Source organism: Schistocerca cancellata, chromosome 4, assembly GCF_023864275.1.
Source record: "Schistocerca cancellata isolate TAMUIC-IGC-003103 chromosome 4, iqSchCanc2.1, whole genome shotgun sequence".
NCBI classification, from domain to species: domain Eukaryota; kingdom Metazoa; phylum Arthropoda; class Insecta; order Orthoptera; family Acrididae; genus Schistocerca; species Schistocerca cancellata.
Genome location: NC_064629.1, coordinates 262,486,132 through 262,774,489, shown reverse-complemented (window position 1 = coordinate 262,774,489; position 288,358 = coordinate 262,486,132). Strand labels below are relative to the sequence as shown.

Below are 288,358 nucleotides of genomic sequence, written 5' to 3'. Positions count from 1 at the left end.
CTCGATCTTGAAGCGTTTACTGGTTCAGTTTCATCAGCATCTCGGAAACTCTCCCATTGGTCAAACAAACCTGTGACCATTAGAGCTGCCTTTCCCTATTTCATTGAATATCATCTGTTAATCGTATTTTGTACGAATCCACACTGGAGCAGTATTCTAGCATGGGTCGCACGAGTCTTTTGTGGTCTAGCGGTTCTAGGCGCGCAGTCCGGAACCGCGCGACTGCTACGGTCGCAGGTTCGAATCCTGCCTCGGGTATGGATGTGTGTGATGTCCTTAGGTTAGTTAGGTTTAAGTAGTTCTAAGTTCTAGGGGACTGATGACCACAGCAGTTGAGTCCCATAGTGCTCAGAGACATTTGAACATTTTTTTTTTTTTGAGTCTTTTGTGTGCAGTCCTTGTGTAGACTGATTGCATTTCTGTAGTATCCTATCAATGAACCGATGTCTGCTACCTGTTTTACCTACGACTGAGCTGATGTGAATGTTCCATTTCATGACACTACAAACTGTTAAACCAAGGTGTTTGAATGAGGTTACCAGTCCCATTTCTGACTCGTTGATATTGTAGTTACAGGATACTACAGCTTTTCGTTTCGTGAAGTGCAGAATTTTCCATTTCTGTACGCTTGAAGTAAATTAACAGTCCTTGCACCACTTTGAAATCTTATCAAGATCTGACTGAATATTTATGCAAATTTTTTTCACGTTGTACCTCATTATAGATAACTACATCATCTGCGAAAAATCTGAGGGTCCTGAAAGTCATTACGATACTTCATAAAAAACAGAGGTCCCCACACTCGAAGTTACTTACACTTCTGTTTATGACCTCACATCCAAGATAACGTCCTGCATCGTCCCTGCGAAAAAATCTTCAATCCATTCCCAAATTTCGCTTGATACCCCCATGCGAACGTATTTTTGATAGTAAGCTTAGATTTGGTATTGAGTCTAATGTTTTTCTCCGAAACAGAAAAATATTGCAGCTAGCTGACTGCCTAGAGCCATGGCTTCCAGTATGTCTTGTGAGAAAAGTGCGAGTTAGGTTCCACACGATCGATGTTTTCGGGGACCGACCGAGGTGGCGCAGTCGTTAGCTCACTGGACTCGCGTTCGGGAGGACGACGGTTCAAATCCTCGTCCGGTCATCTTGATTTAGGTTTTCCGTGATTTCCCTAAATCGCTTCAGGCAGCTGTCGGGATGGTTTCTTTGAAATTGCACGGCCGATTTCCTTCCCCTTCCTTCCCTAATGCGAGGGAACCTATGACCTCGCTGTTTGGTCCCCTCCCCTAAATCAACCAACCAACAACTAACCAATGATGTTTTCGAAATCCATGTTGTTTGGCACGGAGGAGATACCTTATTACTTTTGAGGGGAGAATATGTTCTAAGATTCAACAGCAAATGGATCTCAACTACATTGGATATTAGTTTCGTGATTCACATCTGATACGCTTCTTGTTGATGGGTGCTTTCATCCAAACACTGGGCACCGCTTTTTGTTCGAGGGATCTATGACAGATTGTGGTTGAAAGAGGGGTTAACTCAGACGGAAACATGGTATAGATTCTGATAGGGATTAAATCGGGTACTGAAGTTTCGTTAAATTTCAGCGATTTCAACTGTTTCTCGACACCACTGACACTAATATCAACTACGTAAATTGAAGGTGGAGGCGGGAGGAAGGGAAGGGAAGGGATTTTCGACAACAGCTGTATCGGAACTTGTGAAAATCTTAGGAGGTTGTGTAAACTGACAACGTTAATCACTAATCAGTTGTTGTTACAGTGCCCATTTTGCCACATATTTGATTAGTGATTAACATTGTCAGTTTACATCACCAACTAAGTTCTTCACTTCAAGATTTTTTATTTAACTACATCCAAAAAATACGACGACGATGTGTAATGAGCTTCACAAACTGGAAACACATTAGATCGATCTGAAGATGGCTCGGTAACGAGTCGAAACCGGTAATCAGTAAAGAAAATTGCGACCTAGACGTAGGATTTTTGTCTACATATGTTTTAAATAAATACAGCTTAAGTGGAAAATGGATAATTCATTTAATAAATTATACTGGATTTAATTTTTATTTGTTTTGAAAAAATATGTGTACTGTTATATGTGTAACAATAGGATACATAGTAAAATTAAGTTCGGTCAACTACATATGAGGAAGTTTTAGGGAAGAGGCCTGGCCTGTCTTGATAAAATTCCCTCTCACATTTGTCTGAGCATTATCTATCTATTCACTCACAATTACTTTCGCGTGTAGGTTTTGGTTATTGTAGATTTATAGTGACTCTACGATACTTCACCACATGTCTTTTGGCTGCGTATGCAGGATGGTCACCGATTTTTGCATGTTTTCTATTTTGTGTCCTGTTTGGTGAAAATGGGTTGCTACAGCTGACTTACTGCAATTCTTCAGTCGGAAGGATGGCACCCTACAATTTTCTAAAAGATATCTCGGCAAGGTTTCACTATGGAATTTACAGTGGCTTCACGCAAAGCTCCTCAATGTAGTGATTTTACAGTGAACTAATAATCTAAAGGTGGGTCTTAGCCGTCTTTCAATAACTTACTTGCTACTTACGTATCATGAGCGTGACTTACGACGTATTTGAACTTTGATCATAGCTCTTTTACTTTCGTAAGAATTAAATGTTCTCAGTTCAATTTGTACTTGTAATGTCACTGACATCCTATCAGCTGTCCTGGGAACAAATATTCATCGTCACTATAACACCAGCATGTTTTCTATGAAAACATTGTCGATAAGATCGTGTTTGTTTGTATCAAGGTGGTTTAAAACTTCCCTCACTATAGCAACAAACGCTCATTTTAATTTAGTTGAAGGTGTACGTCGAGACAATCTATTTTTCTAACGTAAAAGCATGAGAACGACCAACAGCGGACAATGAAATTGTCTACAGGAAGACAGAAAACGTAGCGAAATGCAGGCGGACCTGCAAAGAATCGAACGTAAATAAACGAAAGGTATCGCGCATAAAGAGGCAAAGTGACCTACTGTTCTACTACAAAAGCGGCAATAAATTCCTGGAAACAGTGGCAATGGCAAATCACCTGAGAGTAACCGCCCGGAGTGACATAAAGTGCAATGAGTACTCAAAACCAGTTCTAGCAAAAGCAGATGCCAGACTGAGATTCACTGCCTAAATTTTAAGGAAATATAACTAATGTACGAAAGAACTGGCTTAATAAACATTGATTCGACCGATTCTTGAGTGCTGTTCATTAGTTTGGAGCCCTTACCACGTAGAATTAAAAAAGAGACGAAAAAGATCCAAGGAAGAGTGGCAGGTTTCTTCGTGGTTCGTTTAATAAGCACGAGGGTGGTACGGGGGTTATCGCGAAACCCTAATGGCAGACGCTACAAAAAGCGGTGTGAATCACGGAGAAGAATTGCTATTGAATTTCCGAGAGCGTACGTCCAAGAAGAGGGAGTGAATATATTAGTTCCTCAGACATACGGCTAGTGCAATGATCAAGACAAGAAAATAAGCGAAACTAGATATTATACGGAGGCTTTCCGACCGTCGTTCCCACTTTACATAAATTCCGAATGAAACAGAGAACTGGAGAAACGACACTGGTCCTGTTAAGTAACCGCCGTCACACAAAGTAAGGTTCAAAAACGGCTCTGAGCACTATGGGACTTAAGTTCTGAGGTCATCAGTCCCCTAGAACTTGGAACTACTTAAACCTAACCAACCTAAGGACATAACAAACATCCATGCCCGAGGCAGGATTCGAACCTGCGACCGTAGCGGTCGCGCGGCTCCAGACTGTAGCGCCTAGAACCGCTCTGCCACCCCGGCCGGCACAGTAAGGTGGCTTGCGGAGTATAGATGTACACTCCTGGAAATGGAAAAAAGAACACATTGACACCGGTGTGTCAGACCCACCATACTTGCTCCGGACACTGCGAGAGGGCTGTACAAGCAATGATCACACGCACGGCACAGCGGACACACCAGGAACCGCGGTGTTGGCCGTCGAATGGCGCTAGCTGCGCAGCATTTGTGCACCGCCGCCGTCAGTGTCAGCCAGTTTGCCGTGGCATACGGAGCTCCATCGCAGTCTTTAACACTGGTAGCATGCCGCGACAGCGTGGACGTGAACCGTATGTGCAGTTGACGGACTTTGAGCGAGGGCGTATAGTGGGCATGCGGGAGGCCGGGTGGACGTACCGCCGAATTGCTCAACACGTGGGGCGTGAGGTCTCCACAGTACATCGATGTTGTCGCCAGGGGTCGGCGGAAGGTGCACGTGCCCGTCGACCTGGGACCGGACCGCAGCGACGCACGGATGCACGCCAAGACCGTAGGATCCTACGCAGTGCCGTAGGGGACCGCACCGCCACTTCCCAGCAAATTAGGGACACTGTTGCTCCTGGTGTATCGGCGAGGACCATTCGCAACCGTCTCCATGAAGCTGGGCTACGGTCCCGCACACCGTTAGGCCGTCTTCCGCTCACGCCCCAACATCGTGCAGCCCGCCTCCAGTGGTGTCGCGACAGGCGTGAATGGAGGGACGAATGGAGACGTGTCGTCTTCAGCGATGAGAGTCGCTTCTGCCTTGGTGCCAATGATGGTCGTATGCGTGTTTGGCGCCGTGCAGGTGAGCGCCACAATCAGGACTGCATACGACCGAGGCACACAGGGCCAACACCCGGCATCATGGTGTGGGGAGCGATCTCCTACACTGGCCGTACACCACTGGTGATCGTCGAGGGGACACTGAATAGTGCACGGTACATCCAAACCGTCATCGAACCCATCGTTCTACCATTCCTAGACCGGCAAGGGAACTTGCTGTTCCAACAGGACAATGCACGTCCGCATGTATCCCGTGCCACCCAACGTGCTCTAGAAGGTGTAAGTCAACTACCCTGGCCAGCAAGATCTCCGGATCTGTCCCCCATTGAGCATGTTTGGGACTGGATGAAGCGTCGTCTCACGCGGTCTGCACGTCCAGCACGAACGCTGGTCCAACTGAGGCGCCAGGTGGAAATGGCATGGCAAGCCGTTCCACAGGACTACATCCAGCATCTCTACGATCGTTTCCATGGGAGAATAGCAGCCTGCATTGCTGCGAAAGGTGGATATACACTGTACTAGTGCCGACATTGTGCATGCTCTGTTGCCTGTGTCTATGTGCCTGTGGTTCTGTCAGTGTGATCATGTGATGTATCTGACCCCAGGAATGTGTCAATAAAGTTTCCCCTTCCTGGGACAATGAATTCACGGTGTTCTTATTTCAATTTCCAGGAGTGTATATGTACACGGATGTCCATAAAAACGGCAACGCCTGGAAGCACAATTTTACTTGCTGTGAGTGACAGGTAAGGGTACGTAATTCTGTGCTGCTTAAACTCCATGCCGTGGTTTATATGAGTGTTAGCGTAGCAGCTCTCGACAACCCGTGAACTCTAAGATGTGGCTCAGTCACCGGCCTAAACACATCATAAATGTAGCGGCTGCTGTTCAAATCAACGGCTATGTGAACCAGAGGTGATCGGGTTGTGTATCCAATGGCATCTCATACCATCGCACCAGGTATTGGGCCATTATGTAAATGTCGAATTCCATCTGGCAACGTCCATTTTCATCCGAGCCTCAGCACACGGATACACCCATCGTGAAACTTGACGCAGAACAGGAACTCTGTCTGAAGATTCGAAATGGTGCAATTCCTGTATATGGTGTTGTCTTTGGATGCACCTCCGTCGGCGCGCCTCTCTTCTGCCGCGTCAAGGGAAACAGCACCAATGATCGCTGTGCTCACAGTCCGTGGTCCTGTAGAGGTCGTTGCACTGTACGTGCGGGTACTTGTCTTGCATATTCGCGTGATGGTTGTGGGATCCCGATCAATGCGAACAGCAATATCGACAAACGATAAACCGCATTCTCGATTGATCACGATCCTGCCGATATCGAATTTAGACACGTGTTTGTAGACGTTTCTACGTCGAAATATGCGTGCATACTCCGCAAGCCATCGCGGAGGGTACCTTATACTATAATTAATCATTTCCTTTCCTGTTCCACTCTCAAATAGAGCGGTGGAAAAACGACTGCCTGTTTGCCTCCACACGAGCCTAATTTTCTCTTATTTTATTTCTTGGTCCTTGCGCGAAATGAACGTTGGCGGCAGTAGAACCGCTTTTGCAGTTAGCTTCAAATTCAGTTTCTCTAAATCTTATTAATAGTAGTTCACGAAAATGTCATCTTCTCTCTATGTATTGCCATCTGAGGTCACGAAGCATCTCCATAACACTCGCGTGTTGATCGAACCTAGCGGTAACAAATCTAGCTGTTCGCCGCTGAACTGCTTCAATGACTCCCTTGAATCCGACTTGCTAGGAATCTCAAACACTAAAGTAGTACTCAAGAACAGATCGCAATAGCGATCTGTACGCGGTCTCCTTTACAGATGAGCTGCACTTTCCCAGAATTCTCTCAATAAGACGAAGTCGACCATTCGCCTTCCCTACCACCACCCTTACGGGCTCCTTTCATTTCAAAACGCTTTGAAAAGTTTGGCTAGATATGTAATCGACGCGACTGTGCCAAGCAGCACACTGATAAAGCTGCATTCGAATATTACGGAATTGTTTTCCCTACTCGTCTGAATTATCTTACATTTTTCTACATTTAGAGCAATCTTTCATTCATCACACCAACTGGAAATTTTGTCTAAGTCATCTTGCATCCTCCTGCAGTCACTCCACGTCGACACTTTTCCGTACATCAGCAAAAAGCCGTAAACTGCTGGTCCAGATCATTTATGAATATAGAGAACAAATTCTACTACTTAAGAAGTCTTCGAGTTACTCACATAGCCGGCCGCGGTGGTCTAGCGGTTCTAGGCGCTCAGTCCGGAACCGCGCGACTGCTACGGTCGCAGGTTCGAATCCTGCCTCGGGCATGGATGTGTGTGATGTCCTTAGGTTAGTTAGGTTTAAGTAGTTCTAAGTTCTAGGGGACTGATGACCACAGATGTTAAGTCCCATAGTGCTCAGAGCCATTTGAACCATTTTTGAACCAGTTACATATCTGGGAACCTAATCCATAGCCTTGGACCTTCGTTAAGTCTGCAGTGGGGCATGATGTCAAACGCTTTGCGGAAATCTAGGAATATGTGATCTGCCTGTTGCCCCTCATCCATGGTTCGCAGGATATCATGTGAGAAATGGGCAAGATGAAATTGACAGGAGCGATGCCTTCTAAATCTGTGCTGATTTGCGAATCAGAGGCTTCGTCGTCTAAACTCAAAATATGTCTAAGAATTCGCAGGAAACCTACGCTACAGGTATTGGTCTGTAATTTTGCGGATCCGTTCTTTTAACCTTCTTACATGCGGCAGTCACCTGCGCCTTCTTCCAATTTCTTGGGACATTGTGCTGGGCTAAAAATTCACGATAATTGCAAGCTAAGTAAGGGGCCAATGCCGTAAAGTAGTTCTTGTAGAACCAACTTAGGATTCCATCCAGACCTGCTGACTTACTTTTTTTCAATTGCTTTTCTACGCCATGGATGCCTCTCTACGTCCTCCATAAGGGAGTCTGTGCGACGGTCAAAGGACGGTATGTTCGTACGATTCTCCTGCACGAATGATTTCTTAAACGCAAAATTTGAAACTTCAGTTTTCATTTTGCTCTCTTCTATAGCCACACCAGACAGTTCAACGAGTGATTGGATAGAACGACACGCTTAGCGAATTTACGTAGGACCAATATCCCCCCACCTTACACGAGGTATAACCCGATTTTTCACCACTAGCCAACATAAAAATTTGATTTCTTAATGAGAAAGTCGTTGTGTTGTCAGAAACAGTGTGAAAAGCTTACAGGATAGGTTGTGATGAGGAATAATTAAGAAAAAAATTCTATACGTTGGGCCGTTTCAGAGTTAATTTCCACAGGACGTTGTACGCGCAAATTTAAGCGGCCCGCCGGAGACGGGCTGCCTAACGTGCGCCTTTGGTTTCCTAAAACCGAACAAGAGAGCAGTATAAAAATTCGACATGGGACGACAGTAAGGACTGAACCCGAATTAAAAACTGAGCAGTTGCGTGCCCTATCGTTCACGCTATGAGAACAACTGACAGTAATTGTATCTGGCGGGCCGCTTGAATTTCCGCACGAAACGGCTTAATTGGCTAACCTCAGAGTTAATTAATTCGGAAAGGGCGGATTTTTTTCTTAACAGTTATTTCTCAGCACAATTTACCAGCAACACCCTTACAAGCTTTTTAAGCAGTTTCTGACTACGTGTGTAAGCGTGTAGCACACTCCATGCCAGTTAGATGTCTTCTGCACGCCGCCTGCATGCTGTTGTAATTGTTGTGCCCAGAAATGTAGCTAGCGGCTCAGTGCACGTCTTTAAACACAAACAAATGCAACTGAGTACCGTGTTAAACCGGGTTTCGACATGCACCTAAAGTGACGCCACAGCAAATCACATGACGTCTGACAGAGGCGCCGTTTGCAGCTGTTTCGACACATTTCTGTCAAAATTCTCGTGGCACAGTTTCCAATATGGCATAGTCTGCGATTATTCGGAGAGATACATGTATTTTCATTCAGAATCGATTCAAGAATCCAATAAGAAGAAAAGAAAGCAAAAATGTTGGATCAGTAAGTGTATTTAGCCCAGAATTACAGCCCCCCTTTTTTTTCCGGCAGTTGTTCCATTCCTTGCCTCTCCCTGGAATGTCCGCTGCCCTTTGCCTTTAGCCCCTCATATATTTTACGTATCTGATATTCCTAAGTTACTGTTTGATTACATACACAAAAGGTTATGTGCCGTTATGGGCCCTAAAATTTGGTTCAGTGTAAGATAAAATCTTGCGTTTTAATGTCTGTCCTTACATATGGAGTGTAATTTAAAAGGGTTTTTATAGTTACATGTATCCTGTTCGGTTTGTTTCTGGTTAAGTGTTTTACGAGTATGATGTATTTCGAAACATGATGATTTTTTCAATGTCATGCTGTTTTGGTTACTTTCCACACTATTTTATGGTTCACAATGAATGATGTTACGTGTCTCTACAGTACATGACTTTTGTTTGTGCACGCCGTATGTGGCTGTTGTCTGTTGTTCAAGTGGCTCTAAGCACTATGAGACTTAACATCTGAGGTCATCAGTCCCCTAGACTTAAAACAACATAAACCTGACTAACCTAAGGACATCGCACACATCCATGCCCGAGGCAGGATTCGAATCTGCGACCGTTGCAGCAGCGCGGTTCCGGACTGAAGCGCCTAAAACCGTTTGGCCACAGCGGCCGGCTTGTCTGTTGTTCGTCAGTTTCAAAACATCCTGCTGTTTTTGGAAAAAATTTAAAGAGCTTAGGTGTGATAGTTTACTTGTACTTTAATTGTATTAATTGTTTTATCCTTTATGATTGAAAGTTGTAATAATGACGTTCCATACATCCTAATAGGGCGCCCCCTACCTAAGGTTTCCTTGTCGCAGCAGAGGAAGTTGACTGTTAGTTATATGTTTATTCCGTTACTGTTGATGGTTAAACTTGACTTTGTTATATGTATAATCTTAACATGTATATCCTGTTTCGGAAAATCCTGTTTTGTCTGCCTGATACTTGTATTCTGGTACGATACATTTTGTACCTTCTTATATGTACTCAGTAATTTCGCCACAATTTATTGGATAAATTTTAATTTTAACTCTCCATCTCGCAGGACGATTTGAAATGGGCTCAGGTAACACGAAACTAGAGATCGGTTAAATTAAAAGTGAATCTTGCAACTTCAGCTATTTCTGTATTGAATTTATAAAGGAAGTCGCACTCGTAAACCAAGATCCATTTGTAAACCACTTTTGAATAACAAAAGCAAATTTCCAGTGCTTTTTCAGTTGCATATCGAACGCTATAAAAAAAATCCGGTACTCACATTAGGATCGCATTACAGGGTTCGGTGAAACTACACGTGACACTTCAATATTTCACGCTTGGCAGTTAACTCTAATCTGTCCAGTATGTACTCGAAAAAGTACATTTCGAAGTTCGTGAGTGAAGTGTTGGATGCTATTTACGATGGCAAAAAGACTCAATTGGAAGCTAATATTCGAGTGAGGTCACCGAAGTTGAGGGGAAACCCAGCTTTAAATGCAGTAGATGTACGTAATAGCTTGAGGCTAACAGCAGTGAGCGCGGTGTTATTGCAGTTGGGTCCCTGGAAGTGAGCCGGTCGACCCCTTCTGGGCGTGGCTGGACCATTCGTTCCGGGCCTCTGCAGTCTGCCTGCCTGCAACGGTTGCGCGCTGTAACCAGCTGTCTCAGAGTCCGCCGCCGCCGCCGCCGCCGCCGCCGCCTCGGGTGCTGAAAGATCAGCGTTGGCGTAGTGTTTTTTCGTAAAAAAATTCGTAAAAATTATTAAAATGTATGTATGTTTGTAGTAGGCATATATATATAATGTTCCATATCTCCTCCTACACCACTGGACTGATGTCAACCAAACTTGATACACACATCAATTTGTTGTTGTTGTTGTGGTCTTCAGTCCTGAGACTGGTTTGATGCAGCTCTCCATGCTACTCTATCCTGTGCAAGCTTCTTCATCTCCTAGTACCTACTGCAACCTACATCCTTCTGAATCTGCTTAGTGTATTAATCTCTTGGTCTCCCCCTACGATTTTTACCCTCCATGCTGCCCTCCAATACTAAATTGGTGATCCCTTGATACCTCAGAACATGTCCTACCAACCGATCCCTTCTTCTGGTCAAGTTGTGCCACAAACTTCTCTTCTCCCCAATCCTGTTCAATACCTCCTCATTAGTTATGTGATCTACCCATCTAATCTTCAGCATTCTTCTGTAGCACCACATTTCGAAAGCTTCTATTCTCTTCTTGTCTAAACTATTTACCGTCCATGTTTCACTTCCATACATGGCTACACTCCATACAAATACTTTCAGAAATAACTTCCTGACACTTAAATCTATACTCGATGTTAACAAATTTCTCTTCTTCAGAAACGCTTTCCTTGCCATTGCCAGTCTACATTTTATATCCTCTCTACTTCGACCATCATCAGTTATTTTGCTCCCCAAATAGCAAAACTCCTTTACTACTTTAAGTGTCTCATTTCCTAATCTAATACTCTCAACATCACCCGACTTAATTTGACTACATTCCATTATTCTCGTTTTGTTTTTGTTGATGTTCATCTTATATCCTCCCTTCAAGACACCATCCATTCCGTTCAACTGCTCTTCCAAGTCCTTTGCTGTCTCTGACAGAATTATAATGTCATCGGCGAACCTCAAAGTTTTTATTTCTTCTCCATGGATTTTAATACCTACCCCGAATTTTTCTTCTGTTTCCTTTACTGCTTGCTCAATATACAGATTGAATAACATCGGGGAGAGGCTACAACCCTGTCTTACTCCCTTCCCAACCACTGCTTCCCTTTCATGTCCCTCGACTCTTATAACTGCCATCTGGTTTCTGTACAAATTGTAAATAGCCTTTCACTCCCTGTATTTTACCCCTGCCACCTTTAGAATTTGAAAGAGAGTATTCCAGTCAACATTGTCAAAAGCTTTCTCTAAGTCTACAAATGCTAGAAACGTAGGTTTGCCTTTCCTTAATCTTTCTTCTAAGATAAGTCGTAAGGTCACTTACTATCCGGAAAAAGCCACTGTGAGTTAAGAACCAGCCACCTGTCAAAGGAGGCAGGGGTGGGGATGGGGATGGGGTGAGAGACAAGAATACCCGTATTTGAGAATGAGAGCACTCAATCGTGCAACAAACTTCGCACATAATTTCAAACCTATACGGCACTTTTACTCGCTGACGACCCCATCAAATGATGAAAGGCAAAAAGTTTATCGCTTACTACATTTTCGCTGTTCGTGTGGTAAAACTGCCGTTTGAATTTATTATTTTTTACTACTATCTGTACTTGTGACACATTTCACAGACTGTCTGCCGGCCGGTGTGGCCGAGCGGTTCTAGGCTCTTCAGTCTGGAACCGCGCGACCGCTACGGTTGCAGGTTCGAATCCTGCCTCGGGCATGGATGTGTGTGATGTCCTTAGGTTAGTTAGGTTTACTTAGTTCTAAGTTCTAGGCGACTGATGACCTCAGACGTTAAGTCGCATAGTGCTCAGAGCCACAGACTGTTTTCGCATAGACCACTGAATGAACTAGAAAAATTCCATCATATTTCATGAGATATGACTTCATAAACACAGAATGCGTGAAAAACTACCGATCATGCAACACGTTTAAATTTATTACTTCGTTGCTACTCACTCTATCCCCAATATTTCTCGCAGACAGTATCCACATCTGCCGCTGAATGTGCCTACAAAAATATGTCATTGTATGACACATAGTTCAGGAGATACAACGTCAAATACCGAGATGAGAGAGAGAACTGCCGCATCATACAAGACATTTCAATTTACACGGAAGCGCCAAAGAAACTGGTATAGGCATGCGTATTCAAATACAGAGATATGTAAACAGGCGCAGCGGTCGGCAACACCGATATCAGACAAGTGTCTGGCGCAGTTGTTATATCGGTTACTGCTGCTGCAATGGCAGGTTATCAAGATTTAAGTAAGTTTGAACATGGTGTTATAGTCGTTGCACGAACGATGGGACATAGTATCTTCGAGGTGACGATGAGGTTGGGATTTTCCCTTACGACCATTTCACGAGTGTACCGTTAATATCAGGAATCCGGTAAAACATCAATTTTCTGACATCGCTGCGGCCGGAAAAAGATCCTGCAAGAACAGGACCGATGACGACTGAAGAGAATCGTTCAAGGTGACAGAAGTGCAACCATTCCGCAAATTGCTGCAGATTTTAATGCAGGGCCATCAAAAAGTGTCAGTGTGTGAACCATTCAACGGAACATCATCGATATGGGCTTTCGGAGCCGAAGGCCCACTCGTGTACCCGTGATGACTGCATGACACAAAGTTTTACGCCTCGCCTGGGCCCGTCAGCACCGACTTTGGACTGTTGATGACTGAAAACATGTTGCCTGCTCGGACGAGTGTTGTATCAAATTGGATCGAGCTGATGGACGTGTACGAGTATGGTGACAACCTCATCAATCCATGGACCCTGCATGTCAGCAGGGGACTGTTCCAGCTAGTGGAGGCTCTGTAACGGTGTGGGACGTGTGCAGTTGGAGTGACATGGGATCCCTGATGTGTCTAGATACGACTCTGACAGATGACACGTACGTCAACATCCTGTCTGATAACCTGCATCCATCCATGTCCATTGGGCATTCCGACGGACTTCGGCAGTTCCAGCAGGATAATGTGACACCCCAAACGTCCAGAATTGCTACAGAGTAGCTCCAGGAACACTCTTCTGTATTTCAACACTTCCTCTGGCCACCAAACTCTACAGACAAGAACATTATTGAGCATATCACGGATGCCGTGCAACGTGCTGTTCAGAGATCATCTCCATCCTCTCATACTCTTACGGATTTATGGACAGCCCAGCAGGATTCATGGTGTCAGTTCTCTCCTGCACTACTTCAGACATTATTCAAATCCATACCATTCACTCGTGCTCGTGGGAGGGGGTGGGCGGCTTACATGATATTAGGCATAGGCACGTGTACCAGTTTCTTTGGCCCTTCAGTGTAGTACTCCTGTGGTTCTAACTCTATTCGCAACACATTTCGCAGACAGTAGGTGCATATAACACAGGATGTACCTGCACCGTTATATCATTGTACAGCACACAGTTATGGAGATATGACGTCATAAACATTGAGCTGCATGAAAATGAAACTCCAGGGTGAAATCCGCTAGACATACAAGTGAAATGTGTGTAAAAATACGAGTGAAATTGTTAAATATGTGCGAAATATATTTAAAATGTGCGTAAGCGAGGAAAGTCACGGGTAAAAGGCTCGCCCTAAACTCTGGAACGACTTAGAATTGGTACAAATATTATTTAAAAACTAGAAAGAAATACTGTAGGGGTAAGAACCACAAGCCTCCTATTAGGATGAGTATGATAACGTGGAGAGAGAAGGGAGGACGAGGAGATGGACAAACAGCGAGGGGAGAAGGGGAGACACGCACAGATAGGAGGATGTGGAGATAGAGATAGGAGGAGGAAGAGACAGGCAGAAAGATGGGGGAGGAATAAATGAACAGAGAGTGGGGAGGAAGATATGGACAGAGAAGGGGATGAGGAGGATATGGACGCAGAAAGGAAAGGTAAGGAGAGAAACGGGGAGAGGTGGAGGAAGAGATGGACAGAGAAAGGGGAGGAGGAGATTGACAAAAAGAGGGGAAGGAGGAGATGAACGGAGAGGGGGCAGGAGGAAATTGATACAGTGTGGGGGAGGGGGGTAGAGTAAGTGCACATAGAGGGCAGTGGTGGAGACTGACAGAGAGAGGTGGAAGGAGGAGATTAGAATAAGTACATACCAGGGCAACGAAGGTACTCAGCTAGTACTGAAAAAATAAAAACATTCTCAATCTCCTCCAATGCTGCAGTCCACCTCTGGGACAAGCTACCCTGAAATCTGCGCACAAACAAGTAACCTGTTGGATTTTAGAGAAAGCTGAGGCACTCCGTTTTCCCTCAAACTTAATAAATAGGGTGTATGGCCATTTTCTTCTCTCAAACAGCCAAACAAATGCTTGCTTTGGCTGTGGGGTCAGTGCGGTTCATTGTTAACTGAAGGGGACCGGGTTCGATTCCCGGCCGAATCGGAGATTTTTCCGTTCTGTGCCTGGTTGTTGTGTTGTCCTTCCCTTCGTATCGTCATACCGGACACGAAAATCTCCTGCACGACATCACATGGCAAGTCTATGTAACTTCGTACCAGGATAAGGCTTGACCCTAATGAATTTTCTGAATTGTAACGCACTGTGAGAGGTGGCATGAGCCCCCTCTCATATTTCTATCTTACGATTTTCCTCTCTAATTGCATGCGGTGAAAAGTCGCTATTCCTTCACACTCGGACTTCCCACGCAGCGTCTCTATAACCTGGGTGGTCCGGTGACAGGCGGGCTCTGCTGATCTTGAAAGGGTAAGCCGATGGGTGTGAGGGAGTCGAGTGAATGCTTTCCAGACGCCGACATTGTAGAATAGCGGCGGAGACACGCTCGCAGCGGCCTGAAGTAGCGGCTGGGCTAGAGGTTCCGTTACTTCGCAGAAACTTAGCGAAAACACTTTCTCGCGGGCTACCAGCGAGGCGTGGGAATGACTTGTGTACCCAGGCAGTTGTGGCGGGCAAATTCCCGCGCTTTCTGCAAAATCGTAACTGTGATTGGCTTGCTCAGGGCATAGCTCCGTGAGGTAGCAAAATCAGCGCAGAAATTGGCGCCAAGAATCTCCATTGGTGGAATGGTAGTGCTCCGGCAATAGAGTGGAATTTTCCGCCGGTTTTCGAGTTGCTGATTGGAACAGTTAACCACAGCCACTGTCGTGGGGGCGGGAATGTTCTGTGTTCGGTTTGTACGGGTGCTCTTGTGGGGTAGTCGGCTCTCGGCTTTGGGTCGGGGTAGGTTACAAGACTGAGCTCTCGCTGCTCTGGACAGCCTGCCTTCCGTTGCTGTCTAATATACTTTTATTTGATTGTAACTGTTTAACGAAGTTGCTGAAGTTTCGACTTCAACGTAACTTTCCGAGTACAGTTGGCAATTGAGCGTTCTGCATACAAGCGGCCTATGTTGTCTGTCTTGAGCAGTTTTGGCTAAAGTTGACTGTATCGGAGTTACTGTGTGACTTCGCTTGTTAAAATCAATCACTGTACCGTCAGTGATTGTGTGGCGAGCCTTCTTCGTCTCCCTCAGAGGCGCATTTGTATTGCTAGGAAGTCTTTAGTCTGGAACAACCAGACAAGGATAATTTGTTTCGGACTATACTCGCGACATTATCATCACCACGACGGGACGTCGAAGCATCCAGCCATCGCCTCCAGTACGCCAGATCGTGTCCGTGCAGTTAAGAAGACAGCTTGGTAATGTACGTCTGCAGCACCGGCAAAGCAGGCAATTTTGCTAGTTGATAATCAGAGCTCAGCAGGGCGCGCCTGTTTGTCTTTTCTAACTTTGTTCTGTCTTGGGTGTTCATTGTCTGAGTTCTCACTAATGTAGCAGCCATTAATGTTGGGTTAGCTGTGTGTCTCTCTTAAGATTTGAGTTGCAAGGAATTGGCTCCACATACCACTTCGTCATAAACGTCACAATCTAGTTTAGGGACAACTTCACCTTCACAGCATTTATTTGAGTATCCAATTTGAGCCAATTTGATGTACTGTAAATGTTTCATGTGTTTTTGTTTATTATTTTGTGTTAAGTCTTAATAAATCATATTGTTATTTTGGACAGAACTTTCATTCTGTTAATCGGCAGAGCAATCCTATCATTTCTCACTACGTTAATGAAACCTTCCTTTATTTAACTTATTTATCAAATTAAATTATCGCAGGTGCCAAACTCTTTTTCTACTCCACTTGCAGGGTTTGTTACAGTCAGTTCGCGTATCTTTTTAATCCATGTGCAACAGCAAAAGTCGGAGTTAGAATGGGGGGGGGGGGGCTTAGAGCATCATTTACATATGTAGATTCTAGAAGAATTTAGTGTTAAATACACTGCTAGCCCCGGCACCTCGCAACTGTCGTATAGTCTTTCCACTTTTGAGAAGGCTATATGGGCACGTTCCGAAAGCGAGTATTATTTTTAAAATGTGCTCGCTTCTTTTTCATGTTACCCTTATTTCTCTTTTCACGAGTCGCATCACTTTTTCCCCTTTCTTCATTATAAACCCCCTGACTGTTGTTGACAAGTTTACTCGTCATGCTCCCTGTCGCTCCTTGGGTACTAATGACGTTCAGTCGCGGCTGTTTTTCCCCTGAACGCTGTTGACGAGCTAAGTCGCACCCGTTTGCCGCTGATTACGAGTGTAGATGCACTGCTACCTGAGTGCTAATGACGAGATAACTCGCACAGCGGACTTTCCGCCCCATGTCTCAGTAGCTTTTCGCAGTTCTGGCCGTTAGCTTTTCTTCTGATTCTTTGTCTATTGTGAGCCTTGGCTTCGCACTACACTTCACTGCTTATCGGAATTTATATCAGTATTCTTCGCGTCCTGTATTTTACGAAGAAAATGTCAAGACGAAGTGGGTGCACTGAGGAAGAAATCATGGAGATTCTTACCAGGAGCGACAGTGAGAATGAACGACTAGATTTTGACAAAAGTAATAGATCTTCCACAGAAAAAAAGTTGTAGTCATAAACCGTCTTCTTCAGCAGGGGTGTCAATGTAGTCCCATGTTTCAACAAGAGGTGTTAGTTGGTCTGAATCTGAAGAATCAGAAAGTGATAGGGAAATGTCTACGAAGAAATCGCGTGTTAGCGATAAATTTGACTGGAAAGAAAATGATTTTCAGCTAGTTAATCACGCATTTGATATACGCTATCGGGACATGTGTGTCAAATAGAAAATGAGCCAAGTATTCTGTCAATTTACATGTTATTCTTCACAGAAGAACTGATAAGATATATAGCTGACGAAACGAATCGGTTTTATTTATTCGCCAAAGAGAATACTCCAGAATCAGTGTATTCTCGAATATCGAAGTGGAAAGATACTGGATATGAAGAAATGTGTTGTTTCATAGCTGTCTGTCTTCCGATGCATCGCTTGAAAAAACTGAAAATTAGCGAATACTGGACCAGAGATGTTCTTCTAAGTGACTAAATTCTCCCATTTTTAGTGAACTTATGTCAAGACACCGCTTTTTGTTACTTATGAGACTGTTACATTTGAGTGATAACTCTGCCAATTCTGGAGGAGACAGATTATTCAAAATTAGAAACATTGTCGATAAAGATCGTGCATTTAATCCACATTAGAAGCTCTGCATTGATGAAAGTTCGTTATTATTCAAAGGACGCTTATCTTTCAGGCAATTCATTCCATCGAAACGGAGTAGATTCGGAATAAAAACATTTGTGTTACGTGATTGTAAGACTGGCTATGTCCTAGATTTCATTGTTTATACAGGGACGTCAACAGAAAGAGAGTTCTAAAATTTCGGGAAAAATGGGAACGTAATGGCTACACTATAAAGTCCTGGTTATAACGTGGACTAAATATTTGTTAGTTTATCTACTTCGATAACTGGTACTCAAGCCCAGACTTATTTTCCTAGATTCACAGTCAAGGGATGAACGCATGTGCGTCTGTCCGTAAGAACAGAAGGAACATACCAAAACTTCAGAAGAAACTGAAACGAGGAGATATTCAATTTATATGTACTAATACAATGCTTGCTATAATGTAGTGTGACAAAAGGAAAATGTGGATGTTGACCACATAGAACACAATGGTTGACACGGGGAGACTGAGAGGAATACTGGAGAGGAAATTACGAAACCACAAAGCATTGCAGATTAGAACTTGAATATGGGAGCAGTTGACAGTTCTGATATGCTGCTTAGCTCTGCATACAGAAAACAACGAAGTGGTGTGAGAAGTTCTTTTTTCACGTTCTAGACCTGTGTGTTTTTAATGCTCATGTCCTACACAGATCACTGACAAGTCATAAAATGTCGATAGCAGAGTTTCATCTCTCGCTGGTAAGTGAACTCCCGGAAACGTATGCATCATGATAATCCTCTAAGGTTTGTGGGAAGGAATTTTCCAAACATCATAACAAGTGAGCCGGCTGGGGTGGCCGAGCGGTTCTAGGCACTACAGTCTGGAACCGCGCGACCGGTACGTCGCAGGTTCGAATCCTGCCTCGGGCATGGATGTGTGTGATGTCCTTAGGTTACTTAGGTTTAAGTAGTTCTAAGTTCTAGGGGACTGATGACCTTAGAAGTTAAGTGCCATAGTGTTCACAGCCATTTGAACCATAACAAGTGAGAATTCCAAGAAAAGTGCGCTAACGTGTAGATCCATTGTTTGCTGGAAACAAAGTCCGTCGAGAAAGCAGGTACGAATGTAAAACTTGGAAGGTACCACTGTGCGCCGTATCCTGTTTCGAAAATTACCACACAAAACCGAATTACTAATCGCAGCACAGAACGAATACTACAATGTTACCAGAAAAAGGCTTCAAAAACGAAAAAATCACAAAAAAGCAAAAACAAACTAAAAATATATTTTTAACTTCGCCAGTGCCGGTCCAAAGCCCGAATCAGAGGACGGAAAATATATTCACAAAGTCTAAGAGGAACTCCTATATATACAGTTCATGATTTTGAATCTTCTCTGTAAGTGAATTTAATGTGCCCACAAAAAGACAGTCTTCACAGCTTTCAAATGTTGGAAAACCTGTTGACTATTTATGTCCAACAATCAAAAGTATAGCTCAAGAAAAAAGATCTGTGGCAGACAATCAATCATTTCCGACGGTTCCAAATTATAACAGCACTGATTACCATCTTCACAGACGGCTGCATCTGTGTGTGGATAAAACACTTCACACAGTGTACCTATTACAGGTAAAGAATCTGACTGCGGATGACTAAGCACTCAGTTTGTTGTATTCTCAGAAACAAATAGTAGGCCATATGAAATTTCCAAACACGTCACAAAACGAATTTAACGAAGTGAAGTAAAATTGTTCTTACCGTTGCTCACAGTAAATTCCGATGCTTTAGTGCAATATGAAAGATGATCTGTAAGTCGCTTTCTCCTATAATCGACATAATACGACTGTTAGGAACCCATAGAGAAATTAAAATGTTATAAACGGGAATGCAAGAAAGAACAGTAAACTATTGAGGTAAATCTAAAGAATCATGTCGCTTTCGGCATAAGCTACAAAAATCGTGTAAAAAAAAAGAAAAAAAAATTTCTTAGTGACGGAAAATAGTTTTAACTATTCAGTTTGATTCTGCAGTAATTCATCTGCCGCAAGAGGGCAGTGAGTTTCACCTGGAGTCGTCACTCCATTAATATGCTGCGCGGGGCAGCGCGGCGGCTGGAGGAACAGGAACAGGCACCTTGCGCAGGCAGCCGTATTACGCCCCAGGCCGCAGCGCCTAACCGAGCCAAGCAGATGGTGCACTTCCAGCAGTCAAAGGGTTAATGTTCTACTATGCTTCTCCTTCTCTCTGTTTCTCGCCTCTCCTCTCGTGTAAGAAAGGATGGCGGTTCAAACCATTTAAGTTATCCATGATTCCCCAAATTCCTTGAGGCAAGTGCCGGGATGGTTTCTTTGAAAAGAACGTGGCCGATTTCCTTCCCTATCCTTACCCTAATCGGAATCTGTAATGAACTCCTTGTCGACTGGACGTTAAATGCTAATTTTAAACATCTACATATATATCTACAGCTATATCTACACTTCGCAAGCCACCTTACCTGTTTATTTTTTATTAATCTATTTAGATCACCTGGCAAGATTGGGGGACTGAGGCCCCCTCTTCTAATCAAACATCCTTAGTGCGTCAACATTACCCTGTGGTGTGTGGCGGAAGGTACTTCGAGAGTAATACACACTGCCTGGCTCCTCCATTTCCTCAAAGGGACGATTAAAAAGTTTCCGCCAGCTTCTGTGGCCGAGCGGTTCTAGGCGCTTCAGTCCGGAACCGCGCTGTTGCTACGGTCGCAGGTTCGAATCCTGCCTCGGGCATGGATATGTGTGTTGTCCATGGTTAGTCACGTTTAAGTAGTTCTAAGTCTAGGGGATTGATGATCTCAGATGTTAAGTCCCATAGTGCTTAGAGCCATTTGAAAAAGTTTCCGTTTGAGGGTGTTGCTGCAGCGTATACGCAGCGTAGCGCGACTCCGAATGGGCTATATAAGCACCAACATATAGCCAAGGAATTAGTGTCGTATTCGTGTCTTTCCGACGTGTGCGCTGTAAATGTGGAAACACCAACCATTGCAACGAACAAGACCAACGTGCTGTTATTCTTTTCTGGCTGCCGAAGGACTAATACCGATAGTCGTCCATTGGAGAATGAATAATATGCATGGGGGCAACATGTCTGTCGAAAGCCACGGTTGTGGAAAGCTGCTTCATTATAACGCACACCCCACATCGCAAAAGGCGTAACCCAGAAATTACTCCAACTCAAGGGGGAGACACTCGAGCATCTGCCCTATAGGCCTGATCTCTCCCCATGCAGTTATCATGCCCTTCGGACCCCTAAAAAAAGCCTTGAAGGGCTGAGGATTCCTGTCGGACGAAGATGTGCAGCAGGCAGTTGTGGACTTCTTCACGCAGCAGGACATAGCATTTTACCAAACGGATATCTGCAACCTGGTGCGTCGGTGGGATGATTGACTCAACGCTTACGGTGATTTTGCCTGATTGGCATAACAATTGTGGAATGTACGGCCTTCGAACGGTCACTTACTGATCGCCCATTATATTTCAGTCGCTAATGATGGTTCAAATGGCTGTAAGCGTTATGGGACTTAACATCTGAGGTTATCAGTCCCCTAGACTTAGAACTATTTAAACCTAACTAACCCAAGGACATCACACAAATCCATACCCGATGCAGGATTCGAACCTTCGACCGTAGCAGCAGCGCGGTTCTGGACTGAAGCGCCTAGAACCGCTCGGCCACAACGGCCGGCCGCTAATGATGCGCGAGAAGAAAGATAGTTGTTAAGCGTCCATATGAGCTCGAATACCGTAATGGTCTTTTCGCGAGATACACGTAGATGGGAGGAATGTAGATACATAGTACTTGACACTTCAAGGAACGTGCGTCTACGGAATATTAAAACTAAGCTTGATGCATAACGCCTCTACTGTAGCATCTGGCACTGGAATTGATGGAATCTCTGTGGCGTGTCGAAACGCGCTTCTCTTCTTTGGATCTTCTCTATTTCATTTATGAAGGCTATCTGATAAGGGTCCCAGACTGACGAGCAGTACTCAAGCGTAGGTAGAGCGAGTGTTTTTTCAAGCGACCTACTCATAGGGTGGATTATGAAGACTCTTTCAATGAATCTCAGTCTGGTATCTGCCTTTCCTGAGACAAATTTTATGTAGTCGTTCCACTTTGAATCCCTCCGAACGTATGCAAGAAGATAATGGATGTGACTACTTCCAGTGATTGGTGTCTACATCTACACCCATACTCCGTAAACCACTGTAAAGTGCATGATAGAGCGTGTTTCCCATTGCACTAGTTATTAGGTTTTTTTCCCCATTCCATTCCGATATGGAGCGCGGGAAGAATCATTGCTTAAACACCTGTGAGGGCATTGTAATTATTCTAATTTTGCCTTCGTGGTCCCTATGGCAGCGATAGGTAGGAGTTTGCAGTATATTCCTAGATTCATCACTTAAGGCTGGCTCTCGAAAAATCCTAAGCAGACTTTCACGGTACATTTTGCGTCTATTTTCAAGCGTCTGCTGGTTCAGTTCTTTCAGCATCTACGAGACACACTCCCATAGGTCAAACAACGCGTGACCATATGCAGTGCTCTTTTCTTTGTGTATGTTAGTCCTATTTGGCATGGCTCCCACACATTGGAACAGTATTCTAGAATGGTTGTCACTAGTGTTTCTGCGAATAATTTCCTTTCTAGACTGACTGTACTTTCCCAGTATACTACGAATGAATATGAGTCTGCTACCTGCTTTACCTACGAATGACCCCATGTGATGATTAATTTCATATCCCCACAAACCAGCTAGGTATATTTCCGAGTTGACCGATTCCTACTTTGAGTCATTGATATTTTAGTCATACGAGATACTACGTTTTTCTTTTTTTTGTTTTGTGAAGTGCAAAATTTTATGTTTCTGAGCAGTTGAAGCAAGTTGCCACTCTTTGCACCATTCTGGAATCTTAACATCTGACTCGACATCTGTACAGCTTTCTTCAGATATTACTTTGTTACAGACAAAGATATCATCTGCGAAAAGTCTGAGGTTATTATTAACATTTTCTGCTAGGTCATTTATATTTATCATGATCAACTCTCTTCACTGGGAGACATCCGAATTTCCTTCTACATCTGACGATGACTCCCATGGCCTCCCAATCAAGAAATCCTCAAGCCGGTCACAAATCTCACTTAGTACCTCATATGATGATGTTTTCGATAATAAGAGAATGTGTGGTTCTAAGCAAAATGCCTTTCGCGGAATCCATGCTGATTGGCAAGGAGGATGTCATTTTGTTAGAGACACATCATTACATTGGAGCTCAGAGTATGTTCTAAGATTCTGCAACAAAAGGATGTCGAGGATACTGGACGATAGTTCTGTCCATCACTTCTATGCTCATCTTGTAAATGAGTATGGCCTGTGCTTTATTCCAACCTCTGGATACAGGCTTTTAAGGGTGATAATGGTTTTCATAGACACAGAAAAGGCATATGACTCAGTTAACAGGGAAAGACTCTGGGAAGAAATGAAGAAAATAGATATAGAAGATGGATACATTAATGTAATAAAGACAATGTACAAAGGACACAATTGTAGAATTAGAACATCAATTGGGAACTCTGAATACTTCAAAATAAGACAAGGACTTAAACAATGAAGTATTCTATCTCATGCACTTTTTAATGTTGTGATGGAGGGAATGAATAGGGCAGTTAAAGATATAATAAAAGAAAAAGACAAAAAGATGATTTTTGCAGATGATATGGTAATATGGGGTGATAAAGAGGTAGATGTAAAGTTACAACTTGATGCGTGGAAGGAAATAATGAAAAGGTATGGATTAAAAATAAATAAAAGTAAGAGTGAAGTAATGGTATTTGGAAGAGACAAAGGGGGGAAAATCACTTTGAATGGAGAACCCCTCAAAGTGGTGGTCAGTTTCACTTATTTAGGGAGTGAAATATCTAGTGATGGAAGAATAACCAACGAAATTAATAGGAGGCTACAGAAGGGAGGCAATTTCTACCAAACAATAAAACACCTGATTTGGAATAGGGAAGTTTCAGAAAAAGCAAAACTCCTTATTTATAAAGAGTTATTACTTCCCTATTGTCACCTATGGAGGAGAAACATGGACAATGACAGAAAGGGACTGGAAGAGACTGCAAGCAGGTAAAATGAAATTTCTCAGAGCAGTTAAGAGAAAAACAAAAATGGACAGAGTAAGGAACGTAGTTATCAGAAAGGACCTTAAACAAGAAAGTATGATAGAAGAAATTGAAAAAAAGAGACTAAGATGGTACGGGCATGTTAAGAAGATGTGTGGGCAGAGACTCCCCAAAATTATGGAAGAACTAAAGATGGATGGAAAAAGACCTAGAGGGCGTCCAAGAACACGGTGGAAAAGGGGAGTGAGAATATCTGTGGAAAGGAGAGGTGTGACCTGGCGGCAAGTGGAGGGAGAAAAGTGGTGGGAGGACCGAACCAAATGGAGAGAACTCGTCAGCACCCAGACCCCACAGTAGCTGGAGCGGGATCCGGATATAAACAGGAAAAAAAAAACTGCTAACTCAGTCGAAAATTCGGCGTAGAATCTGATAGCGATTCAATCACACCCTACAGCTTTGTTCAGTTTCAACAATTTCAGCTGTTTATTAACGGCACTGACACTTATATCATTCATGTTTGCTGTAATACAAGAATTAGATTCGTGCAATGCTCCAGAGTTTTCCTCTGTACAGGAACTTTTGAAAATGTCGTTAAGCATTTCTGCTTTTGCTTTGCTGTCCTCAATTTCAGATCATGAGTCGTCCATGATTGTCTGGACGCTAACTTTGGTGCCACTAACGCCATTTAATTTCAACCAGAATATTTTCGTAATTTGCGAGAGATCTTTCGATAATGTTGTTACACAGCAGAAATATATTATGGGCAAATGTAAAGTTTTCGCGAAGTCCTCTCCAGCCAGCGTAAAACCAAGGTAAGCCTGGCCAAAGCCAAAACGCTGACGTTGCGGAAAGCAGAACAAACTCGAAAGACATTGTCTCACCTCGTACGACCGAGAGGCTTGAATCGTAAACTTAGCAACATGACCTCAACGTGGAGAAGACATCACGTCATTCTAACAGTACAGCTTGTTTTCGTAAGAGAAAGTAAAAGTTTCACAAGAACACCCATAAGCCTGCCGATATGGCGGAAAGGCAAGAGGCTTTAGCCCTGAAAGCCATTCTTGCGAAATAGAGGGGTGATGAAGACCACTGATGAGCCTGGAAAAGTAGGCCACATTCTGTCGTCGCTGGCCAGATGCAGTGTCTTTTAGTTACATACTATTCATATGTACACTCAATTCTTAGCTATGGAATTCTGTTTTGGGGAACAAATCCACAAAATATGAACACAATTTCAAACTCCAGTAAAGAACGATAAGAATAATAACCAAAAATAGTAGTCGAGCTCATTGTAAAGATATGTTCAAAACACTGGGGATTTTAACTGCTCCGTGTGAATACATTTACCAGTCAGTTGTACACATTAAAAATAACATTGGTAATTACTGCACAAACAGCTCTGTCCATGACCATAGAACAAGAGCTAGACTCAACTTTCATTTACCAAGAAAAAATAAACACAAAACTCAAAACAGCTTTTTCTACCAAGGGATAAAACTGTGCAATAAATTACCAAAAGAGGTTAAAGAAATTGCAAAAAAAAACACTTATTTAAAAAGGCAGCTAAAAAGTACCTGTTATGCAATACATTTTATACATTGAAGGATTACTTAGACAAAACAGAGTAGGGGTTTGGTTAAGAAAGTTGTACAAATAAATAATAATAATGATTATAAAACATCCAACACTCCACATAACACCTTCACACTATGTTTCTTTCCTTCTTTTTTTTTCCTTTTCTAGAAAAACTTACCCTCTCCCCCCCCCCCCCCCCAAGCTATGCATAGCGCAACAGTAACACCTCTTCCTCTTTCTGAGCTCAACATCTCATTCATTATAGAGGGATTCTGACTCAGTTTTTCTGGATAGCAAATGGGAAGTTGCGGTACAAATAACTTATTACACACACACACACACACATTATATATATATATATATATATATGTGTGTGTGTGTAATAAGTTATTTGTAAAAAAAAAAAAGTAAAAAATATTGTATACCAGGAGTAAATCTAATGATTGTCTCCAGCTAAAAGTCTGTATGTGTATACAAATTAGTTTATTTTAAATTGGTCTAAACTTGTAAATACTTCAACATGTCCTATATCCTTGTAAAAAGAGATCTACGGATGAATAAAGGTACTACTACTACTACTACTACTACTACTACGACCACGTCACTAACTCAGACAAGCAGTAGTAGATACTCAGATTTCCGAGCTTCGCTCTCCATCTTTACATTTCAGTCCACCAGACACGAGGTTGAACCTGTGATGTGGTGCTACTGTTCGCCAAGGTGACTACTACCGTCGAGAATGCTACCTGTCTGGTCTGCCGTATTCGGTCGCTGTGAGCTGCCAACCTTGCAGCCACTGATAAGAAGACTTGGAGACTTCTGTGTTCATCTTTCTGCCCCTAACTGGTGGCATTTGGCGCACTGTGCACCAGTCGCAGTATTCGGGAGGTGCGTTAATTGCTGCTGCCCAAAGAAGTACCTGTAAGCAGTCATCGACATAACTGGCCTTCCTCGTGGAAGGACTATCTGTCGCTCATTCTCACATAGTGCAGAGCTGCTGAGAGATTACCCTGTTTGATGTCTACGAGAGTGCTATGGTAAAAACGTTGTCTTTGTCCCGGGTAGCAAGACCTGTTGTGCGGGCTACGCCGATCGCTAACGTCGACTGCTACGCACCCGACACTGTGCTTACATGTGCCGAACACCACAGGGCGACGTTCGCGTCCGTCAGAGATAGCTGTGATAGCGTCAGTAAGTCCTGAGGGAGTGTGCTGCACTGCCGCTGGACTGGGCGGCGACACAGAGAAGACTATACGATTGTAAACATTAATGTAATAAATTCTTGTTCCGCTAATGTTGTATGATTAGCACCCAGCGCGCCGACCGGTCTTCTCCAGCGTACTCCACGCTCCGTCATGCCGACACACTAGGGATCTCAACCAGGGCCCCTAAAAAATTGGAATCACAAGTGTCTACGTCGGCTGCCGCCGCCGTAGCAGGACCGGGCCTGCAGCAGCATCAGCGTAATCATCATCATCATCATCATCATCATCATCATCATCATGTGGACTTGCATCCCGACGCAATACAGTGAGGTGAGTGAGTATTCTTCAATTGACCATTCTGATTATGTTCATGTTTGTGGCCATGTCAAAACGCAGGGACTTTAATTTCACATTCAGAGTTCCGTTTGTTTAGTCACAGGAACCTGCAGACTTATTGTTTAGAGTAACTACCAGGGTGATGTATTTAACGCCAGTGGGTGTAATGTTGTAACTTTAATTTGGTATGCTGATGTGTAAAGTTGTAACTCTAATTTTGTATGCTGAAATCGGTGCTAATTGACAATGAAAGTGGGTTAAAAGCCGTGATCTGTCTGGGGACGTTAACCGTGGATTACTGGGCAACTGTTTCATCAGATATTTAGTCTAGGTTTACCAAGCAGACTAACATTAATGATAATCTTTTAATAGTCATACAAAACCGGTAATATATATATATAAAAAGGAGAATGTAAATAAAAAGAAAGAAATCAGTTTATATTTGGAAATTTATTTTAAGATTGTTCATTGAAATTTCAACATATTATACGTGAGTTATAACTGAGCTGGTGCCTTATTTACGATTGAAAAATTGTGAGATTGTAATCTTACGGAATACACAAAATATGGAGCCAAGATTGGGACACTGCATACAACACTGCATTCATAAAATAACAGACGAAGAACATTGAAACATAAGCAAGAAGAAATTAACCACAACCAACAGATTCAGTTTTTACCCAAAGAAATTACGTTCATACCACAATCCTGTCCGTCATGTAATTACCACACACTGGTATACTAAATTCATATTAACTCTTTGTGAAATCTTCGCAAAAAGAATAGCTGAGGGCTACTTTGATGATTACACCACATGCTTCACGTGGTCAACTTGGTTTACACAAAGCGTACAACTCCACAATAATTTTGATAATTAAAATAAATTAGATCGAAAAGCAATTGACAAAAGAAAAACCTTGAACTGGTTACTAACGTCTTACTATTAACCTGATGGGTCAAACAGTTATGTAAGCACGTGGTACTGGTCTCGCAAAGTACACTCCACGTGGGTTGAACATAAAGAAAAGTTGCTATATTGCAAAATATTGTCAAGACGAGACGTTATAATCACACAAACATTCGGATTTAAGATTGATGAACTTAGTTAGAGTTACTGATCAACACGTGGTTCCACTTTACTCACAAAGTAGTAACAAAGCAACTACCGCAAAATAATCTGAATTTAACATGAGAATTACACTCCGCTGCACTTTAAGATAGCATTAGATATTTTAGAGCTTAACCTGAAATCAAGGTGATTAAATTTTCAATTAGGCTGAACTTAAGAAATCCATTGTCCTACGGACTTAACAGACACGCGCTTAGCCGGAGATCTTACCACTTCAGACGCTCGCCACGACCACCCTGCAACTGCCGTACTGCCGAGCGTGCTTCCTGAGGGTGGCTCACAAAGACCAACGGAAGTGGCCAGAGGGGCAGCTTCCTATACCAACATGACAACGGATGGACAGGACCATACTAAGGATAGAAACCTCTTTGCTTTTAGGAAGCGTAGCTACCTGTTCCGATGTTGGTCCTACTGTTCTCTAGCAGACAGCCTTGTCTGCTACCCTCAAGCATGCAACTAGAAATACATATGCTCATTCATCCTCTCACACAAAAGGGAAGGGGGATGACAGTATCTTATAATATACAGTATATAAAAGAAAGCGGATGTAGGTTCCGTATGAGACTGTGTGACATGAATTACATATAAGAATTACATATAAACTGTGCTTTAAAGCGTAGTAGTGTGACAGATCGTTCTTGTTTATGTGTAAAAGTAACACGTTCCACTGCTCAGTCTCCTCCCAGATAGTCAGAAACGCCACAGTACATTTAGAAGAGGAATTTATTCCATAAATGGCAACAGATTTAAGAAATTAAACATGAAAGGAATCCAACAGAGACCTTTCATAACCCCAACGCTCCGGGAAAAGACTGTGCAGGGAATTTTCTGGCCATGCTAGGACATTCCCAAGCAGGCTTCTCACACCCTACTTAAACCAAAAGTGTAAAAGAAAAGGCAAAAGGACACCAGCTACTTGCTAAAACACAATAATTTCAACACATCTTTAGAATCTACCAATTTCAAACAGAAAAAAAGAACACAATCTGTGACACCTATTTAAAAGGTAGTGTAGACCTAATTCGGTCAGCAAGTAAAAACAATGGCTCCTGTGTCATTAATATGAAAACAATTTCTGGTTGTTACCCTTATGGAGTTCACCAGTATTTGCTCATTGCAAGAGCCAACTGATCACAGGAAAATTTATGACTGTTTATTAACAAGCAAAATTTATGAAAATAGCAAAGGTGCCACAGCAATTAGAAAAAGAACATCAAATAACATCGGTATTAAAAAGCAGAACATAACAATGCACAATCTGCAAAAGCAGCAAAATGATTAGAGAAAAAACATGTTTTACAAAGTGGTTATCGCAAAAAAATTCTATATCGTATAAAACTAATAATTTGTGGAATTAAAATAACTATGTGGCACTCATTTAATCACTCTACTATATTTCAATTAGCTAGCAAACAATGAGCACTGTCATTATACTGAAACTGAAATAATTATGTGATTGTTACCCTTAAGGGGTTCCTCACAGTAAATATGCCACAGCAATGAATTTACGAAACAAATCTAATACATCACACAAAAACAAACATTGATAAATAAAACAGTACAATAGTCAACATCTAAAACAAAAAAAACACCTATAAATAAAACACCTGCAAAATACAAGAGTCTGTCTAATAAACACCAATAAATCGAACTCCTGCAAAACACACGAGTCAGAGTTTCTCTGACAGAAACACACGTATATGCACTGGACTAAGAACCGTATAATCACTGTTCACTGACACACTCAGTACTTCCACTGTTCCGAGGCACAATATAGGGGAAAGAGGGGGGTTCGTCGCCACAGCTGTCAGTAGGGATTTTTTTGTCCATCGGTTGCGTGCGATCCCGCCGTCTCTGCCCTCTCATGAAGTTTCTCCCGTGTCATGTCATCTCGATTTGGTTCCATGTTTGTGTTGTCAAATTCGTGCGGTATCCTCGTTTGACACGCCAGGTTGATATTCCTAGGCAAGGATGACACTTAATGGCTCTTCTTTTGTGCCACCCTTAGCGACCAGAGAACATCGAACCATGATTTACTGTCGCTTGACAGTGGGCATCCGTCAGGAGATGTTGATAGGCGTCATTGAAGTCTGCCAGTTACTCTGGACAGTATGTGTCAAAAGGCTCCACGCCCTTTGTGTTGTTACATTCTTGGGTTATCCTCAATTGGCTCGCCGGTTTGATATTCCTGGGCAAGGATGACACTTAATGGCTCTTCTTTTGTGCCACCCTTAGCGACCAGAGAACATCGAACCATGATTTACTGTCGCTTGACAGTAGGCATCCATCAGGAAATGTCGATAGGCGTCGTTGACGTCTGCAAGTTTCTCTGGGCAGTACCTGTCAAAAGGCTCCACGCCCCTTGTGTTGTTTCACCGCGGCCGTCTCGTCACGGTCGCGTGCGTGTGGTGCGTTGCCAGCAGATGGATTTCCGCGCGGTGGACCGATCGCCCATCTCAGGTCATCGCCTCGAGGAAGTGTCGCCCGGGGCGGCCGCCCATTAGCTCCAGGTACAAGTGAAAGTGTTTGCCGCGTACCCTTCTTTTGTTGTCGGCCGCGCTCCCAAAGTGGCCTGGCTGACAGCGTGACCTGCTGGGAAACCCGCCAGTTTACAACTAGTCCGGCTGCTCCCGCTGTCTCTTAAGAGTTTTGCCGGTTCGCTTTCACGTTCTCAACTGCATTCACAGAAATTTATCATCCTTATGTGATTACACAATGTCATACATAATACCACTTAGTATTGTCTTTCACAATTTTTAAAAACAAAGTGAGACTTAATATTTTTTTAAATAAAAAAATTAGATGAATCGACAACATAAAATAAAATTTAAATGACTTGACAATGTAAAAAAAATAAAAGTGAAATGACTTGACAGTATAAAAATAAAAATTTAAATGAACTGACAATATAATATTTAAATCCACATCACTAATGTGGTTCACTTACGTTTTAATAAATCAAATGCTATTTATTAATTCACTAAAATGAATAGGATTATGCCTTGTGCAAGTATAGGTCAGGACAGCATAGGGTTCACATGTTATTTACACACACATACATGCACACCTGTTGTCTATTCTACAAACTAACTACCCATAAACATGCATTATTCAATATTCTACTTCTATCCACTACTAGTTAAGCCAATAAGCTACTTCAATGCTATTTCAACACCGTGTATATACCACTACAACATTGTTCTAATTCGTCCTCTTCTTGACGCTCGCGGCATACGTCTTGTCACATGATAAATATGGAGAACTTTCCTTAAACATACACATTAAAAAGAACAATGGTTATTTACACGCCGAAACATTTATACCAGTTCGCACACCTGAAAAGAGACTCGCAATTATACATTTATCATACTCCTATATTCACACATAAAACAGTAAGAAAATTTCACCTAAAATTACGTTATCACAACAATTAATCACGCAGATGACTCTGAGAAGGTTAAAAATATTTGCATTATACAGGTTATATTACATTTTCTTACCCATTTTGCTGCGATTTCGTTCCTTCTTTACGTTACCTTTCGCTTCCAAATCAGTTATTTCGCCTGTGGTGGTTATTCTGGATTCATTTCTCATGAATGGCAAAATTGTGGTCACCTCTATTCTGTAAAACAGTATCATCTTAACATATTGAACTTACAACAGACACAAAAGATCCGAATCCTCCTGTAGTTTAAATGACAAATGTTTTGCTTTATCCTTATTACCTTAAACCAAGCTTTCCTTCGTTCCCATAATCAAAATTATTTAATCATCCTCTACCTTCAAGAGGGAAATTTCCTCAGTACAAATCATATAGGCTGCAGTGCATCCCGCACCAGCGAAAACAGTAAGCTGTAATGCTCACAGCATCAGCAAAACACATAAACGTCGCTTTTCTAGGACAAGTATTAACGCAGAATAATTTTTTAGGCTTTGGCTCAACATCAATCGAGACTACAAAAAGGATCCATATTTCCGTTCCATTCTCCATTTGCTGAAAAGCTGCTCGTATTTGACTACCACAATAATATTGCAGAGCCACGTAAATTACACAAACCACAATTCTTCTTTCACCTTGAAGGGAATCAATATACTTACGAAATCCACAGACAGCACTTTACGTACTCAGCTATAAAGAACAAAAAAGACATATATCATCAATATTAACATATCATCGCATATTGGAAGCCAATGGTTCAACAATCGTATTATCGCATCCTGTTTTCAAGATTCCAAACTTACTCATTCCTTTCTCAGAGTTCTCCTATCTTAAAATATTCATACAGCACGCATACTATAGTAAGAGATCCTCATTTATACTGACAGATATAGAATAGTAATAGATAGATAGTAGCACTGAAAGCAGAAAATCGGAAACACGGCTACTAACAGCTGGGGACCTGGGTTTGCCAGTCCCATAATACCCACAGATCGGATATTCCCCTGAGTTTATGCACTAATTCAGCAACGATCTTGCTTTCTTCAGGAGCGACTCTTTTCAATTTACACACAAAAAAACATAAACAGCATTTTACTCGTTCACAAAGAAACCTTTTATCTTCACGTTTGAATCAAACTAAATCCTAATTGCACAAGGAGAGAAAAATAACTAAAAACGTCACTTCAATCAATCACGTAGAAACAGCTTTATCATTATTTTTCCTAACATATTATTCAAAATGCATACGTCACAAATTTAAACTAATCAATTCTTTCTCCTCACCGTCCTCTCTACTTCTCACTGTCCTTTCTACTCATTTGCCATGTCGCTCATTTGTTCCGATTGGGCGCCTTCTGCGCTGATCGTTTGTCATTGCCGGTTTCGTTCATTTCCATTTGCTGGATTATGTCTAGGGTTAGCCGGCCGAATTTCCACATCATGAGGTGCTCCGCCTACAGTCCTATTCCCACCGTATTCATCATAGTGTCGATTCTGGTTGCCGTACCTGTAGCGTTCACGATCCTGTCTACGTCCTCGATCATTTCTGTTGTTCCACCTGTGTTCGCGACTGTCACCCCAGTTTCTATACGGCCGGTCCCGATTATTGTTCCGTTCGCGTCGTGACGACCAGTCACGCCGTTCATTAGTAATACGGCCACGACTGCGGTCGCGCTGCTGTGCCCCGTAATAACTTTGTGCCTGATTAGGCGGGCATTCTCCTGTATTGTATTCCAACTCTTGGAGAAGCGTCTTAAACGTTTCCACGTCCTCTTTGCATCGTCCCGCAAGAATGACGTGCCGCAAGTGCATCGGCAATTTGGTGATGCATATCCTAATTAGTTCCGCAGGCCCGTATGGGTCGTATAAAAATTGATTTGCCTGCAGCATGTGATCGAATAGGCGTGCAGGGCTGCCGAAACCAGACTGGTTCAAATTTGGCAGCATAATTATGCCATGTTTGACCCTATCTTGTGCCGCTTCCGACCAATAGGCGGACAGAAAGGCTTGTCGAAACTCCCGAGTGGAGTTGCAGTGACGCGCTGCCGACCTCATGCGAATCGCCGGTTCGCCTTCCAAATAGCCACACATATATTCTATCTTATGTGAACTTGCCCAGTCGGGGGGAAGACAAAACTCAAATTGCTCGAGCCATGCACGTGGATGTATTCCTTTTTGCGAATTTCGGAATATCTCAAACTTTCTTACCGTAAGGAAATGTTTGAAATCAAATCCCCGCATTTCCTCCTGGCGAGGCCCTTGAATGTTTCTGTTTCTCTCATGTCTGCCCCTTAAATTACATTCTTCCCTGTCGTCAAAATCTCCCTCGTGGCCGGAGTCCCTCTCTGCACTGTTCGTACGGCTATTTTTAGTGCTATTGGCGAGTTCGGAATCACACGCCATGCGGTTTTCCAGATGCGCCACGCGTTCTTGTAATTCGCCTGTTACAGCTTTGTGTTGTCTGTTCACTTCAAACTGTCCCTTCTGAAATCTAAGAAGCGAACGCACTTCTTCGGTCTCTGCGGCCGCTACCGGTGTAGTATTGTTCTCGCTTTCCGTCAGCTTCATCGTGCCTACAGTGTCCGCTAATGCCGCAATCTTATCATCAATTTGTCTCTTGTCCTCCGCCCCAGTCTGCTTCAATTGTTCTATTTGCTGTTCCAACGCGTGGATCGCTAAACTGTTGTCCGCTATTGTGTTGCTAACGGATGTGGGACAATGCGTTTCCGCCTCTTGGACCCTAGAGAGTAACTGCTGGTGTTCCCTTTGGCATTCTTCCCTCAGCTCTTGGAAATTCCTAAGTAGCCGTTCTTCGCTTTCTTTAGATTCGGTATCGCCCCTCCGCTTGCTCTGTTCTAAAGCTTGCAGACGATCATCGATTTGTTCAAATGTACGGCCTAATTCTTTCATAATATCACTTTTTATCTCACTTGCCAGATTGTTTATTCTTTGTGAGATATCATCGGACACTCTCTGCATCGACTTGTCGACTTTATTTGTCTGCTGGATTAGTTTTTCGTCTATTTGTTCGCCTAGCTCTCGGATCGATTTTTCAGATTTATGCGACACTTGTTCGCCTAGCTCGCGGATCGATTTTTCGGATGATTCTTTTTGTTCTCGGAACGATTTTTCTGATGATTCTTTTTGTTCTCGGAACGATTTTTCAAATGATTCTTTATTTTGTTGCAATAAGGCTTTCATGAGTTCTGCCAAATCAATTTGGTTAGTTGAAGGCAAATTAATTTGTGGCTCTGATGTGAGCCCATTCGTCCTGTTTTGCATTTCGTCTGAAGTATTCCCCATTGCATTTTCGGAACCGCCCGACGCGTTAACATTCGAAATTAAATTATCCCCTTGGTCCATGTTGCTTAGGTTGTCGGACCGCTTACTTTTAGTTTGGTTACGTGTCTGCATTAGTGCAATTTATAACCGGTATGCGACACACTAATCAAAATAAATGTGTCCCACAAAAATTACGACAGTCACACGAAAGATACCCAACCTAGTACGCACTTTTTCACACGCAAAACAAATTTTTATCTTAGATCGAAACAGTGGAATTTACAAGCGAGAATAAAAAACACACAGACATATAAAACACACAAGTATAAAAAACAAAACAAGACAAACAACGCAACGCCGATCAACAACGCCGTGAATCTTTTGAAAGTCTGCTCGGAAACAACACAGAAGTTGTTTGAGCGCTGTAGGAAAAAAAATTAAGATTATAACACGCTCGCAATCTAACGTTTCAGAGATTCCAGGGTCTAGCGGAATCACAGAACAGGGTCGCCATGTGTAATGTTGTAACTTTAATTTGGTATGCTGATGTGTAAAGTTGTAACTCTAATTTTGTATGCTGAAATCGGTGCTAATTGACAATGAAAGTGGGTTAAAAGCCGTGATCTGTCTGGGGACGTTAACCGTGGATTACTGGGCAACTGTTTCATCAGATATTTAGTCTAGGTTTACCAAGCAGACTAACATTAATGATAATCTTTTAATAGTCATACAAAACCGGTAATATATATATATAAAAAGGAGAATGTAAATAAAAAGAAAGAAATCAGTTTATATTTGGAAATTTATTTTAAGATTGTTCATTGAAATTTCAACATATTATACGTGAGTTATAACTGAGCTGGTGCCTTATTTACGATTGAAAAATTGTGAGATTGTAATCTTACGGAACACACAAAATATGGAGCCAAGATTGGGACACTGCATACAACACTGCATTCATAAAATAACAGACGAAGAACATTGAAACATAAGCAAGAAGAAATTAACCACAACCAACAGATTCAGTTTTTACCCAAAGAAATTACGTTCATACCACAATCCTGTCCGTCATGTAATTACCACACACTGGTATACTAAATTCATATTAACTCTTTGTGAAATCTTCGCAAAAAGAATAGCTGAGGGCTACTTTGATGATTACACCACATGCTTCACGTGGTCAACTTGGTTTACACAAAGCGTACAACTCCACAATAATTTTGATAATTAAAATAAATTAGATCGAAAAGCAATTGACAAAAGAAAAACCTTGAACTGGTTACTAACGTCTTACTATTAACCTGATGGGTCAAACAGTTATGTAAGCACGTGGTACTGGTCTCGCAAAGTACACTCCACGTGGGTTGAACATAAAGAAAAGTTGCTATATTGCAAAATATTGTCAAGACGAGACGTTATAATCACACAAACATTCGGATTTAAGATTGATGAACTTAGTTAGAGTTACTGATCAACACGTGGTTCCACTTTACTCACAAAGTAGTAACAAAGCAACTACCGCAAAATAATCTGAATTTAACACGAGAATTACACTCCGCTGCACTTTAAGATAGCATTAGATATTTTAGAGCTTAACCTGAAATCAAGGTGATTAAATTTTCAATTAGGCTGAACTTAAGAAATCCATTGTCCTACGGACTTAACAGACACGCGCTTAGCCGGAGATCTTACCACTTCAGACGCTCGCCACGGCCACCCTGCAACTGCCGTACTGCCGAGCGTGCTGCTTCCTGAGGGTGGCTCACAAAGACCAACGGAAGTGGCCAGAGGGGCAGCTTCCTATACCAACATGACAACGGACGGACAGGACCATACTAAGGATAGAAACCTCTTTGCTTTTAGGAAGCGTAGCTACCTGTTCCGATGTTGGTCCTACTGTTCTCTAGCAGACAGCCTTGTCTGCTACCCTCAAGCATGCAACTAGAAATACATATGCTCATTCATCCTCTCACACAAAAGGGAAGGGGGATGACAGTATCTTATCATATACAGTATATAAAAGAAAGCGGATGTAGGTTCCGTATGAGACTGTGTGACATGAATTACATATAAGAATTACATATAAACTGTGCTTTAAAGTGTAGTAGTGTGACAGATCGTTCTTGTTTATGTGTAAAAGTAACACGTTCCACTGCTCAGTCTCCTCCCAGATAGTCAGAAACGCCACAGTACATTTAGAAGAGGAATTTATTCCATAAATGGCAACAGATTTAAGAAATTAAACATGAAAGGAGGGAATCCAACAGAGACCTTTCATGGGGTACAAGTTTTGTAATTTATCAGGCCATGAATTTCCATGCACTAAAACCGGTACCAGTTATGTGTGACATTTGTAGAAGGTTTGAGCACTTGGGGCAGGCCTGTTCAGGGTCACCTTGAGTTATAATCCGGCGTAGGCATTAATTTTTTGTAGTGTTGTGTGTAGTATAATTGGAGTTTTCTTATATCTTTCTTTTGTAACAGCAGTAGTAGAATACGTAAAATGGGAAAAACACGTGCTGCTTCTATGGGTGAAACTGGCACTGCTTTAACAGAGAAAGTCGTGTGACTAGGGCCTCCCGTCGGATAGACCGTGAGCCAGGTGCAAGTCTTTCGATATGACGCCACTTCGGCGACTTGCGCGTCGATGGGGATGAAGTGATGATGATTAGGATAACACAACACCCAGTCCCTAAACGGAGAAAATCTCCGACCCAGACGGAAATCAAACCCGGGCCCTTAGGATTGACAGTCTGTCGCGCTGACCACTCAGCTACCGGGGACGGACACAGAGAGAGTAAAAACGTGTGAGCAGGAAAATGAAGACCTGCATAAGCCAGTAGAAATCATACAAGCTACAGTCCAGCAGTTCCAGTCAGGGTGTGGAGGAGCTAGCGTCGTGTTACGTGCTCCCTTCCCTCCTCGCGATCCATCAGCAGCAAATTTAATAACGCCTTTTTCTGAAAAAGCAACGGAGGATTTAACGGTGTACCTTAGAGATGTACAGTGGTGCAATTGGACGAGTGAAACATGTTTGTTTATGGCTAACTTACGGTTAATGGGCGAAGCTAAAGCATATGTAATGTTTCATGAGGTACTTCGCAAGCTAGGAACGTTCCAGGAGTTGGCTGATCGTTTGCGCCAGTGCTACCGGAAGCAACACAGCGCGAGATTTTCTTAGAGAGAAACAGTAGTTTAGTGTATAGGACGAATGAGTCAGTGCAGTCTTTTTAGGATAAAATCCGGAATATTAATGCACACACACACGAGCTCACATAAACAGCAAAATTTGATGCAGTTACTTTGTGACAAGCTGAAAACAGGGCTCTCCAAGTTTTTTATTATTATTATCATTATTTTTTTTAATGGGATATCTCCGCCGACATGTCATGCAGAGTCAGGATGGAGAATCCATCTGACCTGGTTGAAGCTATTAGGGTCACCACACCGGTGGAGGAAATAGATGTTGCTACATAAGGCCATAATGACCGTCGAGTCTTCCCTTTTGAAGTCGAATGTTACAGATATGGATTTAAGGGTCACCTGCAGAAGCCATGTCGCCTGTAAGTGTGTTACGAGTATGGTCAGGTAGGTCAAAAGGTGTGTGAGTGCAGGAATAAGAAACAAGGAAAACATCGCGAGAAATAGCGTCCGTTGAACGCAGACAAAAACGCATTGCCCATCAGAAGGCATTCCCAGTACAAGAGAACAACGCACATACGTATGGAGACGGGATGCTGCTTCTCAGGCATAGTACAGGGTAGGGAAGTGCACGTGCGAGTCGTTAGACAGGAAGAGACAGATCTCCTCGATACAGATTGTGACAATAACGGGAAGTCATTGAGGACAATACTGCTTGACTTTAGCATTGGAGTTAAGAGTTTTCGAGAATACGTGGAAGTGTTGCTAAATGTGTGGAGGTTATTCTGCGATTCTCAAACTAGACTGGCTAAACATCATGCCTCCAGCTTTCTGAGCCGAACTGGTGGTGGTCGGCGCACTCTCCACATGTCTCAATCTTTGAGACACACGCTAGCCGGTACTGCGCCCAACTAGTACCTGTAAGTAGTCATGGACATCTCTGGCCTTCGTTTATGGAAGGGCTATGATGTTGTTAATCTCCACACTGTGCAGAGCTACTGAGAGATGACCCAATGTCTACTAGAGAGCTGTAGTAAAAACACCTACTCTGTCCTGGGCAGCAAGACCCCTTTCACGGGATACGCCGATCGCGAACGCAGTCTGCTGCCCGCCAACACCATGTACGTGAGCCGGATGCCACAGGGCGCCGTCTGCCAGATATTCCTATGGCAGCGTCAACAAATCCTAAGACCGTGTGCTGCACTGCTGCTTGACTGGGCGTCGACACAGAGAAGACTATAGGATTGTAAACATTAATGTAATAAATTCCTGTTCCGCTAATGTATCATTAGTGTCCAGCACGCCGACCGACCTGCTCCACCATAATCCCAACACAGTAGGGCTCTCAACCCAGGCCCCTACAGTATTCTGCCACAGTACTCGTTGAAGGCTTCACTCATTGCCCTCGAGAAGCTAGATGAGTTTCATTCAACATCTCCCTAACTCTAGTCCTGTGCTTTGTTTTTACGTCTGTTAAGCAGAAGTATCTGCTTCTTTAGAAGTTTCTGTACAGTGACTGTATACCATGGATGGTCCCTCCAATCCTGAACTGTTCTAGAAAATACACTCCTGGAAATGGAAAAAAGAACACATTGACACCGGTGTGTCAGACCCACCATACTTGCTCCGGACACTGCGAGAGGGCTGTACAAGCAATGCTCACACGCACGGCACAGCGGACACACCAGGAACCGCGATGTTGGCCGTCGAATGGCGCTAGCTGCGCAGCATTTGTGCACCGCCGCCGTCAGTGTCAGCCAGTTTGCCGTGGCATACGGAGCTCCATCGCAGTCTTTAACACTGGTAGCATGCCGCGACAGCGTGGACGTGAACCGTATGTGCAGTTGACGGACTTTGAGCGAGGGCGTATAGTGGGCATGCGGGAGGCCGGGTGGACGTACCGCCGAATTGCTCAACACGTGGGGCGTGAGGTCTCCACAGTACATCGATGTTGTCGCCAGTGGTCGGCGGAAGGTGCACGTGCCCGTCGACCTGGGACCGGACCGCAGCGACGCACGGATGCACGCCAAGACCGTAGGATCCTACGCAGTGCCGTAGGGGACCGCACCGCCACTTCCCAGCAAATTAGGGACACTGTTACTCCTGGGGTATCGGCGAGGACCATTCGCAACCGTCTCCATGAAGCTGGGCTACGGTCCCGCACACCGTTAGGCCGTCTTCCGCTCACGCCCCAACATCGTGCAGCCCGCCTCCAGTGGTGTCGCGACAGGCGTGAAAGGAGGGACGAATGGAGACGTGTCGTCTTCAGCGATGAGAGTCGCTTCTGCCTTGGTGCCAATGATGGTCGTATGCGTGTTTGGCGCCGTGCAGGTGAGCGCCACAATCAGGACTGCATACGACCGAGGCACACAGGGCCAACACCCGGCATCATGGTGTGGGGAGCGATATCCTACACTGGCCGTACACCACTGGTGATCTTCGAGGGGACACTGAATAGTGCACGGTACATCCAAACCGTCATCGAACCCATCGTTCTACCATTCCTAGACCGGCAAGGGAACTTGCTGTTCCAACCGGACAATGCACGTCCGCATGTATCCCGTGCCACCCAACGTGCTCTAGAAGGTGTAAGTCAACTACCCTGGCCAGCAAGATCTCCGGATCTGTCCCCCATTGACCATGTTTGGGACTGGATGAAGCGTCGTCTCACGCGGTCTGCACGTCCAGCACGAACGCTGGTCCAACTGAGGCGCCAGGTGGAAATGGCATGGCAAGCTGTTCCACAGGACTACATCCAGCATCTCTACGATCGTCTCCATGGGAGAATAGCAGCCTGCATTGCTGCGAAAGGTGGATATACACTGTACTAGTGCCGACATTGTGCATGCTCTGTTGCTGTGTTTATGTGCCTGTGGTTCTGTCAGTGTGATCATGTGATGTATCTGACCCCAGGAATGTGTCAATAAAGTTTCCCCTTCCTGGGACAATGAATTCACGGTGTTCTTATTTCAATTTCCAGGAGTGTATAATTCTTTCTACTTGTTTCAGATGCCCTTTGCACTTCGGTAATCTTATTACTGCAACTTTTTCATCTTTACTGATATCAGTCTCAAAGGGTACATTCTAAAAAATCTGTTCTATTTGTTAGCATTAGAGTATATACATATATATAATATATGCAACAAACTATCTGTTCTAGGTAGTTTTCAGAGTAGACCTATAGTAATGTTTCTCACTGGGTATTGGCACCCACACTTCTACGAGAAGTATGACTGGGGAACTTACGTTCTAGTAAACTAAGATTTTTTCTGAAGTTTTCGGTTACATCGGAGGGTTAATCCAGTGGTCGAAAGGAACCGATTATAAGCTTATGCCCACCCCTGACACTGAGTCTTGGCCAAACAATCTCGCATGCAGCTGCAATTTCTGTCTCAGTGGATTTGCGTTTCTTGTCTGTTGCGACAAATACACCACTCCCATTTTCCAAATGCCTATCCTTGCGACGTATGCTTAAATTTTCCCTAGAAATCTCAGTGCTGTCGGTTTCAAGATTTATCATCTTTTTGTACCTACTATTATGTGAGCTTCATTGCGGTTTAGTAGAGCTTCGAGCTGTCACTTTGTTGAAAATGCTTCAGCAGTTAACCACTAGGATTTTAAAACTCGCGCTTGTGTGTGTGGGCTGGGGGAAGAATATTTCTTTGGATATTACACTGATACATCTGGGTCTGCTACAGCTGTCGTTATCTGGACTGGATGGAGAGTTGCCCACTGTCAGCTACCCTGGGCAGCAGCCTCTGATGTGTAGTGCACACCTACCATTTAGGGAGATCTCTCGTTCAAACCTTCCACTCTACTCGGAATCAGGAGGACCACGATCAGTTCGGGGGACAACGCTGCATGTGTCAGTTTCATTAAAACTCAATGAGCATAACTGGTATTCTCAGCATTCTCTGGTATAATTAAAGTATGACTTTTGAATCCAGACGACAGGCATTGTTTGACCCAGTGTGCACCACAATCTGCAGTTGGAAATTCCTAAGATTAACAGACCCCACACTTTGCCGTTTATCTGCTCTTGACATGAGACACAGGACGTTTCTCAACAGATGAAGTGAGAACACTGGCTCAATTTCGATAGAAGCCAGTCTACCATGAAGTAAGGTTCCCTGTAAGTTAGTTAGGTGTCATGCGTGACTGTTGGCTAGCGCGGAGTCAAGAAGACTAGCTCTGATACTGAAGCTTTCACATGATGTAAAGTTTAGCGTAGTAGATAGTAGGTTAACTAGACTGCGTCAACGTCAGCGGGTGCGAGCTGGCTCTCAGCAGTATTTCTCAAACGATTTCAAAGGAACTATTCGATAAGAAAATTTGACTTTTCATATATCTCAAACTTATTCGTCAGATTCGAGATGAACTGCCTATCATTTCGTTAACGGCCGTAGTTATAGTGATATTTGGAAATCAAGTAACCCACTGCACGAAATTCGAATACTTTGCAATGAAAAATATGAGTTGCTATGAGTTTACCTGTGGTGCATGTTAGGTCATTTATTGCTGCATACATAATGTAGCTAACCATTGGACTTGCTTAAAACTTAGGAGAGGACCTGTATCTCCTGCCTCGAGAAAATGGATTTTATGTGGGGCACTCACAAGGGAAGTCTCTCGCTTCGATAAGGAATTCGGTGTTCCAATTGTATTTACGAGCTTTGCGTACCACTGCGATGAGGACGGTGAAAGTATTCGAATGTGTTATTCTTAATTTGCCTATTATCGGACTTGAAAAATGTACGTGAGATTCCTCAACAAAATGCATGAAACAATATGTAGAATCTCATTAGGCACATTTGGCGAAAGCATTATCTGGACACTCCTCAGAATCACATTCTGGAGCTGCAAAATCAAATCCCACTTGATTCATATTCTTGAATTCAGCAACATGTGCGAGAGTATTGTATCCAGCCGATTGTCAGGAATATTGAAGCATAGGCTTGATACACTGCAGCAGAAAAATGGTTATCAATAATAGAATACATTTTCATTATGAAAATCCTACTTCCTAATTTAGTGTCGAAGTCACTGCAGAGAGACCTTATGTTGTCTGTTGCCCTCCTTGCATAAATTTTATGTTCCCGAATGAAATAAAAATCCATCGGCTGTCCGTATTTTGTTGTTTTTGGCGGAAGTGGTCATGCATTCAGTGTCTTTACCTGCAAATGAATCATTTACTGTTGTTGTGTCCTTGTGAGCACTCAAAGAATCACAAAGTAGTATACGCCTCTGGTCATTTGCGACACAACATTCACGAAAAAGGATTTTACATGGTCTTTTGACATTTTCCCACTTCTGATCGTCTTCAAATGTATATTAGGTAGAAACTGTTTTAAATAGCGTTTTTAACTTTCAGACCGAAAGTTTTTTCCTGAAGACAAATGTACAGTTTTCCTGTGTTAGGTGTCCACTCACCGAAAGTCCAACATCCATTGTACAACTATGAGCTGTATTTAGTGCACACTGGACCAAGTAAATTGTTGTTTCCCCCTTTTTAGATAGTGTCGCACCAGAGGTTAGTTCATAATTAAACAAATGCAGTGTGGCTGTATCTGGAAACTTGCAGTTTTCTGGTTTACTTCTTCGACAAAACGAGCCCCGACTGGCGAATATCTTGGTGTTGGTGCACATCTGTCAGTCATGAAAGCAGTGATGAGACTACGGCAATTCTGTATTCTTTCTTGACACGTACAAGGCAAACTGCAGAACATTTAAGCATTGTGTTCAAAATCTCTCTTGCTTTTTGCGTTGCCCAAAATTTCAGGTGCCGGTAATGGACAAGTTTTCCTTCATTCTTTGTCAAATTCGGATAGAATGTATTGTTTTTATCTCCAGTTCTTTATTGCCTTTTTTCTTTGAAATTGATTTTCGTTACGTCTTTTTTCTTCACATAATTAAATATTACTTTGATATTCGATGTACTTTCTACACATTGATGTATCTTCAATAACGAGCTATAGGTCGCAGCTTTACGTGGAGGTGTATGATAATCATATAAATTTTCTTTTCCGGTGAAGATTCACAGTCACCAGAATTGTTAGCTTCTCTTTGACGAATACTGTTTCCGCCATTACCATTAACACTAGCACTACAATCTCGTATACTATTAATGGTGTTATTGTCCGTAAAGTCGTTTTCTTCACTCTCTATCCTATCCAAGGTAACTTTAGCTGAGCAGTCAAAAATATTCATTTTCCTGAATAATTAGATCCACCAAAAGCATTGAGAAAGTGTCGTCATCCTGTCATACACCGTATTCCGTTGCGTAACGCCTTCTTAACTTTAATGCCACAATATTTAAAACGTTCCAAACATTAACGATTTCGTTCTTGATGCATATGTATGCCAATACTGACACAAGTATATAAAACACGTCAACTACTTGCTGAAATAATTGATATACTGGGGTGTTAATCTCCTCCTCACTCTTGCCGGCCGCGGTGGTCTAGCGGTTATAGGCGCTCAGTCCGGAACCGCGCGACTGCTACGGTCGCAGGTTCGAATCCTGCCTCGGGCATGGATGTGTGTGATGTCCTTAGGTTAGTTAGGTTTAAGTAGTTCTAGGTTCTAGGGGACTGATGACCACAGATGTTAAGTCCCATAGTGCTCAGAGCCATTTGAACCATCCTCCCCCCTCCTCAAAGACCGCAATCGCTTTTGTGTACAAACTAAGAGCAATACACACAGGCCGTCGCAGGCGTGGTTAGTGGTATGAAATGCATCTGTATACAAATGTTAAAATAAAAATTCCTGTTCGAGCCGTGAGACGTCCCTTGTCAGTTCTGCTCGCAAGATGACAGTCAGAATGAAATATTCATAACATCCCTCATATTTCAAAAATTGTTTCAGATATCTAAAAAAGTTTTTGGCAAATGATAGATTACAAAGAGGAGAGTATTTTGCCGCATGGTTCATATGCGAAACTTTCCTATCAATCGTAATATGCAGGTAGCTATAGAATTTTACCCATGGAATAATGTATTTCTTAAGGTATCTGGTGAAATGAGAATTGCTTTGGGTTTTTCAGCAATTTCAGTGAAGAAATTGCACGCTTATTTTTATGCAGAGAATTGGGTTTTTCATAAGCTATTGACCTGTCTTGCCCACAGTTTGCTAGTTTAATACTACACTTTCCGAGAATTTTGTCTTAATTTCAGTTGCATTTGAATGTTAGTGAGGCGTATCTTTGCAAACACTGTTGTACCGGGTGATCAAAAAGTCAGTATAAATTTGAAAACTTAATAAACCATGGAATAATGTAGATAGAGAGGTGAAAATTGACACACATGCTTGGAATAACACGGGGTTTTATTAGAATTAAAAAAAATATTGCTAGACGCGTGAACGATCGCTTGCGCGCGTCGTTTGGTGGTGATTGTGTGCTCAGCTGCCACTTTCGTCATGCTTGGCCTCCCAGGTCTCCAGACCCTCAGTCCGTGCGATTATTGGCTTTGGGGTTAGCTGAAGTCTCAAGTGTATCGTGATCGACCGACATCTCTAGGGATGCTGAAAGACAACATCCGACACCAATGCCTCACCATAACACCGGACTTGCTTTACAGTGCTGTTCACAACATTATTCCTCGACTACAGCTATTTTTGAGGAATGATGGTGGACATATTGAGTATTTCCTGTAAAGAACATCATCTTTGCTTTTTCTTACTTTGTTATGCTAATTATTGCTATTCTGATCAGATGAAGCGCCATCTGCCGGACATTTTTTGAACATTTGTATTTTTTTTGTTCTAATAAAACCCCATGTCATTTCAAGCATGTGTGTCAATTTGTACCTCTCTATCTACATTATTCCGTGATTTATTCAGTTTCCAAATTTATACTGACTACATGATCACCCGGTATTTTGGGACAAGAAGCGAATTTTAACATGACAACAAGAGATCATAGGTATTTCTCAAAATTCGTCTCATATGACGTTAATCTGAAGAAAAAAAGAGAAATGAGAAGCCTTGGGAAAATAAATGGCTACATCTGTTGAAAGTACCCCAGTGAAGTCTTAATAATGACGGCCTGGGACTGAAACTTGCTAAAGCATTTTGTTTCTGTATCTCAATGCTCTGAGAAGTATGAAAATAATTTACAGCACGTACTATACCATCTATTAGTTTCTATTGTTATACAGAGTGAAGGACTGTACTTCTTCGCTTCAAATATCTTCCAGTTCGTCAGAGATATTGTTAATCTGTTCACACTTCGATGGGTTGTTGTTAGGATTCGAAAAATTACATGATATTAATATCTCTTTATTATAGAACTGGAACTATGGAATGAGTCTTGAAATTTTATTCTAGCCTCAGGTCTAAACGTTGTTGTTGTTATCAGTCCAGAGACTGGTTTGATGAAACTTTTCACGCTAATCCATACCTCTACACAACTATTGCAACCTACGTCATATGTATCTGCTTCCTGTATTCGAGCCTTATGTCCCTCTACAATTTCCCCCTCCCCATATTTCCTTCTATTGCCAAACTGCCAATTCTTAAATGCCTCAGGATTTGTCTTATTAAACGATCACTTGTTTTAGTCTGGTTGTACCATAAATTTCTTTCTTCCCCAAATCGATTCAGTCTCTCTTCATCAGTTATTCGATCTACCCATCTGATCAGAGGAGTGTTCTTCTATAACACCAAGTTTCAAAAGCTACTATAATCCTCTTGACTGCGCTCTATATCGTCCACGTTTCACTTCCATTCAAGGCTTGACGACACCATTACGATTTCATGAAAGACTTCCTAACATTATCCGATGTTAACAATTTCAGCCATCGTCACTTACTCCGCTGCCCAAATAGCAACACTCATCTACTACCTTTAGTGTCTGATTTCCTGATTTAATTCTTCAGCATCGCCTGGTTTAACTCGACTATATGCTAATTCTGATGGATTGTAGTCTATTCCAGGTCGGTTTTTCAGTGTTCTCTCAAGGCCAGCCGAGGTGGTTCAAAAATGACTCTCAGCACTATGGGACTTAACAGCTATGGTCATCAGTCCCCTAGAACTTAGAACTACTTAAACCTAACTAACCTAAGGACATCACACAACACCCACTCATCACGAGGCAGAGAAAATCCCTGACCCCGCCGGGAATCGAACCCGGGAATCCCAGCGCGGGAAGCGAGAACGCTACCGCACGACCACGAGCTGCGGACAGCCGAGGTGGCCGAGCGGTTCTAGCCGCTACAGTCTGGATCCCGCGCGAACGCTACGGTCGCAGGTTCGAATCCTGCCTCGGGCATGGATGTGTGTCATGTCATTAGGTTAGTTAGGTTTAAGTAGTTCTAGGGGACTGATGACCTCTCAGAAGTTAAGTCCCATAGTGCTCAGAGCCATTTGAACCTTTTTTTCTTTTTTTCAAGTTCTTCTTGCAGTATCATTTCTCCCATCTTATCTTCGCCTACTTCCTCTAATCTTTCTGTGATATGTTTCTCAAGGTTGTTTCCCTTATACAGGGTGAATCACCTAAAACTTGCACCTGTAATATTGTGGAAGTGGAACGTGCTATTGACGTGTTGTTTTACAGAATGGATTGGTAGTCAGCGGCTCGTACTTTTAGCCAGTAAACAGAGCGTATTAATACTTAGAAAATGTATTTTTTGTGTACACACGCACTTCTTTAAACGTAAAAATGTCTATTGACATTAACAAAATAAAGGTAGGGTAAATTAGAATGTCAGTAGTTTCCAGAACGAAATTTTCACTCAGCAGCAGATTAAAACTGTGTGCAGGACCGAGACTCGAACTCTACATTTATACTCCGCAAGCCACCCAACGGTGTGTGGCGGAGGGCACTTTACATGCCACAGTCATTACCTCCCTTTCCTATTCCAGTCGCGTATGGTTCGCGGGGAGAACGACTGCCGGAAAGCCTCCGTGCGCGCTCGAATCTCTCTAATTTTACATTCGTGATCTCCTCGGGAGGTATAAGTAGGGGGAAGCAATATATTCGATACCTCATCCAGAAACGCACCCTCTCGAAACCTGGACAGCAAGCTACACCGCGATGCAGAGCACGTCTCTTGCAGAGTCTGCCACTTGAGTTTGCTAAACATCTCCGTAACGCTATCATGCTTACCAAATAACCCTGTGACGAAACGCGCCGCTCTTCTTTGGATCTTCTCTATCCCTCTGTCAACCCGACCTGGTACGGATCCCACACTGATGAGCAATACTCTAGTATAGGTCGACCGAGTGTTTTGTAAGCCACCTCCTTTGTTGATGGACTACATTTTCTAAGGACTCTCCCAATGAATCTCAACCTGGCACCCGCCTTACCAACAATTAACTTCATATGATCATTCCACTTCAAATAGTTCCGTACGCATACTCCCAGATATTTTACAGAAGTAACTGCTACCCGTGTTTGTTCCGCTATCATATAATCATACAATAAAGGATCCTTCGTTCTATGTATTCGCAATACATTACATTTGTCTATGTTAAGGGTCAGTTGCCACTCCCTGCACCAAGTGCCTATCCGCTGCAGATCTTCCTGCATTTCGCTAAAATTTTCCAATGCTGCAACTTCTCTGTATACTACAGCATCATCCGCGAAAAGCAGCATGGAACTTCCGACACTATCTACTAGGTCATTTATATATATTGTGGAAAGAAATGGTCCCATAACACTCCCTTGTGGCACGCCAGAGGTTACTTTAAAGTCTGTAGACGTCTCTCCATTGAGAACAACATGCTGTGTTCTGTTTGCTAAACACTCTTCAATCCAGCCCCACAGCTGGTCTGATATTCCGTAGTTTCTTACTTTATCAGGCGACAGTGCGGAACTGTATCGAACGCCTTCCGGAAGTCAAGGAAAATGGCATCTACCTGGGAGCCTGTATCTAATATTTTCTGGGTCTCATGAACAAATAAAGCGAGTTGGGTCTCTCACGATTGCTGTTTCCGGAATCCATGTCGATTCCTACAGAGTAGATTCCAGAAATGAACTGGACTCGCATTCGGGAGGACGACGGTTCAATCCCGCGTCCGGCCATCCTGATTTAGGTTTTCCGTGATTTCCCTAAATCACTACAGGCAAATGCCGGGATGGTTCCTCTGAAAGGGGACGGCCGACTTCCTTCCCCATCCTTCCCTAATCCGGTGAGACCGATGACCACGCTGTCTGGTCTCCTTCCCCAAACAACCAACCAACCAACCACAAATGACATGATACGCAAGCAAAAAACATGTTCTAAAATTCTGCAACAGATCGATGTCAGAGATAAAGGCCTATAGTTTTGCGCATCTGCTCGACGACCCTTCTTGAAGACTGGGACTACCTGTGCTCTTTTCCAATCATTTGGAACCTTCCGTTCGTCTAGAGACTTGCGGTACACGGCTGTTAGAAGGGGGGCAAGTTCTTTCGCGTACTCTGTGTAGAATCGAATTGGTATCCCGTCAGGTCCAGTGGACTTTCCTCTGTTGAGTGATTTCAGTTGCTCTTCTATTCCTTGGACATTTATTTCGATGTCAGCCATTTTTTCGTTCGTGAGAAGATTTAGAGAAGGAACTGCAGTGCGGTCTTCCTCTTTGCCTTTCGCGGGCAAGTGTTTGTTGCAGGATTTGAGTTAGAGTCGTTTACGGGATATCTTAGTTTGAAAAGTTTCCACACTGACACTTGTTTCCTCCATTTAACCTGCGCAGTTGCTAGGTATTATGCTGTTATGTAACTTACAGTTTGCTTGTATGTTCCTTAAGTGCATTGTTACTGTGTGATAGTCCAGGCAGTAGGTCGTGTGTGGGCGACGGGCGTTTACCAAGGTCGAAATAAGCCGGCATGACAACAGAAGAAAAAAAGTGACTACGGAAGAGGGGGGAAACCAATATTCTTGGTTCTGTTGAAGTTGGGCCCGCATCTCGTGGTCGTGCGGTAGCGTTCTCGCTTCCCACGCCCGGGTTCCCGGGTTCGATTCCCGGCGGGGTCTGGGATTTTCACTGCCTCGTGATGGCTGGGTGTTGTGTGATGTCCTTAGGTTAGTTAGGTTTAAGTAGTTCTAAGTTCTAGGGGACTTATGACCACAGCAGTTGAGTCCCATAGTGCTCAGGGCCATTTTTCTTGTTGCAGTTGATCCGCACGTTAGCTCCCGCGCAGTAGCACGAGGAAGTGGCATGAGTCTGGCAAGTGTCCCACGTGCTCTCCATAGAGTTCCTTCACTATCACATCTGCCTCCACCAAAAGTTGCTTGGAAACACTTATGAGAATCGTGTTAACTTCTGTACATGGGCATTTCGATAGGATGCTCCAGAAATACGTAAGTCGAAACAAGGCCACAGGAATAGACAACATTCCATTAGAACTACCGACAGCCTTGGAAGAACCTGCCGAGACAAAATTCTTCCATCTGGTGAGCAAGATGTATGAGACAGGCGATATACCCCCAGACTTCAAGAAGAATATAACAATTCTAGTCCCGAAGAAAGCAGGTGTAGAGAGGCGTGAAAATTACCAAACTATCAGTTTAATAAGTCATGGTTGCAAAGTACTAATACGAATTCTTTACAGACGAATGGAAAAACTGGTAGAAGCCGACCTCTGGGAAAATCTGTTTGGATTCCGTAGAAATGTTGCAACACGCGAGGAAATACTGACCCTACGGATTATCTTAGAAGATAGGTTAAGGAAAGGCAAAACTACGTTTCTAGCATTTGTAGACTTAGAGAAAACTTTGAAAATGTTGATTGGAATACTCTGTCAAATTTTGAAGGTGGCAGGGAACAAATACAGGGGCGGAAGGCTATTTACAAATTGTACAGAAACCAGATGGCAGTTAAAAGAGTCGAGGGGCATGAAAGGGAAGCAGTGGGTGGGAAGGGATTGAGACAGGGTTGTAGCCTATCCCCGATGTTATTCAATCTGTATATTGAGCAAACAGTAAAGGAAACAAAAGAAAAATTTGAAGAAGGAATTAAAATCCACGGAGAAGAAATAAAAACTGTGCGGTTTGCCAACGACATTGTAATTCTGTCAGGGACAGCAATGGACCTGGAATAGCAGCTGAACGGAATGGGCAGTGTCATGAGAGGAGGATATAAGATGAACATCAACAAAAGCAGAATGAGGATAAGGGAACGTAGTCGAATTAAATCGGGTGATGCTGAGGGAATTAGGTTAGGAAATGAGAAACTTATAGTAGAGTTTTGCTACTTGGGAAGCAAAATAAATGATGATGGTCGAAGCATAGAGCATATAAAATGCAGACTGACTATGGCAAGGAAAGCGTTCCTGAAGAAGAGAATTTGTAACATCGAGTATAGATTTAAGTGCCAGGAAGTCGTTTCTGAAAGTATTATTATGAAGTGTAGCCATGTATGGAAGTGAAACATGGATGATGAATAGTTTAGACAAGAAGGGAATAGAAGCTTTTGAAATGTGGTGCTACAGAAGAATGCTGAAGATTAGATAGGTAGATCACATAACTAATGAAGAGGTACTGAATAGAATTGGGGATAAGAGGAATCTGTGGCATAACTTGACAAGAAGAAGGGATCGGTTGGTAGGAAATGTTCTGAGGCATCAAGGAATCACCAGTTTAGTACTGGAGGGCAGCATGGAGGGTAAAAGTCGTAGAGACCAAGAGAGGAATACACTAAGCAGATTCAGAAGGATGTAGGTTGCAGTAGTTACTAGGAGATGAAGAGACTTGCATAGGGTAGAGTAGCATGGAGAGCTGCGTCAAACCAGTCTCAGGACTGAAGACCACAACAACAACAACAACTACTACTACTACTACTACTCCAGATGTATCATATACCTTGTTTAGTAATGGAGCCACATTTACTAATCATGGACATGTAAACCGCCGAAACATGCATTGTTCGTCTGATGACAATCCATATCGGTTCCAAGTGGAACGTCAACGTCCATGGAGTGTAAACGTGTGATGCAGGATAGTGAACCATCAGCTCAAAGGCCCGTGTTCATAGATGGAACACTGAACGTGCACAAGTATCGCAGCCTACTAACAGACCATCTTCTGCAGATGCTAGAAGACGCTCCTTTGCAGGCTAGGAGAAACCTGTGGTACCAACATGATGGCTGTCCAGCTACTGCGTGTCTTAAAGAATTGTTTCCAAATAGTTAGAATGGATGCAGAGGACTTGTAATTTGACCGGCCCGTTCACTAGATTTGATGCCTGTAGTTTCTTTTTCTGTGGGGAAAGCTGAAGATGCTGTCTACAAGCACATACCAACTACACCCGATGATGTGCAACGACGCATTGTTGCAGCCTGCTTGGTTATCTCCGCTGAAATGTTAGCACTCTAGCAGCAGTCGTTCCATACAAGAAAGGAAGTATTTACCGCCGGTGGTAATTCTGAACACAACCACCGAGCGAGGTGGCGCAGTTGTTAGACACTGGACTCGCATTCGGGAGGACGACGGTTCAATCCCGCGTCCGGCCATCCTGATTTAGGTTTTCCGAGATTTCGCTAAATCTCTCCAGGCAAATGCCGGGATGGGTCCTTTGAAAGGGCACGGCCGACTTCCTTCCCCGTCCTTCCCTAATCCGATGAGACCGATGACCTCGCTGTCTGGTCTCCTTCCCCAAACAACCCAACCCTCTGAACACAACCTGTGATGATCAGTTGTCTCGCTACTGGTCAGGATCCACATAACTGGTGTATGCACTTGTATTATACTGTATGCTACCACAGGTATTGTACAAGTGTCGCTGTGGAAACATTTCAGAATACGGTATCTCGTAAACGACTCTCACTAGAATCCTGCAACAAACACAACTGACATTCTAATTTACCCTACTTTTAGTTTGTTAATGTCAATAGGCTTTGTTACATTGTGTGTTTATACAAAAAATAAACTTTGTAATTATTATTACAATGTATTGATTGGCTAACAATACGAATCCCTGCCTAAGAGTTTGTTTTATGGAAACCGCACATCAATAGCACTTTCGATTTCCACAATATTTGCGGTGCAAGTTTTAGGTGAGTCACCCTGTGTAGACGCTCTATATATTCCTTCCACCATTCAGTTTTCCCTTCTTTGCTTAGTACTGACTTGCCATCTGAATTCTTGATATTCATACAGCTGCTTTTCTTTTTCCCAAAGGTCTCTCCAATTTTTCCTAAACGAGGAATCAATATTTCCCCTAGTAATGTATGCTTCTATAGGTTTGTGTTTGTCCTCTAGGCGAGCTTGCTTAGTCATTTTACGTTTTCTGTCAGCCTTGTTTTTAGATGCCTGTATTTCCTTTCTGCTGTTGCTTTTTGTATTTTCTCCTTTCACCAATTAAACTTTCTATCCCATGTCTTACTCAAGGATTTCTACTGCACCTTGTCTTTTTAGCTGTTTGGTTCTCTGCTGCCGATACTATTTCATCTCTCGGAGTTAACCATTCGTCCTCTATTCTAGTATTCTGTTACAGTCTATCGTTGCTTAATGCTGTTTTTGAATTCTCATTAAGATCTGGTTCTTTGAATTTATCCAGGTCCAACCTCCTTAACTTCCTACCTGGCTACAGTTTTTTCAGTTTTTATCTGCAGTTCATTACCAATAAATTATGATCAGTGTTCCTGGAAATTTCTTGCATTTTAAAATCTGGTTTCGAAAGCTCTGTCTTGTCATTATGTAATCTATCTGAAACTTCCCGAAGTCTCCAGGTCTCTTACACGTATATAACCTTCTTTCGTGATTCTTAAACGAAGTGTTAGCAGTGATTAAATTATGCTCTGTGAAAAATTCTGCCAGGTGGCTTGTCCTTTGGCTATTCTCTTCCAGTCCATGTTCTAGTATTTTTCCTTCTCGTCCGTTTGTCAAATATCGAATTCCAGTGTCTCATCGCAATTGAATTTTCATCTGCCTCAACTGTCTCATTTAATTTGTTATATCATACATTGTTTCAATCTCTTAATTATCTGTGGAGCTAGCAGACTTAACTGCTGTGGTGAATGTTCCCTTCGTGTTGCACTTTGTCAACGATAATCTGTTCGCTATTCTGTTCATTGTTACTTGCCTGCATCCTTGTTTTCTTACTTATTAATAGATGTACTCATAAATTACCCTAATTTGATTTTGTATTTGTAACCTTCTACTTACATAATCAGATCTTGTTCTTGTTACCACATTTTGTTGATTCCCACTATATCTAATTACAACCAAACCATTTCCCATTTTATTTTCTCGAACCAACCAAAGAGAATATTCCAAATTCCACAATGTACACTGCTACTTTTCTTTGTCCTAATGACAACATCCCTATTCAGAGATGTGAATGGCGGACTGTTTCATTTCCGTTGTACTATGGTGTGAAGAACTTAAGGATGAAAGTAACTTTGACATGATGTGCCACTGCCAAGTAACATAGCTCGATGAAACTTGAATAATCCATAGAAAGAACTCCTATGGTGTAGTATAGAAGGTAACTGAAAGAAATATCCAAAGAGATGAACAGAAATAACGCTTTTAATCGAAGACAATAATTACACTGAAGTCTATGATTTCTGTTGGATGGTCACCTGAACATTACAGTAGGTAGGACACGATTCATGATACAGTGTGTGATTACCACGGACAGCAACGTATGATCCTTAACGTGCTCCCTAGCTGGCCACAAATTTGGTAAGGAGTTCTTGCAGTAGGGCAGTTCATTCCTCTTACAGCGCAGTTGACAACTGTTGAATGGTCGTTGGTACATGTGGTCGTACTGCAGTACCTATCCCTGTCGCATTCGACATGTGCCTGATGGAATTCAGGTCAGGATAACGGGCAGGCCCGTCCGTTCACCGAATATCCTTACCTTCCAAGACCTTCGCCAACCATGCAGTCTCATGTGGTGGCACATTGTCATCCATAAAGATGAAGTCAGAGCTTAGTGCTCGGGGAAATTTGTTGGGACTTTTAACGCTCAAGTTATATATTTATGTTGAATGCACCCCAGAAAAGACGCACATGTATTCGGCCTTCCTTCATTTTTATGGATGAAAATGCGCGACCGTATCGAACACTGCTGGTGAAGGAGCTCTTGGAAAGAGAGAATATTCAGCGAATGGACTGGCCAGCCCATTCCACCAACTTAAATCCCACCGAATACGTGTGGTGTTACAGGACAGTTTTCTGGAATAGTCAGGCAGTACATGTAAATTCATATTAGAGACGCCACCCTCAAACTCAACAATTAATTACAGTCACAGAATGAGTGACTGTTAGTTTCCACATTAATCTAAAACACATATGCAAACTGGCTGAAAATAAGGGAATGTTCCGGAAGCACAGTGAGTGACAAGGGCGCAGAGCCGAACGACAGAACAGTTAAGGACCCTGATGAGTCCTCCTTCAAAGGCCAGCGAGAGGAGGCGGTCATTGCCATTTCTAGACCCGGCATGCACCTTTGTGACACTCCACAGTTCCGCGCCATGCAGATGGACAAGTTAGGATATCCTGTAGCGCCTCCGCACACAAATGTTGTTACGAGATGGAGCAATGAGAATTTTTTTAGCGAAAGGCGACTTTTGGGATGGATACTGAAGACCACTATCTTGTAGGTGAAAAGAGAGCCCCAAGCTAGACCTTTGAAAACAGTGAGCATCTTTTTTCAAGTACTTCGAACCAATACTTTTTAAAATGAGCTTGTCTTTTGTACTTGTGTCCTGTGACGTTGTGGTTGCAGTTTATTCTTACGATGGGCACTTTCCTTGTCACGTAGTAATTTTGTACGAAGTCTAATGATTTGCACGTTTTTACATTTCACACGATTTTCCAACACGCGAATAATTTCACGAAATCTAAGCATTTCATCTTCAAAAGATGTCTGTGTTGCAGATTCCGTTGTTAGTGATTTTATATATGTCCCTCGGGTATTAACACTTGTTAGCTGTTTCTTCAGTGTCAGGAGAGAGTTTTATTGTTTTATTGTTTTTGCAGTAACATTTTCACGTTTGTATGGCAATTTTCTCTTCATCGTCACTAGTTGTGGCTTATTCGGCACGTCAAATAACGTAGGAACTGCATTCCATGCCAATGTCTTCTTTTTCGCGCTCATGAACTGGTTTGATTCGAAATGTAACACACAAAACTTCACGTTATTGTGCAAATAAAGGACATCTTTTTGCAGCAGGTCCTGTCTTCTACTATTTATTAACCATTTATTGCTCCTAAAAAAGGAAAACAAATTCAGTAATTCAATACAATTTAGAAAAAAATCGTAAATAAAGAGCGCTCTAATGTGATGTTTCATACCTCTCAGGGTCCTTAGGAAACCTGAAGAATGACAAATGTGATGTCTTCTTCCTATTATTACTGCAATTGATTGCGCTTCATACGCTGCCTTTCGTAAAAACCATGTTAAAAATGAATATAAACGATACTGTTTACATTTACTGAATACCGTATACAGCAGCGTAGCTTCTCCACCGCTTGGGGCGCTGTTGTCGCGGGATATAACAAAAATCAGCGAGAGTGTCGCGACTGTATATATTAGACTGTGGTTAACACTGAGTGAAGAAGATCAGCTGGCAGCCTATCTATTGATTAAGTCACCGACTTCCGGAGAGAGGCGCGCCAGGCCGATGGACTGCGAACTGTCTACCATCCGGTTGGGGGAGGTGCACCCTCGCAGTCTCCTAGCCACCTAGATGTCATCGGCCACCGTCCTGGTCTACCCGTGGGGGCTGACCTGGGCACTGCTTCTCGGCAGTAGGGCATCTAATGTCTGCTACCGCACCCAAGAGCGCGACGTGGGAATAACAAGTACGTGCGGGCGTGCGCAGCCGATGAAGCTCACGAGGTCCTGGGCTGGCTGCGCTCTGTAATTGCCCGCTAGCGACCCATACAACATCGCGGCAGCAATCACCAGCGGCCCAGGAAAACCGACATCATCGGCGTGACAGGGGCGTCAGTGCATTCCACAATCGGCAGCGATTGAACACACACAGTACGGCCATGACAACATTTGGCATAATGTGTAAGGCCGTTTGAATAAACGCATATCGATACTGCCACTATTTAACTGCTCGCGCCGGCATGAATCTGCTCTCTCCCTCACAATTTCTCTCGCCAATTCTGATGCGCAGCGGCCAGAATAGGCCGGATCATTGCAGTTGGTGTCAGTAATTGGTCATTACGTTTCTCGACATGACATGTTGTGTCGAGAAGGGTCGTCCAATGCCCAAATGCTACAGTTTGGTGAGAGAAGTGATTGTTGGTTAATTCTCGACACTCAAACGCTGTGGCTTGGTGTTGAGTAATAGGATTGGGTATTTTGGTAATTACGTACGAGCAGTGGTACCTGCCATATCTCCAGTTCAGCAGTATCAGCTTAGGACAATGGGATGCAGTGAGTCTCTCTTTCTTTGTGTTTGATTCAGTATCTGTTCTCAGTTATAGTTTTGTGTGTGTTGGATAGATTATATTTGAGGTTGTGTTTGCGAAGCCATGTAACCCGTAGACTTATTGTTCAAGAGTAATGCTAGACCAATTCCCAGTAAAGTCAATTTTGCAGTCTTACATGGCACCAATTGCCGTGCACTAATGCTGTGGCAGCCACATGTTTTACTTGTAGATGTGCTGGTTATTTGGCTCAGGATTGTTCAGAGTGTATACTGGCGATGAGACGCCAGAAAAAACTACTTTATAAGTTTTTGTGAATACAGAATACATTAGTTATTTGTGGTTCTGGTATTAATTTCGGCGAGAGGTAAAGTACACAAAATGGTAGAAGCACGTGCAGTTACTGCTAGAGAGTCTGTTGCTGCTATGGCAGTAAGTTGGGGTGTTAACAAATGAAGAAGCAGGAGCATGAGAAACTCCTTTGTAGATTTGAGGCTTTGGAAGCCGTTCAGGTTCATTCGCAGTCCGAACGTGGAGGGGGGCGCTGGATGAGGGGGGGGGGGATAAGCAGAGTTGGGGATGGGTTGTTGTTCTTTTGATTCAGCTGTAACCGCACTTATCAGTCCATCTTCGCCAACTAAACTGCAACGAGTTTGTTAAAGATTGATCAACAGAATAGAATACTGGTAGGTACGAGGAAATTAGTGTGGGTTTCAGTGAGAACAAATTTGCCATGTGGGACTTTGTGCGTCACTGACACTCTCTCAAACAATGAGGAGTTGAATGGTTCACACTGTTTTGTGCGCAGAAGTATAGCAAGCACAAATAATGTTAATGGATAATATATGTTTCCAATTGGCAGTGGCAAAGGTGAAGTTAGTCTGTCGAAAGGTGTAGTTATAGCCACTTTAGAAGTATTAAAGGAAGAAGACTTAGACAGCTCAAGTGTGGATATGAGCCGCAAGCCAACCGTCGACGCAGCAGTATTACACTAGAAGGTATGTCAGTTGGAGGGCAGTGATCACATAGCTGTGGAAGAAATAGTGTTGAAGTTCAAATGGTTCAAATGGCTCTAAGCACTATGCGACTTAACATCTGAGGTCATCAGTCCCCTAGAACTTAGAACTACTTAAACCTAACTAACCTTAGGACATCACACACATCCATGCCCGAGGCAGGATTCGAACCTGCAACAGTAGCAGCAGCGCGGTTCCAGCCTGAAGCGCCTAGAACTGCTCGGGGACAGCGGCCGGCCCACATGTCGTGGTCCAGGCACTTTTCCTAAAGGAGATGTTTCAACAGGAACATGACATCTGTTGGCAGGTCATGGTGGCTGACGAGCAACAGATTGGTGTGCTGTGTAACGGTTTTGGTGGAGAAACAGGAAGCACGACGTGGAGCAGAATGTCTGGGATTGTGTACCATGCACACAAAGAGCAAGTATTTCACGTCAAAAATCCCTTTGCAAACGTTACCAGAGACGTCGAAGCTGTTTCAAATGCTTGGGTTCGATATTTGCAGACCATTCAACAAAACAATAGGTATGTACCCACGATCATCGACCATTTTGCACGGTATCTAGTAATGGTAGCAACTCTAGGCCAACGGGCCAATACTGTGGCACAGGCATTAGTTAACCGTTGCATATTGAAGTTGAGTGCCTGATACCTTAGCCACAGATCAGTGTACAAACTTCTTTTCAAAACTTATGAAGCAGCTATGCCACGTGTTATGTGGAAGATAAGAACAAGTCCATTCCACCCTCAAACAAACGGTAGGCCGGAGCACGTCTATAAGACCATTTAGAAGATGCTAAGCTTCTAAGTGAATGCTGGACATGATGACTGCAATACCTATCTTCCGTATGTGGTTATGTCGTTAGGGGACTTGGAGAAGTGCACTCAAGGGAGTACTGTTCTCTGTCCAGACAGAACGATACAGATTGATATTCAGACACATGAGGCGAGTATGTTATTGGGGAAAACGAATGAGCCAAGTTACGAGAAGGAAATCTTGCCCACATAGCCTTACTTCTAAAAGATAGGTATGCATTGGCTGTACCCAGTCTTCTCGTCAGCAGCTGTGTTGACAAATTGCTATGAAAAAGGGAGACCTGAGAGGATGAAGAAATTAGAGTTTCAGGAAAGTAGTGTAATCATTAACAGTACGATTTGTGACATAATCGGGAGAGATTTCCGTGTTCCGGCTTCTCTCACTGGTACAAATGTCATGGCATTGATGCAGAATAACTTGTTCTGGCCAGAAGGTTCACTGGTAGTATTTCCCACCAAACATTTAACTCATTTTAATGCCACTGTCAACCTGGAACTTATTTAGACGAATTTATCGAGTCACCGCAGGAGAAAATTTCAGTGGAGCAAATGCTACATGTTCAAAATTTTCAAGAAAATCTTCAGCATAAGATTGTATCGATAAGCATTTCAGTTACCATTTGTGGCTTGTTTCAAGTAGGAATTCGCATATTCTATTTCTGTAACAAACATACAACTGCACAGTCTACAGATCCACCGGTTGTCAGTTGAGTGGTTAGCCAGCATGGGCCGAGGGAACATTTGACAGAAGTAAGTCCATTGTGTTTAAGTAGTGTACACATTGCATCAAGGATTGTGTGGCAATAAGGTTACGGAAACACCACTTTAAGAATAAGCTCATGTAGAAGTGGATATAGGAGAAATCTACATGGAAGAGATCATGGTTAAAGCTGGGCGTTGCCATCAGCACGGTACAGAGTTCTGTTGGTTATGAGTCAATTTAAGGAAAGACTAATCGGAGGAATCTTTCGAAAGAGGGGAGGCATGCTGTACTTCGAAAAAGTACAGTTGCACGAACTGTGAATTTTTAAAAAGTTTTTTCCAGCCTCAGTGAGGTAGTAGAGGTCAGTGTGGCTGATGTGCTATTCAAGTGAGCCACTCAGCGTGTTGAAAGGCCCTGGCGTCGTGTCCTGGAGCTGTCTGTCTACTCCATCATCTTCCATCGCCCCTTTCACATCAGAGCGCTACAGCCCATGCATAGCTCAGTAGGAAACCGCTATCTCTTTTGACATCATCATGGACCCATATTTCCATTGTATCTTTGATGCTCGAGTTCCAGAATCCATTTGTCCGGCACAACACCTCTATGACCTTCGATAAGGCTGTGCTCTGAAACTACAGATTTGTCCCTTTGGCTGAGGTCAATACTTCTCACATGTTCTGAGTGGCGCTGCGAAATACACCATTGCATCTGGCCGATATATTGCTTGCCAGGTTCGCAACTGAAGTTAGACTCCAGATGTCCATAGTCCTAGTTTGTCTTTCAGCGATTTCTGAGACTTGATCATCAAAGAGGCAGTGGAGATATGGGTCCATGATGATCTTGTACACCGGAATAGTGGTTTCAAAGTGAGCTCTGTATGGGATGTAGTGATAGCAAGAATACGCCAAGAATGCCCTGATGTGGAAGTGGCGAAAGCAGCGGTTGGAGTAGACAGGCGGCACCAGGACGCGAAGCCAGGATCTTTGAACACGCCGGCGTTCTCCCCACCACCGTTCGTGATTCTCCCCCACCACCGTCAACGACATCCTTTCTGGAACCGTGCGACTGGCTCAGCCACTGCAGACGAGGCAGACGAGTCTGCAGTCCAGTATCTACATCTGAAGATTTCAAGTAGGAAACTTGTCGAAACGTTGCTGCAGAATGATGCCTTGACTCGGCTAATAACCTGAGAAGGCTTCATCAAATTGTGTATATTAATAATGTTTGTGAGTGTAATTATGGTAATAATTTGTATTAGTCCTATGTAAATTGTGTAACTCATTATTGTGTGTAACTTATTTCAAGATTTCACAAACTACACGAGAACCAGAAATATGAGGGCGTTTTTAGACAAGATGTGACGGAATTCACTGGATGGCCTGAAGGATGCACAGGCCTCAAAACTTCATCAAACTTGGTCAGCTGGTGCGTGGCTGCTGTCATGGACTACCATTTGGAACTGCTGACCAAGGAAATGAAAGGGAACACGGACTAAACTGGGCAGGAGGGAACAAGCTGCCAGTCACAAACATTGATGGAACCCCGTGACCACTTGTCAACGACATGGAGAAAGTAGCCAACATAAGGAAGAGTTGCAAGGGCAATGTCGCTCGCTGCAATACTGTCTGCTTTGACAAGACACACACTATCTACACTGCTGACAGTATTCCCCATACTAACAGCAGATGTGGGACCACGCGTCACGTTGGGAGAACATTTTGACACTGCATTTCACGACAATGTACGTCAGAACTTACAGCTGTGTGTTATGCCAACGTCCAAACCCGTTTTACATAAACACTAGTTGCTGTCACCAATACAAAATACTGAAGATTAACCTTGATCAACTGAAGACAATCCATGATGTGATCACCACTTGCAAATACGAACTTTCATACACCCAGCCGTGGACTGATTCGAGACATGAGCTTCCAGAATACAATGTATGTCACTTACATTTCAAGAATTTGAACTTTGAACAATAAATGACTTTGCAATGAACTATGGGCAACTGGTACATTATGAACAATAGGTAAGCTTGTTTCAATTTGAACCCCAACCATGATGGCAAAATGAATAGATTGTGAATGAACAGTGATTGCTGATCTAGTGAAACATTAGTTTATTCGAACAGTGACTGTGATATCTCATGTGGTGAACTAATTGTGCCTTGAAACCAGTAGGTTCTTGTTTGTGGTTTATGTGATGACCATTACAAGCAATAATGTTTATAATGTGTTAGAGTACTATAATAACAATAATGATTTTATTCAAAGAAAGGACAAAATATTGTGGATGAACACCACAGGGCAGTAAATGAATATGTCCACAGCAGTTAAAATTTATATTTACAGGCATGTACTTTAATCATGAAAAGTAACAAAAGTGTTGCCGTAGAGAAATGATTACTACACATATACATTGAAGTGCCAAAGAAACTGGTATAGGCATGCGTTCTCAAATACAGAGGTGTGTAAACTGGCAGACTACGGCGCTGCCGTCCTCAACACTTATACATAAGACAACAAGTGTCTGGCGCAGTTGTTAGATCGGTTACTGCTGCTACAATGGCAGGTTATCAAGATTTAAGGGAGTGGTGTTATAGTCGGCGCACGAGTGATGGGACACAGCATCTTCGAGGTAACAATGATATTGGGATTTTCCCATACGGCCATTTCACGAGTGTTCCGTGAATATTACGAATCCCATAAAACATCAAATCTCCGACATCGCTGCGGCCGGAAAAAGATCCAGCAAGAATGGGACCGAAGACGACTGAAGAGAATCGTTCATCGTGACAGACGTGCAGCCCTACGGCAAATTACTGCAGATTTCAGTGCTGGACCATCAACAAGTGTCAGCGAGCGAACCATTCAATGAAAAGTCATCAATATGTGGTTTCGAAGCCGAAGGCCCACTCGTGAACCGTTGATGACTACGTGACAAAGCTCTACGCCTCGCCCATGACTGGAGAACATGTTGCCTGGTCGACGAGTCTCGTTTCAAATTGTATTGAGCGGATGGACGTGTACGGGTATGGAGACAACATCATGAATCAATGGATCCTGCATGTCATCAGGGGACTGTTCAAGCTGGTGGAGGCTCTGTAATGGTGTGGTGCTTTTGCAGTTGGGGTGATATGGGGCCCGTGATACATCTATACGACTCTGACAGGTGACATGTACGTAATCATCCTGTCTGATCACCTTCATACATTCATGTCCGTTGTGCATTCCGACGGACTTGGGAAATTACAGCAGGACAGTTCGACACCACACGTCGATAATGGCTACAGAGTGGCTCCAGGAACACACTTCTGAGTTTAAACAATTCCGCTGCCCACCAAGCTCCCCCGCCATGTACAAGACTGTGCATATCTGGGATGCCTTGCAACGTACTGTTCAGAAGAGATCTCCATCCCTTCGCACTCTTGTGGCTTTATGGACAGACCTGCAGGATTCATGGTGTCAATTGCCTCCAGCACTACTTCAGACATTAGTCGCGTCCATGCCATGTCGTGTTGCAGTGCTTCTGTGTGCTCGCGGGGGCCCTACACGATATTAGGCAAGTGTATCTGTTTCCTTGGCTCTTCAGTGTAAATATTTCATGAAGTGAAAGAAAACTGTTTAATCTCATGATTTGGTTGCTGTGACTGATGTTTTTTAATTATGTATTTTGCATTAGTTATTTTGTGTTATACATATACGAGGTCTGTTCAAAAAATTCCGGAACCTTGTCCATAAAATTTTTCTACGCTTACCTTTTACTTATTGTACATGGTCTTCTTCGAAATAATCTCCTCCACAATTGATGCACCGCTCCCAACAAGGTTTCCGCTTCCAGAAACAGTCTTGGTATGCCTCTTGCTGCGAATTTTCTATTACCTCGTCTATCGTTGCAAATCTTCGTCCTTTCAATGGGATTTTCAAATGTGGACATAAAAAAAAAGTTGCATATGCCAGCTCTAAAACAGGTTTGCATGCCAACTGGGAATAAGGGAATGTTTTGGTGGCACACTGGGTACCACGGGCACATAGCCAAGCACCAGAACAGCCAAGGCTCCTAATGAGTCCTCCTTCAAAGGCCAGTGAGAGGAGCTGGTCATTGCCATGGCCGGATCCAGCACGCACCTATGTGACACTACAAGGCGCCACTGTGCACATGGACAGCAGTTACGGCATTCTTTAGCAACTGCACACACAAATGTTTTTACGATGTGGAGTGAGGGGAAATTTTTGGGGAAATGCGCTGTTGTCAGTCAAATGTATAAAGTTAACTTTTGGGATGGACACTGGAGATCACTATCTTGCGGGTCGAAAGAGAGCCCCAAGGTAGGCCTTTGAAAATCATGAGCCACCACCGAACAAGTAGCTCTTACAAAATACTTTGTTTAATGATGCAGGACCTACAGACACTGTTTCATCTAAACTTTTTACGGAGTGACAGAAGCACGGTAGTGCTGGAGGGAAGCTGCCTCATTGGCCAAGGAGAGAGGCAGGATCAGCGAGGAATGACTTTTTTCAGAAGGGGAATGGCCAAAAATAAATCATTGGTTAACCAAGTAGAACATAGCCCAGAGAAGGGAAACCGCACTATATGAGCAGCATTTTGATTGGCTAGAGCTTGCAAGATTCAGAGCCCAGCCAGTCAAATTAAGCATGTACCGAAAAAAATGGCAAAGCAAAGTTTCAATGTTGGATATCAGCATAAAAAAATCAGTTCACTTCACTACTTCGTCCTCGTCCTCGTCTTCGTCTTCGTCCTCATCTTCGTCTTCCTTGTTAGTCAACTTAAGATCTTGGCATTTTGCCTTGGAGCACTGCTGCCACTTCACCACCTTTGTCAACTTCACCCACCACCTACTATGATATGTTTGGGGCATTTAGAAAATTTTTGGCCCTCCAACACTTATCCACAGGAGACGGCCACTGGCACTGCCATTGCTTGAGGTTACAGCACTTCAGTCACAGACAGTTTCACTATGGCGAGTCCAAGTTGCTACCACATGAGGTGTAGGGAATTTCAAGTCAAGTTATAATTTTACAATTTTAGCAACTCAGTCCAAAGATTTGCCTTGTGAAATCATGAACAGTTTGCTCCAAAAATCCACAACAGGTGTGACACATTACCTTCAATAATTCTATATATTACCATCAATAGTTCCACACATAACTGTCAGTAGTTCTGTTCTATGCTAACCAGTTTCCCAACAATCACTCGGTACTTGCACAATTTGCCGTTAGATCCCCCCCCCCCCCCCCTACCCGGCGAGCCCTATGTTAGATTCATCAGATTTACATTCACACAGATTCCCGTTATTAAATGTTTATTACAAAATTGGCACAGGTTCCCATTATTGTGTATGAAGAATTAATTATCAGTTAGAGTTTTCAAATATCATTTTGCCCTAATTGGTAACTATCTAACTTTTGAAATGAGAACAAATACAAGTAGTTAGAACATGTGTATCAAATAACAATTTATCAAACCTCTCCAACAGAGGGATCAGTTAGGGTGACTTATTGGAGTGCATCCACATGCACCAATGACCATTCAGCAATTTTTAGTCCTGTTGGTGGAGGAGAAATGAAATACCCTACAAAATGTACTCCTTACCAAACTTCTGGCCAGCATGGGAGTGTGTAGCAGAGTTTGCATTCCTGTCCACGATCATTACAGACCATATTAAGAACCATGTCCCATATTTTGTATTGTCCAGGGGACCATCTTAATTTGTGATGACATCAGTGTAATTATTGCCTTTGAATGAAAGTGTCATTTCTGTTCATTTCATTGCTAATTTCTTTCAGTTACCTTCTGTAGTATACTGTAGCTGTTCTATGTATGGTCCATGTTTCATCGAACTACATTACTTGGCAGCAACCCATCATGCAAAAGTTACTTTCATCTTTAAGTTCTGCACACCAGTGTATTTTACCCAAAAGGATTTTATCATTAAGCAGCATAGTAGAGCTGCATGCTCTCTGGAAAAATAATGCCTGTGATTTCCCCTTGCTTTCAGTTGTTCGCAGTACTGACATTGCTAGACTGTTGTTGGCTACTGTTGCAAGGCCAGATTATTCAGTCATCCAAACTGTTTCTCTTGCTTTTATTTGAAATGCTGGTGTCACTCTTTAAGAAGCACATGTTTGCTTGATGTCTCCAAAGCAAACCCTCCACCATGGTTGCACCTACTGTATGGCTAACTGTATCATTGAGGCATGCTAACCACCCCACCTTGCCAAGGTCCATGGTTCATGGGTGAATTTAAACGTTATAAGTTTATAAGACTCACTCACTTTACTTTTTAATGTGAGCTATAATATTTTATAACCAGTTTCAAGACAACTTCCCACCATTGCAGAGGGCTATTTCAAAAATCTGGAACAGTTGCTATCTTCCTCTTCCCAATTATGTTAGTGAAAACAAGAGTAAGAGTACTTGCTAACTTGCTCGTTTTGACTGTATACATGCCCTAAGTAGCTAGAGGTCAAAAAGTACTATTTCAGTTTTATTATGGAGAGAATTATTATCCATGAACAGTGATTTTTCGTTGCTAAATGAATAGAACCCATAGGTCAACTGTGGCAGATAGCTGGTGTCTTGAGCAACATTGATATTGTTGCTTAGACAATGGTGCAAAAATCAAGGAGCTTTGCATCTGTTAGTGCTTCAGCTAGTGAAATAAACTGTTGTTAGACATTAGCTTGACATATTACATGGAAGTAATATAATATGTTCAAAAAATGGGGACATATTGCTGACTAGGAACCCTGCGTGAACTTCAGCCGCCCCTGCCCTCAGTATGCAGGAGTCAAGATCGTGCAGTTATAACCAGTGGCTCCCCCAAATGAAACAAACAACACACTTGATGTTTGATCTCTGTGCCACCATTCAACTGAGAAGGCTGCCAGATTGCAGTTGCCATGATGGCATCCACAGCACATCTCTGGTACTGTCACAAGATGCTCCAATTTTGAAGTACTCTGCACATCCAACTCCTCTTTCAGTCAATGAGATTTAGTTGCCTTCTGGTTGCCTTGCCATGAACACTGCTGATGGTGATAACTGCTTTCATCCAGGCTGTTATGTAGCCATATTTAAGTGAAAATGCAGTTTTATTTACTGTTGTTTACAGCAACACTTTTTAAGGCTTGGCAGTAAAGAACTATCTGTCCCTTCTCTGTTGCCATGATATCTCTATCTCTACCTCTGCCTCACTTTCTCACCACCTCCTGACATTATGTGCCTTAACACTTACACTGTAGGACAGACTGAAGCATGATATGACTGGAAACATTACATTCAGAGACATTTGTGGTTTCTGCACTGCGGAAGCAATTGTGGTGATGGGTGCCACCTGTAAGATGTGGTAGAAATTATGACTTTGAAAACAGATATGCTTGATATCACTTAGATAATGGATGGAATCAAATATCGAAACTTCCAGTGTGTCCATGGCTGGATTCAAACAAGAGATTTTACACTATCCTCCCTCACCATAGCAAGGAGAGGTAGCAGGGCCTAAATTATTGACCTTTAACCCTAGTTATAAAAATATGGTATTGAGATATGGGGTGGGGCATCAGCAGTTCAAATAGATAGACTTTTTAGATTACAAAAAAAGGCAGTAAGAATGGTAGCCAAGGTAAAGAAGAGAGAGCCTTGTAGAGACATCTTTAGAAAATATCAAATTCTTATGGTGTACTCCATGTATATACTACAGACAGTCATGTTCGTGAAACAAAATCCTGAATTTAATATGAGAAACAGTAATGTACACAACTATGATACACAGGGAAAGTAAAATTTTCATAGAATTGTGACCAATAAAATGGCAATGGACCACAGCCCACACAGAATGGGAGCAATTTTCTACAATGCACTACCCTGTTAACTCAAGAAAGTAAATCTAAATATGCTAAAGAGTAGACTGAAGCAGTTATTAATAGAGAAGTGTTGTTCCTCTATAGAGGATTTTAAGTTGTAGTGCCATCTTGGAAAATAGTGTATATAGACAATGTCTCCGATCTATCAGTGGTATGAAAGAATGTAATTATACACTGTATTGTGTGTACTGTACTATTATAAATGTAAGCTAAATTGTGTTACACTATAGAGGAATCTACTTGTAGTGCTCTTTTGAAAAATAATGTGTACAGACATATGTCTGATCCATATGTTGTTATGAAATAATGTAAATATTTAACTGTATATGTGTAATGTAATCTAAATTTTCCTGACAATGTCCAAAAACTTTTTGTTATATGGACAGAAAATAAATCAATAAATAAATTAGAATAATCTTACTTATTCAGGCTTTCCAGAAACATCGATTGTGAAGAATGAAATTAAATCTTCACAAAAGTTACACAATACAGTGTGTTGGGGTTGTAACTGCAGATATTTTCATTGGCGAACAGCATTACATCTGTATTTACTTCACCTTCATATACTTACAGATAGTAGTAGTAGTAGTAGTAGTAGTAGTAGTAGTAGTAGTATGTTTCTAGGATGGTTAATACCTCGAAGTACTCGTGGCACGAGCAAGCCATTCATGTTTATTTTCCCTTGGGCAACAGGTTAGGTACTGAAGCGTGGATGCCGGCCGCATTGGCCAAGTGGTTCTAGGCGTTTCAGTCCAGAACCACGCGACTGCTATGTTCGCAGGTTCGAATCCTGCCTCGGACATGGATGTGTGTGATGTCCTTAGGTTAGTTAGGTTTAAGTAGTTCTAAGTTCTAGGGGACTGATGACCTCAGAAGCTAAGTCCCATAGTGCTCAGAGCCATTTGAACCATCTAAAGTGTGGACACATGGATGCAAAATGGATGGTCTATATTGACAGGCACAGTCGACGTAGTGGTGCAGTTATGATAGTGAAGAAAACATCAGGTCCTAAATTATGTGACACGTTTGCAGGAATACTGTTAGATGCAAAGAGAAAACAACCGACACACTGTATTGGGTACATAGTAAGGTACCAATGATCACAATATCTGTACCAATACACATAATACCTTCTATTTTGGTCACAAGCTCCAGCATAAATTTATTTGTATTGAAAAAGATATTACATCATCATTTCGAAGATTGGTGGCTTACCTGATCCTATCAGAGGTGTTGCCTATCCTGAACAAATTCCTCATTCACATGCACTGTGACTTCAGATGGTGATTAATATCTGATGATTCATTCAGTGTGGAGATTTTGTACACATGATGAATGTCTTGAATTCTGATGCATGGAAAAAGGGCATAGCTGTAGAAAGGAAAGGAAACATTATGTAATCTGTAAAACGTTTTAATGGTACTATTCATAGGAAACATCTAGACCAAGGCTTCTTGTCCATTAGTAGTGATAAGAGCATCATCCCTGAAATCAATGTAATGAGCAGAACTGATATTTGTAGTTGATATAAATTCCGATCCTGAAATTAACAGCATTCCTGAGACAGAACTGTTACCAACACCTGTCATAAAAAAGTAACCTGTGGCCATCCAGAACAATGACACTGTAGTTGAGAAATTAGTCAGTGAAATTCCAATGCTGTGACAAGCTATAACAGTATTAAGAAACCAGAAAGACATACTCTCAAATTGTCCTTGTCTTAGACATGGGAGTTGTATCTGTTTGTTAATTTGGCAGCAGTATCTTAGTTTGTGTTGGTATGTTGTACCCTTTGTTGTTTATGTTGTTGTTATCTGTGTTTCAGTCTTCTTCTGCATGTGAAAGCATGTAGATGGTGAAATAAAGTCGATTTTTATATCAAATGTATTACAGAGCAATCCAGTACAAAACCTAACACAATCTATATCCATTTGAACCTGCTTACTGTACTCAAGCAATCATTGCCTTCTGCCCCCACCCCACTCCCACCCCCACCCCCACCCCAAAACACACACTTTCTTTAACATGACTATTCCTTGATGCTTCAGGATGCATCCTACAGATTAATCTCTTCTTTTAGTCAATTTGTGCCCCAAATTTCTGTTTCCCGCAATTCGATTTGGTACCTCTTCACTTCGACCTAACATCTAATCTTCAGCATTCTCCTGTATCCCAACATTTCAAAAGTTTCTGTACTATTCTTGTCTCAACTGTCTATTGTACATGGTCTGCATCTGGCTACACTCCAGACAAATACCATCAGAGAAAACATCCTAACATTTAAATTTATGTTCATCATTAATGAACTTCTCTTTTTCAGAAATGCCTTTCATTCTTTTGCCAGTATGCATTTTATATCCTCTTGACTGGCCACGAGTTATTTTGCTGCCCAAGCACCAAAGCTCATGTTTCTGATCTCTTAATCTAATTACCTCAGCTGCACCTCGTTAAATTTGATTGAGTTCCATTACTATCATTTTCCTCTCCCTCAACTGTCTCATTAATTTCTTTTATCTCATTATAAACTGTTTCAATCTCCTAATCATCGGTGGAACTAGTAGTGGGTGTTGGCTTAGTGTATGTCTTGCCTACAATAATGTGTTCACTATGCTGTTCATAGTTGCATACCTGCATTCCTATTATCTTCTTCATTATTAGACCTACACCTGCATTACCCCTATTTGATTTTGAGTTTAGCAGAAGTCATGTTCATCTTGCCAACACACTTCACTAATTCCCATTATATCTATCTTCAATCTAGCCATCACTATTTTTAAATTTTCTAACCTATCCAGCCAGTTAAGGGATCTAACACTCCACACTGTGTCTGTTTTATTTTCCCTGTTGTCTTCATCCTCCTGAGCAGTCCTCACCCAGAGATCAGAAAGGGGGACTATTTTACCTCCAGAGTATATTACCCAAGAGGATGCCACCATGATTAAACCACACAAGAAAGCTGGATATCCTCAAGAAAAATTATGGCTGTAGTTTCCCCTTGCTGTTGTTTACCCTCAGCCATTTGCAGTAACAACATTGCAAGGCCATATTAGCTAATATTACTAAGTCAGTTCAGTCATTTATCCAGACTAGTACCCCTGCCTGAAAAAGACTGCTGTCCCTCTGGCTTATTATTCTGTCTTTACATCTGTTTGCTGCTCCACATCTTTTACTAAGGCCATTGAGGGGGGGGGGGGGGGGTGTGTGACTCCTAACAGCAGAAAACTTCAGTGGGCATTTCTTAAGATTCTGACAGGAACAATGAACATGAATCATTATCTGGCTGTTCCACTCTGATTTAAGTAGAGAATTTTTCAACACATGCAGTAAGATAGCAGGAGCCTGACTGATGTCATTTTTATGACAGAGCTCAGGGTGAAACAATCAATGTGTCCTTATTGTTAATGAACTATCTGACCATGATATAAAATTAATAGAAATAAACAATGTAGCAGCTTACACCTCTGAGGCATGTTCATACAAAACAGTGAGGTTTATTAATGATTATAGGATACAATGTTTTCACAATGAGTTAAGAGGTAGTATTCCATTAAGTATATATGGCAGGAGAGTCTAATGAGAAATTCAATATATTCCATAGTAAATTTTTGTTTACGTTTGAAAATAGCTCTCCTGAAAAATTATCCAGAAAGTCAATTAAAAAACTAAGCCAGGGAAAACTAAAGGCATTAAAGTATCATGTAAGAGGAAAGGGAAATTTATTTAGGATCAGAACAAGTCACGACAAAATATTATTTGCATTCTACAAAAAATACTGCAATGTTCTAAGGAATGTCATTAAAATGAACAGAAATATGCACCTCATGACAGAAACAAGTGATGGAGATAATAAGATTAAAACTGTATAGGTTATTGTGAAATGAATGGCAGGACAATCACTTAGTGCCCAAAATACTGCCACAATTAAAGTAAATGACAGTGTTGTGACTGATAATTCCCAAGTTGTGAGTATTTTAACAACCACTTTCTAAATATATCAGCAAAAATGGGATTAAATGGTACAGTCAAAGAAGCTAGAAGATATATTAGAAGTGTCATTCTACAGAACTTCAAGCAACTAGAAATAGCACCAACAACCATTACTAAAATTACTAGAATTATGAAAGATCTCAAAAATAAAAGCATCATAGGGTATTGATGGAGTTTCAAATGGATTCTAAAGAGCATAAATAATTTCATGGTAAAGGTAGCAACTCACCTGATGGTTGAGGCTCTGACAAGGAGACCACATGGCAATCGAATTTTTGAAATGTTTTATATTTGTGGTTTTGAAGATCAGAATTCTAATATCAATTTTCCAAAGCAGTTCCATACATCTCTCAAAGAAAATCAGATCTTCTGTATGAAGAGAATTAACAGTAATCATTATCTACACGTGTTCACAAACTTTGCAGTATGCACATTACTGTTAGTCAATGATATTGACAATGGTTGACAAAACTGAGATCTCACGGCACTGGCCTGGTGCTTACACTAGTAGAATTACTTGTGGAGCATGCCACAACTACTTGGAGACAACAGGTTTTTGCAAATTCCACAATGGCTGGAAGAGATATGATACCTTTTGTGAGGGACAGCTGTGGCTGTAGCAGCATTTCAGTGTTAATTGTCAAAGCAGCAGACAGTTGTTTGTGACATTGTGGGTCAAAATTTTCTAATATGACAAAAGGAAAAATAAGATTGTGATGCTGGATGTGGATGAAGGCAATATGCCAGGTCTTTCAATGGTGCAAGATGCTGTTGAGGAGAGGACTCTATGCAGTGAAATTACACTTAAGAGTTGTCCTCGTATATCCCCACAGAAAATAATCTTGCCACACCAACACCATCAGCTGTAATTACTGAAGAAGCAGTGCTACTACAAGACAACTTGTCCCATTATACACTGCAAGCATTACACAAAAAAGTTTGTAACAAATAGTAAATTATGTTCCCGCAAAAATGATAGATACAAATTAATTAACATATAATTTATGCATTTTGTACAAAAATGAGGTAGATATTTGAACTGAATGGAAAAAAAGACTGAAGTGAGACAAGAATGAGTGATCCAGCAATTACTATTATCGAGTGTTACCGATACAACCGAGTGGACCGTCAAAAATCGTCTTACCTTTAGTGAATTACAGGTGCTCTGGGAACTCCAAAGTCTATTTTCTCATGAATTTTTGATAGTTGCCTCAAACTGCTATATAAGATTGATATTTAAGTTTCAAACTTCATGTACAACAAATATAAAAAATTACAAAAATCTGGTTGTTGTGTGTTCCACTTGTGAGTCATCAAGAGGCACATGAACAAGTCCGAAAACTTTGCTAGCTTTTGGACGAATCCTTTTTCAAGCTAGGGTACATATACATAACCACACATACAAGTACAGCTATATTGTGCTGACTGAATACACACTGCTAAGACCACATATCAGCAGGAAGATTGGGGTGAGTGGTTATGTTGGATGGAGGGGGAGAGAGAGAAGAGGAGAGGTGCAGAGTGGAAGGGATGATTGGGGAAGGGTGCCTGACGGCTTAGAGAGAAGCAGCGGTTGTACAGAATAGTAATGTGGGAGGGAGAGGCAGCAGGAACACAGGATAGGAATGTGACACACAGGAACTGGAACTGGTATATTTATGCAGTGTATTATTATTATTATTATTATTGCAGCCATTGAAATTGAGCACATGTTCTCAGCAGTGTGTTCAGCTGATGGGTGGTCAACTCTGCACTTGGCCACAGTTTGGCAGTGGCCATTCATTCTGGTGGATGACTGCTTGTTGGTCATGCCCACATAAAATGCTGTGCAAAAATTGTAGCAGATCTGGTATATGAGACAGCTGCTGTCACAGTCGGCCTTGCCTCTGATGGCATAGGATAAGCCTATGACAGGACTGGAGTAGGTCGTGCTGGGTGGGTGAATCTAACAGATCTTGCACCTGGATCTTCTGCATTGATATGATCCCTGTGGTAAGTAACTGGGAGTGGTTGTGCCATAGGGATGGTGAAGGATGTTGTGCAGGTTGGATGGATGACAGCATACTGCTTTCAGAGGGGTGTGAAGTATTTCAAGTAGGATGCCCATCATTTCCAGCCATGATGTTGGATAGTTGAAACCCTGGTGGAGGACATGATTGAGTTGCTCCAGTCTAGAGGTACTGGGAGGATTCTGGAGAGGTGTTATAACTTAATAAGTAATGTCCTTAGTGATATAATGCATCACTGGAACAGAAAATTTTTCCGGACAGTTTAAAATATGCCACCGTTAAACCTTTTTATAAGAAAGATGACAAGAAAGACTTAAGTAATAATCATCCAGTATCTGTACTGATGTCGTTTTCCAAAATATTCAAAAAAGTAATGTACCCAAGAGTAGTCTTGAATGTAAGGACAAGCAATTTACATAGAACATCACAGTTTAGATTCCAGTAGGGCTGTTCAATCGAGAATCCCTTTTATACATTTGCCCACCAAATATTACAGTCTTTAAATAATAAAATGATGCCAGTTGGTATTTTTTATGATCTTTCCAAGGAATCTGACTGCATAGATCATGTTACTCTCTAAGAGTAAATGTAAGTTTTACAGAACTGATGGCTTTAGAAACAACTGCTTAATCATACTTAAACTGAATGCAAAACATTGTGCTGAATAATTCAAACAATACTGGAAAGAAAGAAAATTGTAGTGACTGGGTTGCAACCACAAAGGAAGTCTCCCAGAGTTCAAGTCTAGTCCTATATATTTAGGGTATTTGTTTTACCTTGAGACAACTAAATAGATCAAATGACACATCATATGCAATAATATTCTAGATGAAAAGTTACTATTAGCAAAGAGGACATCTGTGCTACAATGGGTCACCTCCTACCTATACATCCTGCATGGGTGAGGACAACTTGGTATTTTCAAATGGGAGCCCACAATTTTTACTGCATATTTGAATGCTACACCAAAAAAATATGTATGTTTTACTCAAGCCATTGTTTTCCATTCATGGTAAGTGGCTCTGTACTTGACAAATATCAAGCGTGCCTGTTTTTGCAATTAAGGAACAATGTATTTGGTTCTACATTTCTTGTACTATGTAAATGTAAACTTTCATATTCTAACAGTTGATATTTCTGTCCAAAACTTACTTTAGCATTGCAAATTTGACTGTGAAGTACAATATGATTACTCATTTCAGTGTCTGGTTACAAGCTACATTTAGTATGTCCAGGAACAATGACACGGATGTAATAATTATCTGTTCCCATCAGGATGCTTGATACTGGTGAATCCCATTGCCTCTCACCATTGGGATGCTTGATTTCATTCATGGACATTTTGCTTTATTACAATGGTTGTGGTTTGCATTCCAGCAGGAGCTGCACAGTGGCCTGTGTGAGAGTTATGGCAGTTGGATGGGAACACACGCCGAAATCAGTCACCCTGATGATGGCGGGGTGGCCACCAAATCACAGAACATAATAATATATCGAACAGAAATATAAGTTACCATACATATAGCTTATTTGCCAGAAATTTCAGTGTCTAGCCATATTATTTGTACTGTATAATAACATTTGCTCTACTCAAGTAACATTTGAACATCAATACCAACAGTTAGAACACAATAGTTTACATTTACACAGCACCATCTACCAGGAATAGGAAACAATAGTTTGAGTAAACCGTACATAATTTTTGGTGTACAACCCGAAAACAAATAGTCATACTAACAATTAATGTAGCAAATGAACAGGAGTCAGTAAACAGGATAGAACACTTCAAATTATTGGGTGTTCTTATTGATGACAATTTAAGGTGGAAGAAGCATATTACTTCACTGCACAAAAAATTAAGTTCAGCTAGTTTTGCTCTTCATATAATTGATAGTCTTGGAAACAAAATAATCAGTCTCCTACGTATTTTGGATATTACAGCTAAATAGTGTTTTATGGAATAATTTTCTGCAGTAATTCATAACTTTGAAAAAAAAATATTTATTGTACAAAAGCAAGCACTAAGAATAATATATGGTGTTCACCCATAATCATCTTGCAAGTACCCTTCAAGGAGTTCGGCATTTTAACTGCACCTTCACTGTATATATCCAGACACCTGTCTGTGGTCATTAACAAGTGGTGTGTTCACTCTTCGACTTTTTGATGGCTTGAACTCTGCAGAGGACACTTTTAATTAAGTGCATGGATATCTGTGGAAGAATGGCAACTAAAGGGCTGAAACAAGAGAATGTAGTAATGTTGGATGCTGGCATCTGGAGTGAAGTCAACATTCTAACTCCATTGGGTATCGGTTGGGACTCTGGACTAGCTGCTCCATTTCAGGAATGTTATTGTCCACAGATCATTACCTCACATGTGCTGCTTCATGACAGGGTGCACCGTCACACTAATACAATCACCACCTTCGAACTGTTCCTCTACTATTGCTCTAGAATGTGTTCATATTCTTTTGCATTTAGGGTTTTCTCACACACTACATGGGGATGACACCCTAAACATGAAAAACTTCCCCATACCATGACATCAACTCTGCACTTTGCTGTTGGCTCTACACATGATCACAGGTAATGTTGCCCAGGTCTTTGCTAAACCCAAACCCTTCCATTGGATTTCCATGGGGTATAGAATGATTCATCACTACAAATTGCTCTTTTCCAGTCGTCCACTGTCCAGCGGCATTGCGCTTTATGCCACCTCATATATCACTTAGTATTGACCACAGAAATGTTTGGCTTATGAGATGCTCACCATTGTGCCCAATTTTTTTAAATTCCCTATGCATGGTCCCTACCCCCATGAACCATGGACCTTGCCGTTGGTGGGGAGGCTTGCGTGCCTCAGCGATACAGATGGCTGTACCGTAGGTGCAACCACAATGGAGGGGTATCTGTTGAGCGGCCAGATAAACGTGTGGTTCCTGAACAGGGGCAGCAGCCTTTTCAGTAGTTGCAGGGGTAACAGTCTGGATGATTGACTGATCTGGCCTTGCAACACCAACCAAAACGGCCTTGCTGTGCTGGTACTGCGAACGGCTGAAAGCAAGGGGAAACTACAGCCGTAATTTTTCCCGATGGCATGCAGCTTTACTGTATGGTTAAATGATGATGGCATAATCTTGGGTAAAATATTCCGGAGGTAAAATAGTCCCCCCATTCGGAACTCCGGGCGGGGACTACTCAGGAGGACGTCGTTATCAGGAGAAAGAAAACTGGCATTCTATGGATCGGAGCGTGGAATGTCAGATCCCTTAATCGGGCAGGTAGGTTACAAAATTTAAAAAAGGAAATGGATAGGTTGAAGTTAGATATAGTGGGAATTAGTGAAGTTCGGTGGCAGGAGGAACAAGACTTTTGATCAGTTGAATACAGGGTTATAAATACAAAATCAAATAGGGGTAATGCAGGAGTAGGTTTAATAATGAATAAAAAAATAGGAGTGCGGGTAAACTACTACCAACAGCATAGTGAACGCATTATTGTGGCCAAGATAGACACGAAGCCTATGCCTACTACACTAGTACAAGTTTATATGCCAACTAGCTCTGCAGATGATGAAGAAATTGATGAAATATATGATGAGATAAAAGAAATTATTTAGGTAGTGAAGGGAGATGAAAATTTTGTAGTCATGGGTGACTGGGATTCGAGAGTAGGAAAAGGGAGAGAAGGAAACATAGTAGGTGAATATGGATTGGGACTAAGAAATGAAAGAGGAAGCAGTCTGGTAGAATTTTGCATAGAGCACAACTTAATCATAGCTAACAATTGGTTCAAGAATCATAAAAGAAGGTTGTATACATGGAAGAACCCTGGAGATACTATAAGGTATCAGATAGATTATATAATGGTAAGACAGAGATTTAGGAACCAGGTTTTAAATTGTAAGACATTTCCAGGGGCAGATATGGACTCTGACCACAATCTATTGGTTATGACCTGTAGATTAAAACTGAAGAAACTGCAAAAAGGTGGGAATTTAAGGAGATGGAACCTGGATAAACTGAAAGAACCGGAGGTTGTACAGAGTTTCAGGGAGAGCATAAGGGAACAATTGACAGGAATGGGGGAAAGAAATACAGTAGAAGAAGAATGGGTAGCTCTGAGGGATGAAGTAGTGAAGGCAACAGAGGATCAAATAGGTAAAAAGACGAGGGCTAGTAGAAATCCTTGGGTAACAGAAGAAATATTGAATTTAATTGATGAAAGGAGAAAATATAAAAATGCAGTAAATGAAGCAGGCAAAAGGGAATACAAACGTCTCAAAAATGAAATTGACAGGAAGTGCAAAATGACTAAGCACGGATGGCTACGGGACAAATGTAAGGATGTAGAGGCTTATCTCACTAGGGGTAAGACAGATACTGCCTACAGGAAAATTAAAGAGACCTTTCGAGAGAAGAGAGCCACTTGTATGAATAACAAGAGCTCAGATGGAAACCCAGTTCTAAGCAAAGAAGGGAAAGCAGAAATGTGGAAGGAGTATATAGAGGGTCTATACAAGGGTGATGTACTTGAGGACAATATTATGGAAATGGAAGAGGATGTAGATGAAGATGAAATGGGAGATACGATACCGCATGAAGAGTTTGACAGAGCACTGAAATACCTGAGTCGAAACAAGGCCCCGGGAGTAGACAACATTCCATTGGAACTACTGACGGCCTTGGGAGAGCCAGTCCTGACAAAACTCTACCATCTGGTGAGCAAGATGTATGAGACAGGCGAAATACCCTCAGACTTCAAGAAGAATATAATAATTCCAATCCCAAAGAAAGCAGGTGTTGACATATGTGAAAATTACCGAACTATCAGTTTAATAATTCACAGCTGCAAAATACTAACGCGAATTCTTTACAGATGAATGGAAAAACTGGTAGAAGCCGACCTCGGCAAAGATGAGTTTGGATTCCGCAGAAATGTTGGAACACGTGAGGCAATACTGACCCTACGACTTATCTTAGAAAATAGATTAAGGAAAGGCAAACCTACATTTCTAGCATTTGTGGACTTAGAGAAAGCTTTTGACAATGTTGAATGGAATACTCTCTTTCAAATTCTAAAGGTGGCAGGGGTAAAATACAGGGATCGAAAGGCTATTTACAATTTGTACAGAAACCAGATGGCAGTTATAAGAGTCGAGGGGTATGAAAGGGAAGCAGTGGTTGGGAAGGGAGTAAGACAGGGTTGTAGCCTATCCCCGATGTTATTCAATCTGTATATTGAGCAAGTAGTAAAGGAAAAAAAAGAAAAATTTGGATTAGGTATTAAAGTCCATGGAGAAGAAATAAAAACTTTGAGGTTCGCTGATGACATTGTAATTCTGTCAGAGACAGCAAAGGACCTGGGAGAGCAGTTGAACGGAATGGACAGTGTCTTGAAAGGAGGGTATAAGATGAACATCAACAAAAGCAAAACGAGGATAATGGAATGTAGTCGCATTAAGTCAGGTGATGCTGGGGGAATTAGATTAGGAAATGAGACACTTAAAGTAGTAAAGGAGTTTTGCTATTTGGGGAGCAAAATAACTGATGATGGTCGAAGTAGAGAGGATATAAAATGTAGACTAGCAATGTCAAGTAAAGCGTTTCTGAAGAAGAGACATTTGTTAACATCGAGTATAGATTTAAGTGTAAGGAAGTCGTTTCTGAAAGTATTTGTATGGAGCATAGCCATGTATGAAAGTGAAACATGGATGGTAAATAGTTTGGACAAGAGGAGAATAGAAGCTTTTGAAATGTGGTGCTACAGAAGAATGCTGAAGATTAGATGGGTAGATCACATAACTAATGAGGTGGTATTGAACAGAATTGGGGAGAAGATGAGTTTGTGGCACAACTTGACAAGAAGAAGGGACCAGTTGGTAGGACTTGTTCTGAGGCATCAAGGGATCACAAATTTAGCATTGGAGGGCAGCATGGAGGGTAAAAATCGTAGAGGGAGACCAAGAGATGAATACACTAAGCAGATTCAGAAGGATGTAGGTTGCAGTAAGTACTGGGAGATGAAGAAGCTTGCACAGGATAGAGTAGCATGGAGAGCTGCATCAAACCAGTCTCAGGACTGAAGACAACAACAACAACAACAACAACAACAACATGCACGGTCATTGTGCTAGGTAGACTGGTGGTAGCCCCTTAGAACTCACGAGTGGTTACTTCTGGTGATTTCATATAACATTTTACATCATCCCCTGCAATGTTCAATGGTCGCTGTCCATCAGTACATAAGGTCCACTTGGCCTTGGCGCGCACACACACACACACACACACACACACACACACACACACACACTTGCCCAGTAACATAAAAGTTTGATGTGTAACAAATCAAATTTTAAATCTAACTTAAAATCATTTCTTCATTTTAGTCCACACATGAACTTCCATTTAAAAACTTGTAACCCATAAAAAGAAAAAAGAAGTTTTAAGTGTAGATGCACATTTGAGGATGTTAAAACTAATCATGTATACATATTTCATAAACGAAATTGTTTCACATAATTTCAATACAAAATTCATTCAAATGATTTATGGAACATGTTACTAACTAAGAATGTTTGTCCCTATTAAGCCAACTAACCACTAAAATACATTAACTTTTGTGGAAAGGAAGGAGTATTAAGGTTTAACATCCCATCAAGTTTACATCTATATGATTACTCTGCCATTCACACTTAAATGTTTAGCAGAACCACTTTGAGACTGTTTCCTACTGTTCTACTCTCAAATTGCACTTGGGAAAAATTAATACCTAAATGTTTCTGTGTGACCTTCGATTTCTCTTATTTTATCATGATGGCCATTTCTTCCTAATTAGGTAGGATTCAACCAAATATTTTGGCTTTTGGATAAGGAAGCTGGTGATTGTAACTTTACGAAAAGATCTCCTCATAACAAACACCTTTGTCTCAATGTTTGCTATGCCAACCCACTTATTTATTTATTTATTTAACCTGGCAAGATTATGGCCATCAGGCCCTCTCTTACATCTAACCAGGCATTCTACTTATTTTACATTCATACGTTTTAGTAGGCATGTTAAACTACATCTAGTACAAAAAGTGAAATAAACAATTAGAAATACATACATATAGAGTTTATATTCGTAGATCATAAGTACTCTTATAATTAGACATTATTGAAGAGACAAATTTTAGATAGGAGTGCTGGCAGCAGGGAGTGTGAGGGAGACTCATGGTGAAGGGAGGAGAAGAATAGAGAGACATGATGAAACATAATTAAGGAAATATAAAGGAAAAGAAGATTGCGTGGCTAATAGAGATAGATGAAGAGGAAGGCGTCTCAGGAGCAAGATAGGAGACGCTATCTTTGCTATTTGACGGATGAGAGGATTGGCCTGGTACATTAATTTTGTGGAGAACTTTATGAAGATGATAGTAGGAAATGCTTCAACTTCTTCTTAAAAGCAGCAGGAGATTGAATTTTGCGCAAGGTAAGGGGCAGTTTGTTCCAGAGGCGGACAGCGGCAACTGAGAAGGAGTTTGCAAAAGTATTTGTTTTGTGAGTGGGCACAGTTAGGATACCAAATAAGAGTGACCACGTGTTTCGATTATGATGGCATGACAGGTTTTTAATCTCTGAAGCAAGGTACTGGGGTGCTTGCGCGACGAGGAGTCTGTGAAGTAGACATAGAGTGTGGTAGTCACGCAATTTGTCCGGCCGCAGCCACCCTAGCTCAGAGTATGAAGCACTAACATGATCATATCGGCGAATGTTGCAGGTGTAACGCACACAGGCATTCATAGTTAGCTGTAGCCGTCTTTTGTTTTCACTACTCGTGCCTTGTTGAATCACATCACAATAGTGGACTTTCGGTAGAAAGCACGAGCTGGCGTTTCAAGTCCTGTGGAAATATGTTCCGAAACTTTTTGAGAGCATAGAAACAAGCAGACGTCTTTCGGCACACTGCGACTGTATTCTCCGCCCAGTCGAGATGCTCATCCAAAGTTACACCCAAGTTCTTCACTGTTTTCTGATATGGTATTGGAGTACCGTCGAGCAGAATAGGAGGTAGCCGTTCGCGGAAATCTGAACTTATTAATTTCTGATGGGCTATTAAGATTACTTGCGTCTTTTTTGCATTTAGTTTAAGCCCCAGGTTTTTTGCCCATGTCACTACTGAAGACAGATCATCATTCATCTGAGCGATTGCAGTGTTTACGTCTTCAGGTCTGACGCTTAGGTAGAGTTGGAGGTCGTCGGCATAGAAATGATATTTACAGGAGGACAGAACCGACGAAATATCGTTGACATATAAAGAAAACAAAAGTGGCCCTAAGACTGATCCTTGTGGCACTCCCGAGGAGACATGTTTCCAGGAAGATTTTTTCATTTACGCAGACAACACATTGCTGTCTGTCTTTTAAGTAGCTTTCAAACCATCTCACTGCACTATCAGAGAAATTAAGCTGTTGCATTTTTCTGAGCAATATGTCAAAGTTAACAGTGTCAAAAGCTTTGCTGAAGTCCAGTAGCGTCAATACTGTTGCCTTTCGATTGTCGATGGCACATTTCAGATCACCAGTTACTTTAATTAGAGCAGTGTTTGTGCTGTGATGTTTACGGAAACCGGATTGAAATTTGTCATATAGGCTGAATTCATGCAAGTGTTCAGTGATTTGGTCATGAACAATATATTTGGAAACAGCAGGCAGTATGCTAATTGGTCGGTAATCACTAGGCAGTTGCGGGTTTTCGATCTTAGGGATGGGTCGAATTATGCTTCTTTTCCATGCAGTGGGGTATATTCCGTTCACGAGGGAAAAATTAAATATGTCAGTTAAGACAGGTACTAAGATATCGGCAACATTCTTAATCATGGTTATACCGATACTGTGGTTGCCTATTGCATCAGAAGAGATTCTCATTATTGCTTTTCTTGCCGTATTTGTTGTTACATGTTTTAGATGGAAGGTATCATTGTTAGTTATCCTGTTTGGGGACTCTTGTGGACGGTAATTATCAGCCGTGCTGGTATTCAGAGGTGCAGAGAAGAATTCATTTAATTCGTTAGCTGACACATGAAAAGTAGTTTCCGATTTTGCCTTTCCGACCCCCAAGCTACGGAGATTCTTCCATAGAGTCGTGGGCGTCAGATCGCTGCATACAAGGGAGCGAGCGTGCCTGATTTTAGCATTGCGAATGCATTGTTTCACTCTGTTCCGTAGCTTTCTGTATTCTTCGAAACGCTCGGGTTTCGGATCTGCCTTGAAACGCCTGTGGGCAGCATCCCTATTAGTCATCATTTGACGTAATTCAGCTGTCAGTCATGGAGCAGGAGATTTTCTTACACGGATTGTGCGCACAGGTGCATGTTTGTCATAGAGGGCAGCGAGTTTATCACCAAGTTCAGTAATTTTGCCATCGTTTGTAGGTTCTCTGATTATTTGATGCCATGAGATTTCTGAGCTATCGGCTGTTTGAGCGTCAAGGTCAATACGTTTCATGTTCCTACAAGTTATGTAACGCGATTTGATCCTTGGGGGCTGCACAGAGTAGGCCAGGAATATTACGTCATGTGCTGAGAGGCCAGGGGCCGATGTTTGACCAACATCTCTTACTTTGTCAGTCTGTTTTGTTGCGATTACGTCTATAAGAGTATGACTGTGCGCCGTATGGTGTGTAGGTTGTAATGGAAGAATGTTCATGCTATTGCAACTAAACAGTCTTCTTAGGTTTATTGCGGAGGGAGTGTCTCTTAGCAGGTCTATGTTCAAGTCACCCATTACGATGACATGTTCGTATTGACACTGAAGTGAATGTAATTCCGACTGGAAGGAACTCATTGAGTTTATTTTTGGCGGCTTGTACACGACGCCAGTCAAGAATTTCCGACTTTGTATATTTATTTCAATGAACATGAATTCTGCCTCTTTTTCTTCAGCAGGATTTGACGTACATAAGACTTTCGATTTGAGATCTGTTCGTATATACGCGCCGACCCCGCCACCTCGCTTTTTTGATCTGTCTGCCCTAAGAAATGTGTACCCTCGGAGATGAATAGATGCAGAGGATATGTGTGGTTTCAACCACGTTTCGGATAAGAGGATTACGTGGTAGTTTAGTTGCTTGAAGAGGAGGCTAAGTTCTTCGTAATGTGCAGGTAAAGACTGGATGTTGCAATGAGCTGCTAAAAGCTCTGACGCGTTCCGCTGGGCGGCCTGGAGTAGGGTGGCAGACTGGTTTGTCCCTTTGTTGGGCACTACCTGCTGCGAGGGGCACTGGCCGGTGCTTCCGCCAAGTGACATAACACAGGGGTGTCCAAGATTTTGCGCGCCCTGTTTGTGACTCCGCGAGTGCCGAAGGAAAGGCGACTGCAAGAGATTTCCTGGGGTTGCGGGAGTATAGAAAATGGATTAGTGGTATTCGGTGCAAGGAGAATATGACCAAAATAGTGACGGCTGTGTGTCACTGTGTATCCTATGTCGTAAGAGGAGAAATGTAATTAGCGTATTTGAAACAGGTTAGGGTGGAAATAAGGGAAAGGGGAGTGATTTAAGAGGCCGATGCTGCCAGCAGAGAGAAGTAAGCTTAATAATTAATAGATTATCGTAGGAAGCTAGAATTAAACTGAAATTTGCTAAAGTGATACTGGTAGTGATTATCGTAGGAAGCTACAATTAGATTGAAATTCGCTAAAGTGATACTGATGGTGATTTTTGTTATGAGCAATTTAAACCGAAGAGATGGGTGATTACTGAACTAAAGGAGAGAGTAATAATTGCAATAGGACTATTACAGAATGGAAGAGAATAAACTGAGAAGATGAAAAAAGTATTAGCAGTAACTAAAATTAAGTAATGGTTAGAGCTAAAGACACAAAAAAATAGTGAAAAGTTAATACAGTTACAAAAACAATTAGTTGAAGGTACAAATATGGGTATAATTAAAAAATTAATACAACTACAAGACTATATCTGAATATAGGGCTGTTACAATTTGCAAATGGTGTTAAGTTTGCACTTTTGGCTCGAGTAGCTTCACTTAATACTATTCAGTTCTGTCATGTTTGTGACTGTCTTCTTTCCAGCTGCTGTCTTAATGATTACTCTGCCATCCTGAGTCCACACATTCTGAAGACCGAAATGGGATATGGCACTGTTTAAAATCTTTAGCCGTTCGTGTGTCAGATCTTCCCTTATTGTAAGCCCTGTCCTTGCTAACTTCTTCTTCTGGGTAAAGATCTCTGCCCTTTTTCGGTACGAGAGAAATTTAATTATTATTGGACGAGGTTTGGTAGCACCTGGTAGTTTTCGTCCCACCCGATGGCTCCTGTCAATGTCTGCCTTGGTCACTTCAACACCTAATTTTTCACGCGCAACCTCTATAAGCAGGTTGTCTGTGTCTTCTTCCTTATTTTCTGCTACACCAAACAGTCGTAGACTATTTCGCCTTTGGTACTGTTCTAGCTCGTCTGTTGCGGCAGATAGTTTCACTTCCAACTCTCGTGCCTTTTTCTCGTATTCAGACAGACTTTTTTAGTGCTGTAATTTCGGCAGTATTGGCCTCAACAGTTTCACGCATTTTGGCCAATACTGCTGCCGTTACAGTATCTGATATAGTGCCTGCTATCAGATCGAGATTGTTTTTATCGCGAAGCGCAGCGTTTACCTCAGAGCGGACCAGCTCCGCTATACCGGGAGCCGCGGCCGCACCTTCTGCCAAGAGCAGACCCGCCGCACCTGCTGCTTCCCCGCTGCTGGACGTGCTGCTGTTGACTCTTCTGTTTACCATTTTCTCGAAGATATTGGCGGAGCACAGAAAAAAATAGCCCTACTGCACAGAGCACTGTTGTTTACACGATTTCCACGTGTACTGGACAAAACCACCTGCGAGAACACCTAGCTATTTAGTTGAATCTCCAACCTTTAATTTTGTATCATTTACTGTGTAACCAAAATTTAACAGAATTATTTTAGTACTAATATGGAAAACTTTACACTTTATATTGTTCATGGCCAGTTACCACTTTTTACACCATATAAATCCCTCGTTTAAATCATTTGGTAATTTGTTCTGCACCTCTGATAACTTAAGTAGATGGTAAGTGGCAGCACTGACAGAAAACAATCTGAGGGCTGCTCAGATTGGCTCCTAAATCATTTATATAAATTAAAAACAGCAGAGGGCCTATAACACTTCCTTTTTGGTACATATAACTTTAGTTTCCATAGATGATATCCCATCAAGGGGGAGAGGGAGGGGGCCGCTGATGACCCACAATGGTTAATTGTTTTGAAAATAATTTACTGCCAAGCACAGTCACACTGATTTCAGACAAAATTACTGGTTTCATTTATCATTGGCCATCATCACATCACAAAACGTATTTTAATTTTTTGTCTGCTATATGTAGTGGACCCCTAATTGATGGATCCTGACACCTCTCCAAGGAATCGGCAGCCTATACAGCTGCAGAACTGTCTCAGCATCTAATTCTGCCCTCTGCTTGTTCTATACCAGAAGTCCACAATGATCCTGTCAGTGATTCTGCAGACGGTGAACTCCACCATCATCTTGCAAGCAAGAGCATGGAAACCAGAGAGAATCTGTTCAGATCTTAAGTGACACACATTGTTAATACTGACACGAGCCATCATCTGTAGTTGGCCGAACCTTGTATCTTCACAGCATCCTGAAGGACCCATTCCACATTGGTGATGACCTCCTGTATGCACACCGGATTTCTTCCCCTCCATGGCATCCATATCCCTAAGGGGGTCAATCATGTTCCTAATACTAGAGCTCCGAACTACCAATAATCCCACCCTCTGTGAATGTTGAAACATTGAAAAGTGAGAGGCATGCTCTGGAACAGGGCAAATAACTACAGCTGGTCCAGAATCATTATTAGTCATAGACAGCACCTGAAACATGTTTGTCAGATGAACTAGGAAAGTCTTTTTGAGCCTGCCACACCTAGAAATGTAGAAATGACCTCTCACTTGACCACAGATGAAGTTACCAAGGTGAATGCAGACAGCAACCAGGTTAACAACAACAGTAGATCGGCCGGAAGATGCTTCAGACACGCTGAATATCCTGTGGATCTCCATGTTGGGTACCCTACAGTGATGCTCATGGAACTGCCATCAAGCTGGAGCTATGAGTGGAGGGTCTACATCTGACTTCACATTTGAACACAGCATTCAGAGCCCCTATCCATACTAACAATTGTGCAAATCTATGCTACACATTTAATATATGCAAGTCTATGCATTATAAATATACAAATGCACAAAAAATTGAAATTAAATTGGAAAACTCAAAGACAAATCCAAATAAGTGACACACTTTTACTTAAAAGCTCTTAATACAATGAACAATCAAATAGTCTACATTGCTAGCATTGCCCAAATGGATGTCGGCCCCTTACTCATGTCAAGGTCATTAGAGACAAAGCAGAAGCTCAGATTTAGAGAAGGAAATTAGCCATGCATTATGCGAAGGAACAATCCTGGCATTTATCTTAAGCAAATTAGAGAAACAATGCAATACCTAAATCTGGATGGCTGGACAGGGATCTGAACTGCTGTTCTCCCAAATGAGAGTCCAGAGTCTTACCACTGTCCCACTTCACTCCGTTTCATTTTGCTTTGTTTATTGTAACCACTTCCACAAAAAGTGCTACCGTCTAGCCATCTGTGAATAGTGAACTTGCATTGAAGAGCTACACCACTCAGTATTCTGAAGTCCCTACACATGCCTTCAAAAACAGGAACTACCCTCCAATAGTGGCCCCAAATAATACAATTACAGTCTATTTCAGTGTGCTCAGGGCTGAGCATTATCCTCCCAAAGTACTTCCTAATATTCCAAAAAGTGGCTTTCCTATACCAGTCCAAACTACAAAATATTCTGATTTGACCTTGGGTCATTCCTGTTCCCTATCTTTTGCAACATCGATGTATTTGAAAGACTACACCCTATTAAAAGTACAGGTTGTCCATAACTAAAGGTTCTGCTTCGAAATGTTGTGGAAAGAGAGCCACTGCTCAGAAAGACAAATTTGAACAACTATTATTGATGCAGGGGGAGCATTATGGAACAAAAAAAATTTACCAATAGGTGGCGCTTTAAGCATCTCAATGTAAATGGGGTTGGCTACAAATGACAGATGAATTGCAATATGATGGCTATGGTTTGAGATGCACATTACACCATCCGTACAATTCAATGAGCATGACAGCACAAGTTCGGCATTCAACAGTTGCGGCACTGTCAGTGTGTGTGATCGTGCCACATTGGATGGCAAAAATCGGTTTTTAATTGTCTTCACAATAAAAACTGCATAAAAAGCAAAATGATATTGGTTTTTAATTATTATGGGGCCAAAAACCACATAATAAGCAAAATGACATTGCTTTTTAATTATCTGGGGGCCAAAAACTGCATACAAAGCAAAATGACATTGTTTTCTAATTGTCATGAGACTGTTTTCTGACACAAGTTAAAATCATTAAACAGCATGTTCCACAACTGATCAGAGTGTCTCAGGGTTCACATTCAGAATGTGTTGTGCAATGCATGCCTTCATTTCAGCTATGTTGTTTATTGGAGCACTGAACATAACATCTTTCAAATAACCCCACTGTCAGAAGTTGCACAGATTAAGATCAACTGATCTGAATGGCCAGTCTGTAGGGAAATGATGGCTGATAATTCTAGTATTTCTGAAATACCTCTGCAACAGCCACTTCCCTGGCTGTTCAATGTGCAGAGGAGCATCTTCTTGCCTAAAAATGATCATACACACCCATCCATGCTGTTGAAAGGTTAGAATGATACTGGTGTACAAAAGACTCTCATAGCATTTACCAGTGATGGTACAGGTAACAGGAGCTGCAGGACTCACCTCCTCAAACAAATATGGGCCTATGATAAATAATGCCATCAATCAACACCATGCAGTCAAACAAAATGCTCAAATGTGTGTGAAATCTTATGGGACTTAACTGCTAAGGTCATCAGGCCCTAAGCTTACACACTACTTAACCTAAATTATCCTAAGGACACACACATACATACCCATGCCCAAGGGAGGACTCAAACCTCCGGTGGGACCAGTCGCACAGTCTAGACTGCAGCGCCTTAGGCTGCTTGGCTAATCCCGCACGGCACCATGCAGTCGCCTTTGTATAATGAAGTGGTATTGGTGGCTGTGCGTGTGGATTTTCCACTGCTCAAATTTTTCAGTTCCACGTATTGACATGTCCCTGGAAATATAAATAGGCTTCATCTGTCAACAGAATGTTCCATTGCCGTTCATTGTCCACTGTCATACGAGCAAGAAATTCCAGGGCGAATGCTTGTCTTGCTGGCAGGTCAGCAGGAAGGAACTCTTGAATATGGGTGATTTTATATGGCTATCAATGCATGGTGTTTCGTAGAATTTTATGCATTGTGCTCACAGGCCTGTCCAACATTTGGGCAATCCACCATGCACCACATGTTTGTGGGACACCGTTTGACCCCTCCTGCAGTGCTGTGGTCACATCTTTGACAGATATCAAATCAACTGCTTTGCTACCTCTGCCACATTGCACTTTAAAATAACCTGTCTTTTTGAATTTTGTAATCATTTTCTCCGGACCTTTAGCAGACGTCGGACCAGTGCCTTTTTTAATATCCTTCTGTGTCTGGAACTTCTGCTGGTCTTACTAGCATACAGTCACCGTTCTTGTAAAATAGCTTTATCAACAGTGTGTGATCCTTCATGGAGCGTCTTGGACACAAACTGTGGAACATCCATTTGCCACATGCCTGTTGTGCAGATTCTGATGCTTACAGTTCCATCTATTGATCAATGTTTTGTGATTTTCTGTTTTGCTTTGTTTTTTCATTTGTTCCATGACACTTCCCCCTTGATGTTGTTGCACAGTGTTTGAGTTTGTGGTCATTAACACTGACCTCAGATTTTCCATTACCATATTTCTAAATATACATCTGTACTCTACAAGTATGGCAAATGACCCATAATATAACAAAATAATCCCTCCCTTGCATATGCTATATAGGAAGAGAGACTGTTGATACAGCTCTGTATGTGAATTTCTTTAAATTTACCATTGTGACCATATTGCATTATGTAATATGTTTATTGGTTCATTTCAGGATATGAGCCCTTAGAATTTTAAGTGAAGCAGTCAGTGATGTGCTACGTCTTTCCTGTAACATCCTCGACTGGAGTTTGTTGAGCATTCTCTCACTAATTAAATGAACCTGTAATAATAGACACAACTCTTCATTGATTTTTCCCTGTCTCCTGTCACCTAACTTGGTAAGAGTCCTATGCCATTTTACAGGTACTCAGAGACTGGCTGAACGAGAGTTTTGTGTGTTCTTTATGTTTGAATTATACATTCTTAGGATGCATCCAATAAACCTGCCTGACATCCATCTTCCTTACACTGGCTCCACATTAAATTGCTATGTACAGATATTTCACACTTTTGACTAATTGCCAATTATCTAATCTTACCTATTTATGTGCATTATTACATTTATTTTTGTTGTGAGCTAGCTGCCGGCAATGCACCAGTCACTGATTAAACATCTCTCTGCTTTTCAAAATGCTTTCCAAACAGACACACCTTTAGGTACCCAACCTCGTCATACGCAAACAGCTTCACAGATTTGCAGATGTTATCTGCTGGGTCATTTACATGAACTGGTCAAAATGTTTTGCACTACTTCTATATTCACAAATGTACATGGGCCATCAAATGAAAAATGTGACAGATGGGAAAAAGAAAGTAAACTGATTATCACCATAAATATTAATACATTTATTTCGCTGAGAGACAAGATGGTCAATGCCTTCATGGAAACATACTAGCAGTTGCCTACGGAATCATGATTGTGTCTAGACATGCACTTCTTTGGTTGAAACCAATTGATAGCTATGAAAGTTTTTCTCTAGGGCTCCAATAACATGGAAATTGCATGGGGAGAGATAGGGACAGTATGGAGGATGTGGAAGAGCTTACCAGTGAAACCTCTGCAAAGTAGTTGAAACAAACTCGGCAACAGTAAGCTCTCAAAGATGTTGCCAAAGTTGTTTAGAGTACACTGCAAAAGTTTTGCTGGGAAGACATCACATATACTCCATAACTCTGTACAGTCCTAATCTTCCATGCTGACAACCCTTCTAGCCATAGAGTTGCAGTGCATACACAGTCTAAGCTCGAAATGACCCTTCGAAGCATAGTGAGAGACTAGACAGTGAACACATGCTGCAGTGTCTTAGTCACATTCAAGGCACAGCACACTTTATCAAATTACATTAGGATTCATTTACTTTTACGCCCAACAATGTAAGGAAACGGTAGATAGCTACTTACTGTAAAGACGGCATATTAAGTTGCAGTCAGGCATAACTAAAAGAAATTTTACACACTAACTTTTGGCCACAGCCTTTGTCTGAAAAAGCACGTGCGCCCCCCCCCCCCGCCCCCCCCCCCCCCCACACACACACATGCAAGCACACCTCATGCACACATGACCGCCTTCTCCTGCAGCTCGGACTGAAATGCATTCTGGTCTGAACTCTCGGAGGTAGCAGTAACGTGTGCCTGTGGTGTGCTTGCTTGTGTGAATGGATGTGTGTGTTTTCTTTTCTGATGAAAGCTGTGGCCAAAAGCTAATATGTAAACATCTTTTGTTTGTGCCTGTCTGCAACTGAATGTGTTATTTTTTTTACAGGATGTAGCAATCTAACTTTTTCTTACATTCTTGATATTCCAACCTGGAGTTTCCATTGTTTGATTTTTACTTTTCCCCTATTATGCAGGCGGATGTACACTGTCCAGTAAAATAACTGAAGCACCCAGGAGATACAGTCAGATGTTAGTGTAACATCATACATATACACACATCAGCAGGTATGTACATGATAAAAGCGGTGATTCTCTTTGACAGGCACAACTGCCACCTGAGTGCATTGTTCATGTTTTATGTTGTTACCCAGCTTGGTAGGGTATGTAAGGGGTGTGAACAGCATCAGATATTAAATGATCACATTTGGTACGCATGCACAGCCTGAGGAGGAGGAAGGGGGGGGGGGGGGAGGAGGGAGTAGGAGTAGGGGGAGGAGATTAGTGTTTCATACTTTGCTGGAAAGGAGGTCATTAGTGATGGAACACAAGCTCAGATTAGGGAAGGACGGAGAAGGAAAGTGACCATCCCCTTTGGAAGGAACCATCCCACCATTTGCCTCAAGTGATTTAAGGAAATCACGGAAAACATAGATCAGGATGACTGGACACGGGTTTCAACCATTGTTCTCCATAATGAAACTCCAATGTGGTATGACCTAAAATGCACCAAATGTAATCTGCCCAGTGACTTCATTCTTTTACTGCAGATGTTCCAAAACAAGCTCTGCATTTTACTTCATTTCAAAGTATCACAATAACTACAGGCAACAGTGAAAAGAAAACCACTTAATTATCAAGCTGTGATATCAGACGTACAAGATGCAAAAAAATCAATTTTTATTTTATCAAATAGTTTCCTCAAAATCGAATGAGAATACAGTGAATGCCAAAACCAGTGAGAAACTAACTACAAATATGGCTGTAGCATTGCTTCATCTACACACAAGAAGTTTTAAGATACATCACACAACATGAAATTTCCAGCCCTGTGTATCATAATTTCAGTTTTCCAACTACTTTTCCCCCACGAAAAAGTAATTCAACTTTGTCTGGAGCAACTGTAATTCCTTATTGCACTGGGTGATACAACAGAAAATCATACTGGAGTTGGATCACTGTCATCCCACCATGAACCAGAGAAGTTGCTTCAACTGCATTTCTACACCCTCCGACAATGTGGGTTGTTCCTGCGTCATATTGTATCATCTCACTACATGCTGTGCCTAATGTTTTCTATAGTTTCCCTAAACTGATTAAGAACAATTTCAGGAGAGTTCCTTTGAGAAGACCACAGCCCATTTCCTTTTCTATCCCTGCTAAACCAAAGCATCTTCTCTGTTTCTAATGACCTCATCATCAAAAGAACATCAAACATTAAGCTTCCTCCTTCACAGTCTTGTTCATATTCTATGTAAATATACAGGATTTTTGGGCCTATCCCATCGGATTTGCTAGATATTCATGATGACATTTTCAATATCTGCTTCAGTAAAAAATAAAATGTCACAGTATGTATCCTAGTTTGTCAAACAATTGCTTCCTTAGTCAACAATTTACCTTTTAGACCTACTAAGACAGAAATATGCAATATCCCATTGTTTCTTTCAGAACACAACTTGCTTAATTCTGGAGACATATGTATGACATAATTCAAATCTACCCTCTGGCCTTTTCTTAGCTTCATTGTTAAGTGCCATTAGCTAGACTCACAGCAGTAATCTATTGTCATATTACCTATCTTCTCTGTTCTAGGCACACAAATAACATCAAGATGCATACTCAAATATCAGTTTTCCTTTTTTGCTCAAACTTGTGCTTCTATTACCACAATAGTGGCCATCATGTTATTCTGCCTTTAAGTATTAAAGCAAGATTTCAGTACTGTGATTTTCAGCTTTTTCACTGAGCACAATGCATTTGAAATGGCTGTTATTCTTTTATATAATTTCAATCTTCCTGCAACTCACTCCCCCCCCCCCCCCACACACACACACACACACACACATACACGACAGTGTCATTCAGTGAACATTGCACTGAATATCCCAAAATTCGCAAATTCAGATATGTGGACCTCTGTGTTCTTTCCAGTCATAGCAGCACTGTGAAATAACAGCTTGACCTCATTATGCAGCCTAGCAAATTTAATATCCTTTCAGCAACAGAAGAGAGAAGGCCACTACAGATAGATTTCTGGCTACTAGCTCACATCTTCTGTCAATTTTCCTTTCTAGACGCCAAAATGGATTACCTACTGAATCCCACCCTCCTGAAGTTCATGGAAGCATGAATTTTAAGACTATATGGTGAAACACAAATTGTGTGGCACCCAATGTCAAACAAGCCTTACAATTCCTGTAGCTTATTAAGATGTTATAGCACTCTGAACTGGTACTTGATGACACCCGAAATATGTTTCTTAAATTTAATACCCAATAAATATGGAGGCCAGGACAACCATTGGACTGCCGGCTGGTGTGGCCGAGCTGTTCTAGGTGCTTCAGTCTGGAACCGCGCAACCACTACGGTCGCAGGTTCAAATCCTGCCTCGGGTGTGGATGTGTGTGATGTTCTTAGGTTAGTTAGGTTTAAGTAGTTCTAAGTTCTAGAGGACTGATGACCTCAGATGTTAAGTCCCATAGTGCTCAGAGCCATTTGATTTGTACCACTGGACTACACTATCATGGTGATGTACAATTATGACCTTGTGAAATGGACAACTGTCCTGCTGGAGAAATAACCTATTCAGTGCAGGAGAAATCAGCGGCAGAGGCATGCAAGTGGTCAGCAATATCATTGACATAAACGGTTCTCTTGCTGCCTCACATAACTGCCATGTGTCCAAGCAAAGTCCTGGTAAATCTCTTTCATAATTCTAGCATTACTAGTATGTACGCTAAGCAGCAGTTGGACTAGACACAAGATACTTACTAGCATGTAACATCCTTTTTTTCCAAGATGATTGCCATAAGACATCATGGCATGTACTCTGGAGTGGCTCTCCAATATTTTCCATTCTCAGTACCTGTAACCATTCAACTGCCGAAAATTGCAGAGATACGTTGGAGCTGGGTCCAAGGTGCACACATCTCATTTAATGTCATCTTTTGTGGGTTTGATAGCACCTTCATAGCCATGGAGTGTTCCTCAAATCATTCTGGCACAATTTGTAGAGATGAGATGGAGTATTGTCTTACTGGAGGTACTGGTTGCATGTGGAGTGATGTAAGATAACAAATGGATGCACATAATTGAACAATAAGTAACTTTACAGTCTGCTAGTAATATGATATGGCATACATTGGGCACCATTTAATCCCGTGTAAACATCATTGCGAGAGTACCTCCACCACCTTCTTCAACTGTGTCTCATTGGCAAGTAGGATGTATGCCACATACTTTTGACATACTTCCAACCTGCCATTGTTTTGTAGGAATGTTAACTGCTAACCATTGCTATAGGTGACTTTTTCCTGAGTGTCCAACAACAGAGTTCCTATGCTGTCAACCTCCTTGCCCTGTAACATGTGAGAAGACAAGGTACACATGTGGGAGAGCAATGATGGTAGCTGTTCTGGATGGTAATTTCCAAACTAGTAGTCATTGTTCAGCACTGAATTGGTGATTTGCTGAAATACAGCATGTCTGTCTATCCACTGTGACAATCTGCAATAATCATCGACTACTCCTATCATAAGAATGCCATTACTCATGGCAAATAACTTTGGCAGTGATGGTTTTACCTGAATCAAGATACTCGTGGTCCATTGTTGAGTGGCAGCAAGTGAAGCGCCCAGTGTCAGCATCACCTAAGTATAGGAGTGTCCCAACCAGCCGCGATCATGTCCACTGAAATTCTGCATCGGATCCATCCTGCTCTCAACTGTCTGACACCCCAGTCACATGACAGGGGTATATATACACTTTTGTCTTGGCAAGAGGACCATTCTCTTTCAAACACTGCATCATGGGTTCAAAATAGATCAGAAACATGGTTTCCAATCATGAGGTTCCTGGGGCCACTGCAATTGTAACTCATATTGCTGGCTTGTTGGGCACTGAACACTGCGCTTTTAAGCACTTAAGCATTCCTCAGAATCGTACTCCACTACCATTTCCAATTTACTGACCTGACAAATCTTCAACATCATGTTCCTGATGAGGTATGGGCTTACACTGCCCTCTCATTTACAACCCATTTCAAAATCTTTCATACAAGTTTGAGAGGTAATTCTGAAATCAGCATATGAATATCCAACAATTGTCAGTGCATGTGTACTGTTGCAACTAGCAGGTAACAGTCTGAATCCTCTTCAGGTGCCTTACTGCAATAATTCTCCCCAGTCAAATGATACCTCTATATCCTTGCCTACAACTGTACAAAGTGGGGGAGGGGGAGTGGGAGTCATAATGTTTTATCTGTTCTCTGTATTCAATAAGCAGTGGCCTCTTCAAAAAATTTGTTATTCAATTCAAACAGCTAATTGACCTGTATCTTGGAAGTGCAACTGGTTCAAAATGTACAGAAAAAATCACCTACTAGCACATTTTTGTATGGGTAATAATGAATAAGAAATTTTAATTAAGACTGCAGTGAATGAATCAACTACCGGGTTGGGTTTGGAAAAATTCTTCCACAACTGTGGAGACAATTACAGTTGTCCCCAAATTATGAGGACGAATAAACAATTTTAAGCAATTCTGGGTGAAAAACAAGAATTTGTAATAAATGTCAAAAATTACTGGAAAGTGAAAAATTTTCAGAAACACTGTTACTGTTCTTGTGCATTATTACCAAATTCCCAAAAATTAAGAGACAACAACACGATTAAAATGGTAAAACCTATAGAAAACATAATATATAACAAGCAGTGCCCGGCAAGAAAATAACTAAATACAAATGGATAAGAAAGAAATTAAGACAACCTAAATGTAAACCAGAGAACACGTCAGAAGTGGGGCAGGGAAACATACATAAAGGATGTACAAAGCAATAAAAATTATATAAAATATATTAAAACAGTCAGATATGAAAGTTTAAGAACAAATACCACCTAAACAAGATGAAATAACAGAAAAGAAATGATGGCCACAGTAGCACAAAAACTGCTCTATATCATGACTGTTGTTACATATCGAGCATAAATTAATGACTCGAAATATGGAGGAGTTGCATTCGAACCTTGATCTGGCAATAAGGAAAGGAATCTCCCATGATATCTTTAAAATATTGCCATAAGATGCTTGAATAAACAAAGCTATTGTGCAGTACTTCTCCCACCATTATCAAATCATAACTAACATTTGTTCTATAACAATAATTCTGTTTACATGGCACAAAATTAGATTAGTAATTGTCTCTCCAATTTCTCTAACCATTGGATGCTGGTTATGGTTCCAATTATCCCATAATGTCTCATTCCACTACAACACATTTGGAATAATTGCTTTTCCCATACCCTACTGCTTTTTGTACAGGAAAGTTTTTTGGTAATTAATGTGTGTGTTCCATAATGTATATACAAAAAAAGAACAGATTTTTTTCACAAAGTATTTTCACTTTGTGTATTCACTACTCATAAAAATCAATCTCAAATGAAGAAAACACCTGCCACACAGGCAAACAAAATTTATTGGTAAAAAATTAATATGTTTGACAAAAAACAAACAAGAGGACATTCAAACATTATCTGACTAATTATAATTTTATAAAAATGTAACAAACACATTATATTTCATTTTATGTAACAAAGACACAATTAGTTCTGAAGTTCCAAATAATGCATAGACATTGACACATGAAAATAACAGTTGTAAAACTGATTTTTAAATGCAACATTATAAAAATAAGTTGATCACATCACTTTTCATTTTAATTGAAAAACACATGATAAAGTCTTCAAATAGCATATAAAAATTAAATAATATCAACTGGCTTTTAAATGCAACAGCACAGAAATGAACACATTAGATTTCTATTTAAATAATTAAATAGCATACACCCACATACACACATTTAAATAATTATCCATTCTCATGTTCTCTGAACCTCAGCTGCACCAATCTGCTTAAAACATTCAAAATAGACCATAAAGTAGCAGACACAAATTAAACGAATATACAGATTAATGTAAAAAATAAAGGCGTGATATCAGCTGGCCTTTAACTCAAAGGTCAGAAATAACACGATTATATTATTTTCAATCTAGATCTCTCTCTCTCTCTCTCTCTCTCTCTCTCTCTCTCTCTCTCTCTCTCTCTCTCTCCACAAACGCACACAAAGCATGCAGACATTTGACACCTTTTTTTTTTTGTCACATGACAAAGTATAGCTATAACAATCATATATTTATTAGAACATTCAAGGACGAACAACAGCTGTGTAGAGTATTATTTGTTATTACAGGACACTTGAATTAAAAATAAATATTTTGACTTCTTTACAGTTTAACAGTAATATAGCAAGATCTGTATCACAACCAGAAAGTATGAGTATCTGTGAGATTCATAAAATTATCGATGCAATAACAGATTCAATGGACATAGGAACAACTGAATAGCACAAATTTGTTACACTGGAGTTCCACAATCACAGCACTTGACAGATAGCTGCAGTAAAATTCTTCATGCGATGATGTCAAATTAATATCACTGGAAGGTTTGCTGATAGACGACACCAAACAGATTCTTCAGTACCCTTCAACTGAAGCCAGAATAGCTATTCTATACAACATCAACAAATGAAACATTGTACTTCACGCTGCAAAAAATGAAAAGGAATAAATCAAAATTGGCAAACACAAATACTTGGATCGTGCAACAAAAATTATACAGGACACTTATTTCATCATTACTTTTAAGGAGTTGTGGACTTTTACAGTTTACAACACTGCCAAGACTGATAAGAATACAATCATCCACATGAAATGAACTGAAACTTGGGTAATGTGCTTAGAAACTAAAGCTATCCTAAATCCGAAAATTTGTTCAAACATGTAGTGCTTTATTATGCAATGTCCCACAGGAGGTTGTATGCTCTTGTCTTTTGAACTGCTTTACCCAGCCAGTTACACTAATGGTTGTGATAAAATGCAGTTCCAAGAAGCAATAATCCAAATTTGGAGAATGTGTACAACAGCTCTCTTTCATTCTATGCAGCAGTCATTAGTTTCCAAGTGCGTGCGTGCGTGCGTGTGGGGTGGCGCAAGCATGCATTGTACATTTTAAAGTTGACTACAAACCATGGGGTGACTACACATTTTTCCAATAACCACCAATGAATACAGAATAGATGAAAATTACACAAACAGAAAATGTTAAAAGTAACTCACATGGTGAGTAGCTTAAATGGGATTAAATATACTGACTGACTGTCAGGTGTATGATTTAATTGCCAATCAAATACGTGTAATGTAGCCTTGTTGTAATTGTCATTCAATTTTTCTATGTCTATCAGTGATCACAGTCATATACGGAATTAGGTGAATTTGCAGCTCAGTAATTCTATGCACTTCACAGCTATTTAACATATTGACAGAGTTTGAGAATATGGTGTACTGTGTGAACTGTGCATCCCCCCCACCCCCACGCCCACAGACTCAATCACAGACTCTAATTGCTGCTGCATGGAATAAAAGAAAATTCCTATACTCATTCTCTTGTCCATACTGTATCTCTGAACTGCATTTATTGAGAACCAATAGTGTACTTACAGGATCAGATGTTAATGACAGCAAGAGAATGTGACCCTCTCATTTCTTTTAAAATTGTTTTTTATACCAAGTTTTATCCTTCTAACTACCCACTCTTTGTGTAGTCAATAGGTCCCACACTGGCTACCAGTAGGCTTAATTCTTCTACTTGTTGTTGTTGTTGTTGTTGTTGTTGTTGTTGTTCTGTTCCAGCTTCTTTATGCAATTTTATCACAATAGTGTTGTTCTGATTCTTTTGCAACTGAGTTTTAATAATATTACCCAGTTTGTCTACAACTTGTGTATAAAACTTCTTACTTCTGTTAAATCCGTTTAATTATTTCCAGTTCTACTTTTGCAGCATCAATCAGGAGAGCTGCTGCAATGTATGTTACCAACACAGGGCATCATGGGTGTGGAAATACAGCCTACTAAGATTCTGGTGCTTTAAAGGCGTGCAGACAAGTGTACATCCTTGGAAGGCCCCTCTGTTACTGTGCTCTTCCCTCTGGACAATATTCTCGTGCACCCTGTAAGATATTCATCAACTCCCCTAACCAGCACAATTATTGGATCACTCCCCAATTTAGCAGGATTGGACCATGTCTGTTCCTGTCTACATTAGTGCAAAATTCCTTGACCAATTGGTACTAAAGGGGGAGGTAGAATGGACACTATTTGGAGAGATGACATCCAACACCTCTAAGACTGTTTTCTCTGCATGATTGTGGGACACTATTATAGTTAGAGGGCACTATACAAGATAATGAAATAAGTGTTAAAGGCTATACATCCATAGATGTATGATCTCATGACAATTATCATACACAACCTTTAGAGCATGTGAATGAAACTTCACTGATATGTGGCCATTCCTTCAGGACGTTCCATTATAGTTCTTTGCAATCTACAAAAATGTTGACGCTATCTTGACAAATTCAAACATATTAAGTAACTGTCTCCAGCACAAGCAACTGAGAACCGCAACCAGCCACATGTAAGTTAATTTTAAAAGATGAAAGTTTTGAACATTTTCAAATGGCCGCAGCAGGCATTTTCTGTGAGGTCTCTTCTTGGTATGTGCCCTGAGATGAACAACTTGGCATTTAAAATGGATGGTATTGCACTTACTAACCAATCAGTTTGATAAGCCACTTATGTGTTGTCTGTACCTGAATGATGCTGTCTTTGTAAGATAACTGGACAAAAAATCGATCACCCCAGTGCACATGCACAGATGAATTGTTAAGCCTTTGCAGATGGTGCAGTGACACTCACATGCTCAACTGTGTATGCACTAATTCTACATGAGCATTTGGAAGTAGCAATCGGAGAGACATTTATGTTTCAAGTGGTCATTGTACATGAACATGGGTAAATTTAAGGATGTGATACAGTGGGAAAAAGAGAGGCAATTGTGTTTAGCCACATCTATGACTATACAATGTGGGAAGTTGCTGTATTTGTTGATGCTTCAAGGTGAAATGTTCAACATGTATACACGCATCTGGGCAACACATGTGGCAGCAAAACACGTCATCAGAATTCTGGTTGAAAAAGACCCTGACTGAGATGGTCCAGTGATATGTTTCACAGCTTGAGAATCAAAACTAATGCCAAACACGACAGGGATTGTTGCAGTCAGTGAATGAAAGTCCCTCCGCATCTTTTAGTGGGAGCACATTGTGACAGGAACTGGACATGCAATGAAAATTTGAAGTTGGTTTGCTTGCAAGAGGTCACTGCTAACAGGGGCACATAAAGATGTGCGTATTTGATGTTGCAAGTGGTCAGTAGCTGACTGGTGGACCATAATGTGGTCTAAAGAATCACATTTTTGCCTATATTCAAATGACGCACATCGTCTAGTGCACCAAAGGCCAAATGAAGCATTTCATCCTGAGTCTGTGCAAGGTCAGGGTAGATTAGATTAGATTAGATTAGATTAATACTAGTTCCATGGATCATGAATACGATATTTCGTAATGATGTGGAACGAGTCAAATTTTCCAATACATGACATAATTAAGTTAATTTAACAACATACTTAAGTTAATATAACAACTTTTTCATTTTTTATTTTTTATTTTTTAATATTTTTTTAAAATTTGTATCTAAAAATTCCTCTATGGAGTAGAAGGAGTTGTCATTCAGAAATTCTTTTAATTTCTTCTTAAATACTTGTCGGTTATCTGTCAGATTTTTGATACTATTTGGTAAGTGACCAAAGACTTTAGTGCCAGTATAATTCACCCCTTTCTGTGCCAAAGTTAGATTTAATCTTGAATAGTGAAGATCATCCTTTCTCCTAGTATTGTAGTTATGCACACTGCTATTACTTTTGAATTGGGTTTGGTTGTTAATAACAAATTTCATGAGAGAGTATATATACTGAGAAGCTACTGTGAATCTACCTAGATCCTTAAATAAATGTCTGCAGGATGATCTTGGGTGGACTCCAGCTATTATTCTGATTACACGCTTTTGTGCAATAAATACTTTATTCCTCAGTGATGAAGTACCCCAAAATATGATGCCATATGAAAGCAACGAGTGAAAATAGGCGTAGTAAGCTAATTTACTAAGATGTTTATCACCAAAATTTGCAATGACCCTTATTGCATAAGTAGCTGAACTCAAACGTTTCAGCAGATCATCAATGTGTTTCTTCCAATTTAATCTCTCATCAATGGCCACACCTAAAAATTTGGAATATTCTACCTTAGCTATATGCTTCTGATTAAGGTCTATATTTATTAATGGCGTCATACCATTCACTGTACGGAACTGTATGTACTGTGTCTTATCAAAATTCAGTGAGTCCGTTTACAAGGAACCACTTAGTAATTTTCTGAAAGACAGTATTGACAATTTCATCAGTTGATTCTTGTTTGTCAGGTGTGATTACTATACTTGTATCATCAGCAAAGAGAACTAACTTTGCCTCTTCATGAATATAGAATGGCAAGTCATTAATATATATTAAGAACAACAAAGGACCCAAGACTGACCCTTGTGGAATCCCATTCTTGATAGTTCCCCAGTTTGAGGAATGTGCTGATCTTTGCATATTATGAGAACTACTTATTTCAACTTTCTGCACTCTTCCAGTTAGGTATGAATTAAACCATTTGTGCACTGTCCCACTCATGCCACAATACAAGCTTGTCTAGCAGAATTTCATGATTTACGCAATCAAAAGCCTTTGAGAGATCACAAAAAATCCCAATGGGTGGTGTTCGGTTATTCAGATCAATCAAAATTTGATTGGTGAAAGCATATATGGCATTTTCTGTTGAAAAGCCTTTCTGGAAACCAAACTGACATTTTGTTAGTACTTAATTGTTACAGATATGTGAAGCTACTCTTGAATACATTACTTTTTCAAAAATTTTGGATAAAGTTGTTGGAAGGGAGATTGGACGGTAATTGTTGACATCAGATCTATCCCCCTTTTTATGCAAAGGTATAACAATAGCATATTTCAGTCTATCAGGGAAAATGCCCTGTTCCAGAGAGCTATTACACAGGTGGCTGAGAATTTTACTTATCTATTGAGAACAAGCTTTTATTATTTTGCTGGAAAGTGGGTCTGTGATGTTTTGGAGGTGTTTTTCTTATCATGAGTTGGGCCCACTCCCTGAGGTAACCACTAACATGAAACAGAAACATTCTGAATGATTAGGTGTTGCTTCTCAGCTAACATGTGCATCATGAGTATGATATCAATACATCTGTTTTTCAGGACAACAGTAGTAAAGTTTATTGGGCTGGAAGAATATTTGACTGATTTTCTGAACACTCCTCTACCCTATTACATCTTGATTGGCCTGCAAAATCACTTGACTTGAACTCCATAGAAATTCTGTACAGCATGTTGGAACAACACTTAAAATGCCAACATCAGTATACCCATTATTTGGTGGAAATGCATGATCACATCCTCAGTGAGTGGCTTACCCTGGATGTGACATATCTGCACAGCCTTGTGGACTCACTTTGTAACTGAAACCAAGTAGTTATCAAGTCCAGGGGCAGAATGACATGGTATTGCATGATGTTCGTAATTTCTTGAGAGGAGCTTATTAAATGAATGCAGTTTTTCGAAACAAAATTTTAGGTACATGCAATATAATGAAACTAGGCTGTTCATCTAAATATGATGAAATAAGCACCTCTCTCATTTCTTGTACCCAACCAGTCATTAGGGGGACTCAACATATTCTCCAACTTCACGCCAGAATTGAGAACAAAATTCTTCTACAATTTTGATGCATCAAACACAATTACAGACACTATGAAAAGATGTGGGAACAATAAAATATTTCATTGCTATGATGTGACACCAGAAGATACAACAAACATTGCCCACACAGGCAACTTTCATATTAATCAGTCAATATTACCTGAGCCCATTTTGTGCAATATTATGTACATGTGAGTAAAGAGAATAATATGATACTCACTACTGAGTAAATAATAATTATATAAATTATGCACATATGAATACAGGCATATAATACCACATTATGATACCATAAATTGTATAATCAATTTAGTTATAAGTTGTAGCAAAGTTACAAAATACTAGGCAAATACTGATTGCATGTATTATTAAACACTGAACAAGAAGTGGCTCATGGTTTCCATATTGGCAGAAGGTTGCAAATCTGTGAGCAATGTTGTCAATTTCTCAAGGTTGGATTGTTCTACTGACAAAATACATGTTTTCAGCAGTTCTGTCTAATATATGAGGGTCATTCAATAATTAAAGAGACAAACTGGTCCCGGAGGGGGGGGGGGGGGGGGGGGGGAGGGGGAGGAAACTGTTAGTAGGGCAAGTTTGATACTTTTATGGCTTTATGTTGGCATCACTGGGATGAGCCCCGATTAGCTGATGTATCAACATTGTTTTGTTTATAACCTCAAAAATACATTTCAAGATGGCAAGTCCACTTGAAATGTCCACATTAGTTGAACAACATTCTGTTATTCATTTTTTAACTTGCTGAAGGTGAGAAACCAGTGAATATATATAGCAGAATGTCTGAAGTTTATGATGAAGGTTGTATGAATTATGCAAATTTTTACAAGTAGATAGGACAGTTCAAAAATGGTCGTGACTCAGTGACTGACGAACAGTGTTCTGGCCGACCAGTTGCAGTTTAAACTCCCTCACTTGAAAGTCAAATTGATGACATTATTCGTGACGAATGCCATGTGACTGTGGAAATGATGGTTGATAAGATTCAAGTTAGTACTGGTACAGTTCATCATTGCATTATCTGTAACAAACTGAAGTACTGCAAAACATGTGCAAGATGTGTCCCAAAGGAGTTGACGTGGCTACACAAGGAAACAAGGTTGAGAGAGTGCATAGAGCTACAGGAACATTGAAAGAGACAGTGAGCACTTCCTCAACAAAATTTTAACTTGTGGTGAAACTTGGGTTCACTAATATGAGCCAGAATCAAACAGACAAAGCATGGAGTGGAAGCACACCAACTCACCTGTCAAGAAAAAATTCAAAACCCAAGCATCAGCACAAAAAGTAATGTTGATCGTGTTTTGGGATGCAGAAGGTCCAGTTTTTTGTGATTATCTCAAAGAGCAGCATACAATTAACAGCCAACACTGCTTGGATTTGCTTTTAAACAAGGTGAAGCCAGCCATGAGAGAGAGACATCGTGGATCTCACAGCAGAGGTGTGATTCTCAGCAAGTCAACACACATTCTCATATTGCTCAACTAACCCATGAAACAACTGACAAAATGGGCTCGGAAGTACTGCTTCATTCCCCTTACAGTCCTGATTTAGCACATAGTGATTACAATTTGTTTGGTGCACTGAAGGAGGCATTATGTAGGAAGAGGTTCCAAGACAACAAAGACATGAAAAAGTTTGTGGGAAATTGTTTCAAACATCAAGATACAGAGTTCTTTGCAGCCAGAATAAAAACACTTCTAGCCTTTTGGAACAAGTGCATAAATGTTCAAGGGGATTATGTTGAAAAGTAGGAAAAGTATTGTTTTGTAAAAATAAAAGATTTTTCCTCCAGACCAATTTGTCTCTTTAATCATTGAATGACCCTTGTACATATTGTGAAAACTGTTTAAAATGCACTTCAAGTAACAGAAATAAACTTGCAAATAATGCACTTCATCAAGAAAACACTGTTAGCAAGCAAGGAACTCATTAGCAATTGAAATTAATGGCACATGTAGAGTGACCTAATTTCATCTGATCGCTTGTGAAACTCTCACTAGGTGACTTATGTTACCATATTCTAGTGTGCTCAAGTGATGTAGTTACATACTTAGCTTGCCTTTACTACAGAAACAAAAAAAGGATCTTTCACACTTTCAAAATATTGTCAATTTATGACACATCAAAGCATAATAGTCACACAGAGACAGGGATTTGAGAGTAAAGGCTCAGCTATTTTGTTGATTCCCCCTTCACTATAAGCAGTGGAATGTGAGAATGATGTGGATGTTGGTATGACTCCTTTAGGCTCAGATTTCTGAGCATTCTGGAAGCTGTCAAATCCCTGCTAATGGAGCTAACAGACACGCGTCGGTCTATCACCTGTCTGAAGAAAATCACTTCATACCAACAGTTCTATAAATGTTGACTGCCATGTGGAAAATATTTGAAATTCTTCCATATAATTTAAATTCTGTAAAATATTCTAATTTATCTTTACGGGGACCTCTGTCTGAGCCTTTTGCTATGAGGTGTGCTTGCATTAGGCAAGGGCCACATTATGCTCACTCTAGAAATTATTTAAGGTCATGCTGGATGACTATTAGCTCATTCAGAATTATCTAGAGAAAGATATTCTTGTGAACATGAGTCTGCCACTACTCCAATACGATCATTGCACTATCCTATGGAAGTTCTGAAACCTGGAGAATGTTTTCTGTTTAAGTAACTGTGTGTTTATCTTCAGAAAGATGAGTGGATGATTTTGATTTCTTAGGGGACTAAGCAATAGAGCAATAACTGTAGCCTGTTTGGGCAATGGAGGATTTATGTCACCCCTCTACGTTTCTGTTAAGTTAGTTGTCTTGTGTACAGTAGTTGTCCCATGTATAATGAATATGGATGAAGTCCAACCTTGTATACCTCGTATAAGTACTGATGAAATGCTTTTGAGTGAGGACATCATTAATTTCTTGCGGGAGATGTCGTTTTCAAGGTGGTGTGAAACTGAATGACATGAAATTTTGAAGAGAGGACATCAAATGCTGGCACTACATCATCTTCAGAAACATAAGTTCAAAATGAGTGCTTTCCAAAGTTCATGGTATGAGCACCATAAAAGTTATGTCCTAGCTCACAAAAGGGAAATTATTCTGCTGGCCACATTTGCTCTTAAGGACAAGAAAATTGTATACTAAAATGTAAACTTTCACGGCCGGAAATATCATGTCCATTATAATTATCCGGGCTGTTATGCCGTGGTCGGTTGATGAATTCTGTGGTGATTCCCAACGCGGACACGGAATTTAGCGGCAGTCAGTAGTGAGCCAGTGTGTGTGTTGGACCTTCCATCAAGCTACGGACCCCCTTGAAGATGTCTCCCGCAGTCGGAGACGAAACGTTGGGAATCACCACAGAATTCATCAACCGACCACGGCATAACAGCCCGGATAATTATAATGGACAAGAAAATTGTATGACCCACTGATTGTTTCAACAATCTGAAGAATCAGCCTAAAGGCATGGCATGCTTCGTCTAAAGATCATCTAAGTAGTTTTATTTCATGTAATGAACTATCAAACAAGTATTTAGTATTTCAGAGTCACTTAATGAACAGCACAAACTGAAGTGAATGCTAAGAGACATCACAAAAATTTTAATTGATATCACAAGTTTTTTGTGTGAGCAGGAGCTAGCTTTCAGAGGTTGTGATGGGACAGAATATTCCATGAATCCTGGAAATTTCAGAGCCATTTTTAAACTTTGGCTAAACAGGACGTGCTGTTATTGAATTCTTGTGTGCAGAAAAAGAAATTGAGGTGAACATCCATAAATGTTTGTGTGCAGTGTATGGCGATGCTGCAGTTGACATGAATACAGTTGGGGAATGGGTAAGGTAACTTACAGCCTCAGGAAATGCAGAAACAGAGCTCCATGATCAGTCACACTCAGGATGTCCTGTCACAGCCACTGTTCCAGACATGCTGAATCGTGCAGATGGCATCATTTGTACCGACCAGCACATCACAACACGGCAATTGGCTCTACATTTATGCGTCTGCAATGATCGAGACTCTTGGATATTTAAAGAGGGGCTCATGATGGGTTCCATGAATGCGCACAGCGAATCACAAGATTCAAAGAAAGGCCATTTCATCCGAGTTGATGGAGCATTTTGAGACCAACAGAGAGGCCTTTCTGTCGCGGATCATTACAGGGGACAAAAGCTCGGTGCACCACTTCGCACCGGAAACAAAAAGGTAGTCCATGGAGTGGCATCATCCTCATTGACCACAAAAGAAGAAATTCAAGAGAACCCCTTCTGTGGCAAAAGTCATGGTGACAGTCTTCTGGGATTGTGATGGAGTCATTCTCATGGTGGTGATGCCAAGAGGGTCAACCATCAATTCAGCGGCATACATGAAGGCTCTGAATGAACTCAAGAACCGTTTACAATGTGTTTGATTCGACAAGAATCCAGCAGAAATCTTGCTCCAACACGATAATGCACGCCCACACACAAGTCGGAGAACCTGGGAAAACATGGCCAAATTGGATTGGACATCACCGCCTCATCCACCCTACAATCCAGGCCTGGCACCCTTTGACTTCCACCTCTTTGGGCAGCTTAAAGATTCTCTACACGGAACACACTTTGAAGATGACATGAGTGTCAGTCATGCAGTGAAAACATGGCTATGCCTACAGGACAAGAGCTTTTAACAGCAGGGAATACATGGTCTTCCACAACGTTGGCATACAGCCATAGAATGTGACGGAGACTCTGTAGAAAAATAGGACATGGACAAGACATGTTGACGTATATTGTCACCAAATTCTGATTCTCAACAATAAATGTGTTCTGAGGAGAGAGAGAAAATGTGGGGCATTACTTATTGAACGACCCTCATAGTAGTAGTAAGAAATGCTAGGTATGCATACATTAAAAGGGAAGGAAATGCTTGGTAACACCTGTAATTATTGATACTAACACAGTCACAATAAGTCTGCAATTCCCTTCTCTATGTTAACTGACTCAAACATTTTAGGCCTCTTTGTCACTAGAAGATTAAAGACATTCCCTGTCATGACTAGTTTCTCTAATTAACTGCTCAAGATGATTTTCAGAAATAGGTGTAAAATATTTCAAAAGCCTCACAGTCAACAGTTGAAATTTCCCATTATTACTGTAGTCTCATCGGAAATTTTATGTGAGATTTTCTCTGAAACTTTATTTCACTGCAGCTCCTGAGACAAGTGATCCATAAAAGTGTCCAATCATCACATTCAACCCACATTTGGATCTTTTCCTTCGACTGATTATTTCTCATTCAGAACATGTAATAGTTTAATAAATATTATTGAGTTCTACATGGCTTGGAATTTAATATCCCACTGTTATTATTGTTAATAAGTGAATCATTCTGGTCTTCACCATGGTTGCTCCTGCATTTTACAAACATGTTCTTTTCCTGATTTGCAAGAGTGAATGTAATTAATGTAGCTAATCTACTTCTTTCTCCCATCATTGTGTGGAATTAGCTGTCAAGAATATGGATAGGTTACTCTAACCTGAAAATATTCTCTTGTGAGCACCCCAAATACTATGCTACCAAATTAATTATTTTCTGTGTACAATGCATGTCTGATCTGTTCAGGGGTGGGGGTTATCTAAAACTCTCCACTCAACAGTGTAGATGAAGAGATCTGTAATGCAGAATTGTCTAAGCTTACAGTTCATGTCTATGATTGAGGCTAATGGTGCAAACAGTGAGTGGTGCTTCCACCCCACATGCAAAGATAGTTGTTGAGACTAATTTAGTCATCAGTCCACAGGAACTGTAGGAGGAATCTGAAACCAAGTGTCATGTGTCAGTTGTGCAGATGCGAGTTACAATTTGATCCCAGTTATAAATAGTGCATTTAAGGGTATACGGAATGAGTTTTTCGATGAAAAAATCGATTTTTGGGTAAATGCATTTTCGAAAAATTTAGACTCTCCCGTTTAATACCATGTATAAAATATTTGGATGACGTGAATAGAGCTATTTTAAATAATTTTTTAAAATAATTTCGACACACGATGTTCCGCACCTTGTATATGAGACGCGAAATATACCTGATATAGACTGCCTTGCCAGAGATATAATTGAGCACAAGAGAGTTAACTTTTCTGTTGGCTACACTGCTAGACAGTTGACAATAGATTCTGCACCATTTGTATTGTTTCCTTTGTGAGTACATCCATGTCATTGTTGTGATAGTCGTATGTGGAGAAGTCATTGAGTTTTCTTTCCTTCAACATGCCAAGACCTAGTCTGAAGGTATTTAGAAAGCGTGTACACTGGCGCAAGAAAGTAAAGTGTACTAAAAATTCGTCTGATTCATCTTCATCAGTATCTGATGTCCAAGTAGCGACTAACCTCAACACTGGTAGTGATACATTGAGTGATGCTGCTGCCACTACACCGGAAAGTGCTTCAAGAAGAAAACTAGCTGGAATTGAAGAAGAATACAAGAAACTAAATGCTGGGACTACAAAATATGAGGTAATTAACATCCCTTTATTATCAGACGTTTTGGAGAACAATGTGTGCTGCAAACAATGTGGAAAATGTGGTGTTTCATTGAAAACAAACTTACATGTAGGACTTGCTTGTGAATTAGAGTTGATGTGCAGTTATTGCAAACACAGTGTTACTTTCTTCAATTCCTCACATGTTACTGCAGATACAGGTAAACTATGCGATATAAACATTAGACTGGTTTATGGATTACGGTGTATAGGAAAGGGCAGGGCGGCAGGTGCCATGTTGTATGGTGTGATGAACCTCCCTCCTCCACCTTCAAAATTTAACAAACACATAATTGCAATAGGCTCTGCTGTAGAAGATGTGGCACAGGAAAACATGAAAGATGCTGTTGAGGAAGCAGTTGTTGAAAATAATAATAGCAGAGACTTGTCCATAGCTTTTGATGGAAGCTGACAGAAGAGAGGCCACACATCTCTGAATGGTGTAGTAACAGCTACAAGTGTGGACACTGGTAAGGTAGTTGATGTGGCAATACTTTCCAAGCATTGCAGATGCAAGGAGAAAATGAAAACTAAACATGAAGAGGAGTGCATGGCAAATTACTATGGGTCAAGTGGTGGTATGGGAAGTTGCTGGTGTAAGAAGTATTTATCAATGCTCAGTAAAATGGTACAATGTTAGATACATAAATTATCTTGGAGATGGTGACTCAAAGGCTTTCAAAGAAACTGAGGAACTGAGACCCTACGGTAACAATGTGAAAATTTCCAAACTGGAGTGCGTTGGCCATGTTTAGAAAAGGATGGGATCAAGACTTCGAAGGCTCAAGGCTAGCATGAAAGGCAAGAAATTGAGCGATGGAAAAACTTTAGATGGGAAAAATAGACTGACAGATGCTACAATAGATCATATTCAGAAGTGCTATGGTCTAGCAATAAGACAGAATAAAGCAGATGCAGAATTAATGAGAAGAGCAGTCTGGGCTCTGCTTTTTCATACAGCTTCAAACAATGAGAATCCCCAACATGGGCTATGTCCAAAAGGAGACGATAGTTGGTGCAAGTACAACAGAGGGAAAGTAACTAAGAAACAATACAATCACCCTCATCACCTGCCACCTGCCATAATGGATGAAATAAAACCAATATTCCGAGACCTTGCAGATATTAGTCTACTAAAGAAATGTCTTCATGGCCAGACTCAAAATCCAAATGTGTGTGAACCATGTGATATGGAAAAGACTACCTAAAACTGTGTTTGTGGGTATAAACACACTTCACTTTGGCGTTTATGATGCTGTTTCATCATTCAATCAGGGCAATATAACAAAGTGCAAAGTTCTGCAGAAGTTGGGGCTCTGTGTAGGACTACGAACTGCCGCAGCTATGCTTTGTTTGGACAAGGAACGGCTCAGGTCTTCAGATAATGCCATAAAAGTACATTCAAAGATGGCTAGACAGCATAGCAGAGCCATCAAGAGCAAGCTGTTGGACGATTCTGATGATACAAGCTATGAAGCAGGCTTGTACTGAAGTAAAAACTTTGAAGCTAATTTCCCGTAACTTTAGTTTTTTTTTGTGTATAAGGTACACTTTCTCAGGGCCTATTTATAGTAGAAAGATGAAATTTTCTGTAGTTGTTCCTTAAGACCGTCTAATATATCTGAATTAAAAGATATGTGGAATTATTTTGTATTAATGGATGTAAATTTTAAAATACTTGTTAAAATGTATAACTTTTTTTAACATTTACAAAAAATAAAATATCTGAAAAACTATACATTATTTTTTCAAAATTAATAATTCAGCATAAAAGCAGAACATATCTCTGCGTCATGTGAAAAAATCAAGGGTATCGTCCAAATAGCAAATGAGAAAATGTTCCTAACTTTTAGCTCAATTTAACATTGTAAGCATAGGGCGTTCCGTATACCCTTAACAGCTGCCGGCAGAGTCACTTCCATTTTTATGTGAAATCCCCTAGCAACCATAGACAGTACACAATGATCTTCCTTCTAAATCTACTATCTATTTCACACTGGAGCTGCCAGTCAATGTCAGTCTCAAAATAAGTGGCACTGGGGCAGCACACCATATCTGTTGCTAGACCATAATGGGATAGTGATGTGACTGAGCATGTAGGAAGGTGCAATGACATCAGACAATCTAAATGAAGTCTGCCACGCTGTTGTAATAAGAGATCATATTGGATGAATGTAGTGATGCAGATACAGGGAATTCATACAAATTCAGACTAGGAACTACACACAATGGAAGCTCGATGTTGATGATGGCAACGACAATGCCTGGCGTCTTTTCAGCTGTGATTATACTAACTATTCCACGAAAGGAAAAACCGTATACTGCATAAGCACTGGCACTGCACATAGACACACACTAAAATGCGAGTAATGATATTTGGATTTGTGATGTTCGCACAACATTACTGTGGGGCTACTGTGGCTTGCAAACTCAATTTTATGTTAGGCTGAAATTTTTCCATCTGTGGAAGATGTTTTTTAGTGTGAGACTGTGAAGTATATATGGCCATATACTTGACTGCACTTCCTTCAGTTATGATTATGTCAAGTCTGGGGGAGGGTGGGGGGGGGGGGGGGGGAAATGTACTACTTGCCAGGTGCTGCAGTCATTAGGTTGTAGTCTATGCGAATGCAACTCTAAACTGCTATTAGGATTGATAACTCCACGATCTGCACAAACAGAACCAGTACTTATAGTAGTAGTAGTAGTAGTAGTAGTAGTAGGTGTAGTTGTCTGCTGCTCAAGCATTTCACTGCTTTATGGGCAAACAAAAAAGTGGAAAATGAAACACACAAGTTCAGTGTCTGGGCTACTCATACTCAGTTCTTCATAGTTCAGGTAGTATGCTTAAGGGCTGTTTCTGATTGAAATGGTATCACTTCCAATCAAAACTATCATCATCATAGAGCTCTTTGTGGCTGCCTGCCTCTGAACAAGGCCTGATCCCAAACTCTCCTGAAACCCATCTTCAGGTAGTAACCATTGGAGACCACTCATCACTTCTGTGAGTATTAAGTACTTTATTAATTTTTACATGTATACAGTAAATTTTTAGACAAAAACAGACAATGTCTACATCTGAAATCTATGACGTTAACCTGGTCACAAGTGATATAAAAAGTATTCAGCTACATCTTACCCAGAAGTAAGAGGGCAAGAACTTGGCAACTTTTAACGTCATTGTTGGAAAAATTTCAACACACACTGGCAAAGTTAATGATGGGATAACTACTCGAGTAGGATACTGCATGAGAACATGAAAGTATGGAATCTATTGCAAACACGAACAGCCAACATCAAGGCAACTTGCATGTACAGTACATTTTTTCACAAAAATGACTAGAATGCACAAGTCTCCAGTAAACATCAATTTGAGAACTTTTTAGCATATCAAGGCCTTACGACAGATGGCCAGTTACATAGCTCTGGCCCACAGTACACCTACTGAAGAACTGTCAACTGTGTAAGCTACAATACGCACAACCTATTTGCGCATAAAAATGTGACTTATGCATTAATAACAAGGATTAGCTCTTACAAGTCACAATTATGAAAGTGGCTTTAAACTAGCTGGTTGGTCACAAAATAATAGTCACAGGATGTTTCTGGACCCACTTATTATCCATCTTCAGATGACCTAGTGACAAATTGGTAACAGATTTTTTTTTACAATCTTGCAAGATTAAACAAGTGTCTTAAAGAGGACATATACTTAAAAATAATTGAACATAAAAGACATTTAAAATGAAAGACACACCATTTAGTACAGAATGAATATAAACATTAATAAGACTCCTAATGAACATCGAAAGAAACAAAGTTTACTAGTCCACACAGCAAATAACTTTGACCTAACATGTGTGCTTAGTAGTATGGCTGGCAGATAGTCCCACACAAGAGCGCTTCAACTTGTTGATGCCAAATGGCTGTGGTGCTTCCATATATGGCTGGCATGTAATTAGAGGTGGTAATTTCAATACATATTACAACATTTGACATAAAATGTAAACAGATTTTTTTTTCTCACATTATAAATAAAAATTAATGCCAACATGAGACGAAGAAAAGTTTGAAATATATATACAGGGTTTTGCAATAAAGATATTTTTTGTAGCAAACACAAAAACAGATAACTAAAAGCCTGTGCCAAGAGCTCAAAGGTGATAAATAAACCATAAAATACACAGAAAACAACCTAACCCAATGAAGTATGGAAATGCAATTTTTTGTTCGCATTTTTGCCCTGTATTTGTTCAGAAATGCTAAGGAACCATTGACTGCTGCTGGTGATCTGTTTATTAATTGAAACTTCCTGGCAGATTAAAATTGTGTGCCGGACCGAGACTCGAACTCAGGACCTTTGCCTTTCACGGGCAAGTGCTCTACCAACTGAGCTACCCAAGCACAACTCACGCCCCGACCTCACAGCTTTACTTCTGCCAGTACCTCATCTCCTGCCTTCCAAACTTTACAGAAGCTCTCCTGCACGTTCGAGTCTCGGTCCGGCACACAGTTTTAATCTGCCAGGAAGTTTCATATCAGCACACACTCCACTGCAGAGTGAAAATCTCATTCTGTTCATTAATTATCAGATTTAGGGTTGAACGGCAGTCAGTGTATATTTCAATCTCTTTGAGGATCTCTAGTGATCCACTTTTTCGTTACAGCAGCACACAATGGTTCTTTAGAATTTTTGATGAGTTGTTTGTGAACAAATAGAAGGTAAAAATATGAACAAAAATCTACATTTCCATATTTGATTGCATTCGGTTATGTGCTTCTGTATATTTTATGGTTTGTTTGTCAACTTCTGCCTCTTGACACAGGCTTCTAGTTTTGTTCCTCTTTCTCTTGTATGCCTTCAACCAAAAATATCTTCACTGCAAAAAATTGTACGTATTTCAAAGTTGTCTTTGCCTCATGTTGGTATTAATTCTTACTTATAATGTACGAGACTATCTGCATACATTTTACACTAAATATTGTATTATGTACTTAAATTACCGCTTGTAATTATGTGCTGGCCATATATGGCAGCACCACAGCACTTTCGCCATTCAGCATCAATAACCTCTCTCATCTGGGATAAAACCCTGTATGTTTCTTAAATTTGTTTCTGTCTAACATTAGTATTAATTTTTATTTATACTGTAGGAAAAATCTGTATAAATATTGCAATAGGTTCTGAAATTACCACTTGTAATTAGGTATCAGCCATATAGGGCAGCACCACAACACTTACACCATGTAGTGACAACAAGCTCTCTTATGTGGGACTATCTGCCAGCCCCATTACTTGGCTACAAGTAGTACATATGTTAGGTCATAGAGTTATTTGCTGTGTGGAATGGTACACTTTTTGTTTCTTTCAGCATTAATTGACATTCTTGCCAAAGTTGTACACTGATTCTGTATTAAAAAGTATGTATTTTGTTTTAAATGTCTGTGTGTTCAATTATGTTGTAGCATATGCCCTCTTTTAAAACACTTACATAATCTTGCAAGATTGTTAACAAAATTTTTTTTAAATATATAATTTTTTTTATTTTTTTCTGTTACTTTGTCACCAGGTGATTTGAAGATGGACAGTGCCCAAAACACGTAATGAATAATAAATGGGTCCAGAAACACCTTGTGACTATTATTTAAGACCAACAAACTATTTTACAGCCATTGTCATTATTGTCCTACACCTCTACTACGACTTTCACTCATGTCCATGATCTTATAAGTAATATGAACTTGCTTTTGGTTCAGGTTTACAATTTTCAGTGAGTGAAACTCTGTTCACCACACAATGCTTTGGTATGAGTAACATATCTAAAGAATATTTGCCTATATGTCAACTTTTGTTACTTTGTAGGAAATGGTTTTAATTGATTACTGAATAATAAATTTCACGTTGTGACCTTTTTGGGGTGCAGTGTTCCCTCAAAAGCTACTTTGGACACACTCCCAATTTATATGCATCAAGGAATCTTCTCTCATCAGGTTTGCACAAGAAACACTATATATGTAAGGTAAGAAATGAAAAAGAAAAAAAACTTACACATGTAATATGAAGCTGCATTGAAAACTTGACAGCAAAACTATGGCTGTTGTCTTGACACCATCATGTTTACTATGTTTCCAGTTTGCTTTAGAATCCTTACTGCATCATCATGCTCTAGTTTTGTAAAATCAATCCCGTCCACTTCTAAAATTTTGTCTTCTGGGAACAATAAGCCACTTGCTGGACCATCTGGATTAACTTTCGTTATGTAAATTCCCTATGAACAAAAATATCCAAATTTATCACAAGAAATTCAAATATTGATATATTACTATATAATAAAAAATAATAGTAAAAGGAGTAGTCAATTACATGCAGAATATCTCACTTAACTCTTTCGCTTAAAATGTCATTTTCTATGTTAAAGATTTTCGTGATCGGCAATCACCTAGAATAGTATGTTCGAGTGGTAAAATTTAGGAACTGCTAGTAGTATTGATGTCAAAGATGAGAAATAAGGCTAAAAACATAATGAATACCAGTACGCGTGACAAAAGTGAAGTAAGGTGAGTGGAAGCCTATTGGGATGCTGTTCCCAATCTAACCAGATGGTTGTGGATTGTCTCTCCCAGTAGCTGTCAATAATGTTTGAGTTTTTGCCTGGTTTAAGGACTGAGATGATGACATTCTCTCCCCATTGCAAAACACCTGCTAGCCAAGTAGGACTGAAGACCCTAAGTAGATGTAATCTGTGAGAGTTGCATTTAGGTACTGGATCATATGATTATGAATTGAATGAACTGAGGGATGTTAAGGATAGGAGGGCGTCTTCAACTTGTCTTTTGTGTGTTTGAAAGGTAGCTGGGTGAGAAGAGGATCTAGGAACCATCGCAACATGGGTTGTGAGGTGTTCCGGAAGAACCAAAGCACTAGTAGAAATACCATCATGAAGGTAGAGATCCAGAATAGTTGTCGATCTTTGGCCAGTACACTACGGAGCTTGACTCACACCTGGAATAAAGAGGCATACCTTCCTTGGGAGGAGATGTAGAGCTCCCAGCATTCCTTCTTACTGAGTTAATTAGATAGTGAACACTTGCATTGAGCTGCTTAAAAGTGATGACAGTGTTCTGCAAAGGATATCACTTGAGATGGGCCTGAACAGCTGTTGCAATGTCTTTGGGCCAACAAGGTACCAGCTGCTGGTGGAGGGGCTTATACAAAGGGGAGCAGCAGTTCCATCGGTGTAGGCAATGGTGGTGCAGACACGTCCAACAACCTCGTCAATGAAGTCCAATGGAAAGGGTATGAAGGGGACATTGGAGGCACACAACTGCCAGTTGGCCTCTTCAGAGAAGCAACTGGTCTGTCACACCCTGACAAGAAAGTGACAGGATCACAAGGAAGTGATCACTGACACAAAGTGTTTCGGATCTCTAGGTTCACCAGAGTAGCTTTCTCTGAAGATTACTTTCCTTTGTTAACTACTTTAGATGGCTGGGACTCTTGCAAGGGCTTATCCACTGTGACAGTAGGAACTGAAGAGGAGTGGGAAGCCCTGAGACCTGTAGTACACAGTTTCTTTAACTGCTGGCTGTTCTAGAGTTGCTGGTCTAGATTTTCTGGGAGTTCTTTCACTGGAGGAGATGCTGCTTTTCTGACCAGATGGGTGAATTGAGGTCCCCAAAGATGATGCTACCAGAACAGGAACCATCCCCCTCCATCTTCCCCCATGGGCTAATTAACTTGTTAAACTACCAGAATCTAACATAGAGGGAATGGAGGGAGTAAGTGTTCAGGTACTGCTGTAGGAGCAAAAAATATGATTCCACTGGGACAGGGTCATCATAATTTTTCAGCACTTCAAAATATGATATACAATTGGAGACCTCAAGCTTCTGTCTTTTAAGTTCTTTCAAGTGTGAGGTACAGCAACTGTCTCCGCCACTGACACAGATGAGTTTTCATGAAGTGACCAACCAGTCTCCACAATCTGGATTGTTTGTACAATTGGAAAACACATTCTCAAAGCATTGGCATTTGAAGCATCACACCAGGGATGAGAAAAACAGATTCACATTACAATGGTAGACCATGATTGTAACTTTCTCAGAAGTGGATCCCTCCCAAAACCAAGTATGAATACTCTGCTGTCAACCTTGTTGTACAGTGACCTCGACATACACGACATATGAAGTAAAACTCCCAGAGAAAAATTAAACCCTGCACTATATTCGGTCTTTTATGCAGTGTTACACTGAGAAATACAATCCAAAATTTTTTGCAAGAGAGTAACATTCAGGGCTTGGTAAGAATAACTGTTTTAAGACAAACATTTTGTAGTTTACTGAAGGAAGGTAATTCTCAAAGCACATTTTCAATACTACCTACAAATCAGTGCCCAAATGCAGCTTATGTCACTAAAAGCCTTTAAATAAGTATTAACAATGTAAGAAAAAGATAGATTGCTACTTCCTGTAAAGATGAAATGTTAAGTTGCAGATAGGCTCAATTAAAGGACACTTACACATTAGCTTTTGGCCACAGCCTTTATCACAAAAAGAAACACACCTCACACATATATGACTACCACCTCCGGCAACGTTGACCAGAGTATGTATTTGTATGTCCGCTGGATCACCCAAGGACATCATTACTAGAGTCTGCTTCATGTGAGACAAATAATAGTGAGCTTTGTGCAGCAAAATGCCACACTGCAATGATCATAACAGGATTAATTTTGAGTGTCTGAACTATTTCAGTCATACCCCATCCATACTTGTTCTCGCTGAGTTAAAATTATAAGACTATCTTTTACATTGTAGCTCACTGTTTTTCAATATTTATCTAGTCTGAAAATGGGTCACATAAGTTAAAACATTAACATTTCAGATTCTGGTGAAATATTTTGTTGATTATGTGATGTGTGATGAAAGTAAACTGACTTGAAACATTTCAATGTCGAACCACTTCATGCTATGTAATTTAAATTCTTCGAAAACACATTAAACTGATATAAGGATCATCTTGAATTTTAGGCATATTTTCTTTGTAGAAAACCTTTGCAATGTTGTCAGTTAAACCAAAAATTGAAACCAGAAAAGCAAAATATTTTAAAACAAACTTAATTTAAAAGCAAAATGCACTTCAGAAGGGTCACATTTTGATGATAAAATTTGACCAGGAAAAATAAAAATCGTCCTTTGTTTGGTACTGAAACCCCATATAGCTGATGTGTTGAGTCACAGATAAGCCCATAATCAAGACAGAAGTTATCACACAGTGGTGTGCCTGTCTCACTCAACACTTCAAGTACATGAAAAGTGGTTACCTTTACTCCTTCCACTATTTGTGAACATTCATGGGACATAACTGGTTTAGAAGTAACAGGATAATTCCACAATAAAACGAATTTCAGGCAAATGAAATACTATTATTATAAATCATCTTTCAGGGTGGGTAATAATCTTCTCCGAGTACGAGAAAAAGCTGGTCTGTTCATGTTAAAGGTTTAGTCAGTAATTTCTTTTTCTCCTTCATGAAGAGTTTGTAGTTAGGCATATCAAAAACAAAAAAACTACACAGAAATGAACACTTTTCAGGACTTAAGATTGTTACAAGGTTGATCACTTTCATTTTGTCATAAAATATACGGTGAGAAGAAAAGGTACTTACATTATCATGCCTATCTGCTCGTTTCACACCACCCATTATACTGAATCCAAGCCCAGGACTCTTGGTAATTGTTACGGGGAACTGAAAAGAAAAAACTATATGAACCTTGAAAACATACTGCTGACGCAAGCACAGCACTGCTATATGACAAAATGAGATAGATGTGGCAATTGGTTCTTTAGTTTGTTCACTGCGGGGAAAACTGCTCTGCAACTTCTTGAAAATCAGTGTTCTGATCCCTCTGCTGGTTTTTTGCTAAGAGTCTTCTAACATCCCTGGGTGAGTGAACACAGTCTCAACCAGTGGTGGATTAATTAATGAAATGATGTTTTTCTCATGCTTTTCCAAAGAAGTGGAGTTATTCGCTAAGTTGCCACAGGCTCATTTAAGTGGGTAATTATTATTGGCTAGATACTGATAGCTGGTAGTGGAAAAGGTGGAGAATGTTCACAAAACATTACTTGTGTTGTGCTGCTGTGGCTTCCTAATAGTTGTTTATATTCCTCATACCCCATATCTGTGTAGTTACTTTCTTGATGGTGCAACCCAAGAAACCAGAAGCATACAGCCATCAACTCTATTTAAATTACACACATTCAAAGCAGTATTAACTGCTTTTTGGACTTCCTTCTGCAAATATTACATTTTTTTGGCTAGCACTCTTCATGTTATTAAAATATATGCCCTATCCATAGTCTTCCTGGTGTTTCATTACTGCAGATGACACAATTAGTGCCAGACATGTGTGGTATTCATGCTCTTTAATGTATTCTTTTATTGTTCTATTAGTTTCACTTACATACTCCTTTCTTCTGAAAAGGGAATGGTCCAATAAGACATGTTGAAACCTACCCTGAAATTTGTTTACACATGAAGAAAACCAAAGAAATGCACTGTCAAAATTTTAGCTGCTAAGAGGCACTGCACGTGATTTTTTTTTTTTTTTTCTTTTTTAAAGCAAGCTTAATATTGCCAAATTCATAGCTCACCAGGCGGCGGTGGAAATGTACACCCCTAGTGGTGCATGCACAACTAGGCATACACACAGCCGAGGTCAGCAGTACATTTGTAAACAGGAAACACAACACAACACAACCCGATCATAATTTGTAAAGGCCGTTTCAGGTTACTGTTCGTTGATAGTTTCTCTGACACAACAGTACACAGTAACCATTCTCTTGAATTGGCCACTCAAGTAACATCTATTACAAATTCTCAGTTGCATTTTGCAGTATTGGTAAGTATTGACAATGCAGGTAAAGCTGAACTAATATTTATTATGCTTTTGTAAGACATGCCCGATTACAGTACCTTTTTCTCTTCTAGTTTCACAGTAATATGGAATCCAATTAACATACTCAATTTAGCAAAGACAAAATATGAAGAATATGATTTCCAACCGAAATCAACTACTTCTGCATCATTTGTTAGCTGATTCCCTTGACATTCATTCAAACAATATCGACATGTCATTTGAAATTGTCGATACGTTAGAAGAAATAGAAAATAACTGTGACGATTCCATGGATTGTGGTTCGGACGTCATCAATTGTGCCAGTAACAGTTCTGAAGAAGAATACCCCCCCGCAAAAAAAAAAAAACACCAAACCAAACTTGAAGTCACACATGCACAAAGGCATTTTCGTTTTGCAAAGTCAGAGCGTGAACTGTACAAGTGCAAGAATGAATTACATGAAGTAAGAAATATGCGCCAATCGGAAACCCAAATCCATCTGATTGAAAAACTTCAAAAGATTTAGAACTGCTCGTGAGAGGCTATGCACCATTACCGATGGTGCTCTATGAGACTGGGCCCTCCAAATTGCATCTGACATGAACATTGCTAATTTCCAGGCTTTGTCAACCTGGCCACACAGGTTCAAGAAATTGTACAGAATAGGAAGTCACAAAATTACCAAGTTTACATCATGTAAATGTGTAGAGCAGCTACCAATGATAGACAATGCTATAGAGAAATTCATAGCCGACATAAGGACGAAACTTGCTGTTATCGCCGCAACTACTGTTTGTAACGCTGATCAGTCATGTTTCATGAAAGAACTGTGTGCACACCACACTTTATCATTTCAGGGTGAAGGAAAAATGCAGTCAGTTGCCCCAACAATGAATGCAATGACACTTTCATATACGATAATGCCAGTGATAAGCATGAGTGATTTACTGTTTCCGCAGCTGTATATCTGCCTTCAAGAACCACAAGGCAAATTAGAACCAAAAATAAAAAAATGGACTGTTTAATTGCAAAAGTCTTGCAACCATCATATGAAAATCAGGAAAAATGGGAAAGAATAATTTAAACATTGTGTTCGAAAAGTATTCCTACCATGCAGAAACTAATTCATTGCTTTTGATGGATTCATGGTCTGGACATAATGCCTCTGTTTTTGTGGAGGATGACGAAAAGTTTTTAGATGTAATGTGGATCCCACCTGGAACTAACAGTGTGTGTCATCCTCTCGATAAAGAATTTTTTCGACACTGGAAAGCATTTTTCAGGAAATTATCAGACAATATAATTTCTGATACCTCTCACTCATTTCAAGTTTGTCAGCAAACAGTATTCTTAAGCTCCAATCATTTGTGCATTGCCAGTTGTTTTCGCCACACTTAACAAATTTGATCAAGTATGCCTGGTATGCAGCACAATATGCAGAACAATGCCCAGGACCATTTCTCACTCCAACCCAGTTCTGTCTACATAAAACTGGTGGTTACTATGACGTGCCAGACTGCATCAATTTTCCCTGCGTCCAGTGTGCCTGGTGCAAGAAAAATGTTTGCTTTTGTCATTTAATAGACACTTTGCATTTTTTGTGATGACTACAGGGAATAAACAAAGAACTGTTTTGTTGATAGTCAATTGTGCAACATTCAAACATTATTATAAGGAATAGCCTACACGAATTGTTATAAAATGTAGTACTGCGAGACACATTTCATTTCAACAGATTAAAAGTCTTCCTTGATGGAAGTAGTCTGTGACATCAAACACTGCCATTATTTTGTTTTCTCTACTAGCCACTTTTATCAGAATTACATGAGCAAGAATTGAACTGTCAATAGACATTATTAAAAAAAGTTTGTATAGTTTAAGCCAGGTTTTCACCAAAGCAAACAAAATAATAAGCATGAGCAAAAGAGAATTCTGTCTGGTGTACCCAGTAGGTATCTTGCAGGTCTTTCAACTGGAAACCACTGCAGCTACTTACGTGTCCCTAACCTTCCCAAGTTACCTAATCTCAAAATGTACACCTGAGGTTTATTGTGGAATCTGAATCACATGTCTTTCATGGCCATTCCAACATCTGTGAGAAGTGAATGCTCGGTTAAAAATTATAGTGAAAAAGTCGTGGTCTGAACGGGATTTCATCCCACACTCTCTGGATCATGAAGTGTGCACTTTGCCACTGGACCGTTTTTGTTTTAGAAAAAAGAAAACAGAAAAGAATACGACCATTAGACCTTACACGTGTAGTGGAAATGGTAGCTGTGTCACCTCTTGATATGATGCTCAATGTCGGTAATTATTGTTCTCATTATAAGTTTCCCCTCAATGGTAATGAGAAGCCAGGGAAAAATGGCAGCCGACACACAAGGAAAATTTTGGACCAGTGCTAACGAGAGATGGAGATGCAATTCCGTGTAAAAAGCAAGATCTCCATGCATGTCACGCATCCACACAAATTGACATGTAAATTCTTCCTTCCCTGTGCCATTTTACATTCTCTCAAGAACAGTGCGCTCGCCATGCAAAATAATCCTCACTGAATAGTGAAGCTTCGCATTGTGGCTCTAACAAGATAAGAGTTGTATCCTGTGTGCCGAATATTAGCTCCAAAAACTAAAAACTAAAACAGCTTTCACAAGCAATGTTTGCTACCTCGTGTTCTCTTCTGTTCCCTCTAGTACAAATGACTACCCATATAAAAGCGAATGGTAGCGAATTTTCTGCAAATGCTCATTCGCACAAGTTTGCTTCCGTTCACTCCATTGTAAACCATGCTTTAGGCGCTTACAATTGGTGTCTGTGAACTCTGGGTAATTCCACTACGGGTTGCTGCGTGAGTGATTTGCCGAGTCGCGCGCTAGGTGTGCAGGGCTGTACAAACCACTGTTATAAGCTGTTCTTCGTGTGGCAAAAATGTGTAACTTCAACATTTTTTACAAAATACTTGCAGTGGCTCTTAACAGCTAAAATTTTGGCGGAGCATTTCTTTCATTGTCTTCTTTCTGTGTAAAAAAAATTCAGGGTAGGTTTTGACATGTCTTATTGGACCATTCCCTTGTGAGTTGTGTTGTGGAACCAAGTACTGAAGTTTTTCTGCTTGAATTTTCTGCATCTGTGATGACGACAACAACAAGCGATCATCATTTCTCAATGAAAACAATGAGGACCAACGACTTTTATAGCATTTCCATGGATAAGGTCTTCAAAAGCTCTTCAAAACACCAGGAACCGCCTCCTCACTCTGTGAGGTCACCATTTGTCACTAAGGTAACTGACAAAGAAAGAAAAATCCTTCAGGAAAAAGGAGTGTGTTCTTAGCATAAGTTAGTTAAATAGTGCGTAAGTCTAGGGACCAATGACCTCGGCAGTTTGGTCCCTTAGGAATTCACACACATTTGAACATTTTGAAGTGACAGTCAACAAACCTCTGGTACACTGCAGCACTCATGAAAATAAACTATCATAGGTAGGCTGATGTTTTGGTAGCACTTTTTTCCTTCCTCTCCCCCCTTCTAAATCTGTTGTGGACCCTCTTCTGACCCAATACAGTTGTTGACATAAACTACAGTTGGCTTTCTTCAGAGAAGTGCCAGGAAATGAAGCAGGCAATTTGCTTCTTTTCCACACAATGATGATGGCACTAAGGAATGAAAAAGTACACTGAATTACCAATGACATGAATGAATAACAGTCATTTTGAAACGGAACTGATCTCTCCACCCAACTCATATCGAAGTTTAATTTTATTTTCAATCCTATCACATTATAAGAAATGTAAATAGATCCCACTAATTTTTGTTGCAGACACACAGTTCCCAAACAGGACTATCACACATGCTAAGATCTCCATCATACGAAGAACTGCTCTGTGCTGTGCTGTGGTATTGGTGACAAGTCACAATTGTTCACAGTTCTAGCTATGTGCCAGATCCAGTAGCTAGAGATTGGCTTCTCAAATTTCATTTTTGTAAAAACATTTTTATGTACACAAGTGTGTGCCAATTTTATTTCTGGAGTTTTTTTTTATAAATGCATTATCTTTCTTATATTAAAAAAGGATCTACTATTTGCTTCTGTTTAGCCTACACATTGCAGCATACAGCATGTAACTGAAGTTCCAAAAACTTTATTTTAAATTGGAATACCGATATGTATGTCCATTAATGACTACGGGAATGTGATGTAAAAGAATTAGTAGTGCACACTAATGCACTACTTTTTAGTGTGCAATAAGTTGAGAATGAGGGTCAGCTGTTAAGTGTGCATGGGCAGCTAAAGCAGTTAAGGCAACCGTTAGCATAAAGCAAGAAATCCAGGCTGAGTCCCTGTCCGGCACAAACTTTCAACTTACGTTATTGAATTATCTCCACACTTAATCACAGCTGATGTCAATACTTCCCATGAAATTTTGTTCTCTTTGTTATTGTATAACAACTGTTTGCGTGTTGTAGTATCCGAGGCAGAATTTGGGGATCAGCTCAGCATTTGCCTAAACAAGTGTGGGAAACTGTCTGGAAGCCATGATCAGGCTGCCAGGTTTACTTGCACCCAGTTGTTAATCTACTGCGTCCACTCAATCCATATCTGGCTCACCTCACTATTACAAGAAGATCGATTCTATACAGCAACACTGGTTACTGAAAATTGTACTACTGTTTTTAAGGATAGATACAACATGCGGCTGACATCCCCCCGCCACCATGTTTCAATAGTTCACAACTAATTCATATGCCTTCATTATTATTATTATTATTATTATTATTTATTACAGAAGACAAGAGACAGAACAGTCAAAATTCTTGGATTTAGTTATGGGACACTTCAACACACAACTGTTCACAACCTTGCACTATTCTTTGCATTTAGTGAACACTGAAATTGAAAAACTGTAAGAATTCTGTCCACACATGGAGCACCCTCTCTTTCAGGATGACAATGCCAGATCACACGAGAGTGCTGTGACATCTGCAACAATCAAATGCTTTGGGTTCACTGTCATTGATCATCCTCCATACAGTCCCAATTTGGCCCCATCCAATCTGCATCTGCTTCAGAAACTTAAAGAACACCTTTGAGGACTTCACTTTGATAATGATGAAGTGGTGCAAGCAGAAGTGAGGTTGTAGCTTTGTCAACAAAGTCAAACATGCTACAGTGATGGTATCAACAAACTGGTCTCTTGAGAGAACTGTGTTCTTTGCCAGGGTGACTATGTTCAGAAATAACTATGTAGACATGAAGAATAACAACGTATAATGTTAATAACAATTTTACTTAAAAAGCTCTAAGAGTTTGCGGAAACATAAAAAAATTTGGAACGATTACTTTTCAACACACCCTCATACAATTGTCAATGTACGCTGGATAACAGTTGGAACTCACTGCAGTACTTATGAAGTATAAAGTCTAGAGTTTACTATGTCCAAAAACTGTCATCTGACCACTAAAGAGTCTGTTTGATCCCCTCACCCCATACATATCTTCCTCCAATAATCATTCTGCACACCTTTCTATATAACATACATTATTATATCATTTTCTTTACAACAGATGCAGTAGGGAACTGCTGAGTAGAACACTATGACCTACCTACCTACCTACCTACCTCCCTCCCTCCCTCCCTCGCAGCATACAGCATTTTGTGCAACAATTCAACCTGTTGATTTAAGTTTTGGGCAAATTTTATGTCAAAGACATGGGTCAATGATTCACTAGTTTCTTTAAAGGAAAAAATGACCTCCTTTACTCCCATAATCCACATTTTGATATTTACACTGCTGAAAATTTGATCTTATGTCATACTAAATAGTATATCAAGTTTTGCCCTTCCATTGGCTACATGTGGTGATCTTATCACATATGTGAAGTTATTCATGGATAGTCTTCTCTTTTTCCAATACAAGATCACAATGGAGTGAGTTTTGTGATCATTTTCATAGCAGTGTTTCACACATATTCAATTTTAACTTGAGCACTTGTAAACTAGTGTTCAAGTTATAAAAAAATGATTACACCACCAAAAGAATGAAGTCCCCTTTTATTGTCAAGGTGTGTGTGTGTGTGTGTGTGTGTGTGTGTGTGTGTGTGTGTGTGTTTTTCACAATCTGCCTGCCTTTCGGACATTTTGTTTTTATTATTTACTTACACCCTCTGACTTCACTCTACCACCTTTATTTATCAACTGTACTTTGTGATTTATTTTACATTTAGTATTGTGTTCAATCTATTGATTTCTGGCTACACATTATTAGTACTCAGGTATCTGAATTTTGGCCCTTGGTCACTGTTACTTGAAATTCCTTCCATGTACTTTGTAATTCTCCTTTCCCCCACCACTTCCCTTTCCATTAATTTTCATTTGCCCTGAAAAAAATATTTAAAACACTAAAGGTTCAGTCATATTTTTAATCTGTGTCTCAGCCTCATATCAGTTGTTCCTACTCAAACGCCTGGTAAGAAAATGCTTATCTCAGTCTTAAGCATTACTAATGATGTCTAACTTAAGAATTCACATCTATGAAGGCCTAGAAGCTAAGATGAATACATCATTTAAACACACTTCTTACAGCATGATGGTTACCATATTTAATGGACTCAGCCACACCTCTTGCAGCCACCCCCACCCCAGTCCTTTGGCTAAGATTTAGTATTATACAAACAATTGGCATAACTTAAGAATCACCACTAGTTTAGCTATGAGAAGGGTGGAACAACATGTCTGCTATGGTGTACTTGAAGGAATTACTCTCCACCAAAGTCATTACTGTAGTGTGCTGCATGCTATCATCAACTGTTGACCAGAGCTGTGACTTAAAATTTGTGATGTTACCAGACTGCTCTCAGGGATGTAAAGCCAATTCTGTTTTGTGATTTGCTTCTGCAGTTTAAATCTGACATTACTACTACACATTATTGACAAAACAATAACTAAAGTATCGGCAATTGTATGATTCACCATCAGGGAGTGTCTAAATGGAATTTTACAAGCAGAAAAATCATATGATTTTAGTTTTTCCTTGGTTGTTCAAGAATTATGTTAACTGAATATTCTTTGAAGAATTGAAAGTTACTGGCAGTTTACTGCAAACTTTCTAAATGATCCAATCAACACAAGTACTTACAACAACATTACATTAACCCACGTAGAAAGGAGCTAAATTGAAGAATTAAAAGTTAATCGCAGTGATCCATCAACCTGGTTTACTTATCATTTTTCATCATATAAGGTTAAAGGCTGATAAAATATGTGACTATTGTATTGTTCTTTGAGCAACAATCCTTAGCAGTGGTATAAAAATAGAAAAGTACTTCCAGGCATATTTAGCACATAGAGGCAACACAATCTGCTTTTATGAACAATTCTGTTGCACAAGATTTGCAGATCATTAATTTTATTTCTTATCTGTCTCGTTTTGATATCTCCTTGATAGCAAGCTCATTAGTTTCATAAGGACGAAGGAAGCTAAAGGCCATGATATTCTTCAAGCAATTCCAGTCACTGAGGCATAACAAGGACATGCACAAATGTTCATTAACAAGATTTCACTAAAAATGCCCATATTTCCAGAATGAATCTTTCACTTACAGAAGCTATGTAGCAGCCATGACTCAACACAGATCCCTTACAAGCAATGCTCTTACTGAGTGACTGACGCCTTTCTCCCAGGGCTACGAGCCAAGTAAGGCTCGTTTCACACTGGGACACTGGTGACAGTCACCAGAAACGGTCACCGACAGAGATATGTTTGTTTGAACTGGCGCATTCACACCGGGACACTACACTGCCTCACCGATCCACTGTAATGGACAAGGTCACTGTGTTTACAGCAATCACCGCCAGACCTGCATTAGTTTGAATTGGAGTGTTCACACTGGAACACTGATCACAGACACAGCGCTGCAGATTTGCCAACTGACAGACAGTCGTTTCTGAGACAGTGACGCGAAATATTCATTGTTCATTATACTGTAGACACATGAGTTTTGATCTGATTAACTCGGGATTTGGGATGTCAAAAGCGATGGCTGTAGTAATGAAAACGAATACGTGGCAAGAAATTATAAAGAAGTTTGTGCATGATTCCAATGAGAAGGACATGGATAAGAACAACAAAATTGGTATGTTGTATGCTCTTTTTTCAAATTTAATACTTTATTTTTCGGACCATAAAAGGCTATTGAAATTTAGTTGCTATCCCTGTAAGAGTCCATTTCACTAACTAATCAGTCGGCAATACCTGCGGTGTCTGATACTAATGATCCGAGAGTGTTCACCAGTCACTGGTGACCTTCACTGGCGACCGACACCAGTGTCCCAGTGTGAAACAGGCCTAAGATATCCACGATGGTCTATGCAGAGGTTGGAAAGTCGGACAGGGGTATTGGCACATTCAGGCTTTGTCAGACCACTGCTCATGCCTGCATAGCATAGCATTGTCACTCATGAGCATTCATGGCAAAGGGTAAAGAGCTTAGTTGAAATGGCAGTATTTTATACAGTTTATATTATGAGAAAGTTTCAAAATGAGTATGCTTACAACTAATAATGAGAATAAAATTTTTAGAGAATTCATTGGGTGCTAAAGTAAATGAAGCAACTGCCACAATGTAATGGAAGCAAACACTACACTTCTCCTAAGAGTATGAAGATTACAATGCAATTAAATGCAAATGTTCCTTTAATTAAAAATATAGAGGAAGAATATATTCCATTAACAAAAGTTACTTACCACTGTAGCATTTTTGTGAAGACCAAACATCCAAACTTTACTTGGTTTTGCTGTAACTTCAGGTGCTTTTTGTGCACTAGATCCCATTCCAACAGGTATACGACTGTGTTTACGATTATGGTCAGTCTGAGAAGTCCGGGTGGCCTTCATTGGTACAGGGGATCTGTTATCAGATATATCTTCATCTTTTTTTATGAAGCCATTTCCAACTGCACTGGAGGCTAACTTAACAGGCGGAAGATTTGCATAATTCAACACAGATTCTGCAAGAGAAGTATCTGGCACAACATTTGCGGGAGCTACAGAACTGGGCCTGCTTCCTGATGATTGTGAGCTGTACGAGCTCCTCTTTGAGCCAATATTTGAATAAAATCCTGGCAGGGGAATACCTGAAGTCACTGGAGGACCCAAAGTACGAGGTGACTTATCAGCCCTGGTCACTGCATTGCATTCCTGCTTTACTGACGACCTTAGAGAAGGAATCTTTGTAGACTTTACTGTTGCTGTATTTGTAGAACCACGTGTTATATTCTGCAATAAAGTTGCTGAATTAACAGAAGGGTTGCAAAGACTTGATTCACACGTAGGGGTATTAGACAGTCTTGAATTTGGTCGCTGTGGTGTTGGTACAATCACGTTTTCTGTTATATGTGCTTTTTCTTGAGTAAAAGCCATTGGTTCCATTATATCCTTCTCAGCATCTGATTCTAGTGAGTCTGTATGTGAAAATGCTGCATTTTGATTAATGCAATTCTTATCTGTGTCAGCAGGGAAACCAGTTGCATTTGAGTCCACTGTTTCATTCAGTTGTTCCGGATTCAACATGCTTCCAGAAATAAAATTGCCCATTTTACTGCTATCTTCTGTCTTTACGCTGATGAATGGAGACAAACTGGGCAACTCTTCAGTAAATTTCTCATGTCGTTCTTTACAATTATCGTAAGACCCACCAAGATTAGTGACATCACCTTCCAATGCACTCAATTTAGTATGTATCAAACCAGATTCGTCATTCAAATGGCCGCTAAAATTTTTATCAGGAGCAATATCTTCCTTATCTGTGACGAGTAGAAATGAATTACGGTTCTTCTCCTCATCTTGGAAATTTGAGTTCTGCACAGGTGTAGGAGGCAACATTCCTGAAAATTACGAAATAACTTCAAACAAGTTACATTACCATTTCAACAAATACTTAAAAGTAGGTCAAGGCCACAGCTTTTTGACTATTTGTATAACTATATGGAAAAAAAAGGGGAAAAGGGGGGGTGGGGGGTGGGGGGCAGCGAGCAGCAGCATAGTACTGCGCTGAATGTTTTATACAAAATGCATACAGCTTGTTGTGTTTATACCAAGCACTGTAAATGAAGTGAAACATTGCACTTGTATTCCAACTAGGGTTGTGAACTATTCCGTATGTTGCAGGAAATCCCATATTTTCACCTAATATGGATGAAAATCCTGGGTCCCCTATTTTTCAAGACATATCCTGTATTTTCAGAATTCCTGCCATTCATTCTTTTAAATTAGATAGATTATATGATGATTCCTTTGATGCTCTTCATCATTTCATTTCCTTTGCTCCCCCCCCCCCTCCCGCCTCCCCCATATCAATTAATTTAGGCTCACAAATATGGCTTCCATTCAGTGTTATATCGGCCTGATACATGATGAGGAATTCCTCTTTCACTATCCTTCAATTGTTGTAGTTGAGTTCTGAGAGGACAATGTGCAGCACTTAGGCATTGAAATAGTTTGTAAAAAGTTAAGCTGGATGATGCTGTTGAGTATAGTGGAGAAGAAAATTCACTGAGGAAGAAAATAAAAAAGTTATTTGTGTGTGTCACACTAATTAGGAGCAATACTCATGGATTGCACATGTAAAGAATAATCATCATAAAACACATTCTTTCTGCAAGGAGGATTTTAATACTGCGCATGGTAGCAACACAGGCTGTCTTCAACATTTGAAAAAGTTGGGCAAGGAGTATGAATTATAGGCTTATAGTCATTATTTATTTTGTGTTGCTCATTTTGTAATCTAGTTAGTGCAGCAGTGACTAATTAGTTAAAAATGTCTTGGTAGGTCACAAAGAGAGGGAAAAAGTAAGCCCCTTATTTTTTGCATTAATCCCTTATTTTCACTTCTGTTATACACTACTATCACATTTGTCACCTGAAGATGTTGGTACAGCAAGAAACCAGCTGTGACTTAATAAATGCACCTAAAATAACAGCTTAACACTCATTTTATTCAGCTGTGGAAGCATAAGATTATATCGACAGAAATGGCATGTGAATGACTGGGTATTCCACAACAACACAATGGTGTATAGTCTACAGTAATCATGGATTTTTGACAAAAAAATTAATGGTGCTTGTTCTCACACACATCATTCAACAGACCTAGCTTTGGGTGACTTCTTCCTCTTCTCCAAGATGAAAATCAAGTAGAATGGGTATTGACTGATTTGATACAGTGAAGGAGATTCAAGCAGAATCACAGATCACATCCTAACAATGACTTCCAAGATGCATTTCAGACATGGCAGAAATCCTAGGATTGATGTATTCACTCCCAAAGGGATTAAATTGAAGGTGATAGTGCAGAATAAGATCTGAATATGATGTAATAATTTTAACTAATACATTTGTTGAACTTTTGGATAACACCTCACATTAGCAGTGGTATGATACTTACTTGTGTAAAATTTTAACACATTTCTGTTTGTACAAGATACTTTTAAGTACATATGTGCAAGGAAATAATATAATATATGTGGCATTTCTTTACATTTTGTATAAACAAGTGTTGGTAATAATACACTCATCAGAAATAAGAGGCACTGAACAATAGAAGTCTGTAGGAAAGGATAATAAAATCAGACAGCTTAGCATTTAATTGTTATTTTCTATGCACTTGTGTGTTGCTCAGCAACTCTTCTATTTGATGAGTAGTGATTAATTATCATACAGATAATCACATTCCATTCTGTGTTCATTTGGTTGCCAATACACTCAGTTCAAGTGGCCCACTGTTGTATAAAACAAACTTTTTACTTTCCCACCAACCTCTCCAATATTTCACACTACTTGATGAAAAAGTATATTAAATATACAGGTATATGTTTCAGTCATAATTTGCAAATAAGGCCAAAAAATGATTATCCTGATGCCACACCCCACTCTAAAAACAGTATCCTGTGTATAGATGTAACTTTAAAACCTTTACTTGAAAAATGTAAGTACAGCAAGGTTTAATATAACACATAAATATTAATTTTAAAGAAAGAAAGAGGTATTTGCTAATATGGGCCACCAGGAGATGTAGGAACTAGCAGAGCTGAAAATGACTTTTCAGGCAGATCTCCCAGAAGTATTACTTTGTAGTTTACTATCAGCTGCTCAAACAGCTTGGGTAGTTTAGTAGTGGCTTTAAGTCAAGTACCTTGCTAATTTACATTTAAGCTTACCTTGATAATCCTCAGGAGACGCTTGGGCTTTCTGCTTATTCTGCATCTGCATATTTTCTTGTTGTCTAAAATATGCAGCTTGTTTTGAATATGCTGCAGCAATGTAATATGGAGGAGGTTGAGGTTGGCCCTGCTCACAAGGTGAGCAGGAGACTACACTGCTCATGGACATTTCTTCTGCTGCAGAAGAATTTGTGGATTTTTTCACATACTTTGCTTCACGGATAACAGGTCCTCTTCCTACAGCTACAACTGGACTAGCTGCATCCAAATCATCAATTTTATTTCTGTTGACAACTAAGCCCTGCTTGAAATCTTGAGGGACTTCAACTCTGTTTTCAGAAATATCAAGATTTTCGTTTTCCCTACCATTCCCCATAGACTCCTGAAAATAATAATGCTCTTTTTAATGAACTGACTGCTAATAATTACAATTTATGGTCAAGGAATTCCTTCTTTTAAAGTTGTCACAGTAATAAAAAATGGGACTTTTCCAAATCTCTGTTTAAATTACAAAATTGTTATTTTTCCAATTTATTTATGTACTTTTCAAGGTCCTGTGAGATCATATGTGCTAAAGGTTACAGGGCTGTGGAACAAGTCATCATATATAGTTCACAGAATAAAACAGTATACAGTAGGCAAGATGCTTATTATGTAGTTAATAAAGGGTTGTACTGTAAACTGCAACTGACACTATTATACACTGAATGATATTCAGATTTATTCAAATAAATTAAAAGCAAGACTTTTGTCATAGTGTACACAACAGCATAGATCAATGCCTTAAATTACTACAGGGAATCCTGTAATGAATAAAAAGGACACACCACAAGGAAGATAAACATTGCACTGAGAATTTCAGCCATAAAGGAGCTAGTGTGCTCGTTGCTTACAGGTTGTAATACAACATCTGGTAAGGACAATACGCAAAACAGCAAGATGAAACAACATACAGCATGTTGCACAGAAATTCTGCTAGACTTCTGCAAAACCATGTGAGTCACGAAAGCAGTCATAACCCCACTTTTCAAACAATTTACTGAATCACTGCTGTTAACAACTGCATGGAGACTGTAAGTGTACCATTATCGATACCCTTACTAATATGTGAGAACAGCCATCAGCTTCTGGAGACTAGTACATTATTGGTCTTCTAGAAGGTTTCAGACAGGTCAGTTCCATGCCAACAATCAGGGAACCCCCCTATTAGACTGCACATTCATGGGAGATGTTGGAGAGACAGCAGCAGGTTACATGTGGCTGAAGGTAATGGTCAGAATAAGTTTCGATAGTTGAGGAAATATATATTTAACTGAAAACGGAGGAGTGTTTATGGAACTGTGGAATAAGTTTTGTGATTTTATAAGTAAAGTATCGAAAATTATAAGCAATAAAGGAGGATTGTAGAGTAATATATCAGTGGCAGCCACTGATGGCACACGACAATTTGAATATTGTAAAGGTGACCATCGACATAGTTGGATACCGGAAGAAGTCTTATAACTTATTATGGTAGCTAGAGAGAGACAATGAAATCTTCCTGAATGTAACTTACATTTGAATCTTTTGTCTAGAGTGATGTGAGACTGACTATGACCATGTATTTCTTTCAGGGACACACAAACTGCATTAAAATTAAGTCAATTCCATCAATCCAGTACTGTGATTAAGCATAGACCTCTACAAGCATAGATCAGCTTAGGTACACAGTAAAATTCAATAGCTTTCTATGTATCTAGTGTTAATGCCACCCCTTTCACTTGTCTGATTGCCACTAAAACCGAGTGAACTGTAAACAATAAAATAAATGAAGGGGGAGGGGTTGCAAGATGACATTGGAGAACATGGCGAACTGTCACCTTGTCTGAATCTTAGACTACAAGAATCTCCTGGCAGAAAATGTGGTTTCAAAAGGCACCTCTTCTAATTTTGTAAGCTGTTCTTTCTGAAGATAACTAGACAATGGGCTTTTCTGTATAGGCAGCGTGATGCGTTGTTGTGTGTGAGGCCACAATAGATACCACCTAACATTCAGCCCTTTCTCTAACTACATTTTCATACCTGTATATCTGATTAGTTTGAACTGAAAAATCATGTCTCACCCCCAAGTTCCACTTGTAATACAACTGTCTTTGATGTAGCCACCAACAATACAATATCTGTTGCAAAGGGTCCTGTGCAGTGTTGTTCATTTGTTGATGACACTATTTTCCACTCATCCTCTCTTACCAACATGACCATCAAAAACTGATGAGATTGGAAAAGTAGGTAAAAGCACTACTACTGAAAAATGTCACTGCTGATGTTATTCACAATGCTGATTTCAGAATTATGGTAGTGAGATGATGCCATCAAGACAGTTTTAAAAATTCAACGAGGCTTCTGGGCCTTTGTTTTCTTTTTTATTATTATTCAAGTTTACTTTGGTGCTGAACCTAAGGGTTCTGAAGGAAGGTACACTCTCTCTCATTTAGTATCTTCAAAAGCAAACTGGGGAAGCATAGGGTATGCCTCTTACAGTTCTGTACGACCTTTCCATACTTGCAAATTTTTGACTGCAAAATAATGAAGCACTTTAAAGAAGACTTATATAACAAGCCTATTCAAATATGACATAAAATCAGTGACTTGTCTGTCCATAAGCTATCATCTTTCACACCCTTACCAAATTGTCAAGGGAGTAAGTCAATTCTTCTTTGGGCTGAAGGGTATGACTCCAATTTCCACACTATTACAGGAAACAAAAAAGTCCAGATAACATCTGACTAAACTCTAGTACCAGATTTTTTTCATTTTCTCTACTCTGAGGTCTAATTTTATACATTAGCGTCATAATGTTTAGCATACCATTCTTCTCCTAGAATGTATACTAATGGAAACATTTTGAATTATTGCACTGCATGGAAGAAAAACATTTCACATTATTCTTTTACAACTTAGTTCCTACAGAAGTGCAGTAACATTCAGAACAGAAATCCAAAAAAAAAGTCAACTATGCCTTCTAAAAACCTCTGATATGCAAGTTTTCATGAAGGTTAAATTCATAATAGGGCTCTCAATAGGTAATTCTAACCTTCCTTCTGGTACTCTCTCATCCTGGTAAACTTCTTCAGAGTCATCTAATAGGCATCTTGGAGAGCATTCCTGACAAAATGAAATGAAATGAGCGTACAGCATTGTGGGCCGGGAGTCCCCCATTATTGCATTCGACGCCACGTTGGGCGACTGGCGCGCTGGAGATGGGGATGAAATGATGACGAGGACAACACAACACCCAGTCCTTGAGCAGAGAAAATCTTCTGCCCCAGCAGGGAATCGAACCCGGGCTTCTTGGAGTGGCAGTCTGCCATGTTGGCATGGCATTCTGCCATGCTGACCATTCAGCTAACGGGGGCAGACAGCATTCCTGACATTTGTTGACAACAAGTTATGGCAATATGAGAGGAAAGCACCATAAATTATAGGTTACAGATCAAAAAGTTCTTTTTTCTTCTCTCTGTTAAAGGGGACAGGGATCTGATAACTAAAAGATGGCTTCAGTGTATCATGATCACATTAACTACTTTAAATATCCCAGTTTTTTTTAAAGAAAGACTGTGACATTCCGAAAGTTTTCCTGAATAGAAAATCGACATATTTTCTTTTGTAAATCTGACCCATTTCACATTTTTTTGTACAAAACTTTGTCCATGGTCATCAGACTTTTTCCACTTGTAATGAGTGCTTGAAAAGTATTGGTGGAGGGGGGGGGGGGGGATGGACTTTCCAAGGCTTCTTTTTTCTTTTTTTGCCTTCAGATGTTGGACACAATCTTTGGAGTGGATAGGACCTCTACCTTTTGTTCGGGATTTCAATTATAGAGTGATTTGTGTTGCATTCAATACGCAAGTGATCTAGCACTAAAAACATTTGTGGACAATAACTTCCAATTATGCGTGATCGTTAACAACTCATAACAGCATTGCAAAATGTGCAAGTATTTGTTCTGACCACCATATATAACACAATTTTAAAGGCAAGGCATTTAAATATTTTACTAAGCACAACACCGCCTTGTCAGCTCGGTGTCTGGCCTTGTCTTCACTGCACGTGTAACAGTACACTTATTCATTCTTGTGACGGAGGACAGTCAGATTGAAAATCCACTGAAGACGTCTGAAGCAGACCAGAGTACTTCCAAGCTGCTGCATGTCAGAAGTGCCAAGTCAGACAATTCTTGGTGAATAGTAAATTCATTCTGAAGTTCAAACTATGAGGGGCGTTTGAAAAGTCCATGTAAAAATAAAAACTACTTACGCATTTGGGGTAAACCTCTTTTATTTTTCGACATAGTCTCCTTTTAGATTTATATACTTCGTCCAATGCTGTTCTAATTTGTTGATCCCTTCTGAATAATAAGAACTGTCCAAGTCTGCAAAATAGCAATTAGTTGCTGCAATCACCACCTCGTTTGAATAAAATATTTGTCCCGCCTGCCATTTCTTCAAACTGGGGAATTGATGGGTGAATGTATACACAGTATTCTCAGTGAAGCAACCTTCTGGAATCCAAACTGTGATCTGCTAAGTAAACCGATTCCACTTAACTGTGAGACTACTCAGTAGTACATTACATTTTCAAATCTTTTGGATAAAGATGTCAGTAAGCAAACTGGATGATAATTGCCTTGTCACCTTTCTTATGAAGGGGGTTTAACAATAGCATATTTTAATCTGTCTAGATGCATTGGATATATCACTAAGGATATTACTTCTTAAGTTGGAACAACTTTCAAAATTCTGTCTGAAATTCCACCAACACCACATGAGCTTTTGTTTCTTAGAATTTTTATAATTATATTAATTTGGTGCAGGATGTTGGTGCTACTTCAAAAAAAAAGGGGGGGGTGTTCAAATGGCTCTGAGCACTATGAGACTTAACATCTGAGGTCATCAGTCCCCTAGAAGAACTACTTAAACCTAACTAACCGAAGGACATCACACACATCCATGCCTGAGGCAGGATTCGAACCTGCGACCGTAGTGGTCACGTGGTTCCAGACTGAAGTGCCTAGAACCGCACAGCCGATGCTACTTCTAGTTGCTTAAAGTTTTGTGGAATGAAATTTTTAATATATTCTCTTGCTTCTTCAAGTGAACCATTCAATCCTCTTTTTGCTGCTACATTTAGAAAATGGTGTTAAAAGCACTTCAACTTATGAATTATCAGTTAGAAGATTCTCATTTAGTTTAATTGTTACAATATCTTGTACCCTGACAGGCTGTCCTGTCTCACATTTGACAATATCTAATATAGTTTTTATCTTATTATCTGTATTATTTAAGTCTGTCTGGACGTCCATACTTCTGGACATTTTAATGACATTCCTTAAAATACTACAGTATTTTTTGTAGTATGTTATGAATCAGTGTCCTACTATCTTGCAGCACAAGAGTTGGACAACTGACTACTGAAATTAAACTGAAACCCAAAATAATAACTCTAGTTACTGTTCTTCTTGTCTGACAGGTAGCTCAATAACACATCTAGATTTCTCATAAATAGCTGAAGGTTTCCTTGATGGGACCTGTACGCTGTCACAATTATAATAGAAATATTCTCTGCAGTTAATGCAGCAAAAGGACAGACCATAGCATCAACTGTCACCTTTCCAGCAGGATGAGAAAGAATGGGACAGTTACCATTATCAACTGCTGTTACATTTCGAAGCATGCACAGCTACAGCCTAACTCAAAATTCATACCATTGCCTCCACAAATAGCAGGCAGGAGATGAACCAGAAACTCATGAATTTTCTTAGGTTTGTACTATTTTGTCATCTTGTTATAAACAAAAGAGTCTTATTGTCACTTTGTGTTTGAAAAAATTTTACTGTTGGAAGCATGAAAATCCCTCTCACACCATCAGGGTGGCAGAACTTATACGGTTGTCTAGTAAATGTCATGTCAAGTACAAAAATCCTGCATGTCAGCAATCACACATAGTATGTTTAAAAGTCTAGCAGTTAGACAATTACACACTCAATAAGATTCTCAGGATAACAAGAAATTAATTTTCCCAACAGGAAGTGTCTTGCTGTTAAGGCAATTCTAGCTGGGTGTAAGAAAAGTTTGTCACCACCCACATTCTCTCAGGCCTACACCAGGGGAGAGAACATTTGTACTGTGGGCCACATTTTAGTTGTATGCAACAGCAAGCATTGCACAAGCCATGGCACCAATGCATTAAAGCTCACACAAAAAACTCTGCTTAAGGGGTAACACCACAACAGAAGTCTTTAAAAAAAAAAAAAAAAAAAAGGGCACTGAACCTTCTAAAATAGGAAGCAAAAAGTCTAATCATTGGAAAAAAATTTGTTCTATGGAATTCAGAGCTACTCCACTAGCACCTCAGTTGACACAAAACAGCCTACTTGTGTCAACTCAATACCCCCTGCAGTGTCTGGGTACAGTTAGAAGCATTTGAAAACAATAGTACATTAGCCCGGCTTCAGTATGTGTTGACTTGTTTCTTAGTGATCCTATAGTATACAGTTTTGTCTTTCAAGTAAGAATGAGTGATAAGAAAGTGTACACAGGCAGAAAAGGTAGCATAACATTATATTCAACATGACGTTAAAGCAGTATGTCATCAAAGTGTACAAAGAATACATATGGGGCTGAGAGCAATTTGGAAGAAGTCAGTGCCTCTGCTAAGAAATTGAAAGATAGTGACCAGGATTTTGATGTGAACTGCAGATTGAACTATAGGATTATAAATTTTCTTCCTGTTTTCTCTGTTATTTCTCAACATGTGAAATATAAAATGTGCTGTGCAGACAACACACTGCAAAAATGAAGTCCTTGAGGCTTAGCTTCACAACAATTATTGTTTGTCGAAACCGCCAAGAAGTTGTTATACCAAGTAGTAAGCTTATATGGAACTTATACAAAATGAACTGTCAAATCATCCTAGCAATGTGTCTGCTTGGTGTAGGGTTAAATGGAATTGTAAAGATTTGTGCATTCATGGAATTGTTGCAACCAATATTTCAATTGTTCTATGATCAACGCATTGATATAATTTCGATTGCAGCAGCAACAGTATGACAGGCCAGTCCTGGGACAGCAAATTAATCGTACGAGTTTTCTAAAAGTAGAATTTTTTCATTTGTTCATATCCATAACACAATTCAAAACTTCAAGCGTGTTTTCCTCAGCACCCAGCAAAACTCCAACACTTTTCAATCTTTTTATTTGAAAAATTTAACCACAACTTTGAAATAGCATTCCAAAGTGAACCACATAGGGGATTTTCAATTAGTTAATTTAAAAAAAAAAATTATTAACAAATGACTGTCCTTTTTTGTGAAAACTGAACGATTTTATTCAAACACTCGCCAGTTGCACAAAAATCAATCTCCCCCCCCCCCCCCCCCCCCCCAAGACTCACACTGGCATCAGTTATAGTGTATGCGACAGATCACCTCAAAGTCAACTTGCCTGGGGAGAATTGCTACAGTGTCCCCATTTGTAATATTTTCCAACAAAATTTTTTGTAATATACTTACGAGCTCAATAACTAACCCCCACCCCCACCCCCCAAAAAAAGTTCAAGGAATCACTTTTTCTAAGGATATTACAGTGGTGTTACCCCTTAAACACCAGTGAGGACTCAAGTAACACACCCTTGATCAGTTTTTCAAAAACTGTAATTTCTGTGTTCCTGAAAAAGCAATTTGTATTTTATTGCATGAATTAACAAAAGTTTGATTATAATTGTGTTTATACTTCTTTTTACACAATCTGGATTTTATTTGTGTAGCTGGATATTTATATTACATCTGACAGAAGCAACTGCTATGGCACTTCCCACTTAAGACATTTTCCTACTTAACAGTGTCTAAATGAGATTTTACTGCATAGGATCATAATCACAATGTCATACATCAATCGACATAGCATCTCTGACAATTTCAGTACCTTCCAAAGCCACCTCTAGTTATGAAAAAAAAAAATATTAGGAACATACACAACTGTGTAACCAACCTTGGATTCATTTTGTGAATTTACAGTACTTGGAAACTGTGGTATGGCTGGTTTCTTAACCTTTGCTTCCTTTATAACAACATCACTGACTGGCTTTGGCACCATCTCTTCAAGAAGTGGTAAATCTTCTTCCACCTGAAAATGATGATAAAAATTGTCAATTCAGACACCATCTATCAGAAAAAAAACCTTATCAAAAGGGGATTGGGGGGGGGAGGAGGAGGAGGAGGAGGAGGAGGAGGAGGATGATGATGATCTTCTTGGGTTCACTAAATCAGTGACATGACTACACCTGCATATAACTATTATGACACACTCATGTTTTCAATAATCTTCCACTAAATCTCAGCAGATGTTGGCATCTATAGGTTAAATACGCAGCCCATTATTGAGCAGCATAATGGACAGATGCTAAGTATTAAAGATTTGGGTAACTTTGGGCACAACATGCATCATCTCAAACATGAAGTACAGTGTCAGCAGCAACTGAAATGTCAGAGAGGCTTGGAGATCCAAAATATTCCCCTCCTACAAGCTATTCATGATCCTTTTTTCCAGACAATGCCCAATTAAATGTGGAACCTCTTTTGTTTTTAGTTATTTGAATGTTTCGTGGTTCACAATTGCGACATCTCACTATGATATGGAATAAGTGAGTTATACAATTATAGAACACTTTCTCAGCAGAAAATGTGGAAATATGCTGACAATTTACATTTTTTTCACACCCATAGTTTTTATACGTAACTATTTTCTCTCCCCCCCCCCCCACCCCCCCCAAAAAAAATCTCTCTTGACCACCCCCCCCCCCCCTCCACACAGAAACACACACACACTCCAAATTCTTTTACGGAGTATTGGTCTCCTTTGCTCCAAATTATTTACATTCTGTCTCAATTTTCTTGCTTTAGCCACTCCTTTCTGTGGCACCCACAGGCTGAGTGATGGATGGTGTAAATCATTTCTTCTTCTAGAATTATATTTATTCATGTTACAGTAGTTTTTGAACTGTGATTGATTGTTGACAAAAATCTTTGTAAGGGAGTAAACACATTATGAGGCTGTTGTCAGCATGCTCAACTTTTTAAAAAACTGTCTACAGGAGGGTTCTAGCATGGAAATCACTCATTTTCCCTATTACATGCATTTGCACAATTTTTTCTCAATGAGAAGTTACCCCAGAATAGGATGACATACAGCATCTCTTGTAAGCTCGCTACATGTATTGACAGAACACACAAAACTGTGGAGTCTCATTTACATCTACATCTGATGAGGGTGCTGTTATTGAGGGAACAAACATTATTTCTGGCTGACTGATCACGTGAGACCAGCTAGCCATACAATTCAAGCCCAAGCGGCCATGACACCTCTCATTCTATGTCAGTCAGTCGATGCTATGCTCTGATCTTCACTGACAGACAGTGATCGTTCAGCAGATAGGACGATATTCGCAGAGTTACAGATAGTGTCAGTGACAATTCTCTTTGATACTGGTATGTCTATTTTCATAAATCAATCCTCACATTTCATTATTGGTGCTCTGTCATTAGACAATGTAAAAGCAAAATTATGGGTGTATGGACATCAAGAGAGTCCACTGGGAGGCTAAGTGCAACTTTTGATCAAATATAACCAAATGATAACTTATTTCAATACACATAGTTGTGATCGCATTTAAATTGTTTATTTTTAGATGACCAGTTTTGATCTTCTAAGAGATCATCTTCATATCTCACATTTCTGGATGACTGTAGGAACTGTTGGCATGGGGCAGGTCCACCTGTGCAGGCATGGAGAACTGTGCTCAGTGCACTAAGAGCAGTGTTGGCGTGGAGCAGGTCCACCTGTACAGGCGTGGAGAACACTGCTGTAAGTGTACTGAGCACTGTTCTCCATACCTGCACAGATGGACCTGCACCATGCCAACGGTTCCTACAGTCATCAAGAAATGTAAGATCTGAAGATGATCTCTTGTACGATCAAAACCAGTCATCTAAAAATAAACAACTTAAATGCGATCACAACTGTGTGTATTGAAATAAGTTATAATATTAACAGATCACTGTATTTCCTGGAACAATTTTCCAAAAAAGCAATCCGACGCAGCTGTTCTTGGTAGTTGCAGACCCACCCATGGAAAGCATTTTTAGACTGGACACACACTCTACGTTCTGAGCATTCTATTCAACCTTCAGTGCCACATGAAATAATTCAATTGGCACAATTGTTTTAGCCAGAGCAGGGAAGGCTTTGAACTTTCATGCCCATATAGAGTTAAAACCAAAACTTTCAGACAGACCATGGTTCTTTAAAACCCATCAAATTCTACAAGCTTTCAGTAGAAGTTAGGTTACAACAGGCCAGACTGAAACACCAAGAAGTGCTTTTCCCCATCTCCTTCAGCCAATGGTCTTCCCTTGGTGGTAGTATGAAAGCCAGATGGCTCCTCACACTTGTGTGGCGGTTTTAGACTTGTATTTGGTGCGCAAGCAGAAGTTGATCCATACCTGTTACCACTTCCCAATGAGCTCTTTTCTAAATTCTCTGGGAGGTCAACTTTTCCCAAAATCGATCTCACAGAAACTAATTTTCAGCTTCTGTTAGATGACGAGTCTAGGAAAATTTTGATGTTGAATATCCAGTTTGGCACCTAGTGGTACAATCGATTACTGTTCAGAGTAGCTAGTGCACTTGCCATATTTCGAAGACTTTTGGAACAAGCATCCCCTACTGTGTAAACTACCTGAATGACATTTTGGCAATGGGGCATACTAATGAAGAACATTTATGTAATTTGCATCTTATTTTCATGGTGCTCGCAAACAAAATGGTTCTTTTCTCAGCTTTTTGTTACATACATCAGCTTCACTCTCAGTAAAGAGGGCGTTCAGCCCATGCATGGGTACATCACAGAAATACACAAAATGCCAGTCCACAAATTAGTACAAGTCTGACAAGTGTTTTTGGGCAGCGTTAACTATTATACTCAGTTTATCCCATGGATGGCTGATGTCACTTACCCAATCAAAGAGTTTTGCCAAAAGTGGGTTGTCTTTCACTGGTCCAACGCTTGTCAAAAGGCATTTCCAACCTTCAAATCGTGCCTTCAATTAACACCCTGTTTAATGACAACCCAGCCTCATTCACTATTAATCCTAGCTACAGATACCTCACTGCATGGCATCAGAGCCATCCTGCTTCATAAGTTTTGCAATGGTACCAAAAAACCTATTGCATTTGCACTCAAAACATTAAATCAAGCCCATTAATCCCAGACTGAAAAACAGACATTGGCTAACATTTTTGGTGAGCACAAATTTCATATTTTTTTGTATGGTCATAAGTTCCATTTAATTATCATAAGCCATTATTATCCTTGTGCAGGCTCAAGGCTTAGTGGACCTTATATATCTAGAAAACTATCTGTACAGTATTCACTACTGTCCATCCAACGAACATTTAAATGTGAACACTTTGTCTCGACTTCCCATGGGCCCAGCCTCAGACATCAGCAGGCAGGGAACAGTCCATATGGGAACCCAAATAGAGCAATCCTTCGAAGATTTTTCAATCAATTCTAAAGATGATGCAGCAGCATCCAGGTGTGGCCCACTGCTCCATCTGGTCCTCCAGCATGTTCGCATGGGATGGCCCACCTAGCTGCTAGCTACAGTACCACAAGGAATCTGTCGCAATTTCAAATTCATCAGGGTATCCTGCTACTAATGCGAGAAAATGACAACTGTCTGGTGGTGGTGCCGTCATCCCTGCAGCAATGGGTGTTGCAGCTACTCTACTAGTCGCACTGGAGGACCATCCAGATGACAGAGCTAGTGGTGGGATGATGACTTACAAGAATTTTTCATTCACACTTTCAAAATGCAAATGGCTAAAGCTATGGCGCCAGTTAAAGCAGATTCAGCACTTAAAACCTTTTTAGCTTCTTACAGATTGACAACCATATATGGCCATAGCCCGGCATAACTATTCCATGAGCGTACCCATCTATTATTGCTGGATCTTCAATTCCCACTGTCTGAGCAAGTCAAAGAGGAATGAATACCACTTCCTGTGGGGGCCCCAATGTGGGCGCACACTTTCAGGAAGTCCCCTAGTTGTATTTAGGGGTATACTGCAGCACAGCAATTACAACAGGTGGTTCTGATAGTGGCTGCACATGGGATACTGTGCAGACACTGCAACCAGCTTGAGATGCTGCAACATCGACAGTCCCAGAACTGGGCTCTTCAACGGCTCACCTAAGACAATGGGCGGCTGGCCCTTCCATCCCACCTACTACAGGGAGTAGCCACACAAATGGATCTGCCTCATCCATCAGATAAAGTGACAGGGCTGCCATAACAACACTGATGATGCAGACTGCTTCCAAAGTTCCCCAGTTTTGGCCTCAGTCATTTATGTCTACGTTCGGTGAGGGTGCTGACAGCGAGGAACACACATTATCTCTGGCCAAGCGATCGTGTGAGATCAACTAGGGTGATTTAAGCCCCAGAGGCCATGAACTCTCACTCATTTTCTACGAGTTAACCAATGCCGTATTCTGCTTTTAAGCAACGGTTCCCTAGATCATGAAATTATCATTACAGATTACCAGGTAATCAATCAGCTCTTATTGTTATCCAAGTTAACCAAGCCTGTGTGTGAGATTGCTAGAGTGTGGTTACACTTCGGCACATACAGACTGGTATACTTATGTGTACTAACTATTGTGGTGGTTTCCACCACCATCTCTCAGTATCACCACATCTGTTCTACTATCCATTCACTTACCTGTCTTAAGCTTAGCTTGTATGCACGGTGAACTATTTATTTGTGTGAATCCTTTTAATTTTATTGTTGCTCAGGACAATTATTTTATTTTATTGTGACCTTATCGACTTTTGTTCCATGATGCAGTGTACTATGCAAGTGACCTCAGAAAAGTGAGTCATGAAACCATCTGTGAATGAAAATAGGAACAGTACAACGGTCATCAACAGTATTCTGTTCTTTCGAGAACAGTTACTGTCTTCATATATACAGTACAATTTTTTGACATTTGCGTGTCAAAAATCCGATACTGCTTGGATTTTGTTTTATGTAAATTCAGTGACAGTCCATCTCCAGAGAAACAGTTATTAATTATTAAGAAAATATTATTTACATTTTCAATTGTTGAAATTACTCTGCTAGATATGATTATAATTTTTCCATTGTCAGCAAAGAGAACTATTTCTTTCCTTGGATATGTGATGGAAGATCATTTATGTATAACAAGAATAAGATTGGACCCATTCATTATACACTGGTATGAAAAACTTAAGGACAAAAGCAACTTTTGCATGATGTGTTACTTCCAAGTAACACAGCTTGAGGAAATTTGGACCATACACAGAAAGAACTGCTATAGTATGGTGCAGAACAGAAATATGCACAGAGGTGCATAGAATTACACTTATATATAAAGACAATAATTACACTGAAGTCATGGCAATTTATGATGGTTCCCTGGGCATTACAACAGACAGGACACGATTCTTAATAGGGTGTGTGATCACGTTCTGCAGTGTGCTCTCATGCTGGTCACAAGGTTGGTAAGGAGTTCTTGTGGTAGAGCACTACATTCCTCCACCAGCAGGTCTGAAAACTTCTAGGTGGTGATTGCTGCATGTGGATGTGCTGCAACCCGCCTCTTCAATGAATCTCATCTGTGCTTGATGTGATTTAAGTGGGAACAGGCAGGCTAGTCCATTTCAGAAATGTCCCTTCATTCCAAGCACCCCTCCACCTGTGCTGCTTGATTTGATGCAGTCACACACTGTCACGCATAAAAATGACACTGGGTTAGATGCACCCCTGAAAAGATGCACATGGGGAATGAGTACAGTGTCAAAATAACACTGAACCCATGAGTGTACTGTGTTCAAAGATTTGAAGTCGGTATGCCCATGCAACATTATGCCTCCCCACATCGTAACACCTGGATCACCAAAACGATCATGTTTGACAATGTTTCTGGGTACTGCTGATATGTAGGTATCAAAAGAACACAACCCCAAGCAGTCCCATGCATGAGATTGCATGCCTTGCAATCCTGTTAAATGTTACTGAAATTGCAACCACTGAACAACATGGATTCCTTCTTGAGTGTTGCAAACTGTAATGCATCGTATGCTGCTGTAGTTGACTATGGTCAACCACCTCCTCTCCTTTGGAGAGCAGTGCCCTGATGTGTAATGGTAACCATCCGTGCGAAACAATGCTATGAACAATAACAAACTCCTGGGCTACATTGTCATACTTTGCCTTCCTTACAGTTTCCAGACAATTCTTCCCCACCTGAAGTCATGCCTCTGGACCATGTTGTGATGAAGACCACCACCATAGTGCAACATAACTGCTTGCTGATGGACACATCAGCTTTTCCTTATTCCTTTAACTATCTCATGTTGTTGACATTATAGTCACACTGACCTCACACCATGTCACGTCCATTTTTCAGTGCACTGAATGGGAGACCAAAAGAGAGTAGTTAATAGTTATGTTACATTATTTATCTTGCGCTGAAGTTTTGCGAAACAGTATGTATTCCTGAAGTACACCTGTAGTAATCAATCCTCACTCTAAAGATGCTGTTTATTGTGTATACTCGCATAGTTTCTTAATGAAACATCTGCATCCTTTTAATTGGACAGAATGAAAACCAGTTATTGGCAAGATCTCTGATACCATACTGTTTGAGCTGCTCTATGAGAATATTGTGAACTGCACAACCAAACAGTTTCGACAAGCCTTAAAAGATACGACTTAGGAATATTTTGTCACTTAAATTTTGTATAATCTAATTTGTGAATTGAAAAATAGCATGTTCAGTGGGGAGACCCTTCTGAAAACCAAACTGAAACTAAGTTCTTATTTAGAGAGAGGTGTGTTATGGTTTTTGCATACATAATTTTTTCTATACATTTGAGGAGAAGATAAGTAGTGAGCCTGGTTGGTCTTAGTACTTTTCTTGTAAAGGAATGTGATAATCGTGTCTTTCAGTTTTTGTAGTGATATCCCTTGTGATAGTGATGAGATGCTTATGTGACTGAATACCTTGAATATATGGGAAGAATAGAATTTTAGTACTTTATGTATATAGTGTCGATTCTGTGACAGTTTTTGGTTTTGAGGGAGTTAATTACATTCTTAATTTCTTTGGCAGGATATGGTGTAATTGTAATTTGATGTTTTGAGTGAGAAATTAATTTTTTCACATATTCTATTGCTTTATCCCTTGAGTTGGGTTGTCCATGCTAATCTTCTGAGCTACTTCAAGGAAGTGATTATTTAATATGTTGGCTACCTGACAGCTATCATTTATTAATTGGATATTTTCTCTAATGATAAGTCCTCACATTCCATATTTGATTTCCCAGTCTCTCCTTGTACTTTTGTCTACATAGATTTCATTATATTATCCGAAGTACTGATGTAAGACATTGTAGAGACATTTTCTTAATCACTTTCCCTAAAACAGCACAGTACTTCTTATTATATGTAGTCAGTTCTTTGTTTGTCCCAATCATTTAAAATGATGTCCTTTTCCTTACACACGGCGTTTTGATTCCTTTGTGTCTTATTAGCAGCATTCTTTATGGTTTTCTTGGGTAAGCAGGTGTTACAGATTGATAGAAAACCATCTATGAATACATTAATAGGGTGTACAAGCAAACACAGAAAAATTTCCTGCAATTTTCCCAGTTAAAAATACTCTTTTTCCATGTTAAATTACGTATTTCCCTTGAAGTTGTAAAACTTGTCAATCCTTTGAATGGTAAAGGTTTTATACATTGGCGTAAAACTTCCCGGAACTTTAAAAAACAAAAACCAGCAAAGTATAAAGTATTTTGGAAAGATCTCTGATACGCAGCAACATGTACACTGTATTACTACATCACAGAAGTACAAATACGAATTCCTCCAAATACAGCACAGCAGCTTCCGAAGCACTGAAATTGCAATGTGCTTTTGTCACCCAGTTATAGCCCATGTCACGTGATCTAGCCAGCCAATGACAGCAGATATTCAGAGCATAGGACACACGATGTAGTCAGCCAATAGCAACATAAAAGTTAAGTAGCGTGAACAATCAAATGGGAAAGTTAAGGATTTAAATTAATATACATACTGTGTAGGTACAATAAAAGCAAAGCTTTCACAGAATATATTGGTCTTTTTCAGTGTGTGTTACCCTTTAAGATAGATCAAATACAAATGTGCCACTAAAATTTTAAATACTGGCATAAATGACTGGTCTTCTCAGTCTGGCACTTTCCTATGTGGCTGGGCCTCAAAGTGTTAAGTTTTGAATGAGAGTCAAATGCTCTGTGATTTACGAAAACCTTCACACACTTTCATGCCACATAATACATCTTGCACAAAAGGAAACTTACTTTGAAAGTAATGCTTCTCAAATCACCATCTGCAATATTTACCTGGAACCTGTTAAGTGCCCCGCACACGAATGATGGATTGCAGCAATCCGAAAAATGTGATATTGCCTGTAATCTGTCACTTCCCCTGACATCTTACACACAAGTGATTTGCCAAGCAATTTCAGTCACTATTATGAACATCACTGTGTTGAGAAGTTCCGCTATGGAAAATGAACTGCTGAGTTTAGCAGCAGTTGCAGCTAACTTCCATATCCTCATGAATACTTGTAAAACATAAATTTAAAATACCAGTAAATGAGAATTAGAATTTATTACACTTGTTTTGAAACATTTTTCTTGGGAACTGTGGGTTACTTTACAGACTATATTACGTTCTTTACTGATGCAAAATGGGTCATGTACATCTTTTTAGTGTTCCAACATAGTTCGTTTTACGTTTCTGAGTCTTCAATTCCTTTTTATTGTTTCTCTTATACGAGGGTTGGAACTTAAATAGTAGCAACTATTTATTCACAACCAATACAAAAGAGTTACATGTTTGCACCTGTTACTGTATTTCAAAATAGTCACCAATGTTGTGTAGAACTGGCTGCCAGCAATGTGGAAGGCGTAGTATACCATTAGCAGAGCCTGTTCTGTTGATGCTAATGGAGCGGTCTACTGCCTGTCGAATCTCTGGAACAGTTCTGAAGCGAATGCCATGAAGTGGTTCCTTCATCTTCGGAAGCAAATCAAAATCACCCTCACCCGCGACCAGCTTTGTGAAAGAAGCGTTGACACTTTCTGCGCAACCCATCCATCATTTTGCACCACAATGGGCAGGTGCATACAGCGCAAACTTGGGCTGCTCTGTTCGGTCGATGGCACTGGGAAGTACTGTACCATCCACCATACTCCCCGGACTTAAGTCCTTGTGACTTTGATTTGATTCCAAGGATGAAGGAACCACTTTTTGGCATTTTCTTCAGAACTGTTTCAGAGATTTGACAGGCAGTAGACCGCTCCATTTGCACCATCAACAGAACAGGCTCTGCTAACAGTATACTACGCCTTCCACATAGCTGGCAATGGGTTCTACACAATGCTGGTGACTTCTTTGAAGGACAGTAACAGGAGCAAGCATGTAACTCTTCTGTATCGATTGTGAACAAATAGTTGCCACTATTTAAGTTCCAACCCTCGTAATTTAACTACCATTACTCCTCAACTCCTTTTTATACATTAGTCTTACAATTTAACTGCAGTTATTTACATAGGTTACTCTATGTGTCTATAGAGATATTGCCAACAGCAGAACTACTGATTACCGAAACTCTTTTATGAATTGTGTCAGGTAGAGTTACATTGTATGAAATGAGATAGGATTTGAGTATAACTATAACAGATTTCCCTGAACATTTAAATTAAAAATCCTGTTAACTTTACAGTAGGTATGTATGTCATTCTGTTTAGAAGTTAAACATTTTAATAACACATATAATTATTTCATAAATAACTCAAAATCATAAAGAGGAAGTCTACTGATCTCATGACTATGAATTTCCTATCAATTCTACTTCTATAGCACAAGCTTCAAAATGCAAATCAATGAAAAATCAGAAGGTGTATTTTGTATTACTTCTTGATATAAAGGACAACTGCAGCTTTCACTACACCTCTCAAGAGTAGTTTGTGGTCTCTGGGTAACTTTAAATTCTAACGCAAATTTCTTACTCAGTGTGGGCAAAGGAATGAATTGCATGCAATCCATCAGATTGATTGGGATTTTCATGCGGACAGTGGTCGGCAATTGATTGCTGTAGTTTGCCCACACATATGATCTACGAAGTGACTGATCATCTATGAGACAGATTGCTATGATCCATCACTCGTGTATGGGGCTGTTTAGAAATGTAAACAGTCATGCTCATCGAAAGCAGTTTCTTGTCACGAAGTATTGCACAGTCTTCATCCTAAAGCCTTTGACACATTTTACTGTTGGCAGATGCCTGTGTGTGCACTGTGTTTTGTTGTTGTAAATGGTGCATTTTCTTCACAACTAAAGTTTTATTTTAGTGTTATTCTCCCGTTTATGTTTTATTGTGGCAGTTGTGGGCTAAAGTAATATTCTCTGTTACAGTATCAGTTCTTACCAGTCAAAATTACGAGAATTAAATGAAAACGAAATCAACAAAAAATTCCTGGAAATCTAAAAAATTTCCAGTTTTTTCCCAGATCAAAAAATTCTCAGATTTTTCTCAGATTTCCTGGTTATCCCGGGGCATATACACTCTGATCAAATTTGGAATTAACACTGTCAGATTAAACACATCCTTCTGGACACGTTCCTTTAAGTTTTCTGTTGTCTGTTAATTATTGTAACAGTTTTTTAGGATACCACTGCATTTTAACCACATGATAAACATTTATATCACCAATTAATATGGCCTTGTTTCATGACTTAAGGAAATGTCCTCTCAATAAAAGTTTTAGGGGGATGTCTTTTGGTCAGCATAATATAAAGTATTAGTTCAGCACCAGGTACCATGCACCTTCGACAGTACCAGTTCCACGCATGATTACTGGGTAAATTGATATTACAGTCACATCTTTCTACAGCAGGTGAAAGGTCGACCTTAGTTCACTGTTTTAGTAATAATGTATAAATATTTGACTGATGACTTTAGATGGAAATATCCTGTTTCAATATTGGAGCAACTACCATCTTCGTGCTCCTGTCGAAAATCCCACTCCCAAACTGGAAGAGTGTGTTCTGAGCTTCACTTTCGCCCATTTAATTATGTGCATTAGGCCCCTTAAACTTGAAACATTGTGAGGTTGTGCACAAACGGTCTGTACTTGAACAATAGTAATTCCATTTGCCTACCCACTGATTGCAGATGCATATTCTTTGCTTCACAAAGTGACAGGTTGATTCATTATATTTCTTGAGGTATTTGGAACAGACCTCTCAGCTATTTGGTAAATTTTGTTAGTGATAAGTTTCATCATATTCTTGATGTTGTTTTAATGTTTAAACATAGCCAGTTGGCTGAAGAGTATCATGTTGATCCTACTGAGAACAAATTTTGGTAGCCTCCTTTCAGCAGCTACACAATCTGGTAACTGGAACCAGACTGGGAAGTCATCAGTGGGGTGTAGATCAACACCCAGTACCCATTTAGTGGGGAGTCTCCAGTTTCAACAGCTGAGATACAGAGACTGAATTCTAATTTCTCAGTGTTGTTTTAACATAAAAAAATAATCCAGTTGATTTTGTATCCTGTTTGATTACTGCACATGAGACATGCATCTACTTTACACCAGGAGCCGCACCTCAGTCAAACTAATGCTTGGAAAACTTACGGCCAACGTTTTCTGGGACCCAAAGGGAATTATTTGTATTTATTACCTTGTGCAGCATAAAACTAAGAGTACAATTGCCAAAATGTACACTATCTCCTGCATCAACTGAATAAATTAATGGATAAATAAATAAACAAATAAATAAATAAGCAGCAGCCTGGATTGCAAAAGGGGGAAATCATCTTATCAGGGCAATGCATTTGCCCATAAAGTTACTTACGCAATAGAAAAACTATGGAATCCAACTATTTAGCAGATCTGGTATCCTCTGAATGTTCTGTTCTCTCCCACCCCCCCACCCCCCCAAAAATAAAAATAAAAATAAAAATTACGGCTGAAATAATTTCGAGTCAAGTAAATAAGTTAGGTCAAATGTACACGGATATGTTGCAGACATTCCACAATTTTCGAGAATACACTCTTGTAACTCGAAAAGTGATGGAAAAGTGGTACCTACCTAAAAAAAGTACTTGCTATCTAGACATATAAGTATTTCACAGTCTAGGTATGAACTTTTCACCTTAGTTAGCAAGTCTTCTCGTCCAGACCAATTATGTTCCTTTCAGAGTATGCTGATGCAATAGCTCCACACTTAACAATCATATACAACTGCTCACTCAGCAAAAGATCTGTACCAAAAGACTGGAAAGTTGCACAGGTCACACTAATATTCAAGAAAGGTAGTAGGAGTATGCCATTAAATTACTGACCCTTATCATTAACGTCAATATGCAGCAGGTTTTTGGAAAATATAATGTGTTTAGACATTATGAATTACCTCAAGAGAATGGTATATTGATACACAGTCAACACAGATTTAGAAAACGTTCTTTGAAACACAACTAGCTCTTTACACACACAAAGTGTTGAGTACTGATGACAGGGGATTTCAAATTGATTCCACATTTCTAGATTTCCAGAAGGTTTTTGACAGTGTACCTCACAAGCAGCTTGTAGTCAATTTGCATGCTTATGAAATGTCATCTCAGTTATGTGACTGGATTTGTGATTTCCTGTCAGACAGGTCATAGTTCATAGTAACTGACAGAAATTCACTGGGTGGAACAGAAGTGATTTCTGGCATTCCCCAAGGTAGTGTTATTGGCCTTCCGCTGTTCCTTATCAGCCTAAACAATTTTGGAGACAATCTGAGCACCCATCTCAGGTTGTTTGCACATGATGTTGTCATTTATCATGTAGTCATCAGAAGATCAAAACAAATTGCAAAACAACGCAGAAAATATGTCTGTATGGTGCGAAAATTGGCAATTGACCTTAAATAATGAAAAGTGTGAGGTCATCCACAAATTCTAAAAGGAATCCGTTAAACTGCAATTACACGATAAATCGGTCAAATTTAAAGACCATAAATTCGACTAAATACCTACGAATTACAATTATGAACAACCTGAATTGGAAAAAACACATAGAAAATGTTGTGGAGAAGGCTAACCAAAGACTGCATTTTACTGATAGAACACTTGGAAAATGTAACAGATCTACTAAAGAGACTGCCTAATATTGCACTTGTCCATCCTCTTTTGGGGTTCTGCTGCATGGTCTGGGATCCTTACTCGACAGAATGAACAAAGTACATTGAGGAAGCTCAAAGAAGAGCAGCATGTTTTTTATTATCGCAAAACAGAGGAGAGAGTGTCACTGACATGATACAGGATTTAGAGTGGACATCATTAAAAGAAACTTTCCCCTCCAAATGCGAAAATACTTTGTTGACTTCGAATCACATAGGGAGAAATGATCATCACAATAAAATAAGGGAAATCAGAGCTCACATGGAAAGAGGTAGGTGTTCACTTTTTTCAACGTGTTGTTAAAGATTGGAACAATAGAGAGCTATTACGAAGGTGGTTTGATGAACCCTTTGCTGGCCACTTAAATGTGATCTGCAGAGTAGTCATGTGGATGTAGATGTAGTTTTTAATTAGAGTTGTAAGTTTCAAATTCATGTTCTTTTTTGGGGTTAAATGCCCTCTAAATGATCAAAACAATGAAAGCATCACGTTATACATGAGAAAAGGTTTACTACAGCCCAAAATGCTCCCTCTGAATATGTGTCATTGGTCTTTACTATGTGGCCTTCAACAAGAAGGAATAAACTGCAAAGAATTTTATTCCCTTTCTGTACAGTACTTAAAATAGTAGCACTGTAAACTTTAAACTCACCTCTTTCTCAGTCTTTTTTTGGATCTGCTGAATTGCCCTAGCATGCTTAGCCATTGCACGTAGTTCTTTTGGGTATGGAGTTGGGGCTCGCATCAGGCGACCTGGTTCTTCAGCAACTGCATCTGCTGCAAAGCTTATATGTTGTTTTGTCCGCCTTGTTTTGGTATCTGGTCGTTTGGTTATTTCCTGTATTCTTACTCTTTCCATCTCTGAAATATAATAATATGGATAGATAACAACATAAAATGACAAAGGGAGACAAGTACGTACTTATGAGTGATATTTTCCATCAAACCACTTGGTTATGCCACACCACACAAAACCAAAACTCTATTCCAAAAGCACTTCATCTTTTAACTGAATTTCCAGCAATACTGCATAATATTTATTTAAATACTAGAAAAAGGTTCTCTTAATATCAGTGGGTATTTGTATGTTGTCTATTGATGAACATCCATTTACAATTTACATCCATTTTGAAATGATTGTGCATTATCTTACGATGCAAAGGACAATCATAGATTTGCCAACAGACTACTTTGTTTGTTGTAAATGACAGAATAAGCAGATTCATGATCATTACAGTATTGTACTTTTCTTACTGCAGTTGTTCATAGAAAAAAGTGAAACCTAGATGTCATTCTCTATGTGCCCCAAAAAAAGAGAGAGAGGGAAAGCAAGGATATATATATATAAAGAAAGATGATGTGACTTACCGAACGAAAGCGCTGGCACGTCAATAGACACACAAAAATACACACAAAATTCTAGCTTTCGCAACCAACGGTTGCCTCGTCAGGAAAGAGGGAGAGGGAAAGACGAAAGGATTTGGGTTTTAAGGGAGAGGGTAAGGAGTCATTCCAATCCTGGGAGCGGATATATATATATATACAGACCGTGGATGGATATGTGTGTGTGTGCTAGTGTATACCCATCCTTTTTTCCCCCTAAGGTAAGTCTTTCCGCTCCCGGGATTGGAGTGACTCCTTACCCTCTCCCTTAAAACCCAAATCCTTTCGTCTTTCCCTCTCCTTCCCTCTTTCCTGACAAGGCAACCGTTGGTTGCGAAAGCTAGAGTTTTGTGTGTATGTTTGTGTGTCTATCGACGTGCCAGCGCTTTCATTTGGTAAGTCACATCATCTTTCTTTTTAGATATATTTTTTTTCCCCACATGGGAAAGATGTATTCATATATATATGATATATTCATATATATACACAAAATTACACAAGGGTAGACATAAAAAGAATGTCTGGACAATGTTTTATGAAAGAAATGCTTTCTGCTTCAATTGGCAGCTACCCTTATTCAGTTGTGAGGATTTATATTATTGTCACTCGTGCTTATGTCCTCCATAATGTCATTCATATCTAGATGCACTCTCTTCTTTCTAAATATCATTCATCTTATGCAAAGTCTTTGAAACAATATATGATTGTGGAATTTTTTAAACATTAACATGTTGGCCATGGCATTTACTGATGCGTTTCCTTGAATCAATGTACTCACAACATAGGACTGTGCCCCCTCAATGCAGCAACTAGTATCTTCCAATTCAATTGCAGTGGACTGTACAGTTTTATGGAGAATATTTGAAACCAGGATTTCATGGAAAGCATGTGTTTATGATATTACAATTTAGTGAACTATCAATTTCTGAGTCAGAGATGGGTACACTGAATCCGTACACTCCACATTCATCAAGCACAGTAACACAACGAATGTATGATATTTTACTGTTATAATTCCACTGCAAACTCCAATTGAAAAACTCTCCTTATCACCACTGCCACTGAAGGAATTCTATGGAACTAGAGAAAAAGAGGGGTGGGGGACGAAAGATCTTGAAGGAATTGTATGGGAATGAGGAGTGGGGGGGGGGGGGGGGGGGGGAAGGGGGGGTTGTCATCCATACATTACAAATACAAAATGAAATGATCTATGTCAAATACATTCTAAAATAAAATAAAAACAATTACATACTGTATGTGAAGTCAAAACTCACCTGAAATGTGATATTTCTGGGAGCTCTGTGGTAACATAAAATTCACACAAACCATTTGATTAGTCTCTCTGTCCATTTCTTGTTGCAAAGTGGGCAGAGGCATGCTCTGGTTGTCTGATAGCCACAGAGCATTAAGTTGTGTGAGATTCAGAATTGAAACAGGTAAATTTTTCAGACGATTTTTACTCAAATTCAATACACACAATTTTGACAGGTGTCCAATTTCAGCAGGGATGTAATGGAGTTTATTTCCACACACACTTAATATGGACAGGCTGGAACAGCTTCCAATTTCTAAAATTAAAAAAGTTTAACTATTTCAGCACAGTATTCACACACCAAACACATGTTACAAGAAAACAACTATTCCACAAGAATTACCAAAATATATTTTTCAATCCATTAGGTATCTTACTAGTTTCCTCCAAATTCATGAATAGTGTGTCACTTAGGAAAACCAGTTTCCCTTATGCAAATAATCATAATGTCTGTAAAAAAACAACCCGGGTTTATCTCATTATTGAAGAATGTGTTCATTATTTCTTGTAATGCAAATGGATATCCAAAGCAATCAGTCTGACAATGCACAAATGCATCAAACAGTTCTGGTGGAGGAGCTCTTGGAATGAGAGGATATTCAGTAAATGGACAGGACTGCCCATTCCCCCAACTTAAACCACATCAAGCACGTGTGGGATGCAAAAGTTGGGTAGACATATTGCAGTATCCCCATGCACCTTCCAATTGCAGTGGCAGAGGATTGCAATTCCCTAACATACAAACTCCTTACCAACTTTGTGAGCAGCATGGGAGCAGGTTGCGGAGCATGCATTGCTGTCCGTGGTGATCACACACCATATTAAGAACCATGTCCAACTCTTTGTAATTGTCCAGAGGACTTTCATATATGACCATGACTTTAGTGTAATTATTGTCTTTGAACAAAAATATCAATTCTGTTTGTATCACTATGTCCTCCTTTCAGTTAGCTTCTGTGATATGCTGTAGCAGTATGGTCCAAGTTTCATAGCTATGTTACTTGTCAGTGACACATCAAGCGAAAGTTACTTTCATTCATAAGTTTTATACAAATGTGCCAGAAACATTATAAATAATGGCATAAATGGCTTGGTTTTCTGGACCCAATTTTTTTTTTTTTTACGTGACTGGACCTCAAAGTGCTACTTGTATCTGTACCACTGAGAAGCTTTTGTACCATACACAGTAAACATGCGACAATAACCATTTGACCACAATTTTGCTTCCTAAACTAACAAAAAGTAGTGTATTGTTCTGTAGCCTTTATTTGTAACAGGTTCCCAAGAGAAAAGGAAAATGTAAATGGCAAAAAATGTGCACTGTCTCTAATCAAAATCTCTCCTGTTGCACTTTTTTTTCTTTTGTTTTAGAGCACAAACACAAACTGAGGTCATAAGCACCCAGGTCATAACTTAAGAACACCAATACGTAAATAAAGTTAAAAGTGACTATACAGTAAGCCCAATCAACGGAAGAAAAGAGAACTAAAAACAAGTACTTCCCCTTGGAGAAAGGTCCACAAAATATGCCATAGAGACAGTGGAGGCCCCTATCTAAATATTAAATGCCCTTCATCATATAACTGCGCCGTGACTGACAGCTTGAGCATCGTTTGCTAAAATGGCTGATAACTACAGTCTGCACTCAATGAAACTGTCTGTCCATCTAACATATTAAAATGTATGATTAGTGCTTCACTGAACATCTGAATAAATTCTTAACATTTTTCATATATCATAAAATATTCACTGTATACTATAAAAACAGAACAGACTGTACTTGTTATAATATTCTCACAGTCATGAAATGAATTCTGTAGCCTTGGACTATGTGTCCACGGGACAGCAGAAAATATGGAGGCTTACTTGAACAGATTTTATAACTACATAAAACACAATGATTTTACACAGTAAACTTAAGTGTTTGAGACATTAATTTTCATTAATTAGCATTAAATAAGTTTTACTTAAATTCCTTCACAACATTACCTGGTGGAAGTTCTTGTAAAATGTTGTCATCTACATTCAGAATGTGAAGCTTCCTCAGAAGTCCAATTGAAGCTGGAAGCATTGTTAAGTCATTTTGACTCACAATCAGCTCTTCCAAACTGGATAATTTGCCCATGTTGTTTGGCAATCCTACAAGTTCATTGTCATCTAATTTGAGGGTGACTAAAGCCTTCAAATTCCCAAGGGTTTCAGGGACAGTCTAAAATTACGGTTCATGTAAGAGTTGTGTTAATGAAAAAAGGTAAAAACACAGTTCACATATAGCACAATTTGAATAGGTAATCTCAAATAATAAATTCACTGACATTTTACTTTAGTGTAACCATTTACGACTATAAATTGTTATTATCACACAGTGTATACAAAACAAGACAACACTATAGGATATATCTCTAACTCCTAGTTTAGTAATTCAGTCAATGACATTTAATAAAATATTTGAGCATGTTGTACGGAAACATATGGTAGTATTGAAGACATGTCACTGTAACCGCAAATGATGTAACAAAATATGACAAAGTATGAATACACATTAGATTATATAGTTCTTTGTTACTGTCTATCCACTGCAATATTATTGTTAAAAGATATGTGCATTCATTATAGTTTTGTGCTGCTGTTGTGTGTAACAAAAAGTGGTGCTAAATAAATAGTTATTTTACCCAGAACCACAACTGTTGACACAAATTAGAGATGAGTATTTAAAAATCACAAACGTTATTCAAATTTGCTGTATCAATTTAAGGCTGTGATCTTTCTGGTGGGAAAATGTGAAAAATATGGTTTTTAGAAGCGGAACATCAATTTGTTATCACAAATACAAGAAACGATATGACAGAACATCACTGCATTTCATGACCACTAGATAGCAAAGTTGCTGAGCTAATTTCGGAAGGAAGGAAGATTAGGGTTCAATGGCCCATCGACACTGAGTCATTAGGGATGCCCAATTTCTGATTCCATATCCATATCATCTTTGTCTGCTTTCTCATACACAAACCTAAAACCATGACTCCTCAGAATTTGAGGAATCAGTCATATAAAGTAAAATAATTGCTAACTGAGGTAGAACAAGGAGACAAAAACCATCTGCTTTGCTTACAGAGAAGTGCTCTTTTGTTAGAACACAATTGAGCAATGATTTTTTTAAGAACTGTACTCCTTCAACAACTACCAACCAATGAACATTCTATCCTAGCAGCTAATCAAGATGTAAGTCTAGATGCAATGGTTTCTATAGCTAACAAAGTCTCTTATGAGAACACGACACTCAGTCAGTTTATATATAATACCAAAACTGTTTCACCACTATCTCAAGATCACAGGTTTTCTCGTCTGGAAAACCAGGTTTTACAACTAATGAGCCAGATTCAGCTATGAACTTGGACACAACTGAGAACCACATTGAAATCACTGAGGCATGCACAGAAATATCCCATGTGTCGATACCATTATAAATTCAAGCAGAGTATGAAGAAACACACACCACCATGCTCATTTGTTTCTTGACCGTCTGCTAGGACCCACATGGAGACCTAAAATGCTTCCCACTTGACATGGTACAGAGTCAGGAGGCTAAATTGTCCTGTTGTTTATTCATAATTGACACAAAAAATCTTCAATTTTTAGGTGATTCCAGAACTGATGTTTCCATACTGCCAAACAAAGTACTAGATCGCAAAAACATTCCGAAACAGCAACACTAAGCTGCAAATAGTTATGTAATACACATGCCCACATGGTGAACACGTACCGAGTCTGAAAACAGACCTTCAAAGAAGATTTCCATGGCCATTTCTTCTTGCAGGTGTTTATCAGCCAATCACTGGTGTTGAGTTTTTGAGCTAATATGCTCTGTTGCTTGATAAAGTCCAAAAAGTTGCTTGACCAACGAGCTCTAATCGCTAGCACAGGCTTTGCGGAAGTACCTACTGGCAGTTTAGTGATTTTGATTGGTGCACAGCACAAATATCAGGAGTCTGCTAAAGATATGTCTTAACCTTCTCATAGAGAAACCTAATTACTGTTTCCTGAAGTTAATGTTCAAAACATGATCACAATTACCGGACCTCCTGTGCATGCACAAGCCAGATGCTTATAACCAACAAAAATTAGTTCAAGCAGAATTAGAATTTCTAGAGTTGATCAACCTTGGAATATCTTGTCTTTCTAAAAGACCAAATCTAGTCCTCTCAAACTTGTTTCAAAGAAAGATGGAAATTGGTGTCACTGTGGAAATTATCAAGTTTTAAATGCTGTCATGGTGACAGGCTAATCCCAATACCTCTTTTACAAGATTTCAACTGCCATCTCTCCAACAGAAATATATTCTCTTAAACTGACCTTATCCAAGCTTACCACCACATTACTGTTGCATCAGAAAATGTGATTAAAACAACTGTGATTACACCACTTGGACTTCCAAATTTTTGAAAATGCCATTTGGTCTAAACAATGCAGCACAACATTCCCCATCATAGCATTTTGCATTATTTGCCTTATGTGTATTCCTACTTCAATGATATTCTAGTGGCTTCAGCATCAGAGGAAGAACTTTTAACAAATATGCAACAGCTTTTCGAGTGGCTGGGTCAATACCACTTAAATTTAACACAGGAAAATGCACTTTTGGCAAGAAAGAGATATCATTCTTGGGTTATCATGTGTCACACCAACGACTTTCACATTTAGAATATTTAGTACTCCCATCAGCAGACACTGAGATGTATACAGAAGAGCTGGTGTGGTTATTGCAGTGGAATAGTACAGAATGCTCTCACGGACAGTGTGTGGACAGAGCCACTGACCTAGGTGTTTACATGCCAGTGACAACACACATAGCCCAGCAGTTCTAATGCTAATTTGAATGGCTGCAGACCGTGCCTTCGCCCCATGCAGTGCTCTGTTTCCGTGTGGTCAGATGTCAGTCTCTTGCCCTGGTCGTGTGTTGTGTTTCTCTCCATGCTTGTTCTGCACATGGTGTTCAGAGTCTCTGCTCTCCCGTAGATTGACCTGCACATCGACATTTGTTGCCTCTTATAGGGTTCAGCTATCCAGGCTTGTAATCAACCCACCATAGTACAGTTACATTTGTGCTGACTTACAATTCCGCAGAACTGTCATGCCTATGCAGATACTAAGTGGTGACTAAGTGCCAATGTAGAAAGTTCTTATGTGTGTGACGCTTTTCGTTCTTTGCAGTGTTAAATCATGGCTACCACAGACCCGGTGTTTTTGCAATGCTGGCGGTAGTAGTTTTACCTCCAAAAGCTGGAGCAGATGCAGAAACTGCCCAAACATAATGCACAATTACTTGATACCCATGCCATGTTGTCCCATGACCCCATTCACAGACTTCAATGGAAAGGTGAGAGAATTACATGCACCCATTCTTGCTGTACTGCCAGGTAAGACGTATCATCAGTCCAGTTGATAAGGCTACCTTGTTATTGTCCAGCAGTTGGGGATTATAGGAGGTTGTACAGAATCTGAAGCCCTTAACTGACCCGGAAGAACTTAACTTTGGTGACCTCTGTTCGTTGCTCACACAGTATTTTGGTCATCAAAAACACATGTTGGCGGCACATTTACAGTTTAACCAACACCACAAGTGCCCCGGGCAGTCATATGTGGTGTGGGTTGCTGACCCACAAGGTTTCACACTACTGTTGGTTTAAGTGGCCCCAGTGTGCTACCTCATATGTGGACTCACTAATTAGGAATACAAACATATGGTTAACACCTGACCCGGAGGTACAAACTATGGCATTGGCTTTGTCCTACCCTTCTTTAGCCAATGTTGCTAAGATTGCTGAATCATTTGATATTATAGCAGTGGCAAAGGAAAAACTTTCTGACAATTGACAGGTGGCAAAGTTAGACATGCACAGTAAAAACTTCCCGGTACCCCATGCGGTGAGCCAGGCAACCATATCTTCCACTGACATGATACATGTTGATAACATGATGTCACAGCGCTGCCCATTGTCACCCACGTCAGGCTCATTGAGTATGTGTAAACCGAGGTGTCGTAATCCTCACTCGTGATGTTTTTCAGGTTCTTTGTGTCAGTCTCTTTCCACACCTGTTTTCGCTCAGTAGGCAAGCCAGTGGTCCTGCTCAGATTGTTCAACAGGACTGCCCATACATGGAGGCCACATGTGGGGTCTGACACAAAAAATGTCATTTAGCAACTGTTTGTGACAGTCAGCGAGCTGCAAGATAGTCGTCAGAGGCCTGGACTCGGAGGCTGCCTAAAAAAAACAGAGAGCTCAAAAGCTAAAGTTAAGTGTCTCTATTACATGTTTCTGTGTGCTGCACACCAGTCCTCTACAGGTCAGCCTAATTAACTTGGATACATAGAAGCTTTTGGGCTGCCCTGCATTGCAAATATCACTACATCATGTTGTGTCTTACAGTAAACAATGTATTCCTTTGAGGGGGGAAATCCTCTATCTCTCCACGTCACAAGAATGTGGAAAGGCAACTTATGCTGTTAGTGGTGAATTCGCCATTGAAGCAAAATATTTTTTGTTTAAATGCCTTTTTTGTTTTTGGTTTCCAGAGAGTTTATGAAGCACATTTAGGGTCTCATCAAGTCCACCTTTCAAGATTTGGACTCTTTACTACAGTTGTTTGAGAACACCTTGGGCCAAGCAGAAAATTTCAAGGTACACGTCTCCCTTAAGCCACCTGCAATAACTAAATTTTGTTGCCCCCATGCCATTTCCTTCATGATGCGCAACAGGGTCAAGGCTGTTGGCAGGACCTCAGCATCATGTCTTCTATTTTGTGAGTCAGTTGGCCACCTCTTTGGTGGCAGTTCAGAAACCAGACACACTGTGCACATTTGCGGCATTTTTAAACAGATGTTCAAGGCACAATATTTCATAGATTTGTATCTGATGACGCAGCTGGAGGAGTAGTTGACAAAGTTGCCAGGGAGGGCAGTATTTTTCACATATCGACTTGTGCGACACACACCTCCAGTTGCCATTGGACCACAACTTCTCTGCATTTCTTAGTGTTTAACAACCCCTTTGGGCTTTTTGCATTTTGGAATCCGCTCAGCGACTAGAATTTATCAATTTGGGGTAGTTCATTCAAGGCAATCTTTGTTGTGTAAGCTACCTCAATGACATATGGTTCACAGGTTCCATGCGAGAGGAGCATTTACACAGACTACAGGCAGTTTTCTAACATCTTCTGGAGAACAGCCTTTGTTGCAAGTTGGAAAAATAGTTTTTTCCCCCCAAAGCTGCATTTTGAGGTCATGTGCTTAGCACAGATGGCCTCATCTGTGTGAATGAGCATGTGAAAGACATTGTCAACTTGCTGGTGCCCAAGAACCAGAAAGAGCTCCAATTCTTTTTTGGCAAGATTTCATATTACGCTACACTCATTCCCCAGGACACCAGCATTAGCCATTCTTAATTGGCTTCACCAAAAGGGTGACAAATCTGTCATGTCTGCGGAATGTCAAAAGGCTTTTCAGTCCCTTAAGCAGTGTTTGGGGTCTGTTCCCTGTTTGGGTTCATATAGGTGTGGTAAACCATTAACTCGGGCCTGTGATGCGCCTCAGTATGGCATTTGTGCAGTCACGCCGCATCAGAACCCGGATGACACCGGGCAGTCCATTGTTTATGCACTGAAGGCACTTTCTGTGGTGTAACATAATTATTCACAGATGGAAAAGGAGGCACTGGCTATCGCTTTTGCAATCAAAAAGTTTCGCTCTTTCTCGAATGGGGAGAAGTTCTTACTCATCACCATCACAAGCCGATAGTTTCCTTATTCAGTCTTCATTCCAAGCTACTGAATAGGACCACCGACCAACTGTAGAGAAGGGCGCTATTTCTCAGTAATTATTGTTATAACACTTGATTGTGTCAACTGCCCAGCATGCAAATGTGTACGCATGGTCACAATTACCAGTGGGACCGAACCAGGAGTTCTCGTTTTCACCTTGTATGATGACTTGCAGCACATTTTGATGGATTTTTTCTTTAATGGCATAGAAGATCTCAGACACCATGGCTGGCAAACTGCTTCTTCGGAAAATCGTTTCAGCTGTCCAGGTGGGGTGGCCTACGTGCGCTCTCTTGGAGGCACCTTCACCATGACATACCGTATTTACTCGAATCTAAGCCGCACTTTTTTTCCGGTTTTCATAATCCGAAAAACCGCCTGCGGCTTAGAATCAAATGCAAAGCAAGCGGAAGTTATGAAAAATGTTGGTACATGCCACCACAACTAACTTCTACCGTCGAATATATGCTTTGTAGGCACAAAGATAAATACTGGCACCAAAACCTCTGCGTCAGTAAATAAATTTTAAAAAAAAGTTGAAGACGAGCTTTTTTTCTCCGCCGCGAGTTTCGACCACTGCATTTTCATACATTATCCAACGAAGTAAATACAAATTCCGTATTGTTCATCTTCGAATGTAGCACAATTTCAGTGTACTACCTGTGAGAAGAGATGGTTGCTAATAGGAACCTGATGAAATTTGAATCACATACAGTATTCTCTTCACCATAAGAATAATACGAATATAAACATTTTGCCATGTATTTTCGTGTTTGCTGCTATCTCATTTAAATCCTGTCTGCCTAATAAACTACGAAACTAGAGTGAGACAACAGCAAACGCGGAAGAATATACGTATCGTGTCATGTTTATATTCGTATTATTCTTATTCCTAATAGTGATACAGTCAGAAATGAAGCACAGGAATTGACTAGATTTCTAAATCTAAGATGACTCTAATTTCTGTGCAGAATTTGATGTAATAAAGAAGCGGCAGCAAAGATTTTCAAACGGAGAAAAATTTTCGCCCAACTCTCGTTCAGAACATGTTCTATCATACGCAGTCTATTATTTGATTCTTGTTGATCATTATCAAAGAAAGCAGCAGTGTAAGTAACAACAAATAGCAGTCTCTTGCCATTGTTTCGCTAATGAGACATGTCCTCTCTCTCTTTTTTTTTTTTTTTTTTTTTAATTGTACGCGGCGGTAGCACGCACAAATGCAAGCCATGCCGCGAGCGGCGTCAGGCCGTAAATATGCACTATCAGAATGCGACAAACAATGCATGACACAGTGCAGTAATGCATTTTCAGCTTAAGAGTGACGCAAACACCTGTAACAAAGAAAACGGCACTTATCAGATCAAAGCAAAATAAGCAATCGATTCAAACCAGACGAAGCACGTGAAAAAGGAAGGGCACCCGTATAAATACGGACGGAGCGCCTGACGCATAGCAATGGCTACGTGGTAAAGCTTAACTGCTAAGCTTACGACTCGAACCAAACTACTGTAGCTGTATCGTCATTCATCGACCTAAATTGTGTCTCATATTACAATGGACCAACTTTGTTTCGATTTGGAGATGCGGCCTACAACTTTTCTCTCCCCTTGAATTTCGAGTCTCAAATTTCAGGTGCGGCTTAGATTCGGGAATTTTTTTTTTCCTTTATTTCGAGTGTCATTTTTCTGGTGCGGCTTAGATTCGAGTGCGGCTTAGATTCGAGTAAATACGGTACATTTTTTCTCACACGTGATTGACTCACTGTTGTCCATGGGGTCCTCATGCCCGCCATGGACGAGCAAAACTGTCGATTGGTTGTCCCTCTTGCACTGCATCCTCACAAACTCAGCTGCTGCATGCGTCGCTTTGGGGTACAACTCGTATGAAGGCTTCATCACATCTACTGGCCATGATAAACCACAGTACTGGACATTCTGTGTGGACTTGCATGGCTTGTGCACAAAACAAGACTGTCTTGCCATGTCATTTTTTCCCCTTGGTGAATCCTGGAGCACCCTTGGGACAGTGTGGATGTCGACTTTGCAGGTCCTTTTTTTGGGAACCATGTTGTCATTGGTGATTGATGCATTGTCAAATTTCCTATATATCACCAAACTGTCCTCCACATTATCGTTGGTGTCACAAGTTGATAGTCATTTTTGCCATTTAGGGCTGCCCCTGGACTCTCATATGTGATAATGATCTGCAATTTCTGTCACAGGAGTTTGAAGACTTTTGCATTTGCAGTGGTATCCAGCACCTAACATCCTGTTTCACCTGCTGTCTAACTCTGTGGTGGACCATTTCATGCATACGTTTGAGACCCAAATGAAGATGTCCACGTCTGCCTCATCTCAAGATGATGCACAGTCGAGTTTTCTGGCTACATACTGGGCAACACTGCTTAATGGGTGTAGTCCGTTGGAACTTGTGCATGGGCACCAAAAGCATGGTATTTAGGATCTGTTACACCCAAAGTTGCTTGCCCCAGACTGTTGTGGTCTGCCATGTTTTCCTCACAGTGCTGCTGCTTGCGCCTGATCTTTTGGATGGAAGCAGGGATGGCTGCTGGATATATGCAGGTCAGGAGTAGCTGATCTGTCACTCCAACCAGTAGCAGGTGTGACATGTTAGACCCTTGACAGCACCGCCTCCAAGTCAGCAGGACAACAGGGTCAGATGTGGCATTGTTCTGGTGGAGGTTTTGCTCCTCTGGAGTTCACTTTCCCAGGCTTGCAGCCAACCTGCCATTGGTAAGTATAGTCACAATTGTGTCAACATTGGCGATTCTGTGGTGTTGTCACACCTGCGTGGGTAGTGAGAATAAAAGGAGAAAATAATCAAAGACATACCTCGTTGTAAAACATTAGCATAATACGTCTTTCTTTAGGGCTAGTGAAATTCTACACATACAACAGAAACTCAGCAACCTTTGTTTAAATTGTGCAAAAATACAATGAAAAAGGACAACTGCCCTATTCCACAGACTGAAATAGCAGAAAAATTATTCAAGAAGCTAAAAGATGAACTATCTAATGCAATTCAGCTTACTCATCCCTCAACAGTTCTTCCCTTAATTTTGATGGTTGATACTCCTGACTGCATTAGAGGTGCTTCATTACACCACCTGCAAAAGTAACATCTGAACTACTTATAATATTGTCCTGGTCTCTCACCGAAACACAACGTTACTATTATATCTACAGTCCTGAATTGTTGGCAGTATATTTAGCAGTCAAAGACTTTTATTATCTTGTGGAAGATGGAGAATTCACAACACTCACAGACCACATTAACAGCACCCAGGCAAGAATTTCTCAGTCTGTTCACCACAGACATTTGACACCTTCCTCAATGAGAGATTTTCAGTTTGAAAAACTGATAGCTCAACATGAGGCAAAATATAATTCTTATTTTACAAATTAATATTTTAGGCTTAAGTCTTAACATACATAGTTTATGGCACAACTATGTAATAAGTATCTTTGGCTATGGATGTATACTAATGTATATACTACACACCCAATTATCACTCCTTTGTATACCCAGGGTGTATACGGGGACAAGGAAAAAAAATTCCCGGATTATTCCCGGATTTCTCCCGGATATCCCGTTTAAAAAATATGCTTTTTCCCGGGCGAAAATACACTTTTTCTATGCTAAGTGACAGTAGGTTTTCCGTAGATTTTCCCTCGGAACTGTAAAACTTATCAATCCTTTGAATGGTTCACGTTTTATACAATCGCGTAGAACTCCCCGGAAAAAAAAAGAAAAGACGGGGCAGAGAAGTTTTCGAGAGAGACTTTTAATTAAAAAAAGGAGAGAAGTTTTGGAAAGACCTTTGATTTTCAGCAACATATACGCTGCATATTTTCGTATTACGTAAGTATAAATTCGAATTGCGCCAAACACAGCGCGTTAGTTTCCAGAGCATTGAAACCGAAGTTGCGATGTCCTTTTGTAAGCGAGTCATATCTCAAGCCACGAGATTTCCCCAGCCGATGACAGCAGCTATTCAGAGCATAGGACACCTGTTACAGTCAGCCAATAGCAAGATCACTGATTACATAGCGCGAACACGCAAAAGGAAAAGTTAATGGTTTACATTAATGTACACAGTACCGTATGTCTACAAGAAAAGCTAAGCTTCCACATATAATTTTGTTCGCTAAGATTAACACGCTACAACAGAAGCTAAGCTTTCACATGTAATATTGATTTTTTTTCATGTGTTATACTTTAAGATACATCACACAAATGTAAATTTAAAATTCTGACATAAATGTCTCGGCTCGAAATTCTTGTAAGTGGCTGGTCCTCAAACTGTTCAGTTTCGAACGCTCTGTGATTTAGATATCCATCCCACATTCTCACATGTAACATAATTCATGTTGCTTAAGAATAAATTTTCTTTGAAAGTAACACTTTTCTAACCACCGTTCGCAATGCTATCCGGAGACTGTTAGAAATAGGTTCGATTTACCAGTTGCCAGAGAGCGCCAGAAAAATAGGCATTATTGTGCGTGTGCAACTGTAGTGGTGCAGGAAGCCCGCATGTTCGTGTGTATAAAGCACCAAGAGAGCCTACATTACACCATAAAAGAAACAGGGCATCAGAGGATACTCCAAAGAGCATCGGAATTTCGTAAACCACACTAAAATGCATAATTCGGCTTGAAGTGCAAATTGGCTTTTTCCAGTTCACAATGAAGTAGGTCCCATCTGATATTAAGCTTTTCAGTGTGGTTTTTGAGATGTAAATTTTCTTGGAGTACCAGTACTCTGCGATCTCATTTTAGGTTCTTTATTATGGCATAATGCCATATATGGCAGAAGATGATAACGCGCACTTGAAATTCAGCCAACAGTTGGAACCAGGCAATACTGTAGAATGAAACACTTCGTTTCAAATAAAATGATTGCCTCAGCGGAAAGATTAATAAAGCCAAATTTCTTTAGCAAACTTGCAAAAATAACTTCACTGTTCTGCAAGGCGATTAATGCTTGACTGCTACTTAACTTGGAAATAAAATAAAATCAGAAAACAAATTAATAATATATTTTTGCCCTCCGTAATTATGTGAAGGTATTTTAATTCACTTGATGGCTCCCGGCCACAGAAATCCGTTTGTTTTCACTTGACGTGGGAGCTGTACACGAAGAGAAGCAGCGAAATCACTTAACGTAAACACGGGTCACGTGGAGGTTAACCCCCTCCCCACTACAACTCAGACAACTCTGTGCAAGCGTGAATCTGGCAGCTAGGACGAGAGAGAAAAATTTTTCTCGTTTGCATCTGGCTGCTTGCTGCTACTACCGATACAGCTAACACCCAAACTTCAAGTAGCGGGGGAAGGTACTGCTTATACGCGAGTCAAATGCGCATGCGCAACAGACCGCTGGCAATTCGTCAAACGAACCTAACGTGAACAGTTGCGACGTCATGCTCATAGCAAGCAGTTTATTGTTACGAAGAATTACAGTCTGCGCCCTATGGCCTTTGACATATTTTTGCTATTTGCAGACGCTTGTGTGTGCACGATGTTTTGCTGTTGTAAATTGCACATTTCCACTAAAGTTTTATTTTTTTCCCTCTCGTTTATATTTTATTGCTGCAGTATCATTCTCCAGTAGCAGGATACAATGACATTCTTTGCTAGAGAATCAATTCTGCAGTCAAAATTGCAAAAATTTAACTGAAAGCTAAAACAATGAAAAATTCCCGGAATTCCAAAAAATTCCCGGGTTTTCCCCGGTTTTCTCCCGGATGAAAAAATTCCCAGGTTTTTCCCGGATTTCCCGGTTATCCCGGGTCGTATACACCCCGATACAGGTTGTTTCTAAAATGAATATAAAATATTAGAGGGATGACAGAGTGGGTCATAATTAGCAACTCTCACATAGCAACCCAAGTCTGCATCCCTTAGTGTTCACCACTAAGCATCACTTAACAGCATCGTGCATCGCCAGGAAGGTAGCCATAAAACCCATAATCTGAATCAACTCAATAGCAGGTCTGCAGGGCAACATTTTCAATTTCTTTGTGGCAGTGGGGTAAAAGAGAGGTTGGGCTGATGTTTCATGACCTTTATTTTCAAACAGCTACAAAAACTGCTCGAAATAACGTCCTTCTGCTTGATGGCACACCATGTAATGACCGTCGCACCCTTTCAAACACCCCTGGCGAACTAGGGATTGCATCAAAGACTGCAATAATTCACACTGTCAACTCTTCATCTGTCTTGATAAAACATTAAGGGGCATGAATTTGGGTAAATGTGTAGGCCATGACACTGGTCTACTGCATCCTATCCAGTTCTCACCAAATGTTCCATCCAAATGATTTTCCACTGCATGAGTGAAATGCACTGATGTACCATCATGCTGGTATCACATACACTGTTGCACAGTGAGTGGGACATGTTAAAATAACTCTGGCAGTGTTCCTTAAGAAGATTAAGTTTGCATCCAGACTTTGGGTGGGAAGCGGGGCAGGGCGGCGAATCATGCATGGACCGATCAGATTATCGCCTAGCAAACCCGCCCAAACGTTGATGGCAAAGCACTCTTGCTGACCACGAACAAAGGTGGTGTGTGGATTTTACTATGCCCACATGTGTTGATCATGGCTGTTGAACACACCTTCCCTTGTAAAGGATGCCTCATCCATTAAAAGGACAATGTGTGGGAATTCGGGTCGAATGGCACACTTCTGCAAAAACCAATGTCAGAAGCCAATGAGACACAGAAAATCTTCTGGGTTAAGGGCTTCAACTTTCTGAAGATGGTAAGGGTGCTAATCATCTTCATTCCACACACACCAGACAGTGGAATAGCTTATACCCATTTATTTTATTCTCACTAGCCATCCAGGTGTGACAACACCACAGAATTGCCAATGTTGACACAATTATGACTATACTAGCCAATGGCAGGTTGACTGCAAGCCCGGGGAAATGAACCCCCAGATGAGCGAAACCTCCACCAGAACAATGCCACATCTGACCCTGTTGTCCATCTGATTTGGAGGCGGTGCTGTCAAGGTTATAACATGTCACATCTGCTACTGGTTGCAGTGACAGATCAGCTGCTCCTGACCTGCATACACCCAGCAGCCATCCCTGCTTCCATCCAAAAGATCGGGCCCAAGCAGCAGCACTGTGAGGAAAACATGGCAGACCACAACAGTCCGGGGCAAGCAACTCTGGGTGCAACAGATCCAAAATACCATGCTTTTGGTGCCCATGCACAAGTTCCAACGGACTACACCCATTAAGCAGTGTTGCCCAATATGTAGCCAAAAAACTCAACTGTCCATCATCTTGGGATGAGCCAAACATGGACTACTTCATATGGGTCTCAAATGTATGCATGAAGTGGTCCACCATAGAGTTAAACAGCAGGTGAAACAGGATGGTAATCAGGTGCTGAATACCTCTGCAAATGCCAAAGTCTCCAAACTCCTGTGACACAAATTGCAGACCATTATAAAATGTGTTTTTTGCCGTTCTTCTTTAAACTCTGGTGTACACACTGTGTGTTAACAACCACGTCTGTCCCGCCTTCACACCTGCATCACAAAATGAATGCATTGGGTTTTGATGTAGGACTTAAATGCACATGCACCATTACAATAACTTGTAAGTAGACAATTCACCTCAAGTGCACCTGTCTCTTAGGGACCAAGGGATGGCAATGAACATGTGTGGATCTGGCACTTGACAATTCGGAAACCGCTGAGTGACCACAGAGCACCATGAGAGCATTTTCATCCATTGCCCCATAAATACAGTGCATGTCTGCCCTTTCCTACCAAGAAAATCACTCATTTCCTGTCTGCTCTGCACAGTACCAAACACAAGAGTGCCCCCATTTGTTGACACACTGACACAGGGCAAATCAGACTCTGCAGCATGTACATGTGCAGCCCTCTGTGCGATATCGTATCAGACAGGCACCTTAGCTGCCAAATGCATGTTGGAATCCCAGCAAATGCTGAAGGATGCCTTGTGGTGTTGTACTGTCCAGAATACCTGCTACCATTTTGACTTGGATGGCGAGTTGTGTGTCTCCCTTCCTGGTGGCAGGTGACCCTGTTAAATGACATGTAGTGCTGAATGCTAAGGGATGTTGACATGGGTTACTACAGGAAAGTTGCTTGTTATGACCCATTCTAACAGCCCTCTCATTTTTTACATTCATTTTAGAAACACACTGTACAGAAATAGAGTTGAGCTGAATTCCATATGAATCTTCACAATATGTTATCCACTCACAAAAATTTTCACAACGAATAATAATAATTAACAAAAACCCACTGAAGATAGCACAAAAAGTGCTGAAACATGTATGGGTAAAATGAAAATAAACAAAGTGTGTCGTGCATAACGTAGAATTTCTTTCCAATTTCTCTTTGCAAGCATGGAAAGTAAGAACTATTAATTCCAAAATATGATTATACTTCACGTAAATACCTTGAATGTTCCTACACGATAAAATGCATCTAAAGTTGAGATGCTGAAACACACTCTTATTACTCAAACATAAGAATTGTGTTGTTGATATGATTATGTCAGAAACTAAGGCTGCCCATTTTTCAAAGTGTGCCCAGAATGCATGCAAATGTAATGCCAAACTATTTGAACCATGAATAATATCACTGAAGTACAAGCTTCAATAAGACTTGGTTACAAAGAAGTGATTCAGTCACAAAGAGTCTGTTGTTTCGTTTCATTCTGGAATACATTCAATTTGACTACTTTAAGAATTAGGGAAGGCAGATAAAGCTTAATCTCTCCACAGTAAGGAGGTCATGAGAATCATGGCACATGCTCGGACTGGACAAGGGTGGGGAGGTAAATCAGCAGTGTTCATTTCACAGGAACCATGCCGGCATTTGTCTTTATCAATACAGGTAATCAAGGAATACCTAAATGTGACTAACGAAAGAGAAATTCAAAGCCTGCACCTCCTGAATGCGAGTCCAGTGCCTTAATCACTATGCCACTTAAATGAACTGACAGCATTTGATATATCAATGGTATTAACAAATGAGTCAACATAATAAGTCAAATTGCAAAATCCAAAAATGTTAATACAAAAGCACTAAAAATAGAAAGTTTCTGGTATAAACTGTAAAATCACTTGGAAAACTAATTTAACAAGAATAAAAAATATGAATGACAAAAGAGGTGGAAATCATGGTGCCATATTCAACAAATTCTTCATTATAATATTTGAGCTGTGGGGGAAAATCCACTTAGATATGACGGATCTGCTTAGCAGTAATATATTACTTCACTAGGCACATATTTAAAAGCAGAAGTCAGTCTTGTTTACCTGCTTTGGACTGCCTTAACAGATATGACATGTTAATGGTCTAAGAACTTTTATCATACTTTATTTTGGCTTTTGTGCCATTGTGTAGATACCACAAAAGATAAATACAGTAATAAACAGACCAATGGTAGTTTACTCTTCTTTAAAAAAAAGTTCTTCATCATTAAAACTATGTAATTAAAATATCAGTATATTGTGCAGATTTTATAGGTTCCGTTTTTTGTATTTACTCATGACTGTTGCAGTATTTGTAGGTGGCATCACCACAGGTACACATTTCATCCACTTTAAGAAGTTCAGATTAAGAAGTAATATCTCAAAAATATTTGCTCTTTCTAAAAACCTTAAATTTTAGTTTACAACAAAACTTATCATATTTACAATAACTTGTTACAAATCTCCTTGTTGAGCTTACATGTAGGTTATAGTTCCATCATAAGGAAAGTTTTATTTAATAACATGATCACGACTAACTCCAGCACAAATTACACAATGAATAATATTGTCTTTTTTTTTTTATCTTACAAAGATTCATATGCCTATCATAAAGTAAGTCAAATATTGTCATCTTAATGGCTGTCCATTTGCATGACTAGAATCTTCATTACATTATAATTCTTTTGTACTTGTTTGTAGCAGCACGACTCAAATGGTTTGGTCCCTTGCTTTTCTGATTTAATCTCATAAAGAATAAAATACAGTTTCCATTTACCTGAACCTATTTTTTTACCTTTATTTCATTTGATGAAAGTGTCAGATCAACAAGCTTTGTACAGTGTCCTATTTCAGATGCTATCCATTTTATGTTATTGCCACTGGCATCGAAGTGAACAAGGTCTTTCAGATTGCCAATTATCTGAAAATTAAATCAAACTAGTAACATACAAAATTGGCTACTTACTAAAAATATGTTCAAAGTCAAGATTACATGGAACCTGAAAGTTCTCAGAAATGCAGCACATGGATAAAATGCTCATTGGTAATTTTACTCATGCAAAAGAAAGATTTAAGTTTTAAAAACAACCCTTAATCCAGAAAAAAATAATTATTCCAAATAGGAACCATGTTTCTCAGCTGTATGTTTCTCTGATAGACCATTATGACATTTACTTTTGTATGAATCACAATTACTTTTGTGTAACTAGTCCTGTTCCTCCATAATCTGGAGGCAAAAGATTGTTAACATGATAAATAATACTGGAGAACATCCATAGTTCTGTGATTTTCATTTATAATTTTGAGACAGGGCATATGCAGATTGTAAATTCAGTTGCAGAATATACAACCAGTACAAGAGCAGTAAAAAACAAGATGCTCTGTAGAGAACTGCTGCTACATCTGGTACTCACAAACACTGCTAAGAAAAGAGAATATAGTCTCTTGTTGTGTATCAACACGAAAAGAGCAAAACATCAGACAGTGGTGCAGACACTGTGTACAAACCTAATTGGTTCAGTTACCCACTCCTACAATTTCTTGATGATGCTCACGAGCCAAAGGAAACTAGAGACACTGTGGACATAGAGGTACAAAAATTACACTTGCTTCTCTGTACTTGTATTTTATAGTGTGCAGAAACATTCATCCATAGTTATTTTTCCACAGTACATGCCCTTGTGGGCTTATAAATTATTTGCAAACTCGTCTCGAATTTATTTGTTTGTGTTACTAGCCATCCATGGTATATCCTGAGGGTGTAGTAAAAACTGATGCAGTGTCAGCTAATCCCCATGTGCCTGGGGATCAACTCATTTGTCTGAAAATCATATGAGTTGATGCTTCCTTGTGGGATTTATTGCCTTAAGAAATCATGGAGACACAGTTGTACAGGTGACAGTTCATGCCATCTCAGGTTGCAACAACAACATTGATTTTCCAGGAGACACGAAAAACCAAAGCTTTGATACCAAATGCATTCTCTACAACTATTATCCCCCCCATGAACCATGGACCTTGCCGTTGGTGGGGAGGCTTGCGTGCCTCAGCGATACAGATAGCCGTACCGTAGGTACAACCACAACGGAGGGGTATCTGTTGAGAGGCCAGACAAACGTGTGGTTCCTGAAGAGGGGCAGCAGCCTTTTCAGTAGTTGCAGGGGCAACAGTCTGGATGATTGACTGATCTGGCCTTGTAACAATAACCAAAACGGCCTTACTGTGCTGGTACTGCGAACGGCTGAAAGCAAGGGGAAACTACAGCCGTAATTTTTCCCGAGGGCATGCAGCTTTACTGTATGATTATATGATGGCGTCCTCTTGGGTAAAATATTCCAGATGTAAAATAGTCCCCCATTCGGATCTCCGGGCAGTGACTACTCAAGAGGATGTCGTTATCAGGAGAAAGAAAACTGGCATTCTACGGATCGGAGCGTGGAATGTCAGATCCCTTAATCGGGCAGGTAGGATAGAAAATTTAAAAAGGGAAATGGATAGGTTAAAGTTAGATATAGTGGGAATTAGTGAAGTTCGGTGGCAGGAGGAACAAGACTTCTGGTCAGGTGACTACAGGGTTATAAACACAAAATCAAATAGGGGTAATGCAGGAGTAGGTTTAATAATGAATAGGAAAATAGGAATGCAGGTAAGCTACTACAAACAGCACAGCGAACGCATTGTCGTGGCCAAGATAGATATGAAGCCCACACCTACTACAGTAGTACAAGTTTATATGCCAACTAGCGCTGCAGATGACGAAGAAATTGAAGAAATGTATCATGAAATAAAAGAAATTATTCAGATAGTGAAGGGAGATGAAAATTTAATAGTCATGGGTGACTAGAATTCGAGTGTAGGAAAAGGGAGAGAAGGAAACATAGTAGGTGAATATGGATTGGGGCTAAGAAATGAAAGAGGGAGCCGCCTGGTAGAATTTTGCACAGAGCACAACATAATCATAGCTAACACTTGGTTTAAGAATCATGAAAGAAGGTTGTATACATGGAAGAACACTGGAGATAATAAAAAGTATCAGATAGATTATATAATGGTAAGACAGAGATTTAGGAACCAGGTTTTAAATTGTAAGACATTTCCAGGGGCAGATGTGGACTCTGACCACAATCTATTGGTTATGACCTGTAGATTAAAACTGAAGAAACTGCAAAAAGGTGGGAATTTAAGGAGATGGGACCTGGATAAACTGAAAGAACCAGAGGTTGTACAGAGTTTCAGGGAGAGCATAAGGGAACAATTGACAGGAATGGGGGAAAGAAATACAGTAGAAGAAGAATGGGTAGCTTTGAGGGATGAAGTAGTGAAGGCAGCAGAGGATCAAGTAGGTAAAAAGATGAGGGCTAGTAGAAATCCTTGGGTAACAGAAGAAATATTGAATTTAATTGATGAAAGGAGAAAATATAAAAATGCAGTAAATGAAGCAGGCAAAAAGGAATACAAACGTCTCAAAAATGAGATTGACAGGAAGTGCAAAATGGCTAAGCAGGGATGGCTAGAGGACAAATGTAAGGATGTAGAGGCTTATCTCACTAGGGGTAAGATAGATACTGCCTACAGGAAAATTAGAGAGACCTTTGGAGATAAGAGAACCACTTGTATGAACATCAAGAGCTCAGATGGAAACCCAGTTCTAAGCAAAGAAGGGAAAGCAGAAAGGTGGAAGGAGTATATAGAGGGTCTATACAAGGGCGATGTACTTGAGGACAATAATATGGAAATGGGAGAGGAAGTAGATGAAGATGAAATGGGAGATATGATACTGCGTGAAGAGTTTGACAGAGCACTCAAAGACCTGAGTCGGAACAAGGCCCCCGGAGTAGACAACACTCCATTGGAACTACTGACGGCCTTGGGAGAGCCAGTCCTGTCAAAACTCTACCATCTGGTGAGCAAGATGTATGAAACAGGCGAAATACCCTCAGTCTTCAAGAAGAATATAATAATTCCAATCCCAAGGAAAGCAGGCGTTGACAGATGTGAAAATTACCGAACAATCAGTTTAATAAGCCACAGCTGCAAAATACTAGCAAGTATTCTTTACAGACGAATGGAAAAACTAGTAGAAGCCGACCTCGGTGAAGATCAGAGTGGATTCCGTAGAAACACTGGAACACGTGAGGCAATACTGACCTTACGACTTATCTTAGAAGAAAGATTAAGGAAAGGCAAATCTACGTTTCTAGCATTTGTAGACTTAGAGAAAGCTTTTGACAATGTTGAATGGAATACTCTCTTTCAAATTCTAAAGGTGGCAGGGGTAAAATACAGGGAGCGAAAGGCTATTTACAATTTGTACAGAAACCAGATGGCAGTTATAAGAGTAGAGGGACATGAAAGGGAAGCAGTGGTTGGGAAGGGAGTAAGACAGGGTTGTAGCCTATCCCCGATGTTATTCAATCTGTATATTGAGCAAGCAGTAAAGGAAACAAAAGAAAAATTTGGAGTAGGTATTAAAATCCATGGAGAAGAAATAAAAACTTTGAGGTTTGCCGATGACATTGTAATTCTGTCAGAGACAGCAAAGGACTTGGAAGAGCAGTTGAACGGAATGGACAGTGTCTTGAAAGGAGGATGTAAGATTAACGTCAACAAAAGCAAAACGAGGATAATGGAATGTAGTCGAATTAAGTCGGGTGATGCTGAGGGAATTAGATTAGGAAATGAGACACTTAAAGTAGTAAAGGAGTTTTGCTATCTGGGGAGCAAAATAACTGATGATGGTCGAAGTAGAGAGGATATAAAATGTAGACTGGCAATGGCAAGGAAAGCGTTTCTGAAGAAGAGAAATTTGTTAACATCAAGTATAGATTTAAGTGTCAGGAAGTCATTTATGAAAGTATTTGTATGGAGCATAGCCATGTATGGAAGTGAAACAGGGACGATAAATAGTTTGGACAAGAAGAGAATAGAAGCTTTCGAAATGTGGTGCTACAGAAGAATGCTGAAGATTAGATGGGTAGATCATAACTAATGAGGTGGTATTGAATAGGATTGGGGAGAAGAGAAGTTTGTGGCACAACTTGACCAGAAGAAGGGATCGGTTGGTAGGACATGTTCTGAGGCATCAAGGGATCACCAATTTAGTATTGGAGGGCAGCGTGGAGGGTAAAAATCGTAGAGGGAGACCAAGAGATGAATACACTAAGCAGATTCAGAAGGATGTAGGGTGCAGTAGGTACTGGGAGATGAGGAAGCTTGCACAGGATAGAGTAGCATGGAGAGCTGCATAAAACCAGTCTCAGGACTGAAGACCACAACAACAACAACAACAACAACAACTATTATATCCCTATACAACCAGTAATTAATAACTCTTTCTTTTGAACCTTGAACAAGTCTCCCATGGCTTGGTTTCATAAAGTTTCCCTGTAAAGGGAATGCGTAATCCACCATGAAAACATATGGTACGGCTTTGTCCCTCCAGGTAAGCATTCAGTTTGTAGCAAATTCAGTTTCTTTTTGTGATTTAGTTCACTTATGGTCATGTTCCTGAATACAGCATCATCTAAAATGCTTTCTTAGCAGCCAATATGTGTGTACAACAGGTTGTAGCAAGCATCAATGACAAGTATCATAATGATAAATGAATCTTTGTAATTGTAAAATCTGCTGCTACTAGCAACAGGGCACTGTAGGACTATATGCTTCCCACCAATTGCTCCCACACAATGGGAGAAGTAAAGTATCTGTCAGAACACACATGCTATTTCACGTCAGGTGTTTTCAGTAAAATTTACAGTCTTTTCTGAAAAAGTAAATACTGTTTCAGGTTTTAGAAAAATTGCTAGAAGGAGAAAATGAAGGGGATGTTACCAGCCCTTCTACTTTGTCTCCTCCACTGAGGAAATTAAGACAAGTGGGTGGGAAGCAAGATAACGGGGCCTATAATGCTGCTTCCCAAAAAACAGGATCATCAGTATACAGACAAATGGGGCAGCTCCAGCCACAAAAACTTCCACATGTGCAGAGAACAAAGGCCATGGCAAAGTTCAATGCTGCTCTCATAAAAGAACAACTCAACTATTTTGAGAGTTTGGAGCTGACAGTGGGTGTGGTTCTGTTAGCTGAATCAACAAGTCATGTAGATGCCCTCTCATGACACTGTTCTGGATGTAATTTTCGATGATTTGTGAGCACTCATACCAAATGAATAATTAGATAATATGCATATTTAACAATGTTCTTCATAATCCTTCAGGACTTCCACCAGTGCCCAACAAACTTCAGACACTATTTATTTGAGATATAGCTTGCTTCAAAATGTGAAGTAAATATGCAAGGCTGTAAAATGAGTCTCCTGTTGACAAATAACAAAAAGTAACGACGAGTCTTGGGTTGTCTGTAATTGTTTTCCTGAAATTCGTGTCTTTTTCAAAACAAATGGTGCTACCATATTTGCCAGTCATTCAAAAGTGGTAGATGACATCAAGTGTAGTTATGGAAACCTTCTTCCATATTCAGGTCCCATAGCAAGTTACTCCTGCCAGTTGTTCTATACTAAGTTTCATCCACCAACAATGATGATGATTTCATTTTATTTGTGTGAACCTTCAAGTATTAATAATGCAGCACCACACATTTACTGTTTCCTTGTGTGAATATACCAAGAGAAATGTTTGTTGCCCTGCAGGAGAGATGTTTTCAACATAAAGATTCCAACATACAACGTAACCTGCTGAAGATGTTACACTATGCTTCCGGCGGTAGAAGCAGGTGCCAGCAATGATGGCAACTGCTGGCAGAGGAAGTAGATGACACCAGCAGGAAGGTAACTTAGAGAATGGATAGCATGCTGGTCAACAGAGTGGTTACTGCTACCACAAATATTAAAAGCAACTGGTAGTGCCAGCGCACAGATAGATATGGAAGCAGGTAATATAGTACACCTGATATCAAAGGATAGCACTGTGTATTTAAGTAACATTTGGTGATGTCACGAACTTTGCATAACAAGCTGTATCTGTACAGCTAATGTCTGGTTAATGTTCAGAATATTAGTAGAACAAATCTAAAAATGCATTTTTTCATGTAACACTGCTGTTTTAAAATGTTAAAGACTACCATCAAACAAAAAAATTACGATACTTATTGTGGAAATGAAGTCCCATACTTCTTGACAGAGCGTAGGGGAATGATGCGGGAGACCCGCACCGCTGTACCAGGCAAGGTCCTAATGGAGGTGGTTTGCCGTTGCCTTCCTTCGACCATAATGGGGATGGATGATGATGATGATGATGATGATGATGATGATGATGACGACACAACACCACCCAATCATCTCAGGGCAGGTGCAAATCACTGACCCCACCGGGAACCAAACCCGGGACCCTGAGCTCAGGAAGCGAGAACGCTACCAGGAGACCACGAGCTGCAGACATACTTGTAGTTTTGTTTAAAAACCACAATTTCTATGAAAATTGACTTACAACATACTATGCAAAAAATTTCCAGTGGAACTTAAATTATTTATATGGAGCCAGAATATGTATACAATCATCTTAGCCTCGATCTGCACTAGCTCCTGTCCCACACCGAACCTCCCCTGCCCTCTTTTACCCCTTCTACTCTCACAGCAGTGTCCATCCTCTTTCTTCTGCTCGACCTCCCCTTCCCACTCCATTCCTCCACATCATTGTGCACCACAGCTCTTCCTGCCTGAGGCAGAATGAGCTCACTAGTGCCACACTCCTATCCCAGGCACTCGCTGCCTCTCTCCCCTAGCCATCAGCCAGGGAGGGAGGGGAGAGAGAGAGAGAGAGAGAGAGAGAGAGAGAGAGAGAGAGAGAGAGTCCAAAAGCTTACCAACATTTTCAGTCTTGCTTCCCAAGTACTCAACACATCAACTGTTTACTCCTTCCATTATTCACATTTCACCAAGTATTCTCCATTAACAAAACTTTAGCATGACACTGGAGTTAAAAGGAATGCCGGAAGTGTTAATTAATGCTCAATTTAATGAAGTATAGCAACAAATAAAGCATAGTCAAATAAGATGTTAATGTCAAAGAACATGAACTGCATGTAAACCCTTTGATTTTTTGTTATACACACTAATGAAAGTATGATAACTGTAGTCATCCTCAGGAATATATAGGGTTGAGCTCATTGTGGTGGAGTTATCATCACACCAGCATTTCCACAAACACGATGTACGTCAGTCAGGTTTTAGGTAATATGGTTTTGTATTTCACATTTTTTAAATGTTACTAAGAGGTTTTCATGGGTAAACCAAGCTGAGATTTAAAACTTTTTCAGTAATGAACATGGGCTCATGAGTTGTAGCTGCAGTGCACAGTGTATGGGCTTATTATTGTAAGAAGCAAACAAAGACTCAGAAGTATTTCACATCAGCTCACAATAAAACATGGCATGATTCAGGCAGCTGAGCCAGAGAACATCATTGCAGTGATCACAAAGTTCCACACAGTAAAGTGAAACACTTAATTAACACAGCTCAAGCCACAACTTTGTATTAAAAAGATTGTGTCTGAGTACAGGTCAGGCCATGACTTTCTCAACACGCGAGCCATCTGTCACTCAAAAACTGGGTTCACTGCATATGAGAAGAATGTATGGATGTCTTGCCATCTGTCCCTTGACTGTGCTGCCTTCTGTTATCAATTTCTGGAATTATTTTGAAAGAAACATTAACATACATAATTGTATTAGCAGAAATTTGAGTGTGTACTTGTTAGGTTTTACAGTTTTCTGTAATTCTGCTACAAATATGTCCTGTTTAATGAGTGAGCAAGAAATTTTGGAAGCTCTAGAAGAAGAAATTGCTCAATAACTCGCCTCACATTATTTGTTTGGATGGGTAATTATACTTTGTCATCATTATTTTAAAATTTTTAACATATCAATGAACTAAAGTAAACAGAAAAAACAAATTTTGAAGCTTGGTCTTTTTTCAGTATGTATTACTCTCGAAGAATTACATATGTGCCAGTAACACTTTAAATAAGGGCATAAATGGTTGGTTTTATACACCCGGTATTCTTCTAAGCGGCCTATCTCCAAAGTGTTAATAAACTGATTAAAGCTTCAATAGATATATTAGTTGCTTCTCTGAAGTAAGGAAGATTAGGGTTTAACATCTCATGGACATCGAAGTCATTAGGGACTGACTTCTCTACATCCTGGGTAGGATAAATCATTGAATCAGCTGTTTTGTTTGTTAAGTGTGGGTTATCAATAGGAATCTGCAATTTTATACAGAAAATTGTGCTCTAATAGTAATAAGAAGGAAGGAAGATCTGGATTTAGCATCCTGTCAACAATAAGATCATTAGAGACAAAGCACAAGCTTGGTTTGGGGAAGAAAATAGTCATGCTCTTTTCAAAGAAACCATCCTGGTATTTGTTGTAAGTTATTCATGGAAATCATGGAAAACCTAAATCTGGATAACCGGATGCAGATTTTAACTGTGAACTTCCCAATGGACTCTGTCCAGTGTACTAACCAGTGCACCATCTTGCTCAGTGGTAGTGAATAGCCCACTACTTTTATTAACAAATAATGTACTACTGACAACACATTTGTATAATTATCACTCTAGTTCCGAACAGCCTGCAAGATTAGTTTGTTTTCATGGAGGTGGGTCAAATAGAAATTTACAACACAAGTTACAGTAGAAAAATGCCTACTAGGTGATTTTCACATAGGCAGAGTTGAGTGTAACTTTCCTACAGGGTATAACTGTCAATTATGGACTGATGCTATCTGAATGTAAACTGGCACCAGTTAATAAAATTGTTTATCTCTAAAACTCATGAAAGCTAACAATCAATTCACTGTCCTTTTATAGGCCTCTTATGTGCAGTTTCTTAAGACAGCTGGTTTAACTGGAATCCTATTGTGACTTCAAGGGAAGTATCATCTTTCCTAGTCTGGCTAGGACTGAGGAAGTGGTCAAGGTCAAGAGCTACAATTACACAGCACAAGAAAGTGCATCCTAAACCCCTAAGGGAAAACGAGCACTTGTAGGTCACTTGTTTGATGGAGTTGTTCACCAATTCTCTCTCTCTCTCTCTCTCTCTCTCTCTCTCTCTCTCTCTCTCTCTCTGCAGCTTTCTTGTGCCACTTATACGGGACATTGTTACTCTCTTCAGATATTATACAAGTAGTAGTTCTGGGTACACAATAAGCCAATGCAGTGCAGGAAGACATTTACCTGGGTACTCATTCATCACATATTTAAATTTGTCATAGTGATGTTTCTATCACCTTTACAATACAGGCAATGAGACCAAAATTTTCCATCCTCTATACAACATGATGCGTCACTTTCGTGACCACCCATGGCCAATAAAGCAAGCACACAGCTTATCACAGAACGGGAAGCACTGATGATCCCCTAGATCAGAAACCTGTGGATTTCAGATTCATAACCAACAAGGTGCATCTCTGTGGCTCTCTGGCAAAGTGACATGCAACAAATCCAAGGTCAGGATTCAATAGCAAGTCACCCTTAGGATTTTTAAATGTCACTTGTCACTTCTTTCATCTACGGCAATGAAAATTTATGAGTTGTAGCACATTAAACTGTAGGTCCTCCTATAACTGACTTAGCATGTAAGTAGAAAATTCCCTATGGAGGCTGTTTATATTATATAATAATCAGTTTGCATCTTTAAATTACCCTCTCACCACATGATAAAACAATTATCATCTTGGCAAAATGTACCATATAGAAGAAATGTACTATTAAATGCATGAATGGTCTGAGAATAATTAAATACAAACTGATGCCAACTCTACTGTCTGCTCAATACAAACAAAATATGTACATAAAATAACAACAATGTTCTCTGCTGCAGCTCAGAGAACAGCTTAAAAGTTAATATAACAATAACATTATCACAGGTGTCTAAAAATGTAAATACATTTTTAGTATGTATATTTTTCAAAACATACCTTTGGGATTGATCGTATTCTATTGTTGTCCACCCACAGCTCAGTAATATTAGGTAGATTTCCAATTACCTCTGGCTACAAAATTAAAAAGTGATGAAGTATTAGACAGAGTTCTGAGAGGAGACGTCACAGCAGCATATTTATACATCACCTTAATATAAAAGTAGAAACATACATGTTTATTAAAATTAAAATTAAAAAAAAAAATCTTAAAAACATACACAAAGGTAAAACATGAGTTACATTAACTTTACTTTGCTTGGTATGTATCCCACAGGCATAAAGCTGCTATTTACAAAGGACAACTATTTGGGCAGAAGTCACAGCAGTATAACCTAGTTAAATGTTAATTTAGAGTCTCTGAAAGCGAATTTTCAAGTCAAGACTACGAAATAAAAATATGCATAAAGACAGCAGAGGTAACAGAGAATAGGATATGACAGGCATTGACAGACACAGCTTTGTGTTGCAACTATTAAGACTAAAATTTTAGTTTTATTTCCAATGTGTTAAAAACAATGAACTGAACATCATTTAGCTTCAGCAGGCAACAAAAAATGGGTAGAAGTAAGTGACATGCAAAGGGAAATAAAGATTAATTATCTTCTTAATTTTGCTAACATTTAGTATTAAAATAATTAGACATAGAATATTCACTCAGCTAGACAAAGATTGCTGCGGAACACCATTCACCTAACCATGAATTGCAAAAAATAAGGAAAATCTAAAGCAGAAACATTAAGCTAGAGCTTCAACTGAGTTGCTCTTCATTATCAGTCCTATGTTTCACAACTGTATAGTATTGTTTAGTGAAATGAAAATTTAATGACTAAAATATCAACCAAAAGACAATGGATGGTTGTACTTACCTTAAGGACGTGAAATTTTAAGCGCTGCCAACAGAAACATATAAAAGTAGAAAAAACTATGCTAGCTTTCGGAACTTGTTATATCTCATGTAGCGAGATGATAGCATCTGCAAAATGCTCAGGACGAGTGGGGAGAAACATTGCACATAGCTTCTGCAAAAAACACCTAGTGTCCCACTGACCATGAGCAGAGGGTCCAAAAAAACATTCAGGGTCAAACATGGAACTGCAAGCAAGCAACAGCTTCAAAACTGAACAATGCATAAGCAAATGAATGTAGACAGAGGTAAACAGGAATCCAGGCTAGAGCTAGCATATGACTGGACTCGTGAGCCTACAAGGTTATACAAGGAGAGCTATGCCTCCAAAGGCTGTACTCAATGTATGCGACATGCACACTGCTTATGGCATAGTCACAGATTACTTTGACCCTTCACCACGAAACATTTCTCATCTGAGATACAGGAATCTGGTGGGTATACCAAGAACTGCTAGTTCTAACTTCCAGAAAGAAAGTAGGATAAGTCGCAAAAGGTTAAAAAGGAGGGCATGTGACACGAACCCCAAACTGCTGTTCAATACATTCATCTTAGGGTCTGAGTGTACTGCCTCTACTTTCTTACCTACCCTTTTTTCCTCCATGAGAAAAGAAGTTATGATTCCAGATGGAAGGATAGATAATCTATTTTAATACATGTGTCTATTGGCAGTACTTAAAATTATACCTCCTGAAAACAAGTATTGACCATGCAGAAATGTTGGACCGAGTACAGAAATAGACTTGAATCTTTAGCGCTGATCTCCACCACCAGTTGAACATGGCATGAAGAATGGACATGGTCAACTTGGACTTACGCCATAGCCATTGAACGACAACACAGTACCCGGCCCATGCAGGTACAGCCAAAGTACCCAAAACACCCCACAGAAGAACAGACATTTGAAGCAGGGAGGAGAACACACCTGTATTTCTGCGGTGGATGCCCTGGACACACTACTGCAGAGAAAGAAGATGTGTATTTGATGACTATTAACCTGCAAGACAATAACCATGTCAACAGTTCTATTCACATCAGTCATGTGCAAAAGAATATAGTCAACATGTGGGATGAAGTGCATCACTGTACCCTGGATGAGATCACTCCCCAACATGCTGTAGCCATTCCCCATTGTCACAAAGATGACAGGAGATCTCACTGACATTAGCACTGATGACCAGCCTGTCCAGACACTAGTCGACTCAGGGGGCTTCCTCTACATCTACATCTACATTGATACTCCGCAAGCCACCCAACGGTGTGTGGCGGAGGGCACTTTACGTGCCACTGTCATTACCTCCCTTTCCTGTTCCAGTCGCGTATGGTTCGCGGGAAGAACGACTGTCTGAAAGCCTCCGTGCGCGCTCTAATCTCTCTAATTTTACATTCGTGATCTCCTCGGGAAGTATAAGTAGGGGGAAGCAATATATTCGATACCTCATCCAGAAACGCACCCTCTCGAAACCTGGCGAGCAAGCTACACCGCGATGCAGAGCGCCTCTCTTGCAGAGTCTGCCACTTGAGCTTATTAAACATCTCCGTAACGCTATCACGGTTACCAAATAACCCAGTGACGAAACGCGCCGCTCTTCTTTGGATCTTCTCTATCTCCTCCGTCAACCCGACCTGGTACGGATCCCACACTGATGAGCAATACTCAAGTATAGGTTGAACGAGTGTTTTGTAAGCCACCTCCTTTGTTGATGGACTACATTTTCTAAGCACTCTCCCAATGAATCTCAACCTGGTACCCGCCTTACCAACAATTAGTTTTATATGATCATTCCACTTCAAATCGTTCCGTACGCATACTCCCAGATATTTTACAGAAGTAACTGCTACCAGTGTTTGTTCCGCTATCATATAATCATACAATAAAGGATCCTTCTTTCTATGTATTCGCAATACATTACATTTGTCTATGTTAAGGGTCAGTTGCCACTCCCTGCACCAAGTGCCTATCCGCTGCAGATCTTCCTGTATTTCGCTACAATTTTCTAATGCAGCAACTTCTCTGTATACTACAGCATCATCCGCGAAAAGCCGCATGGAACTTCCGACACTATCTACTAAGTCATTTATATATATTGTGAAAAGCAATGGTCCCATAACACTCCCCTGTGGCACGCCAGAGGTTACTTTAACGTCTGTAGACGTCTCTCCATTGATAACAACATGCTGTGTTCTGTTTGCTAAAAACTCTTCAATCCAGCCACACAGCTGGTCTGATATTCCGTAGGCTCTTACTTTTTTTATCAGGCGACAGTGCGGAACTGTATCGAACGCCTTCCGGAAGTCAAGAAAAATAGCATCTACCTGGGAGCCTGTATCTAATATTTTCTGGGTCTCATGAACAAATAAGGCGAGTTGGGTCTCACACGATCGCTGTTTCCGGAATCCATGTTGATTCCTACATAGTAGATTCTGGGTTTCCAGAAATGACATGATACGCGAGCAAAAAACATGTTCTAAAATTCTACAAGAGATCGACGTAAGAGATATAGGTCTATAGTTTTGCGCATCTGCTCGACGACCCTTCTTGAAGACTGGGACTATCTGTGCTCTTTTCCAATCATTTGGAACCCTCCGTTCCTCTAGAGACTTGCGGTACACGGCTGTTAGAAGGGGGGCAAGTTCTTTCGCGTACTCTGTGTAGAATCGAATTGGTATCCCGTCAGGTCCAGTGGACTTTCCTCTATTGAGTGATTCCAGTTGCTTTTCTATTCCTTGGACACTTATTTCGATGTCAGCCATTTTTTCGTTTGTGCGAGGATTTAGAGAAGGAACTGCAGTGCGGTCTTCCTCTGTGAAACAGCTTTGGAAAAAGGTGTTTAGTATTTCAGCTTTACGCGTGTCATCCTCTGTTTCAATGCCATCATCATCCCGTAGTGTCTGGATATGCTGTTTCGAGCCACTTACTGATTTAACGTACGACCAGAACTTCCTAGGATTTTCTGTCAAGTCGGTACATAGAATTTTACTTTCGAATTCAATGAACGCTTCACGCATAGCCCTCCTTACGCTAACTTTGACATCGTTTAACTTCTGTTTGTCTGAGAGGTTTTGGCTGCGTTTAAACTTGGAGTGGAGCTCTCTTTGCTTTCGCAGTAGTTTCCTAACATTGTTGTTGTACCACGGTGGGTTTTTCCCGTCCCTCACAGTTTTACTCGGCACGTACCTGTCTAAAACGCATTTTACGATTGCCTTGAACTTTTTCCATAAACACTCAACATTGTCAGTGTCGGAACAGAAATTTTCGTTTTGATCTGTTAGGTAGTCTGAAATCTGCCTTCTATTACTCTTGCTAAACAGATAAACCTTCCTCCCTTTTTTTATATTCCTATTAACTTCCATATTCAGGGATGCTGCAACGGCCTTATGATCACTGATTCCCTGTTCTGTACATACAGATTCGAAAAGTTCGGGTCTGTTTGTTATCAGTAGGTCCAATATGTTATCTCCACGAGTCGGTTCTCTGTTTAATTGCTCGAGGTAATTTTCGGATAGTGCACTCAGTATAATGTCACTCGATGCTCTGTCCCTACCACCCGTCCTAAACATCTGAGTGTCCCAGTCTATATCTGGTAAATTGAAATCTCCACCTAAGACTATAACATGCTGAGAAAATTTATGTGAAATGTATTCCAAATTTTCTCTCAGTTGTTCTGCCACTAATGCTGCTGAGTCGGGAGGTCGGTAAAAGGAGCCAATTATTAACCTAGTTCGGTTGTTTAGTGTAACCTCCACCCATAATAATTCACAGGAACTATCCACTTCTACTTCACTACAGGATAAACTACTACTAACAGCGATGAACACTCCACCACCGGTTGCATGCAATCTATCCTTTCTAAACACCGTCTGTACCTTTGTAAAAATTTCGGCAGAATTTATCTCTGGCTTAAGCCAGCTTTCTGTACCTATAACGATTTCAGCTTCGGTGCTTTCTATCAGCGCTTGAAGTTCCGGTACTTTACCAACGCAGCTTCGACAGTTGACAATTACAATACCGATTGCTGCTTGGTCCCCACATGTCCTGACTTTGCCCCGCACCCGTTGAGGCTGTTGCCCTTTCTGTACTTGCCCAAGGCCATCTAACCTAAAATCTCAAATACTTATTGTCATCAGCTAAAGAAGACTATGTTCCATGATATGAAAGTGATTGTAAGTAAGCTTCTGCAACTCTCTGTTTTGCATTTTTGAATGAGTGGGAGTTTTCATGCTTTTCCATTTTTTCGGACAAATGTACAAAATCCCTAAAAGATGAATTAGTTCACGAATTTATTTCCAGGCCAAAAATCAGATATTCTTAGGTTGCATACACACAACAACTTGTACTAACTAGACACTTTGTTGTTAAATGTTCGCTTGTAGTCATGCTTATTTGATTTCATCACTCTCTCAATCAAAGGATCTGTTCATAGAGGCCCTAGTTCCTTTGTGACTAACTTTTCCTGGTAACTTACATTCCTGTTTCTAGAGTGAAATTTTCACTCTGCAGCGGAGTTTGTGCTGATATGAAACTTCCTGGCAGATTAAAGCTGTGTGCTGGACTGAGACTCAAACTTAGGACCTTTGCCTTTTGCTGCAAGTGCTCTACCAACTGAGCTATCCAAGCACGACTCACGACGTGTCCTCACAACTTTCCTTTTCTGTCAGCATTTAAAATAGATTCAACATAGTTCATGTTTACACTGTGAATAAAATCTGATTCCTGCACAGCATACAACCAGCTCCGAACGCAAACTGCCGTTCGTGGAAATGATTAAACCCAGGTAGTAATGTCTACCAATATGGTCACTTGACTAGAATACAAATGAGGTGCTGAAATCCATAAGGGCCTAAAGCACACTGCTGTTGATCCCACATTTAAGTGAGTATCAGAGAAACCATCTAAATCCAAAAAAGTGTGTCTCCGCCACCCAAGAAGTAAAAATCTTGGGGCATTTAGTGAATGACTATGGAGACAAGTGAACTGCAGAAAATAAGAGCAGTTACAGATTTTGTGGCTTCTTGGCACATTCTCAATATGAGGAGTTTCTCACAATGAGCTCGTACTACTGGCGATTCATAAAGGACTTCTGTACCGAGGCACATCCATAGAAAGAACAACTGCAGGGAGACGTTAAACTTCCATGGAACAAGACACAAGGAAGATCTTTCTTTGTCCTTAATAAGGCACTAAAATCTTCTCCAGTCCTTGAATTGAATGAAGAGAATCCTGAGACAGACATTAACAGTGACTCTAGTGAGTATGGGATAGGTGCAGTTCTAGTCCAAATTTATGAAGGCGCTAAATAGCTGATAGCATATACTTCCAGAGTACTCTCTCAGTACTAGATGAACTGCTCCAAAACAGAGAAAGGGTGTCTTGTAGTTACTTGAGGCATAAACAAGTTCTGGCTGTATTTATTTGGCAAACCATTCACCCTTGTGACAGACCACCATTCGCTATGCTGGCTGACTAGCCTGAAGGACCCATCACGTCAATTGGCGAGACAAAAGTGATCAGGCTTTAGGATTACAGTGTCACAGTGGTATACAAATGTGGCTCTAAACAGAGTGATGCCAATTGCCTTTCAAGGAATCCTCTGGTGGAACACAGCAGTGTGGATGAAATCTCAGTCATTGCTGCACTAAATGACACTGCTTCTGAACAGAGAGAAGATCCACCACTGACGAAAACGATAGAAGCCTTGAAGAAGGAGAAACAAGCCAAATGAGGATTCTAAATACTAAATGGAACACTGTATAAGAGGTTCTATAATCTGATCATTCCTGTTGTTTCTCTCTGACGCTCCAACATCTGGTCACTTGGGAGTCATTAATACTTTAGGCAGAATCAAACACAGGTATCACCAGCCAGGTCTCTACTGACCAGTTAAAACACTATGTGAGCCACTGTAAGGAATGCCACAGGCAAAAGGACATGCCGCAATTTACCTCTGGTACATCTAATAGCAATTCCGCCTGCATCAGCGCCATTCTACCAAATTGCAATCAACCTGTTGGGAGGTTCCCAAAGTCAACAAACAAGAGTCATTGCATAATAGTCTGCACTGAATATGCTGTTAGCAAAGCTGTGCCAACTGCCAAAGCTCTATAAATTACCAAGTCCCTTGTACGAGGCATCATTTTGATGCATGGAGCACCCTGTGTGATGATCTCTGATCGTGGAAAAGTTCTCCAGTCTAGACTAGTATCAGTTGTACTTTGACACTGCGGCATCACCCACAGGATGGCAACTGTCTACCATTCACAGACAACTGACCTCACAGAGCGCTTTAATAAGACATTGGCAGATACGCTCTCGATGTACATTGATGTCAACACAGAGAGATTGAGACACAGTATCGCCTGTTTTGACATTCACAAAGAACACAGCAAAGCAAGGCACTACAGGCTTCAAATCATCCTTTCTGCTCAATGGCCACAAGGCCAAAATGGCAACAGACACACTGTCCCCATTTCAATCAGATGATACTCAGGATCACTTCGTCAGCAGGAGCAAAGAATCAAGACAGGTGGCTTTTATATGGACCCTTAACTCCCAGGAAAAATACCAAGAGTGCTATAACGCCAAACACTGGTCAGTAAGATACAGCCCAGTACACTTGGCGTGGAGTTTTATGTCCATACTGAAAGTGTGACTTTAGTAACTTTTCCAAAACTGGTACTTTGGGTTGTATCTTAGCCTTCATAGCTTGCAAGATGTTACAAACAAAGTTGAAGATTATGACCCTTTCAGCCCTCATCAAGAAGATATAAGCATGCAGATATCATTTATGTCCTCTGTACGAAGTACTACTGCATTCATGATGAGCAGATTGACAATGGGGGCTTATCGTCCAAGAAAATTGAAGACCAGCTCTACAACTGCAAAACTTCAACAGGAGGGACTACCTCCAAAGCTCATCACAATGAAGAGGATGTACCAACACTAACAGAACCTAAGGATTCACCAGTGTTGCCATACAGAGGACTATTGGTAAGATCTAGATCCAGGGTGTTGTGATCAGCTCCAATGAGACCTTCTGAAACAATAGGCTGCTGTTTCTCCAGGAGTGGCAGCAATGCTGTGATCTGTGTTGTATGAAGTGTGGATAGCAACTAGCATAACACGCTGGCATGCTGTTGGTCACCAATTCGAACTCTACCACCAGCAATTATTTGTTATTTAATATTTATAACTTCTGGAAGGTTCTAAAAATTTCTTACATTTGTATATTCTAAAATATTTGATTTTTGTAAAATAGCAGCAATCTCTTTTGAGTAGTTCAGTTCCATTTTTCCTGTACATTGCTGTTCACAATAGAAGTGCTTTCTGTGCTAAATATTGATTTTCATTGATGACACTGTTTTTCAGATTTGGACTTGATTCTGGTTATGATGTAACAATATTATGTTTTCAGGAATAAATAAAAATGAGTAAATGAAGTACAAAACAAATAAAATAACAATAAAGGAGTACTAATGGGCTTAATGTTGCCTGGAAGACTAACGTGACCCAACTTGGGCACTGTATGACACTATGCTTGGAGCTCTTCAGTAGTAAAGTTGCAATGATACTCTGATGTGAGTAATTTGTAATTTCAACACAAGAAATGCAAATACAAATTATTTTTGATTTACTGGGGATAGAAAGCAATTTTCCCTGTGTGCACAAAACTGTAACTACAGGTGGAAAAATATTAATTCTCACTCTGAAGTAAAAAGAAGGTACAGAAACTGACCCACTTACATGAGATACATCAAGGCCAGCATGAAATAATAAATAAATGTGTGTTAGCACTATACATAAAAAAAATAGTGATAGTTAAAAGAAAGCTAACTAACATGTACAATGAAATGCACAGTGACATGCTTACATAATAATTTTCATAGACAACTCTATTTATTTACTATCTTTGTAATATTTGTTTTTAAAATTGCCTGGTATTGCTAAATAAATCAACATCAGCACTTGAGTGTTATACTATTCTCAGAATAAGTTTCTCACTGCATGGTATATCCTATTACTAATAAAGTGGGGCTTTCTCCACTCCAAATCAGATGGTTGATTAAACAAATGAAACAGATGTGCAGGAATGAACAGACTGTTTCAGGACTAAGAAAGGCTCAACTACTCCACAAATAACATCTACACCAAGCAGGGGACAAAGCTCCTGGGAGTTAAAAGATGTTTCTTCCATGACATCTATGAGAAATATGGCATAGGAAAAGGTAACTTGGCTCCAAAAGTTATCCGCCTGATTTGTTTGTAGTTCAGGTCTTGAAAGATGAAGAAGTTTAGAGTAAGGATGAAGATGGTTTTTGATAATGGATGATATATGTCAAGAGAAATGTTTCAACTGTATAAATTTTTAAAATATTTATTGTAACTGTCTCAAATACAATTAAAACATTATCTTTAGACAACTAACACTGTCAATATATTTGGAAAGATGCATAATGAACACAGAGCTGCCTTGTAAATTATTTACTCACAACCAGTTATGGTCACATATGATAAATATCTTTTACAAAGGCAACATTACATGGCGTCATGCTTTTAAACATGAAACGAATAACACTCACGACTTGGAAAACACAAGTACCCACCGTTATAAAACAGGCTCAAAAAACTACAAGTAGAATTATTGTTGAATAGGTAATACATGCAATCTAATAAGGGTGAAGGAGTAATTACAATAAGAATTTTGTCTGCTATCATCAGAAATTCTCTAACAACTACTAATGGTAGGTCACACATAGGTAGTTCTGTCACACGGTACTTTGTTCAATTGAGAGTGATGTGGTGCTCCTGTAGATTGTCACCAACAGTCTAGCAAAGTTTCTAAGGTAATGGTGCAACCTTTGCTTGCTGGGAGAATTTCTAAGTTTCATCATATAATGCTCATTCCTCCTCTCTATCATAGTCACCTTGCATCTTAAAAGATAACTTTTTAATGACCTCAGTAAAAAAAAGCAAGCAAGCATCTGTCTTTTGGAAATTAACATTTTTCTCAAATTCAGCCTATTCATTTGAGGATATTCACATACACAGTAATTTCTTCATGTTTAAGAACAATATGTAAGATTGAGAGTTAAATTCTATAAAGCAGATGTGGATACACTTTTGATATACATGTCATACAGTTCTACAATAATAATCTTAGACTTTTTCCTCTGTAAGACTTTTTCCTCTGTAACTGTGGACATTCAACTGGAACAGTATCCTTCAATTTGTCTATTTGTGAAGCGCAATATGAGGACGGTTTGATAAGTCTGATATATTTTAATGATAGAATTGAACATTTTTGTTGTGCCTTCATGGTTAGTAAGCTTTATGACAAGGATTGTATAAGGAATTTCAACAATGTATGATGTACAGTTCATTGTTGACAGCCAACTGAACTGGCCAGTGTGTCAATGCAACTGAAAATGGAGAAAACTTAATTTCACACTGTTGTTAAACATTTTCATTTGAAGGGTTGGACTGCAGCACAAATCAAAACAGAAATGGATAATTTCAAGCTGATCCTGCACTATCACTGAAGACCATTTACTTCTGGTTTAATGGTCTGAGAACCACTGATAATGAAGCACACTCCAATCATCCAATTGAGGCCATCACAAAGAACACCATTGACAAGATCCATGATATGGTAATGCAAGACTTCTGAATAAAAATTTGTAAGATTGTTGAGACTGCAGGCATCTCAACTGAGAGAGTGCATAATATCTAGCATGGAGAATTGACTACAATGGTGCTGTATGTGAGGTGGGTGCCATGATTGCTCACAGTTGACCAAATGCATACCCGGCACAACATTTCAACACAATGTCTGGCAATGTTTAACTGCAATCCGCAAGACTTCTTGTGCCAATCTGAGACTGTTAATAAAACCTGGAATCATTACACACCAGAGTCAAAATGGCAGTCAAAATAAATTAACAAAAGCTGGTGAATGTGCACCAAAGGAAGCAAAGACCATTTTGTCAGCTGGTACAGTGATGACCAATGTTGTTTGGGAATTCCAAGGAATAACCCTCATAGATTACCTGGAAAAAGGTAGAACTATAACTGGACCCTGTTATGCTTCATCGCGGGATCATCTGAATCTTGCTTTGGCTGACAAAAGACCAAGGTTGGCTCACAAAATAAGTGCTCTTTCACCACGATAATGCACCATCCCACACATCAGTGATAACAATGGTGAAAGTGCATGAACTGGACTCTGAATTGGTTCCTCATCCATCCTATTTACCAGATTTAGTCCCAAGAGACTCCTTTCTGTTCTCTAATTCTGGCTCGCTTAAAAGAAATTTTTGAGGACACAAGACGATTGATGAAGGAGAGAGATGAATTAAAAGTTAATGATATTCGAAGTCAGATATAACAAACTGAACTAAACAAAAGCATTCAGAAATATTTATGAGAAACTGTTATACTTTCTAACAGGACTATAAGGTAGACAATAGAGAACAACCAAAGTATGAAGAAAATGTAACACACACTTATGCAGGATACACATCAAATCACATGAGTCAGTACATCAGACAGCTCTGTTACAATGAACTGAGAGACCACACTAATGGTGTTTGAATATTTCTTTAAAAATTTGTTTAACACAACTAAGGAAATTAACACTGAAATAATAGAGTATGAAACTGAGCGCATTCTGAAAGTACTACCAGAAGAAGTAGGAAGAATTAGGTATATAGAATCAGGAAATAATGAAATAATATTAGAAATGATAAAAGGGAGGGGGTGAAGTGGTGAAAGCAAAACTTCCACAGTTATTCTCAGAATGTCTGCATAAAAAGAACAAAGCCAGATAGTCAGAACCACACTAATTTACAAGATGTGAAGAACTATACATTTTCATTATCAGTACATAAGGTTTTTAGAAAAATACTTACTAAACATCTATAAACAACATTAAACTTTAAGCAGGCAAAAGAATAAGTTGGATTTAGAAGTAGATATAGCACAATGGACCACTCTACAGCTTACCAGCGAAGTTAAAGAGAGAAGCAATAAATATCAGCTACCACTTTGTGTGGGTTTACTGACTCTGAGAAAGCATTTGACTCGGTCACAATAAAAATCATGCTGGTGGCACCACAGGGTAGAATATACCTAAATCAGGTGGTTGAAGATTATGTACAACTAGGCCACAGTTTGTGTTCAACTACATCACAAGGGTAAAATGGAATGAAGAATGCATACTCATTAATTATAGTGAGATGAAAATAATGCACAATCACTATGCCAGTAAGAGGAATGGTAAAGATTAATGATGAAGTTATAAACAGCTGATGGATTTGTAAACTCAGGAAACTGGAAACAACAAGTGGACAGACACTTAAAAGAAATGAAGACAAGCACACAAGTGCCTTGGAGTTCATTTGGTAAACTGCATGCTGTATTCATAAGTAATTTCCCAATGTACCTTTAACAAGAAGTCTACAACCAGTACATACTGTCAGTAATAGCTTATGGAACTGATACTTGATAAGGACAGTCAGGAGTAGAGGATGTGACAGTGGCTATTACAAAACTGAAATGGAGATGGGACTGGTATATAGCAAGACGAAATGGTGGGAGATGTAATAAAGAGATTCTGTGTTGGATTCCTTGTGATAGGACCTAGAGGATGACTGGATGAAAGATGGATTTGACATAAAGAAACAAACAAGAAAAACTTGGATGCAAGACAGGGAAGATCGTAATGTATGGAAGAGGCCTATATCCAGCAACGGATGATAAATGTCTGATAATGGTTGATGCCTCCCCATGAACCATGGACCTTGCCGTTGGTGGGGAGGCTTGCGTGCCTCAACGATACAGATAGCTGTACTGTAGGTGCAGCCACAAAGGAGGGGTATCTGTTGAGGCGCCAGACAAACGTGTGGTTCCTGAAGAGGGGCAGCAGCCTTTTCAGTAGTTGCAGGGGCAACAGTCTGGATGATTGACTGATCTGGCCTTGTAACACTAACCAAAATGGCCTTGCTGTGCTGGTACTGCGAACGACTGAAAGCAAGGGGAAACTACAGCCGTAATTTTTCCCGAGGGCATGCAGCTTTACTGTATGGTTAAATGATGATGGCGTCCTCCTGGGTAAAATATTCCGGAGGTAAAATAGTCCCCCATTCGGATCTCCAGGCAGAGACTACTCAAGAGGACGTCATTATCAGGAGAAAGAAAACTGGCATTCTACGGATCGGAGCATGGAATGTCAGATCCCTTAATCGGGCAGGTAGGTTAGAAAATTTAAAAACGGAAATGGATAGGTTGAAGTTAGATATAGTGGGAATTAGTGAAGTTCGGTGGCAGGAGGAACAAGACTTTTGGTCAGGTGAATACAGGGCTATAAATACAAAATCAAATAGGGGTAATGCAGGTGTAGGTTTAATAATGAATAAAAAAATAGGAGTACGGGTAAGCTACTACAAACAGCATAGTGAACACATTATTGTGGCCAAGATAGATACGAAGCCCACGCCTACCACAGTACTACAAGTTTATATGCCAACTAGCTTCGCAGATGATGAAGAGATTGATGAAATATATGATGAGATAAAAGAAATTATTTAGGTAGTGAAGGGAGACGAAAATTTAATAGTCATGGGTGACTGGAATTCGTCAGTAGGAAAAGGGAGAGAAGGAAACGTAGTAGGTGAATATGGATTGGGGCTAAGAAATGAAAGAGGAAGCCGCCTGGTAGAATTTTGCGCAGAGCATAACTTAATCATAGCCAACACTTGGTTTAAGAATCATGAAAGAAGGTTGTATACATGGAAGGACCCTGGAGACAATAAAAGGTATCAGATAGATTATATAATGGTAAGACAGAGATTTAGGAACCAGGTTTTAAATTGTAAAACATTTCCAGGGGCAGATGTGGACTCTGACCACAATCTATTGGTTATGACCTGTAGATTAAAACTGAAGAAACTGCAAAAAGGTGGGAATTTAAGGAGATGGGACCTGGATAAACTGAAAGAACCAGAGGTTGTACAGAGTTTCATGAAGAGCCTAAGGGAACAACTGACAGGACTGGGGGAAAGAAATACAGTAGAAGAAGAATGGGTAGCTTTGGGGGATGAAATAGTGAAGGCAGTAGAGGATCAAATAGGTAAAAAGACGAGGGCTAGTAGAAATCCTTGGGTAACAGAAGAAATATTGAATTTAATTGATGAAAGGAGAAAATATAAAAATGCAGTAAATGAAGCAGGCAAAAAGGAATACAAACGTCTCAAAAATGAGATCGAAAGGAAGTGCAAAATGGCTAAGCAGGGATGGCTAGAGGACAAATGTAAGGATGTAGAGGCTTATCTCACTAGGGGTAAGATAGATACTGCTTACAGGAAAATTAGAGAGACCTTTGGAAAAGGAGAACCACTAGCATGAATATCAAGAGCTTTGATGGAAACCCAGTTCTAAGCAAAGAAGGGAAAGCAGAAAGGTGGAAGGAGTATATAGAGGGTCTATACAAGGGTGATGTACTTAAGGACAATATTATGGAAATGGAAGAGGAGGTAGATGAAGATGAAATGGGAGATATGATACTGCATAAAGAGTTTGACAGAGCACTGAAAGACCTGAGTCGAAACAAGGCCCCCGGAGTAGACAACATTCCATTAGAATTACTGACAGCCTTGGGAGAGCCAGCCCTGACAAAACTATACCATCTGGTGAGGAAGATGTATGAGACAGGCGAAATACCTTCAGACTTCAAGAAGAATATAATAATTCCAATCCCAAGGAAATCAGGTGCTGACAGATGTGAAAATTACCGAACTATCAGTTTAATAAGTCACAGCTGCAAAATACTAACGCGAATTCTTTACAGACGAATGGAAAAACTGATAGAAGCCGACCTCGGGGGAGATCAGTTTGGATTCCGTAGAAATGTTGGAACACGTGAGGCAATACTGACCTTACGACTTATCTTAGAAAAAAGATTAAGGAAAGGCAAATCTACGTTTCTAGCATTTGTAAACTTGGAGAAAGCTTTTGACAATGTTGAATGGAATACTCTCTTTCAAATTCTAAAGGTGGCAGGGGTAAAATACAGGGAGCGAAAGGCTATTTACAATTTGTACAGAAACCAGATGGCAGTTATAAGAGTCGAGGGGTATGAAAGGGAAGCAGTGGTTGGGAAGGGAGTGAGACAGGGTTGTAGCCTATCCCCGATGTTATTCAATCTGTATATTGAGCAAGTAATAAAGGAAACAAAAGAAAAGTTTGGAGTAGGTATTAAAATCCATGGGGAAGAAATAAAAACTTTGGGGTTTGCCGATGACATTGTAATTCTGTCAGAGACAGCAAAGGACTTGGAAGAGCAGTTGAACGGAATGGACAGTGTCTTGAAAGGAGGATATAAGATGAACAACAACAAAAGCAAAACGAGGATAATGGAATGTAGTCGAATTAAGTTGGGTGATGCTGAGGGAATTAGATTAGGAAATGAGACACTTAAAGTAGTAAAGGAGTTTTGCTATTTGGGGAGCAAAATAATTGATGATGGTCGAAGTAGAGAGGATATAAAAGGTAGACTGGCAATGGCAAGGAAAGCGTTTCTGAAGAAGAGAAATTTGTTAACATCAAGTATAGATTTAAGTGTCAGGAAGTCATTTATGAAAGTATTTGTATGGAGTGTAGCCATGTATGGAAGTGAAACATGGACGATAAATAGTTTGGACAAGAAGAGAATAGAAGCTTTCGAAATGTGGTGCTACAGAAGAATGCTGAAGATTAGATGGGTAGATCACATAACTAATGAGGAGGTATTGAATAGAATTGGGGAGAAGAGGAGCTTGTGGCACAACTTGACTAGAAGAAGGGATCGGTTGGTAGGACATGTTCTGAGACATCGAGGGATCACCAATTTAGTGTTGGAGGGCTGCGTGGAGGGTAAAAATCGTAGAGGGAGACCAAGAGATGAATACACTAAGCAGATTCAGAAGGATGTAGGCTGCAGTAGGTACTGGGAGATGAAGAAGCTTGCACAGGATAGAGTAGCATGGAGAGCTGTATCAAACCAGTCTCAGGACTGAAGACCACAACAACAACAATGGTTGATGGTGGTGGTGATGACTTTTAAGCCTACAGTTAACAGACAAAGCACACATTAAACAGGAAGTTTTAATATACCCAGAACTTAAAAGTTAAATCATTCTGGATATGGTCTGTTGAGGACTCTGCAATGTTATTAGGTTTGTGTACCTTCAATCAAAATCACTGAGTGTGGCAATGTGAATTTTTGCTACAAACTTGTTTGTGAGAGTTTTTGGACGTTTGTGGGCTCATCATCTTCAATGGATGCATGATGAAGTTTAAATTCAATGGCCTACTGCTTAACCATCAAAAGTGAAGGGGAAGAAAACATTGTCAAATTTAACTCCTCCTTTATATCAATACCCCCCCCCCCCCCAAAAAGAAAAAAAAGAAAGATGAAACTTAACACATTCAGTCATCTGAAGATGGTAATTTTATTTATTCTTGCCTAACAGAAGTTTTTAATTACTAACAATGAACCAAATTGTAGGATATGGACGCATGAGCCTCTTCTGAAGCTTTAACGCAAAATATATCTTATGTAATTGCCTATCATATAATGAGAGAATTTCACGGACTTGCTAGAAAATTTAGAAGTCAGTTAATCTCAAAAGTTGAAGTTGTTTGCACTTTCATTTGCAATCTTCATAGATTTTATGTTATCATAATCTTGAACAGTTTCCAGCCCCAGGCTTGGTCCATAAGCCTCGCCATCTAGTCCCGTTTTCTGAGCGTCTTTCTGTGTTCACTCTGGTCCAGTCCTTGTCTCTCTTTTTCAGCACACTCCTCCACACCTTTCAGCCACTATCCCTTGGTCTTCCTCTTGGTTGTTTCCTTCATATCTCCATTTCAGGTATCTTCTTTGGAATCCTCTTGTTCTCCATTCTCTTTAACTGCCCATACCATCTTAGCCTAGATGTTTTAGTCCTGCTCTGCAAGTGTTCCTATTCTCTTTCACTATTTCCCTTACCCTTTCGTTCCTCCTCGTATCTCTCCTCATTACCCCTTTCCTACTTTTGAGGAACTTCATTTCACATGCTTACTCTTTTCTCCATTACCCATATTTCAGATGCATAAATCAATATTGGGATGTAGTAACTTTTATATACTTTTCTTTATTGTGGTTTTTCTTTGTTTCTAAACAGGCTCCTAATACTTTACAGAAATGCTTCTGCCTGCCTGCCACATTTACTGATCTCTTTCTCATTTCTTCCATTTTCCTCTATCACACTTCTCAAGTACTTGACACTTTCCATCTTCTTCAATTCAGCTAGTTGGTCTATCATACTTTCTAGTTGTAACCAGGATCTCATATTTCCTTACATTAAATTTCATCCCACACTGCCTCACAGTTTCTTCCCGAACATCCAGCTGTTACAGAAGCTCCTCCTCCATGTTTCCCCATATCATCAAGTCATCCGTGAACACCACTGCTTTCATCTTGTCTTCTTCAGCTTTTAAGCCATCTTGAGGTGACAATGCACTGCCCTATTTCACACCACTTGTTTGCTGGAACCAATCCGTCCTTTCAATTCTCACTTTCACCCAACTCAGACTTCCACAGTACATCTCATCCACACTTCTTGTTGTCTCTTTTTCCACTCCTTTCTTTTCTAGTGCTCCCCAGATCTTTCTTCTACATACACACTCAAATGCCTTTTTTTATATTGAGCAAGGCCATCATGAAGTCTTTGCCAAATTCATAGTGGGGCTCCTGGAGCTGTTAAACTGCAGATATGTAGTCAACAGTTGACCTCCTAGGTCTGAAGTCACACTGTTCCTCTCTCAATTTGTTCTTGATCCTGTATCAGATTCTGCTCACCAGGATCTTTTCATACACCTTGGCACAGTGTGGTATCAGTGTGACTATCCTGTAGTTTCTACAATCCTTCCTACTCCCTTTCTTGAATATGGAGGCAATCAGTATCCTCTTACAGTCTTCTTCATTATTCTTCTCATCACACAATACAGCCACTGTTTCCCAACCTCCCCTATTGCCTTCACTATTTTGACTCTTACTTCGTCCATAGTCCATACCTGGTGCCCTTCCGCCTTTCATCTTGTGTCCAGTGTTATTTCCACTTTTTTCCATGTCAGGTCATTACACTCTACAACCCCCCCCCCCCCCCCCCGGAAAAGTTTACTTCTTCTACCACCTTATTTAGTCTATTATTCTCACCTCAAAGTTCATCTGGATTTAGTAAATGCTCAAAGTACTACTTCCACATTGTCTTCATTCTCTCTTTGTTATTAACCTCATTCCCATTTCTATCTATCATTGTTCCATCCTCTCTTGGTTACTTCTTACTTTTGACCGTTCCATATAGTACTTATTATTTCCTCTGCTATTTACCTTCATCATCATTGTCCATTCTTCCAACCAATTTCTTCTCTCCTTAGCCACTGTCTTATTTGCCTCTTTGTTCTTTTCCTTATACTGCTCTCTTGCTAATTCAGTCCTTTCTCACAACCACAGTCTACAAGCCTTGTTCTTCCTTCCCACTACCTCCTTGACTCTCTCATTCCACCATGGTGTCTCCTTCCACATACAGCTACTGCAGCTTCTACCACAACACTTTTAAATTGTCCCCATTCTTTTTCTCCTGTTTTTGGTTCATCCTCCTCCCTTATAATCTCCTGATACTCTTCTTTGACTCCCTTTTCCTTCAGTTTCCATACTCTAATTCTCCTTTCCTGGTCCTCTGTCTTCTTCCATTCCTTCATGATAATCATGCTCAGCACCAGTAATCAGTTTGGATTTTATGTATGTCTTGTAAATCATACTGCACATAAGTCTGAAAATTATAAGTGATTTGAATACTCAAATAAGTTCCATTTTATAACAAAGATGAAATTCTATACATAACCATATAGGTTAGAAAGCAAGTAAAACATTTTCATTTAATGAAAAAAAAACTCCACAAATAACAATATCTAAGGCCAGAAGTAGAAACTTATTGAATAATACAAATAAGATACTTACAACGTCTGAAAAATCATTCTGACCTAAGTCCAGTCTCTGTAAGAATCTTAAACGAACAATTGATTTTGGAAGGGTATTCAGATTGTTTTCTCTCAATTCTAATATCCTCAGTCTCATTAAGCGCCCAAAATTGGCTGGCAGATACTCAAGATATGTATCATTCAGGTACAATTCTTCTAGTGCAATAAGCTGTGTGAAGCCTTCTGGTAACTTTTCTAGAGGATTGACACTAACATCAACATACTTGAGATGTTTGCATCCCTTTATGTTATCTGGAATATCTCCAAGAGCTGAAAAAGAGAGACAATAAATCAGTTATTAATTTCTGTAGTTTGAGGACACTGATATGTTTTGCAACTTCTATGAAACAGCAATGAACTTGTTGTCCAGTGTCAATTACGAACGTAGGATTACGGGAAGTTTTATAGGGAAAATCTTCATTTAGTAATAACTGTATATTGCAGGCAACAACAAATGTGAGAAAGAAACAAAAGAGTCACTTCAGTTAAATACAAATGTGATGAAAAGCATTTATAGTCGTAAGCAGCTTACAGACGATATTGACCATATTTTTAAGGTTCTGTACCTCAACTGGTACAAACACAACCCTTATAGGATCACTTTGTTGTCTGTCCGTCCGTCTGTCTGTCAATTTTATAGTTAAGAGACCTTTTTCTCACAAATGTGTATGGAGGTCTCAAGTTGAAATTTGTGTTGGATATAAGGTCTACAGTTCCTTGGTTGTGTAAAAAAATTATGCTTCTAAGTCAATGCAATCAAAAGATATGGCCATGTATGTCACATATTTTGAAACTCTCAAAATCATTCATCAAAACCTATAGATGAGCTATCTGCTGGGTTGGTGCACGAGTTCGTAGCATCATTCTGTAAGTTTAATAAGTTGGTGCACGAGTTCGTAGCATCATTCTGTAAGTTTAATAAACACAACAGATACACATAACAGAGATTCTCCTTCACTATTTACAACAGTCTGCCAATGTTAGGGTAACTTTTCAATTCCGCGACCGTAGGAACCATGTGGTTTTGAGGCAAAGAACTCATCGAGCCACGTTCAGAGCACATTTTCATTTGGAAAGGAAGTTCCTTGAAGGTTGTTTGATTAGAATGAAAAAGTTGAAATATCTGAGGGTGCAAGAACAGGTGAATAACGTGGGTGTGGAATGACTTCCCAATCAGACTCCTGTGTAGTGGTTTTTGTCAGTGCAGCAGAATGCAGGTGGGTGTTATTGTGGAGTAGCATCACTTCAAGTTGTCTTCCTGGTCACTGTTCTTCGACTGTGTCTGCAAGATGTCTCAGTTGTTGAGAATAAATGTCAGCAGTGATGGTTACACCTTGGGCAAGCAATTCATAGCACACCACATCGTCGCTGTTCCATCAGATGAATAACATTATCTTCTGTGGATGCACGAGGGTCTTTTTGTGGGAAGTTGTCATTTTGTTTGGGTTCAACCATTCCTTTCTTTTCCTTATGTTAGCATAAAGACATCATTTCTCATCTTCAGTAATGATACAGGATGGGAATGGTCACATTCACAAGCCAATCGACGACAATCAAGCAGAGATGCTGATTTTTGTGATTTTGGCTTAGAGTGCATGGTATCCATATGCCCAACTTTTGGACCTTACCCAATGTGTGTAACAGTTGCATAGCAGTGGTAAGATCACACTTACTTACATCTGCCAGTTCTCGAGAACACTGACATGGATCATTGTGGACTAATCCATTTAAACAATATTCATCAAACCTGAAGGTCTTCCTGCAAGTGGAGAGTCACTAATGTCAAAACGATCCTTCTTAAAACAAGAAAACTATTTTATTGTCATGCTCTGTCCCATGGCATTCTCCCCCATACAAGATGTAAATGTTTCTGGCTGTCTCCACTGCTGTCGCCCCTCTATTGAACTCGAGCAGAAGAATATGTCAGAAATGTATTGATTTCTCCACTTGGCACTCCATTTTCTAGTGTGCACAGCTCTGCTCACTATCTCCATATGACAATATGTAAACTCAAATAACAACAGCTAACTACAAATACAAAATAACAATTGAAACTTCCTGGCAGATTAAAACTGTGTGCCAGGCCGAGACTCGAACTTGGGACCTTTGCCTTTCGCGGGCAAGTGCTCTAACATCTGAGCTACCCAAGCAAGACTCACGCCCCGTCCTCACAGCTTCACTTCTGCCAGTACCTCGACTCCTACCTTCCAAACTTTACATAAGCTCTCCTGCAAACCTTGCAGAACTAGCACTCCTGAAAGAAAAGATATTGCGGAGACATGGCTTAGCCAAGCTTGGGGGATGTTTCCAGAATGAAATTTTCACTCTGCAGTGGAGTGTGCGCTGATATGAAACTTACTGCCAGATTCAAACTGTGAGCTGCGAGGATGGGGCGTGAGTCATACCTGGGTAGCTCACATGTTAGACCACTTGCGTGCAAAAGGCAAAGGTCCCGAGTTCGAGTCTCGGTCCGGCACACAGTTTTAATCTGCCTGGAAGTTTCATATCAGCGCACACTCTGCTGCACAGTGAAAATCTCATTCTGAAAATAACAATTGATAAATAAACCCACAGCAACTGGAGTACCACCATGCAAAAGAAAAATGCTATGAACCTATGTGCCAATCAAATATATACACGTCAAGCCTGATTATCTAGTGGTGAAGTGTGTGCCTGGAAACTGAGAGGTTGAGGGACCAAATCTCGGTCGGATGACAGATTTTTCTGTCTTCATTTTAACCTACCCTTCACCTCATTATGATGTGAGTAGTTGCCAGAAACAACATGTGGTTCAGATTCCACTTTAAACAATAGGTCCCCCTTTCCCCATTTAGGTAACTGGGGTCAGTTAAGGACACACAAGTCACTGAGTTGGTGTCCAATAGAAGGATCTGCAGCAGGCCACTGAGCCACAGAAAATTACTATTAATTGTCTATATACATAATTTGTGGGTTCAAGAATGCTTCGCAATTCCTAAAGCTGCATGGGAATTGGGTGTATGTCCTTGCATCCTGATCTCCTGATACCCCCCCCCCCCCCTCAGTCCATCACCTCCACCTCCCATTCTCTCGACTCCTCTTTCCTCCTCTCTCTGGTCATCTCCTCCTGCCCCCTCTGTAAGTCCATTTCCTCCCCCCCCCCCCCACCTGTCTCTGTACATCTATGCTTCCCCCCTCTTGCTGACCTTAAGCCTTGTTAATTGTAATAGTCAATGAAAATTTGAGTTGGCACAGAAGTTGCTTAAAATAAATGGGTAAATCAGTTGGGATGATTGGTATATGGGGTGCAAGAGATCTACTCTGGATCTCCGAGGATAGCAGATTCAAATAACAGTATTCCACACAGTTTTAACCTACAAATGGGTAGGATTACAAATTTTCACATGACACAGATTCTGTAGTAGTATTCTAATCATAAGGCAATAAGTCATACATACAACTGTAGTAGTATTCTAATCATAAGGCAAAAAGTCATACATACAACTTTCATGTTTTCTGTTGAAACCAACAGCAATGAAGAAAACAAAACAGCATACAGCTGTTAATACAATTTTTGTTTAAAATTATATACAGTGTGTTTCAGAACTGATTGTCAATATTCAGAGATATGACAGGAACGATCATTCGAAACAAAAAAGTCAAGTAAACATGGGCTCTAACACGCATACCTTAAGACCTATGACCAATTCTGGATCTTCAATACTGTGAAACAAATCTCTTCTACTGCAAACTCTTTGCTTTCCATATTTTGGGAAGCGGTAGTATAGACCAAAACAACATGTGCTCTAAAATGCATACCTTAAAAGTTATGAGCCCCTGTTGATTAGAAAAGTTGCTTGAGAGAGGGAGAGGGAGAGAGAGAGAGAGAGAGAGAGAGAGAGAGAGAGAGAGAGAGAGGAGGGGGGGGGGGGGGGCATTGCGTGTGTGTGTGTGTGTGTGTGTGTGTGTGTGTGTGTGTGTGTGTATTGTTAACAAAGGCCATTGGCCGAAAGCTTTAATTGTGAGTCTTTTTGTTGTGCCTATCTGCAACTCAGCATCTCCACTACATGGCGAGTAGCAACTTTCCTTCTCATAATACTGCATAAGGATGAAGAATATATAAGGTGAGTCAGGAGGAAAGGTACACGCTTTGAATTGCGATAGCGTTAGTGATTCTGAACAAAAAACTTCAAATGGACATATGCCCTATCACGAATGGTTTCCGAGATAGAACATGTTTAATATCACTTCTGTATGTTTTTCTTTAGTAACTCAAAAACCACACACTCCAACGAAAACGTGTCTCAGTACACAATTAAACTAAATTAAATTTGCTCCAAAAAATTTCCTGTTTATTTTTTGTCTAGACTACCAGTTTGCGTGGAGAGATCGCGAGAATATTGAAAATCTCATGTGAAGCGCTTGCGCTGTAGCTTAGGTACTTTTTGTCGGTCAGTTTGAGGTAGTTTTCTGACTTGATAGACCACAAGCGTCCCGTATCAAAATGTTCTTCTCAACTGCCTCTATATTACTGTGGTACATTGTAAACAATGACAATGAATAATACAGAAAATAAATAGAAATGTACATAAAATGTGATGTATTTTGGAAAACATTTGGAATAGGGCATATATCCACATCAAGTTTTTTGTTCAGAATCACTAATGCTATCACCCGTCAAAACATGTACCTTTCACACTGTATGTGGATTGGGTTGTTTTGGGGAAGGAGACCAGACAGCGAGGTCATCGGTCTCATCAGATTAGGGAAGGATGGGGAAGGAAATTGGCTGCGCCCTTTCAAAGGAACCATCCCGGCATTTGCCTGGAGCAATTTAGGGAAAGCACGGAAAACCTAAATCAGGATGGCCGGACGCGGGATTGAACCGTCGTCCTCCCGAATGCGAGTCCAGTGTCTAACCACTGCGCCACCTCGCTCAGTCACACTGTATGTGGAGAAACAATTTGACTAATGGTTTAAATGTCCTGCTGTCATAGAAACGGAACTGCACATTATTACAGTACAGCATTTTCTTTCCATTTAAAACTCTGAAGTAAATCAGTCAAGAACTTTTTGAGATTTTTGGCAACAATATTAAATATCAACTTGTGTTTGTACATTTTATATATATATTTGTATGCCATATATTATAACAAATTGTAGCCTATGTCCATCCAAACATTTATTAGAGTATTGTGCAAAAATCTTAAGTAAATCAATCACATACTTCTCGAGAATTTTGGTAACAACATTAAACACCAACTTTTCTTCAAACACAAATATACATTAAGTTTGTACAGAACCTAAGAGAGCGAGTCCTATTTGTAATTGCCCAGTTTTTTCTATTACTAAGCAATATTAAATACTATACTTACCATTTCTGCTGATGTCCAGGTACTGAAGGTTAATTAGGGAAGCTATTGCAGGTGGTAATCCTTGTACTTCATTGTCACTGAGGGATAACACTTTCAACCCATGGCAATGAAACAATGGTCTCGGAAGGTCACAAATCTGTAAGGAGACAATGAGAAATATGATGACAAACAGTCTCAGAAATTTTTAAGGTGGAGTAATCAATGGCCAGCAAATATAAGGCAAAATTCACAAGCTGATAGCATTTCTGCTGAACTTTTTCCGTAAATATGTTGTATAGGCTATCATTCTTGAACAATTTCCCAATCCCTCTGAAAGAAATATATACCTGTCAAGGCTCTCCATCAATATCACAGACTTGGATAGCAGTATGGGACTGGAACAGAACTGCACCATAAAATTTTCAGCAGTGCATACAGTTCAGTTCCCACCAGCAACAACAACATTGCATGGTAATTCCCCCCCTCCTGTCTCAAAATATCTCTTCTCTGTCAGCAATAAAACTGCAGTCATGCACAAATGACCTATCACAATTTAATAAATAAAACCTCATACTACCCGCTTTCTTTAATTTGATAATTTACGGAGTAAAAGCAATAACTCCTGAAACAGTTGTCACTGATTCACTGATAGGCTTTAGGAAGAATCCTCCTCTGAAGCCTTCTTCAGAGCTATAACACACACTCTCTCTCTCTCTCTCTCTCTCTCTCTCTCTCTCTCTCTCTCTCTCTCTCTCTCTCTCTACACTACACTACACTATTGTGCTGGGGCTGCAGCTCAAACCATGTGGAAAGCAACTAGAGCTACATGTAAAAGTGAAAAGCAACAAAATATCATTGTTTCAAGACCAAGCATTGTGTTTGTGGTGGATATCATAACACCAACAACATGTAAACTGTTGTGACAAATATCTTCAAAACCAAAATGGGCTATTCAGATATGGCAATACAGAAAGCAGAGGAATGGAACTGTTAAGATTCATTCATGACAATGTACAGTTATACACTGTGTCCATACTTTTCAGATTAGTCAAAATTTCCTGTGGGAACAGTTCAAATCCACTTACCTCTTCCTACCCCATATCACTAATCTTGCACACAATGATCACCACCTTTAAGTCCTGAAAAGTGCAATTCTTGGCTGTCTGAAACCATAGACAGCAGAGTTCCATGCAACAAGTTTAAAAAAGTTTATCCTATGGTGTCAACACTGCATCAAGGGTGACAGTGACTAAGAAGAAAAATGAACAAACATTATGAGTATGGACTTCATAATATGACCTTTTTTTCAGCCAATTAGCCCTTACTATTGAGATGTATCCTATATGTCCTAAAGAGACTCACGACCAATCAACGGAACAATATGACAGGTTCAAGACCCACTAAGATTATTGGAACAGGACAGCATGGCTGAGCTGGAGAGGTTACAAAAATGAGGTCGTATTTCATGATAAGTGTTATTTTACTGTGTTTCTGTAGGATTTAAAGGCAATCTGCTGATTTGGCAAGTAAGAATCACTTTAGGAAATTCGTATCTTTGATTGGAAACTTTTTGGGCTTAGTGGATGATTTCACGAATTTTAAGGATGTGGATTCCTGTATATTGTGTTAGGTAGATAATAGGCAGCATCAGTAGTGACATGTAAAAACTTATTCTGTATGACTTCCACATTCTTCAAATTGGTGTCTGCAATATCAGACATGTGTTAGTCATAACAAGATGAAATTTAGTAATAATTCTCAGTATATTACTAATATTAAGTGCATTAACTTTATTTGATGCATTTTTAATGAAAGTTCAGAGTCATTACTGAGGTTTAGGAATTTAACACTGGTAGAACACTTCCATCTGTAACAACTCCAATGCCCTTGATTTATTCTTTTAATAGTAAAGATAATTGCTTGTGTTTTACTGATACATACTGTGGTTTTGTTCCAGATGTTGTTGCAAGTTGCAGGCAAAGTATTTGAGATTCAAGCTGCCTCTGTAAGTAATTGTGTCATCTCCAACCTCTTCGTTGTTGTGATCTGTCACCAGTATAGATAGTATACAGGGTTGGGCCTGTAAATGAACCTTAAGGTATGTCAGCTTCATTTGTCTTGGCTAAGTATTTGATTTTTGAATGGGTACTTAAAACTACCCATTTAAAAGAAATTAAGAGAGAATTTTGAATAAATGTGATAGGCAATAGTTCTGAGGCAATTTGAAAATTAGTCAACTGTGACAAATTTAATCAAATGTTTTCTTTTCCCCTTCAATATCCAAGAATAAAGCACAAGTGTTTTTTTTTTTATTTTTTTTTTATTTAAGAGGCTGTGATGATGTATTACAGGAATCTCATTGCTGGATGAATAGAGCTGTGCTTTTCACAGGATCCCAGCTATGTAGGAAGATGATTTGTCTGGAATTTATCAATTCTTGCAGAAATTTTAGAATAATTATTTGAATATTTTACCAAAATAGTTTAACAGAGAAACAAGTCTACAATTGTGTGGAAATAGCTGCTCCTTTCCTGGTTTCAGTGACATTATAAATCAAGATAGTTTACAAGAGTTAGAGAAGTAAAGTTGAAGAAGATATGAAGTGTAGATGTTGGTGAGAAAAACAACACTGTTTGGAGGTAGATGCTTCAGTTTTAATGGGTTGTTATTGTCAGTTCCTGGGGCCTTATTGTTACCCAAGGCTTTGACATGCCTACAGTGTTTGGCTTAAATTGCAGAAATGATATGATATATGAACACTAAAAGCTCTTGAAACTTTTCTGATGGTAGTGTCCTCATGATTGTCACTTTCTGCATTGTTACTGAGGGGAGGGAGGGAGATGGAGTGAAAGGAAATCAGCAACAGCTTCAGGCTATTCTGCAAGTTATAAACTGCCCCTTTTCATCTATGAAGATTTTTTGTATTCTTGCTGCTTCCTAGCTTTTCTGATTTGCCAAAATGTCCCAGGATGTTGTTCCTCTTCAAAAAGTTGTAAGTCTCATGACTGTTGAAGGTGATTTCTAATGTGTCTGCATAATTTATTCATTCTTTGTTGGTCCACTGTATCTGGGGAGTTTTGCCAGCACTGCCTCTAATGTCTTTTTTCAGCTGGAATGTTGGATCATTGTTGAGGTGATTACAACACTGCTCTGCATCATGATAATGGTAAAGGTTTGAATTGCTTGATCAATGTTTGCCTTTGTAGTTAATTCAGAGGCTGATTGTGTCTTGTTTGAAACACAGGTGTTTAATCTCTCTCAGTTGGTGTAGTAGAGCTTTACTGTTCGGCCAACATTGTGGTGAGAAGGGTTTTGCCCCCCTCCCCCCCCCCCCCCCCCCCAGAGTAAGAATAACACGATTGTGCTCAAATTCTGTATCATTTGTAACTGATAGCTCAGTTTAGGCACAGGATATTGTAAGTGAGAAAATGTCCAGAAGTAGGGTTAAAGTAAATGGTTATTCTAAAAGTTATTGGAAACATTTTGTGCAATGATTGTAGTATTTCTAGAGTCTTTAATGGAAATATGAAGAATTTTGCATTTTCTACTTGTTGCTCTGCAGTGCCAGACATGTTTAGAGCTACAGTTTTATCTATAATGGTCCTTCCAGAGTTAGTGAATGCCTCTAGGTCATTATTTAGAAGCTGTAGCCCTGTTGCAGAATTATAAGCAGCAGCAAGCAGGATAATTTGTTTATCTTTAACACACATCTCACATGCTGTTGCTTCTGTTGTTATGAGGTTTGATGCTGGTACTTCTCCATGGGCTACCCTGTTTTTTTTTTTTTTTTTGTCATAGGCAACATAGTTTCTAATACAATCTCTGGTTGGTGTGAAGATGAGTTTCATTTATGAGATCAGTGCACACATGATGAGTATTGAGTATCAAGGAATTTCTCAACTTCTAAGCGTTGGTTAAGAATGTCATTGACATTAAGAGTTCATTGTAGGTATTGGTCTATTTGTCTGTACCACTGAGGAAGTTTTGGGCTGCAGTAAAAAAGATGGTAATTTAAATGAAGAGGTTAGTGGTTTGTTGGAGTTGGGCTGATGTTTCCAGAATAGTAGAGAGAACTTTTGGAATATTGCATTTGGAAATTATGCCTACAATTTATTGAACATCAGGCACTACGCTTGTAGGTAGCACAGAAATATGAATCATTGTTTGTCTGTGAAGATGTGATTTCTCTGAAGAAACCTTTGTTCGTTGCTTACAGAATGCTGACATTACTGTGATAGAGCTGCAGCAGATTGGTTGGTTGCGGCAGAGAGTGTAAAATCTAGAAGCAATGAGTCTCTCTTAGGCAGCACAGGAAACTGCTTCCGGTCAGATGAAACTGCACGAGCTTGCGATATTAGCCCATCCTGTCGTGATTTGTAAATGGTTTATTTCTTCTTTCCTTGTACTTATAAAGAACTTCTAAGTATGTTGGACATTTTGTGTACTTTGTTTTGTGATGGACTTTGCAACTAGAATAAGCTTGCTTGATCTTCAGTCAATTGATTTATGGTCCTGTCCTTATTTGACACATTTGGAGTGAAAGTTTCAGTTCTTGGCTTTGAGGAAACATAGCTGGCAATTATGACACTGTGTTACGCCTTTAGTGGTTCTACAGGATTCACTATCACTTAAAGATGGAGTCAACTGTGTAGATTGTAAAAACACTTAGCTGCCCCTGTATTCTCTGAAGCCACAAGACATTTCTGTATTACTTCAGGAGACTTGTCTGTAAGAACTCCCTTGGTAACTACTTTTAATGGCTTCACTGGATGTAGTTCACAGATTTTCTCTCTCTTCAAGAAAGTGAAAAGGAAGTGAATATCTCATAGTTAGTGAGTCTTCCAGCTTTGTATGGATGTGGTTAAAAGAACTTCAGTCCCTGATGTTTCATGCAGAGCTGCGCTGGACATCATTGTATGTGATCTTCATGATGCTGTCTTGCCAACTGACGAGTTGATGACATAAATACTGTGTTGGCAAGACTCACCATCGCCAGAGGCACCTCCATAAACGTCCAGTGCAGCTATGGACGAAATATTCAGGGACCAAAAAAAGTTTCTTGGAACATGGCCATACAACCCAAAAGATTTAACAGATAACTGGTCATGAAAGCCTTCAGTTTATAAAAATCTCATGCTTTTGTTCGTGGCTATTTTTCTGAGAGAGCATTCTGAAAGCTGTTTGAAGAATCTCAGGTACTCAAGATAACTTTTGGTGTTGTCAGGTCAGTTTCATTTTTTGAAGGTAAAATATCCTGAGTTATTAAGCCACTTCATATTTCTTTAAAATTTCTAATTGTTGTCATCATAGTCAGAGGGGGTAAGGTAGTGATTTGGTATTGGAACATTTTGTACTGGTCTCCATATTGCTGTCCCCCATCTATTGTGTCTGAGTCATTTGTATTAACTGATGAAGAGACAGAAAAAAATTTCTTGTATGATTAATAATTTCCTTTGGGTTTTAGGCACACTCTCTTATCTGAAAATGTATATTTTGGGCATTACACTATTCATCCTTTCTTGTGTTGTGTATGGTCAGTTTGGGTAATGTGGCCCATAGTGGCTACGGTAGTTGGGTTGGGATGTTTCGGGTAAGAGACCAAACAGCGAGCTCATCGGCCTCATCGGATTAGGGAAGGACGGGGAAGGAAGTCGGCTGTGCCCTTTCAAAGGAACCATCCCAGCATTACCTGGAGCAATTTAGGGAAATCAGGGAAAACCTAAATCAGGATGGTCGGATGGGGATTGAACCATCATCCTCCCAAATGTGAGTCCAGTGTGCTAACCACTGCGCCACCTCACTCGGTCAGTGGCTATGGTAGTCCTATGGGCTAGGAGGAGGTCAAATTTATGTAATTTTGGCTCTGTTGCAGGAATTAAATCAACAGTCTGCCTTGGTCTATGTAATGTTTGGGCCTAAGCAACATGAAAAGGTGGGTGTGGGGACACCCAAATCACCTAATAACATCTAGCATACATCTATAACTAATTGCACGCATCACCAAGTAGCCAACGTATGCACTGCAATAACTTGTAGTAGATTGTATCTGTGTGAGTGGTTTGCCAACAGACATACTAATTCTGTCATTACTTCTCTCAATTCATAATTTATTCTTGAGACATTATTTCCAAAATTGACTAAATTCCCTCATTTCTCCTTAGACTTGCCCTGCAAATTGTACTTACCCTATTAGAATCCAAATACAGCTCCTCCAATGTCCTTTCAAATGCAAACACCTGTGCTGGAACATCATTTAGTACACAGTGCTGGAAATCCAACCGTCTAACTTCTTCCTCTTGCTGCCTACAGCAGTTGAACCAGCTGGGCATTGTTCACTGTAGAGCGAAAAGGTATATACATACATATTTGCACACTACAAAGCATTAATATAAAAAGGTGATGGATGGGGCTCAAAGGTAGGTCAAAAGAGAAACGGAAATGAGGATAAGTAGACAATTTAAACACACAATTTAAATAGACAGCCACCACACTGGAAAGTGATACGAGCGCTGTTGTTCTCTATATACATAAATGATTTGGCAGACAGGATGGGCAGCAATCTGCATGTGTTTGCTGATGATGCTGTGGTGTGCTGTAAAGTGTCGAAGTTGAGTGACTGTATGAAGAAACAAGGCAACTTAGACAAAATTTCTAGTTGGTGTGATGAATGGCAGCTAGCTCTCCATGTGGAAAAATGTAAGTTAATGCAAATGAGTAGGAAGAACTAACCTGTAATATTTGGATACAGTATTACTAGTGTCCTGCTCGCCACAGTCAAGTTGTTTAAATATCCGGGCATAACGTTGCAAAGCAATATGAAATGAAATGAGCATGTGAAAACTGTGGTAGGGAAGGCAAATGGTCGACTTCAAGTTATTGGGAGAATTTGAGGAAAGAGTGGTTCACCTGTAAAGGGGACCGCATATAGAATGCTGGTGCAACCTATTCTTGAGTGTTTGGGATTTGTACCACGTCGAATTGAAGGAAGACATCAAAGCAATTCAGAGGCAAGCTGCTAGATTTAATACTAGTAAGTTCAAACAACATGTAACGGTTATGAGATGCTTTAGGAACTCAAACGGGAATCCCTGGAGAGAAGACGATGTTCTTTTCAAGAAACACTATTGAGAAAATTTAGAGAACTGGCATTTGAAGCTGATTGCGATAAGGTTCTACTGACGCCAACATACATTGCACATAAGGGCCACGAAGATAAGATACTATAAACTAGGGCCATTACAGAGGCACAGAAACAGTCGTTCCCCCCTTACTATTTGCAAGTGGAATAGGAAAGGAAATAACTAGAAGTGGTACAGGGTACCCTCTGTCAAGCACCGTATGGTGGCTTGCAGAGTATCGATGTAGATGTAAATGCAAATGTAGAAGCTGTTCTAACATGAAACATGTTTCTCTCTGTGAAGAATACCAGAAATGGTTTCTACTGGGGTTGATACACACTTAGAAACGAAATGGTGCATCACGCACAACATGCTCCTCATCACAATTTGCAACCACAGTTTTAAGCTGTATCCCGCTTGGAAATCACAGTCTGTTCATGAAAACGGATGTGCCTAAAACTGCTACATTAGCTCTATCAAAACACACAGTTCCTTTCTTCTCCATATGCTAGCCATGTTATTCTGGCTATAGAATACGTAAATAAAAACTTCAATGTTCATGAACATGATACAAGACAAAATGGAAAGTTCCACCACTACCCAGTAGCGAGATCAGTTTTTAAAACTTCCATTAAAAATGTACAACAGTCCTCTACATAATATAAAAATTACTTCACCATTCTCACTCTTTAATGAAACCTTAAGGTCATTTTTACTGGATCACTGCTTCTATTCATTAGCAGAAAATTTAGGACATGTAAGATACAAGATGTTAAACATGAAAGTGCAAAATACCCTACTGCAAGTAGTGCAAGCATGTGTACATGCTTATGTGCTGTTGTGACCTGGGGCGCTAGGATCACACTGTGACCAGGAGGCCGGTCACGGATTGTCGGTGAGTGGTCTAATTTACACATAGAGGCATCAGTGACACAAAAGTATCTCCAGAACATTTATTTATCATATTCAGTTTACAAAGTTATTCTGTCTCTTCACTGGGGTGGTAGGTGGCAGAGTGTAAGCGAACACCGTGAAGAGGTGCTGATGCCACATCAGCAAGACATGACATCAACCTACAGGCCAGTGAGCCATGGCCTGTGCTGCACTGGCGGCAGCGGGCGGACAGGAAGGCATCACCTACCAAGATATTCTGCAACCTAATGTACACAGACAATAGACGTTTTACCCAGAATCTCACTTTAACATTCACGGGAGAAGTCATCTCAATGACTTGATGAGGACACATACTTATTCAAGCTTTTTGTGTTTGTTTTTCCCTTAGATGTGAGACAAATACCCATTGACCCACTCAATACTGTGGCAATTTTCCCCATCCATTGTGTGGCCTGTTCCTGTAGTTCCAAAGCTTTAGTAGTGGCTTGGTTTACTTTCTGAAATCTTCTTACAAATTTTCTAAGCAATTTGCAGTTTAGTCTTAATTTAGGAATTATCATATCAAAGGGGGATAGCATTTTCCTACTGTACACCACTCTGAAAGGTGGCAGACTTGCACCAGTATGTACTGTAGAGTTATATGCACAAACTATGTACCTCAGTCAGTACGATGGCTATTAACATAATAAATCAACATTTTATAGAGTTGGTATTGTAAAATTCCATTCTCCTATTAGTTTGTGGATGGAATGAGCTTGTCCATAATTTCTGGATAAGAAGTACATGATAATTGCTTCATCTAGTCTGATAAAAAATTCATAACCTGATCTGTAATTAACATATGAGGCACCCCTAATTTTAGTATCCAGCTGGACTACTTATTTATCTGCTAATCAGGAACTGCTACCATTGCCAAGACCCTTGAAGGATAATCTATAATTGTCAGTACATATTTATTTCTAGCGTGTATCCTATTAAAAAGTCCTAACATACCAAGCCCAATCATTTGAAAGGGCTTAAACTCCTCTGGTAGTCTTTGCAAAGGGACTGTCTGATGACTAAGATCAGCTCTTTGTGCATAAGGCACACAGTCCTTCATGTATTGCTCAACATCACGTTTTCTTGTTCGCCACCAGAACTTTTCTTCTACTGTTCGGCATCCGCCATGACCTGACAATACATGGCCATGCACTTGTTGCAACACTTCATTGTTCCGCAGATGCATCACGGACTGTGGTTGAGACCTAAATGCCTGACAGTCTTCATCAGCTGCTTGTTCTCTCTGCCACTCTATTAAACTTTTTCAGCACCACAACTTTCCTACTCAGTGTACCTACATTTGTGTTTTCCACATGGTTTACAGATCACCTCATAATCAAATTAACTGAATTTGAGTGCCCAAGTCATTAACCTGGTTGATGGATCTTTCAGTCACAACAACCACTTTAATGATGTGTGGTCCATGAAAACCTTACACTTTCGTCCATATATATAACAGTGTAAAGGGTATGCTGAACATTTCCTTTTCCATAGTGGAGTCGTTACACACTGCACACACTACTGGATGTTCCTACTCATCCATATTCTGGCTCGAAATACAACCAACTGTCCCATTGCTGATGTCACAGGAGAGGATACATTTCTTCTCAAAGCAAGAAAGACCAGTACTAGATCAGATACAAATGCTGCCTTCAGTGCTTCATACATTCTTTGACATTCTCCTGACCACTGGAATTTCATGCCATTCCTCAACTGATTTGAAAGTTCTGTAATCTGTGCAAAATTATTTACAAATTTTTGTGATAATAACTGCATAAACCTAGGAATAACTTCAGTTGTTTTGTGGTTTGTGGCAATGGGAAGTTCTGGGCCACCTCTGTTAGACGAGGACCGGTTTGAACAGTTTTTGTGCTGATCACATGAGCAAGGTAGTTTGTCTGTGTTTATGCAAAATGGCACTTGTCCTTGATAAGCATTAGATATGCAGATCACAGTCTACATCTTCAAATACATTTCACATGCTATGGTGTACGCTTCAAGAATATGATGATGCTGTCCAAGTATACCCAACAAGTTTTCGGCTTTAAACAGGGAAGTTAATGTGAGTTTCTATTGTTGTTGATTTACCATATACCTACTGGTATTTTATGATGGGAACCAATCGTTAGCGTATGTATTTGCAGTTTAGCATGATGTCTGTCAAGAACATCTAGCCCAAGAATTGCCAAATACCCTTCACTCACACCTTGTAACACTTTCATATGCTCAAGAACATCCCTAGTTCCGATACTGAAACTGAGCAATGTCATACACAACGACTGTATATTATTATCACGCACTCTGAGACATTTGTGACGTGGGTGCCCCAGTCTCTTCCTGCCGATAAGGTCCAGACAGATGGACAACAGACGAGCACTCCTGTGTCTACCAGAAATTTATGTTCCTGACAAGCAGCATTCCATCCGTGCATCTACACTCCTGGAAATGGAAAAAAGAACACATTGACACCGGTGTGTCAGACCCACCATACTTGCTCCGGACACTGCGAGAGGGCTGTACAAGCAATGATCACACGCACGGCACAGCGGACACACCAGGAACCGCGGTGTTGGCCGTCGAATGGCGCTAGCTGCGCAGCATTTGTGCACCGCCGCCGTCAGTGTCAGCCAGTTTGCCGTGGCATATGGAGCTCCATCGCAGTCATTAACACTGGTAGCATGCCGCGACAGCGTGGACGTGAACCGTATGTGCAGTTGACGGACTTTGAGCAAGGGCGTATAGTGGGCATGCGGGAGGCCGGGTGGACGTACCGCCGAATTGCTCAACACGTGGGGCATGAGGTCTCCACAGTACATCGATGTTGTCGCCAGTGGTCGGCGGAAGGTGCACGTGCCCGTCGACCTGGGACCGGACCGCAGCAACGCACGGATGAACGCCAAGACCGTAGGATCCTACGCAGTGCCGTAGGGGACCGCACCGCCACTTCCCAGCAAATTAGGGACACTGTTGCTCCTGGGGTATCGGCGAGGACCATTCGCAACCGTCTCCATGAAGCTGGGCTACGGTCCCGCACACCGTTAGGCCGTCTTCCGCTCACGCCCCAACATCGTGCAGCCCGTCTCCAGTGGTGTCGCGACAGGCGTGAATGGAGGGACGAATGGAAACTTGTCGTTCTCAGCTTCCCATGGCAAGACTCTAACCACTTCTGTGTTTTGCATCAGCTGGTATGTCTGCACATTGATCCTCTGGATCCTATCTGGAAAAGTTTTCATTGATTCCTTATGTTTCTGTGTTGACGTAGTCAATTTTTTCCAGAAAAACCTAGTGCTTTTCTGCTTCTGCTAACCTTGTCGTAAACCATCAGCTAACTGCTAGAATGTTGCTGCCTTATCAAGAACCTCATGGTACAGCAACATGTCTCTGCTTCACCCACCAATCATAAATTGGCCACACAGAGAGTAATATCATCTGATCAACCACTCATTGTGACAGTAGTTTTAACATTGTCAATGAATGCAGTTATGTCCTCTGCTGACTTGCCATAAATAAGCATTATTAATCAAGCTGCTGAGGGATCAAGAGGGGGGATGTATACAGATGCTAATGCCTTGGCTTTCCTCAGCCCCCAACTGCAATTGTTGAACCACAGCTTGTAGAAATTCTACCTGTCTACGTACCTCCTCTTTTTACTGCTGTTGCAGGGAATTCAATCCTGACAATGCCTGTGCTTATTCCGTTAAAGAGGTAACACACTCACCCGTAGTAGCAGGATGTGTGTCCGGCATTTTGCGTAATTTACCACTGCCATTTACAACAACAACAACAACAAGAGAAATAGAGAAGCAGCATGTTCAGCACATAAACAGTAATTACACACTATCCCCTTCAGTGCATCATCACCCAACAAGACTCACAACAATCCTGTGCCAATTGGTCTACAAGTACTACAAATGAATGGTACAGCCTTGGTACATGGCAATTCATGAGCTGACATGTTACAAAACTTACACTGAACTGGTGTTAAGTAAGTTTCCCTAACATTCCCTCTCAACAATGACAATTCCACAGGCTCTAATGGTTTAGGAGATGACGCCTTAACAGAGCTATTGATGCCTATGCAATTTGACATGACACAAACAGATACATTTATTCACCGCATCACATTTTGCTGGTGCAGCTAAATGACGGTTGATGCTGTAAATATAGGTTTACTTCCCCCAAAGTGCTGAGGTGAAAGCCACTTCTGACACCAACGTTGTGACCAGGGGAGCTGAGTTCACCTTGTAAGCAGGAGGCTGGGCATGGACTGTGGGCGAGTGTTCCAGTTTATGCCAGGAGACCTCAGTGACACAGTAGTATCTGCAGATCATTTATTTATCCTGTTGAGTTCATAGTAGTGTCTTCATGGTGGCAGCTAGAGGCCTGGTATAAGTGCACACTGAGGAGAAGTACTGATGTCTCATCAGCAAGGTGCGATATCTTGCAGATGCCTTGTAAGCGAGATGTGGCGCTGCCTTGCAGGGCAGTGAACTGTGGTTGTATGCTGTGCTGGTGGCAGCAGAGGACCGAGAATGCATTTCCTGCCCCGACATGCAGTGATAGAGTGCAGCTCCAACCTCAGCACTCTCGTATACAGACCATCGCGCGTTAAGGTGAGGGTAGCCAACTGTGGTCAATGATGTCAGTCATCGCGAAGAATAGGCCCTGGTCATCTGCCATGGATCAACCAAGAATGCAGCAGATTTTCACAAGTCAGTCAGCAGGTTGTGCGAACGCACCATGCCTGGTCCGTGTGGAGATGTCAGTTTGCAGATCATCTCTGTAGTGGAAGAGGGCTGGCTGAATACCAGCCTTCTCATGTGCTACCTCCTAGTAGACAGGAATGGCAGAGCACAATTCTGGTATGCATCAGGTTGGCTGTGTCTCAGTGTCAAAGTCAGCAAGCAGGTGGACCATCAGCTTCTTGGGGTTTCACTGAAACTCAACACAGGCCTTCTTCCTGATTCCAGCAACATGGACAGAATGGCAGTACAACTACGTCTCTTTGAGCTCTGAAAGCCTCATTATTTAAAGGGTGCAACCTGCACCTACAACACAGTTGGTCTGGGTGTATGAACGCATTTGCCCTCATTTATCAGTTCTGTCAGTAATCCTTACCTCACTGTGGTAATTCAATAATTATTCTGGTTTGCTGAGTTCAGGTTTATCTGCCTATGTTTACCTTTGCAGTGGTGTTATGGCATTGAAGTTATGTACTGTTACTGCACAGTGCCTTGTTATGTAGCACTGCAACATCAGTGTTTCTGCATTCCTCATGCTGAGAATGTGTGGCAATGTTCACCTCATGACCTAACATCTGTTGCATCGGTGGTACGCCCTGCTGACATTCCAATTTGCACACCAGCCCAGAGCTAGCCTTCTCTGTCCTGACCTTACTTGGTAGAACTCTTCAAAAGATTTAAATGTGAAGAGTACGATTATTCTGCTGCACAACAGTGCATACAGTTATACACAATATTTATAAAGGAATTGTGTGTCCTACAATCTGGAAAGCTTTTTGGATGAAAAAATAAATACTGAATTATGATTGAATCAGGCAGTAGAAAGCAATGCTACAATTCATTGATCTATATTCCCCGCCATGGTAATAAGACTGAACAAACTCATTCCAGAGAGAGAGAGAGAGAGAGAGAGAGAGAGAGAGAGAGAGCTCTTATATGTACATAGCATGGAATACTGCAGGTCATACTTCTAGTAGATTAACAAAAACTCCCATAATTTTTTACAAAACACAAATGTGAACAAAAAAATATTTGGAGACAGTCAGACACAAACCAACAACATTTGATTTCACAACGCTGCCTCTCTACCCACTACACTACAGTGAGCATGCTTAACATACACCCATTAGGTGGGTTCATACTTATAAAACCTGTCTCTGTAATGCAACAACAGAAACAGGAGAACCAAGCACAAGAGGAGCCTGTGGTAGTAATTTGTGTGCACCCTGCATGAATGTTTGCAATTAGTTAAAAGTTGAATTGAAGATCATCCTAATACCAAAAATTACTGCTGACACTTGAATGTGGCTCAGTGGAAAAACATGGGAGTCCCGCTCGGGACAATGATGGTTGAAATCCCACCATATAGACTTACATTTTCCATTATTTCCCCAAACTGATCAAGGCAAATGCCAGGATGTTTAGCTTGAAAGGTCAAAGTTGACTTCCTTTCCAGTCCTTTCTTAATCTGAGCTTATGATTCTTCTCTAACAACCTCATCGTCAATGGATTGTTAAACCCTAATTTCTTCTTTCCTTACAGAAGAATGCTAAATATGTCAACACGGGAACAGACCAAAGCAAAATTATAGTACATAGGTCAAGCTGTGAAACTTATGAACTGACTGAGGCGGCAGCTCTAGCATCCAATGAGAATTGAGTTAACATTGGATCACAACATGTTTATGCTGAATGTTGAAATAAACATCCTGGTTCATGTTACTTGAATGAGAGGCCCAAGTCACCACCACGGAAATACCATAGAACCACCTCTCGTCTGAACTACACTGTACACTTATTGCAGGTTAAACACATGATTACACTTTTGTTGCACTTTACACTGTGAATTATTTGAAATAAGACAAAATCGTGACCACACTACACACCTTCAGCCATGCACTGTCCAGTGTCTGTGTTGTTTGGCCCATTGTAGACCTGGCGCTTCATGTGCCACTGTGAGTGATGGCCTTTAGGAAGGTACCAGACTCTAAATTTTTATTGAATGCAGTTCCCTTCAAATTCTCACTTGTAAAATGGTTACCTGGATTACACTCCTGTTGCATTGAAAAGTGATTGTCATTGACAAGGTGAGACACTCATTGCTGGTCCCTACTGGTTGAGATATTTTTACGATCGTTAATATGCCATGTTACATGGCTGTGAGTGGCATACCTTCTCTTGCAGACACATTTGGCAGTCCTTGTTGGTACACCAACAAACCAGGCAACTTCATCATGATGTGCTCAGTCACACATCAAGCATGATAACTCCTTTCTGCCTTTCTGTTGGATCATCAGTGGGGATTGTGCACGTGAATGCTTGGAAGCAGTTCTATATCATCTACGTGCTTCTAGAAGACAATTGTGTCCATGGAAGAGGGTGATTAACAGTGTGTCCTGGGAGCTTCATTCCTCCATTATTTAAATTGCAATCAACATTACATTATATAATTTCCTGATGTAGTTTCCATGAAAACTTGTTGATCATACACTTTAAATTTTACTCATAAAGTTCTTATATAAGGATATCATATGATTTTAACATCCTCATGAAATGTTATTACGGGAATTTTTAGCTTAATTTTTACCTTTTGAAACAAGCTAAAAATGTCCATTTGGCCAGTAATAGAAAACAATCATAACTTCCCAAGCACACCCCATGTAGATAATTTACTTCCATCTGAACAATCCAAGAATGTACAACTGCATGATTCAAATCTAGAACTTGCCTCTAATTACTCTCTATTCATTAAAAAAAAAAACTCCACAGAAGCTTTCCCACCAATGTCTTGACATTATCAGCCTTGCGAGAAATGATGGACATACGTGGAACAGTTAAGATAATAAACTCGCATTTGGAGGTAGTGGGATTCATATACCTGTCGGGCTGTCCTGATTTCATGTTTCACTGTTTTTCCTAAATCACTTAAGGAAAATGTTGGGATAGTTCCTCTCAGATAGACACCATTTATTTCCTTCCCCATTCTGTTTCAGTCTGAGGTGTTACAATATCTGTAATGCTCTCAACCTATATGAGGCTATTAAAATGTTATTCATTCCTGACTAGGATGGTATTCTCCAGCAGGATAATTGTCACTATCTTTTGGCCAGAAGCATGACAGTGAGCCAACACTGATGTCTTGGTCATCAAATTTGCCTGATCTGTACCAAATGGAACACATCCATTGCGCATCAGCTCCATGCACAAATCACCAGTCTATAATTCATGGGAACTGTGTTAACTGTGCATAGACATATAATGCCCCATATTTCTGTAAACCGCCCGTGGACTCGTCAAATCCATGCCACTCAGAATCACTACCGTATGTTGTTCAGAAAGTTATAAGCAAACTGAATCGGTCTCATGCAGAGAGCATTTATTTAGCATATGTCTTTCAAGCCCTTCCATAAACAGCCAGATTCAACCAACACAACCATTGAATTATGCACTGTTTCCACAGAGTAAGAGTCAAAAATACATAGTTTTCTAATATCATTAGCTGCAATTGCGTGGAAATTTTTATTATAAGAAATCGTAGGCAAAAATCAACACTGGCTTTAAGCATCGATTACTGCTCACAGACATGATATGGACTTCATTTATTGCATATATGGCTTTACTTATTTATGGTCTCATACATTTCTCCACTTATGTGGTTTTTATAGTTTTTTATATGACACTCTTGTAAAAACAAAATTTTACTGTTCCAAGGTGGTCAAACAGTCAGTAAAGTCAGCTATTTTAAATTCTTAGGACTGAGGCTAGATGGAAGGTTTTCTTGGAAGCACCACATTTTAGATCTTATGCAGAAACTACGTGCTGCTATTTTCACTATCAGAACGACCTCCCCTGTCTGACACAGAAAGGGTGAGGCTTGTGTACTTCGCTTACTTTCAGCCTCTTACCTCATATGGTGTTTATTTTGCAGCAACTTTGTGCTCTCACCAATAATGTTCTTAGCCCAGAAAAGTGTAGATTCACTGATCTGCTATGCCAGTTTGCACATTTTGTGCACAATGCTGATCAGGAGTCTCTGAATTCTAACTCTATCATATCTGTACATATACTCCATCATGAGATTTGTTGCTCACAATATTGACACATTCAGAAGAAAATGCTATTTAATTTAGTGACACTAAAAGGAAAAACAATATTCACTTGTATCACACTTCTTTAAGCACTGTACAAAAAGCTGTGAATTATTCAGAAGGTTTCATTTGCAAATGACTTCCAGTAGTACTGAAATAACTGAGTGACAAACACCAAATATTCAAATACAATTTACACACTTTCCTTGTGGTTCACTCCTCCTATCCTCTACAGGAGTTCACTGCAGTAACTGAGAAATTTTCTCTTTAATATGTTATTTATTTGTATAATCCCTCACAGCTTCTGTGTGTTTTATTAATTATTTAATTTCTTTGCTTATCAACTTTCTAAACAGTACTCTGTAAACTATGTTGCCACCCCGTGCCATGGCCATGTAATTCTGGCTTGTATGGTCCCATGGAACCTGATAGATAAATAAATAAAAATAAATAATAAATGACACCATTACAGATACCAAAGAAAGGAAATTAATGTATACAGTATAGCATAATAGGAAGAATGCATGATTCAGTTTGTAGACATTTGGGGGAATACAATGTGCAAGATTTAGTACACAAAGCTACCATCTCGGAAAACAACAATGGCTCCAATCCCAGTGCACACTGAATGGAACTGAGCTTGGATGACAGATGACAGACATGACTTCTTCTCACATGGGCACAACATGATTTTCCCACAAACAATCAATATCCAATGAGATTCCTAAATGAGAAACCCATGGCTTAATCTTTCGTTGTTTACAGACCTAACTGCACACTGAAGTTTAAGGAGAGCCTTGGAGACAATCACTTTTTAGGGTTCCGTATCTCATTTGGTAAAAACAGTGCTGTTAGGGGATCGCTTTGTCAGTAAATTCATTTTCCTAGCCAAGAAGTAAAATATAAGTAAAACCTATCAAAACAAGCAAAGTGATTTCATTAAGTTTTTAATACACCCAGTGAAATCTCCTAGCCAAGTATTCAATGTTAGTTTGTATTCATAAAGATAAGATTACAGTGCTTAACTCTGGCACTGATGTAAACTTCCGAAAATACTTTTGTCACTGAAGCTTCTTTGGTTTACTATACCATCACTAAGGTAAACATCTGAACTATTGAACTGAGTAGACTCCTAAAACTTTAAATTATGATTTTTTTAAAGGTCAAATTTTGATAAAATAAAGCTTGTACATTGTCCCAAGCTACACTCAAGTTACCTGTGAAATCCCCATAAAATTTCATCTCATGGTTTTGGAAATTAGCGTGTTCAGACAGACAGACATAATGATTTTAGATAAAACTTTAAAACATGACATCTTTTTTCCTTGCGATGTGATTTTGATGAAATAAAGCCTATACATTGACCCAAGATATGCTCACATTACCTGTGAAAACCCCATGAAAACCTTTCCATCCTAATCTGCGTAGATAGAAACACACTTTGTGATTACTTGCACTGGTCACAACGAGGAGACCAGTGGAATCAAACAAGTGGTTGCAGTGGTGACCCACAGCAGACATCACACGATGAATTAACAAATAACCCAAGTCCAGAGTGTAACCGAGTCATCTAAGCATGTATCACAATCCAGGATAAAGTCCAAATCACAAAACGTTAATCGGGCAAGGTCAAAATACTCTGCTATCCAATGGCACACACATGAAACTTCAGTGAATACTGAGCAACTGGCCACCATTGCTGGGCTGCGGCATATTGTTAAACAGTAGTCAGAGGATTGTGCAACCTCACGTGCTTCCCACAGCAGCTGCGCTCCATGCAAGCACAAGCTGCAGCTGTCGACTGGAGCCCGAGTATCTCTGACAAGAGCTCTCTATTGATACTTGGCCTAGGTGGGGAATCCAAATCACCCTCAAATACAAAAAGAATTGGTCCAGTCATTTTAAAGATTAGCACCGGCAGACAGACAGACAGTTACAACAGTTTTATTATTAGTGTAAATTTCTAAAAGCTTTAACCATTCATATGTTATAAACTGGCATTAAATTCTAACAGATCATATAGAGAGTGAAACATTTTTGATAAACTTTCTGTGTGTCATTGTCTTGAAATGGCATACTTTCATAATATGCAAGTTATAACACAAAAACAACTAAATATGGAACTTCTTTAGACTTTTGTTCTTGTTGCGGTCCACAGCCTGAAGTTTTTTAAGAACAAAAACATGGTCCAAGCTGGCTGTAATCTATTTATTGTCTATGCGGTTAGCTAATTTCAACCATCTGTCATTTTCAACTACATATCACAAGCATCAAGCTTCACATCATATTTGACAAAATAGCAAGTACACATGGCACATATCAATTTCATGTGTGTGTGTGTGTGTGTGTGTGTGTGTGTGTGTGTGTGTGTGTGTGTGTAGCACAAATACAATCCAATAGGGCACTAGATTATGTCAATTACCAACGCGGATGTTATCTAATGCACTACTGGATTGTATCTGTGCTACACACCACATGAAAACTGTGTGTGCCATTCCATATGTACTGGCTATTTAGTCAAATACGATGTGGAGCTTACGACTTGTGGTGAGTGCTTGAAAATGACAAATGGTCAAAATTAAGCCATCAGTATGGGCAATAAATAGATTACAGCCTCCTTGGACAATGTTATCATTTTTAAATTCTTTAACCACCTATGTGACATTTCTTATTATTTTGTTAAAAACAAACTATATCAAAAACGACGCATTTTCGAGAGATCCTTAATGTGGTGTTGCTTTGAAACAGAGTATATTCATACGGCGTACATTATAATGCAAAACCCACGAAATATGGACTTCGTCTGAAAAATCTAATATGGCGTTTCCCCAAAGTTCTGCTTGTGACTAGAATGATACCTTACACCTCATTGGCCACGTTCTTCTCCACGAAACAAAAATAGGACTTGTCCTTTTCAGTCTTTCATGTTCTGGAATGTTGTAGAATGTGAAATTCCACATTGTGACGTCACAAAACTCGACCACGCTCCTGTCCTCGAGCGCTTTCACGTCCTGTGTGAGGACAGCTTGCGAAAGAAGTTTACCAGGGATAGGAGTTATGACAATAAAGAAACACACGTTATAAAACACGAAGGCCATAGCGGAAGAGGAAAGGGAATTTGTACCTCGGAAAGAAAATACCATATTTACCCGACTATACGACGGCCCTGATTATAAGACCATCCTTTTTTTCCCAAGAGGTTTCTAGGGAAATTTTTTTAACATATACTAACTAATGAAAATAACAAACTTTTTTTTCCTTCCGAATATGTTGCAATTTCTGAGGGTATGCTTACCGTGGAACGTGCGCACACAGTTGCTTTTATCTGAATACTGGCGTTTGTTGCAATGTGTCTTGCTACCAAACAAATCGCCCGTCGGCCACTCTCTCATTGGCTGCGTAGAACTAGTAGTTGACACACCCCCCCCCTTCATTCCCGTCGTACGTACGACGTCATGGTCAGCGCATGAATCACATAATCTAGACTTTTACCGTCTCCAGCAGAGAGGTATACTATTGTTGAGTATCTGTCCAATTTTAAAAGCAATTCAATTCCGACTGCAAATTTACACGCAAACTACAGTTTAAACGTGTTAGATGTTCCTAAAAAGCCGAAGTAAGCGTTATGTATGCCCACATTTGTCAAGATTGACGTAATTTACTGCCCGCTAACTACTCTCTGCCCTCAACCGAATTGACAGCCAGGCTGCTATCACCGCTCCTCTCCAACCCTTCCTTGGCACTGTGCTCCAGCAACTGTGAAACACGGGACTGCAGTATCTTCTGGGGACGCAAGTCATATGTAACAGCAACTCATACATAAATAAAATATCGCAATAAAGATTCAGTCCAATATGAGAACTTCCGCTGGTCCTGCGATCTAGTGACGTCTGTAGGTACATCTCCAAGACGCATTTTGCTGCTGTAATTTATTCTCGCAACAACAGTTAGTCAGTTTAATATGAATTATTTCGTTTATTAGATATTTCACATTAATTTCCCTTCTTGTTTCATTTGAATGTCGCCATCACCTGTTCTAAAGCTGATAAGGTAAACGGGTATTCTGATATGTTAAACGCGACCGAATTTCTCATTTGCAACCACTTAATACTTACTAAATCATTACAGTCTCTCATAATCAAATAAAATATTGACCTGGGTTTAGAGTCACGTAATGTTTTTTGAAGAACATTTCCGCTTTCGAATGTTACCTTTATTTAAATAGCAGCATTAAAGCTTGTACAGGGTATCCATACAAGTATGGGAACTTTTGTTACAAAGCTGTTCAGATACAACAAAAGTTTATAAGATGATAGAATTTAGAGCTTTTTTCTCCTGTGAGATCTTAAGCAGAGCAGTAGATTGTATATTATAGTGACTAGTTCATGGTTTCTCGCGTATCCCTGGCACAAGCGCCGCGTGAGTCAAATGCCACGTGATCGAGCCCATCGACACTGTATCAAGCGCTTCGATGTATCGGGAAATCTTGAGTCTGTTCTAATGCGAGCATAATTTCCTCAGCCTTGCCCTTACGAATTCTTTAAAATAAATTTGCATGTGATCTCAATAGACAAAGTTTCATCTGCAAATGCAAGATGATCCCCATGTACTCTATTAAACAAGGTAAAAATGTTAATCACATCAATCTGCGAATATAATACAACCCTGTATTTTTCGAATGGAGAATCTGGGAAAAGACCTCGTTGTATTATCGCGTAAATACGGTAAAAAGCATTTGAGTGACAGTGGATTTGCAGTTTATGGTGGGACTTCAAGATATAAAGATGATATGAGGGTGAGACTAATTGAGTGAACGAAGCCTGTACAAGCTTCAAACAGGAAGTCAAAAGTAGAGAGAGGACATAGCCAATTTAGATGGTATTAAACACACTTGGTTATTCAGCTGCAGCTTAAGGTTACAGGAGTTCTCCATTACGAATATAGCACATGTTACTGTGAATGACCTAAAAAGCACTTGAGAACTACTTGGAAATATAGATGGCCATAAAGATAGTTTTCCATTGTCACCCATGTACAGACAGTTTAGAATTCCTCTGGTTTGTAATCACCATCTCTCTCTCTCTCTCTCTCTCTCTCTCTCTCTCTCTCTCTCTGTGTGTGTGTGAGAGAGAGAGAGAGAGAGAGAGAGAGAGAGAGAGAGAGAGAGAGAGAGAGAGAGTGTGTAAAGAATATGGCACTGTTAACTTTAAGCACTATGAGCACAGAGTATGGCAAAATCATAATTATATAATTAGTACACAATTGCACTGAAATCTGCCTGCAATTTTATTTTCATTGTTTTCGTAAATGTATATTAATCCCATCAGCAATCTTTCACAATCTGCCCATTTGCAAGAACTATTATTACCACAACAACAACAACAACAACAACAATGCAGCACTTCTTTCGGTTAACACCAATATATAATAAAAAATATTTTGGCTTTCTATATTTTCTTAATGAACGAAAAAGAAAATAGAGAAAACAGCGAACTCATCTTTTCAGTTTTCATTTAACTGCATATTTTAGAATACACGAGTTTTAAACATAGATGTAATTACACTGCCTGATAGCAAAATTGAAACAACCAGAAAACACTGTCGAATGTCGATGTAACTTTGTACACAGACACACCACTGGCGGTGGTTTACTCGTAAATGATTACAGTTGCAATTTTCTGTGACAAGTAGAACGGCCATCAGAGTGCACTGGTGTTATTACAAGGTTTGGTAGAGTGTCTAATGGGCGTGAATAGCATCACATGTTGAGTCATCACTATGAAGAACATGGAGATGCCACACACTCATGTGAGACAGTGCTATCTTCAGCTGACAAAATTTGAAATTGGCCTCATAGTGTGATTCCAGTTTGCCAACTGAATGAGTCATGCAAGATCCAGATTTGTGTGGCATTCAGGTGTGACAGTGATCCTATGTTGCACTTCATAGGAATGAAAGGCAGCCCCACTCGGCGTCAAGGTTCTAGTCGACTACATATAATCAGCATAAAGGAGAATTGGCATATTGTGCACCAAGTATATTGTAGCCCTCCACATCTGCACCTGCCATCCGAGAACATGTAATGGGCTCCCTGCGACATTCTGCATCATCCTGCACCATTTGTCAGTGATTAACAGTGGCCAGACTAGGGAATTCCCCGAACTCATACGGGACTTGGAAAGAATGTCTTCCACGAGTAATGAGTGTGTTGGGGTGGGACACTAAGGACGTAGTGTGTGGATATACAAGGTGAGAATGTGAGCCTCGTGGGAGGCATGCGCGAGATAGTCCCTGCAGTCGCACTATCCTCTGTGCCCTCGGTGGCTCAGATGGATAGAGCATCTGCCATGTAAGCAGGAGATCCCAGGTTCGAGTCCCGGTCAGGGCACACATTTTCACCTATCCCCGTTGATATATATCAATGCCCATGAGCAGCTGACGGTATTAATATAATTCTAATTTCAATTACAACAGTTGTGGGTCAGCTTGCCTCAGAAGAGGATACAATGGCTTTATAACCCCTTCTAACAGATATTGGTGGCTACATCTGGGCCAAGGGAGTGAAACATCATACTGATAAGTAGGCTCATATCGCTAAGTTCTTTGTAAATTTGACTCAGTTTTGTAATCATTGAAACTATATCTCACATTCTCTCAACCAATGAAGTTGCGTTCTATTCCCTTCTGGGGCTCACTTTTTTTTGGTCAGATTTCAATAAAGTGCCCAACATTACACCCCAATTCCAATGCCCCCATCCAACAATAAAATAATGCAAGTTAAATTCTCCACAACTTTCCATTACCACACAAATGAATTATAATTTGGACTCTATAGGTGTGCATTTAACACCTTATTACAGTCTTCACTTACCTCTATGGTGCAAATTCTTTGAAATCAATGTTTTTAATCTCTTCACATTTTCCAGTATTTAAGAACCCCTTTCCCTACAGTTAGTAATATGAAAAAACGAGTCTTACTATTTAGGTGCATTTTGAGAAATTGAAGCTAGAAATATTTGTGTGAGACAGCTGTACAACCTGGGACGGAATATGTAATGCAGTCTTGTGTATTACTGCTTCTACACACAGAGCATGTGTTGAATGTGTCTGCATGGTGACATTCTTCAGTATGTGAGAACAGTCTTAGTCTTTCTCTCTGCACGGAGTTAAAAGTCAGCATTCATGTAATATGATGCACTTCATTGTGGACTTTTACAGCGAGACCACCACTCTATGCCAACCATCTAGACACACATCTCAAATTGTCATATACAGGAATTTACGTTTACCACCACTCCACACTATTACCAAGACTGTAAATAATGAGAGCCCAGCCTAATGGAGGCACAAAAAAGATAAATTTGTGGAATAAACCTTTCTGACTTACTGAAGTATGACAGAACAGATTATATTATTATTATTATTATTATTATTATTACACATATAATAAAAGACCACATTCATAGAAGATAACATTGGAGTACAGAGGGTATGTTCACTGAATTCCTCAAACAATAACACCAGCAAAAACTTGAAGCATTCCATAGAACAGCAAAACCGTGGAGACTCTTGCCTGTCTACTACTGTAGAGGCCTGTTTCTGTACAATTACATAATATGACTGCCACACACAAGATTTCATAATTTTATCCCAAGCAAAAATGGTGGGGCAAATACACAGCTGACCAATAAAACTCCAACAGCATGAACACAGCATTCAGTGAACATGGAACAGGCATGAAGTGTCCTACATGCTTGAATCTGTGAACTACTGGTATTTCGGCACAACCATACAAAGTACAAAGGAGTAAAGCCACATACATTCTGCGTATAAGGAAAGATTACACAGCAGGAAATTTCCTCTCAGTTTTGCAGGCTTGCGAAATATCATTTTATGCCTTAAATAAGAAGGGGGAATGTCTACCAGCACACGGAATTTAACAGTGGCAGGAGTGTCCCCTATTGAGGCTGCAGTTTATCATTCCATGATATTGCTGGTCATACAGGCTAGGATCCCGCAGCTGCCATGCAAACCTGGAATCTGTGTGTTCAGGGCAACCATATTCAGTGTCATGCAGTGTGTCAACAGACTTACACATTTAGCACCCGAGACAATAGACATATTGTTTGCTCGCCCATGCAACATCGTACAGTCACATCAAATACTTTGAGTCAGGAAATGAGCTTTTTTGCAGCAAGGCAAGTATCCACAAGGACAGTAAGATGACATCTGGAGTGCACAGACTGTCAGTACAGCAACCGCTGTTGCAGCTTCCCTTTACGCAGCAACAGCGAGAAGCAGGCCAACAGTAGTGCACCCGACAACAGCACTGTTCACAGGAGTGGCACCACAATGCATTCTTGGATGAGCGCCATTTCTATATACAGTACCACAATTGATGTATCCATGTGTATAGCTTCTAAGGAGAATGAGTGTTACTGGACTGCATTCTTCATCATCATACAGGGCCATTGCCTGCCATGATGGTGCACGCTTCCATTGGGAGCAAAATATGATCGCCTCTGACTAATATAGTGGTAATTTTGATAGCAGCCATTACATTTTTGAAGTGTTAGGGCCAGTGGCTATGTCCTATCTTTGGGGTCTTTGTGACATTATCTTACAAGAAGATAGCCCAAGACTGTATGGCGCTCATGATGTCCTAACCTACAACTTGTTCTCCATATCTCATCCAGTGAAAACATCAGGTCGTGGGTTGCAGAGACATTGGCATGTCACCACTCACTAGCCACTATGGTTGATGAACTGACGAAGTTGAAGCAGGATGGAATGACATACCTGTATCTATCACACAAGCTCAGTTTGACTCAATGCCCAGTCAAGTTGGTCCATTGTTCCTGTAAAAGGTGGCAGCTCTCTGTACTAAATTTCACAACGATGTAACCTCAAATCACCTTCAAATTTAATTATGTATTTTTCCTACTGTACTGTATAATGCAAATAATTAAAACTTTTTTATTCCTATTCTTCCTGGTACAGCAATTTTAATGGTCAGCAGAGCATATAGCAATGTTGGAACAACATTTTTTCTGTTCTGCGACAGATGAAAGCCTTCAGCACACATTCTTGATTTCATTGGAAGATCCTTACATTTCATTACTAATCAATCTTGCACCAGAGGTTGATGCTACTATGCTGCCCTGTCAAACTTTCTGCATAATATGAGTCATAGAAACAACAATGGTGGCTGCATGCATCAGATGCCCAATAAGAGCCCTGTTAGATATTCATTTACAGCACAGATAAATGATGATTACCAATGTGTGAAGGACGTTATACAACTCAATTACCAAAACCTGTACCTACACAGATCAGCCAGAACATTATGATCACCTACCTAATAGCAGGGATGTCCATCTTTGGCATGGATAACAGTGGTGGCGCACCATGGCATGCAAGATATGAGGCCTTGGTAGGTCACTGGAAGGAGTTGGGCACCACATCTGCACATACAAGTCACTTAATTCCCCTAAATTCTATGACGGGGGCCCATGAGCTCTGACACCACATTCAATCACATTCCAGATGTGTAGTAACCACAACCAACAGCGGGAACGCCTTGGGCTGCGGATCGGAGCTGCCGGCGGTGGAGCACGCACCACTGGGTAAACACAGGATGAGTCGGATGACAGACTAACGACAACTGACAACAACCGACTATGAGCGACACAACAAGGAAGAGATAAATAACGGAGGCTTGTGGAAACCACAACACCAAACGTAAATCCACTCGGAACCAGAGCCAGGCAAATGTCAACAACGAGCAACGACCAGAATGCAGTACCGCCGAGTTAGAAACGAAATCCAGAGCGAGTACCAGACTGGCTGGACTAGGGCAGAGCGGGTCCCTATACACAAAACTGGAGAGAGCGGCTATTGGCCGCTGTCTGCACGTGGCTTAGGGGTGGCGCCCTCGCTGCGCGAAAGCCACTGCGCGGAATAGCCGCCGCTGAGGCGGAGCCCTCTATGGACTGACCACGTCCATTTGTTTTGCCACGTGTTCGACTTCCGCGACGGAAGGTACTAGAAGATGTGTTCCTTCAGATTCAAATCTGGTGAAATGGGGGCCAGCACATCAACTGGAACTCACCGTTGTGTTCCTAGAACCACTTCATCACACTCCTGGCCTGGTGACATGGTGCATTATCTTGATGGAAAATGCCACTGCCAATGGGAAACATGATTGTAATGAAGGGACGTATGTGGTCTGAAACCAGTGTACGATACTCCTTGACTGTCATGGTGCCTTGCACGAGCTCCACTGGACCCATCAACGCCCACGTGAATGTTTCCCAGAGCATAATGGAGCTGCTGCCGGCTCATATCTGTCCCGCAGTAGAGGTGTCAAGGAGCTGTTCCCCTGGAAGATGATGGATTTGTGCCCTCCCATCAGCATGATGAATAAGGTATCAGGATTTATCAGATGATGCAACACTCTGCCACTGTGCTTACGTCCAATGCCAATGGCAATGTGCCCATTCCAGTCATAGTTGCTGTTATTGTGGTGCTAATACTGGCACATACATGGGTTGTTGCCTGTGAAGGCCCATCGTTAGGAGTTTTCGGTGCACTGGGTGTTCAGACACACTTGCACTCTGCCTAGCATTAAATTCTGATGTTAGTTCTGCCAAAGTTTGCCGTATGTCATGTTTTACCAGTCTGCCCAGCCCATGACATCCAATATCTGTAATGAGGGGTGGCCACCAAACCCAACAACATGTGGATGTGTATTCACCTTGGTTTTGGCACATGTTGAAAACACTCACCACAGCACTCCTCGAACACCCAACAAGTCATGCAGTTTCTGAAATGCTCATGCCAAAAATACTGGCTATCATAATCTGCCCTTGGTCAACTCAAATGGATATCACGCCTTCCCCATTATACACACAAACAGCACACTCACTGATACTACATGCACCATGTGTGTGTCTGATTAGTAGTCATTCCTTGCCAGGTGATGCTGCTATTGCCTGGATGGATTTATGTCGATAATAGGTTGGTGGTCACATGGTTTTGGCTGATCAGTGAATATTACCAGCCTCAGTATGAATGTTTATAAACAAGTGGATATGTGGCAGCAATGTGTGTCAATTTAGCTGTAATCCAGATGCTTCTTTTACCAAGCAATACAGTGCTTACCCATTCATCAAATCCAAATTATTCTATAAAAGGATAATGAACATACAATAGAGCTTTACATTAAAGCTATTTCTGTTATATCCCAGCACAACACAGGTGCCACTAAATCCTTAATAAATTGGCAGATATATTCACTGTTGGAATATCAACCCTTTCAACAAGTTTTGACAATACTGTAGTTATAGTAACCATGAGATACCACTTACAGGCACTAATGTCATAGAGAAGAAAAATATGTGCATTAGGAGAGCACTCCCAGTGTCAGAGATAAATCAGTGACATTGTACTTATTTTTAAAAAGGACACTAGTATGCTTTTTTGATTTCACTGCTTGTGACACAGTGTAGGCAATGTCAGATAGCATTCAGTGTCTGTTTAAAGAATTACAACCAATATTTGATCATGTGAGGAATGTGCCAAAACATTTCTCTCTCAATTTCTCAGCAGATGTGAATTCAACTTTTATTAAAAAAGTTCTGTAGGTATTTTTTAAAAAGGTAAGAGCTGGGCAACCTAAATGTAAATCAACCACTCCTGTCATATCTGTGGGCCCCATCATTTTAAATTACACAAAGAACTGATGAACAAACTTCCAATACAACATGATTTTAAACTGAATGTCATAAATCAAAGCATTATTAACACAAAACTTTTTCACTATACTAAAGAGCTGATGGTGTGAGTAGCTCCAAGACTATGTTAATGAAAGTTGATCTGGAAGAATTATAGCTGTAACTGCACTTTGACACAGTTTTGAAGTTATATATGGTGTATGTTGGACTATACCTGTATTAATATCTTCCTTTTTGTGTGACCAATACACCGCCCACTTTCTTAAATTTTTAGAGCAGAGGAAGCACATTCCATGTTGCATAAATTACTGACATGGACAGTTGAGCACAACTAAACAGAGATCAATGTCATGTCATAAAATGAAAGGCAATATGTATGGCCAACATGTATCTATAGTATGCAATAAATTCTATAAAAAAATACACCAGAAAGCAGTGATCTCCTAACTTGTTCTTAGCCTGTCTTGGAGTACCAGTGGCTAGCCACACAAATGTAAAAGAACTTTTAACATAAATTGTATTTTATTTCAGTCAGTAACTTTTTTTCTCTGGAATATTTATGTAAGTCAGCACCCATAGCTATGTAATCTTGGTGCCCAAACCACATACCTTGACCAGTGAAACAGGAATACATGACACTAGGCCATACTAATGATAACATTGACAAGCAATGGAGTGACAACACAAAAGAAGATTTATTCTAACTTTTCTGAGCTTGTATGTCTTGTAAAGCCCTAGCAATGGTTGCCAACTTGAAATTATGCATGGTGCATAAACTCACAATGATCACTGTCAATCCACAACAACGTGCACAAGTGTGTAACCAACACAATCATTGACAATAGATCCTTCAGTGTAGAGATAACTTCCAGACTTGTGTTTTTGTTGAGAGCTGGAGTAAAGATTTGTTACAATAATGTAGGATACATGCTCTCAGGACAAAATACTTACCAAGAGGTAACTGAGAAGTTTACCATGCATACTCACTAGCATGGAAAGTTGGGCATTGCTTGAAAAAACTTTCAGTTACACCTCAGCCAATCTGTAGGAGAAAATGAAAGTTTTAGCCATTTCATTGTAGATCACTTTGATCTAAGATTGTCCCACAAACAACATCCACCCACAGCAGTTGCACTGCATTTGTTACCCACTGCCAAGACTCCCAGTATCACAAATTAGACAGATACATATTCCGTTGAATCTGTGAGAACTCCACAGCTCAAGCATCAGGGGTTGGATTCCTGAACTGTCAAAGGCCTACAACTGCAAGAACACACAACAATGTCCACACAATGGACTGATTACAACACTGGAATTGGGCACTATAAATTTATCCTTTTTGGATGAAATGTCCTCTAATACTGAACACTAAATTTTTTTTTGCACCACATAAGGAATCCTTTAATGGGTTAACTGCACCAAACAGAAAGAAAACTGAAGAGATGTCACAGACAAAGTAATCATACAATTATGAATGTCAGCTGCAAATGCAGATGGCAATGAAATTGAAGACCTGTATGACAATATTAACAAACCTGTAAAATACGTCAAAGTATATGAGAACTTGATCACAATGGGAGACTGGAAGGCAGTCAAAGGTGAAGGTAGGAAACAGAAAATTACTTGAGAGTTTGGTCTAAGCAGATGAAAGGAGAGAGGAGAAATATTAATATAATTCTGTGCTGGCTATGAGTTAACCACATTAAAAAAAAAATATCATCCAAAGACAATGAGATATACATAGAATACACCAGTGGATCGAAGATGATCTCAGATTGACTACATTTTGGCAAAACAAAGGTTTAGATATTAGTCAGTTGCAGAGGAATTTTTATTTTGCTTTACTGTTTCAACAAATTAATCTGACACCTACAGAAGCCTTCACAATTTGGGATAATACATATCATAAGAACTTGGCCATACACCTATGTAAAGTATATGAAGTGTATTGCAAAAACTTATTTAATACTGGTTTAACAGATATCAGTATCTTCTTCACAGAAGGATAATGACATGACATATCCAAAAATGTACATATTGTATGTGATAATCATAACCATAGAGTGATAATTTACATTAAATATCTCATATTTATGTACACAATGAAGCTGTGCTAGCAGCAGAGAACAAAAGCATATAAAAAGTACAGCTAAGGTATATAAAGGAAGTTATATATAATACATTTGAAAGACATTTCACATAGTCCTACTTAAGTTATTGCTGACATTAATATCTACAAGGACTGGGGTAATTTTCACCATTTTATAAGAGATACTATACAGTCAAAACAGTGTCCATTTTCCACTGCAAACTGATTATTCAAAAATCTTTAGATTTTAGGTAGGAATGTTTATATATTTCAAACTCGTCCAAAAGGTTAGTTTTGTAACCCTTGTCAACTATGTGCAGAATTTCCATGTTAAGCAACAATAGAAGAGGATGTTCTGATTAAAAAAAAAAATCTGGACCTGCACCATCTTTGCTGAGCAACTGCTCAGAAAAACAGGTCTTAAATGCTCTCCCTGTCTGTCATATATAAAAACTTGGACATAGATTACACTGAATTTTATCTACCCCAGATTTGATAAATTTGTCAGTTGGATCCTTCTCATTCTGCATATTGATGTCAGGAATAGCTTATGTGGAGCTATGTGTAATGTCTTTTTTATATATGTTTCTTGAAAGCAAAATAAAAATAACTGCAACTGCTGACTGAATTTTATTCTCAAATATATAACACACTACAGTTGTTGAGAAAATAACAGCCATGAATTAAAGTTAAGAACTAGATGTTAAGAACTTTGAGTTTTTCCAGGTGCTGACACTGATAGCTGAAATAACCCAGCACTAATTTAATACCAATTGAAATTCTAGACATTAAAGGCAAAGTAGCTGAAACACTGGAACTAGACACATTGAAGGAACTACAAAATCAGCCTACTACAGAAAGATGTGTGACAAAAGAAATAATGACACTTCATGGATTTATTAGTGAGAACAACCAATGGAATGTTGTTGAAAGAAGTGGTGTAAATGCCACTGAGAAAGTACTAGGATTGAAGAAGGCAGAAAAGAGGCTGCCATGAGAAACTGGAAGTACAAAAATTGTGAAAATACTGACTAATTAACATAGAAACACTTTAGGCAGCTCAGAATAGCCAAACAGTTGTAGATAATAAATGTAATTGGGTGATGGAAATAGAAAAATAAGACTAGAAGACAGAAATAATAGTTGCTAAAATTTTATTGTTACCTAGGAGAAATTAGGCCAATTGAAAAGTAAGAAATGGTGCAATAAGATGAGTGGAAACATGCAGCAACATTTCATGAATTTTAAACGGCTTTGCATGAACTGGAAAATATATGTGATACCAGAGGAATTCTTGTGGTCATCAGTGCAAGAGGCAGAGGAGAAAATATGCAAGCTTGTGAATGAAATTAATGTAACTGGGCAAGTTCTGCCAGATGTGTAAAGTTACTGCGGGATCAGTCTTATCTCGCATACATAAAAAATAATCACAAGTACATTTATTACAGAGTGGAAGAAACCACTGAAAGTAGGTTATGGGGTTATGGGTGACTCAGTTTGACTTTAAAACGAACAGGGGCACTTGTGAAGCAATTTTAGCATTTTGGTTAATGATAGAGAGCAGATACAGGAAGAAGATGGCGTTTATAGATTTGAAGGAGGATTCTGATAATGTGAAATGAAATAAAATGTTTTCCAGTCAAAGGCAGTGTGATGTCAACTACAGGGATAGAAGGATAATTCCCTTTCTTTGTGTAAAGCAAACTGGAGCAGTTTTCACTGATGGATTGCTACAAGAGACCAAAATCAGGTTAAAAGTAAACTAGGATCATTAATCATCAGCATCAATATTCAATTTGTATATAAATGAGGCAATGAGAGGAGCAAAGGACTATCTTAATGCAGGAGTTATTTGTCATGGACAGAAAACAACACTGTATGATTTACTGATGGCAAAGCAGTAGTTGCCAAAAGTAAACAGAAACTGAGTTAGGTGCTTAATATAACAAAACATGTGCAAGCTAAGGGTTATTATAATATGCACATAAACAAAGAGAAAACTAAGGTAAGCTGGGGGCCATGATGGGTGGATTAAACTGGAGCACGAAATTGTTTAGAGTACAACTTTGAATGAGTGCGAAACATGGACAACTAAGAAGACAGAAACAAAATGATTAGAAGCCTTTGAAATGTGGTGCTACAGGAGACTATAGACAATCATATGGACTGATCGAACAAGGAATGAAGATGTCCTCCAATGAGTCAATGAGGAAACAAGTCTAATAGAGAACACAATGGAACAAAGAGAGATAACGGTTGGGTACATACTACAATGAGTCACTGCTGATGGCATGGTAAAGGAAAAGAAATGCGAGGGTAGAAGTATATAAGGCAGATCATCAATGACGCAGGAAGCACAGTTATTCTGAAATAACTAAATCAAGCCTGGCAAAGTGTGGCTCATGAAATATTCCCCTTCAATGCACACTTCCTCCTCCAACTTTACTCAGGCGGTGTTGTCATGGCCTGGCTGCACCCTTTGGCTCATATGTTTATAAGCAATCAAGTGGGGCAGCACCTCTTCGACTTGGAAGATGCACTGCTGTTTCGTTAGTTCACTTGCTTGCCGTGTTTTGCCCAGATTTACTTTCCTAACATTGAATTTTTGTTTAGGTTGTCATTACTGTGGCCATCATTATGGTTTTGATATTGGTTATTAATGGGACTGTTTTCCTATTGCAGTTTGAAAAGAAAGAACACTGAAAACCATTTTTTTCATGGGGGGTGGAAGGTAAAGAACTTTTTTGTACACAATTGTGTTGAAGAACCCCCATGTTTAATACGAAAACCATGTCTAATACAAAACAAAGGTAGGAACCTTGCTTGACATTTCTCTTCATTCTGTGAAACAACACATGGATGTTACTCTCACGAGGAATGATGGCCTTTTGTCGACAACTAAAAAAAAAAAGAGGTACAAAAGCTGCCCGAACTCTGAAATCTTAAAGATTATTGTATGTTGTAGGCTTAAAATTAGCAACAGGTCAGAAGTGCTTCAGTGATGTCTTACTTGTGAAAGAGTCTGCAACAGAAATGGCAAAAGCATTTGGTCACAATGATGCCACTGTACATTTTAAAACAGCTCCTTTGTTATGTAACACTGTGAATTCTTGATATGTGACACAGCATAATAAAAGAAACTAACTATCTCTCCCTCCCTCCCTCCCTCCATGTGTGTGTGTGTGTGTGTGTGTGTGTGTGTGTGTGTGTGTGTGTGTGTGTGTGGGAGGAGGGGGGGGGGAGTCGTGCATGACAGCACTTACTGGACAGATCTTAGTCTACTGCTAATTTTTTTTTGCTCATAATAATGGATGACTTTGCTGTACATGAAGAGTTACTCGCTTTAGTTCTAATGCTCATTTGGATATTTTCTTATGTAATTAAAAATATTTTAATAAAATTGGTGGTTTTAAAAAGTGTTTTAACAAAATTGGTGGTTTTAAAAAATATTCTGCAAATTGTACTGATGGTGCAAAAGCTGTGATCGGTAGCGAATATGGCTTCATTGGTCACTTAAGGAAAAACAGAATAAACTGATTTTTTATTGCATTATTCATTATGAAGCACTGTGTGGGAAAAATATAAAGTTACAGTTTGCAACAAAAGCTGAAATAAAGATTCTGAATATAATACACCTAGGAAATTGACCATTATCTCATCAAAAATTTAAACAATTTTTGGTAGAAGTTGACATAGAATACAGAGACATACCTCATCATTCTAAAATTCACTGGTTGTGTGCAGGAAGATGTTTATCTTACTCTCCTTTCTCTCTCTTACAAAGAACACAGCTTTTCATGTTTTTGAGTAGGAAAGTAAAATCAGGTGCTACGAATTTGAGAATAGGCTGAAGGCTTTTCGTTTATCAGAATTTGCATTTCTAACATATTTTACATTTACAAATGATTTAATTAATACAAATTTATGTTTGCAAGGAAAGAAAAGCAGTATTTGTGATATGTTTACAGGTATAAACAGATTCTGGTGTAAATTACAACAATGAAAACTTTTGTTATTTTCTGAGTTGCTGTGAACTGAAACAAAAATAAATGGAAGTAAAATTTTCAAGATTTACTACCATTATTAGTGAAGTTTCCAGTAAGTTTCATAGTTGTTTAAAGATTTTAAGTGTATAAAGCTGGATATCATTTTCATTAATAATCCAATGAAAATTAGTCTTGGAAGTATTAGATGTGATCCTCAACTAGAAGTTTGCAGATTACAAAATCATCTATTCATACTATCCAGAACAGAAACAGATGTCTTTTTTATGCCATAAGATCAGTACTTAAAAACTACAGACCTTGTTCATAAAATATCTTTTTCCAATCAACATACATGTTCTTCAATGAAGAACATTAAATTTTCTCAATGCAGTAGTCTCCAATGAGTCATTGAAAGACCCACTTCCTTTTGCTACCAAGCAAACTGAAATCGAAATGTAGGACATGTAAAGACCAAGTTAAATAAATGTAACCTAAGTATTTAAATATCACTTTAATGTAGATATAAGAGTTGGGAGCAAGCAACAAAATAGAAAACAATGTTTTAGTAGTGTATTTCTTTTGGTATTTAGGTACAGGGTGTTGGTATTACAGAGCTCACGATTCACAATGACTGACAGTCATACGCCATGGCTGTGCCAGGGCTGTGACACCACTGCATGTGTCAAACTGGAGAGGAACAGCACTCACTGGAGAGGAATGTCTCACGAGCTATACATTGCCACGCCTGAACTACAGTTTCACCCATAGCAAATGCACAGAGCACATGTTCGGCTCTACTGCTGTCCACTTGTAATATAACGTATTTTTGGCCAGCAACCCACAACGCTAATGTTGGTGCTTTACCCAAGTTCATGGTGAAACTAAAATTTAATTTGCCAGGTCAGAGGCAACTTATTTTCTATTGGACATCATCCACACCATACATGACTTTCCTGTCAATGTCTGATATATATTATAAACTATGGGAAAAACTTCACTCTGTGTAACATCAAAAAGAACATCCAGTGGGGATAGTCACTGTCTGCCTGAAAAATAATAAAACATGGACATCAACACTCAGCACCACTACTGTCCATTACAATGCCAGCAGTTCATCTTACTGTTTCAACATGGTCATGAAAAAGGACATGGATCAGGTTGTCATTTGAATCCACTATTGCTCAAAAATTCTTGGATTACTGCAGAACAATAATTAGAGCAGAAAGTGAGTGTCATTAAAAATGTCATAAAATGGGGACTAATACAGCAGCAGCATATATCACCTTTAAATGTGAGTACATACTCTTCAACAAGCAGCCCTGCATAGAACTTCACAATATTATAGGAACCAGGACCTAAGTTTCTATTACAATGTTGTAGCATTTGTAGAATTGTTGCAGTCAGTGGGAAAATGATTACCATCTTTGTCCATTGCCATTAATAGCATCAGACGGCACTGTGTGGGGACAGGGGGTAGAACTGGTAACAACCTGAAATTAATTTTGGCACTCAACAACACATTATTACCTAAACAAGAAATAACAAACATCCTTGTACTACTATACACCCTGGAATTGCCCAACAAACTTTTGTTTCGTCCAGAATTGAGGACAACCGTAAACACACACCAATTTCCAACCAGACAAGCATTAACGACAATACAATGTTAAGTACCATGCATAATACTCCATGAATGGAAAACCAAAGGAGTGCTGGGTAATTAGACAGGGGAGTATTGATAAGGGTGCACACTAGAATATACTTATAACTGTATTGATAAAGTTTATGTACACACATTTAATTTTTCTAAAAGACACTGTTCAATTTTAAACAATATTGAGTGGTGACAAAATACTGTCTGACCATCAGTTGTTCAAATTTAATTGTTATAAACTCACTAAACACAATGATGTATGCTTCAGTATTATAAAGATGACAGAAATGTCACTGAGAGGCAACATCTGTACACATACAGTACAGAAAACACAGAAATCTACCCTCACCAATGCAGACAGAATGAAATTGAGGGAAAAGAAGGGGAGGGAGTCACTCACTGCAAAAAACAGATCTACCTCAAAATACAATATTCTTTGCCAAGTTCTTACAAATTGAGGCATTAGAAGGATATATGAAACATTCTTTCAGAGGCTGTGATATGCTTCAACTGTCTCCAATAGGCATGAATCTTCTGCTAAACATCAATTTGGCCCACCAACGAAAAAAAAAAAAAAAGTCATATTTACTACGCAGGAAGTGACGTCAGTGTTCAGTGTCAAACCACTAACAGGATGCTGTGAATTCATTTGTACATGAAAAATGTATTTTAAAAAATCTGCATAATTTAGCCTCAAACTTGCTGAAATAAGTGGATCTGTCAAGTTGGATGATTAACACTGAATGTAAAAAAAGTATAGGAAATACAATTACTCATTTGTACCACTCATTTCAGAAGTTTGAAGTGCTTCATACTTTTTTAAAAAATTGAAACAATTATTTCCAAAATTACAATAACTGGCTGTTAGTGATGGAAATAAAGAAGTATTACATCTCCACAGAAGATTCACACTGAGCTTACAAGGAAAATATTAAATTAACTGTGGGGAACATAAAGTGATAGAAGTCATTCTTTCCAAGCTCAGCCTATGAAAAGTGAAAGAATAACAGCAAAGAGTGCTGTACTATCTGTAAACTTTATTTTTGGATCCCCAATTCCAAATCAGTACGATCTGAAAGACTTCAGGAAACTGGTGTTTTTTACACAGTCACCTTTTTTTTTTTTTTTAAAAAAAAAACACTGATTACACAGTACACTGTGCAGTAGAAAACAATTAGCCATTAATGAACAGGTGGTTTTTGAGAAACAATATGTAATTTGTAACAAATATGCAATATGCATACTGAATATATCAATAAGACATTTTCAAATTAAATTCCATGAAATATTTTAATGTTTGCTATATTTACTTTCATAGATGCTTAGCAGGAGGCACAAAAAATGGGTATACTGGCTCCAGTATATGGAAAGTATTTTCTTCATAGTGGTCTTCAGTATACAAGCTAATGAACTTATGGCTCCTTAAAAAAAGGATAAGGCCAATTCCTTCCTCTGTCTGTAAAAACTCAGCTAGCACTCTTTCTGTATTAGCTTTGGTGGCAGCACGAAAAATCTGTAATACCTCCTTCCAATTCTCATGTCATATTTACCAGTTTTTCATTTACAGCCACATGCTTATATCTCTCTCCCATTTCAGTGTTTGTTCCATCCTTCCTGTTTGTGTGAGTGGTGCATCATTATTACACCTTTCTTTATTTTGTTTTTATTTACACAGATCATGTTTCATCACCATTATAATCAGAAGAAAAGGTACACAGACTCATTACATGTGAAAAAAATGGATATGGTTCTTATGAAGGAAAAATTCTGGTATCTGCTGAAATGGTTTATGGAAACAACAGAAAATGTAAATCATGTGGAGAGATTGCAACTTAAATTAGCTTCTCCTAAACAAAAATCCCGTGAGTTGCCACTGTAACATCTCCATGCGATGTTACCACTTGGTCACCATAATCTGTGCCCACTTATCGATAGGAGGATTGATGTCTCCACTTTCTGAATTTCAATTTTTGCATATTCTGAAGTCAGTACTACACTCTTTTTATGTATTATGTAACCACACATTACCAAGAAAACTTTTAAAGTGTACTCTATTCGTTTTTTACTTTTGTACAGTCTCCTGCAACAGTTTTCCTTTGATTCCTATAAAGAAATAATATGGGATACTTCGAAACCGCACAATAAGAAGTTGATGCACCATAACAACTGTGATCTAATAGTCACAATTTCATAGCAAACAGTAAACACCATTGAGTTAATAAGGGAAAACCACATGCTAGTCATATTAAAAATATTATACTTCATGCATACCTACAAAATTAGGTGGAAAGAGTGAGAGAAAGAACTTCTAAAAGACTGTGCAAGGAGCAGATCACCCATTACAAGCATATAGAAATTTTTAATATATATTGTTCCACATAAAAATGTCTAATGTGCAAAAACCAGTACCCAGCTGTTAACAGGATAATATAAAAAGTCCAGCATGCTGCTTGCCACCTGGATGTAGCTAACAGGATGAATAACAGCATTAAAACAGAATAAATGTAGGTGCAACAAATGAAGGAAACACCTCCTTTTTTGACATTTGGGCATCAGGCACTTACACACATTACTCGCCACATCTTCCTGTTGGCCCTCTGGGTCAATTGGGCAGCCATATGGTGTGATCTACATAACAAATAAATGTTTCAAGTGAAGTACTAATTGCCCATTTCTGGTTTGAGAAACAGCATGGCTGTTATCACCAAGTGATTTTCACATTTACAGAATATGAATAAAGCAATATTTTCAAACAATTATACAACAAAATAAGAACATCAAACAATATATAAATCCTTAATGGTTCTTAATTTTTGTTAAGTACATATATCACCAAGATACACAAACAGTACAAAATGCAAGACCATAACAAGACAGCTATAAAGATAGATGCAATTACAGTTGTAGTGATGTGTAATTGATGAGGAAGAAATTGTATACATGCACTTACAATGTCATGGCTATGAAAGATTGGTGCAGAGCACTGTTGCACAGATACTTGTTACAAAGGTGATTTCTTTTTGCCATATGAGATAAGATACTTAAGGACAGTAACAGAAACTTTGCTCCTAAGTGAAGGACAAAAATATTTTTAAAACCAAGTGACTGAGCAATGAAACAATTTTTGTTGGTAAAATCAATCAAATTCCTTGGCAACAAATATAAAGGAGACTATCAATGGTCCTTCATATAAACTGTAATGAAAGTTCACATGTTTCTACAAAACAGGGGACTAATTTAATAACTAACCTGTTCCACAGGCTATCAACACTCAGTCCAACCATCATCACCAGAACTGCACATTTTAGTGGAAAATGATAAGAAATCAACTGCATCCACTACGAACCATAATTTGGTGCATGTACTTTTAATACATTTAACATTGGAATGAGCTATTTTCATACTGATGAATAGTCAACAAGGGACTCAAACTAATAACCAGTGTGTTTCTATAATCCGTTTAACTACCAAGATACAGGCATCGCCTTTGTTTTCCCCACATAGAACTATGATATTTCTTACAGAACGATTTGCAGAAAAATTCTGCCCAGCTTGTACCAGCTTTGTCAGTACAATAAACGGGGTTTCATGAGACTGAAATTATGCCTAAAGAAATGCATTTCATGTACAAAGGGGAACTAATGAAGCAGCAAAAGCAACAATATTTGGAACTGATGCAATAAAGCCACATCAGCTCTCATCAAATGATAAAGAATGTGCTCATAAGCATCAAATTACACATAAATTTTAGCATACCTCCCAACAATTGAGGTCAGCTAAACTTACTGATATTAGATGCCACCTTTGTCTCATAAAGTAATGATACTGTGGCGAGTGACATAATGTGCAGAAATGGAAGGACAACAGAACACTGACAACATCTGTATTAGTTTTTGGAATATTGGTTGTTGTGACTGACTGATCTGCAGTGTAGCCGGACATCTGTGTTACGCTGGAAGGTGACAGTGTGAATATTTATCTAAACTAATCTTCGTAGTCTTAGATCTGGTGATACAGAAAGTCACTGTTGCACAGTCATGTTTAACTTTGAGGTTAATAAGTGAGTTGAAGAAGAAGTGATAAAATGTGAGAAACATCAAACAGCAGTTAGTGAAGTCACATCTAATTCTGGTATAACAGTTGGAAGTAGTAAGCCCTTATATGCCTCCAGAGCATATGTTGCCCCCCCCCCCCCCCCCCCCCCCGCCCAACACACTCCTATCTCCTGTGAATAGAGAACTCGCAATATGCAATGCATCCAGTGTACAAATTTCAGTACATTACATTTTGACATGATGCACTGCATTCGCTGATAAAAAGGTGGCCAATATCTTGGCAAGACACATACCTACAAAATTGTGATACACAACTAAAAATAATATTTGTATGAACTTACAACTCACCTCTAAATTACTACAAAGGAAAATGGAGTTCCTAAAATGATTCTAATCAATCAATGATAAATTATATGATTTTCATGCTTTTCTCATATTTTATACCAGTACCTTATACATCTAACATTCTTTTGCCTTTTGCAAATATCACCAGTGATTTATTTTATTGGTGTTCTTTTTGTTGCAAATTTAGCTTTCATTTATTTATGAAGGTGCACTAATGACTGCACTGTTGTGTGTCCACACCAACATTATAACACAGCTGCACAATTCCATCAGTAGGCCTACCCATCTATAACCCACCCTGCAATATGATGCACTTTCATTAATATTTGCAAACTTTGCTGTTGCATTAAATCTTTTAGATCAATTGCTGGATAACTAGGCCAACTATTTATGCACTAATAGAAGTTATCACATACTGTCAGTTACAATTAAACCAATTTTTATACCAATACCCTTAAATACGCCCAAGGTCAAAATCAATTCAGGTGCCAAAAGCGATGTCACTAATTTTGTGTTACAATCTGACACAAACTAGGCAAGTCACCACTTCACACTACAAGTCAAGCATGATGGTGTGCTCAGATAGTATAAATGGTCCACGCAATCACTCACAATTACAAGGAAATAAAGGTGCAAGCCTTGATCTGGCACAACCTTTTAATTGACACTAAACATTCCCTTTATTATTTACACCTAAATGTGCCAGTGGACCAGAAAGAGGTTGAACAAGCAGCCACAAAAATCTTTGTGCATAATCTGAATCCACGTATTTTGGAAGCTATTTTTATGCCATAAATATTTAACTAAATGCCAATGTCATGTGTAGTATAGCAGAAAAAAAATTTTACTTTGCTTTTAACTCTGTTTTTCACTTGAAATGTGAGTAGTAACAAAAACTATAGGCCATATGTTCATTTTTATTAAATTTAAGCCAGTACCCTCAAAATGGCCTGCACACCCACAAACAGAAACATATCATGTAGGCCTATACGTGGCCGGTCACATTCACAAGTAATGTGCAGGCATAGAAAATCTCTTATGGTTTGCCAGTTCTATCTATAGACAAAAATAAGTACTCTAATACTATTCTGTAAATGACCAGCATGTAGCCATATAAATATATAATTTTGTTTTAAATTGTAACTTCATTTTTTGTTTAATTAGTTAGCACTACATCACAGCACTTTTTGCAAAAATTATTAAGGGATCAAACTAACTAACTAAAACAGAAAAGTACCCTAGGTAACTCCAGCAGCATAGCTATGTGATCCACCTTTTCATGAAAGGCAAGAAATGTCTTCTTGTTTGCCACACATTTTGTCCTTGGTCCATTCTACTCTTAATAGACAGCAATGCCTTCTTACTTCATACAGATGGAGGTAAATTAGATATTCACTCATTTGTGAAAGGTGTCTAAAACTATCCAAGACATGCAAGCAGAACCTGATCCAGGATACTGCACCAGGCTGCTTACCCATCCTCTAAGCCCAAGTTTCACTTCACCAAATTTCTTGTTCCATATAAAAAGATATTCTCCAATGAAAAAATGTTATTCAAATCTGAAAGAAACTGTTGGAGTGCAAGCCTAATAAGTACCAGCCACAGATGAAAACCAGTAGCGCACTATTTGCAAACTTGATTTTGGCAGATGGGGAGCAACACAGAGGCTCGAAGGAGACTGCTGAGCACATGAAAATACCAGCAAGTGATTACACATAACAGCTACCCAGCTTCTGTGTAACCACTGTAGGTGTGCTAATTACATATGTTTCCGCCTTGTCCAGTACATGGTGTAAAGCACTTTTATTTCTCGTAAATTTTCATCAAAGTGAAATGCTGCACCACTGATAGTTACTTGTTCTCTAGCTCATATTCATGATAAATGTTGTGATGTAGAACAACCCACATCTGGAAACGTGCAGTTTGGATACAAAATAAGTTTGAAAATTGGATCACTTTTATATCTTCCACTCCAAGGTATGGTAGAGCTGCCCAACGCATATGTATTGCAAACATTTTCTGGATCAGCTCAGTCCATCACATACTATTTTCGTATGACTAAAATAACAGCAGCAAGACACTGGTACATTCACAACTAGGTGGGTTGGCTGTGGAGTTCCACAGGTGCCCACCAGCTTTTGTGGACCTTGTGTATTAAAGCATGTGGCACAGATACACCTCATGCAATTAACACTAGGGTCACCAAGTGGAGCAGCTCCTGTAGGGCACAGAGGTAAGAGCTCATGGTCACCACTGTGTGCATAGTGCGAAGTGAGAAATTTGAAAGTGATGCAACAATCTTACATTTCAGGGCATGGGTTTCTTATCAAAACTATAGCTACTATGCCTCTTCCACAATGCACAGAAATCTGTAATAATAATTGTAAAACACCCTTTATGAAGAAGCTATGTGATATACGAGATGCCAAGGAGAAACATCTTTAACCTACATTTGAAAACACTTGTACTGGCTTACAGAAATTGTCAGACTTTTATAGCTGCATATTTCACCCCATTCTGCACAAAAGATAGTTTCATTAAATGGTAATGCATATCTTTTTTCCTTCCAGTGACTCACTTATCAATATCTCTGTTATGCTCAAACTCAGATGTAGGCCAATTGTTGATAAATTTCATAAGTGAATAAACGTAAAATGAGGATATGATCAATACTCCCAGATGCTGAAAGAGATGCCTGCAAGATGCATATGAGCAAGCTCCAAATGTAATTCTAATTACTTCCTGTTGTGCAATGAATCCTTTTTGCCTAAGGGAGGAGATAGCCACAATATTATCCCAGAAGACATCAGTGAATGGAAATACACAAAATATGTTAACTTACTGATTTTCATATCCTCAAAGTTGCTAACTATTGTTACGGCAAAAGCAGCCAAACTTATGTCTTAGCAGGTCTCCTGAATGTTTTTCCTGCAGGCCTATAATTTTTCATTAGTATGAACACCTCAGAAATTTGAACATTCCACATTGTTTATTATATCTTGTTGGTATACTAGATTAAAAGGAGATAGGATTTTTTTTTTTTTTTCGACAGTATAAAATTGGAAGAGTTTTTAAATCCACCTCATTTATGCAAAACCAGTCTGTAATATTCACAAGAACATCATTTACTATTTTCTCCATTGATGCTTCTATGCTTGGCTTCAAAATAATCATATGCAAGGAGAACTACTAATGCCTTCTGATTCAAATAAAATGTCAGAGCATTAACATAAAGCAAGAACAGTAGCGGTCCAGTGGTCAAACCCTGTGGGACTCCCACTGTAACGCAAATCACAGGACATCATTTTTTGTAGTACTTTAACAGCCTAGGGTAACTTTATACATTGTGATTCTTAAATAAAAATATAAACAGGCATGTGCTGAACTGTGTATTCCATAAAAAAAACCTTCTATAATGGAGTATTATGACTGCCATCAGTAACCCACAGAAGATACCAATGAGTGATCTTTTATTACTTAAAGATTTTATTGTGTGTCCAATAAATGCATAAATTGCTGAACTGGAAGAGTAGTCCTTTGGAAATCCAAAGTGTGATCGACTATGTATCATATTAGTACACAGGTGAATAACAACCCTGAATTACATTGCTGTCTAAGCTGAATTACATTACTTTCTTAAAATACCCAGAAATAAGAAAGAATCAGACAGTATCCGTTAAAAATAATTCATCAGCCCTGAAACTGAACAAAATTTTAATAAATAAGCAAAGACCATCTGGATCACAGTGTGATGCAGGCCGTGTTTGTTTGTTTATTTTACAGCTCATGTTTTCTAGACATGCTGTCAATTATGAACAAAATTTGCTATAATACACACAGGATCAACTGAAACATGTAACAGTCATGGTTTTGACATGTGATGTAACTGTGTTGTGTTATGTGATGACACAGTTAGGCAATATATTTCAAATGCGTTATATCTAAAGAGGGCATTTTGTGATGTGTAGTTGCACTCTCTACTGACGAATGTTGATGTTTTAAAAGTCGATTTTATGTGATCATATATTATTTGTCTGTTTTGTAACTAAAACTGTGTCTCTGGAGTTTTGTCAGTGAATAAGTGTAGTGTCTATAGTTATTGGCTACAGACTTGTTTCTGGCTTTGGAATTGTTAGGTTGCCATCTTAATAATGGCTGGATACTTAATTTTTATTAACAAATATCTGCTCCAATTGCTACTGACATTAGATTATATTTGGTTTTCATTCATAGATCCAAAAATGTGAGATGATTCTCGTGGGCATGGAACAAGTCATAAAGTATAATGTATAAAAAAAAAAAAAATTATTGAATATAATACTCACTACCCTGATCATATGTCAGGAGATTGTCAATACAGGTTAGTACATTACAGTAAGTTGGAACTGCTAATATTTACAGAATTAATACATTGTCAGAATGAAACATAGTCATGCACTATTCATTGTACACTAAGTACCTAATCTTGATTGCTGTGGCTAAATGTTATCAAAACTGAAATCCGAGATTTTTACTGAAGCTGGTCTAACAGTCCCTGTTAAGATCATGTATAGAGTAGAATGAGTTGCCTATCAAAAGGTCTTTCAAACTCTGTTTAAACTGTGCTTTATCTGAAACCAAGTTTTTAATGGTTGCTGGTAATTTACTGAAAATGTGTGTTCATGAATACTGGACACAGTTTTGGACCAAGGTAAGTGATTTTAGGTCTTTATGTAGATTGTTCTAATTCATAGTATTGGTACTGTGTACTGAGCTATTGGTTGGAAACAGAGATACATTATTTACAGCAAATCTGATTAAGGAATAAATATATTGAAAAGCAGTGGTTAGAATACAACGGTCCTTGAACAGGTTTCTACACGATGCTCTTGAAGTTACACCACAAATGAGTCTTATTACACACTTTTGCACACTAAAAACTTTTGCTCAGTTTGACGATTTACCCCAGAATATGATCTTGTTATGACATAATAGAATGAAAGTAAGCAAAATATGCAAGCTTTTTTATATTTATATCTGCAACATCTGACATCATTATCACTGCAAATACAGACTTGTTTAGGCGCTTCAGCAATTCTGTGGTATGCCGTTCCCAACTCAACTTATTATCGAGTTCTAATCCCAGAAATTTAACACTGTCAACCTCTTCAATCTGTATGTCTTCATATGTTATACACATGTTGGAAGGAAATCTCTTACACGTTCTGAACTGCATATAGTGGGCCTTTTTAAAGTTTAATGAGACTGAATTAGCTTTAAACCATTTATTAATGTCAGTGAAAATTTGATTAGCAGCCATTTCTCAATCTGTACTTGACTTGCCTCTTACTGCAATGTTTGTATTATTTGCAAACAAAATAAACTTAACATCCAGCAATGTAACGGATGAGAGGTCATTAATGTACACGAGAATACACAATGGGCTCAACATGGAATCTTGAGGAACACCACATGTACGAGGTGCATTCAAGTTCTAAGGCCTCCGATTTTTTTTTTCTAATTAACTACTCACCCGAAATCGTCGACGTAATCGCCCTGCAGATGTACACATTTTTCACAACGTTGATGCCATGATTCCATGGCAGCGGCGAAGGCTTCTTTAGGAGTCTGTTTTGACCACTGGAAAATCGCTGAGGCAATAGCAGCACGGCTGGTGAATGTGCGGCCACGGAGAGTGTCTTTCATTGTTGGAAAAAGCCAAAAGTCACTAGGATCCAGGTCAGGTGAGTAGGGAGCACAAGGAATCACTTCAAAGTTGTTATCACGAAGAAACTGTTGCGTAACATTAGCTCGTTGTGCGGGTGCGTTGTCTTGGTGAAACAGCACACGCGCAGCCCTTCCCGGACGTTTTTGTTGCAGTGCAGGAAGGAATTTGTTCTTCAAAATATTTTCGTATGATGCGCCTGTTACCGTAGTGCCCTTTGGAACGCAATGGGTAAGGATTACGCCCTCGCTGTCCCAGAACATAGACACCATCATTTTTTCAGCACTGGCGGTTACCCGAAATTTTTTTGTTGGCGGTGAATCTGTGTGCTTCCATTGAACTGACTGGCGCTTTGTTTCTGGATTGAAAAATGGCATCCACGTCTCATCCATTGTCACAACCAACGAAAAGAAAGTCCCATGCATGCTGTCGTTGCGCGTCAACATTGCTTGGCAACATGCCACATGGGGAGCCATGTGGTCATCTGTCAGCATTCGTGGCACCCACCTGGATGACACTTTTCGCATTTTCAGGTTGTCATGCAGGATTGTGTGCACAGAACCCACAGAAATGCCAACTCTGGAGGCGATCTGTTCAACAGTCATTCGGCGATCCCCCAAAACAATTCTCTCCACTTTCTCGATCATGTCGTCGGACCGGCTTGTGCGAGCCCGAGGTTGTTTCGGTTTGTTGTCACATGATGTTCTGCCTTCATTAAACTGTCGCACCCACGAACGCACTTTCGACACATCCATAACTCCGTCACCACATGTCTCCTTCAACTGTCGATGAATTTCAATTGGTTTCACACCACGCACATTCAGAAAACGAATAATTGCATGCTGTTAAAGTAAGAAAAAGTCACCATTTTAAGTATTTAAAACAGTTCTCATTCTCGCCGCTGGCGGTAAAATTCCATCTGCCGTACGGTGCCGCCATCTCTGGATGTATTGACAATGAACGCGGTCTCATTTTAAAACAACGCGCATGTTTCTATCTCTTTCCAGTCTGGAGAAAAAAAATCGGAGGCCTTAGAACTTGAATGCACCTCGTAATTCCCAATCAAATGAAGACTGGTTGCTTACTGCACAAGCATTTCCTGTTAGGCAAGACTTGAACCACTTGGCAGCATGGCCAGTGACACCATAATATTTTAATTTACTTAAGAGATTGCTGTGATTCACACAGTCAAAGGCTTTTGACAGGTCATAGAAAATGCCAGTAGCCTCAAATTTTTAATCTAATAAATTAAGTACATTCTTGCTGTATGTAAAAATAGCTTTCTCTATACTGGGACCCTTAAGGATCCCAAACTGTGACTTGGACAATATATTAGTTGCACTCAGATGCTTAAGGATCCACTTAAACACAACTTTTTCAAATATTTTGGAAAAAGTCAGCAAAAGTGGAATCGGTCGATAGTTCGACGGCATCTCTTTATCCCCTTCTTGTGAAGAAGCTTAAAATCAGCATATTTTAGGAAGTCTGGAAATGTTCCACTAATAACTTAAGACGGGTTAACTCGCATTGGCACTCTTTGAATAACTTCATTGATATGTTATCATAACCACTAGAATACTTGGATTTTATGATGGATGCTACTTCTTTGGGAGACATGAGTGTAATTTCCATTTTACTGATCTTATTTGTAAATACTGGTCTCAGGTACTCCACTGCAATCTTTATCGAATCTGATAACCCCAAGCTGTAGTAACAGAAACAAAGTACTTGTTGAAGAGGTTTGCAGCACTACATGCACTTGTTACCAATGTCTCATTTCTTTTCAGATCTATTTGTTCTTCTTCCTTTTGGCCCCATCTGTGTCTATCTTCACTATATCCCATATAGTTTTTACTTTGTAGACTGATGTAATTATCTTTTTCTCATAATAGAGCTGCTTAGATTTTTGGATTACTTGCTTCAATATTCTGCAGTATTCTGTGTAATGCATAACAATGCTAACATCAGAGAGTTATACTGAGGCCACTACTGATTTCGGTCTTATATTCAGCCATTTTCAGATGGTCCTGAAAAATATTCTGTAAAGAAACAACTTCCAAATAATAAAAGAACAAGACAGATTGATTTAAAATGTTACATGCTCCATGATACCATGAGATATCTCACAAAGTTGAGTAATGATGAACTACCTCCATTTGGCTTGTACTTTTTATCACTATATCTTGTTTCTTTACAGCATAATTTTTCAAATCACCACTAGGAACAGGCCTAATATGAAGGCCGAAAGCAGTAGTGGACTCGACAGTTGCGGAATCAGCACACATAAAAACTAGTATTTATTTTTTGTTTTGCACTTGTCACCAGTTACAGATGTGACAAGCAAATTCACTAGTAGGTGGTTGCACTGCACAATGTATGCTGATATGCCAACAACAACAAAGTCTGCTGACCAAGTATGTCAAGAGCCAGGTTTTTGTGGATTTATGAAGTAAACCAAAGTAGTTGTATTTTGGACCAGAGACAAATATATGTGGCATTGTCACCATGACAATGTTTGGTGACCTATTTGGAGGAATTTCTGTTTTGAGAACTCTAGGCTGATAATTTGTGATATTGTTTTGTTGAATTATAATGGTTTCTGCTATTTATTTTATTGGGTGCATAATTCTTTGGGTGCATGCTGGTCGATGCCTGTTAGCATTTTGTGCCAGACCTGATTTTGTGTCGTCTAACTTTGGTTGGTAAGTACACTGCCTCCCCCCCCCCCCCTCGTAAGGAGTATGGCACTTGTGTTTAATTTATGTGCATGATTGTGTTTTGGTTGTATACAGACATTGCTGTTAATGGAGCCCTTTTATGAGTTTGTGGACTGTTTTGCAACTTAATAAAGAGTAAAATAGATTGGTGGGTAACACTAAGTTTGTTCCAGCTATCTTTGTCAAGTTAGGTTTTTAATAATAGATTAGTGATGTTTGGTTCTCTGGGTAAAAGGTTTTTTCACAAGAGTTAGTACGGTGAGTTTTGCTTTTTGTGAAGTTTTCAATACCAGTTCTTCGAATAAGTTGTGCTTTCATGGAATCATGGACTTCATTCTAGCCAAATAGGTCAAGTGATGTTTTCTATACCAGTTTGTTTCTTTTTAGCAAGTTCTTGTTTTCAGATATTGAGAACTTCGTCTGAGCTATATACACTCCTGGAAATGGAAAAAAGAACACATTGACACTGGTGTGTCAGACCCACCATACTTGCTCCGGACACTGCGAGAGGGCTGTACAAGCAATGATCACACGCACGGCACAGTGGACACACCAGGAACCGCGGTGTTGGCCGTCGAATGGCGCTAGCTGCGCAGCATTTGTGCACCGCCGCCGTCAGTGTCAGCCAGTTTGCTGTGGCATACGGAGCTCCATCGCAGTCTTTAACACTGGTAGCATGCCGCGACAGCGGGGACTTGAACCGTATGTGCAGTTGACGGACTTTCAGCGAGGGCGTATAGTGGGCATGCGGGAGGCCGGGTGGATGTACCGCCGAATTGCTCAACACGTGGGGCGTGAGGTCTCCACAGTACATCGATGTTGTCGCCAGTGGTCGGCGGAAGGTGCACGTGCCCGTCGACCTGGGACCGGACCACAGCGACGCACGGATGCACGCCAAGACCGTAGGATCCTATGCAGTGCCGTAGGGGACCGCACCGCCACTTCCTAGCAAATTAGGGACACTGTTGCTCCTGGGGTATCGGCGAGGACCATTCGCAACCGTCTCCATGAAGCTGGGCTACGGTCCCGCACACCGTTAGGCCGTCTTCCGCTCACGCCCCAACGTCGTGCAGCCCGTCTCCAGTGGTGTTGCGACAGGCGTGAATGGAGGGACGAATGGAGACGTGTTGCCTTCAGCGATGAGAGTCGCTTCTGCCTTGGTGCCAATGATGGTCGTATGCGTGTTTGGCGCCGTGCAGGTGAGCGCCACAATCAGGACTGCATACGACCGAGGCACACAGGGCCAACACCCGGCATCATGGTGTGGGGAGCGATCTCCTACACTGGCCGTACACCACTGGTGATCGTCGAGGGGACACTGAATAGTGCATGGTACATCCAAACCGTCATCGAACCCATCGTTCTACCATTCCTAGACCGGCAAGGGAACTTGCTGTTCCAACAGGACAATGCACGTCCGCATGTATCCCGTGCCACCCAACGTGCTCTAGAAGGTGTAAGTCAACTACCCTGGCCAGCAAGATCTCCGGATCTGTCCCCCATTGAGCATGTTTGGGACTGGATGAAGCGTCGTCTCACGCGGTCTGCACGTCCAGCACGAACGCTGGTCCAACTGAGGCACCAGGTGGAAATGGCATGGCAAGCCGTTCCACAGGACTACATCCAGCATCTCTACGATCGTCTCCATGGGAGAATAGCAGCCTGCATTGCTGCGAAAGGTGGATATACACTGTACTAGTGCCGACATTGTGCAAGCTCTGTTGCCTGTGTCTATGTGCCTGTGGTTCTGTCAGTGTGATCATGTGATGTATCTGACCCCAGGAATGTGTCAATAAAGTTTCCCCTTCCTGGGACAATGAATTCACGGTATTCTTATTTCAATTTCCAGGAGTGTATGTAAAGTGAAATTTCTGATACTAGCTTTTAGCACATTTCTTTGTATGTTGCTATCACGGAGTTCAGTTTACCCACTTTGGTTAACTGTAGTTGGCGACACCAATTCTGTGGATTTCATGTAATATTGGCTTACTGAAATTTTGGGTAAGCTTCTGTTTGGGTATGTATTCCATATTAGGGATGTCATTTAGCTAATTTGTCTTCATGATGCCATATGAAAACAGCAAATGAAAATAGGCACAGTAAGCTCATTCACTTATACATTTATCACCAAAGTTTGCAATAACCCTAATAGCATAAGAAGCTGAACTCAAACATTTCAGCAATTCATCAATGTGCTTCTTCATATTCAATCTCTCTTCAATGCACACACTCAAACATTTGGAATATTCTGCCTTAGTTAGACTTCTGTTCAGACTCTATATTTATTAATGGTGTTGTGCTATTTACTGTCCAGAACTCTACATGCTGTTTTTATCAAAATTTAATGAGAGTCCATTTGAGAGAACCACTTAATAATTTTCTGAAAGACATTATTTACAATTTCCTCAGCTAATTCTTGTTTGTTGGGTGTGACTACCATACTTGTATCATCAGCAAAAAGAACTAGTTTTGTATCTTCATGAATCTAGATTCGCAAGTCACTAACATACAAGTTGAACAACAAGGGGCCCAACACTGAATCTTGTAGGATCCCATTCTTGATACCTCCCCAATTTGAGGAATCTGCCAGTTTTTGCACATTATATGAACTGTTTATTTCAACCTTGTGTACTCTTCCAGTTAAATATGAATAAACCATTTGCGCACTGTCCCACTCATACCACAATACTTAAGCTTGGCTAGAAAAATTCTATGATTTACACAATCAAAAGCGTTAGAGAGATCACAGAAAATCCCAATTGCTGGCGTTCAGTTATTCAGAACATTTAATATTTGATCAGTGAAAGCATATACAGCATTTTCTGTTGAAAAGCCTATCTGAAAACCAAACTGGCATTTTGTTAGTACTTTATTTTTCCAAATATGTGATATTACTCTTGAATACATTTCTTTTTTAAGAAATTTGGACAATGCTGTCAGAAGTGAGAGTGCATGGTAGTTGTTGGCATCAGACCTACCCTCCTTTTTATGCAATGCTTTAACAATAGCAAATTCCAATCTATCAGGAAAAATGCCCCATTTCGTTGAGCTATTATATATGTGACTGAGAATCCTACTTACATGCTGGGAACAAGGTTTTAGTATTTTGTTGTCAATCCCATCAATTTCATGCGAGCTTTTACTTTGGAGCAAGTTTATTATTTTTCTTACTTCAGAAGGAGGTGTGGGTAGAATTTCAATTTCACCAAATTGCATAGGTACTGCTTCTCCCATATATAGCTAACTAACATCTGGATCCTATTTTCTCCACGACATTTAAAAAAACAGTTATTAAAAATATTTCCAAACTGTGACTTTCTGTTAAATTTTTCATTCAGTTTGATGGTAATACAGTCTTCCTGTACTCTGGGTTACATAGTTTCCCTTTCAATAATATTTCAAATTGTTTCAATTTTATTATCACAGGTACTAATCTCAGACACAATACACCCACTTCTGGACCTTATAATTACTTTCTTTAATACAATACTGTAGTATTTTTACATTTTGTCTGTTTCTGGGTCATTACTCTTTCTTGTTATTAGATACATTTTCCTTTCCTGGCTACAAGATATTTTTATACCATTCGTAAGCCATGGTTTTTTACATGGTTTCTTACAATTATATTTCAGTATCTTTTTAGGGAAACTATTTTCAAAAATACTCACAAACACATCGTGAAAGAAGGTATATTTTAAATTAGCATCAGGTTCCCGGTACACCACATGTCAGTCCAACTGCTGCAGGCTTTCCATAAAATTTGCAATTGTTAAATTGTTAGTTGAATGCACTAGTTTGGAGGACTTTTTGCATTACTGTATGGAGCTATGTCATACTGTAGCTAGAATCGTGATCAGAAAGACCATTGTTCACAGGATAAATGTTTATTTCATTGAATTTATCTTGGTCTACAAACATATTATCTATAAGTGTGCTGCTTTTCTGTACTACCTGAGAAGGAAAATCAATAATTGTTACCAAATTGAAAGAACTGAGTAATACTTCAAGATCATTCTTCCTATCAGAGTCTTCCAGAATATCTATACTGAAATCCCCACAAATAAAATTTGCTCCCTTCTGTCTGACAGCACAATAAGGAGTACTAGTATTTAAGAACTAGTTGAAAATTTTCCAATGTGGACCTAACCACAACTACAATTATAAAATTACCATTATTTAGTTTAAGCTCATAGGCACACATTTCTGAATGTGGCTCTACACAATTTTTTTGGTTTCCCAATTTTTCACTCTATGACAAAATTTAACATATAGGAAACTCCTCCTTTTTCCACATTGTCTCTACTTACGTGTGCTGAAAGCTTATATCAACTTACATTTACCTTTTCCACATCTGTGAATACACGATGTTCAGACAGGCATAGTACAGCTATTGCATTCTCTGTTTCTAATCTTCCAAACAAACATGAAGTTCATCTACTTTTTTTTATAATCCCCTGATATTCTGATGAAATATACTAAAAAATATTTTGCACTGTACTTTTTTAAGAATCTTATGATATTTCTTTCAATCTTGTATCACTGGACACTGATCTTACCCTAAAAAAGAAGCACTCCCATAAGTTTCAGTGGCCTCCTTTAAGAATTTTGCTATCAACTTAGCCAATTTACCCTTGCCTTTCTTACTGAGATGCAGGCTATGAAAACCCACCTATCAGTAGCATCAACAGGAGCCGAACCCGTCTGATGCAGTAGCCGCCTGAAGCAGCTGATCCAACACTATATTGACCCTCCTTACAGAGCTGTTCAACCAGGACTTATCATACCGCATGCAAGTAGGCACTAACCCAACATTTGGATAACAGTAAAATAGCAGTGCCCACCATCCTGATGACACCAAGGGTAAAATCTGACTGCCGGTATTGCGAATTTTGGTATTTCCTAAATGTAGAATAGAAAGTGTCCAGATAAATTGCTGCACAAACAAACAAAATTAGAATTACATACAGAGTTAAAAGTTGTACACCTACTTATTCAGGCACCTTTTTAAACTATCAGTTACAGAGTCACAATACATTTATTCTACAATAAAATTCATTGCAGTTTGGGAGTAATAAAGACACTAGCAAATGCCATATCAGAAGAATAAATGACCTGCTCCTGCCTGTATTAAATCTAACTTGTTACAGTGCTCGAGTCAAATACACAACTGCACAACTATTTTTCATGTTCTATCCATGGAAAGAAAATGTCTGTCACACAGCCAAAGTGTTTTCAAATGTAGATTAAAAGGATTTCTCTTTAACAACTCCATATATATTATAGAGGTATTCTTGGACCAAAATAAGTACTCAAATACTATTCTGTAAATGACCAGCATGTAGCCATATAAATATATAATTTTGTTTTAAATTGTAACTGTATTTTTTGTTTAATTGGTTAGCACCACATCACAGCACTTTTTGCAAAAATTATTAAGGGATCAAACTAACTAACTAAAACAGAAAAGTACCCTAGGTAACTCCAGCAGTGTAGCTATGTGATCCACCTTTTTATGAAAGGCAAGAAATGTCTTCTTGTTTGCCACACATTTTGTCCTTGGTCCTATTCTACTCTTAATAGACAGCAATGCCTTATTACTTCATACAGATGGAGGTAAATTAGATATTCACTCATTTGTTAAAGGTGTCAAACTATCCAAGACATGCAAGCAGAACCTGATCCAGGATACTGCACCAGGCTGCTTAACCATCCTCTAAGCCCAGGTTTCACTTCATCAAATTTCTTGTTCCACATAAAAAGATATTCTCCAATGAAAAAATGTTATTCAAATCTGAAAGAAATTGTTGGAGTGTAAGCCTAATAAGTACCGGCCACAGATGAAAACCAGTAGCGCACTGTTTGCAAACTTCATTTTGGCAGATGGGGAGCAGCACAGAGGCTCAAAGGAGACTGCTGAGCACATGAAAATACCAGCAAGTGATTACACATAACAACTACCCAGCTTCTGTGTAACTACTGTAGGTGTGCTAATTATATATGGATCATTCCATGTCAGTTCAACCAGGGGCTCCAGCTCATAAGTCTCAGATTTGTCTGAAATTCAGTACACTAATTCTACCATGTGTGGAACACTCGTGTACAAAGTATTAGTTTTCCCTGACTATTAGTTCCAGAATTATGACCTGTGAAAGAAGGTGGCATGACCCGGAAACTGCAATCTGCATCTGGAAATCTATCTTCAGACCCAACTTCAGGCCTTAATAACTTAGGAACTATTCCACACAGTCCAGTGAAATTTTTACAACCCAGTAACATCCATTTACAGAACACACTCCATGAATCAAAACACCAACAACTAATTTCTGAGGGAAAATAAAAAATTCCAAAATGTGATTAAAAAAATGTAACACGTTAAAAGGTACACATTGTAGGTGCCCTCTATGCCAAATATAATTCACTCAAAAAGGGTATAAATTTTTTTTGTGGTAAGCTTAATGTGCCCTAAACACACACAGAACTCATCTTGCCCATATCAGTCACAAAAACTGAGTTACATGCACACGAAAATACAAAAATTTGAAAAACTACCTGAAAAACATGGATTTTTTTAAGTGTAGTAACAAAAAAGGGACAAGTGGTATCCAAGCCAAATTTCACACACTGCATAAGTAGACCATAATGATATAGATCTCAAAATTTCAGCATGTTATTGCAAGACATTTGTGTACAATGGAAGTTGACAGATGTATTTGGTGATGTGGCCATTGTTCCACAACACAATTTTGTAAAAACATATCATAAACTGTTCTGCCTCTTCTTATCCTCTCCCACAACTTTTTAATCACCAAGCAACAACATATAGACAGATTAACACAACCTATCATTAATGTTTACTGCACCTTAACTGCTAAAAACCAGTCGATTGTGCTTCAAACAGAAGTTCTCCCACACTTTAGCTACTGTACTCTGTACATTGAGTGACAAATTGTACTGCCTTCCTGACACTGTGGTAGGAACTGGAACTGTCATAAGAATATGTTCAAAAGAAATCCAACACCTGTCTGCCAAACGTGGCCAATGAAATGATCTTGCTGGTCCTGCTGGTGCCATGAAGTTCACAAATACACCACCTTCTGCTTCACAGCACTCTGCCACACATCCTAAGTACCATTTGTCATCATAAACAGCAATAACATAGCAACCTGGCTGTATGTTGCTGCTTTTGCTTCTGAATCCTGAGTCAGACACACTGTGAAGACACAGTGCATGAACCTATAGTTATAACTGAACAGTCTGCTCATCTGCACATTGTCAGAGTCTGCTGGGGAGAAGTGATGATGGCTCCTTGTGCCTGCAACAGTTTTAACAGCTTTTTAGCAACTCTTTGACTGATTTCACCTCATCTTTTGAAACATAGAATGATTGTATGCCAGAGATATTTTTCTGTACCCAGGTAAATAATTGAAGAGGTGTTAGAATGTGACCCTCTGTAGGGTGCTGCAGACTAGCTCATGATGCCATGCGCTTAATGGTAGCACCAATACCATCACATAAATTTTTACCATGACTTGTTGCGAAAAAATTCCATTCTGCGTGAATCTGAAAATCATGATAATGCATGCATAAATTTTTGAGATTTTTACAGTTTTTGTAATGATTAGCTGCCCCATCACTGAAGTATTTCGCAAAATGTATGTGAGGCAGCTTGTTTTTCACATATGCCATGACAGTGCGAATGTGGGCATGAACTGCAATGGCATCATGAATTAAACAGTCACTAAAAACACACAGGTTCATGACAGACACATCACCTGATTCACCTCTATAGTAAATCGCAAATGGCTGGAGAGTTGCTTGACTGTTGTCTCAATGATATCCTTGGATGGCATCTTGAACTAAAAATGCATACTTTTCAGAAAAGTCTAGTAGGCCTATTACTATAATTTCATCTTGTTTCAAATTATCATTACAAAACTGGTTTGACAACACATTTCAACAAAATCTTCCACTGTATTTTGCTTTGTTTCAAGACTTGTGCGATCCATGTGTGTCCATTGTTTATAAGAAACAAGTTCATCATCATCCATAAGGATTTCACCATACAGTTTGTTATTCATGTGTTCTACAAGATTTGCCTTACCAGGACACTTTTCACACCTGTGTATCATGCACTGGTAGGAACTGATGTCACACACTAGCAGTTTCATTGCACCTTTGTAATCCACACCAGAATCCTTTATAGCAGCAAACATCATCTTAGCATTTTGATGGGTCTCACATACACAAACATTGTGTGTGCCCCTTGCACTTACAGGCACAACCCATTTTGGCCAAAGATTGAAAAAAGATGATAAACTTACTTTGGTATTGGGATACTTTTCCTTGAATTCTACATATAGGCCTAGTTCTGGTATGTTGCACATCAACAGTCTTTTTTGCATCTGTACACATACATTTCCCATTTTCACTGTTACATAGTCTTTTTTCCAGGCATTATTCGGCTGTAGTCGTTATTTTCATAAAACTCCGACGCTAGCACCTTTATTTCTGAACTCAATTGCTTACCCTGAGCCTGCTGGAGTTGTGGAAGCACTCCTTGGGTTGCTTTTATTTTCCTAGCTTGCCTTACCATATATGTAGAAACATTGAATTCCTTTGCAGTGTAGTCAATAGACCAGCGGGAAGGTGCAAGGGTAAGAAAAGCTACTTTTTTCTGGCGTGTGGATATGGCACATTTTTCTTTCAAATCATGCACAATTTTGTCCAAATCTGAGCATTTATGGCATGATTTCTGTTCCTTTGGAGCAGATAGTTCTTCCTCTTCCACCATTAGTGTGTCAGCTATTTTGTGTTTTAATTCCATTTGAACTTCTTGTAGTTTCCTTCTACCATAGCTGGGCCTGTCTCTTTTCCCAACTTTGTGTCTCTTCGTGGGAGACAAACCAAGAGCAGTCACTGAAGTATTTAATTGGTCATCCACTGTGGTTGTAGGTGGCTGATACTCTTCGTCGCTGTCATGTAAATTATCAGAATATTCTTCATTTTTTAGCAGTGTAACACACCTGGAACATAACTTTTGTCCTGGTTTCATGTTAAGTCCCATGCACTGATTCACTTTCAATACTGATTTTATACCAATTTCTCTGAGGCTAAACTTCACTGTCTTCTTATGAATTCGAAATGGATCAAAACAACTTCTTTGTAGGAAAGAATACTTATCCAGAAACACTTTCATATGATGATAACAAACACTAAAGTTTCCTGGAACTGTACTTCTTGTGCCCACAGGGTGTATCCCAGTCCTCCATTGCAACAAATCTTGGTCTGATTCATCCAGATCATACAGTACAAAGCGAATGCCACATTTTGTTCCATATGTTGTTTTATGACATTCAGATGCTTGTGCTCTAGCAATACTGCAACTTGTTTGATCAAATGCACCACTAGTACACTCGTCTGCCTCCATACTGACTTTCCACAACAGTACTGACCAGTCTGTACTAGAATCTTTAAAAAAAATGAGTAACCTGTAATTGTCGCTCGTTTCCTTTGTTGTTCCTTCCTAACAATGACTCATTCTGTCCCTGAAAACTACCATTGTTTAACTTTCTGTTGCCTAATGGTTCCCAACAATTGCTGCAGCTTTATCTGAAACAAGCTGTCTGCATCATCACTATTACTTGCTAAATCATGTTAAAGGAACGTAACCAAATACATCTCTGTCAACTTTTATTGTACACAAATTCCTTGTAATAACAAGTTGAAATTTTGCCACATATTATATTATGGTCTACTTATGCAGTGTTTGAAATTTGGCTTGGCTATCACTTGTCCCTTTTGTGCTACAACACCTAAGTGTTTTTCAGGTAATTTTTCAAATTTTTGTATTTTCATGTGCATGTAACTCAGTTTTTGTGACTGATATGGGCAGGATGAGTTCTGTGTGTGTTTAGGGCACATTAAGCTTACCATAAAAAAATTTATACCCTTTTTGAGTGAATTATATTTGGCATAGAGGGCACCTACAATATGTGCCTTTTAACATATTACATTTTTTTAATCACATTTTGGAATTTTTTATTTCCCCTCAGAAAAATGTTGTTGGTATTTTGATTCATAGAGTGTGTTCTCCAAGTGGATGTTACTGGCCTGTAAAAATTTCACTGGACTGTGCAGAATAGTTCCAAAGATATTAAGACTTGAAGTTCGGTCTGAAGATAGATTGCCAGATGCGGGTTTCAATTTCCAGGTCACACCACCTTCTTTCACAAGCCATAATTCTGGAACTAATTGGCAGGGGAACTTAAAATTTTGTACATGAGTGTTCCACACTTGGTAGCATTGGTGTGCTAAATTTGAGCCAAATCAGAGACTATCAGCTGGAACATTTTCTAAAATTAGTTGAATTGACATGGAATGACCCATATGTTTCCCCCTTGTCCAGTACATGGTGTAAAGCACTTTTATTTCTCGTAAATTTTCATCAAAGTGAAATGCTGCACCACTGATAGTTACTTGTTCTCTAGCTCATATTCATGATAAATGTTGTGATGTAGAACAACCCACATCTGGAAACGTGCAGTTTGGATACAAAATAAGTTTGAAAATTGGATCACTTTTATATCTTCCACTCCAAGGTATGGTAGAGCTGCCCAACGCATATGTATTGCAAACATTTTCTGGATCAGCTCAGTCCATCACATACTATTTTCGTATGACTACAATAACAGCAGCAAGACACTGGTACATTCACAACTAGGTGGGTTGGTTGTGGAGTTCCACAGGTGCCCACCAGCTTTTGTGGACCTTGTGTATTAAAGCATGTGGCACAGATACACCTCATGCAATTAACACTAGGGTCACCAAGTGGAGCAGCTCCTGTAGGGCACAGAGGTAAGAGCTCATGGTCACCACTGTGTGTATAGTGCGAAGTGAGAAATTTGAAAGTGATGCAACAATCTTACATTTCAGGGCATGGGTTTCTTATCAAAACTTTAGCTACTATGCCTCTTCCACAATGCACAGAAATCTGTAATAATAATTGTGAAACACCCTTTATGAAGAAGCTATGTGATATACGAGATGCCAAGGAGAAACATCTTTAACCTACATTTGAAAACACTTGTACTGGCTTACAGAAATTGTCAGACTTTTATAGCTGCATATTTCACCCCATTCTGCACAAAAGATAGTTTCATTAAATGGTAATGCATATCTTTTTTCCTTCCAGTGATTCACTTATCAATATCTCTGTTATGCTCAAACTCAGATGTACGCTTATTGTTGATAAATTTCATAAGTGAATAAACGTAAAATGAGGATATGATCAATACTCCCAGATGCTGAAAGAGATGCCTGCAAGATGCATATGAGCAAGCTCCAAATGTAATTCTAATTACTTCCTTTTGTGCAATGAATCCTTTTTGCCTAAGGGAGGAGATAGCCACAATATTATCCCAGAAGACATCAGTGAATGGAAATACACAAAATATGTTAACTTACTGATTTTCATATCCTCAAAGTTGCTAACTATTGTTACGGCAAAAGCAGCCAAACTTATGTCTTAGCAGGTCTCCTGAATGTTTTTCCTGTAGGCCTATAATTTTTCATTAGTATGAACACCTCAGAAATTTGAACTTTCCACATAGTTTATTATATCTTGTTGGTATACTAGATTAAAAGGAGATAAGATTTTTTTTTTTTTTCGACAGTATAAAATTGGAAGAGTTTTTAAATCCACCTCATTTATGCAAAACCAGTCTGTAATATTCACAAGAACATCATTTACTGTTTTCTCCATTGATGCTTCTATGCTTGGCTTCAAAATAATCATATGCAAGGAGAACTACTAATGCCTCCTGATCCAAATAAAATGTCAGAGCATTAACATAAAGCAAGAACAGTAGTGGTCCAGTGGTCAAACCCTGTGGGACTCCCACTGTAACGCAAATCACAGGACATCATTTTTTGTAGTACTTTAACAGCCTAGGGTAACTTTATACATTGTGATTCTTAAATAAAAATATAAACAGGCATGTGCTGAACTGTGTATTCCATAAAAAAACCTTCTATAATGGAGTATTATGACTGCCTTCAGTAACCCACAGAAGATACCAATGAGTGATCTTTTATTACTTACAGATTTTATTATGTGTCCAATAAATGCATAAACTGCTGAACTGGAAGAGTAGTCCTTTGGAAATCCAAAGTGTGATCGACTATGTATCATATTAGTACACAGGTGAATAACAACCCTGAATTACATTGCTGTCTATGCTGAATTACATTACTTTCTCAAAATACCCAGAAAAATAATGTATGGAATGAAGCTTGATGGTAGTTGGGCTGTTCCATGAGAACATGTACACAAACCTTAAAATTTCAGCTTCTGTACCCTCTAAGAAATTAGTTTTTAGAAGTACTATGATGATGCATCATAAAGTACTATATTAACAGAATATATGTGAAAAACTTTACAATTATCTTAACCCAGCCATCTTGATAGCTTATATTGACTTTATTTAATCAGCAAAGTTCCCATTACCAAAAAAATCCTGAAATTTGTTTTTCAGAGTGAATGCATTTTTATATGATCCTGAAGATACACATGGAAATGCAGATTCATCAGATAGATAAACGTCTCACAGCTAAGAAAAAAATATTAACTATAAACAACATTTTGTAATGGTAACGGAGTGACACACATGCGGTAACAGAATGACATAAATGGGGTGACAGAATGACAATAACTTTATAACTGTATAACTGTATTTGACTGACATGCCTTACGATGTAGGTCAAATACATTTATATGCTGCCTATACTCTAATTTTGTATGTTGGTTATAGTGTTAGTATAAAAAATTGTTCAAATGGCTCTGAGCACTATGGGACTTAACTTCTGAGGTCATCATTCCCCTAGAACTTAGAAGTACTTGAACCTAACTAACCTAAGGACAGCACACACATCCATGCCCAAGGCAGGATTCGAACCTGTGACCGTAGCGGTCGTGCGGTTCCAGACTGTTGCGCCTAGAACCGCTCGGCCACTTCGGCCAGCTAGTGTTAGTAAAAACTGGAAGGGGAGTGGAGAAGTCCCAAAAACCAAGAACGTACTTTTCAGAGAGAAAAAACATATTCAGTGAGTATGAGCAGTATCTGCTGAAAGGTGAGTTACTAAGTTTCTTTAGTAAAGATTACAATGAAATGATGAAATGACTAAATGGCTGCATATTACATACAGAATAGAGTTAGGCTAATTATTTTGATAAGCAGTATTTCTTCTTCCATAACCTATGCTGTGTCTGGGAAGGGATGGCAATGCCAAATTATAAGAAAAACTCAATACTGCCTATAGAAAAAGAAGTCACTGACTTCCTATGTACCTCAACACAATGTTGATGTCTTTGAAAGTCACTATGTATTATGCCTAAATAATAAGAGACATTTTTATGTATTGTGTTGTTAGATCACCATGTTGAATAGATTTTTTTTTATTTAAAATAGGTATTGGTTTACTTGTAGCAATTACACTATTTCCACAATAATTCTCAAACAAAATATTTCATTTTTACAGTTGTTATCATGCCTCTCACATCAGCTGAGAAAATGAGAGCATACTGGAAGTGACTCAAGCAGAAAGGGTTAAGCGATGAGATTAAGAGAAAGGACAGGGAAAGGAAAAGGTTGAAATGGCAAAGTTTAGCTGCTGCTCCACTGAAGAAGCAATGGGAAAAAGAGAAACTTAATCAAAGAAAATTTAGAAATAAAGTTAGAGGCAGCAGTGAAGGCAATGGTGGTCATGCTTGCATCATCTACACCAATAGTCCATATAAATCTCCAGCTACATTAAGGAAAACAGCTAAATGTGTGGAAACTTGTTTACCTAGAAGTCCGAGAAAGTGCAAGAAAGTTGTCTTGAAATTAGCTGCTTCTCATGGAGTTTTAGTAAAATAACAACAGGAGAAAAATCAGATTCAACACCTAAATCCAGGCACAGAAGAAGCTGTTGCTACTTTTTATGTTCGAGACGACATTTCATGGCAAACTCCTGGAATGAAAGATTATGTGATAATGAAGGATAAGGAAAGTAGAAAAAACAAAGTCCGTAACATGTACATGATCATGACATTGAAAGAAGCACATGCTATATATCAAGAGGAATTCCCAGACAAGCCAATAAATTTTGTCCAAGTTCTGTGCATTGAGACAAACGTTTGTGTGCACCTTACAGGCTACACTGCACAATGTGTGTGTGTGTGTGTGTGTGTGTGTGTGTGTGTGTGTGTGTGTGTGCCGCTACCACAAGAACGTAAAACTATTTTAGACAGTTATTAACGAAATTGTTCCAAAAGTGAAAACCACATTTTCTGACTTCATTAGCACAATAGTCTGCCATCAAAAGAAAGAAGTTTGCAAATGTATCTTTGAAAGATAAGTATTCTTTGGATGAGAACTTAATGAAGAAGCTGATCAAATGGGCCCAATGGCAAACAGTGAACCGGCAAATCACTGTGAAAGAGATACATGGTACTGTTGGTCAGAGTCTTGATGATCTTTCAAACATGCTACCCCTATTCTTACATTTATTAAAAGACAACAATCAAATTTTTCTAAAAAAAAAAAATGAATTCTACAAACAAGAACATCCTGGTGCAAGTAGATTTTGCAAAATATTTTACTGTTCAACTGCAGAGTGAAGCCCAGAGCACCCATTGGTCAAAACCACAAGTCACTCTGTTTACAGCATATGTCTGGGACCCACAAAACAAAGGATATTCTTGTGCTGTTGTTAGTGATGAACTTGATCATAATAAATATTCAGTGTATGCTTACCTAAGTAAGATTGTAGAGCACATTATATCCATGTACCCAGAGGTATAATCTGTCACATTCAAGAGTGATGGTGCAGCCAGTCAATTTAAGCAGCATTTCCTGTTTGCCAACTTGACATATTTCAAAGAAACCTATAGAATAAATATTTCATGGGACTTCTTAGTCACATCACATGGCAAATGTTTCATGGATGGGATTGGTGGAACTGTAAAGCATGCAGTCGGCAATATCTGCAAGGCTGGGAAACACACACTATCTGGTGCTGAGGACTTCACAAAAATTGCTTGTGAAAGATGTTTTTTACATCTCTGACTTGCAAATTCCAGAGAATAAGGATGAATTAGATCAAATGTGGATGGGAATAGTTTCAACAGACCAGAACAAAACCCTCCATGCTGTTACAACTACCGCTCCAAATATTATTGAGTGCAAGCATTACTCACTATGTCCCCAGAGGTTTGTGCACAATTTCAAAAAGCGATCTTCAGTGAAAGAAAATTCACAGGAATTAACATCATACGGCCTTCCATCAAGGGAATTTTGCTCTGGTTTCCTATTCTGGAAGAAACAGATGAAGATTTTTTGTGGGGCAGATGATTTATGTTGAAGATGGTAACGAAACTTCATTTATTAGAATGAATGACACAAATGGAAACATGTTGGGTAAAAGAAGGACCAAATTGTAGAGAAACTAGCTGCGCCTACTATAGATCAGAGGAATAAGTACATTTGCCCTACCCAATCAGCAGTGCACAATAAAATGTAATTTTCAAGTGAGAGTGTCGTTCCGTTACTATTAAGAGTCATTCCACTACCAGAACTTTTTAAAAATTTTGTTAGTAAAATATTAGTTTAATGCATGTATCTTCTATGCCATTTTGTTTCCCATTTATTCCTCTTCATAATTTGGTTTTTATGAATTGTTTTTAGGAAATGGGTGAGCTGAATTATTGTTGCGTTATAAATGGGAACAATATGCGTGTCTGAACTACATCATTCCATTACCAGAACTTTTTTTACGTCTCACTATATGAATGAAACTTATACTATTAAATTAAATAAATTGTGTTCCTTAGCTTATGTAGAAAATACAGTATTAAATTTTTTGTCTCTTATCATGATTCTTGATCTTTTCTATGCTTAAAGTGCAAACTGAGTGTCATTCTGTTACTTGTGGAACTACTCAGTTACTGATAGGCATGGAGTCAGACTTCTTTATTGAGAAGTCTAACAATTGCACATTTCAATTTACCTCGGAAAACACCCTTACATGAACGGCCCAGATGACCTACCTCATTTCAGATGGGGATGTGAGATTTTTATCTCACGAAATGGCCTCTATATTGCTTTTATGGTGTACTGTTTTGATTCCTCTTCTGAACTATTTACCCAATTTTTCATATATTTTTAAAAAGTATTTATCAAAAATATCTGCTATACATTAACTGTCTTTCACAATGATCTCACTCCCTTTAGCAGAAGAAATGTTGTCATCTATGGCTTTTTCCCTGTCCCTCTTTTAACAATATTCCACACTGATTTGATCTTATTGTCTGAGCTGCTAATTTCAGGCAAGATGTGCATACCCCTGGATATTTGACTTTTCTTAACTGGTTACTGTACTGTTTATAATATAAAAGTACTTCTAGTGGCTATTTGATATATGTCCATTTTTTGTTGTGGAGAGGCTCTGATTCAATGACTTCCATTTATTACACTCAACTATCTTTTTAGGATAACTTCTTTCAAAAATGGATATAAACTCATTAAGAAGTATGTTGATTTTGGAGCTGGCATTAGGCTCATTGTAAACTTCACTCCAGTCAATAATTTTTAAGCTTTCTGCAAAATATTTAGTAGTTTTATCATTAATCAGTCTCACTAACTTCATTGTGTTTTTCTGGTCTGTACATGGGGCTAAGTTATGTAATGCAACTAAGTACATTATTACCTGACAATTAATTTACCACAGGATAGGCATGTGTTTCTTTAATTTCTGCATATCAATTAATACATTCTCTATAAGGGTACTAGTATCTTGAGCAACTTGGGTAGGGAAATTTATGAGACAAGCACGTTAAAGTTGTAAGTTAATAATCGCATTCTCCTGTGTAACAGACAGCACAACAAACCATCAACATTTGTCACCAAAATTTCTGAATCATCCAGTAGAGAGCTGTATACTGTAACCTAAACAATTATTAACTTTTCCAATACTAACTCACAAGCACATGCTTATGTGTCTTGATTTATGCAGAATTTATTTATTTCTATATTTTCGTGTTTATGTTCCTTTCTTCAAAATGTGACAACAACTCCTTCACCCATTTTGGATCTAAGCTACATGAATATGCAGCTAATTTATAGCCACTTACATAAAATTTTCTATCCCTGCAGCAATATGGTGTTCAAACAGACATACAATTTTAACATCTCATTTACTTCATTTTTTATCCCTTCCCCTCCTAACATTCAGACAAAGCAAGTTGGTTACACCTTCTTTCTCTTATTATTATAAGCTGAACTGGGAATCTCAGTCATATTAATTTCCTTTCACAATATCTGCCTGAATTTGACCTAAATACAATTTCTCATCTGACTCCAATAACTACAGGTATTTGCCTTTGTGGGCTTTTAGGTTCCATTGTATTTTCTGCTAATGGATTTGCTAATGTTTCCTTGCCCCTACTACTCACGTGTAGGCCATGAATAGGCTATCCTCATCTCCCAATAGCAACTATTGGGGCAGCACCAATTTCAGAATTTGCATTTGTCTGAAGAAACCAGTCAGCTACATATTTAGCCTACTTCCATGAAACCTGATTTAACTGATGACTGCGCCATAGAATCTCCACAAAACCCACATTTGTGTGCTCAGTAACTGCCTTTAATTTTCCCATGTCACCCCAATGCTGGATCTTAGGAGTCTTGGCAGGCAGTTTACAGCTTCCCCAGCTGTTAACTACTGATCATCTTTGTTGAAATCCTTACACATTTAACGTAAATATTCTGTTACCTGGCACTTCGTTTCACACCATTTGTGTCCTTGTATTCTCACCCATTTTCCCCTGTATCTCCTGATCTACACTTCTTTTCCCAGTGTCCTTTCTGTTTTTCCCGCTTCAGATTTGTAATTAAGAGCTGAGTGGATGATTATACTGTAAAACACGGTTGTGCAAAGTGATTCAAATGATTACGGCGGTTCAAAGTCATTTAACAGATGTATTCACATTCACAACAACCAGTATCACCGAGATGCTGCAAATGTTACTTCGAGACAATATTGTACTTTTCTCCATTTCTTGGGCTCCGTATCAAAAAATAATAATAATAATAATAATAATAATAATAATAATAATAAGCATTCTAGAACTATCATATTTGCAACAACTGAGATGTATTTGATTCAATAAACACGAAGGAAAAATAAATGTACCTTCACCTCAATAATTCAGAAACCTTATCGCCTCAGTTCAAAGAGTCCGATACACAAATCGCAACTGAACCAAGCAGTATTGTTAAGCTGAATATAGGAAAGAAAAATGGTAAAAGTCTTACCGTACTTGTTATTACCGCTGATCAATGACAAAACCAGCAATATGGGGCAGGATCCACCCACAAGTAAGAATCCTACACTCAAATATAAACGTTGAGCAATATCTGAACCTTCAAAATAATTTGGGCGGATCCACATCCTGAAGACTTCGCGCTTGTTTTCAATGAATGCATCATATGTTGTCTATCGCAATGATGCCTAACTGCAACTAGTAATGATTAACACTAAACTTCACGGGGCTGAATCACACCATAAGAAAAATATCCGACAACAACAAATCCAATAACTGTCTCACTCGTTCACTCAAGTCAAACTCCCAGTCTCTACTGTTTATTTGGATCCTACCGCTTCTCCAAAGATTATTACTAACAACAACAAGTAAACAATGCGCAAGGTATCAAAGTTTGTATACCATACACGCATTAATTTCACTGTATATTTCTTCGTTTACCGTGGGAATTTATTTTCATAGTCATGGATTACTTTATCCATTATTCATTTTAAAATTATTAAAATATAATGTAGTCATAAAATATACTGGGAAAGAAATTTTGTTGTAAAATGTTAAATAATGAGAGAAGAAATTATGGAGAGATGTGCGAAAGACAGCATCCATAAGAAGTGTATTAAATGTGGTTCATGAAAGTCAGTTTATGTACCGTGTGCCTAATTACAAATTTTTATCAGATCACAATCCGGAGCGTCTTCTTCATACTGGGATACACAAAACAACTTAAGAACTGCTACAATTTTAAGGCAAGGAATAATCACCGGAGGTAACGCAGATTGCATTAATATAATTTATATTTTGAATGAAGTGTCTCTTTATTCCGGTTAAGAACATATCACTTTACGTCATATTCCATGGATAGAACGGAGAGTAAAAGGCTATCTGGCACATACACTTAAGAGCCAAAGAAACTCGTACACTTGCCTAATATCGTGTAGGGCCCCCGCGAGCACGTAGAAGTGCCGAAACACGAAGTGGCATGGACTCGACTAATGTCTAAATTAGTGGTGGAAGGAACTGGCACCATGAATTCAGCAGGGCTGTCCATACATCCGTAAGAGTACGACGTTGTGGAGATCTCTTCTGAACAGCACATTGCAAGACATCCCAGATATGCACAATAGGGTTCATATCTGTGGAGTCTGGTGGGCAGCGGAAGTGTTTAAACTCAGAAGACTGTTCCTGGAGCCACTCTGTAGCAATTCAGGACGTGTGGGGTGTCGCATTGTCCTGCTGGGATTGCCCAAGTCCGTAGGAATGCACAGTGGACATGAATGGATGCAGATGATCAGAGAAGATGATTACGTACGTGTCACTCATCAGAGTCGTATCTAGACGTATCGGGGGTCCCATATCACACCAACTGCACACGCCCGACACCATTACAGAGACTCCACCAGCTTGAACAGTCCCTTGCTGACATGCTGGGTCCATGGATTGATGAGGCTGTCTCCATACCCGTACACGTCCATAGTCTCGATACAATTAGAAATGAGACTCGTTCGACCACACTACATGTTTCCAGTCATCAACAGTCCAATGTCAGTGTTGATGGGCACAGGCGAGGCTTAAAGCGTTGTGTCATGCAGTCATCAAGGATACACGAGTGGGCCTTAGGCTCCAAAAGCCCATATCGGTGATGTTTCGTTGAATGCTTCACGCGCTGACACTTGCTGATGGCCCAGCACTGATATCTGCAGCACTTTGCGGAAGGTCTCTGTCACGTTGAACGATTCTCTTCAGTTGTCGTCGCTCCCATTTTCGCAGGATCTTTTTCCGGCCGCAGAGATGTCGGAGATTTGATGTTTTACCAGATTCCTGATATTCACGGTACGCTCATGAAATGGCCATACGGGAAAATCCCTACCTCATCGCTACCTCCGAGATGCTGTGTCCCATCGCTCATTCACCGACTGTAACACCATGATCTAACTCACTTTAATCTTGATGACCTGCCATTGTAGCAGCAATAATCGCTGTAACAACTGCACGAGACACTAGTTGTCTTATATAGGCGTTGCCGATCGCAGCACCGTATTCTGTCTGTTTACATATATCTCTATTTGAATACACATACTTAATGGCTAAGCAGGCATGGCTAGAGGACAAATGTATGGATGTAGAGGGTTATCTCACTAGGGGTAAGATAGATACTGCTTACAGGAAAATTAGAGAGACCTTTGGAGAAAAGAGAACCGCTTGTATGAATATCAAGAGCTCAGATGGAAACCCGTTTCTAAGCAAAGAACGGAAAGCATAAAGGTGGAAGGAGTATATAGAGGGTATATACAAGGGTGACGTACTTAAGGACAATATTATGGAAATGGAAGAGGAGGTAGATGAAGATGAAATGGGAGATATGATACTGCATAAAGAGTTTGACAGAGCACTGAAAGACCTGAGACGAAAAAAGGCCACCAGAGTAGACAAAATTCCATTAGAACTACTGACAGCTTTGGGAGAGCCAGCCCTGACAAAACTATACCATCTGGTGAGAAAAATGTATGGGACAGGCGAAATACCCTCAGACTTCAAGAAGAATATAATAATTCCAATCCCAATGAAAGCATGTGTTGACAGATGTGAAAATTACCGAACTATCAGTTTAATAAGTCATTATTAAGAAAAAGCAAACTTACGTTTCTAGCACTTGTAGACTTTCGAGTAAGCTTTCGACAATGTTGAATGGAATACTCTCTTTTAAATTCTGAAGTTGGCAGGGGTAAAATACAGGGAGCGAATGGCTATTTACACTTTGTACAGAAACCAGATGGCAGTTATAAGAGTCGAGGGGCATGAAAGGGAAGCAGTGGTTGGGAAAGGAGTGAGACAGTGTTGTAGCCTATCCCCGATGTTATCCAATCTGTATTTTGAGCAAGCAGTAAAGGAAACAAAAGAAAAATTCAGAGTACGTATTAAAATCCATGGAGAAGAAATAAAAACTTGAAGGCTTGCTGATGACATTGTAATTCTCTGAGAGACAGCAAAGGACGTGGAAGAGCAGTTGAACGTAATGGACAGTGTCTTGAAAGGAGGATATAAGATGAACATCAACAAAAGCAAAACGACGATAATGGAATGTAGTCGATTTAGCTCGGGTGATGCTGGGGGATCAGATTAGTAAATGAGACACTTAAGGTAATAAAGGAGTTTTGCTACTTGTTGAGCAAAATAACTGATGATGGTCTAAGTAGAGAGGATACAAAATGTAGACTGTCAATGGCAAGGAAAGCATTTCTGAAGAGGAGAAATTTGTTAACATCAAGTATGGATATAAGTGTCAGGAAGTCATTTCTGAAAGTATTTGTATGGAGAGTAGCCATGTATGGAAGTGAAACATGAACGATAAATAGTTTGGACAAGAAGAGAATAGAAGCTTTCGAAATGTGGTGCTACGAAAGAATGCTGAAGATTAGATGGGTAGATCACCTAACTAATGAGGAGGTATTGAATACAATTGGGGAGAAGAGGAATTTGTGGCACAACTTGACTAGAAGAAGGGATCAGTTGGTAGGGCATGTTCTGAGGCATCAAGGGATTACCAACTTAGTATTGGAGGGCAGTGTGGAGGGTAAAAATGGTAGAGGGAGACCAAGAGATGAACACACTAAGCAGATTCAGAAGGATGTAGGTTGCAGTAAGTGCTGGGAGATGAAGAAGCTTGCACAGGATAGAGTAGTATGGAGAGCTGCATCAAACCAGTCTCATTACTGAAGACCACAACAACAACGACGTATACCAGTTTCTTTGGAGTTTCAGTGTATAAAGAAGACAAAGATGTACATCTGAAACCATAAAATAAAATAAAACATAAAATTTTTAGAGTTTTTGTGAAGATATTCTTCCATTTAGCACAAAGACATCCTCAATAACGAGTTCCTTATTTGAGTCCTAAATATCTATGTGACATTTAATATACTCTGGCTAGCTGTTGAATACTTCTTTCCATACCCCTCGAAGCTTTTCTAGGTCTTGTATCTGTGGCTAGGTTTAAATTCATGTTTTCACCGTTTTCTGAGGATATGGAAGTATTGGTAATGGCAAAGGAGATTGAGAATGTATAAACTGCCAAACATCAGTCAAAATATCAAGTGTTATGAAGAGATCTCTGCACACTGTTCTAGAATTAACACTTAATGTAATTTGTATTACACGCTTCTTTATTCTGGAAAAAAGTTCCTGTAACTTACATTACCGAAAAAAATCCATAACTCAACGTTGTTTGGAAATATGTAGAATAAAGAGGTTTCTGTATTTTTAAATAGCCTGTAACAGAAATCACAGGTATGGTACTGCAAATATAGTTGAGCTAAAGGGATTAATTAATTCTTGGTAGTGGGTTTCTCAATTAACCTTATGATCTTTAAGTAGTCACAAAAATTTAATACTTCCTATCTATTATATTTCGCTCAGAGATGATTGCTTGTGGAATTGTAAGGGATGTACTGTACTTTGTATATTGAGTCTTGTCGAAATTCAATGATATTCCATTTGCCTTGAACCATCTGTTTATCTGAATATTTAGTTCCTGCCTTTCCATTAAGGTGACTGGTTCTACTTTTTATACCAATACTTACATCATCTGTGGAAAGAAAAAAAAACGCTAGCACAAGTATATCAGAAATAATATAACACCCAGAATAATACCTTGTGATACATTATCTCTGAATGCTTCAAATTCTGAGTGCCTCATGTTGTGTGACCAACATGTAACTGATGCACTCTGCTCACTATTATTCAGCTAAGATAAAACCATGCACATGGTGCATCTACTATTCTATAATAATTTAACTTTTTCTTGAGCATATTATGATCCACACAATCGAAAGTCAAAACGATTCCCACTGGTAGTAATTTTTTATTTCTAGTATGTTATCTATCAAAGGTAAATATAGCATGGTGAACTGACAATCCTGTTTGTTACTGTGTATGGTTTTCTATAGAAAGTTCTTATAAAGTCGATTGCATTTTTTGAATACTGGGAACAGTGGGTCAGATGCTAATTATTTACTAATGTTTTGTCTCCTTTCTTGTATATTTGTTTGAGTCTACTCTACTCTGAAAAGATTCATTATATAAGTAACTCAGTATATTACTAAGTTTAGAAAAACAACCTATCATGACTTTGTGACTGACTTTATCATAAGCACTCAAATACTTGTTTTTATGACTGTTGATTACAGTAAACAGAAAAATTCTTGTGGATATGATGTATGAAGTTAAATTTCATCAATCTTCTTTAAGTTGGCTTTTCTTTGATACTGTGTGGTTTCCACTAAGAAATTGTTAAAATGTTAACTATTATCAGCTACTGATAAATATCATTAAAAGTGCTAGTGATTTAATGCTGCATTGATCAGTTCATTGCCTTCCTTTAAAGAAATTTCTTCAATACTCTGGCTCATTTTTTCTCTCTCACTTTTACTCTGTACCACTCTCTGATCTTGTCGCTAGAGGAGCTTGTTTTCTGCCTTGGAATTTCACACATTTCGATGTGCTGATGAATTTCCTTACAGTTTCACAACATAGTACATAATTTGTTTTGTCCACATCATCATCTCTGTGTCACTTGATGCTAAGTAAGTATTCTCTTTGTTTACATTATATTCTCTTTCCATATGTAACACAAATGCATCTCTTACATGTTCTATGGAACTTATACTCGATTAAGAATAGATGTTCTGCCGGCCAAAGCAAACTACATTACATGATTTCTTGATCACTTCTGTATGGTAAATTTCTGAGAAATGAAACAACATTTCAAAATATTGATATTTATTTTCTGGCAAAAATTTCTGCACACAAACACATCAAACAATATTTATAAGTAAATACACAGAGCCTGTTTACCTTTGACATTTTTTCCTATGTGTAAAATAACATCATAAACAACAATACTTTCCTTCCTCAGTAGAGCCAACTTCCTTACTTAATAAAAGAACATTGCTTCATCGATTTATGATCATGTTTACACACAGTGCAAGCATCAGATCTGTTCAGTTATTGTAAAATCTATATCATTATTCCTTTAATATATCTTATCTCTCTTATGGAGGAACACTGAATGAAAAAATATGCAAGTTGTCGTGAAACTTTTGCATTTCGTCATGAAAACAAAGCAAAGTAGAGGAAAATGCGTAAAAATGGGCACGGGTGTAATTATGGGCACCCCTAGTGAACAGGGTATGGGAAGTGCTGGAGTCTGGTGACCAGGACTGAAAACGGTACCTGTTGTTGATAGACAGTTGCAGTGACCAGTTGGAAGCATTGTTTCAAGCAATATAGCAACAGCGTCAGTTATTGTGTGAAATGGTGTTTGTTCAGGTATATGTGAAATCGTTTTCTTTTTATATCCTTCTGATTAGTTTAAAACAATTCCTCGGTGAAATCCAGAATAACGGAATCCTAAGCTACTTTTAGAAGCACGTTTTACGTTACACATGCTTTTGGGTTAGACGTGATAGTGGCCATGTTGCTTAAGAATAGTTAGTGTAAATATGGGCCCATTGGATTGGTGTAAAAATGGGCCCCTGTTAAGAAGGGCCCATAATTACACCATCTCTTCGCTCAAACAATGTAAAACATTTAAATGTTTTTATGGGGATATAGTTAGTCGAATTTTGTTTAAAGTTCTTATATACAATTCACAGAGAAACAAACAAATAGAATTTTCAAATTGCGATAGTAGACCCTAATGCTTTTATTCGTGCTTGCAGAATGAAGATAATGAGAAAGTCTATGAATGTAAGAACCAGAGGCATCAGTGACATAAATCTCAGGTGGTACATGCCATAGCAACTGTGTAAGCAAAGGAGACTTCTGTGAAAGGTGCTGCAAGAACATCTGGAGTGCCTTGTATCAGTTTGCAGGGATTTCTTAAACTTTATATAATCCCTGAGCAAGTGGTGACTGAAACCGATTTTAAATATAGATCTCGAAAAACAACTAGTTTCTTATCTTCTCTCACACCTTATGATGTTATGGAGGTTTTTGACCAAGCCTACCTTAGTACCCAACCAGCATTTTTACTTGCCCAGAGAAATTGTTTGACAACCTGTTTCAAAGGAGGAGAAGCAGGACGAGCTTGGACTGAACTTTTTCCTTAGGGACACATGCATCAGTTGTCAATTTGCAAATCTTGTGAAACTTCATATGCCATAGCCTTAGGCTTCAATAAATTGAATGTGATGGTATTCTTTGATTTATTGGCAGACACTTTCAACAACCACTCAGATCCAGCAGACCAAATGTATAACGTGAACGAGACAGGCCTGTTCATTGCCCAAAGTAAAATTCCAAAAGTGATAGGGATGGAAGGGAAGAAACAAATTGCAGCCCTATTGTCTGCAGAAAGAGTGGCTTAATCACAGTTATCCCATGGATGAGAGCTTCCGGACATTATGTCCCGCCAATGATAGTTTTCCCTAGAACCAACAAGTCCCAAGAACTAATGAGATCCTGCCCTCACCTTCCCTCCCCCCCCCCCCCACCCCCCTGGTGCCATTGATGGAGCCCATCCTTCAGGTTGGGTTCAAAACAATTTGTTCACCAAATGGTTTGTTCACTTCATTGAGAAAACATGTCCGAGTGAACAAAGGCTTGTTCTGCTCATCTTGGATGGTCATTATAGCGACGTTCGAAATCCAGATGTGACGGCCAGCCAGGGTGGCCGAGCGGTTCTAGGCGCTACAGTCTGGAACCGCGCGACAGCTACGGTCACAGGTTCGACTCCTGCCTTGGGCATGGATGTGTGTGATGTCCTTAGGTTAGTTAGGTTTAATTAGTGCTAAGTTCTAGGGGACTGATGACCTGAGATGTTAAGTCCCATTGTGCTCAGAGCCATTTGAACCATTTTGAACCAGATGTGACTGACTTGGCGAAAGAATACCACGTGACTATCATCTCATTTCCTCCACATTTCACCCATAAACTGCAGCCTCTCGATAAGACGTTTATGGAACCTCTGAAAACGTGCTACAGCAGGGCAGTGACAGTATGGTTGCATGACAGTGGGCGTCCTCTCACACCTTATTATGTTATGGAGGTTTTTGGCCCAGCCTACCTTCGTACCCAATCAACTGAGATAGCAATAAACGGATTCAAAGTGACGGTTATACCCTATGAACTGTTACATCTTACATCTTCACTGACGCTGATTTCATAGCTGCTGAGTTGGTTGCAGAAAAAAACTTGCTCCACAGTGGAACATAGACCTAATGTTTCTGAATCACATGCTCCTCTACTTGCCATCTCGGGACCATCGACATCATCTGCTTCTTCTTCAAGATATCCTGATGTACAGTCACGTCAAGCTCTAGTTATGCCCGTTGATGGAGCTATTGAAACACCGGGAAGTACTCCAGGTACTTCAAAAAATGCAGTTTCACTGTTCGACAGATCTACTGTCCCCAACATTAAGAAGAGAACCACAACACGGGGACGAAAAGCGGCAACCGCCTGTCACATCACTGGGACCCCAAACAAAGATCAGTTGACAAAGTCGATTGACAAAAGTGCTGTCAAGAAGAGGTCGTTGAGTTTCTCTGGGGCGAGAGACCACCCTGTGGACAGAGGTGCAAAATACACTCCTGGAAATTGAAATAAGAACACCGTGAATTCATTGCCCCAGGAAGGGGAAACTTTATTGACACATTCCTGGGGTCAGATACATCACATGATCACACTGACAGAACCACAGGCACATAGACACAGGCAACAGAGCATGCACAATGTCGGCACTAGTACAGTGTATATCCACCTTTTGCAGCTGCTATTCTCCCATGGAGACGATCGTAGAGATGCTGGATGTAGTCCTGTGGAACGGCTTGCCATGCCATTTCCACCTGGCGCCTCAGTTGGACCAGCGTTCGTGCTGGACGTGCAGACCGCGTGAGACGACGCTTCATCCAGTCCCAAACATGCTCAATGGGGGACAGATCCGGAGATCTTGCTGGCCAGGGTAGTTGACTTACACCTTCTTGAGCACGTTGGGTGGCACGGGATACATGCGGACGTGCATTGTCCTGTTGGAACAGCAAGTTCCCTTGCCGGTCTAGGAATGGTAGAACGATGGGTTCGATGACGGTTTGGATGTACCGTGCACTATTCAGTTTCCCCTCGACGATCACCAGTGGTGTACGGCCAGTGTAGGAGATCGCTCCCCACACCATGATGCCGGGTGTTGGCCCTGTGTGCCTCGGTCGTATGCAGTCCTGATTGTGGCGCTCACCTGCACGGCGCCAAACACGCATACGACCATCATTGGCACCAAGGCAGAAGCGACTCTCATCGCTGAAGACGACAAGTTTCCATTCGTCCCTCCATTCACGCCTGTAGCGACACCACTGGAGGTGGGCTGCACGATGTTGGGGCGTGAGCGGAAGACGGCCTAACGGTGTGCGGGACCGTAGCCCAGCTTCATGGAGACGGTTGCGAATGGTCCTCGCCGATACCCCAGGAGCAACAGAGTCCCTAATTTGCTGGGAAGTGGCGGTGCAGTCCCCTACGGCACTGCGTAGGTTCCTACGGTCTTGGCGTGCATCCGTGCGTCGCTGTGGTCCGGTCCCAGGTCGACGGGCACGTGCACCTTCCGCCGACCACTGGCGAGAACATCGATGTACTGTGGAGACCTCACGCCCCACGTATTGAGCAATTTGGCGGTACGTCCACCCGGCCTCCCGCATGCCCACTATACGCCCTCGCTCAAAGTCCGTCAACTGCACATACGGTTCACGTCCACGCTGTCGCGGCATGCTACCAGTGTTAAAGACTGCGATGGAGCTCCGTATGCCACGGCAAACTGGCTGACACTGACGGCGGCGGTGCACAAATGCTGCGCAGCTAGCGCCATTCGACGGCCAACACCGCGGTTCCTGGTGTGTCCGCTGTGCCGTGCGTGTGATCATTGCTTGTACAGCCCTCTCGCAGTGTCCGGAGCAAGTATGGTGGGTCTGACACACCGGTGTCAATGTGTTTTTTTTCCATTTCCAGGAGTGTACAAAGGCCTTCAAAAAAGAAAATTTGTTCCACGAAACTATCTGATTCATCATAGGACTCTTCAGGCTTCTGCAGCTCTCATCTTGTGGACAGCGATAATGACCTTGATGTGAACGATAGAGATACAACAAACTCAAGTGATGCAACTTGCATCTTGCTGGTGAAAAGTTCTCTCAAGACAGGAGAGCAGAGGTGTGAATTAAACGCATTATGTGCCAAATGTGGACACACTTAGATTGTGGTGACGGAGCTACTTACATTTGCAATTACTGTAAATAATTTCAGATTTCATGTATAAATCTACGAAAGTCGCTTTTTGCAGACTAGTCTACGATTTTGAATTGTTTTAACCCATTTCATTAAAATATTTCAAAAGATTTCTTGCACCTTTTATGTGGATGTACGTATTTGCACCCCCTTTTTTTAAGCTCCATTTTACAAGTTTTTTTGTAAATCTTTGTTTTCGAATAGAAATAATGGATACTAATCGTTGTTTCGCCTCTCATCATTTCTTAAACTTTTTATAATTGTTAGTTATGTCATAAAATCAAGAACTCTTACAAAAGAATGTACCTTTAAGTGAAAAACAAAAGAGGGTGTCCATATTTACACCTTTTCTCTAATAAAATAAAGACAAATAAGATGCCAAAGCAAAAATTCACTACTATTACATGAGTGAGCATCACGAAAACGTTAACTTCGGATCTTCAAAGATGACAACACAATCCTTCCTCCCAACCAATTTCAACATCAACATCAGAACTCTCTACCTGAGAAACCATGATGGTGACATCAAATTGCATTCTGTTCCATGCTGTTGACGGCCAGTGTGAATGCAGACATTTGAAATGCATTGTAGAATATTTTAATGTGATGTGACATTATGTTCCATTCAGTCAAGTGACAAATGGCCTTTGCTCATCAACTTATGTACAGTACTGAGAAGAAGTTTTCAGCAACATAGGAGATAAAAATTCGTTGTGGAGGACTATCAAGAAATGAGTTGACCATTGGGTTGGACACCTGCACAGACATTGCCCAACCATTGTGAAAGTGATAGAAGGAAATATGCCTCAGGGGTTTCTTTTGAGAAACTTACAATATGAAAATAAATAAGAAGAAAAGGGAAATCCATGTATGTAACAAAGTTCCAACAACAGGAAACATACTCTAGACAGAGAGAGGAGGAGGAGATTAGTGTTTAACTTTCTGTCGACTACGAGGTCATTAGGGACAGAGCACAAGCTCGGGTTACAGAAGGATTGGGAAGGAAATCAGCTGTACCCTTTCAAAGGAACCA

At 39.8% G+C, this 288,358-nt stretch overlaps 1 protein-coding gene across 3 annotated transcripts; it reads right to left on the bottom strand.

Moving 5' to 3' along the window:
• Positions 1-97,243: 97,243 nt before the first annotated feature.
• On the bottom strand, positions 97,244-277,385 carry LOC126183825 (protein lap1). Of its 3 annotated transcripts, XM_049926079.1 has the most exons (16): positions 277,055-277,385; positions 248,445-248,508; positions 215,722-215,871; positions 209,558-209,693; positions 204,184-204,473; positions 185,245-185,319; positions 175,105-175,230; positions 159,204-159,423; positions 157,177-157,470; positions 155,172-155,380; positions 141,199-141,333; positions 133,169-133,553; positions 129,699-130,837; positions 119,721-119,801; positions 116,103-116,322; positions 97,244-98,340 (listed from the first exon to the last, which is right to left on the bottom strand). In XM_049926079.1, exons 3-15 carry the CDS (start codon positions 215,863-215,865, stop codon positions 116,143-116,145), a joined length of 3,414 nt encoding a protein of 1,137 aa, XP_049782036.1. In that variant the 5' UTR covers positions 215,866-215,871; positions 248,445-248,508; positions 277,055-277,385; the 3' UTR covers positions 97,244-98,340; positions 116,103-116,142. The 3 variants fall into 3 exon arrangements, with proteins under 3 accessions (XP_049782036.1, XP_049782037.1, XP_049782038.1); XM_049926080.1 differs by lacking the exon at positions 248,445-248,508; XM_049926081.1 differs by lacking the exons at positions 248,445-248,508; positions 277,055-277,385 and adding an exon at positions 239,103-239,119.
• Positions 277,386-288,358: the final 10,973 nt, after the last annotated feature.

Coding starts and splice junctions, on each gene's coding strand:
- LOC126183825 (XM_049926079.1), bottom strand. CDS start 215,865: ATGCCCAGCTGGTTCAACTGCTGTAGGCAGCAAGAGGAAGAAGTTAGA. Junction 159,424..175,104: donor TTTCATCAAATGAAATAAAG/GTAAAAAAATAG, acceptor CCGTAATTTTAG/ACTGTCCCTGAAACCCTTGG. Junction 130,838..133,168: donor GTCTCCTGAGGATTATCAAG/GTAAGCTTAAAT, acceptor CGTAATTTTCAG/GAATGTTGCCTCCTACACCT.